Source organism: Colias eurytheme, chromosome 10, assembly GCF_061535395.1.
Source record: "Colias eurytheme isolate Ceu_HAF_F1 chromosome 10, ilColEury1 Martin Lab GWU primary, whole genome shotgun sequence".
NCBI classification, from domain to species: Eukaryota; Metazoa; Arthropoda; class Insecta; order Lepidoptera; family Pieridae; genus Colias; species Colias eurytheme.
Window position 1 is genome coordinate 8,625,759 of NC_142989.1, and position 231,836 is coordinate 8,857,594.

The 231,836-nt window shown below is 34.2% G+C and overlaps 15 protein-coding genes and 2 long non-coding RNA genes across 27 annotated transcripts; 12 read left to right on the forward strand and 5 right to left on the reverse strand.

Annotated features, from left to right (window-relative positions):
* Nucleotides 1-1,126: 1,126 nt before the first annotated feature.
* Nucleotides 1,127-8,738, forward strand: LOC149905336 (sorting nexin-4-like). 2 transcript variants are annotated; one of them, XR_016457160.1, is made up of 11 exons: nucleotides 1,127-1,309; nucleotides 1,383-1,489; nucleotides 1,764-1,902; nucleotides 3,000-3,177; nucleotides 3,536-3,674; nucleotides 3,841-3,968; nucleotides 4,613-4,775; nucleotides 5,540-5,701; nucleotides 6,066-6,180; nucleotides 6,286-7,501; nucleotides 7,543-8,738. XR_016457160.1 is itself a non-coding variant. In XM_090106458.1 (10 exons), exons 1-10 carry the CDS (start codon nucleotides 1,232-1,234, stop codon nucleotides 6,334-6,336), a joined length of 1,260 nt encoding a protein of 419 aa, XP_089962584.1. In that variant the 5' UTR covers nucleotides 1,127-1,231; the 3' UTR covers nucleotides 6,337-8,738. The 2 variants fall into 2 exon arrangements, 1 of the variants encoding a protein (XP_089962584.1); XM_090106458.1 differs by having other exon boundaries at nucleotides 6,286-8,738.
* A 740-nt stretch (nucleotides 8,739-9,478) lies between these two features.
* Nucleotides 9,479-11,381, forward strand: LOC149905337 (uncharacterized). The gene is made up of 2 exons (XM_090106180.1): nucleotides 9,479-9,718; nucleotides 11,146-11,381. The coding sequence occupies exons 1-2, from the start codon at nucleotides 9,542-9,544 to the stop codon at nucleotides 11,296-11,298; spliced, it is 330 nt and encodes a 109-aa protein (XP_089962306.1). The 5' UTR covers nucleotides 9,479-9,541; the 3' UTR covers nucleotides 11,299-11,381.
* Nucleotides 11,382-12,022: 641 nt separating this feature from the next.
* Nucleotides 12,023-51,336, forward strand: LOC149905338 (uncharacterized). 2 transcript variants are annotated; one of them, XM_090106276.1, is made up of 7 exons: nucleotides 12,023-12,390; nucleotides 45,693-45,889; nucleotides 46,567-46,695; nucleotides 47,937-48,056; nucleotides 48,333-48,495; nucleotides 48,851-48,979; nucleotides 49,167-51,336. In XM_090106276.1, exons 1-7 carry the CDS (start codon nucleotides 12,320-12,322, stop codon nucleotides 49,402-49,404), a joined length of 1,047 nt encoding a protein of 348 aa, XP_089962402.1. In that variant the 5' UTR covers nucleotides 12,023-12,319; the 3' UTR covers nucleotides 49,405-51,336. The 2 variants fall into 2 exon arrangements, with proteins under 2 accessions (XP_089962402.1, XP_089962403.1); XM_090106277.1 differs by lacking the exon at nucleotides 12,023-12,390 and adding an exon at nucleotides 26,335-26,526.
* Nucleotides 51,337-55,223: 3,887 nt separating this feature from the next.
* LOC149905339 (cytosolic carboxypeptidase-like protein 5) lies at nucleotides 55,224-69,220 on the forward strand. 3 transcript variants are annotated; one of them, XM_090106073.1, is made up of 19 exons: nucleotides 55,224-55,760; nucleotides 55,969-56,120; nucleotides 56,460-56,585; nucleotides 56,806-57,016; nucleotides 57,094-57,215; nucleotides 57,441-57,712; nucleotides 58,188-58,284; nucleotides 58,459-58,632; nucleotides 59,979-60,229; nucleotides 60,623-60,761; nucleotides 61,210-61,293; nucleotides 61,427-61,522; nucleotides 61,915-62,031; nucleotides 62,399-62,567; nucleotides 62,852-62,990; nucleotides 64,427-64,634; nucleotides 65,145-65,198; nucleotides 65,665-65,802; nucleotides 67,147-69,220. In XM_090106073.1, the coding sequence occupies exons 1-19, from the start codon at nucleotides 55,658-55,660 to the stop codon at nucleotides 67,801-67,803; spliced, it is 3,309 nt and encodes a 1,102-aa protein (XP_089962199.1). In that variant the 5' UTR covers nucleotides 55,224-55,657; the 3' UTR covers nucleotides 67,804-69,220. The 3 variants fall into 3 exon arrangements, with proteins under 3 accessions (XP_089962199.1, XP_089962197.1, XP_089962198.1); XM_090106071.1 differs by lacking the exon at nucleotides 61,210-61,293; XM_090106072.1 differs by lacking the exons at nucleotides 61,210-61,293; nucleotides 65,145-65,198 and having other exon boundaries at nucleotides 55,225-55,760.
* A 2,308-nt stretch (nucleotides 69,221-71,528) lies between these two features.
* On the reverse strand, nucleotides 71,529-72,767 carry LOC149905340 (small ribosomal subunit protein uS11). The gene is made up of 3 exons (XM_090106647.1): nucleotides 72,644-72,767; nucleotides 72,220-72,464; nucleotides 71,529-71,795 (listed from the first exon to the last, which is right to left on the reverse strand). The coding sequence occupies exons 2-3, from the start codon at nucleotides 72,454-72,456 to the stop codon at nucleotides 71,577-71,579; spliced, it is 456 nt and encodes a 151-aa protein (XP_089962773.1). The 5' UTR covers nucleotides 72,457-72,464; nucleotides 72,644-72,767; the 3' UTR covers nucleotides 71,529-71,576.
* Nucleotides 72,768-77,293: 4,526 nt separating this feature from the next.
* Nucleotides 77,294-79,226, reverse strand: LOC149905341 (uncharacterized). 2 transcript variants are annotated; one of them, XR_016457141.1, is made up of 5 exons: nucleotides 78,549-79,226; nucleotides 78,022-78,256; nucleotides 77,823-77,894; nucleotides 77,625-77,704; nucleotides 77,294-77,520 (listed from the first exon to the last, which is right to left on the reverse strand). It is a non-coding gene; the product is annotated as an uncharacterized LOC149905341 (long non-coding RNA). The 2 variants fall into 2 exon arrangements; XR_016457142.1 differs by lacking the exon at nucleotides 78,549-79,226 and adding an exon at nucleotides 78,345-78,521.
* Nucleotides 79,227-81,715: 2,489 nt separating this feature from the next.
* On the forward strand, nucleotides 81,716-88,275 carry Sar1 (Secretion-associated Ras-related 1). Its single transcript, XM_090106331.1, has 5 exons — nucleotides 81,716-81,889; nucleotides 82,206-82,255; nucleotides 84,350-84,469; nucleotides 86,222-86,523; nucleotides 87,003-88,275. The coding sequence occupies exons 2-5, from the start codon at nucleotides 82,213-82,215 to the stop codon at nucleotides 87,117-87,119; spliced, it is 582 nt and encodes a 193-aa protein (XP_089962457.1). The 5' UTR covers nucleotides 81,716-81,889; nucleotides 82,206-82,212; the 3' UTR covers nucleotides 87,120-88,275.
* A 1,546-nt stretch (nucleotides 88,276-89,821) lies between these two features.
* On the reverse strand, nucleotides 89,822-135,097 carry LOC149905343 (uncharacterized). The gene is made up of 53 exons (XM_090106217.1): nucleotides 134,959-135,097; nucleotides 134,738-134,825; nucleotides 134,351-134,555; nucleotides 133,989-134,126; nucleotides 133,622-133,882; nucleotides 133,258-133,531; nucleotides 133,064-133,178; nucleotides 132,779-132,898; nucleotides 131,951-132,126; nucleotides 131,213-131,403; nucleotides 130,760-130,890; nucleotides 130,560-130,654; nucleotides 130,211-130,466; nucleotides 129,665-129,825; nucleotides 129,055-129,298; nucleotides 128,463-128,622; nucleotides 119,876-120,147; nucleotides 119,322-119,396; nucleotides 118,799-119,035; nucleotides 118,433-118,555; nucleotides 117,861-117,988; nucleotides 117,314-117,560; nucleotides 116,903-117,057; nucleotides 116,553-116,680; nucleotides 116,320-116,444; nucleotides 116,028-116,230; nucleotides 115,061-115,270; nucleotides 113,530-113,665; nucleotides 112,905-113,132; nucleotides 112,360-112,494; nucleotides 111,599-111,712; nucleotides 111,037-111,143; nucleotides 110,418-110,605; nucleotides 110,036-110,252; nucleotides 109,841-109,945; nucleotides 109,497-109,619; nucleotides 108,278-108,461; nucleotides 107,515-107,729; nucleotides 106,104-106,166; nucleotides 104,239-104,604; nucleotides 103,877-104,035; nucleotides 102,648-103,769; nucleotides 102,503-102,562; nucleotides 102,335-102,425; nucleotides 102,129-102,229; nucleotides 96,083-101,908; nucleotides 95,750-95,968; nucleotides 95,353-95,508; nucleotides 95,039-95,177; nucleotides 94,486-94,756; nucleotides 94,056-94,185; nucleotides 93,463-93,645; nucleotides 89,822-91,905 (listed from the first exon to the last, which is right to left on the reverse strand). The coding sequence occupies exons 2-53, from the start codon at nucleotides 134,823-134,825 to the stop codon at nucleotides 91,813-91,815; spliced, it is 15,249 nt and encodes a 5,082-aa protein (XP_089962343.1). The 5' UTR covers nucleotides 134,959-135,097; the 3' UTR covers nucleotides 89,822-91,812.
* Nucleotides 135,098-135,597: 500 nt separating this feature from the next.
* Prx4 (Peroxiredoxin 4) lies at nucleotides 135,598-137,214 on the forward strand. Its single transcript, XM_090106215.1, has 4 exons — nucleotides 135,598-135,854; nucleotides 135,948-136,065; nucleotides 136,141-136,546; nucleotides 136,642-137,214. The coding sequence occupies exons 1-4, from the start codon at nucleotides 135,692-135,694 to the stop codon at nucleotides 136,696-136,698; spliced, it is 744 nt and encodes a 247-aa protein (XP_089962341.1). The 5' UTR covers nucleotides 135,598-135,691; the 3' UTR covers nucleotides 136,699-137,214.
* Nucleotides 137,215-138,255: 1,041 nt separating this feature from the next.
* LOC149905345 (thiosulfate sulfurtransferase/rhodanese-like domain-containing protein 3) lies at nucleotides 138,256-138,939 on the forward strand. The gene is made up of 3 exons (XM_090106236.1): nucleotides 138,256-138,507; nucleotides 138,607-138,769; nucleotides 138,867-138,939. The coding sequence occupies exons 1-3, from the start codon at nucleotides 138,369-138,371 to the stop codon at nucleotides 138,916-138,918; spliced, it is 354 nt and encodes a 117-aa protein (XP_089962362.1). The 5' UTR covers nucleotides 138,256-138,368; the 3' UTR covers nucleotides 138,919-138,939.
* On the reverse strand, nucleotides 138,930-141,061 carry LOC149905346 (rhodanese domain-containing protein CG4456-like). Of its 2 annotated transcripts, XR_016457144.1 has the most exons (5): nucleotides 140,793-141,061; nucleotides 140,483-140,680; nucleotides 140,239-140,401; nucleotides 139,611-139,789; nucleotides 138,930-138,958 (listed from the first exon to the last, which is right to left on the reverse strand). XR_016457144.1 is itself a non-coding variant. In XM_090106235.1 (4 exons), exons 1-4 carry the CDS (start codon nucleotides 140,896-140,898, stop codon nucleotides 139,738-139,740), a joined length of 519 nt encoding a protein of 172 aa, XP_089962361.1. In that variant the 5' UTR covers nucleotides 140,899-141,061; the 3' UTR covers nucleotides 139,594-139,737. The 2 variants fall into 2 exon arrangements, 1 of the variants encoding a protein (XP_089962361.1); XM_090106235.1 differs by lacking the exon at nucleotides 138,930-138,958 and having other exon boundaries at nucleotides 139,594-139,789.
* LOC149905347 (thiosulfate sulfurtransferase/rhodanese-like domain-containing protein 3) lies at nucleotides 139,006-139,609 on the forward strand. The gene is made up of 3 exons (XM_090106237.1): nucleotides 139,006-139,159; nucleotides 139,263-139,425; nucleotides 139,519-139,609. The coding sequence occupies exons 1-3, from the start codon at nucleotides 139,021-139,023 to the stop codon at nucleotides 139,568-139,570; spliced, it is 354 nt and encodes a 117-aa protein (XP_089962363.1). The 5' UTR covers nucleotides 139,006-139,020; the 3' UTR covers nucleotides 139,571-139,609.
* Nucleotides 141,062-141,264: 203 nt separating the features above from the next.
* On the forward strand, nucleotides 141,265-157,143 carry LOC149905348 (uncharacterized). Of its 2 annotated transcripts, XM_090106027.1 has the most exons (17): nucleotides 141,265-141,674; nucleotides 142,166-142,332; nucleotides 142,883-143,037; nucleotides 143,261-143,468; nucleotides 143,735-143,961; nucleotides 144,251-144,431; nucleotides 146,915-147,064; nucleotides 147,319-147,427; nucleotides 147,698-147,843; nucleotides 148,237-148,376; nucleotides 148,805-149,008; nucleotides 150,117-150,251; nucleotides 150,535-150,644; nucleotides 151,138-151,260; nucleotides 151,984-152,069; nucleotides 155,369-155,587; nucleotides 156,061-157,143. In XM_090106027.1, the coding sequence occupies exons 1-17, from the start codon at nucleotides 141,602-141,604 to the stop codon at nucleotides 156,316-156,318; spliced, it is 2,691 nt and encodes an 896-aa protein (XP_089962153.1). In that variant the 5' UTR covers nucleotides 141,265-141,601; the 3' UTR covers nucleotides 156,319-157,143. The 2 variants fall into 2 exon arrangements, with proteins under 2 accessions (XP_089962153.1, XP_089962152.1); XM_090106026.1 differs by lacking the exons at nucleotides 155,369-155,587; nucleotides 156,061-157,143 and having other exon boundaries at nucleotides 141,286-141,381; nucleotides 141,546-141,674; nucleotides 151,984-153,187.
* Nucleotides 157,144-169,333: 12,190 nt separating this feature from the next.
* LOC149905349 (uncharacterized) lies at nucleotides 169,334-214,265 on the forward strand. Of its 4 annotated transcripts, none has more exons than XM_090106665.1 (8): nucleotides 169,334-169,633; nucleotides 192,486-192,766; nucleotides 205,111-205,189; nucleotides 207,001-212,340; nucleotides 212,417-212,583; nucleotides 212,692-212,903; nucleotides 212,990-213,180; nucleotides 213,347-214,265. In XM_090106665.1, exons 4-8 carry the CDS (start codon nucleotides 207,028-207,030, stop codon nucleotides 213,569-213,571), a joined length of 6,108 nt encoding a protein of 2,035 aa, XP_089962791.1. In that variant the 5' UTR covers nucleotides 169,334-169,633; nucleotides 192,486-192,766; nucleotides 205,111-205,189; nucleotides 207,001-207,027; the 3' UTR covers nucleotides 213,572-214,265. The 4 variants fall into 4 exon arrangements, with proteins under 4 accessions (XP_089962791.1, XP_089962793.1, XP_089962792.1 ...); XM_090106666.1 differs by lacking the exon at nucleotides 169,334-169,633 and adding an exon at nucleotides 190,742-190,914; XM_090106664.1 differs by lacking the exon at nucleotides 169,334-169,633 and adding an exon at nucleotides 192,276-192,377.
* Nucleotides 214,266-216,432: 2,167 nt separating this feature from the next.
* Nucleotides 216,433-217,481, forward strand: LOC149905350 (uncharacterized). The gene is made up of 2 exons (XR_016457162.1): nucleotides 216,433-216,520; nucleotides 216,885-217,481. It is a non-coding gene; the product is annotated as an uncharacterized LOC149905350 (long non-coding RNA).
* A 4,376-nt stretch (nucleotides 217,482-221,857) lies between these two features.
* Cont (Contactin) lies at nucleotides 221,858-226,379 on the forward strand. Its single transcript, XM_090106134.1, has 3 exons — nucleotides 221,858-225,505; nucleotides 225,590-225,775; nucleotides 225,863-226,379. Exons 1-3 carry the CDS (start codon nucleotides 222,065-222,067, stop codon nucleotides 226,157-226,159), a joined length of 3,924 nt encoding a protein of 1,307 aa, XP_089962260.1. The 5' UTR covers nucleotides 221,858-222,064; the 3' UTR covers nucleotides 226,160-226,379.
* A 1,297-nt stretch (nucleotides 226,380-227,676) lies between these two features.
* LOC149905352 (uncharacterized) lies at nucleotides 227,677-230,890 on the reverse strand. Its single transcript, XM_090106568.1, has 7 exons — nucleotides 230,720-230,890; nucleotides 230,432-230,636; nucleotides 230,285-230,358; nucleotides 229,945-230,049; nucleotides 229,809-229,811; nucleotides 229,558-229,680; nucleotides 227,677-229,260 (listed from the first exon to the last, which is right to left on the reverse strand). Exons 1-7 carry the CDS (start codon nucleotides 230,888-230,890, stop codon nucleotides 227,677-227,679), a joined length of 2,265 nt encoding a protein of 754 aa, XP_089962694.1.
* Nucleotides 230,891-231,836: the final 946 nt, after the last annotated feature.

The following is a 231,836-nucleotide window of genomic DNA, read 5'->3' on the forward strand; positions in this document are numbered from 1 at the left end:
TTGCCCCACCATTTCTGTCTTCAGTTCTGCCCAAACATAATATGTATTTATACCACAAGAGACTTTTTTAATTAATGCGAAAGTGATTTTTTTTTCGTTTGTCTTTCTTTCACGTCGAAACGGAGAGGTTTTGTGGTAGAGATACGGATATTTTTTTGGTACAGATAGTTAGGCCGTAGGCGACTACGGGCGACTACGGACTACCTACGGAGTGCGAGTGGTGCACTATCTACTATTTACTGCGATAAAACATTTATATCCCATAGAAAAATTGATTATTCATCATCTAATGAACCACTTCGAATTTTTAAATTCCGATTAGCTACATTTTCGCCCAATTGTATAGCTATAGACCTTTACAACTTTAAAATATTTATCATGCAGCAGCAGCTAAAAATAGTAAAATACCTACCCTCACTTTCATATAGCTCTATTAAACTTTTTAGGGCTTTTACTCCTGTATCAAGAATGTGACCAAATATAATATTATGATATTCGAAGAAATACCTACCTACTACGGTACTCCTGCATGAGTAGAAATATCTTACCCACTGTGCTTACCCATTTACTTTTTGTGTGGTATAATAACACTCGTTTCTACCTTTTCGGGTTATTTTCGTGATTTTCGAACTTTTGTGAGCAGGTTTTTGATGGTTTTATTTATAGATAGAGATGTGATTTAAAAAGGAAAGTTTTTTTAATACATAATATTTTATTGTTTTACATAAAGCGGGTAAAGCCCAGGGCGGAAAGTTTATAAAAAAGACGTGTGGCACTCGGTGACTGCCGCGGTAAAGCTATTGCATGCTATGCCTTCAAGTCACACCTCCGTGTGCGTCGGAGTGGGGAGCGTGAGGTTTTTCGTTACGGAATTTCTCGATTCGGTCCCCGCGCCCAAGGCCCGCGATAGAAGCTATGCAATAGCTTAAAATAAAAATCTTTCCGAATACTTAATTCTTACTTTTAATATTCATGCTATTTTTAACTGTAGCTAAATATATTTTTTTTCCATGAGAGTATAAACTATTTTATTACAAAACTATAATACTTTTCTTAGTCTGTTCCATACATAATGCATCTATAATATATTCCTGTCAATGTCAACTGTCAACACTCGTGACATTTCAGTTTTCACCCATCAGTCATCAATTTATTCTGTAAACACAACAGTTTTGTGATACAATTGTTTTTTCAAGATAACCAGCTAAACAAAATATAGGAGCTTGTAAAAATGTCGGCAGATAATTCGCCGATCAAATTACCGAAATCGGAGTGTGAAATCCAGACTGTAGATACTTTTGAAAACCAAGTACCTAATCTTTTTGATTGTCAGTTCAAGACCGCCTACTTTTTATTATATTAAAAATGTTTTATATTTTTAGGATACATTAATTAAGCATGTTGATATATCAATAGTGGAATCAGAGAAACGGGCTAACGGAACACTGCATGTACGAGATCATTATACTGTGTACTTAATTGATGTAAAGTAAGACCTCATTTCATTACTTATCCTCGTAACAAAGCTATCATCTTGATAAGCATCTCGTTAATTATCGCTAACAACTACATTCTCTTTACCAGGAAAATATAAAAGCTTTTATGGTCTTGCTTATAATTAACAACTAGTTTTCTAACTCTAAAATTCATAACAATACTTTCTAATTTCTTTATGTTTTATTTTTTTTGTCTATTAAGTACGTTAGAAAAATCATTTACTTATTTTATTATTTAACATCCTAATATGCTTTATTTGTTTTCAGAGTAACAGACCTAGAATATAAACTAGTGCAATCCAAAATAAGTATGATATGGCGCCGATACACAGAGTTTGAACAGATTCATGACTATTTACAAGTTACATATCCACATGTAGTTATTCCGCCATTGCCTGAAAAAAGAGTGAGTAGTTTTTTACTATTATTTAATAATAGTCTAGTGATCCTCAGCACAGCTCCTATAAGATAATTTTCAATCTTGATTAAACATACATTAGAATTAAATAAAATTACTAGGAAAGGCAAATTAAAACTCAGTTTTAGTTATAAACTAGTTTAATAAGGATTAACATTATACTATGCGTGCCAACTAAGAATAGGACCGCGCTTGCTGCCAACTTCACACGAAAACTGTCAAATTAGTACTGCCAGCAAAAATGTGCGAAAAAGAATTTTCATATAATTATTTTTTATTGTTCATGATTATATTTAATTAGGTATTGTATAATCGTTATATTCATTAAAAAATACTATTTATTGAACTTCACTGATGGATTATGGATAAATTAATTATACAGGTGTGGAAACAGTATTCATAAAAAGTTAACATTTTCATAGTTAATGCGGAGATAGCAGTGACAGCGACAGCAATGAAGATTCAGAATATGACGACGATGACGCTGTGTTAAGTGGTGTAGAGGAAATATTATCCGATTGATAAAAACTGAAATAATATATATGTTTTTTTTTATATACGTGCTTTTATTTTCCAATCCTACTCATTCATAATAAATTTGGCGTGAAATGTATTAGAAATACCAACAAAGCGTACATTAAATATTTAAACTGAATATAATTTCTTTATTGATTTTTTTGCACACTTTACGCTTTGGTAATGAAGTTAGCGCGTATTACTGAACAATATGGCGTCTTGACAGTCCTATTCTTATTTGGCACGCATAGTACATACAGAATATATATTATTTGAAGAGTTCAATCTATACTAATATTATAAAGCTGAAGAGTTTGTTTGTTTGTTTGTTTTATGCGCTAATCTCAGGAACTACTGGTCTGATTTGAAAAATTCTTTCGGTGTTAGATAGCATTGAGGAAGGCTATATATCATCACGCTAAGACCAACAGGAGCGGAGCCACGCAGGTGAAACCGCGGAGCGCAGCTAGTACGATATAAAAAGAACTTGTGCTACCTTATGCAGTCATATTCTATATTTTGTTGACTAAAACAAGACATGACCCAGAAGAACGCGAACATCATTTCAGATTCTATACGCATGGAGGAAATGTGACACAACAGACCCTGAATTCATAGAGCGTCGTCGAGCTGGCCTCGAGAACTTCCTACTGCGGGTTGCCTCACACCCTCGGCTATGTTTTGATGACCAGTTCATCAATTTTCTGCAACAGGAGCATGGATGGAGAGAAACTATTACTGACAGTGGTATGTATGTAGTTAAAATACTTACTTGTTATTGTTTTACTTATGATATTAGATATCTTGTCCTGCGAGGTTGCTGCTGTTCTACAAGTGACCCTATAAATATCATAAACATCATTGTTCTGATTTCAATAAAACTAACGCCTACGCGACTGGGCCAAGGGAAACAGCGCTCTGACCATCTTTTTTTCTTTTTGTCACTGCATACTTAGACCCCTGAAGAACCGCCATACTGTTACAAATGACCCAATATTTTGTGTCAGTATCTTCCGGCCTATAACTTTTTAATATTTGGATACTATTCTTAAATTCTATGTATTTCATTCAATATTGTTTCATCTTCTTAATTATTCTTCCACAGGATATATTCTGCAAGCTGAAAACAAAATAAAATCATTGTCAGTATCAATAAGGCTCAAAAAACCAGATCCAGAAATTGATAGCGTTAAAAACTATGGGAAACAACTAGAGGCTAATTTAGGAAATTTTCTTTATACTAGGTATTATTTTTTAATTTAATTAGGAAACATTTTTCATTGATGTACAAATTCTCTCAATAAATAATATTTGTATGTGCATAAAATGAATATTTGATAGTATCCAAGTTGATATTGTAAATAAATGATAATTAATTCTTGTAGAAAATAATGAAATTGGATATTTCAGATCTAAAATAATAGAAAAGAATTATGCTCTATGCAAACTTCATGCTAACTACGGCAAGCTATTCAGTGAATGGAGTGTCATAGAGAAAGAAATGGGTGATGGCCTACAAAAAGCAGGGCATTATTTTGGTAAGTTGCAAGATGAGTCTTATTCTAATAAATTTAATGAAATATTTACAATATGTTTAGTAAATAAGGTTAATTATCTGATCCCCGCGGTTTTACCCGCATTGATCCGCTCCTATTGGTCTTAGCGTGATGATAAATAGCCTTAAAGCCTTCCTCGATAAATCTAACACCGAAAGAATTTTTCAAATCGTCCAATTTCAGTAGGTAGGTTCTGAGATAAGCGCGTTCAAACAAACTCTTCAGCTTTACAATATTAGTATAGATAAGTAATAAGAATTTAATTACCAACTAGATTATCAAAATATTACTTAAATAAGAAACTTGATCCTTTATTTGACCTGGCACCTGCTTCACATCAAATCAACAACTAACAACAACAAAAAAGTGACAAAAACAAAACATCTTTCTACAACTTACAAATATCTATACTTCTATACTAATATTATAAAGAGGAAAGGTTTGTATGTATGTATGTATGTATGGTTTTCTCGCATAAACTACTGGATTGATTTTGATGAAATTTGGCACAGATATTCTTTAGACCTTGAGAAAGAACATAGGCTACTTTTTATTGCGAAATATGTACCACGGGCGAAGCCGAGGCGGACCGCTAGTATATAATAAAATGATTATATATGTTACAGATTCCATAGCAGATTCAATAGAGTCGATAGCTGAAGATGAAGAGCAACTAGCAGACCAGCTCAAGGAGTATTTGTTCTTTGCAGCGGCCTTGCAGCAATTGTGTGCGAACCATGAAGCATTACAACGCAATCTTGAGAATGCTAATGATGCTTTGAACAATCGGTAAGTTTTGATTATATTTTGTTAAAACACATTTTAAATGCGTTATAATAATACAAGATTATTTTTTTATGTAATAAAAATATCGAAAATATCTTTCAATTTGAATGTTGTTTTTCAAAGTGTTTAACATTATGTTATTCTGATCATGTGTGTGAGCAAAATGTAATATCAAATATTAATTTTTTATTTAAATATACACAAATATGATGACAATAAAAGATGCAGAGAACATGAAATAAAAACCAACACAACAGAGGTGCTAAATGCAGTCCCCGTCGCGCTTTTATTGACATGGCATGTAAAAATCTTCCAAAAAAAAAAATATCGCGCATTATATTGGCACGTTCTACTTCCTTAGGTCAATATATACACAAAATAAATTCAACCTTATTCACATGAATTAAAGTCGAATTTACATAGCACCAATACTTCACTCCAGATGGACTTTGGTCAGGATATTTTGTCACTATTTGTATATCTAGTTATGATAAAGGTTCTAAGTTTATCTTAATCTTAATCTAATATAAGCCTCTTATATTATAAAGGCGAAAGTTTGTAAGGATGTTTGTTACTCTTTCACGTAAAAACTACTGAACCGATTACAATGAAATTTAGCACACATATAGAGGGTAACTTGGATTAACACATAGGATAGGTTTTATCCCGGAAATCCCACGGGAACGGGAACTATGCGGGTTTTCCTTTGAAAACGCGGGCCAAGCCGCGGGCGGAAATCTAGTAGCAATATATTTCTATATCCACAGGATAGCGGAACGCACGCGTGCTGCGGCCGGCAAGTCCGGGATAATGTCGCGGCTGTTCGGCACCACGGAGCCCGACATCGTGCGCGACCAGAGCACGCGTGCGCTCGACGCCAAGATCGCGGCTGACAGGCTCGCTATAGAACGCGCACGGGTGGAACTCGAGTTAGTATCTGCACTTGTATACTGTACAGCAGCCTTTCCCAAACTTTTTTTTTATTTGTAAGTGGGGAAATCTTGCCCCTCCGGGGAAGAGGCCGTGGGTTATGTCGGATTTCTACCGACCAAAACCCCACTGTGTTCCGTCAACCCGCATCAACGACAGGGCCTTTCCCAACCTGGGATCCGTGGAAAAATTAAGAAAATTACGAAAGCCTTAGTGACCAGACTATTCTGACGGCCGGACTTTTTATTTTTCAGTTATAAAATCTGTCATTCTGTTATGTGATGGGTGGCTAAGCTATTTCATACAAAAACAATTCAATCAATTTTTAAAATAATATAGATTTGCATTTGATTTCGTTTTCAGGGAGTTCTCAAAGAAAGCAGCTGTTGAAATTGAATATTTCCAAAAACAAAAGGATAAAGACCTTCATGAATCACTTGTCAGTTTTATCGCTTTGCAAGTGAAAGCAGCTAAAAAGGTATTTTATTCTATTCTAAATAATAATAAAATTACACGCATAAAGATTTACTAATTAATAATTATGTATAGCATTAATTGAAAAAAAAAATTTTTTTCTTTTTAGAACCTTCAAGCCTGGACGCAAATCAAGGAATGCCTTCAAAACATGCCTTAGACAAAAGCAGACACCAAAATATCCTAACAAATGTTTAATATATTTTATACTGTATAAAGAAATTACATTTTTATATTTCACTTTTTACGTAGTTGCTCCGTCATTTTAAAAGGGGGTGGTTATTGGTCAGTATCATACAATCTGTATGACATACGTTTATCTGAATATTTTAAATAATTTATAGCAAGTCATTTATTATTATATCACAAAGGATAGTTAACCTCGTATTTATATCATTTTTTCGACCGTTTTCCAAAGATAAAAATCGCCATATATCCATCATATTAAAAGGGCACATATGAAAATCAAAATAGCTGAATTTTAGTTTGAACCTTGGTTTGAACGTAGTAAGAATGTAAATGTGTCAACCATACAAGTCTAACTGACTGAAATTTAAGTCCTGTATCTCCCACATATACTGGACATTGCATTGGCGGAGTCCATATTTATTGGGTGGAGCCATTAATTAAGAGAACTAGAAGAAGAAGAATGTCACTGGTTTCTGTATTCGTATAAGAAAATCAGACTCACCATCGAAAGTACCATATTTTTAAAAAAGAGGCCCGATAAATAATATTAAAATGACGTCACACGATATTAAGTATCAATGGATAATAATTTTATTTATCTACTAATCAATAATCAATTATATTAATATCATTTTTAAAATTTATGTACACGTTTAAACTTATAACATGACCAATAGCCTTTCCCAAAAATACAGTAGAAAAGTCACAATATTACGCTTGTGTGTTCTATGAAAAACTATTCTTAAGGTTTACATTTTGTAGATATATTTTAAAACACTAAAATCATGATCATATATCAAATAGATTTATTGCAGCTACAATAATAATTGTAAAAGACTTAGTTATATATGTTTCCCAAAATAACACAAGTATGTATTCCAGAAACATCTTACATAAATATATTTATTTATTTGCTTTGTAAAAATGTTAATCCGTAAATTTATACGATAGCAATGAATAAATATTTCAGATTTTTTGTCGATTCTTAACTGGAGTTTATTTTTATAAATAGTTTGATTTATTTCTACATTTTCTACTGAAATCTTGAATATAAGCTAATTCTAAAACCAAACTAATATTTTAACTTGTTAAAGATTATGGCTTATTTATCCTTAAAATTTTAATTAATTTTATAGGTAGTTTCAATTTATCCTTAAAATTTTAATTAATTTTATAGGTAAATTCAAATAATTACCGATAAGTACCTAAGATACAATAAACCTCATATCAAAGAGTTGAAATATAATAGATGTACCTGTAAAATTGAGTCATGTACATAATAGTGGCCATTTGTTGAATATATTTTACCTATCTTGATTTTTTTTCGCACCTAATACTAATATGAAATATCTTCGCCGCATTAACATAGTCCATATTATTTAACATACAATTTTATTTTAAAGCAGTACCTATCCTATTAAATAATAGTACACTTGATTCAATAAAATTGTTCCTTTGATAAAGAATGGGTGTATAAATACCCTAATGTGTTCATACTACCATTAAAATATTTTAAAATATAGACCCATATTATATTCATCATTTTTCAATAAATTTCACATAATCATCTAGTAATTAGTAATATTACTAATTTTGTGTATTTTTACATAGTCTGTGATTAAAAGACCAAGAAAATTATTCTTAAAAGCATTCTTAACTAATAGCCATCTTTAAAATATAATATATCTAAATATAACCTTAATGTTACCAAAGCGGTCTTTGAAGGGAGACCTCTCAAAAACTGTTGTATTTATCTATTCCTGTTCCTTTCTAACATTGTTTAATTTCATTTACTAGAGCGAGAGGGAATTACTTGCTGCTGTTGACTCTTCGATGGCAAAAAGTGCATTGCTTATAGTTCTGGTTCTGGTTCCTATAGTCCAATTTAGAATATCATGAATGATTTATCAAAATTATTAAAGAACCTTTTGACAGAAATGCACATTTTTATTTAATATTCATTTAGAAACAACACATTAATTTTCTAAAATATGGTTTCAGGAATAGTTTTAAAAGCGTCGCAACAATGATAAAATTAACTTTGTATAATATCACTGATGTAGCTTATCTTGATTCTTGGCCTATAGGATTTATAATTTTTATGATGCACCTATAGTTTTACAGCTAGCTTCATAGTCCATTAACGATTTAAGCGACTGAAAAAAAAGGTGTCTTAAAAATCAATTAATAAAAACTTCTTACATTTGTGAAACAGAATATCATTTTCACTTGAAATTAAATTCGTCGATGGACTTGATGAAGCAAATAATTTTAATATTCCTTGGAATAAGTTATTAATTTATTTATTTTTGTTAATTAATGTTTCGTTGTATATATTGGCGATGTAGATTCAATAAATACTCTTTATATTGATATGATGTGTTTTTTTTAACTTCATCATCATGTAAAAATCCTTTTTCCTCTGTCCCTTTAAAGTATTTGTTACATGAAAATGGTTTAACGTTTCACGTATGTATTCGTCACTTTGCAGTTATCAGTAACAGTTCAGTACATAATTTTTTATATAAATTGAATTGAAAAAGTAGAGACAGTCAATTAAGTGCTTTTTATTTTAAAAACCGTATACTCAAAAATAATACCATTTCAAACTCAGCACTTCGTCACAGACAATAAAAGCATTTATATCGATTTCAAATGTTGGAAACCTTTCATGGGTTATTTTAAATTTTTCGTAACAAACCGATTTATAACGAAAGTATAGGTAGGTACCTACCTACTTGAAGACCGGTAAGTATAAAAGAAAACTGTCTCCATGATATTATGCGACACCATCTCGATGTCATTGAATTTTCTTTTGTTCAGCTTTCATAAACTTTAGAATAGACTTGATTCACATTTTATTTCATTTCGAACAATATTAACTTACTAACACACAGCCTGTAGCTGTGAAAATTATCATGATAATACACTTCTTTAAACTCATTTGTAGTTCACCAACTATTAATGTTGCAAACTACACGCATACAGAACGAACTTTTCAAATAAAATATGAAACATTTCGTGTTATGTTGACCTCCCCTGAGTCATCAATAATTTCTAATGACATTGAATTGGTGGGAAATGGGTCATCGTTTACCACTGTTCCATACACCTCTCACACGAATACGTGTGCAGTACCTAATTAAATTTTATTTTATTAGCTAAAATATATAAAAATGAAGCACCAAGAAGTAGGTGTAGATTATTGGGCCATGCTAAAAACTATGTTTGCATATGGAGCTCTGACAGGTCTTTGTTGGATAATGTTAAGGCTTTTCCACGCTGTGTTCACGCTGCCGAGGCGACTGCGGTCACAACAGAATGATATCCAGAACTCTTTGAAAGAGATTCAGGTATGGCTACTTATAAATATTCATCTAATTATCTGAATTTCTTCTGATTCTTCGTCTATCGTAAATATTTGGAGAGAATGACGAATAGTTCAAATTAGATTTATCGTAATAATTAAAAATACAATGGTTTTGTTTTGTTTAACGGTTTTCGTTAAAATTAAATCCTACCTACACGTATCTCTTGATCTCACAATGTAGGTATCTGATAAAATAATTAAGATAATTTATTTACTAACCCAACAAGATCCTTTGCCGACGAGATAAAAAATAATAAAAAAACGAATTTCATAAGAATGCTGTCCTTCTCTTCTATAGAGTTGTTTATTTTTAATATTTTCTTTTCTTAGTATTCAGAATATACCATCTATCGGTGTTATAATCCTAACCTTAGAATACATATAATATATAAACTGACTATTTATTATGTATTCTAAGGTCGTAACAAATAGCAAGTTATAATAAGATAAAACTTATTTAAATTTGTTACACAAGTTATTTCAAGTCATACTACAGTTATATGTAAACTAGGTACTTAGTACTACATGTTTTATTTTTAGAATGTTTCATTCAATCTCTACAAACACCAATTGACCCCGGATTATTTATTCTAGTCTTATAACGTACCTTACGTACCTACTTTTGCTCAATATGCCCAATGTATTATGTAAGAGTAAGCGTAATGTGAGTTACGAAAAAACGTTATGTATCTTACTATTGATATTCTTTCATGTACCCTAAGTTATTATAAGGTACACAGTAAATTCCTATCAAAATGTTGAAGGAATGTTTTGCAAATGTCAAAACGTCTGCATTGCAGTTCAAGACTTATAATATCGTGTCTTCAATGTTATCAGTATCTTATCATTAATTTCTAGAACCCTCTGTAGATATTTTTGTTAATTATTTATAATTATTTGTAATGTGTTACTCTTATGAACTACGGGAGATAATATCTACCCAATTCCTTATATCTCCCTAGATACAGCTTTCATTTACCTAAGTAACAAAAAATTATAGAGTTTACGTACATTTACAAATATCAAAAGAATGTAACGGTTCCTTGTTAAAAAAAAAACTTTTTGAAATATATTTAGCTAAGTAGAGCAATTATTTAAAAATAACAACATTTCATTCAAGTAGCTATTCAATAGATACGCTTATCGTCTGTGTATACAACCAACATAGGTACATCTGATAGTTGAATATAAGTAGGTGACAATAAATGCAATCCTATATATATTATGCATTGTAATTCGCAATACCATAAGAATAACTCTACAATAACATGTATCGTGTTACAGTAAACATAATTTAGTATTTTATTGCTATAATAGATCAGATTTATATTACCTTTAATAACTATACGACATTATTTTGTTATGCCTAAATTGCCTTTTCTAAAATCACCTTATCCACTATTATTTCAGAAACGGTTTCCAGACCTCAATATTACAGAGGAAGACTTGCGAAATGCTGAGAAAGAACTCGACGAACTAATTAAAGAAGACAATGATAAGAAAGAAGCAATAAACGAAAAGGAAGCTCTAGTGGAAACAGAAGAAAATAAAAAAGATATCTAATATCAACAGACTATTTCAAGTTTGTACCTAATTAGTTTTTTGCACTTTAAAGAATTATATTGTACAACGTATTGTAAACGAAATAAGACTTCTTTGCATTATGAAATAAAGTTATAACTTATAACTAAAGTAGATACACTGATAAAACGTAATGATAAATTGTAAACAATAAATAGCTTCCTTGTGTTTGAAACGAGATAATGTAGAGCTGCAACATAAAGAGCTCAGTAGCAAACTGAGTACCTATAAAAGAATTACAATAAACAAATGATATGAAATACGTTTTTATCAAATAATTCATTGACGACCTTGCCTTGTGGTCAATATTATGACCTATATAATATATTATCAGTATTTTTTATAGAATGGTTTTTTTAAATATACAACATTATTTAGGTAACAATTTATTGTAGTAGGTAGATGACATCATTGTGGCATATTATACAATTGAACGGCCTCATATTATCATCGTTAGGGACGTAAGGAAATAATACATTTACATGCACAAACTAGACCAAATTCGATAACGAACGGTACATAATTATAGCTTCCACTTAGAAGGTGATATCAGAACTAATAAGGTCATCATACTTTGCTCTTTGTTCCGATAAAAGTTCCCGTGGCGAAGTTTTGACTACTGAAATAGAGATGGCGTTGTGAACACTAGAAGCTCGCGAAACCGGCCCGCGGCAAGCACCGGGAGCTTTCACCCCGAGCTTTAACTTTATTGATCGGCCCATTCACAAGACTACAAACGTAAATAATTTTATAAGCCGTTTTCGGCGTTTTATTTATCCGTAAACGTGCTGCAATGAACGTGCCGTTGCAACGTCGTGTCGATAGTTTATAGATAGCCGCTATCTCTGTATAAACAACGCAAAACAATAGCAATCAGTTGTTGAAACGTATCGTTATGTGTCAGGCGTGTCGTGCTCAATTAAACGTAATGTGCGATAACTGGTAATTATCCATGAGAGAAGTTAGCGCTGTTTTGCTGTCGGGAACGTGTTAAGCTGCGAAGATGACCAGGTCGAGCTACAGACCGCTGGTGCCGCGCTCGTCTAACAACTCCCTAGAGAACCGGGATATAGGGTGAGTTAAGATCGATTTCAAGTCTCTATGGAATAAATTATAATAAAATTCTACAATCCTTTCCGTGAATATTTTGCTGCTAATGCGTAATTTGAAACGCCACGTATATATTTCAAATATTCGTAACTTTGTATGTTACCTAATAGAAGTACATATTGTGATATAATTTAAACACAAGTGTCTTTAAAATAGAATATTGAACCAAGTTAATGACTAAACCTATTATATTTTTTTACGTGACACAAAAACATTAATGCAATAGTAATATTCATATACAATACTTATTTTACCATTCCATATATCGAGTTATCGTTTTGGACCGTGAGAAATTCTATTACCATTTTCTTTGCTGATACCACTGATAAAAATTTTCGCTATGGCATATTATTTGTGAGAAAAGCGTACCTACTTTGGAATCCAAACTCCAAGTACGTATTGGTGTTGTAACTAGGAGCAAATATAATGACGAAAATTTTAATACTACCTACAGATAGAGATAATATGTATATATATACTTTCTCAAGAAATACTACCAAAATTTACTTACATCCTTATGTTATAACTTATAGTTAAATACAGATATACAAAAGCGCGATGAATTAAAATATAAAATAGGTACTTATTTACTGCAATTAGAACAAACGTGTTGACAACACTCAATGTAACAAACAAGTACTTACATGTAATGTAATACTACATAGAATGACATTTTTATAAATATTTTATGACGCACTTATAACGTAATATTTAATACAAAGTTAATGAATAGAAACAGGATTATATCTTCTAAGACTTTGTCAATGCTCTTTTACTCACGTAATATATTAGCCTATAATAGTTTTAATTAAGTAAGTACATGTACTTGAGAATATTTTTTTAAATAGACATTATGGCCATCCCGTAAGAAGGCATACCTACTTAGGCATTTCAATGCCTACTATTATAATATAGATATCAATTATTAAAGAAAAATCATCGTTGTTAACTGGAAAAAAACATATTATACCATCCTAATAGGTAAGTACATGATCAATTTCAACCGAAATTGACGAGAAACAATTAACTATTGATGATACAAAATACCAATTTAATTAACGATACTATTAATACCTTGTAGAGTTTGTAATTTAATAACAGTAAATATAAATTAATAAATAAATCTTATTCTAATCACAATTTATTAGTGCCAAGGTAAATACAGAGCGAATAAATGGTATCAGAAGCCTTATCGTATCAGCAAATACAATTCGATCAACACTTGGTTATGTACTTTACGTATGTATAGAACATGCATATATAGAATCACGTGTATTGGTAACATCAGAAGGTTGCTAAGGTGACCTTGATTAATTATTATTACATTTACTACCGTGTACTTTTACATATGTATGAAAAAGTGACATAACATATGTAACTGGGTGAGTTAGGAAAATGCAAGCTTGTTTTGTACGGTAACAGTTTCATATAAATTCAAGTTGACAAAATTATAGAGAAAAAAGCATCAACGCAAAAATTTTAACACACAAAGCAAGTATTATAGACGTTCATACAATATCATCACTCCGATTTCCTTGCTTTTATAATATTATCTCTACATAGAGCATGGTATTGAGCAGAATATTTTGTAAGAAATCAAATGTAGCTTATGAGTTATTGCAAGAATCATGAAAACGTCTTCAAGTTTTCAGAACCGTTTAAAATTTTATAAATATGAACGACGAAAAACATCAAACACAAGCAATCAAAAAAGTGTGTACACTCCTTGAGTTAAATGGTTTTCTTTGAAGTATAAATTACCTTAAAACCAAATAATTTTCCATCATCTTTAAATAAATAATGGTGATTATTAAATAAATTGTTTGATACCGATAAAGCAGCTACGATTTATAGCAGCAGCTTCTGGAACTCCGCCAAAAGGTAGTATGTTTTCGCTCAGGTCATGGCTACTACAGCTTCTACAATCGATATGCGCTATCTACCTTACGATTTTATTTATTCTTTAGACCGTACATGTAAGGAATAATTTTAAACTTTTTTTACAATTGAGGATTATAGGAGTGGAACTAAGATACTACGAAGGTGAATTTCAATTCTCATCGACCTAGAGTAATTGAAAAAACTCAATCGAAAATCCTGTTCCTTTATAGTAGGTATTATTTCCATTCTAAATGGTTGGTTACCAAGACGTCCATCTTATCTAAATTCAACAGACATGAGACAAGTAGGATACATAATTAGTGATTCAGTATCTAATTACGTACTTTGAGAGATATTTATTATTAGCCTCTTGTCTTTCAGCCACGTGATCGTAAATCGTAGCTTACAAATAAAGTTCCTACGTACCTAAACCCACGTAACAATTAGACTAAAATACTCTGCTAGTTCTCTTATTAGATTTAAATGCCATCGTGCGTCCATTGCATTTACCATTATATAAGTTAAATTGAATTACGCATTTGCTGCCTTCCTGTTAGACAAGTACCTAAAGGAGAAAGTTACACGGAACTAAGAGTATTGCATCGAGTCTAAGATCCAATCACTTCTGGACTTAGTATCTGTCTCTTGATGGTGATGTATAGTTGTTTACATAAGCACTATTAGTGTAGGAGTGATGTCGAAATTATAATATGGTCTGGATTTGCTGCGTAGGTATACAAAGTTCTATGATCTGTCTACAAACGGCCTTTATCATAGTAGGTCGACATCTCATGAATAAACAAAGTAATTCAACGCTGGTATCATTTATGCATTAGGTACATAATTCATTGTATACAAACGAGGAAAGTTTTGTGAAAAAACCGCACTCATAAGACTTTTTCGACCCTCTGTATAAAATTACTTATCTGAAGTTTTTTGTCACATCTATTGTAACTATAGAGACTTGTATAAAGTGTATATTATGAGTTCACAAAACTCGATCAAGATCGAGAAGATTGCTTGTTTGAAAATATGTTTCCTTAGTGAGAATTATTTGCACAAACTGTAAATCTTATTAATTGATTAAGGGAGAAAGTTAATCTCGATAACCTAAGGTTGTCGTTTATCCAAGCTTATCCAGATAAATTCATATTAACAGGATTTGCGTTTGTAGAAACGTGGGCGATTGCTCTCAATTACCTAGAAATCTAGTATCTGCGTTTGCAAACTGTCCACTGACAACTAATTAAAGGAATATGTATTTGTTTTAATATCATATGCAAAAATAATTCAGCATCGATTTTTTTATAAAACGTAAGTATCTAAGAAAGAATTTGAATGTAATAAATAAATAAATGAACTCTATTTTACTATATAAAATGATGTTTTAAGATGAAGAATATTTTGCCATTTAACTACATACTTTAACTGCTACATAAAATTATATTAAGATAAAGTTTTACCGTGTTTTACTGAACAAAGTGTAAGAACTCAAAATGTACCTACATAACTGAACAAATACCCTTGTTGGATGGCAGACTGAGACAATTCTTTATTCTGTACTGAAAATAGCTCTTAGGGCCTGGTTGTTATGAGCAATGTTAAAAGATAACGGAGGCCAACAGCTGTAAAACGCACTAATTGTAGAGTGTGGTACATACCTACTTGGTAGCACGCAACAAACACGTGTCTTCAAAAGAGTATGTGTATGAACTACCTATGTAAATTAAAATAGGCATGTATGTATGAACTACAAAGTACGAACAAACCACAATAAAGATAAAACAAGATAATATTCTTTATGCGTAAACAAATATTCCATGATTCTAAAACAAGAATTGCCTTTGTGTTTATTACTATTTATTAGGTTAGTTAATTATAGGAATAATGTCATTAAACAGCAGTTATTTAATAGAAGTCGTTCACATACAGAGGACCATATTTATACAAGTTTCAAGGCAATACTAGTTTGTAAATTGTCATAATTACAAAGTGCATAGGTTAACGTTAAACTAAAAATTAAAATGTTCCGCTTTAAAGAAAAAAAGAACGAATTCAATTTATTTTTTAAATAAAATGTTTTTTAGGGAATACCTATACTTTTCTCCTGACCTCTAGGCTTCTGCCTGACATGGACGAAAAAACTTGTGGAAAAAACATTTTGTCTGTCTGCCAACTGTACTGTACTGATTTCAACGAGAAATAGGTATATTTTTTTTGAAATTTAAAGACAAATTGTTCTTTGTTTTATTATTGTACTATTATTATCGAAACTAAATGGTTATTAATATCATTAGACTTTGAACTTCAATCTACAAAAATTGGCTCGATTTTAAGTTTATAATTATGAAACTATGACGTATGTAGTATAAATTATAATGATTATATACAATTTCATGCCAAAATACACTAATGTTTATTATGCATTACTAAAACGCATTTATAAACATAAACTTAATTTGGTTCGTGTCCAATTTGTCACTTAGGGAGCAATTGAGTATCAGTATTAGTAATGACAAGTGCTGACCTATATATTCATAAAACAACTACAGTACGTAATCAATTTGAAGTAAGTTCCAATTAAAGGAAAATTTGTTCGATCTCCTAAGTAATTTGTATCCTGCTTATACTATAAAAATACATTAACAATTTGTCTGTGATCCATTATCTAATCATATTCTAACTGTTTCTCAGTCCACAAAAACTTTTCCGCGAATTTGGTGTACATACTACATAATAGTCTAGGTTAGGATAAACTATTGACCCTTATACTACGAGAGAAAAACCGCTACTTGAAGCTATTTATTATTTGCAACAATTTAAGCGGTCATAAGCCTCGCTATAGTCACATGTGTAGTACATAAATGGTAGGTACACTGATAAGATAACGTCTCGCAGAATTCTCGTGTAATAACAAGTCATATTATTTTAAGTATAATCATTCATTGTAAATAATCCATATAAAGATAGAAGCATCTCAATTCTTAGGTAGGAAACATTAGTCCATCTTTGGTGAAAGGAGCTTCATTACTAAATCTTTATTCCATTTATTCAAAGACGAGCGAAAATTTATTCCAGTTCATTTTTATAGGTCACTGCATTTGTTTACGAAGTTCACAGAATGAAAACTTTAAAAACGTGAAACTTACACAATTCCCACCTAATTCTATATTTTGCTCTAGCAATAAAAACACAAGGGCAGCGGAAAATAATTACGACTATAAAAGTTTTTGAATTAAGTCCAGAAAAAATAGTAAAGTGTCTATTATAATATCATAATTTGATTAGTTTCTTTTTTGCAACTAACCGTCTCATATATTTTAGTATACCATGAGCATAATAAAACAATACAATGATAAATGAATCACTTTATTTTGGTAGTGCTACAATATTGGCTACAATAATGAGAATATCTTTATTGGAGTATTTATAGTAACTATTAACGCAACAAAAAGAATGTCAAAAAGATTGCAGTTTGTAGATACTTAGACATGAATTTTAATGATGTAATTATCTATTTCAGTATTTTCACGATAGGTATGCAAAATATCTAATTTTTGTATTCAAAAGTCGATCAGACTGTTGTCCTCCATGTAATTTTAGCATTCTATTATGTAGGATCGCCAAGATATCGAAATTCGACCTTCTGATATTAACTTACACCTGCGTTCCACTAAACGTATCATGATGATACATTCATACAAGGAAATGCTTTGTAATACGAAAACAAAATTATATTATCGTGATTGGCGGCACGTAGAAGGAATACTCTACAATACGTATGAGAAGTGGGCCCTGCATTATTAAATCATAGATATCAACTGTTAACTTAAATGTCATGTGGCCTGTGGGTAATGATAGGTATTATAAGGCCATGGAAATCATAAATGGGACAATGCAATTTTATAAGAGGACCTAATAAAACAAAGTAAGGTTTAATACAACTCAACAACTGTAATGTTCGGATAGTATTTTATGTTTTATTTAATGAAGTAATATCCTTGCTAATAAAATCCGCCTCACTTGTTTAAAGTTATTTTCCTTTTCATTTTTAACATCGATAGACGATAGCTTTTCAGCAAGCTACGACGTTGCTACAGCGTATATTCTTTTCCAGAGGTCGTTTTATTCATCCGACGTTTTCCGAGATACTTCATTGTGTCGATTTGACACAAAAAGGTATTCGATATTGTGAGCATACACCTTAAGTACAGTATAGAGAAGTCAAGGCTGCAAGATATTGGCAGATTAGCTTTCGCTATCGCTTGACTCTGTTTAATGTTTATTATTAAGATTGTTAGGGACAAAAGAAGAAATATATATTATGGAAGACCTTAAGAATCTTTTCTATATTTAGTGTTATGTTATCCTGTCAACCTAATTGTATAAGAAGTTAGAGCCTAAGTAGATTGAAAGGTTGATATAACTAAGCTAACATTCTTGGATAATAATGTATGTTTGTGTCTGGTGACTCAAGTTTATAGTACCTTTGAAATTATAACAGGTTTAGCTCATTTCAACGACTCAAACTAAAACAAGCTAAATATCATGGTAATATGTAGTTCTTACCTACTTTAAATAATAAAACAGTTTGATGACTCCTTATAAATTCTATGTAAAAATCAGAAACATGAAGTCAATATTTAGATAGTATTCAGAAATATAAGATAAGCCATTCAATGTATATTAAACCTGAAAAACGGAATCAGTGATTTTTCCGCGAAAGCTGATTTCAGTTTACGTGACATCAGTCCAGTTTGGCTCCGGACCAAGTATAATTCCAAAAGATACAAGAGTTTCCTGTATTGTAAATAAACCATATTACGCGTTATTGAACCTATTTATTTATTCGTGTTTGTCCCGTTATACGTAAAGAAAATAACAACGAATACGTTTCCAGGCAATTGTTACTGAATTATGTTAAGAAAAATGTTTAGATAAAACAAAGACACAACAAACTTAAATGTTAAAATCATCATTAGCTGAAATTCTATTTGGATAGTATCAATTTTATATCTGTAATATGTATTATGTACTTACTTCTTATATATTTTACACAATACTAGAACTTTCAATGTTTCAATAATATGATTAAAACGCACTATCCTCTAACACTGTAATTTTTTATTTTATTCATCCTGTTAATGTTTACAGGGAAGACGCTATAGTGTAAACGACTTCTCAAACAATTTTATGGCTTTGTTTTGATTACCAAAGTGATGCATTAGCATTTAGCACACGAGTTTATCAAACGTAAACATCATTTCTTCGATAACGATGATAAGATTTCAATAAAAACTGTTAAAAAGAGCGGTTTTTGTTTTATATTATCAGATAAATTGTTGTTGGTAACAAATATTGGCAGATAATTATAAGGTTGTGATGGTGTAGAATTTTATAGATACCAGCTAGGTGTTAAATACTCTTTGTTCACAAAACTAAGCTAACTAATAAAGGTTCATTGTAGGTAACAGAAAATTATCAGTTATCTTTTTCGACCGTACCTTTATAATCTTGATAATGATCACAAGATGAAATCATCCCAGACTTTTATGACTTTTATTGCCTAATTTTACACAATACTCGTATGCGGTAGATATGGTATAATGTAGTACAAATACGTTTATTACCTACTTTATACATAGCTATAAAAAAACACTAACCATTGATTTATTAAAATATCTTTCACCTACCTCGAGCTCGTTAAAGGTTTTGAAGGAACTTGGTATAAACTTTAGGAAAAAGATGGGCATGATGTTGTAATTATACGGTAAGTATGTTATGTTGAAACTTTGGAAGGAACAAAAGACCGTGTTCAACCAATCCCTACACCGCCTCGTTACGTCACACATACGTAATCCCGGTTGATATTAATAGCAGCTGCTCACATGGCACTAACGCGGAGGTCATTCAACTTACCCATCTCAAATCAAAGTACTAAATATTTAGTATAATATTCATGCTGCTATGACGCGACGGGACTCCTGTAGTTACAGGAATGCAAATTGGGCAGTCATGTCCAAGGTGCGAAACGCGAATAAAATATTTAGTTGTGTAGAGACTGACGCGGACTTAGTAAACATAGTGTACGGTACCTACCTACATGACAATTGAGAAAAAAAGTTTTTCCAACATTGAATTTATTTCAAAATACGTAGATATAATGAAGCAACATATACAAGTATATAGTATTATAATATCCCTGCTACCTATAAATACACGATTACTTTTTTCCTTTAGTAGTAGTTTCACAAAAATTTTCAATTAATTCGAGTAAGTTATAAAAATATATAAATATAATAAAGGAATTAGCATATAATATGTAATTACTGAAATACGAATATTTCGTGACATTCTTATCATTACCAGTCTGGCAAGCTATACTAACACGCGTGTAATTCTAATTTAAATTTGCCAGAATAGTTATCGTGACAACATTCTTGATGTTAAGTCAATGTACCTAACTACTTGATAATACAATCGTGTAAAAAATCTACGTCACCTCTTATTTGAGGAAAAATGGTTGACAATATACAAGTGTTCGATAACCACCTAGGTAGATTTATCATAATAACGCTATGATTCTAAAGTAAACATTTTTTGAGATTTTATAAACAAACATTTCACAACTGAAACTATATTTTTATCGCATTGATACTGCATCCTGCAATAAATAAAAGCTAACATGTATAAATATAAACTATAGGACTCTATTTACACTTTTATATAGAGCACAATTATTTCTGGAGATTCGTTGCGCAAAGATATTGCGTCTCAGATTTATAAGTGGGGCATTTACTATGTCTATCCAAATGCCTTTATATTATGTTATATTATTAAAAACGGTACAGTTCCGCAGTTCGTAAGGTTAAGGAAAGCTAGATACATCCTTACTAAGTAACGTCTAACCTTTATTTCTTATCCCGGGTCAATCCTGGAGAAACCGGGGCTAGCAGCGAGACATACATAAAGTGATATTTGACTCTACGATTACTTCTTCTTTGCCTAATATCTATCACCACTGATGAACTCCGGGCCTGTGAAAGTTTCAACTTTCAAGAAAATCGTTAAAGAAATTACAGAGATTACTTACATGAAAAAAACGGACAGAAATTCAAAATTTTGTTAAAATTAAAAATGATATAACTTTTTAAATACTTTAAACATAATGGTATTTTGAATGTATGTAACGTATTTTGAGTGTGACTTTTCCTCGAATTTAACAAAATTGAAAATATATTTTGGTTAATTTAACCTTATCAATTATAATCATGAATTGTTTCGAAGCATAATACATATTTTATCGTAGATAACTATGTACAATGAACTTGGATGTGTTGTAAATTGCCGTCTTCCGTATTTCTTACTCGCCTATTATTTGTGTTAGTTTTAACATTACGCGATAAACATGAACATTATTTTCGTGTAATTATATACTAAATTAGGTTCAATTAGTAATTACTTAGAAACGGAACATGATTGATACAAAGTTTTACTTTACTAAATTACTTACAATCATTATATTTTATGCGGTAAAAGATATGAAAATGTTAGATAGCAGTGCGAACTGCCTTGACAGCTTATCAGTTTGTACTTTTAATCTATAAAAAATAAGTTGATAATATTAATTAATCCATTAATTAACTCGGCTTGTTAATTATGAAAATTTTAATAGGCGATTCGATTTAATTACTGCTGTAAAAATCAATGTTTGATATGGTATTTTTAGATAAAACATACAGTGCTGTCTAGTAGGTAATTATTAAAAATAAGTGTGTAATTAAAAATCAAAATTGATTTAACTCTTAAGGATTAAAAATTTAACTACTCATAGGCCATAGCTATAACAAAAACCAAAATATATATTCTGGTTTATTAACGAAAATCGATAAACCGATAACAAAAACAACCGTTACATGTTACTATTTAGTCACTTAATTTGTTGGTAGGCGTGTAACACAGTGATTCACGTGTCCTCAACCAAAAATTCCTAATATTCGACACCATTCATACTGATTCAGTTATCTATATTTAAACAACACCCACAGTCCGAAACATATAATTTCCTACTTTTAACTGGGAAGTGTTGGGAGAAGAGATAAAATTTCAATTTACTTGTTTTAATGGGATAGATGTTATTTAATGTGTATTTGTTTGTGAGATGCAATTATAAAAACAATTTATACAATTTAATAACATTCATTTTACAAGTCAAAGCACCTAAAATATCAGAGTTTATTATACAAGATTTTTAGTAGAGGCAAATCGAACTCTATACCACAGATCATATCTCTATGTACCATAACCACAGACATAATTTTTCCTCAATTATTTGTTTACAGGAATAATACAACCGAAGAGAAGAGATGTGCGTAAATGCACACAAATATAATTTACAATTATTTATTTTGGCGTAACAACATTTTGTACAATAGGTCGTAGTAGGTAAATCGTTCTGTTTATTTTTGTATCGCTACCCGCTTAGTGGAAACAACAATCAATTAGATATTATAGGCGTTTCTTTCGAAAGCCAAGCGGATGTTTAAAATATGCTCTCTATCTAGAATTACGTGTTTATAAATTAATGGTATCTACTCACAGCTTCTTTGAAATCTGTTTTTAATGTCTGAGACATGTAAATAGTAATAACGAGGGGTATTCCAGTAAATAAATGAATACATTTTATTTGGAAATTATCAATTATTTAGATTCTCATTATCATATCAGAAAGTATTTAGCTTAAAATAGAAGCAGTTTAAGAGGCATACATACCTATTTATAATAATCAATACATAATTATGTAGCAATATTGAATATCAATTGGTTTGATTATCGTAATATAAAAGAACTTCTTTAATGTTTTTTTACAAGTAGTATATGGTTATATACTTAACGTTGACAGTTCATAGCTTTATGGGATTAGTCACTAACTAATCCCATAAAAGACACCGTAAAAAGCGTCTGATGGGTTTACAGATAACCTCTTTTATAGGACTCTGAAACGCTATTGAAGGTGAAGAGCCTTTTAGCTTCAAGATACTTTGTACTTTGAGCCGAGCCGTATTAACAGATTTTTAACCAACCGTTACCAGATGATTTATTAATCCTTTCTTTGTTCTATAGATTGATCTCAACTTCTAAGAGTCATTTATAAATACATGTAGGTAAAGTATATACAAATAAATAGTTATTTTTTTAAGAGTTGATAAATATGTATATCGTAAAGTATTTTGTCATAGTAGTAATAATGTACTATGTCCGGCGATTTTGGTAATAGTATATATACATATATAGTTTGGATGATACATAGCCTTGCTCAATAAATGGAATCTAACAGTGAAATAATTTTACAAATCGGACCTGGGGTTCCTGGTCACTGCGCGTTCAAGCACACTACTCTTCAGCTTTATAATATTAGTATAGATAATATTATTTATGTAACTGACATAGGTAATGTAATATGATACTTTATCCAACAGTATACAGTAATATTTGCATGAATGAGCAAGAAACATCCTCACATTCATAGAAACTTTTATATATTTTACTATGTCAAGTAGGTAAAGCAATATTTTTTCTGATACATTCTCTTATAAAAGAGAGAAAAGTGTTTTCTATTCACACCACGATTAATGGCCCTATAATATTAATATTATAACAAATCTCTCGAACTTGTTTAGTAGTTCTTTTATTACAACTTTCCTTTTTAATGTAATCATCATCATCAGCCCATATATGTTCCCACTGCTGGGACACGGGCCTCCTATGAGGGTACAGGCCATAATCCGCCACGCTGGCCAAGTGCGGGTTGGCGGATGACACATATCGTCGAACTTTTGATTCTTCGACATGTCGGTTTCCTCACGATGTTTTCCTTCACCGTTCGAGCAGTGGTGATGTTACAACATGCGCAGATAAATTGAAAAATCAATTTATTTCCTGCGCGCTCGCCCGGTCTCGAACCCCGGACTTATCGATTCGAAGTCCGAGGTCTCACCACTGAGCCACCACTGCTCTAAATTTTTAATGTAAGTCCACAGATTATTATCACATTGGTAATATTACTTAGTTTATGTCATAATAAGTATAAAAAACAAACATTTAGTACACATACCGTTTTTCCTACGTTAGCAATGAAATTATTACATAATAAATAAATGGTTATTTATGACTAGACATCGGATTATATGCATTTGCATATTTGCATATGCAAATAAAACTCTCTAATTACGGCGTTAGTGCATATTTTAGCCTTTTTCCCCAATCGTGCATATTTCGTTAAGTAGCGGGAGTTTTGATTGGTCGACTAACCTTTAGTAGCCAACCAGAACGCTCATCGAGTAAACAAACCCTATTTTGGCATGGTAAAATGGCAAAAAATTACAAAATGGGCTCCATTTTAAGTAAATTTCGAGCCATTCAAAATAGGGCTAGATTACCCTTTTGGGGCTAAAAACTTAAAACACGGGTTGAATTCCAAAAAAGGGCTAGATTTAGCCCGGAAAGGTCTAAGGTGGCAACACTGGGCTCGCGGGTGACAAACGTCACAAATTTGCGCTCGAAAATTTGGTAAAAATGCTTAATTGTATATTGGCACAAAAACTATTCTTAATTTCAAGAAAATTTCAATGTTTTGTACAATCTTTGATTTAAATATATAAAAATAATAAAGGTTTTTTGATTTTTTATTGTGCATATTTTAGGCATATCAGTCGTTTTTAGTGCATATTTCGGCCTTTTTTAGTGCATATTTGCATGCATATTTTGGCATTTTGTTAGTGCATATAATCCGATGTCTATTTATGACGAAAGAGTGATAAAACCCTCATTTAACCGAACAACTTCATAAAGTATTATAATTGTAGTTGTTGTTATTCTGTGTTGTTTTATTTTACTCTACATATTAGATTTATAACAACAGAAGAGCTTTTAATCTATTTCTTCGATGTTTGGGAATTAAGTAAAATAAACACGCAAAAGTAGAGCCAGAAAAGCCGGCAAGCTACTTTATTAAATTTTTCATGGAAAAGCAAATATTACTTCTGAGAATTAAAGAGTGATCTGCGAAATTTAATAATTCTATTAAAGAATCTAATTAGAATCTAATGAGATTTTTTATACCTATAACCTAACCCACCTGTAGGTACCTGTATAAAATTGTTATACTCACATTTCGAAATAATAAAAACAAACAAATAATCATATTGTTGTTTCTTGTTAACAACTTTAAATAAATCTTCGATCTTCTTTTTAGGGTCGATGACCTCTTTGGTAAAAAGCTTGCTTACAAAGTTATATTCACGTAAGGTATAAGTACCTTACAACGTTTTTTGTATAATTTACATTTCTCGTACATTTTTATTTTGTTTTCATCAACTTAAACAATATGAGGCAAGTAGTGAATTTAACAACGGTCGGTGGCCCATTTCCCTGGTAAAGACATTTCCGTAATCAAGTCGATTTCTCCGTGTCGCACGTGTACTACGCAATCTATTTACTTGAACCACGTGGGAGATACTTGGCACGTTCTTATAAAAAAGAATACCTATTACAATAAATTATTACTAAATTATAAATATTAACAAGAATATTAACATAATTGTCTGTGTGAAAACAAAGGACTACCTATAAGATTTGGGAAGTTTTTCCTACCGGCAATTTGACTGACTTGACTGACACATTTGACGAATATGCAAAAAAAATGAAAATATAGCAATTCCAACAAGAAAACTGCTGAATAATTGAAATGAATACAATATTCCGGAAGACCAAGGTGCTTTGTTTATTTAATCGCCTCACGAAATGCGACACTGACCGCATTATGTAGGTACACTCGCGGTCTGCAGCATCCACGTCTACTTTCTATCTTCTGCACCTAGCTGCTGGCTACAAGAATACTATCCTGCGTACAACTAAAAATAGCCTTTATCGTGGAGATTTAGAAGCTAAAATCGATTGTATAGTATTTAGGGCGCGCTAACATCGAGTGCTGTCGTATTTTGAGATGGGTACGTACTCGGCAGTCGCGCGTTGCGCAGCGCCGCAAGTGAGCGTGTCGCTGCTTTGTGTTTTTTTTATTATACATCAAATTTATAGTGTTGTGAATTAATATGACCAGTGAAAATAAAAGCGCGTTTGTGCATCGTTGCTAAGTGCGATGCACTTGCGTGCTCTCTCGTCGCTGGATCAGTCTGCCGGCATGAAGGGACAACCGGTTTGGTAAGACCACCACTTGTGCATACTGATTAGAAAGCCTCTCCAAGTTTAGCCTAATCTTAACATTTAAATGTTTTACACGCTCGCTCATGTAGAACACACTTGAAGCTTTGAGAGTCATAAGAGCTTTCATCTACATTAAATACAAAACGTGATTCATAATATTATGCGTTTAGATAATAAAGTTTTTAGGAGTAAAAAACTATTTATAATAGCATGATGAAATTGGGGTATCTTATTTTAGCAGCCATATAAAAGAGATGTAGAGTTGAAGAAATAAAGTTCGATTATTTATAACGGCAATATATTTTAGAGTGCACTCATAATAAGGATTGTATTGTATTGAACTAGCTTTAAATCATATTATGTTCTTACTTACTTAATAATAAAACGTATAAAATATTCACATTGAAAATAATTCAGTATCAATATCTATCTCTACCATCACGTATTCTTGCGAAAATTATGTGCGTGTCAATTTTAGAGAAAATGTTGGATTTTAAAATGAAGTATACCGTTCGTTTTCATATTTTACGTAATCACCAAACAATAACATTGCGTTAGATAAAGCCGAAGCCAATTTGTTTATATCGGACTTTGTTTGTTATTCACGCTCTACGTGCTTCGCCTGTTCCTTTACTACCTCCTAATCATTACTTCCTCACTCAAAATTAGTAAATATGTAATTTAAAATATAGCATGAAATCTTTGCATGAAATACAAATTCTTTAATAAGTTATTATTTATTATATAGAATTAAACAGACACACACATTTTGTCTATTTAATTTCTTATAATATAGGTATACACCCAAACAATTGTTAACGTACAAATAAAAATAATTCGGCCCCACATCTAACAATTGAATAATTTGATAAGTGATCATTTGGCACCCCTCGTCTTGTACACGTCACAAAAGCTCGTGTCTTTTATCTAAGAATTTTCCTCGACTATCGTATTTCTCTAAAGGGTAAACAAGGCTATTTGCCCCACGCCAATATCAGGACCGACAGACGCCAGCCGATATAGTTTAAGTAAACTATCTCGATGTGTTGACAGGCACCGTAACTTGATTAGTTTGTCCGTCTTACATGCCTTTTATCGAAGTTCAATATTCATATTTATGCTCCATTTTGTAGCAAGCTTTATAGACATGATTTTTTGCCATTTTGTGAACGTTTCCAATTTATATTTTGAATTTGAGCAACATCGTGGATCAACAAGGAATAAAGATTAAAGACTAATTAATATTCGCTACAGATTCCCTGATGTGACCCCAGTGCCCTAGTTTTGTTTAGAAATAAGGACCATTTTATTCTGAAATGGGGCAGTTTTGCTCATAAATAATTGTTTAATTATTCATTTCACGCGTTTCAAGGTCTTCAGGACAATGGAACCACTCTGAATAATAGCCAATTCACACCCTCTTCATAGTTAAAAGAATGAGGATAGAAAAAGGAAGCACACAATTGGATAATACGACCATTCCGCTATAAATAGAATATAGAGCAAATTATACGATACACAACTGAGATTACCGTTCTATTTCTTAACAACATTTAATTTGTTTTCTTACTAAGAACTTTTTAGATTAAAATTGTGTAATATTGATTGCTTTATTTTGGTTCATTGATAATAATGCTCAATACCTAGATAAGATATGAAGGAACTGAATGTAGGTATATATAGTAAATAAATAAATAAATCTTTATTGGCTCAAATGTGATACACAAGTTATTATTTTATGGAAAAGCACATTCGCCAGTTATACTGGCATGCAAACATAATTTCACAGCTCCGCATAATCAGAAAAAATAAAATTATTACATAAACATTACATACTTATTATAGTTAAGTCCAAATACTTATTTATTACAGTAAATCGAGTAATGAATATTTTTTACACCGTTTTTTATAAATACATATTTGCTGCAAGTTTATACTTTAAGAGCATAATATTTATTAAAGATGTGAATAGTAAATACATGAATGCTCTATTAACATATATTTTAAAATTATTTAGTTTAGTAGGTACCTATGCAAAAATCAGCTAAGTTCCTCTAATTAAAAGCGACGTGTAGACAACGCAACCTAATTGACGTGTGATTGAAAGTTGATAACAAAATTGTGTATGTAGATTTAAAGCTAAAATAAAAAATCTATAGGCTATAGAGTCATATCAATTTATGTGTACCATATACATTTACAAATTATAAAGTCTATTCACGTATACATTAACCCGGCAATAAATAAATAGTGGGTCATAGGAAATTATTACATTTCCTTAGCGTGTTTTATGCTTATTACCTATGTTACAACTTTAAAAGTATGTCGACAGGATTAGATTATTCGGGCTGTAAGTTCTATAATGTACTTCCTTTGTACTTCGCCTCTACCCATAAAAATGTTTCTGACAATAAAATTATAGCTGTCTTTAAAATTTTTAATCGTTAAAGGTAGTACTGAAATGATTCCATTATTTTGAAAATAAACCCATAAACTGAAGATTCATTAATTCCCGTAACCTCATATCTACAAGTTAATAACAACACTAACCTATATTATATTACATGTAACTATTAGTCACATATATTCCGAACAATAAGATTAACGTCTACTCTATTTTCCTATTCATTATTCATCAATAACGCTATTAATTTGTAAGCGATAAAATTTTGGACGTAAATCTTCATTTCACATAGAAGTCATGCGGCAATTTTAAACTTGTTAATGTTTCAGGAAGTCTCTCTCATTTAAAAGTTATAACCACTGTTTGAGATTATTATCATTAAACTGCACATTGTTGTCATAGCTCAGATGCTGATTAAAATTACTCCATACGGCTATTCAGTTGCGTTGTTACTGCAGTTATGAAACTATTATTTAAAACAACTGAGAGAAGACAATATAGACGGCAGTTTGTATTTCATAATATTATAGCCTGTTATGATAAAGAATGAAGATTTCTTATGAGACGTAAATTATTTTTTTTATATTTGTAGAGAATTTAGATTTGTAGAGCCAGGGGGAAGATATTCGTATTTAGAGTAGACATTTAATTTCGCATTGAAAACCAAGTAAATCGGACCTATCAATTAGTGTAGATTGTACAGACTACAACCATTGTCTCAAGGCAAGCAAAAGAAATGAAAACATTCTGAATAGTTGCTATAAGTGAGAAGTGTTTGCAGAAGCAACGATCTTTTGTCAAGTCATTTATTATTTCAGCGGGGTTGCTTGTCTGCCAACTTTTAGAAAAAGACTTCGAGCAAAAAAACTTAAAAATACAAAATATTATGTCACTTTCCTTCCACCTTTATCTATATTCCACATTTACAAAACTCTAATGTTTTAACTTTTAATAAAGTATTTACAAAATTTAATACTTATTCTTTCGCGTATTTGTTAGTTGCTTCTTTGAGTAATAATTAATAACAAAAAAATATAACTCGTTAAATGCAAAGAATTTAACACACCTACATTTATATAACAGAAGCGATGAAACTATATTTAAGAACAATAGCTTGATCTCATTCTCATGCAGAATTTATGTTTGGAAAGTGATAATACTAAAATTACCTAATTACAATAAAAATAAGGAACAATTATGCATGTAATTTAAATACAGTAGGTACGTGATTAATCATGTTTATGAACGTTATTGGGATGTTGCTCGTAATAAACAATCATTTAACCAAATCAGGTGAACTGTACATAATTATTACCTTTACGTAAAATTTCGGATAAGTATAGCATAGAGTTATAGGTAAAGAGCATTTCGAAAGGTCATAAATCTAGTTCACCATTCGCCTTTCATCTCAACATCGAAAAGTAGGTCAATGAAAAGAAAATATAAAGTTCAATATTTCTTAGAAATTTACTAATTGATCCATTTCCAATACCTAATTTAGTCGATAATTTGAGCGTCATCGATAATTAGTAGCTTCCTGTTAACTGTAAACAGTTTGTAATACAAACAAAACATTGATTCATACAGTCTCGTTTAAGCCATTATTGGGTAAATATTTGCAAGCGCTTTAAGACTGAAAACCGAGATGGCGAACGTAACCGTAAACACGCGTGTTGAAAAGGAGGATTCTAGGCCAGGAGAATCTATGACACATTTATACCGATCTTATATTTCTTTGCAGTTTTTTCAACAATAAGCTATAGAACTTCAAAATTAGGCTACATCTTCGTCCATATTCGATTTGTTTTTCTATGTCAAATTATATGTATAACGAGCTCCTATATCGTGACTATTAATAATTATTAGATTCATGTATCGACAAAATTGTTAGCAAGTAATTATGTCGTTGAAATAGAATTAATGACCTCACTTTGTCGACATGTTTTGATACACCAACTATGAAGTTTGTATGGTTCATTTACACTATAATAGGGACACTTAATTTATTACGAAGGTATAAGTATAAAAATTGGGTACAATCGAATTAAATTAATTAATATGCGTGTCATTCAGTGATTAGGGTGCGATCATATACATATATTAATGCGCAATGATGTATGTATATGGGCTCTTAGATATACAAATGAATTACACTTTTATAGACCGACTACGAATTAATCGATTCAGGTACCATTTGCATTGGGTCAACGAACCGACATTTTGTACGAAAATCCTGTTTATTTTTTGTTGTATCGCCAGACATATTTAGGCAATGATACACTGGAAAGAGGTTTTTGTTGTATGCCAACAGGTATTTTATAAGAATATAAATAAAATAAAGTCGCAACACTTAAATAAGCTGCTGCTATAATCATTACACAAAATAATGCGGTACAATACTTACTTACATAAGTTGTCTCGAAGCAATAAACAGAAATGATTGTTTTAGAAATCGTTTAGAAATTTTACTCTATCACGCGATATATATTTAGAAATATTTAAACAATAGAGTAAGAGGCATGTAAAAATTGTGTTCCCCGTGTTAGTAGCTCAGAGTAGATACAGTAGGATATATTAAATTATATTGTATGAGCCTATTAACGACAGAGTACTTTTAATTATTGCAAATTATGAATTCATATTTGGCTTTATAAAAAAATCGCGCAGACTTTCGAAAAAAAATTATAAAAACATGAACTTTCAAGCACTTCAACTCAAAACATAAATTCACAAAAGAATCGCAGACGTCATTAAAATTTTAATACCTACCGAGGAACGAGCCTTGCAACACCCAGGATAATTTTCATGTGCATTCACCAACAATAATTAATTGGTGTGTATATACGGCAATGTGAAAAGTGAATTAACTTTGCTGTATGCAGCTTTTCATTTTCAATGCGGTACTTAAACGTGAATGTTTTTAGATTTATTTTGTTGCATGTTAATTGCAATAATATGCAAATAGCTCATACTAAGGTTATAAAGTTTGAACGATTTGCCATAGTTGTTTAAATTGATAAACATCAAAATTTCACAAGGTAAAGTAAATTACGTCCTTTGATGTATTTCCTTTATACCTACTTTAAATATTTAAAACGGTACAAAATACACAATCTGCTTTTAAAGATGCGCAACCTGCAATGTTTATGCTATATTTAAAATGCATACATCATCTCATCTATTAATCAGCTTCCACAAATATTTGCACAATGATGATATAAACGTCACGTTCGTAATAAATATTTATGATCCTATCAAGTTTAAATTTATGTATCCCATGTGATTCTCTAAACTCTAAATTAAATGGATTCATACCAATAAGTTTCCTAAAATAATTAATAACATAATAATTTTAATAACATCATACTTATAATTACAACTATTCTACTCAAAATTCACATAATATTCGATGGTAAAAAGCGTACGAGTTACGACAATATGTTCTATTGTCTTTCCTTTACAGTTTTTGCTAAAAAGTTAAAAACATTTGACCTTAAATGTTTGTTACCTATGTGTAAATTCTGACGAATCACCCGTCGTTGGTATTTCATGCTTTCTAAACAGCAATCCGCAAATGTCTGCAACTAATAATTAGCCGCTAAATTATTATAATATGTTCGTGTTTAGTTTATGGTGAAGGAAACATCTCTGACTGCCACGGTCCCGACCTTCGGCTTGGGTCACGGCTTTCACGCAAAACGACTTATTCCGATATAATACCGCTTAAGATCGCTCCTTTAGCACGCTAATGTTTAACAATTCATCGCATTATTACGTCAAGTCACGACAACATTTATAAATCATTTATTGAAAACGCGCGACATTACGACGTCATAAAAGACAAAATTGTCGAAATTCTCTCATGGCGAGGCTTAATAGTTAATAATAGCTCGTCGAAAATATTCCAATCGTCACGCCACGTGCTGATGATGTATTTATAGTCAATCGGCTGTATAGTCTTGCATTTTTAATAAGATCAAGAAACCCTATACATAACATAAGTATGTAACATGGCTAATTACATAAAAGTCTCAGTTATGCTAATGGATAGAGCGCATAGGGCACGAAGGTAACATAACGTAGGTATGTTTTAATTGAAGCTTTTATACTGGGTTATTTGTACAATATACACGCGACACATTATATTTTCAAGCTTATAATTACATAAATAAGAAATGTTATTATATAATACCTTACCTATATATTTTCGTACGATATTAATTTCTGAAATCTCAGTCGCTCTTACAATTTTATTGAATGTATGATGTATAATGAATGATCGAAACATAAAATAACTCAGAAATTTATTTGCCAAAATGCAAACAATTATCGTCTACATCGAGAAACGACTGTTAATAAAAAAACATGAAAATAACGTATCCAATTGGGAAACATTTTCATTATTCCGGATACAATACGTACCTACCTATACCAACTGAGACTCGCTCTTTTAAAAATTACCTAATAGAACTCCAGTTAGTATTTCCCTCAGGACTCTACCTAACCGACTATTGAGTGGTACTCGAATAAAGCTTTCAGCAAATACAGCATTGTAAGCTTAAAAGCTAAAGCGAACTTCAGATTAAATGAAATATGTACCAATATTATGACTTAGAAGCTGGATGAAAATTTTTTTTTCTATTTATTGTTAAAATAATTTTAATAACATTATCTACTTGTAAAGTTGTTTAAATTTTGTCCTGTTGTCATGTTGTCATTTGTCCATAAACTAAATTCGATCGACGACGGAAATTATCACAATATTTCTACATGTATATTTTATTTCATGAAAACTTGAAAGAAAATTTTCGCGAAATAAAAATACGTTTTTACATCAAGTCCATCACGAGTAGTACAAAGTCTGAGAATACCTACGCCTGACTAAAAATATCTTGAAGAGGGAAGTATATTCACATGCAATCTTTAGAAAAATGAATACACAAAGAGCCACCCGAGAGACCTACTAAAAGTTTGCATTAATATACTGGGACGAATGAAAAATAATTTCTTAGGTCAGACTGAATCATTGAAATACTTACACCTAACGGGTAGAGTATGAAAATATATTCTGCTTTGTCATAATATTATTTTATTTTAAAAAGCCATTATATTATCAGAACTGCGAAGATCTTAGATCAACACTTGTATTGCATCACTCTTAGGTCACTCATATAATATTACTAATAAAATAATAATAAACGTAGAAACCCCAAGTACGCGCGAAGTAACTAATTCAAATACCAATTTAAAGATATTCTCCAAATCTTAATCTTTTTAATGGCATATCCACCTTAAATCCGCATTAATACGCTTACCGAAAACATATAAATACGGACAATTGACAAAAGACATGTTATGTGATATGTTCGACCGAGACCTAACAATTGTATGGCTTTAATGAGCTTTTAAACTAGGTTCTTAATTATGAATTTTATCAAATATTAACTTTCTATTAGGTACATTCTTTAAATTCTTATCTTATTTAAATATACCTATCATAAAAAAGTTAAAGCTAAGTCTTAGTTGATATATTTAAAATTTAGATGGATCATACTTTTATTTTTAATTAATTAACGCACGTCAGCAGCGTTGATTTGTACAGTTTATTTTATATAATATTTTTTAAGTAAAAGTGAGTACATACTTACAAATAAATAGGTACAATAATCCGAGAATTCATTGAATCGCTTCAAAAAGAGCCTATTTTCAGTAACAGCAAGTGATTGAAAAGATTGACCTGCCAAAAAATGATGCCTAAGAAAATGTTCAAAAAACGTCGACAATTTTGCTGATGACGCAAAAAATTTTCTTTGTGGGTTAACGACAACGCCTGTAGCTCCTGAAATAGGGCAATGTTCATACGTAATTATGTGGACTTTTTCATATCACGTAGTAAACAACAATGCACATAAAGAGATTATTAAATTGTTACTACATTTTAACTAAGTAAAAATTACATGCTTTGTTTCAGTGTTACCATTAAAAAAACATTTTAATGTTCTAAGATATAACTGAAACTAACACACAGTTTGTCAATATAACAGCTTGTAAATTTTATTATTAGGGTTCGTAATGACATAGAGTGCACAAATAAACTCATCTGGGTTGGATCCCACATCCGCTGTAGTGCGCCGGATGCCGCTATTACAGGCAACAACGCAAATGGAAATAACTAGAACCAATGATCTAAGTATCCTTTATTACCTATATTGTGTTGAGTTTATCGCAGCAACAATCTATCGAACTCATACATTCTGAAACGTGGCTACTTACTTATTATTATTGGCTACTAGTTATTATTCTGTGTTATTGGTAAGAGATAACGTAAAGGCTTTGTTTCAATTTTATTGTACTGACAATAAAATAATGTGTAATGTAGAAACATGTGTATTGTGTTATATTTTTATACATAATAACATGTTATTCGTTATTAGTTATTACTCATTGCCGCTCTATATCAACTATTGGAAAGATACAATACAATTTGTATAACACATGTATTGTTATGATGACGTTTCATATTTCTGAAGGAATAAATAAATAATAAAATAATGCATTAAAATTATTGTTAATATTGTTCGTGCTTTCTTAAAATTTAAATTATAGCGTATCGTTATAATTTCAAAGGCTTTATGCCCGTAGAAAAATTATATAGAATAATTTACAAGATAATGAGAGTCATTATAACAGAAAGTTAGTTGGAACGTATGAAGTAGGACAGGCTTATTCTTCTGTTAACAAAAGCCTTGCTAACAATATAGCATGTACTACTTTAATATCTTGACACGGGTCAACTTTACAATGCAAAATTGAATATTAGACTAGTTTTTATTGTACATACTTACCTACTTACGTCTAGGCCTACTACTTCATACTACACTTCATAAAGGAACTACTAGTAGAAGCACAATCAATAACAGAAATAGTTTTAATTTACTTATACGGAATACCATACCTAATTTGTAGGTATATGCCTATATTGGATTACCTAGCTCTAAATGTTATATGACACAGACACGTAGATTCTAACATGACTTTCTTAAAACACAACGAACTAATGCTCAAGACATTTTTAAGTTTGTGACACATAGGTAAACATTTTAGCAATAACTGGAATATCTCAGCAATGATACAGTGAAGCATTGTCTATATAATGTGTATTACATATAGAACATATTTTTACTAAACTACGTCATTCTATTATTAGCAAGAGATATAAAAATGTATGTACAAACATTGAGTTCAGCTGATAACTCATGCGAACTTGTTAATTTAAGAATAAGTTGTGTTTTGTTTAAGATACGTTTAACATAATATGACAAGCATGTTGTATTTACAAAATAATGAAATATTTAAAAAATAAAGTCACGCAATTACCTCTAGACATAAACAATTAATAATGTAAGACTAATTCATTAACCGAATTGTTATTGCTACAAAACGTAATAAATTTTATCCCCTATGAATCATAATTATTGTATATTATTTACTAGCGGTCCGCCCCGGCTTCGCCCGTGGTACATATTTCGCAATAAAAGGTAGCCTATATTCTTTCTCAGGGTCTAAAGATTGTCTGTGCCAAATTTCATCAAAATCGGTTGAGAGGTTGAAGCGGGAAAGCGTAACAGACAGACAGAGTTACATTCGCATTTATAATATTAGTAGGGATAAAGTAATGAATAAATGAAAATTATTACTGTTTCGCTATTGCTAGTTTAAAGGAAAGCAAGGTTTAGTAGGTACTACAGCTGTCGGTATCGCATAAATATTCTCAAAGCCGTTTCTATGGCCGCATCATGACCTAATTCTGTTTACGGAGAAGATAGCCTTCACTCTTGACCACAAATTCAAATGTCAAAGCACTTCACCCCTACAAGAACAATAAATTCATATATACTCTGTAATATGATAAAGTACCTAGTTACTTTTGAATTTTTAAACGCGCCCCGCACGCGCTTTCCTTTTCTATGTCTTGTAGTTATCAAATCGATGTAAGAGGATTACGCAACAACTATAACAAGTGACGATGGAGTTCTTCGGAATATTTGGGGAAACTCAAACAAAGATAAAGCTGCTGGTAAAACATAAACAAGAAGTCATATATTAGTTTGCTAAATATGTTTTCGATCATAAGATTGGTTGGATATTGTAAAGAATTTTGAAACCGAATTAGACTTCAAGATAGTTACTTCAAAAGTACTATAGTAAACTAAAAACTATACTGCGTGCTTGTTCTGCATTATATAAATGCTAGATACTACTTACTCAAATATTTTATTCTAGATACGTATGTAAATGAGTATTCAATAACCTATAGAACTTTAAATGTAACAAGCTTATACAAGTTATTCTATCATGAATAATATTGGGAGCAAAAAATTCAAGGTTCAAAGACCTTGCAATTTCATGCTGAAAATCTATTTCTCACCGTCTTATTTACGACAATAGTGACGATCGATGCCATTTCCAATTTCAATTATATCAATGCGGAGATTAATACCCTCTTAATGTATATTTTTATGTATATGTCGTGGCCATATCGTAGATTTGCTCATTTCATGATATGATCGATCATTTCACAAAATGGTCGCATTTCATGAAATGGCCAATTTAGTTTGGCCACATCATGATGTGGCTTGAGCAGATCAATGATAAGAAATCGTTTCACAATATGGCCAACTAAACGCGCGGTTTTTTCATGAAATGATCAAAATTATTTGATTATATCGTAAAATAGTTACATTAATCATAAAGCTTTAACATACCTACAATCTACACATATACTTGTACGCTTCTATAAAATTAAGTAATAAACTGTTATCAATAATAAATTACATGTCAAATACAAGCCTAAATAATGTGTTTCAGAATTCAGTCATTTTAGACTAATGAATTTGTCAACGATGCCACAGCAAAGTAAACAATCGTTACTTATAAAATTAAAGTCAATAATATAAGTGAAACTACATTTTATTATATATCTTCACCAATATTCTAAGGAGGAATTGTTTGAGTCTTCTTATTCAATATGTACTTCCAATTCTGGAACGATTACAAAAGTTTTTCACCAGCAGAAAGCTGCATTTATCCTGACTACTGAGTGACAAAGGCTATATTTCATTTTATTATAAGCCGGGTGAACCAGATGGAGCCGGGATAAGCGGCTAGTCGTATAATATAATTACAGAATTACTACACGTCACAGAGGACATCGTTTTAATAATTATAAAACTAGACAAATGATTCGATTATTTTATATTAAATCTTTTATAAGTAATATTCAATAATGATGAGACATTTTACTTAGTTATTGTTTTAATAGATATACATATAAAGCTTTTTAATTTAATGTTTTCTCATTATAATAATCGTTTAGAAATACATTTGTTGCTTCCAAAAAAAACCTCAAGGACTTGACGTAGTTCTGACTTCCGAGTTCCGACGCCTAAAATAACTAATTGGTGATTTACACGGTATTTTTCGTAAACATGTATAACATCTACAGTAAATCGGATATAAACCGTAAATTATGCAATACGTAGGTATTAACATTGCTTTTATAAGAACGTAATAATTATAATAGCGTGCAATCATAACTGTTTATAAAAATATTATTCAAATAATTTGTTTAGGAAATTAAAAAAAATTCGCGTGCTAACTCGTTAACAACAAAGGTCAACAATTCATCACAAGGTTATTTTAAAAACAAATATATCTCTGAAAATAACGACGTAGATACTCCAGTCTCGACACAATCAAATTATGAATGCGAAAAATCGAAAATAGAATACTGGCTTATGGCTTATAGCAATTGTAGATCCCTTCTTTGATATTCTTATACAATCAACTAGTTTGTCTGATCCGATAAGTATTTAAGTGTATAGGATTATATATATAAGCTTAACTAGCGTCGTATCTTTAATCAGCTTCTTAAGGCGTATACCTAATGTGGGCCACAACGGGACATAGTCCGTTGAACTTGCACCGTTTCCGCGCCGCTGCACTTGCTGGCTGCGTCTTACAGCTTATAATCTCTATTTAAAAGTAATCATAGATAGCAAAGGATTTTTTCCAAATATATTATAAGCTAATGCCCAAGTTTCTATAAGTACTCACATTCACAGATTACTTTAGGTATATTATCCATTGCAGAACAACTCTCGATCACTTGAGATACGGAAACCACTGACATGCATAGTGTCAGTTTTATGGGCAATTGGCAACCAATATAACGCGAACGTGCTAACAGACGTAACTTTTATGTAAATGTTTCAGTGACCTTTGACATTTAAAATAAATTTCCGAAATGTATCGTAAGTTAGGTACATGTAGTGCTGTTTACAATAATACTATAAATTTTAGATACTATTGTCGGCAATTAAACACAATACCTATTAGATATACTTAATAAATATATCACGATATACATTAAACATCTAAGATTATTCTTCAAAGAAAGATGACTAGGTTCATGAATCATGACGTAATACATAACCAAGCGCCGTAGAATAAAGTTAAATATCGTGAGTAATAAGAATCTCTTTAGTGCAATTACCTATTTGATTGACGTTTTTATTGACGCAAAGACAATCTGTAACTTGTAAGCAAAGGTTTTCTAATCTTACTTCACTTCAAATTGAAAAAGTAAACAATGTAATGCTTTGCTGTAAGGTATCTATCAATACAGCAACATCATAATATATTGTTGTAAAAAAAATCTTCATCATATACTTATAGAATCATTTAAATATTTAAAATTGTTATATAAGTATCAAATTTTTTTTCTGTATGATATAAATATGCTGTCCACTTAACCGCGATCAAATAACAAAGGAAGACCGGCATCATTGACATTCTGTACACGAGACGAGTTCCGTTGAAAAAGGAAATCTGTTTGTAACAAATGAGCGGAACTTCCGTCTGTACGCGAATTAAAACCTCAATAATTATTACATATCCTCACATAAGTTGGCTTCATTCTGTCCCCTATTTTTCTTAGAATATAAATTAAAACTTCGTGACATCATAAAACGATTGAACATAACAAAGGTCAACAATATTTATAAAAATAACTGAATATTATGTGTTGTACAATTCCAAGAACTAATTTTATTTTCTTACAAGACAATGCAGTTAAATGCCATTACAATAAATCGATGAAATCATTGACATCGTTTTTAGCCTCAAACGTCTGCAACCAAACTAAATGGCAGGATATGACCGTTCAAAGTCCCCTTGTCACTCAATTTGTGTGGGGGACGTACTATTTCTGAACTGTCTGGTCTCACACGTTGATACATAATGCCCCCTGCCGACCAGAATAAATAGCTGTGAGCGCCTGAGCGGTGGCCGCGTCTGCGTTCACTTTTCCTAATTATAAACGATTATAGCTGGACAATTTGAAAATACTTATCCGTTATTAGCGGTGGCAATGATCCCAGTTTGTTTTGAAACTCAAACTCAAAACATTTATGTATTCAATTAGACTTCTAGAAGCACTTTTAAATCGTAATAACATATTTTTAACATTTACCATACCGATTCGGAAAGCAGTATCAATGTAGAAGAACCGGCAAGAAACTCCATAGTTGCTCTTTTGAACATTATTATAACAGTAAAGAAGCACGTATTACATTATTGTGGATATCAGTTTTAAATGAAAATAATTATGTTCCCACGATGCAATTATTTTAACTACGCGACCGAGTCTTGACTCTTTGAGAGTTTATAATTAAATCATCAAAAGGAATTCCTGTACATATCGCAATTCGCATTCTTACTTGTGGACAGTAAACGTTAGACGCATTGTTTCATTTTATATTTGAAATTGAAGATCTCTTGTATCAAAAAACGTCTACGAAATGTATATTGTATACCCCGAGATTACGTGATACATCTCCAAAGAATTTTTGATTTGGTAACAATTCTTTCGTTTCTTTATCGAATGCCGTAAACTCGGAATAGCTTTCATTCGTATTACATCGAAACTCGACAGCTACAGAAAAATGCCGATATTAGTGTAAAATGAGAATACCGAGTGACAACAGAGCCTGCATCTCGATACTTTAGTAGATATCGATTTGGCTTTTAATGAAAGATTCTTGACTTAGCAACGCCCTAGAAATTGGGAATCCAAATTATTTAGATAAATATATTCTACTTTAGGTAAATATACTCGGTAGGGTAAATAGTATTATTTGGATGGAAATTTGGTAATGAAATTAGGAAACTGTAAACAACTATGCTAAAAGCTCCACTTAACTCAGATCAACAAAGGAGTTATTTATCAAGTTATTGAGATTGAAGATTATGATAATATTGAAAAAACATATACTTTAGTTTATTGGCATCATTGTTTGTCATTGCAAATACAATAACAGTACAAATACAAATACTTTTTGTTAACTCTTTGTAAAAAATCTATATTTAAATAGAAATCGTAAAAAATGTACCGTAACATCCGCATTCAGCTTCCGCCGGTAAATTCGATATCACAGTCATTGATTCGGAAACAGTACGGTACTAGTGATTTAGGGCATTTACCAATTAACTATTCCCTTTTAATTTGCATAAACTGTACTAAAATACTAATTTTGTTTAATAGCTCTCAGATGCCTTTTATATATTATCACTTGCCACTTTACTCTACTCTTATTTTAAAATTTATAAATCATCAATTTATTTTATCATTTTACACACAACCTTAATTATATACTTTCTATTTTACACAAATTAGTTTTCACTACAATAGATATGCTAAATTAATAAGATTAACCGAGTTACATTTAGCAAGTTATCACTCATCATCATGAAGAAAAAAATTGCAGGTGAAAGACTTCTATAATAGTTTTAGTACTCAAATCTTAAAAAGAAATAATTAATTTTCATCACTGTGCTAAGTATAACAACAACATTTATGCCAGATAAAAGGATACCTAACTCGTAACAATACAACAGTAGATGCATTATACTTTTGACCTCAGTTGACCTCGAACAATTAATAAATGCTTAAAAATAAAAATAATCTGAATTTCTTGAAAGTAACAAAGTTATTACGCGTAATATTTGGTCGGAGTAAACACCATCAATCTCCATTCCTGAAAGCCCCGTCAATAAAATACAAATTCTTTTCGTTGCCCCGACGTTCATTTATCTGATATCCCGTAGTATACGAGTTTCATATACTTATTTTTTATCGCTTTTTTCATCAATATTAATAAATATCTGTTTACAATATTGTACCGACATCGATCGATTATTGGATTTAATTTCATTAAAAAATGTAGAGATCGAAATCTCTACTTTCTCTAATATGTAATTGTGTCCACAAATAATATACAATTAGATAAGTATTTTATTCCATAGTTTGTATTTTGCGTACTACTTCGCTCTACCAAAAAAAAAAGTTTCTGATTTGAATAGTCCAAGAAAACATTTTGGCTGAAATTCGAAATGCCACATACACTTACAATAAGGTATTTATTACACGCATGACTGTGCGATTAATGATTTTCTTTATATGTCGTATTGCGTCAGTTGTGAATTACATAAAACGTTAGAGTATTGGCACAATGCTGTACATGACATACCTAGTACCTACTCCAATACAAACCAGTCACCAATTCACCAAGTGACAAGAGCACATCGTCACAAACAGTCGGCGGAAGTGAATTAAGCGAAGCGGCTATTGTTGTATATTCACATAGCATGTACCTATGTAGCTACCGTTCATGTTATTCATTTTAACAAGTCATTATAATACGTAGATTGGGATGAGCATATTTTATATGCAGTAAAACTGTGACAGCACATCCAAATATTATTATGAATAAATAATTTTCACATATTAATAATACCCCGTAATGTTTTTAAATTATGAAATCATATTAGAGCTTGTATAAATAATATCAAGTCTAATAATGATATTACTGAAAATTCAGTTCGGGAGCCTTCATAAAAAAATCATAGTATGGTCCTCGGATTTGGTTTGGTTGCTGAGTTGTACCATAGATTAGAATTAGATACTAGGTTGTAGAGTCGTAGAGTAGTCGGCCATTTATGGGATATAAATAACATAACACCAATTATATCTTAACCATTTAGATCTTCCATTGTATTATAATATCATGCCTTAAATGACAACATATCCTCATTATTATATTTTATACGCTCGTGGCATATTTAAATACATGAATGATTTATTCATTCTAAATATTTAGTAGGAATAAATTATTTTACGTAGGTACACAGCACATACCTTTGAATAAATATGCAAATATTTGTACGCATTATCTATTTAATTATACACTATTTAAACTCGTGTTTATGAAGGTCATCGTTTAAATAATTTCATAGATATTTACTTATAGACAAATAAAGACCCTACGTATCAGTTATTACTATAGGTATTTTGTAAGTACATATTACTATAGGTACTTCTTTAGAAACATTTAATCTGTATTTGAGATAAAGTTGGGAAAATGCATCAGTCTGAAAATTCGTGTAGAGCCTGATTCAGAAATGAGTACGTTACCTAAAAACGAAATTATTTTACCTTCTTGTTATTTGAATAGAACCCTATATTATATAAAGCACTTGTTACATAACCTTGATATCGATTTAGGTTGCAAAATTTTTCATTTGAATTTTTTTTTTATATGATCAACGGTCTATATGCGAAATTAACAATCTATAAGTAAATGAATCTCACGAATATCTTTTTATCTCTTCAAACCGGCTATTTTGTTTTTATCAATGCTTCCCACACATAAATCAAATCATCTCAAAATCACTGACTTTCTTGACATGCGAGAAATTAAGGATTTTTCTTTCTGCTTTCTAATTTATGTGCCTCCATAACTTGCAACGAAAAAAATTACTCGGCATTAACATTTTAAAACGCAAATTGATTCTGAATACATTCAAATGACTACAGAAAATTCTGAAGAATTCACAGTAAATGTTGCCAAAAAGATGTGTCCTCTATTCCGAATTACCACGGAATTAGTTAGTAAGAGCAATCACGTTTCATTTCACGTGTTCACGTGACGAAATGAACACCTTACCTACATAGCTTTGCCAAGGAAAGCCTGTAATGCGATCTATATAGGTACTTCTGCTATAAGTCGACAAAGTCGCGTGTGAGAAATCTAAACGTTAAAAAGGTCACGCAATAACTATCAGATGTTAGTTAGCGTTCAGCCAACATAAAATATCGTCGCAAGTACAGATAACAAAATTTCAAAGTTATTAACTATTAATAAAATTGCACAATATATGTACAAACCTTAAGAAAATTTTCCAATGTATTCCTTGTTTATCGATAATTGTTCACTATGCAGCGATAATACGTCGGTTGCGACTAACAATGCCCACAAAATCGCGAACTATTTCAGTTTTACGATTTCATTCTGCTTTTTGTAAATCTGACTTTAACGAGTTTTTTGTACATTATTCTTGCGCCTTAATCGCATCCGTTGCGTATTCTTATTTGTTCTAAATACACAAACATATGATTAAACTTAAATCACGATTATTTTCAGTGCAGTAAAATATTTATCCCGCTTCATGCAAGTAATCTTGTTTTTTGCGCATTTGCAATTAAATTAATAGCCTCTAATTATTTATTATATGTTCTTTAAATCTTTAATATCCATGCTATTATTTTATTTTAAATCGCTCTATTTTAATATATACTCTTACGTACATAAATAGATGTAAACTGCTGAACGGATGCGAATTAAATTTGATAGATTTACTAAGACAAAGTCAGGGCGGGTGCCGTTGTTATTAGATATCGAGAATATTGTGTCATTTCGCACAAGCACGTAATGATATCTCAAGGCGAGGCAAGATTATATTAGGATTCTTTCAGTGAGCCAAGATTGTGTAACTTGGAGTACATCGTGCGATAGCAATTAATCCTAATGCTAATATTTCTCTTTCACTTATCTTTAAAATTCACAGCACATTTGACTTCTTAGTATTACAATTATTAATCTAGAAGGTTAAGAACCTTCTGTTTTGTTTTCACAAATCAGCAAATTAACAATTAACGTATCCTTGTTAAAGCGGATTAAAATAATCGCTTTAACAGTTAACTCATTATAGTTATTTGAACACTGCGTTATGATCATTACGAATAACGTATAAACAATAAACATATTGTTAATCAGTTTGTACAAAACTAAATGAGATAAAAAGAAAGCTTGAAAGTGGAAACTTCCTAAGACAAGAATATACTTCGAGATTTTATGAGCCATAAAATCAAATGGATTTATAAAACACAAATATTGTGTGTGTATATTGTGTATCTATTTGTGTTTTATAAATAAAACACAAATAGATACACAATACCAGGTATTGTGTATACCACTAGAACAGTATTAGAAAGCGTACAATAAAAGTACAGAAACAACACGTTATCTAACTTTATCTAACAAATTGTCATTTTCCATTAAATTATTCGTAAAGAGGGTTACGTTATGAATAATTAATTTTTCATAAAACATATTTCCAAGAAGCGACATAATATTCAAAAGAAACATTTCTTAGTATACATAATTTTCCTGTTAGAATATTAAAAAGACAGGATTTTTACCCCAAATCTCAATTTCGCTGAAGTAAATAACATTTTTATTTTTAATATGAGGTGCTTGAATTTTTTAATTTAAATATTTTATTAAACATTTTGAACAATAACTTACCAAAAATGTCTTCTGATTGAGCCTATTCACTTATTGCATAATTTTCTTTACAGGACAACATCGCCCCCTGGCGAGCCTCTAGTTCGAGCCCCTGTTGGAAAGCCCAGATGTCCGCCTGCAATATCACGTCTTCGAGTAGAAAAAGTTGAAGGTGGCTTAGCAGTCGCCGGTGTCGTCGTGGCTGCCAACTGTCAAATCGTTCTCCCAATATTTGGGTTCCTTTTTATGCTTGTGGGATGCGTTCTCACTGGTAAGTAATCAACTTTTTTTGATGGACCTACCTGACGTGAGTTTTTCTCTACCCAGACATGAGAATTATTATTATATAAATATCTATTATCGGTTTATTATCATTATTTATTATTATATATAAGTATATTTTTTTTTTAAACGCTGACTTTTTAAAACTGTGACATTAGAATAATTATTTAGACATAATTTTATTAGGTATTTAATCGAATTAGTTCAATGTATTTTAATTAAGTCAAATTAATTTTCTAATGTATCAATATGTTATAAACTATACGATTGCATGCCAGTTCAGATGGCGAACACTGTTACGCAATACTTTGTAATACAAAACATCTAATGTACGTGTTCAAGCAATTAATAAATGAATTTGAATTTGAATTTGAATTTGAATTTGACGTTAAACTCTACTTGGCAATAACTCAAACACTGTAACTTTATAAAAAACACCTCTTAGGATTATGGTTTTTTTTTTTCAAAATACAAAACAAACAATATTTCATCTATACTAATAGTAAACATCTCATATTGCCAAACATTTAAACATCCTTTGTGCTTTCTCCAGAAATATTCAGATTCTTAAAATAGTATACCTTGACCTGAAGCATGCAAAACAGCTATCACTATTTATTATCTATGCTAATTTAAGTCTATCTAACATAAATCTATTCTCAACAGCGGCTTCGTATCGCGGTTGCGGTGAAAATGAGGAACCTGACCACTATGCGGCGCGGATCGCCTTCACGGGCAACTCGCGCGTGCTGGGCCCCGTCTGCATTGTTGCTGGCGCACTTATGACGATAGCTGGTTAGTATTTTACATCTTATTTCAAAATTTTGATGACTCCATTTCTTTATGCTAGAGCCTAGAGCGCGTTGCCTATAAGCGACAACCACCATCCATAACCGAAAGGAAATGGATGAGAATTAAGATATTGATGATGGATGTGGAAAAAGATTCGGAGCTCTAGTTGGCCCTTTTCAGCGTTAACTAATTCAAACTGATGGTGCGAAGAAGTAGTGTATCATAATTTATAAAACTTATAGCCAAATAGTCACGTTCACGGAATCCGCCAATATTGGTTGCCGCAGTCAAATTCATAAAGATAAGCGAGGTAGCTTTGTTTACAACATGTAGGTATGTTTACATTGTCAACAATAGCAAAGAATAAAATAATAATCTTAATTTTCGTAGGTGCTACTCTTATCATTTATTTAACTTTAATAGCGTCAAAAAGATTTGCTTTTGGTCCGTTTCCAAAACGATCGTACATAAATGAAACAAAAAAAGACTCTTCAAAAGCGCGTCAGTCACTATTAGTGTATGTAGATTATGGGTGGTATATAGGTATAACGTTGGCAAGTACCTACATAAACATAAAAATCACTGAAAAATTTTTGTTATACGTAACTGGTTCATGACGTCACAATGTCGTATCTCGTAGGTATATCTACGTACTTATACTAAACCGTTCTTCCGAGGTAGTTTCAAGTTTGGCACACGGCCAAACAACAGGGTCTGGAGGGTCTCGAAGCCGAATCTATTTCATAGTTGAGTGAAGTTTTGGTTCCAATAAACGATCTTACGAACCTTACCTACCTTCCATTTGTCCCACTGGAACCAAATCGATTTCAGGAATAATGTATTATTAACATTCAAAAGGGTTTGATTACAATTTCCATACCCTTGTTAGTATATATTAATTACTGCTAATTAAACCGTAAGCCAGACCTTAAATTTAGGTCATTATCAAACCAATCACCACCATATCGTCAAAGTGACCTTTTTAATTAATTTTCCCATTTATAATCTTACATAGAATAAAATAGAAACAATATAATATTAAAACTGCATACCAATTTGTTTAAGGTATTTAAATAATTCAAAACGTGGTCAAACGCTTGCTCGTGATCACGCTCTCTTTTCAGTGTTCGAAACATTGTAAAATACAACATTTTAATTAATATGTTTTGTATGTTTAGCAAACGTATAGCAAAACGTACAATTATTAACTTACCGTTTAATAATACTATGATTTTTGTTTTCAGGAATAGTATTGTGCATATTGATGCGTGCAGCACAGAAAAGGCAACGGCGCCTAGCTTTCCACTGTCCCATACATGGGGACTTCTACCCACTGAGCCCTCAAAATAGTAGAAAATACTCACGTAAGTTATAAAGTTATTATCACAAGTTTTTTGTCCAAATACAAGACTCTTTATTTGCTACACTTTTATATTCTCTGTAGAACCTCAAACAAAACAAAATAATACCGTAAAATATTAAATAAGCTGTAAAAAGCATTTAGTCCTATCAGCATTGACCTGTTTGGTCGAATACGTCTAAAACTTATCAATCAAACTTGCCACACCTATCGAAAAGTTCTACAAAGACATTTAAAAAAATTTAAAAAATGGCGCCAAATATTTTTTTTTCTTTTACAGGCAGCCCCACCGGTCTATGGCGGTTCCTGCGCGGCTGGCTAGGCATGGTGGAAGAGAGCGAGACACCACGCTGCCCGCGATCCGTGGAGCCCGCGTCGCCAGCGAGGGCGGACGCGCCGTGCCCGCCTCCATTACCCTTCTTAGTTCCTAGTGATTCTGTTGTGTGAGTTTATTATGGAATATTAATTAATTAATGCAATACTAATTTGTATCTTTATTAGTTTATTACATATTGCAATACTTTATCAGAATACGCAAAAGAACTAACTTCAATCAAATAATAAAGCGATAGTAATTTTCACCAGAATACATACCTACTGATAACTAAAACAGAACTCAAAGAAATGCGATATATGTATAATTTATGTATAGATCTACTCAGCTAATTTATTAATATAAATACCTAAGTCCTAAACCTTGCTCAATATTCAGTAGTTTCTTTGCAGATTAATTCTTAAAACTTCTTTTTTCTTCTTCTTCTTCTTAAAATTTCTCTAATATCTATCTTAATTTTTCAGAGGCATGGCGTCTATCCTCGGTGCGCCTCTTAGTCCTGAACAAACATTTGGGTCAATAAAGTCTTTGGCAATATCCAGAGAAGTCGCCAGTTTTCCCCTGTCACGGTCGCCGACACCTCCACCCTTAAGGTATGTTCATTTAATTATTTGAATAAGAAGACTCATGAAAATCACAAATACAGCTTGTTTATAAGAACTACTCCAACATTTTGGCTGAAACTTTTACTGCGCGTTCACACTAATTGCTATATTTACCTTATACATATACGATTTTTCTGCACTGTTGCACAGCACTAATTGGTTCGTTATTTTTCAGTTGTCCACCATTCAAAGAGGAGTCGAAAATAGGTGACATCCCAAACGCAGTGCCATCACACTTTGATTGCGGGTCGCCGACCTGCAACTACCGCGTCGTCGAATGTAAACTCACGACGACTGACGAAATAAATCGCACCGGAGAGAAACATGAATCTACCCTCGCGAGTGTCCACCACACAGACAGATTGAGACCCGCTACTGTTTGTATCACAATCCCAAATGAGGGCAAAGGCTAAACCCGCTGCAATTAAACGTAATTTTATTTTAGTGTCCACGGCGATAATGACTGTTTCGTTGTTAAATTGTGTTAACAGTGAATTTCGACTGACTATGGCGACGATAGCCAACGAGTGCATTCCAACGTATGACGCGGAATTTTCGTGATTGACTCTCAGTGTTCATTTAACTTGGTCATGTATGAAGACGTTACTATATTATGCTTGACATCAACTGCTCAAACTATCACATCGGTCTTCCGCTAGCGCTCATATAACATACTATCTGTTTATCATTATAACTAATACAATTCAATCATAACTTGATTGTAAATTGTTTTCTGTGTTTGCATTTACATGTGAATATTTATATTAAGTAGGAAAATTTTTCGATACAAGATGTGCAAAAAATTATGTTCCTATTTAATTTAAATTATCTACCTACTTAAGGTTATTTTTTGTCTTACGTAGATATACTCGTGAATTACATATGTGATTGTATGAAACTTATACTACGTAAGACAGAAATCGACCTAACAGAATATACCTTGTGCGCATTGTTATCATTTACTCAAACAATTAAGTACTATTAAATATAATTTTAAATCATTTCTATGTATTTTGTTTGTGTTTTATCTACCTATATTGTCTATGTTAAAATAAATATTCTAATTGTCTTTTTATATATCTATTATATTATTCATGTATAACAACTATTATAAATTTAAGCATCATCTATCGTGATAGGTTAGATTTAAATTTACAATTTTCACTCTTAAACTTCTAGTCCACATTTATATACATAATGCTGACATTGTATTCCACCACCAACTAGTGTTAATCTTAATGGAAATGAAATTATGGTAGAAAAACTCTATGAGAAGACAATCTCGAGTTGTTCTTTAGGTCGGAACTCGGAATCAAATGGCAGCGACTCATATATAATTAAAGCTTATTATTATATTTGGCTCAATTTATTGTGTATTTATTTTATTCATTCATATTTCATTTGCAGTGTAATACGTAATTTTTGGAATAGGTAGGAATTGTTAACTTGATATGTAAGGGTAGGCCGTTCAAATAGATTGTGATACATTTAATTTAGAAGAGGAATGTTTATAATGTTGTGTTCTACATGCCCGCAATAAGGATATTTATTAAATGTTTTGTACTTTATAAGGTTTTGTCTCAGTAAATGCAAATGTTATATTTTGTTTCTATACTTATTCATAATAACTACGCAAGACACTACTAGACACTACTTCTTACACTATATTTTTGTTATTTACAACGTCCGGTTTCTATTCAGAAAATCATGCAAATGTTATTTTTGATGTGTAATTACGTCGATTATAGAAACTACACATTTAATATTTGCTGTTATTTAAATTATTTAGATTATTATTATTACTACTCATCCATAATACTCGGGTACCATCATAAGGAAGGTACCCGGTCCTTTGGAAGGCTTACGTGGGGACACGGATCCAACACGCAGAGGCCCTTTAGAGAACTTTACTGTGTTGTGGGATACTATTACGAAATATTCTTACAATAATATTTGTTAAATAAGAGGCAAAAGCCAAATGTGTTGCCAAAAATAGAATTCATCGCGTCCATAAACTTCTTTTGTATGATATTTGCTTTATTCTTGTAAACAATAGTATAAAATGCTCACAAAAGACAATTTAGGGGGAATATGGTAGAGAGTAAATGATAATGTAGTTCACACATTATATCTAAGTTAATTAAGTCCTATTTAAAATGCAAACTTTAATTTTTGTGATGACGGCATTTATTGGCCAAGTTATTTTGAAATAGGTAACGTAATTTTTATAAATTATAGATAAGTACGATGCCTAAGTAATGTACTATATTATATAATGATCTAAGCGTATTTAATATTGTTATAGTAATAAGTATAAAACCGAAAAATACAAAATTTGATTTTAATGTTTTGTTTTATTTCCCATATACATATATGCAGATTTTAGATATGAAAATCCTAATAATATCCTAATAATAATTGACAGATAATTTAAGAGTCAAGAGACACTAAAACCACGGACCACCTACCTGCCCCAAAGTTGGATAGCATCTGACTTTGGCCGCATGGCGACCGGCCGCGGCTGGTGACTAAAATCGACCGTGCAAAACGAGCAGTTGCAGGCAGATCATTACTGATCTAAGGTTGCAGGCGATCGCTCGCTGCATGTAGATATGGTTGACAACAATAAGAAAATGATCGAGCCGCGTGCGATTTTAGTCACCTGTGTATAGGCTAGAGATGCTGCTGGATGAGGCGATAAATGAAGCGACTAGCCGCACGACGAAAATCGACCCGTCACCCGTGTAAACCTCGCTTTATAGATTGGACGTGTGACAAACACAAGACAAACAACATCGTGGTTATTGTTTGTTTGTTTGGAAACAGTTTTTGATCACAACGTGTCACAACTCAGGCAATGATAAAATTTTATAATATGCGAAAGTTTGTATGTAAGTTTGTTACTCCTTCATGCAAAAACTGCTGAAACGACATAAGGTAACTTGGATTAACACATATGATGTTTTTATCCCGAAAATCCCACGGAAACGGGAACCATGCGGGTTTTCCTTTGACGCTGCGGGCGAAAAGCTAGTTGTTACAAAACATACTTTGGGCCCAAACACAAATAATTTTCTAATTTTAACAAATTTACTCAGAGTGAGTTAGTACTCAATGGGGGTTGACTTTAGAAACGTGCGGCACGAATTTCGGCGCGATTTTAATTTTTATCGATCGATAATGATGCCCCGAAACATACATTAGCGGCTTTTCGTGCGGAAACGTGTAATTACAGAGAAATCTTTTTTTTAATTTTTGAGATTATGTTCAAAATTGTTTGAGTTACATTGACAAAACTACAAGAATTGTGTTTGAAAGAGATAACAAATGTCTTAATGTACATATTAAAAACCATAGTTCATTCAAAAGCATGTTGCTGAGGGGACAACAATTCATACGGGTTATTGGCGAGCATAGCATATGATTGTTTGGGGCAATATGGGTATGTTCATAAAAAAGTTAATCACTCAGACCCAGACAACCCATTTGTTGCCTCTGACCCATTTGAGTCCCAGTGGCATGTTGTAAAAAGATTTTTTAAAAAAGATAACTATAACCACCCAGCAAACTTCGGTGATAATATTATAGAATATGTGGAGACGATGGGTGGAAATAAATAAAATGGATCCATTCATTGCCATTGTAAATTGTATCAAACATGTATACAAGATTTGAAAAATAATTATTTAAAAAAATGTTTTTATTGTATGTAAGTATATTGCACACAAATTGTTAATCACAGAACCGAATCTGTCCACCCCGATTCCACGTGGTACTTGTCTGTCATACACTAGAGTGTATTTAAAAAGTCGGAGGCGCGGAGGAGCGTGGCGCCCGCGTGTGCTGAGGAGCAGGCAGCCTGCCTGCAACGAGGTACACGGGGGCAAGCGCCACGTTCTGCAGCGCCGGAGCAGTCAAGAAAGCCCATAATCTTCGTTATATTTCTAACTACATCACTACATAGTATAAAACAAAGTCACTTTCTCTATCCCTATGTCCCTTTGTATGCTTAAATCTTTCAAACTACGCAACGGATTTTGATGCGGTTTTTTTTAATAAATAGAGTGATTCAAGAGGAAGGTTTTAGTATATAATTTATTAGGTTTAAGTCAAAGCGGGCGAAGCCGCGGGCGGTAAGCTAGTATAAATATAATCTCAAAAAAAAATAAAAAAAAAATAGAAGGGGGGGTTTCCTCACCCCCCCACTTTATAGGAGGTCTCCTCTTACCTCCCCCCTCCCTTTCCCTCCCCTCCCCCCCCTTAATTCGTGCCGCAAATTTCTAAAGAAATACCCTCAATGGAGTGAGTACAATAATAATATGTACCTACAATGTTTTACAGCAGCAGCAGATAATTCAGTAGATAGGATCTCCCGTAGACAGAGAAACCAATTCTTTGTTGGATTGGATTCTCTGTCTACGGGATCTCCCCTGAGTATATATAATATGTTCTGTGGTTAGGATCTGTCACCACAGTTAATAGTCGAGAATCGAGATTACATTCAATTTATCTGATCATTATTTTTTATTTATCACCCTGCTTCAATCGGTGAAGAAAAAGTCTTGAAATAACCGGCAAATCCAAAGATAAAAAAATCTACGATGTTGCGATATCTATAAAATACATCGACTATTCTTATACATAGGCAATATAGTTAGGCAAAATATCATGAGTACCACCATAGAAATCTAAATAACAAGACACATAGAAGTGCTATAATGTCATAATTCGTATGAAAACCGCTGTCGCCAAAATCAACACATTCAAACCGAAAGCTAAACAGTACACACAAGTAAACTATGTCTTTTATTGGACAGCTTGATTTTAGTGAAAACTAACTTATCTATTAAATTAAGCTTTTGAATATGTATCCTAACGCACGAATTTACGGTTTATTTTAGAATAACATCCCTAAGTATATGAGACTTTTTGCTCCAATACGAACAAACGTGATAATAAGAATGGTCGACTGTGTCATTCATTGTTATTTCGATTACTATGGTGACACTCGTAATACTTGTAAATATTCTATAATTTTAAGGAAAAACGGCATTATTTCTAAAAAAAAATATTTTCCGATGAAATATTATTCCTTTATAAGTATAATTACAACTTGTGGAAGAATTTCCGCAATGGGAATTGCTGAACACCATGTATACACTCATACGTCTCCAGAGCAACTGAACAGTGACGAATGCACTGGTGATGTGCAAATCACCTGAGTGGCGACAAGGTCACGCACGCTTACGACTTCTAGTGTCTTGTTATTTAGATTTCTATGAGTACCACGAACCTTAAGGATGTAGGTATTAACTTACCTACTCGATCGTGGCTCGACGCTACATTTGGAACGAATTGAGTTGACGATAGTGTCCATTCTGATATTTCTAATAGAAATTGTATGAAATAATAATTTCACCCGTTGAAACAGTCGTGGGTTGGTCGCGGGACAAGGCATTTTTTATGGTATCTTATGTACACGGAAATATATACATACGAAGTAGGATATCCATAGTAATGTAGATAGTTACCATACTTGCCAGGTAGGTACAGAATATTATCATGTACATGGGTGGTATTTGCAGCATCACAATTCACATCCATATACATATTATTTTACATATAGATAGGTAGCTACATTATTTGGCCTTAATAATATCGAGAAGATTTTGATATAATAAAGAAACACACAATTCACTAGTTCCACTATATTTAGATTTTTATTTATTACAAAAAATTACGACTGGTTTCGAAACATCATCATCAGGTACCTATGTTCAATTTTTTAACCAATAAAACGCGGGTAGGTCGCAAACATTGAACATAGAGTACTTTGAAACAGAGTCAGAATATAATAATTAATTAATAGAGATTTTGTTACAAAAGTTACCCTGTCATTCTTATTATTATTTTATATTATTAAGGATGATGGGTTCACATCATCACCTGTGGGTTCACAGTACTTTTTATTTTGGTAGTCACTTACTGCCATAAAGACACATTGTCGCAGAGAGAGATTTTCTATTCTTTGCTCTCACCCCTAATGAAAGTCAGTGTATCGGATGATGAATTATGCCGCCCATTCATATTATATATATATATTATGTTGGCTCTAAGATTAGAAATTAAAAAAAATTAATCACACATACATTAGTGATTAGAGCATTATGATTACCCACAGATCTAGTTGATTACCTGTTCATAACATTGTTTTATTTTTTAACTGTCTTGATTGCTTTATCTGTGCTGTATATTGGGCAGCCATCTTGAATAAAATTTTATGAGGAAAAAATAATTTTTTCATCTGAAAAGTGAATGCACCTTATATTTTTTTATTTTAAAAACAATATAATTAAATTTTATAGTAATATTTAGCAATTAATATAGAAATTTCTTAATTTAACGAGATTAACATCGTTCTAAATATAAAAACTTACCAATAAAACAAATCAGCTGTTATCCGTCAATCGATGTCAACAAAATTACATAATTTTGTTTAGAAAAACAGTGAAGTTTTATATTTTATGGTGTCAATTCGAAATTGATAAATATGTGTTTTGAAAAGAATATATCGTCGCAAAAATTGTTGTGTTAAAACATATGGAAGAACCCTGTAAAATTGTCTTATTAGCGATTTTTGTATAATGTAGGCCAATGTAATTAGTAATGGATCGAAATAATATAATAGAATGCGGTGGATTTTATTTTATTCATAATTTTGACTCTGGAAATCTGGGACATGTAGAGCGAGTCCCAACGGAGCTAATTGGTAAGTAAATATTTTTTTTTTTTTTATAAGTACCTCTTGTATACCTGTTAATTAATATTAAGTAACAAGAAAATTAACATTTTCGGCAATGTAGACATAAACTTTTATTATTATATAGATGAATGAGAGGGAGTTTGATCATGGATGCATTCATTATCTATTCTGTATGCAATAACATGTAATTTAAATAATCATAAAAATTTATTAGCTCCAACAGTCAATCAGAAAACAAATACTTCAGAAACACCTGATTATGAATTTAATCTTTGGACGAGGCCTGATTGTGCTGGCACTGAGTTTGAGAATGGAAACCGCACCTGGTTTTACTTTGGTATACAGGCAGCCGAACCAAATGTACAGGTGAGATTTATGATATTCAAATTTATATGATCAAGGATAATATTGGAAAATTATTGTTAGGAATTTAATCCGTCAGTCCTCGGATCACAGACACAATAGAAAATCTATTGTGTCTCGGCCCGATCGGGCCGCTCGGTGGTCAATGGGTTAAGTATGCCAAAAAAATGAAAATATTATTATTTATTTAGCCAATTATGATTCCCACTAATAATCAATTCCAAACTCAACATTTCCACCCAAAACAAATGTTCCTAAAATAAGAGTCAAAATGCATCAAAAAGATGTTCATAATTGTATATTTTTAGTTTTTACTTCACTCAAAACAATAAAAATTTATAGGTGAGGTTGAATGTCATAAACTTGAACAAACAAGGCAAGATGTATAATCAAGGAATGGCACCTGTGACTAGGACACTACCAGGGAAACCACAATGGGAAAGGATAAGAGACCGTCCTGTTCATTCGGTAAGATGAACAATGAAATTTCTTTTCATTAACAACTCTATAAACATAGATATATGTAAGAATGTCTTATATTACAAAGAAAATAATAATGAAATTATGCCACTTGTATGTAGCGATTGATCACTGTAAAATAATCTTATAAGAATGACATTGGAAAAGTCATATGAAGCTGAGTTATTCAATAAACCCTGCCATACTTTATTTAACCTAATTATTTCAGACGGACGATAATACCTTCACTCTCAGTTTCAAGTACAGAACAAGTGAAAACCCCAAAGCAACAACATTTTTTGCTTTCACATATCCATTCTCATTTGCTGAGTTGCAAATAGCTTTAAATTCTATTGATCTCAAAATACTGCCACTGCCCTCGCCACAATCACCTGATGACATCTACTATTACAGGGAATGTCTTATTTATTCACTTGAAGGTACAAAAAATATATTTTTTTTATAATTTTTCCTTTTTTTTGTTGGCAATAGTCTTAATAATTATAAAAACTTACAGGGAGAAGAGTGGATTTGCTAACTATAACATCACATCATGGTATAACAACAGAAAGAGAGGATCGACTGAAAAATCTGTTTCCTGACAATCAAGAAAGACCATTTAAGTTTCAGAACAAAAAGGTAATACTGCCGTTTTTATACTTGTAATTTATGAAAATTATTTAAATAAATCTTACTTACAAGTGTGTAAATTATAAATAGCCAAGCGTATCTACTTTCAATTATTTCACAAAATACATTTCATACGATTGATAAATGGGAAAAAACATTCAATAGCTATTCGAAACATATAAAACAACTTCTTATTTCATTTGTAAAAACTAAAATGAAATTATATCCTAACAGGTCATATTTATATCTGCCCGAGTGCACCCAGGAGAGACACCATCAAGCTTTGTATTCAATGGCTTCTTAAACCTGATATTAACAAGGAATGATCCCATTGCGATTCAACTGAGGAAGATATATGTGTTCAAAATGATACCGTTTCTCAATCCAGATGGGGTTGCCAGGGGCCATTATAGAACTGACACTAGAGGGGTGAATCTAAACAGGGTGTATTTAAACCCGTCATTAACGTATCATCCGACGGTCTACGCATCAAGAGCTTTAATAAGGTATGGATGATATTAAAATTAGTCTTTTTTCATGATTTATTCGATTTGAAAAGACAACTATAAAATTTTACCTAAACATTTCTTTTCATTCAAGCTATACATAAGCAAAGAAATTACAATCCTAATGAATCTATACCAGAATTTTATTTCCTAAAGCATAATCTATACTAATATTATAATATTATATATTATCCTCTTTATAAAGAGGAAAGGTTTGAATGTATGTATGTATGGTTTTCATACATAAATTACTGAACCGATTATAATGAAATTTAGCACACATATAGAGGGTAACTTGGATTCACACATAGGACAGGTTTTATCCCGGAAATCCCACGGGAACTATGCGGGTTTTCCTTTTAAAAACGCAGGCGAAGACGAGGGCGAAAAGCTAGTATAATACAAATTGTATAATTGATTACTATTTCTTTGTAATACCTTGTAGGAATAGTTTTAACATCTTTCCAATTTTTAGATACTATCACTTCGGATATGAAAAGGAAGAAGATTTATTTGAGGAAAGCAAGAGCTTTACTTCAAGGAGTATAGGAAACATCAGTGAAAGTGCTGAGGTAAATTATTTTTATTCTATCAAATTTTCTTTATAATATCTGTTTTATTTTCCGAGAGCTTTGTTATGTATTACACACACTAAATAGGTTTATTTCGGTTGTAGTATGTAATTTGTAATCTTTTTTTACCCAAAATGTTTTTAAGTTCTGATGTTTTTATCTCTTTTGCAACAGTTTATAGACACCAAAAAGAAGAAGAATGCATTCAAAGGATCTGATTACAAACGTGAGAAGTCAGCCACATCTGCGATGAAGAATAAGTCGTCTACCACTATCAAGCCAGTGTCAAATGAAGCTTCTAAAGACTTTCAATCTGTTAGTGGTGAAGCTTCAAATTTGGCTGATCAGGTATAAAAATATTGTTTTATAAGTTATACCTAATTATCTCCTAATAATCAAAATAAGAAAAACTTACTTCAAAACCATTTTAGTAGGTATATAACCTGGACAAATACATTTTCTTTTTATTTCAATAAAATGTATTAATTTTAAAAAGTACCTAATTGTTTTTCGTGAGCTTTATTGACACTTTTAAGAAATAAAGAGCAAAATGTTCACTTAAAAACAAGTGCAGTTCAACTAAAATTAAAAATATATGGGTTACGAAATCATTGTCTTATAAAACATTTCAATTTGTGAAAAATGTATCTTTGTTCAACTGAAATAATGTGGGTTACAAAAACATTGGCTAATTAGTAATTATACCACATTTGTGTTACCAAGTCGGAACATTGAACTTGCAACGCCCGCCGTGGCATGTAGCCAATTTGCGAATTTTGTTAGCTTTATTTTTAAAATACCACACACTTAGAGGTCTGTTGATGCCCGCTATAATTAGATTTGAAATTGGCTTAAGCTAAAAAATATTGTTTTTTCAATTTTTTCAACAAATTTATTTATATTTATATTATGTATATTTATTATTTAGGTTATAATTATATTTTATATTTATTAATTATAATTCTATTTTAGTTCAAATCAAAATTTTAAGTTTGTAATGCACCACCACCATAAATGTAATCCTTTTAAATTTTCGGGTTGTCTGGCAGAAATCGCTTATAGCGATAAGACCGCCCTCTGTACATGTTGTTAGTTGTATGGTTCTTAGTTTATAATCCTGTATTGAGTGTGCAATAAAGTATTTTTCATTCATTCATTCATTCAACAAATTGGCGATAAAGTTCCCAGTACATATTTAATTAAAACATCCATTAGTTAGATAGCGATAAATTAATGAACGACAAGGGAATAATAACACTTGTTTGTACGATAGTGTTAGCGTATGGGATACGATTAGATATTAATGCAATGTGAGCGTGCACGTGAACTTTAATTAATGTTTTGTTTACGATCCACAACTACCCTTATAATTAAGTATCATGACCTTTCTCGCCTTATAATTAAGAACTGCAAAGTAACGAGGTGCGTTTAATAATGCATTGTCATGCAAAAAGGGCATTATTTGTAATAAATTATTACTGAACTTTATATTGTACAATATAAAGTTCGATAACATTTATAAAACTGAAAATTAAAAAATAAAACTTCTTTAGTCTAGTCTAAAATAAGCCTTGTTTGTCCAAAATATAACGTTAACTACTGTCCTTATCAATTATAAATACTTACTTATAATGGAAAAACATAATTAATTAAAAGAATACACAAGCTTTAAAGATCTTCTTCTCCCATTCAAGGTATACGACATGAAGTTGCAAGAGATGCCGTCCCAAACAACCGAAACAATGTCGCCCGATGTATCCAATTCAAATATGGAAGACAGATCATTACTCAACGACAAAGTACTAAGGTCGTGTTTAGGGTCCACAGTACATTTGAGTACTAGTGAAGAATTGAACGTGCATGGAGGAAATCCGCTCAAACCACTAAGGGATACCCTGAAGAATAGCATCAGCCTGCTCATGGAGTCTAGTAGTTCGGTTGCTGGGTTAGTTTTATGTTCTGTAAAAAAAATATTTCTAGCTTTTATATATTTCAAAAACGCAGATGCGGTTTTGGATCCTGACTTGTATTTCGCCTACCCGCTTAATATGGCAAAACGAATGCCCATATTTTACGGTAGGAGTAACGTTCCGAAAGAAAAAAATATTGAGAATACTTTCATGTTACCAAAAGTTTTTTAAAAAACAAAATATAGAATTACTCATATTTTGGTATCGTTGACTATTTTAACGGCTTATATGGACATTAATCGAGTCAGAATAATTTGAAATATCAACTTTTTCCCTTTTCTTTGCAAGATATATTTAGTACTATGTTATTTGCACCTAGCCTTCGTGTCCTCCTTATAATTTCAATAAACATTTTCCTTATCTTATAGGGACAGTGCAATGGGCAGTAAAGATCGCATGGCGAATGTTAAAGTGGGCTGGTGTGAGGACTGTAGACGTGCGGTCAGTCGTATGGAAGATACTATGCCCGGGATAGCGAGTATGGTGCCCGGGTATAGCGCTGCTATGGTATGAATTTCTTGATTTTTTTTATATATGTTACATTTTTTTAGGAAAAGACATTTTTCCAACTGTGTTTAGTATAGATACGATTAATTTCTAGGAAAATATATTGCCATGAGAATACCCAAAGTCTTGTTCGTGTTTCAAATTTTATAAACATCACTACGTCATAGTATAAAACAAAGTCGCCTTTTCTGTCCCTATGTCCCTTTGTATGCTTAAATCTTTAAAACTGCGCAACGGATTTTGATGCGGTTTTTTTTAATAGATAGAGTGATTCAAGAGGAAGGTTTTAGTGTATAATTTATCAAGTTTTAGACGAAGCGGGCGGAGCCGCGGGCGGTAAACTAGTTAAATATAATCCAAATATCAAAATGTAGTCCCTTTTCCTGTACCTTTTCTAATCATAATTCGCAAACAATACGCAAAATCGAATTAATAAAATACAATACAGATGATTCCCGAAACTCCAACCTATCACTCCATAGACGAGTATCGCGAACATCAAAGAATCCAAATTGATGAACAACAACGGAAGGTACTTAAAAAAAACTGCAAAAGTAGAGTTGCACTTAGATATTGACTAGATGGTCATAAAAAAATTGATGAAAATAGTTTTGTAGAAAAAGTAGTTGTATAATTAAAAAAAAATAAGACTGTGTATTATTCAGTTGCAGGATACGGAGTACGTTAAGGATGGAGACAATGTTTACTTTTGTACAAACTGTTTCAAAAGATATGTGATATCTGAGTTCAACGAAGAAGTGGTAAGTCTCATTTGATGTAGATTTAATGAATTTCAGACCGAATAGAAGTTTTTAATTACTTATGTTGGAATGAAACATTCCAATTTATAAGGTAAACAGAGACAAAGCTATTAAGATTTTTTTAGTGAATATTTCCTAGAGGAAATATTCACCCGCTATCCGCAATCCGCTATAGATAGCGGATTATTAAATAAAACATAAGCATTTGAAACCATTTAAATTTATAGAAAAAATTCAATCAAAAGGCGGTATCCGAACCTGCGTACCTTATTCGCCCATTTATCAATTCTTTAAAAATATCTCTCATTGAAAGATTTTGATTGACATATATATATATTATAGTACATTTCCAAAAAAAAACAATAAAGCAATATTATATTATATGTGTACAGAAAATATCAGAAACAATATCGTCGACAAGTGTGGGTGTGAGCGTGTGTGTGGGGGACGGGGGTGATGTGTGCGCTACTGCGCCGCGTACCGTACTGTCTAATACCGACGTTATTATTGTGAGTACATGGTTCAAACAAACTCTTCAGCTTTATAATATTAGTATACATTAAGATGCTGATAATTATTGAAATATTTAGTCGCCATCCAACCATAAAATGTTTTCAACAAAATTTACGATTTGCAGAGATTTCTCAAAAATTGAATCTTGTCTTATTCTTTAAAATTCATTTTTTCTTAACTTGGAATCAAACCAAAATAAATATTGAAAAATAAATTGATGTTAAATGAACTTAAATGATTACATAATGTCTATTTTAACCCATTGAGCACCGAACGGCCAGATCCGACCGCGACACAATAGATTTTCTATTGTATCTGTGATTCCGGGGCCTGATGGATGAATACATTTTTTTTTCATTACAGCAACCCACACCAATAGTCAAGGAAGAAAAACCAAAGTCTCCTACAAAAGCGATAACTAAGAAGAAACCCCCGCCAGCCAACACTACTATTGTCACAAAAAGCGCCTACAAGGAACCAGACAGTGGACTGTTTTTATACATTGATTTACATGGACATGCTTCCAAAAAAGGTTTTTATTCCATACTCTTTATAATAAGTTATTGTCAAGGTTACCATCAGATCTTCATTTCTATTTTAAGACAAATTTCAATTTTTTTCTTATCAAACTGCTTAAATGGATTTTTTTAACAATTTAATGGTTTTGAATGACATACATTCATAAACTTGATTATTCAGTAACGTACCAGTTTGTGCCTATTTCTCTTACATTTTGTGAAAATTAAATTCTTCTGGAAAGTCCTATTCACATTTTCTCTTAACCTTACGAAACGTTTAACGCATCTTGTTTTTCAGGTATTTTCATGTACGGCAATCACTTCGAGGACGTCGACAACTCGGTCGAATGCATGCTTCTACCGCGCATTATGTCGCTCAACAATTTGCACTTTCATTTCTCATCGTGCAACTTTACTGAGCGGAATATGTATCTCAAGTGAGTAATGTAGATAAATAGAATTAATTTATTCGCGGTAAAAAAGAAATACATAAACAAAAATATACATGACGTAATTCTATTAAAGATTGGTTTTTATGATTGTGAGATTTTTTTTTCAGAATAAAATTGATTGTCCGCAACTGTTAAATAAATTTAATCTCAGAGTTCCTTCTAGATACCCGCGCAATAAAATTACACCTTTGGTTCCTCCTCTGCGTAGGACCGTTTTTGGCCGAAATTCCCCCGTCTGTAGATTAAGTAAACTAGTCAATGAGTATGCCAATTGTATTGATATTTTTCACGACAACTGTCATAGAATACGTAAATATTTCAAAGATTTGTCTTGATTTGGTTTGTATTCTTTTCCTTTTGTGACGTGACTTGACTCAAACGTAATTATTAGATACTAGCGGTCCGCCCCGGCTTCGCCCGTGATACATATTTACGTTTTCTCTACATAAGAACCATCCTCGTACTTCAATGAATATAATAGAAAAGAATTATCGAAATCGGTTCAGCCGTTCACACGTGATGCCGTGACAACGCGAAACGGGTGCAGACCCGCCGCCTTTTTATAGCTCCCGCCGCGAAGCGCGTCGAACGCGGCAACTGATACACAAAAATAATCCTTATGGCATGATTCTGTATTCTCGCGCGATGACTTATAGCGTATTTCATGTATAACTTTGGTGTTTCTACACCGATTTACATGATTCTTTTACTATAACCTGCCCAGGAGTATGAAGAATAATTGTGCCAAATTTGGTTAAAATCCGTCGTGTAGTTTTTGTTTCTATAACGAATATACAGACAGACAGACAGACAGACAAAAATTTTACTGATTGCATTTTTGGCATCAGTAGCGATCCCTTATCACCCCTTCATAGTTTTTTTTTAAATATATTTCATGTACAGAATTGGCCTCTCTACAGATTTATTATAAGTATAGATTATTATTTTTTTTTCCATGTTGTGTTGTCCTATAATTGTTTGTCACAATTGTCAAAATTTTTTATTGTAACTTGTACCTATATAATAAGTATTGTTGTGACAAGTGTTGGATGACCTCAATAAATAAAATAAAAATAAAATAAATTTTTTTTTCCATCACAAACAAAATTTATCAACAGACATTGACATTCTATCAAAAACTGTACTTACAATCGTCTATTAATAGATCGTAAAAAAGTCCGAAGGATGTTGTATAAAAGATTAATTCAAATTAACGTTTTACTTCATTGCCATAATATTTAAAGTCGTATCAGTATTTTATCGCCCAATATTTATATTGCAGAATTTTCATTCTGCCTAATATACGCGCTGGCAGAGTTTAGCTTCGGACATTTGAGTTGGGTCTAGTTTACACAATTTTTGAGCGTATATGAGTAGTTTTTTATTATATTTATTTATTTTCATACATGATTAAACAACAGGGACAGACGTGACGGCATGTCGCGCGAAGGCTCCGGCCGTGTAGCGGTCCTCAAGGCCACCGGTCTGGTCCGGTCCTACACGCTCGAGTGCAACTACAACACTGGTCGGCTGGTCAACGTCCTCCCCCCCGCGGTGCGCGACGCCCCGCCCCCCGCGAGCCCACACTCCCCCCTCCCGCCCAAGTACACGCCGCATATATTCGAAGAGGTAAACCCCTTCCAGGTACAGGCCTGTCTGGTACACGTAGTGCGTACAGATCGTACTAGTTGATGTATTGAATTGTAGCGAAACAAAACTCAAAATTAATTCAACTTCAAAACGAAGTCTTCGTATATAGATTAGCGCGATCTATACGCAGTTCCAGTTTTGTCGCGCGGTAGTTTCTATTTGTTTAAGATCTGCATATCGGGACATATTGTTTTGTATTTTATTAAAGTTTAGTAATAAGTTATTAGAACATATAATATCAGCGGTTATAACTATTATTATACGTAGTACACGTACGTAGTAACTAGTAGTACACGTCCTTTGTGTCGTTTTAATACATTTTGTTAACTTGCCATATAGATTCATTCATATCAATGAGTTCTTATGAACGAAAAGGTAATTTAGTAAAAAAGTAATCATTTATAGAAATAGATGTTATACTTAGTTTGAGAAGCAATTTCACTCAGAATTGCTACTTACAACGAAATTTAGAAGTGGCAATCCTTTCAGATAAGACTTCGTGCTAAGAATTGGGATGCTTTCGAAGAGATAGACCCAATGAAGGTTTGTCCATAAGTTTTACTTCAATTTTTATTATAATGTATGTGTAAATTTATATTTATAAATTTATAATGTACAAGTAGTTGACTAAAAGCTTGTATTTATGCTTATCTTCTTGTGATATCTCTTCAAAAGACTCCAGGTATATCGAATGCACGCTGCTTTAGAAGCACGACAATATTATAATGAAAATTTCAGTTCCTACCATTATAGGATAATTAAGAACCTTTTTTGTAAATACGTTGTTAAAATTTTTAATTTTTTATGTGTATAGATAAGAAATATTTTGGAGGTGAGTCTTCTAGACAAAATATATAAGATAGTATTAATTCATCACCAAATAACAGACTAGATTTAAACACATCTTATCCCCATCTATCCTCAACCTAGAAAATTAGAAAATTAACTAGATCTTTCACTACAAAAACATTATTTTCCCACAAAATATCAACACACAAGTGAATTCCAGGTGGGTCGTTCGCTAGGGGCCTCGATCTTGGATCTAACTGGGCAACATCCGAACTCTCGTATCCCGTGTTCAGAGCACCGCAACCTCGCGGCACTTCGTGATTGGCTGCGGGCGCACACACGTACTATGCGGCCACAGGTGCGTATTTATGTATGTTTGTATGTTTGTTGATGTGAGTGCATGTAGTGTGGATGAAATTTGGGTGAAATGAGGTAATAAGTATGGTGGTATGTGGAAAATGATAAATAGATTGAAAGAAAGTGAAGGGAAAATATGGTAGCAAGTTGGATTATGGCGTATGTACAAGTGCGGATGTTTGGATGTGGATGTAGATGTATGTTATAGTGAATATATTGATGATTGGATGACATTGAGTTAAATGGGCAGCATCCGAACTCTCGCATCCCGTGCTCCGAACACCGCAACCTCACGGCGTGGTGTGACTGGCTGCACTATGCGGCCGCAGATTTGTTTTGTATTGTGAATGTGATGAGGATTACATGAAATTTGCTTAGAAATGTAGTGCTGGTACATTTCTAAGCAAAATAGTAAATAGATTAAATTAAATTAAAATTGGGAGTGAAACGGAATTTTTATCGTAGCCTACGATTCGTAGGTAAGCTCCATCGTAGTCGATCATCAACAACACAAGTACGGTTTTATGCGGATGTGAATTTTTTTTCGTCTTGTGGAAAAATGTACCAGCCCATTTGATAATAATGCAGATATTGGTAGGAGTGTGAATGTGAATGTTTGCTTTATTTTGCAAGAACAGATGTGCGGATTGTGTAAACATTGATACTTATCGCAATATAATTGTGTTAATGTGTGTGTGTATGACTATATCTCTATTACATAAGATATAATAATCTGGTTGCGATGAACATGCCTCCGAAGGTTTTATGTGGATAATAGTTTAATTCAAACCAGGCCACAAAGCCCAAACTAATATTGTGAAGTTTATTTTATAAATAACTTTCAAATGAGGCAAATACACACAAATAGGATACAAAGGAAATACTGCACTATTCATAATTTACAACAAATCTGAAGTCGCATTTGCACATGATGCACTTGTACACATAAATATCTAAAAGGAGTATTATATTACAGTTTACCATTGTCATATTTTCTGAACATAACATATTTAGACAATTAAAACAGGAATACCTTACTATTCTATATTCATACCACTCTATCTATACTATCTTCTTCTTGTTTAACCACAGCCTTGACCCTACACCCAATTGTTTTTATTATTTTGTAACACACCTCTTTAATTTTCAGTGTTAATTCGTCCCCAAAACTACTATAAACCTCCAGGTTCTTACTAAAACAGTATGGGTAAGGAAACTAAATTGATTTGTGTCGTCCCATGCGTTCTAATAACACCATGCATCATAACTACTAAAACGTAATTTGATAATAACTGTCGGTACGTTTTGGTTTTATATACAATTGATGGGGATTAATGGTTTTCAGTTGACCATGTCCAGACTTCGACCAAAGACATCGTCGCCAACGCGGGTGCCGCTATACGCCAGGTCAAAAGCCAAAGTGACAGAAGAAAGAAAGGAAAACGCTTACGTCGCGGCCAAAACTGACACAGAGCGACGTCGCAGCCCACCCGTACTCGCACAACGCTCCGGCCACGAGATCATAAATATGAACATGAAATTCGGCAAGAAGAACGAGCCGGCGAAAACTCCATCGCGGACCCGGTATCTGGCTGAAAACGAACCGAAACCCAAGTCTCTATCCACCAAGCGGAGAAACGTGCTCGCGATACGCAAACCCAACGCAAGCAAAACACAAGTGGGAAAAACGAAGTTAAGACGGTCAGCGGACGACGCGGAAAGCACGAGAACGTCAATAGTGTCCGCTAAGCTGAGTAAACGTACCTACGCAAGATCACTACGTGGGGCTGTCACTCGGTCCGCGAACCGCTGCAGAGCACTAGCCTCCTCCTCATCAGAAGACATGTTGGGTGGGACTTGGGAAGACGTGGCCGGTGGAACAGTACTCGGCTCACAATCCGTCTCACATACTGAGACGATGTCTATGGGCGCGAAACGTCGCTCCTTCCCAAACGCCTCGCCCTCCCACCTCAAGAAGATCCGCTTAAAAACGGTGTTGTAGCGCAAACTGCGCGCGAGGCCGGTCCCCGAACCCGACACTCGCCCCTGACCACATTGATCACACCTTTCTACACATTGACGTACAATAAACAACTAGACAACGCTCAAAAAATGTCCGAAGGAAAACCCTGCCAACCCGTGTACTTAGGCAGAGTTTTCTGATGAGCGATACTCTGTACATTGCCACGCAATAAGGTTTTAATTTCAATGAAAGTGTAATACAACGCCGCTCGGACTTTTTAATGAGTCTAGTTGTTAATAGTATGGCAATGACTAGTTGCTAGGGTTAGCACACGCTATAAATGAACGGTACGTGTGAAAACTCGCGGAATTTTAATAGCGAATTTTTGAGTTTTTTTTTACATAATTTTATATTAATATATTTTAAACAGGATTGTAAAAAAAAAACGTTAAATGTGCAATAACTATAAAATAAAAATAGGAATGTTTCGTATTGTAACTATATTAGTCTTTGAGTGCGTTAAATTCTTAGGTTGGTGATGAGAAATGAGTGGATTTGGTAATTCAATTTCAAAAATGGTAGCTCTAATTGTTTGAAAAATAATCTCATGTCTATTATATTTTTATCTCTCACTGCCATAGTATGAATGCAATAATTTTCTTTTTACGATACATAAAAATATGTTAAGAGGGCGTCCATAAATTACTTGAGGTGTTTTTTTTTTTTTTGTTAATTTGGACGCCTCCTAACCAGTATCCACTCATAGCTAGCTCAACACATTATTGTCTTGTATTATATTATGTTAGTCGAGTTACATTCAATGTTATTGTAAATGTGATAATATGATTTGTAAAATTGATTGTATACTTTTGAATTAGAATTTTAAAATTTTAGTATTTCTTTACAATGGCTTATAATGTTCGAATATGACACAATTAGTGATTTAGAGATTTATTTAATATATTCTTATTTAGTTTAAACAGATATCTTGGAAATTATAACAATCTTATTTTCTTTACACAATATATTGTATATTCTATAGTTTCAATAAGGTTTGATGCTTGCCATCGACTATTTAAAAATGTCGGACTAGATGAATTATCGTTTGAGAAAATTTTATAACTTGATTTATTTAATATTATAGATCAATTTAATATCGACTTACCTTAAATTAACTTTAAAATTATATAAATGATAATAAAATAAAAACCGAAATAATTTTAACTTTCAGAAATTTATACACCCAAAAAAAAGTTGGTAACAAAAAGAAAATGCTCATAACAAAATAATCATACAACCTGAATTTATATTATTATTAAATACTATCCCACCGTTTCCGTTTAACATTTAATTTAAAAAATTGGTACATTTTACACATAAAAAAACACATTCGGCCATTGCATTCGGCAGAAACACAAACAAACTACTCTTATATATTTACACTGTTGAGGTTTTATATTAACCTTTTGACCGCCAGAGCAAAAACGCATCGCCGTGCCCTCCACGCCAAGCCACAAATTCAATGAGATAACCTTGAAAATAGTAGGGATTCCAAAATGTTATCGATAAACATAATAATTCACGTCTGAATATTTGGATAAACAGCTTATAACACAAAAATAATATTTATTTAACCTCATCTCCTACTGTAAAAACTTAAGACCACATTAAATAGCAACTATCAACAAAAAAAATCAACCTTTTGAGATACAAAAATACATATAAAATTGCAGCAAGTTACAACACTATTCTCTATCAGTTACGCCCCATTGGCATGTATACATGCCAATGGCGCGGGCAACCATCCTTTTTTTTATAATCTCTCGCTTCTGATTAGGGATGTGTAGCTGTATATTATTATAACTTATCGAGTTTATTTATTAAGTTTATATGAACTATAGGTATAATTGTGGAGTGTTTATTTGTAAATATCAAAACAACTATTACCTTTAAATAAAGGGAATTGCATTATGAGCTATTACGCACTGTCGACCAGTCGCCGGCGACTGAGTCGCCGGCGACTGGTCGACAGTGCGCAAGCCCCTATTTAAACTATAGTAAGTCACAGTCGCCGGCGACTTGTCGACAGTGCGTAATAGCTCTAAAACTACATATTTATTTTCCAATCATTTAGTTTAATACTTGAGTTATTACAAATACTAATTATATGTAGGTTACCATATTTTGATATGACATAGCGACAATTTGTATCATAAGAATATTTTAATAAAGGCACTCACACTCTCGGCAATACTCGATAAAATATTTTTACAACTTTCCGCACTTAACAACACTTCACGCGCTTACGACGTCACCAGTCCGACATCTATTCATGTCAATGGCGCAGAAGGGATTGCATATCGATACTGTGCTAGGGATGCGCATGATTGGCGAAAAGGAAAATATTCAAATCAACAATATCCACAATATAGACAATATGGTATTATACCAAAGAATGTAGTATTTACCTTTTTTCTCAGTGACTAAGCTTATATATTTTTTTTGTAGTTATTACAAAAATTAAGCGAATTAGAGTAATTTCGCTGAAATTTTAATGAAGTTACTTGAATATTACACTACATCACTAGTAGGCACGTATACATGTCATTGGCGCGAGAGAACATGCTTTTTTAGCCATTAATTAAGTTATTTTTTGTCATCAAATATTTGAATAACTACTTGGCAATTTTGTTTACTGTGTACAATTATGTAATAACTGGGGATTCAGTTCATAAACTGTATTAATAAAACACGTAAAAGTAAAGGTTTAATATGTTTATTTTGTATTTATCTATGATCTGTTTCTTGGCATGTATAGGTGTCGTTGGCGCACAGGGCACGATTGCGCATGACATCTATAGATGTCATTGGCGTTCAAAAGGTTAAAACATAAATAAAAACAAGTTTAAAATTAATTACATACATGTCTATAAAAGCTCGTTTGAATTTTTACCACTTCATATAAATCATTGTTATACGTCTTACCTATGTTGAAAATTTGTACCTATTCAAAATTGTGTGTGTACTTGTGTTGGCTAAAGAATAGTACCTATCTACATAACTATTTATTGTCTGAAATTATATTATTAAATGAGTAACAAGCATATGTTTTGTTTTTGTTCACATTTATTCTACAAAGTATTTTATCATCTACATAGTGAAAGTCTCATTACAATGGATTCGCCAATCCAAATATTATTTTATTATCATGATTGATGAATCTGTTATGGAAGTTTTCACTATAAACAAATTTTTAAAGTTTAATCAGGGGTTATCAATAAAATCCCTTGTGGTGTTTTTGTGAGACGTCCTGAGATTATGCCCCACCTACCTACATACTGAGTGACACATGAGATTATTTTAAGAAAGAAAAAATATTTATTGCCACAAGTTACACACACTTAACAACTACTTACATTACTAAAAAAAAAGAGAATTTACATGGCAATCGGGTCAGACTCAGCCATGCTGTCGGGCTTTAACACCTGAACAGCGCTGATTTCACCATAAAACTTTTTTTAAGAGGAATAAACAGGTCATGTTGTATTTCAAATAAAGCTGATTGCAACCTGCCTATGCCCTTTTATTCAAATTTGCTTTAAATATTTTCGAAATTTTACCCCAATAACTCCTTATCAAATGTGTCATGAGTTTAAATTAAGGCAAGAGCTACTCATTAAGGTAATTGTGAATAAGACTCCATAATGCATAAAGCATCCAATAATTATGTTGTAAGGTAAGTTTAGACAAATAAAACAATCAAAAACTGTACACCATTTTATTACAGCACACAGTTGGCTTAAACTTAAAGATTACAGTCTGCGACCACGTCTACCACCCTTCCTCCTTGTGGAGTCTGATGGCACGGGTGTCACATCCTCAATGCGGCCAATCTTCATGTTGGAACGAGCGAGGGCACGGAGAGCAGACTGTGCACCAGGTCCAGGGGTCTTGGTCTTGTTGCCACCAGTAGCACGCAACTTAATGTGCAGAGCGGTGATACCAAGAGTTTTGCATTTTTCAGCAACATCCTGGAAATAGATTTCAAATATTAAATCATACAGTTGAGTTGAAGTAGAAATTTATGTTTAGTTTTATGGCATTCAAATGCTTTATAAATATAAATTTATAAAGAATATAAAAAATGTATATGAGTTGAAGTATTTTAATTTAATTCATCTTTAGACTAGAATTAACATAATCGAAACTTTGATGATAGATTTGTTGGATTGTGTTGTTGAACTATTCTCGATACATTGTTTATGATATTGTAAAGGTAGAGGACAAGTTATTGGTGGCTTTTGACTTCGTAATTTTAGATTACAATCTGCACTACATGTTACAGTAAGATTTAATTGCTTAATATTTATATCTGACTTCAAAGACCAACAATATTTAAGGTTATAATTTATTCCAACATTGAGATATACATAATAACTGAAAAAAAAAACATACCTGAGCGGCTAACATAGCAGCATAAGGAGAGGCTTCATCACGGTCAGCCTTGACTTTCATGCCTCCTGTTACCCTGGCGATGGTTTCCCGACCAGACAGATCAGTAACGTGAACAAATGTGTCATTGAAAGAAGCAAAGATGTGTGCCACACCAAAGACAGTTTCACCCACCAAATGTTGTGGTCCAAGAGTCACTTGAACCTCTTCTTTCGCAACTTTGTTTTTTCTGGGGGCCATGATTTAGCCTGAAAAACACAACACTGCTTAGCACTCTAGTAACCCATAAAAATCTCGGAAATCCGTTCACATTCAGATCAAGGATTTAACAAGCCGAAACACAATTTGTTCTTTTATACAATAAGTTTAATATTTACAGTAAATATTCGATAAAAACATGAATTTTTGAACATATTATTGAAAATACCTTTAGCTCAAAAGCTGTCAAACACTAAAAAGAATGCCGGATGTCATTAATAGACAGTTGACAATTTACACATTGACAAGTTTGGAGTAGTATTGCTACCTCCTATAATACTATAAATAATACTATTTTTAACACAGATTTTTAATAAATAAATTATGTGATTATGAATTATATATTATAGTACGACATAAAAGAGATGAAATTAATTATTTTGGAACTAATTCGTTTTTCATTACCTGGCAACCCTGAATTGGCAATGTAGCTGTCAAGTTGAATAAAAATTTATTGTTTTTTTCGTGAAGTGGAGAATTATTGAGATAAAATTGTTATTTAGAACAAGAAATTTAAATAAAAAAGGAGATATCATGAAAAAGGTTAAACGTAGCGGTGTCCGTAATGTGGTGTATAAAGTTTTTATTCGGTGTTTGTCCGAATTTCAAGCTGGAAATTTATTGACTGATTTGGAAAACGTTTACAAACGTACAGCAGAATATACCGGTGAGATTCCATTTATTTTTGCTCAGTACTACATAAAATAGAATATTCCATTAGTAACGAGTGTTTAATGTATGTATGTATGGCGATTATTACGTTTTCGCAAATTAATTTGAGGTTATTTGTATGTAAACAAAAACTAGTTTTTATAGTGCGACCAGCACAATTTGAGTCAAGAAGTTATATCCAATCCAACCAGCCTCAAATAAAGTACCTAGTTTAGATTTTACTACATAGTATAGTATAACTGTTTTCATACAGCTATCTATCTATTAATCAATCAAACCATAAGAAAAAAAATCATATTTACTGTATCATATTTACAGATACTGAAGATGCCCCGTACCCTCTTGCCAGTACTTCGAAACAGAGTGATGATCAGTCCTTTCAAGGAGTAGAATATTTAGATTTTGATGAATTATATTAATGTACAAAATTTATCTACAAAAAAAATAAAAATATGTGGTTTTCAAATCGCCTTGTTTTTTTCTACCCGACGGACCCAGAAAGAGGGTAATGTGTTTGAGCTGCATGTATGCTTGTTTGTTTGTATGTTTGATTCTATGTGCGCCTCTGCAGTCTAAACACTTGACCGATTTTTATAAAATAACTAATTCCAAATACATTTAAGTAAAATTTGACCTAGGTAGGTCAATTAAAATACTAATGTATATTTGTCTTAAATTACACTATTGCTACACTGAAACAATTATAACGGTTTAAATCGCGGTATTTATTTTAGATTATATCTTATATATAAAATTCTCGTGTCACAATGTTAGTCTGCATACTCCTCCGAAACGGGTGGACCGATTCTCATGAAATTTTCTGTGCATATCGGGTAAGTCTGAGAATCGGCCAACATCTATTTTTCATATGTACCACGGGCGAAGCCGGGTCGGGCCGCTAGTTATATATACATTTTTGGATTTTTATTCTATAGTATCAAGATCGCTTGCGTCGCAGTATCAGTGTTGCTATATGAGCGACGGTGGCGCCCTCATTTATTTTCATCTCTTTTGTGTCGCACTGTATAGTACGACATAAAAGAGATGAAATTAATTATTTTGGAACTAATTCGTTTTTCATTACCTGGCAACCCTGAATTGGCAATGTAGCTGTCAAGTTGAATAAAAATTTGTTGTTTTTTTCGTGAAGTGGAGAATTATTGAGATAAAATTGTTATTTAGAACAAGAAATTTAAATAAAAAAGGAGACATCATGAAAAAGGTTAAACGTAGCGGTGTCCGTGATGTGGTGTATAAAGTTTTTATTCGGTGTTTGTCCGAATTTCAAGCTGGAAATTTATTGACTGATTTGGAAAACGTTTACAAACGTACAGCAGAATATACCGGTGAGATTCCATTTATTTTTGCTCAGTACTACGTAAAATAGAATATTCCATTAGTGACGAGTGTTTAATGTATGTATGTATGGCGATTATTACGTTTTCGCAATTTAATTTGAGGTTATTTGTATGTAAACAAAAACTAGTTTTTATAGTGCGACCAGCACAATTTGAGTCAAGAAGTTATATCCAATCCAACCAGCCTCAAATTAAGTACCTAGTTTAGATTTTACTACATAGTATAGTGATAACTGTTTTCATACAGCTATCTATCTATTAATTAATCAAACCATAAGAAAAAAAATCATATTTACTGTATCATATTTACAGATACTGAAGATGCCCCGTACCTTCTTGCCAGTACTTCGAAACAGAGTGATGATCAGTCCTTTGAAGGAGTAGAATATTTAGATTTTGATGAATTATATTAATGTACAAAATTTATCTACAAAAAAAATAAAAATATGTGGTTTTCAAATCGCCTTGTTTTTTTCTACCCGACGGACCCAGAAAGAGGGTAATGTGTTTGAGCTGCATGTATGCTTGTTTGTTTGTATGTTTGATTCTATGTGCGCCTCTGCAGTCTAAGCACTTGACCGATTTTTATAAAATAACTAATTCCAAATACATTTAAGTAAAATTTGACCTAGGTAGGTCAATTAAAATACTAATGTATTTTTGTCTTAAATTTACACTATTGCTACAATGAAACAATTATAACGGTTTAAATCGCGGTATTTATTTTACATTATATATATAGATTTTTGGATTTTTATTCTATAGTATCAAGATCGCTTGCGTCGCAGTATCAGTGTTGCTATATGAGCGACGGTGGCGCCCTCATTTATTTTCATCTCTTTTGTGTCGCACGTAGATATTTTATGAATTAGGCCACTTGACACCAGTGCAAACTTAGCACCCCATCAATGGAATTTTGGGTCGAAAATGACCTTGATCGTTAGGTCCCCGTTAGGTCCTTTAAGGTCCCACAATTTTTTCGTTAGGTCCCCTTTAGTTTTTTTTTAAATAATTTTTTAAATTTTAGGTATAAAAAAAAATGCACTTTAGCACCCCATCCATAGAATTTTGGGTCAAAAATGACCTCAATCGATAGGTCTCCGTTAGGTCCTATAAGGTCCCACAGTTTTTTCGTTAGGTCCCCTTTAGTTTTTTTTTAAATAATTTTTTTTTAATTTTAGGTATAAAAAAGTTACACTTTAGCACCCCATCCATAGCAAAATTGGCAAATTTTATCAAAATCGTATTCTTTACCGTTAGGTCCGTATGGGCTCATCATTGAAATTGTTGAATTATTTATTTTATTAAAATTATAAAATAATAAAAACCTGCGCATGCGCCTTAGAGCATTAAGGCATGCGCACATCATACATAAACAGCGCGAAATTTAAAATGGTATCGTTTCATTTATTAAATAAATCTATTGTTCTGAGAGTGCTTATTTATTAAAAACCTACTTTTCAACCTAGAATTAAAATAACCTGGTATTAGTGTCAATCTATGGTGTCAATATATTTTTTGTAGCGGCCACAGGGCCACACTACGGTCGAGGTATAGATTCGGAAAGAATAACATGCAACAAATCATTAATTTGATTCGGGATGACCTTCGCGTGGACACTCGAGGGGGCGGTATTCCAGTGGAACTGCAAGTGATGGCAGTTATTCGATATTGGGGCCGGCATGAGGTAGATGTGTCATGTGACTTGTGCTCTAGTTTTGGATATATACAATAGAAAAGCCTGTATAACGATCTATTACATTACAGATCCAAGAAGATTGTGCTGACATTCACAGAATGAGTCAACAGACACTTTCCCGTTTGTCCCGAAATGTTGCTATTGCGTTAGCTTCTAAAAGTTCGCGTTATATTAATATGCCGTCGAACTCAACCGAGGAAGCCAAAGCAATTAGGAAATTTGAGGCCATAATATGCGGGATGAAGCGTATCATTGGTGCAATAGATTGCACTCATATTAAGATACGCAAAGTGAGTGGAGAGGCTGGACAGTACTATGTTAATAGGAAGGGACATTACTCCATTAACACTCAAGTATGAACATTGTACAATAACATTTTAGTTTGATCATAGTGTATTTAAAGTAATAAATTTTCATTGTTATGTGTGCTATTATGTGTTTCTAATTTATAATAATATTGATGACAATAATTACAGGTAGTATGTGACTCTGACCTTAAAATCTGCGATATTGTGTGTCACTGGAGAGGAAGTACACATGATTCCCGCATATATAGAGAAAGCTCAATAAAGCGGAGGTTTGAGGAGAATGAATTTCATGGGAAGCTGATTGGAGATAGCGGGTATCCTTGTACTTCGCATCTTCTAACACCAATATTAAGACCAAGGACACAGGCAGAAGAAAGGTACAACCTGAGTCACATACGAATGAGGAATACTGTAGAGCGTTGCTTTGGGGTGTGGAAGCAAAGATTCCGCATACTCAACGAAACAATGCGAGGGTCTCTGCAAGTGATCAAGACCACTATTGTTGCTTGTGCAGTTTTGCACAATTTAGCAATACTCTTTAATGAGTCTATTTTAAATCAAGGTATTTGTGCAAACTAATATGTAAACAAAGTATATTTAATAATGCCAATACATAAAAAATAAGCATATTTTAATTCTTTATTTTGTATTTTTCTAGATCCTTCAGGCCTTGAAAATCAATTATTAATCGATCCAACTATCCCTGATAATATAGAAGATGAAGACGAAAATATAAACAGGGCCATTTATATTGAAACTTATTTTAATCAATAAAAACCATATTTTATTATTTTTCAAAATTTATTTTTTTTAAATATTCCTCCTCTAATGCAAGTATTTGGAGCTTCTTCTCGTGAAGCTCCCTCTCTTGTTCTATTCTTAATAGGTGAAGCTCCCTCTCTTGCTCTATTCTTAATAGATGCAACTCTTGTTGTTGCTTCATTAATTCCTCCCTGCTTTTTTTGCAAGGAGGAATAATTGATGCTCGTAATTGGAATTTGATTTCCCACTGTAAAAATAACATAAACATTAAACATTATTTCACATAAATCACAGCTGAACAATAAGCACAGGAAATTTCATGAAATTCTATTTTCAACATTACATACTTACGTTTTTTTTGGTTTAGCTTTGAAAATATGATGTGTAGGATTTATACGTGGCAATTCAGTGGAGAAATTTGGCAATTCAGGCTAAAAATAAAAAAATAATAATTATTTTAAAATAATATAAATTTTATTTATAATACTGATATTTTTGTATAACATAACTGATAAAAATATTATACAAATTATTATATAATATGATTACCTATGCATGTGCAGTGCTTTCATCATTTTCATTCAATTTCAATGTATCATCAGCAGACTCCTTAGTAACTTCCTATAAATATATAAAATATAATTACTCAATCTCACAATAAAAAACTATATATGCATAGCGCTATTATCCCTTAATGGATATTCCAAATTAAGGAATAATAGCAGTAGAAAATGTAAAAAATATAAACCTGTTGGCCATGTGTTGCATCGCTATCGAAAGGATTGTTATCAACCACAAACTCATTAGGAAGAGCTGCTATAAGCTCTTGATCTTCAGGCGGAGGACTTGGTGGCGGAGGTCCCCCGCCTGTCATGTTTCTTGCCGTTCTAAATTTGTGTTCCGAAGCCTTAGCTTTCTTCAAATTCCTCCACTGATTTTGTATTTGGCTTAAGTCCCTTTTATGGAGTGAAATGATATTATAACTGAAATATAAATACAATAATAATGTTATTACACTGTAACAATTTATTAAATACAAGAAACTGTTAGAATAAGTAAAACTAAAATAACCAAGACAAAACATCTTCCCATGCAAGTTTTTTTGCTGTATTTGTATTAGTCGACGTATCCTTATTCTCTAATATAATATGTGCTCGCTCGAGCACTAATTATTTTCGAAGCACTTTCTAAAGAGCAATATATATTTATTAATAAGCATTAAAACATGTAAGGAAATAAGTACATTCTATTAGATTTCTTGTGTACATTACGTACCTTATCCTCCTCACTCCAATTCGTCGAACGAGAACGTTTATTGATCATTGAACTCATTTTAAATTAAAACTGAATTTGAATTTATCAAAAATCTCAAATCTGTACAAATGTTTGAAATTTGAAAGTTATCAATATCCTGTCAGTTAAACGTCATACAAAATAAAGTCTACCATTCATATTTGTCAAAAAGTACATTTTTAGTCAAGTTTTACGTGAATAGCGGGTTTTATTTCGATAATGTTACTAGAAAAAAATACATATATTGACGTAACTTAGTTGAGAGACTGCTGAGATAGGTTTATAAGTACCTAAGATTATTTTAATCATTGTTTAAGGAGTTGAGAGTTATTTAACTGAGAGGTGTTTATGCAACAGATCAGTCAGTTTTTATAAGTAAGGCTGGTAATTTTTTACGACATCACATTAGAAACCTCAAAAATAGCAGTACTTCTCCACTATTTAATGGATGTTATTATACATATAAACCTTCCTCTTGAATCACTCTATCTATTAAAAGAAACTGCATCAAAATCCGTTGCGTAGTTTCAAAGATTTAAGCGTACAAAGGGACATAGGGACAGAGAAAGCGACTTTGTTTTATACTATGTATAATATAATAATGATAGTGATAGCACAGTATTACAATATTATTTCCTACAGTAAGGAAACGCCTTTGATGTCGCGCGATGCCGCCGCCAGCGTAGGTACTTACGCTGCCACACGAAAATACGCTAGGGTTGCAACAAATGGGAAATAAAACAATTGTGATTATTAATATTATGATGAAATCATTTATTCATATGTACATTCAAAATAATTGCGATTATTAAATCTGATGTAGGTAATCATTTGTTCATAAATATATAATTACAGATATTGCACTGCTAAATATTATTTACGTGGACACTTTATTTTTGGATGTTCTTAATTGTATATTATACCATTTAAGAAGTAATGCATTCGCATTGGGATGTACAATCTGATTAGAAAATAATGAGGACAACATATACATAGCTTTGATTTTAATTCAACAGATACAATTATTAATACAATCTTTCTGAAATATTGTTTCCTTCTGGGATTTCAATGTAGATTTACATCCGTAAACGGAACAGTTTTTGCGCGCCATAATAGAATATGTAAGTACCTATGTACCTATAATAAAATTATTACACAAAAAATACGACTGCGTCGTCCTTTCGCGATAGTTAATGCAAACTCAGCGTGATTGCATTAAGCGGCCCGCGTCGCCCGACCCCCCGCCAGTTCCCCTCCGTTTCTCTGCACAAGTACATTCGTCGCCATACTGTAGGAAATATGGTGATACTGTGGTGATAGTCCGGCTAACGAAAGATAAGACTGGAAAAGGCGGCAAATTCAAAAAATCATCATATTAAGGTAACCTAATGGTAACTTAGGTTATAGTTGGAAATAAAGTTTTGATACTTTAATTTATTATTACGAGCTTTGTTTTTTTGAGAGATTAACAACCTCTACAAACTCTTCATCTATATAATATTATATATATGTAATCTGGTACAGTTATCTGATACAGATAAAAAAAAGAACAGCTAGTGAAAGTAATAAAAAACATAATAAAATACAATTAAATTTTGTTTAATCAATATAATCATATTAAATCTAAAAGCCGCGTTCAGCCGCGAATAAAGAATAAGAATCACTATCATTATCTCTGACATCATTAACTCTTCCATTTCTGCAGTTATTCCATCTTGTTTTTTTTGTACTGCTCTTCAACATGAATAACATGGTTCGGTCATAGAAGAAATCTCGTTGAGATACTGATTTTGTGTCTTTAAACATTTTGAACGGACAGATCGTTCAATTTTATATTGTTGCTTTAATAGTTTATAACTGGATTACTGGTATCATCCATGCAAAATAATAATAATAATATTAAACAAATCATATAATGTGCAATGCAATCAAGATGAAAAGTATCAAAATATCAAGTCACACTGTGTGTTTTTCCTTGAAAACTACATCTCTTTCAAATTGTTTCTTTTTAAATTTATTAATCATAGTTTAAAGTTTTCGTCATGTTTTCAACTCAGTTTTCAATTATTAGAAATCACTAAAATCCTAAGCTAAAATCGCAGAAAATAAAATCACTTTGACAAGCTTTGACACATCAACAACTCAGGTTTTAATGACAGTTAACTGTTAAGTGTTGCCAAATAAATTTTCGAAATAAAAAGCCAGTCTCATCTTTCGAACCAGACGTGACTAGTATAGATTTATTTATTGATTTAATAAATGAAACGATACCAATTTAAATTTCGCGCTGTTTATGTATGATGTGCGCATGTCTTAATGCTCTAAGGCGCATGCGCAGGTTTCAATTATTTTATAACTAGTGCCCCGGCTTCGCCCGTGGTACATATTTAGTATCCTATATCCTTCTCCTGGCTCTAAACTACCTCCCTGCCAATTTTCAGCTAAATCGGTTCAGCCGTTCTTGAGTTATAAGTGGAGTAACTAACACGACTTTCTTATAAATATATAGATTTTAATAAAATAAATAATTTAACAATTTCAATGATGGACCTATACGGACCTAACGGTAAAGAATACGATTTTGATAAAATTCGCCAATTTTGATATGGATGAGGTGCTAAAGTGTAATTTTTTTATACCCAAAATTAAAAAAAAAATATTTAAAAAAAAACTAAAGGGGACCTAACGAAAAAATTGTGGGACCTTATAGGACCTAACGAAGACCTATAGATTAAGGTCATTTTTGACCCAAAATTCTATGGATGGGGTGCTAAAGTGTAATTTTTTTATACCTAAAATTTAAAAAATTATTTAAAAAAAAACTAAAGGGGACCTAACGAAAAAATTGGTGGACCTTAAAGGACCTAACGGGGACCTAACGATCAAGGTCATTTTCGACCCAAAATTCCATAGATGGGGTGCTAAGTTTGCACTGGTCCACTTGACTTGGGAACGTTATACGTTTATTTCTATTTTGGAAAATAATTATACAATATTTTGTTCCAATATTCTTAAGTAGAGGCCCCACAGCTTGGAGTATATATTACAATAGTATATATACTCTAAGAAAAATATGCTCTAATTTTTATATATCATCTAAAGTTTTGCTGTGTATTATCGACTTAAAAAATAACTCTACCTATTGTCTATGTATATACCCGGAAGTAGTTCACGTCATTGCCAACAGTAACGTTTGATATATCATCTCTGTCATAAAATTGAGAAATTCGTCGATTTTGACGAAAGAACATATTGCAAATAAGCTTGCAATAATAGGATAATATAAGTTTAGTATTAAATAGAATAATTAATCTTACCTAAAAGTGAGTATGTTAATCATGTTTGGATATTCTAGTTCAAGTTCCAACTACGCATGACGTCTTGTCATTCATATTACTCAATAGGTTTTTACATTGTTACTCTAATTTAGAAAAAAATTCTTATACTTTGGTAGAGTAATCCTTTGAAATTGATTTTTTCACATACTTGTTTATATTTAATCGTCTGATGGTGATATTAAACTGCAAGTCATGATTATAAAAATATCTTCTTTGTGTCCTCTTTTGTGGAACTGAATCGTAGTTTAGAATATGTTGTATTATATTAGTAGTTCAGTGAATGTTCTTTTTTAAATTCCAGTTTCAAAATGTTTATCTGGGATTGGTTTACTGGTGTCTTAGGATTCTTGGGTAAGTAAATCACCAAGGTATCTAAATAAAAAGTGTTATAAAAAATAGGACAGAATATATCATATTTTCATGAAAATTGTACAAATTTGTAATGTTATTAATACTATTATATTTCAAAAAAATCAGGGGGTTGTTGTGTTTATAATTAATATTGTATTATGTAAGGATGATAATATAATAGTTAAGGTTTTGTTCCAATTCCATTGAAATACATTATTTGGGTTGACTTTAGAAACGTGCGGCACGAATTTCGGCGCGATTTTAATTTTTATCGATCGGTAATGATGCCCCCAAACATACATTCGCGGCTTTTCGTGCGGAAACGTGTAATTACAGAGAAATCTTTTTTTTAATTTTTGAGATTATGTTCAAAATTGTTTGAGTTTCATTGACAAAACTACAAGAATTGTGTTTGAAAGAGATAACAAATGTCTTAATGTACATATTAAAAACCATAGTTCATTCAAAAGCATGTTGCTGAGGGGACAACAATTCATACGGATTATTGGCGAGCATATGATTGTTTGGGGCAATATGGGTATGTTCATAAAAAAGGTAATCACTCAGACCCAGACAACCCATTTGTTGCCTCTGACCCATTTGAGTCCCAGTGGCATTTTGTAAAAAGATTTTTTAAAAAAGATAACTATAACCACCCAGCAAACTTCGGTGATAATATAGAGTATGTGGAGACGATGGGTGGAAAAAAATAAAATGGACCCATTCATTGCCATTGTAAATTGTATCAAACATGTATACAAGATTTGAATAAATAATTATTTTAAAAAAATGTTTTTATTGTATGTACAGTAGGCGCGCGATAATCCGGCGCTCGCCAATCCGGCACGCTCAGTAGTCCGGCACTTCGGGACTCAGACAGCCCGCTCTATAATCCGGCATTTTACATAGCTGAACGCCGGATTACTGAACGAAAACGTCACAAATGATGAACCTAATATGTAATTTTAATACTTATTTAATTAATATTTTAATTAATTTATGTATTTTTTTTATAATAAATTCAACTTAGGTACCATTTTAAATATGAAGTCTTATTTCCTATACTAATTTGATAATCCGGCATTTCCGACAATCCGGCATAGAGGAAAAATTGCCGGTGCCGGATTAGCAAGCGCCTACTGTATATTGCACATAAATTGTTAATCACAGAAACGAATCTGTCCACCCCGATTCCACGTGGTACTTGTCTGTCATACACTAGAGTGTATTAAAAAAGTCGGAGGCGCGGAGGAGCGTGGCGCCCGCGTGTGCTGAGGAGCAGGCAGAGTCAAGCGAGCCGGAGTGGCTGAGGCTGGTCGCCAAAGGCGACCAAAAAGCCGAAGCTACGAAGGCGAGTGAAGACTCCTGCCTGCAACGAGGTACACGGGGGCAAGCGCCACGTTCTGCAGCGCCGGAGCAGTCAAGAAAGCCCATAATCTTTGTTATATTTCTAACTACATCACTACATAGTATAAAACAAAGTCACTTTCTCGTCCCTTTGTATGCTTAAATCTTTCAAACTACGCAACGGATTTTGATGCGGTTTTTTTTAATAGATAGAGTGATTCAAGAGGAAGGTTTTAGTATATAATTTATTAGGTTTAAGTCAAAGCGGGCGAAGCCGCGGGCGGTAAGCTAGTATAAATATAATCTCAAAAAAATTAAAAAAAAATAGAAGGGGGGGTTTCCTCACCCCCCCACTTTATAGGGGGTCTCCCCTTACCTCCCCCCTCCCTTTCCCTCCCCTCCCCCCCCTTAATTCGTGCCGCAAATTTCTAAAGAAATACCCATTATTTGCCTATATTTGATAAATATTACTCATCAAACTACAATATAATATGGAAAGATCGTAATAGGAAAAAAAATGTAACTCATAATCATACCATCTGTTCTATAATGATTATAATCTCAGTGATAAATACTTGCTCTTTGAACTCATATCTAATACCTATTATAATAACAGGTTTTTGAGGAAATATTGTTCACAGCAATTTTTATATTTAAATTAGGTATTACTTTATATTTTAATTTTATTATTTTATTTGTGTAATTTTTACAATACAGATTGTTTATAACATTGTTATCTTTTTCAAGGTCTCTACAAGAAATCTGGCAAACTCTTATTTTTGGGCTTGGACAATGCTGGCAAAACCACATTGTTGCATATGTTGAAAGATGATAGATTAGCTCAACATGTGCCTACACTACATCCAAGTAAGTGCCATAAATATACTATTTTTCTATTTATAATTAACTAGATTTCCACCCGTGGCTTGCCCGCGTTTTCAAAGGAAAACCCGCACAGTTCGGGATTAAACAGGATAAAACCTATTCTATGTGTTAATCCAAGTTACCCTCTATTAGTGTGCTAAATTTCATTGTAATTGGTTCAGTAGAATTTGCGTGCGTGAAAGAGTAACAAACATACACACACATCCTCACAAACTTTCGCATTTATAATATTAGTAAGATATAAGAAGGTAACATTTGTGAGATTGTGAGGCAGTAAGGGGTAATCTCTTGTTCTACTGACCTGATTTTGAAAATTATTTTACTTGGTATCCTTAATCCGTAATCCTTACCTGGGTAAAATAATTTTGAAATTCTCTTTTGAACTAAACATATTATCTACATATTATCAGACCTAAATACTAATTCAAGTTACTAAATATCATAATTGGGCTTCAATATAATATTATTGGTATGTTTCAAGGATAAAGTTGAATGTCATAATATTTTGTTCATTATGTATTATAATGTAAATTTGTTATATTTAACTTTTCTTAGTAATATATTTAGTGTATTTGTGAAGTATAGTTGTATATGTATATGTTGCTGTAAGAATGTAAAGACATTGAGAGATAATCTAACTCACAAGGTTGCACACTGTTGAAAATTTTCTTGCAATTTAAGGCATCATTTCTTTACATTTTGTTATTTAATTTTTAAATTTAAATGACCAATGATTGTATTTTAACAGTATTTATAATTTTAAGGGGACATTTTATCACTACATAGTATAAAACTATGATTTAGATGCGGTATTTTTTAACGGATAGAGTGGTTCTTGAGGAAGGTTTTAGTATATAATTTATTAGGTTTTATACAAGACATTTAATAGTAAGATTTTTTTACAAATAAATCTTGAAGTACTTAATTACATAATTAGAAATTAAAAACTAAAATCTTATTAATCTTATTATCATGATCATCATCATCAGTATAATAATAATTTTAAACATTATTCATCAATTTTAAACTACAAAAATAATATCAATGTGTCAATGTTGTCTAATTATACGTATAAGTAATCCCTCATTTAGCTTAATGATATTTCAAAAAGGGATCAATAGGTTAAAGTCGTTAAGATTTCACATTGTTAGGATTTTTAACAATGTGAAATATAACAAGATAATATTAGCTCAACTAATTGTTCTTTAAGCGTAATGCGACCCAATCCTTCAATAAAAATAATGAATGTAAAATTTCAGACAATTTGCTTTCATAATGTTAATCCACTATTCTGCCGCTATAATATTTATTTATATATAACTAGCAGTCCGCCCCGGCTTCGCCCGTGGTACATGTTTACGTTTTCTCTACATAAGAACCATCCTCGTTTTTTTTTGTGTGGTGTCTCTCAATGTTAGCCAGAAGGGCTTCTACATTTTAACGCGGACGCGGGGGTGAACTGAAGGTTCACCCTGGTAGCGACATGCGCAAGGGCGTCCCCCGCCACGGGGATCACGAACCTCGGCTTGAGCTGTCGCTTGAGTGGAGGAGGCCAGAAGGGCCCTAATCGGACGGGCGTTCACCCGGGTGGGCGCGGGAACGCGGAACCATCCTCGTACTTCCAGGAATATAATAAAAAAAGAATTATCGAAATCGGTTCAGCTGTTCTCGAGTTATGCGCTTACCGACACATTTTGCGATTCATTTTTATATATAAGATAAAATGTATTTCAGCCTCAGAAGAGTTGTCAATAGGCAGTATGCGTTTCACGACGTTCGATTTGGGCGGGCATCAGCAGGCTCGGCGCGTGTGGCGGGACTACTTCCCTGCTGTGGACGCTATTGTGTTCCTCGTTGATGTCTGCGACCGTCAGCGCTTTAAAGAGTCTAAAATGGAATTAGACTCGCTCCTAACTGATGAAACCCTCAGCAACTGCCCAGTACTCATCCTCGGAAACAAAATTGACAAACACGGAGCGGCCAGTGAAGACGAATTGAGACAATTCTTCAATCTATACCAACAGACTACTGGAAAGGTGCGTATCGTATCGCGCTCGTGTTAAGATATAGAGCAATAATGGTGACTTAGCATTATGTTTGTTGTCTTATTCATATTGAGATAAAATGGTGTAAATTGTTATTATGTCGTAAATGTAGCATGCTTCGATTATTCATTTTAACGGATTATGTTTGATATAATATTTATAGTAATTACCCTTTAAACGCGTCACACACGGTGAAGATACTATAATATTTTATCTTAAGGTATCCGGTATCAGCGTTCTGACCATCATTTTTCTTTTTGTCATAGCGTACTAAGACCCCTGTAGAACCGCCATCCTGTTACAAATGACCCGAAATTTTGAGGGTCATTTGTAACAGGATGAAATTAAGATAAAATATTATAGTATCTTCACCGTGTGTGACGCGCTTTAGACATCTTTACTACATAAAAATATCCCTTTAATAAAAAAAATATATTTCCTAATATATAATAATGTACATATTGTTTCAGGGCAAAGTGTCGCGGTCAGAGCTGGCAGGCAGGCCGCTAGAGCTGTTCATGTGCTCGGTGCTAAAGCGCCAGGGCTACGGGGAGGGCTTCCGCTGGCTGGCCCAGTACATTGACTGAATACACTCCACATTTATTCGCTCGCTTTGCCTCCGTACCAAGCCTGAACGTTGACAACTGTGGACTGTTCAGTTGGAATGCGAAATTTAGTTAAATCTCTTTCACACAATACATTTGCATAATACCCGCCATTGATATTGAAGTTACCAAACAATGTTGTGAGTAAAGTGCTTTACTGAATGAATGTCTACATTAAAGTATACGAGATCTTCAAAATTTTACTGGTGTATTATCAATGGTATTTCTTAAATTTAACTAAATTTCGCGCTTTCTGGTATTCTTTTATTTTTTTTTGTTTAATTTCCTGATTTAAGTAACGTAAATAACATTTAGCTAAATTATAACCGTTTTTATTTTCTCATGTATGAAGGAACAATGCTTGTTATATTTGTAAAAATTAATTCTAAAGTGAAATAGTCTACTGTGTAGATCTCTATGAGTATATGAAAATGAAAAATTGTTTATGTCAGAAAAGTGAAACAAAAGCTAAATAGATAATGAAGAGCGAGCTAGAGTAGTTTGGAGCGGTATAGGATGGTCACCATGAGAAGCTTTAGGTATAATATTGTTCACAGCTCTGTTGGGTTCTGTAGCTCAAAGCCCATTTTAATTATTCAATATTTCGTCTACAAATCCGTTTCAATTCCTAACATTTTCTTCCAATTAAATATTTCGATATAAACTACAACATATCAGACTCACACATAATATAATTACACATTTCAAAACTCGGTAATTAAGCAATTCGCTTTTATAACTAGATACATATTTAAAACAACTACAGAACCCACATTTTATTTACTCGGGCTTATTCTTATATTAGCACTTAATTCGTTTAAATACATTTTAAATAAATGAATAGGACTTTTGTTCCTGGGTTACTTCATTTGGTTTGCAAAACCGTGTAAAGTTATAATTTAGGTAATGGTGCAATTATTTGCGTTTGTGTAGTATTGCGTCGGGTCCAGTCATACTTTGTGTCTACCCATTACTGTAATATGTATCTAAAATATCGTATTTATCATTACTTCTATTAGATTTATATAAATGATTGTATAATTTTTCACTATACGATCTATGTGACATTGAATTTATTTATTTCTATTTTCAGTTTCTCATTCCAACTATCGAGTGATAATTTTGAAATTTGATTACTTATATATATACATACCATAGTTCATTGTGTTATGTTCTTTAAACGCGATGTTTATTTTTGTAAATTATTTCAATCGACTCAATATTTATATTCAATTTTCTTTATTTTCGTATTTGTGAAACGGCTGGTCTATATGAAAATTGTCTTGTTTTTTAAACGGTACAAGTTATATTATTCAAGCTTGTAGCACAAGTCTTAACTACAAAGAAGATTAATTAAAATAAAATTTAATGTTCTTGCAAAATATTTCTCAACGTAATTAGTTATTGCCATCACCAGGATTGCCTATGGATGAGTTCAAACCATTAGTTGTAAGTAGATAGCAATGGATCTGTTACGTATTCGCATGAACGAATGAAAATTTATTCCAAAATAAAATTATAATAAGGCTTTACTAACTACGACGAGCCGTTTCCGACAGCGTGTTGTCATCAATGATCAACTGCTGATTTTCCAGATTTACTTAGGATTGTTCTTCGGTATATTATTTTTGCATTATAATAAGTTCAAAAATGTTTGTAATAAAATTTTTATCAAACAAATGTTTTGATTTATTTATTATAACCTCTAGTCTAGCCCTTAGTTTAAGACACAAAGAATAAATAGAAAAGATCAAATGGTGATACATTGGTCACACATTAACAAGAAGCCATGAAAAGAGAGGGATAAGAAAAAAGCCTATGTCAACTGAATAATATTATGTACAAATTGATATGAATACAGAATCTTGGGGTAGCGTGCTTAAAATATCCATCAAGTGAAATTAAGTTTGGGATTACCGATTAGGATCTAAAATATTGAAAGCAAGAGAAAGACTCAAATTTATTTATACATTGTTCGTTTCGTTAGTTCAAGAAGAAAAACAACTGTCCTGGAGGCATTAGGGTGCTTATCTACCAGAGATGTGCTTTGTAACTATGCTACGAAAATGTAAGAGCTATGCTATGAAACTATGTCACCGTTTCCACCAATGCTAAGCTATGTATCGGTGCGAGAGATGTGCTATGAAGATGCGCCGACCCAAAGTAGCTGTGCCAGGTAGATGCGCAGCTCGAGCTATGCGATGTATCGATAGTAGGCGCTCTACACAGCACGCATCCTCCCATATACAAAACAGAGCTGAGACCCTTTCCACCAGTGCTACACTATGTGCATTATTGAATATGATTGGTAGATAACAAACGCATGCATAGCAACGTAGCATAGCACATCTCGGGTTGAAAAGCACCCAAGTCTCTTGTTTATATGTAGGTTGATATACAGAATTTACACCTCGTTTTATTGTATGTTAAGATGGTGTGACTGTGTTGATATTTTTTTAGTAACGGAAGAATCCTATAATTTGATTAAATTATCTGTGATCAAAACACCAATATTGCTCTGCTCTGTAGAGTATGTTGATGCAACGTGTATCAATATTTCGTTATGCAAATGTAGGTCGAAATATAATTTTATATAATAAGGTAAGCGTGTACCATACAGTTTTTCAATAATGCAGTTATAATTAATAGGATAGGTTGGGGAAGAGGGATAAGAAAAAAACAAGTTAATAATTAAAAGTTTTAATGAATGGAAAAAATGTGACAAAAATATTAATTCTAAAATATTTTAAATAGAACCTTCACAAACATACACAATTCCTTCTCATGATAGTTATACTTGTTACCGCTGTAAATGAATGGGAATGCATTATAATAAATAATTGATGGAAAGCAATGTAACATCACTTAGATTGTGTTCCACGCATTTTAACATAAACCTAATACATGATTATTTCTTATTGAAAACATTACGATTGCATTATAATTATTTACAAAAACGGTATCTTTCATATGATATTGCACATTTAACACTTAAAACTACATCGTAACGTCGTCTGTAGGTGCTCCGTCGGGGACACAATGTGACCCATACTTATGCTTATTCGAGAGCCAAGATTGTTGTATATGGAAAATTATATATGTATCTAGTCGTAGAAAAAATAAAATTTAACAATTACGTTTTATCACAATGATACCGGCTGCTTATCTATTTCGAAATGATTTGAAACAATCTTGCCTCTCAAACGTCTTTACAAAGCCAACACCGGATTAAAAATTATTCAATACTTCATATACACGACTATAAAGCTAATTATATAAGGACACGCATTATAACTCACACTAATCACAATGGCCACTAAGATTGCTTTGCGTGACTACGAGTGAGGTATGTTCTCATTTGGGATTATTCATGGGGGCGTAACTTTTAAATATATTGGTGTAAACTAATTACTTAATCAAATGTAATACCTCTCTTATGGTTTGATAATTAAATGACTATAAACTAATCGACACAAATCGTGAACGAATCTTTTAGGAAGTAAACTTACAATAAATTTAATAAACATAATCAAGAAACTTGAAATGGAAGATACGTCAATACGTTATCTAACTAAAACAGTAGTGATAAAGAAAGAACTACTTTTATACTAGGGTTCTAGATCCTAAAACGCTATGTTTTCTCGCGTATAGTACCGATTATTATATATATTTATTATTGTAAATGAGGTTTTCCTAATCTAACGTATCTATAGAAGGCGCCCTGGTGTCCGTACGTCTAACCTACGTGCTACATACAAAACGGTGAGGCACGATGTGGCGTTTATCTGTCCACTAAGTTATTTCATCTAATTTACGCACCTACAATTATCATTACAATTGTATAATATTCGAAATAAATATGATATATTTATTCGTATTGTTAGTCCCAATAAATGTCGATCATTTATTCACAGGTCAAATATAAAGAAAATAGAAATAGTTCAACAATCAATCGGTAGATAAATAACCTAAAAGACAGATCATATACACGGCTACGACTAAACGAATCGCGCGTCACTAAATGCAAACGGATATCTAATTTACCGCAAACTTCGCATGAGATTATTATAATTCATAAAATATATTTTTGATCATCGTCCCATTTCGATGAAGTCAAAGTCATTCAAATAGATAAAGAGAATTATAAAATTTACATATTATATACATAATCATATTATTTATTTTAGATAGAATTAAGTCGATAGCAACAGTAAATAAACATTCGAAAGTGATAAAAATTCTTCAAAATAAAAGGGATACATTTCAAGAATGCATAGCAAAAAAATAATAATTATACCTTAATCTACAGAAATACCTAATTTTTATATATTCGGAAAACTCTTGTCTAAAAACTTTTAATAATAACAATGATTTCTAAATAAAATTATGATTTAAACTATTTAACCTCTGTGAGTGGTCACGTACAAATTAGTCAAAACTATCTTGTAAAATGATTAGTCTTATAAATAGATCACACATGAGCTTAAAAGTGTATACCGTTACGTGTTTACAACAATTTGACTACGTTAGAGTGATTTCACTTTGGTACATCTAACTAACACTCATAGCCTTTACTTATTACCATCTATACACGCATCATAACCTATTATTTCCGCCCGACTTGTATGAATACCTAATATTAAAGTTTTGTGATAATTATGTGTTCAGTGTCGGTTTAGTTCATCCACTTGCGGCAGTTGGGCGCGCCGCACATGCACATGATTTTGTGAGCGTCGTCTTCTATGTCGAACTTGTAGTCGTACGCCAACTGTGAAAGATATATTTTCTTTTACTTAAGTACATCATTTATTATTTATCATCGTTAGTTGAAGCAAATCAGAGTGTCGTGACGTATAAGTAGAAAATAATCATGATAACGGTGATGTAGTAAGTGATAATGATAGCGGTGATGTCGTTTAGTTTGTTAGTTATAATGATAGCGGTAATGTTTTTAAGTTGTTAGTGATAATGATAGCGGTGATGTTTTTAATGTTGTTAGTGATAATTATAGCGATGATGTTGTTTAGTTTGTTAGTGATAATGATAGCGATGATGTTGTTTAGTTTGTTAGTGATAATGATAGCGATGATGTTGTTTAGTTTGTTAGTGATAATGATAGCGGTGATGTTGTTAAGTTGTTAATGATAATGATAGCGGTAATGTTGTTTAGATTATTAGTAATTTTCGAAGACGATGATGATGCTACTGACTATGATATTAAATAAGGGATTGTTGGAGATAATAGTTGTTGTGAGGATTCTTGGAGGCTTCTACAGATCATAAGGATAGTGTCGGTATGTGTGGGCGTACCTCCTCGCCGCGCGAGATGCGGCGCTTGGCGAATATGATGATGCGCAGGTGGCGGTCCACCTCGACGGTCTCGGCGACGCAGTTGGGCTGGCACGAGTGGTTGATGTAGTACTGTCGATGGTAGTGTCGGTATGTGTGGGCGTACCTCCTCGCCGCGCGAGATGCGGCGCTTGGCGAATATGATGATGCGCAGGTGGCGGTCCACCTCGACGGTCTCGGCGACGCAGTTGGGCTGGCACGAGTGGTTGATGTAGTACTGTCGATGGTAGTGTCGGTATGTGTGGGCGTACCTCCTCGCCGCGCGAGATGCGGCGCTTGGCGAATATGATGATGCGCAGGTGGCGGTCCACCTCGACGGTCTCGGCGACGCAGTTGGGCTGGCACGAGTGGTTGATGTAGTACTGTCGATGGTAGTGTCGGTATGTGTGGGCGTACCTCCTCGCCGCGCGAGATGCGGCGCTTGGCGAATATGATGATGCGCAGGTGGCGGTCCACCTCGACGGTCTCGGCGACGCAGTTGGGCTGGCACGAGTGGTTGATGTAGTACTGTCGATGGTAGTGTCGGTATGTGTGGGCGTACCTCCTCGCCGCGCGAGATGCGGCGCTTGGCGAATATGATGATGCGCAGGTGGCGGTCCACCTCGACGGTCTCGGCGACGCAGTTGGGCTGGCACGAGTGGTTGATGTAGTACTGTCGATGGTAGTGTCGGTATGTGTGGGCGTACCTCCTCGCCGCGCGAGATGCGGCGCTTGGCGAATATGATGATGCGCAGGTGGCGGTCCACCTCGACGGTCTCGGCGACGCAGTTGGGCTGGCACGAGTGGTTGATGTAGTACTGTCGATGGTAGTGTCGGTATGTGTGGGCGTACCTCCTCGCCGCGCGAGATGCGGCGCTTGGCGAATATGATGATGCGCAGGTGGCGGTCCACCTCGACGGTCTCGGCGACGCAGTTGGGCTGGCACGAGTGGTTGATGTAGTACTGTCGATGGTAGTGTCGGTATGTGTGGGCGTACCTCCTCGCCGCGCGAGATGCGGCGCTTGGCGAATATGATGATGCGCAGGTGGCGGTCCACCTCGACGGTCTCGGCGACGCAGTTGGGCTGGCACGAGTGGTTGATGTAGCGCGCCAGCCCGCCGCACAGCGTGGCGTCCACCACGCGCCGCTCGTCCAGCCGGAACATGTAGATGCCGCGGTTCTGGTTATTGGAAATATTGTTCATACTAGCCGATGAGTAATATTTATAAATATAGCAGCGCAGTTTCACCCGCGGACGAACCCGCAGGAAATAACAGACTACTAGGTATCATCATGTTTTTGCGTGGAAGAGTTATAACATCCATACTCACAAACTTTCGCATTTTTAATATTTAGGAGGGTTAAATTAGGGATTGGTAGAAAAAAAGACGCTTCGCAAAACAAGTTAAATTGTACAAATAGAAAGTTTAAGACAGCGCTGGATTTACACTATGAGCACTAGCGTGGAAAATTCTTGGAAAATTTTCAGGTGCAACAAAGTCAGAGGCAGAGTAAACAAAACTTCATCACGTAATCTAAAACGCCTTAAAACGAGTGTAGAAATCAAACTTTTATTTTTATTAAACTTACCCTAGCTTCATATTGCTTCTCTCTAATTTCGGACAGTTCGGAACGAATGATCTCGCCAATGTATTCTATTACCATTGTGTGTTTCTCCAGGTCTCGCGCTGCATACAGTCCTAAGCCTTGGATTTTAGATCTGAAATGGATGTAAGATATTTTTATTTCCTAATGAGATTCAAATATTTATCTCTGTTTTACAAAATATTATCCCTGTTGTATATATTATGAAAAAATAGATACAATTTCCAAAATTTTGGAACATATTTTTTTCCCGCATTTCAACCAATTTTTTACAAGCAAAGATGGCGCGGTAAAAATTTAAGGTGAGTTTCGGTTTATTAAAGTAAGTACGTATTTAGATATCAGCCCATTAAGGTGTAGATCTGATATCGTGATATGAAGGTATGGGGTCAAAGTGTTTGGTTACAGTCCTCACCTAGCCAAATACACATTGTTCCGCCACTCGAGCTTCATCTTCTTATACTGGCTGCTTTTCGTATGCACGAATTGTTTGGAGTAAGGACACGCGGGCGAGTCGAGCGCAGCGGGCGGGGCCTGCGCGGGCACCAGCGAGCGGGTCGGGCGCCGCCACACGCGGGCACATCGGGCCTCGCTGCGGGCACAGCCGGAGGGGTTCACTGCTAGACCGCCCTCTAGGAGCGCTGAGCGGCCGAACTTGAAGCGGTAGTCGGTTAGCGTCTCGATACCTGTAGAGACAAGACGGGGAGCGTCAAATAATGCAGAGAAAAAAAAATTATAAGTTCACATTTTTACAAATAAAAAATGCAATGAGATACTTCCCATATCGAAACTATAAACAGTAAAAAATAATATACTCATTTATCATAAACATCACTTTTAAACGTATCGTAAGTTATAAGGCCTCTTTTTTATGTAGGCATTCAAAACATCATTTATGAAGAGAGCTAAGATTTGTAAAAGCTATTTCTAATGGTATTTTAAATATTAGTAGTAACATAAATACATACCGGGTAAACTTTCTAAAACTCTGACAACAGCTGGTTCAGTGAGACCAAACAAATCTTCTCCAGTCACATAGTTGGGCCACAGTTTCAAGATGCCATCCTCATTTCTGCCTTCTCTTAAAGTTGCCACTGCATCTAAAACCTGCAAATAAAAAAAAATGTTTCAATCGATCTTGGCGCGAGTCGTTATGCTCGCGCTCGGAAATTAAGACATAATACCCAGACAAAAAAAAGGTCTCCAGGTAGTATTAATTACACACAAATTGCGACCCTAATACAACACATTAAGGACTAATTTAGTTTAACAAGTCACGTACAGCTGCCCAAGCGGCGCGCGGCGTGGGCGCGCACATCTCGTGGCGCGAGTCGTCCTGCACGCGCACGTGGAAGCGCGGCTTGCCCTCCTCCTCCGATATCCAGCACACGTACCGGCAGCGGCTGTTCGCGCGGCTCATCGACCAGAAGAAGCGGACCTGATGGAAAAACAAATAAATTTATTCATGTATTTAAAATTTTTATTACTTAAACACACAATTTACTTATTTATGACATGATATTGATGATTTATGATAAAAATATAATATTTATGAAAAAACGAAACCCCTAATGTTAGGTGTACAATCTCAACATTTTAAATGTGTCAAATTGCCGATTAATTGAAGTTATAAACATCTATTCCTAAATGATAGTAACAAGTCTGTAAGGAACACTTACGATTTTATATCCAATAGGGTAAATATAGTTAGGCGTGTGGAATGCAGCTAATTGATGCGGTAGCAGATGACCGGGGCTTAAGAATATGAGTCCTCCCACTCGAATTAAGTGATTTGTGTCCGAGTGTAACATCACAGACGCGACTTGGCGTTGCTCGTCGCGTGATATGTATACGCGTCGTTGCACGCTTAGAGTTGTTAATTCGTTGTCTTTCTCGTTCTGTTAACGAATAAATTTTACTTTATTAAGGTATCTATAAAAATAAAGAACATATTCTATTTTATTAATAAAGTAATTACTGATACTGAAAAGGAACAAGAAAAAAATAATCACCTTAGGAGCATGTGAAGCGCAGAAAGCAGTTTTGTTTTTGTAGAACACGCAGTTGTCTTTCACAGCGCATCCAAGATGGTAAACGCTTCCACATCTAACTTTGAAGCATCTCACGGTCGCTCCCAATCGTCTGCAAACTGCGCACGTCGCGTTTGAACCAGCCGCGAGAGCGTTGTCCACATTCATAAGAGCACCACTGACAGTTTCATATACGCCTTCAGACCACAACGCACAATTTAAGTGCACCCATCTATCTACATCACAGTTGAGTAATCTCGATACGCCATCTGCTACACCGTCTCCTTGAATACCACATAGCTCACACTTACGGAAGTCCTCGTTGGTAACCGGCATAATAGCAACACCGGTGCGGAATACCAACTCAGTGAGCTCTCTATCAGTTGGTCTTTTGTATTTAACTGGCGGTCCGATGCAACCTGGTGCCCATAACTTGTAACGTATTCCCTTATATTTCTCTTTCTCCACGCTTTGATTACTCTTTTCGTCTTGTTCACTTTTCAAATCTTCATCCAGCGCGCTTACATCATCACCCACTTCTTTCATCAGTTCATCGTTATCCAATGAATCCATAAAGGACAGGTCCATCTTTTCGTCTTTTATATCTGGTTTTATATCCAAATCATCAGTTTCCATACTTTCTGTTGAAGCTGTATCGAAATCATCACGATCTTTCGATAAATTGGTTTCGATGTCAGATTTGTTATCTTCTTTTATCGCTGCTTTACTTTTGCCATCAAGAATAATATTTGTCGGCCTCCAGGCGAACCTTTCGTAACATTGAGTGCTACAGAAATATAACTCTGAATCACTATCACACAGTATTTCTTCAGCGTTACCTTTGTTTGCTGCTAGCAATGGAAACTCGGAAGCTTTAGCTCTAACAACTGAATCTAATATGACAACATCGCAATGTCGACAGAACTTTGCAGCTCCATTTAAAATGCTTTGTATGTCAATTGGTGCTCCCTCTTTACCATCTTTTCCTTTTGACCTATACAGACCTAATTTATGTGATGGCGGCGTAGCTGTACGTTCAACAATTTGATATGACGTTGGAGGAGGAATATGCAATATTCCTGCAAGCTCTTTGAGTACTCCCAGTATATCTTCTGCAGCCCCCGAAGTTAACGTTAAGGTAACGGTGACATTTTCATTATTTTCAGTATTTCCTGGAGAATCCTCCATCTTAGTTTTAACAAGTGAATCACCTTCAATAGATTTGAGTTGCTTTTGACCATCTTCTTCGTCTCTCAATTGATACAAGGACAACGGTTTAACGCGAATAGGTATAGGTGCAATTAGAGGTATAACGGGTGAAACACGACCAGATAAAAGCATATCGTCGTCTTCCTCCTCCTCGTCGTCATCAATTAATTTAAGGCCTGGGAATCTATCGTCTGGTTCGACTTCAAAGCCTTCCGGACTTGAACAACTGACAATAGTATCAGGAGTATCTGTATCTCGTTCTTTACAAATAAAATCAAGCTTTTTGTCTTCAGGGTCCTCTTCGAATAGTATTGGTTGAAATTCTTGATCGTAGAACCCTCGTTGCGTCGATGCTGTTGGTTTCTCAGGCAATGGCTCTTCCTCTCCAAATGGTTTGGTGTTATAATAATCAGCGACGTTTGGTATCTTTGCATTTCCAAAATCTCCTACTAAATCTCCTTTCAAAATATCGTAATCTTTATTTTTTAATTTTGTCAAATCGCCTGATCCAAATAATGGACATACAGCAAAGTTAGTAGTCAATGATGGTTCCTGTATTTGCATTGGGGGCAATAGACGTAGCTGAGCCATTAAATTATCAATAAAGGTATCATAATCTTCTTCATACCTAGAGCCTTTACGAGGTCGTTTCTTCGCAGCAGCGTGAATACCATTTTCGGCTGCCGCCTTCAAATTCATTTGTAGTTGTTTTCGTTTTTTCTGTTGATATTCTCTCCTCTTACGTTTCTTAGCCTCGGATGGCGTTTCAGAAGGATTAATTTCCGAAGCGTTATCCATAATTACACTTTCAGGGAATTCTTCTTTCATTGGCTGGTCAAGCTTTCCTTGGTCGGATGCAGTCGAAACCCCAGAGGTAGCAGACTGCTGAGAACTTTCATCGAGAAGTTCTTTTTTTACATCCATAGGTGTAAAAGGTCTATGCACTGGACTTTGTTGAGGCGGAAGAACTTCCTTCTTTATTATTTGTTGTTGCAACATTTGTTGACTCTCGACACTCATTGGGTACATAGGCATAGTCTTCATAGTAGGAGAACATTCGGGAATCGGTGTAGTATCTTCTTTAGTTAACAACTTCACAGGTTGCTTTCTAACATCCATCAAAGATTGCGTGGATGTCTGTAACATCGGTGACATGGAAGACGTGGGAATCGATGTTATTGACCGACTTGTAAATGGTTGACTGATGCTTGTGATGTGCCTTGGTGAATTTTTGGGTATTTCTACATCTTGTGTTAAGGACAGAGTAGGCGGAGGAATAGATGGTCTAGCTAACTGCGCTTCTAGAGAAGGTATTGTACCAAGCGCTGGAGCAGTTCTCTGAATTGTTACTGTCCTTTGTGGGACAACATTTGACGTCGTCGTAGTTGTTTGCAACAATTGTTTCAATAACACATTTTGTGATTCATCGCTTCTTTGATTCGCGCTCGATTGTTGTGAATTTTTATTAGCCGCATTATCAGACGCAGTCGACGCGTTCGCCTCATCTGTTTCCATGGGTTCTGATTTTACAATAACAGACTCCACACTGTGACGCTTTGTAGGCTGAATGTGCCCGACAATTACTTCGCTTTTCGGTTCATCAGTTGATTTTGATCTTTTCAAAGGTGATGTCAATTGAGTGTGTAGTAATTTTGAGGAAGTTATAAAATTAAGAGGACCTTGAGTTTGCTTAACTTGCATTTGACTCAATGCTGGATTTACAATACTATGCGTACGAACCGTTACATTAGGAGCTGGCTCTTTATTACTCATTATGGACCTCGACGTCATTACAAGTGCTGGAGGTTGACTGGAACTTATATTTTGAGGATTAAATTGCAAATTACTAGTATTAATTTGCCTAGCCGGTTGAAGTAAGGTATGGCCTAAAATACTGGTTGGTAAAACTTGAGATTTCTGAAAACTGCTAATACTTGTTGTTATTGTGTTGTGAGAATGTATAAGTTGCGGGTTGCTTAAATTGCTTTGAATTTTTGAAAGAGCAGGCATTTGAATTATTTGCGATGGCATAGAAGACGCAATGGATTCTTCATTGGGGTTAAAAGTTTGGTTAGTTACAAGCGGCGATTGAGCTGGAGACTTCATTAAAGAGCTTTGCATATTCACGGGAGAGTTAATAGGTGACACAGTAGGTGATTTTCGCATCTGTCCCATTGTTGATAGTGTGTTTACTCGTGATCCAAATGCTTGAGCGGCACTGATCGACATCGACTCTACCGTCCCAGTTATTGATGTAGGTGGTTTTTCAATTCTTTGAATGGGAGACGGCCTCGATGTGGCGACCTCAACCTTTGAAGACGGTAATAAACTCTCATAATTAACTTGAGTAGGAGTTGCTGCATCACCGATTTTTCTTGTTATAGTTTGAGATTCGACTTTTGCAGTACTTGTATTTAATGAAGACATGATAGTTCTCAACTGTTGCGATACACTGGCCATATTGGATGTCATCTCTGCGGGTTGAGATAAGGGTGACAACTGTGGAACACTTGCAGATTGTATATTCAATCTTTCTTGTTCTCTTGATGTGAATGAAGGCTGCTCCTGGGGTTCTTTATTCTCTTGTTGTGGAGTTTGATTATTGATGGGATTGCTAGGATTATGAGCCGTTGTTGGATTCGTTAGTTTAGTCTGTTGTTGCTTTCCACCATAAGTCTTAGCTTCGTCTCCTATATTATCGAGCATACAGAGCATATCTTCAAACGATTCAACATGTTTAGGATTACCCTCTACAGTTTCCGAGTGCTCTCTCATTGTTATATCGTTAAGATAGCGCTCTTGGGAAGGAGTGGGCGATGGTATAGATATCTGAACTGATTCTTGGGCCATGTCTGATGATATTTGCATATTAGAATCAATAACCATTTCTTTAGTTTGATTAGCAATCGCTTTAATTGTTTTCACAACATTTTCTTCGGGTTTATTTTCTGATGCTGAAGTAAGCTCATGACTGGACTTACTATATGGTAACAGTAAGTTACTTTGAAGATTATCTTCTGGTTTGTCTTCATCATCTCCTTCCATAATATTGTCTGGGATTTTCTCTGGAATTGGATCTGGACTCTTTATATCAGCTTTTCCCAAAAGGAGAGGGGTTCTGTCAGTTAGACAGAGAGTATGAGGCAGTTCAGTTTGCTGACTTATTTCATTTTCAATATCAATATCTCTGTTCGAATCTTTTATATTATGTGACATCGGTTTTGTGTCTTTTGATGAAGATTCTTGAGACATTGTAGACAACATAATGTTATGTTGGGATGTTGATGAAACTGGATTTTGTCCTTCTTGGCTACTTTCAGATGTCACTGTACTGTCAGGAGAAGCAGCATCATCTTGAAATATTTTGGCAGGCAGCGTAGCATCATGTGTCACAGATAAACTCGACAGTTTAGTATTAGCCAGCGATAGACCCATCGGTTTTTCAATTGTTTTAACAATCTTTTGTTTCACTTGATGCTGCGTCATTATTGTTACCGGAACCCGTGATTGTCCAGAAATTGTATTTGATGTGGCGAGAGTAATAACAGGATTAATACATGAACCTTTCGGCACATTGGAAGATATTACACTTATAACTGAACTCATAGGTTTATTATGTGACTGAGATGACAAATTAAGTTGTTGATTCGTTATATTCAATGGAGCTTTTTTAATTTGTGCTTTGGGCAATCCACTGTTATGTCCACCGACGCCTCCAATCGGCACAGATAGATTTTTCAAAACCGGCACGGAGATGGTTTGATTCGCTATAGAAACCGAAGCCACTGTAGCTTGAGAAACTTCATTTAATATTTTCGTATTAGAGTGAGGAGAAAGAACCGTCGCGCTCAAGACAGGTAAACGCGAGAGAGTCGAACTTTGGGAGGTGTTTACTAGTTTATATTGTTGCAAGTTACTAGACGGCTGCTTCGCTGTCGCCAAGCTAATAACGGCGACAGTTTTCGTCGTAGTTTCAGTTCTGGTAGGTGCTTTCTCATGCGAAGTTTCTTCCTCGGCCTCATCTTCCGGTTTTCCACTATCAATCAGTTCCTCGAAATCTTCCTCCGTGGCGATTCTTTCTTCAGGCGATATAGCGCCCGGCTCGACGACAACAATATCATCATCGTCCAAATGTTCAACGAGATGTTCGAGATCATCATCTTTCGCGAAGCTCATCCTCGCGTCCGTCGCGTAATCGACATCATTCGAGTAAATGACGTATTTCCTCGAGTCGCTCGTTTCGCCTTCCTCCTGTGAATCCGGAGCGGCCGTTTTGCCGGGGAACCTGGAGCGCGGGGCGGAGCCTCGTTTGAGAATGGATATTTTGTTGACGTGGGCGGGTCTTCGTCGCTCGTCTTCTTTAGTGGGCCACGGGGGGGCGCCGCCGAAGAGGCCGGGCTTGAAGTATCTGTAGCCGGGCGGGAAGGGCGCGAGGTGGTGGTGGTGGCCGCCGCCGTGGTCGTGCAGCGGCGCGGGGGACGCGGCGGGCGACGCGGAGGGGGTCGGCGTGCGCGCCACGTGCGGCGAGCGGGACAGCGACGGGGACGCCGGCGCGCCGCCCATCGGGCTGTACTGCTGCCGCTGGAGCATCTGCTGCCGCTGTGTAAGGGCATTCCCAAAATAAGTATGTATGTGCCTAAATAAAATATTTAACAAATTTACCAATATTAGCAAAAGTATTTCTATTTTAATTAATTTGATACCTGTACTCAAAATTATTATTTTTATTAAATCACTATAAAAGCACATTACGTAGAATAGAAAAGTAACTTTCAATGTATATTTCAATAAATTTTCAAAATCAAAACACATTACTTACAGCAATTTCATTTGAAGTATTTCCTGGTGAAGGCAGAGGTTGTGGACTGCCTAGTGGTGAAGTTTGCTGTCGAGAACCAAATGGCACTCCAACTCTCATTCCTAAGCAGATATAAAATTATTTTTAAATGTGTGAATTTTATGCAATAATTAAAATGTAATTTCTGAGTAATTAAAATATTTAATAATTATATCAATATTCATCACCTTGTTGGTGATGCGGTGGTCTAGCAAATCGAGTTGGAAGAGGTGAACATCCTGGAGCCGGCCGAGGAAATCTTCCTGATCCATAATCGCTCTAAAATTAAAATTTTTATTAGTGATGTTCACATAAAAATATATATAATAAGAAATTTGTAAGTAATTTATACATACATTTTGTAGTTGAGGTGAATGAGAAGTCACTGGACTTTGTATTTGCGATTGTTGATAAATCTGTAAAGTAAAAAAAATCGTTAGTTATGTTACAATCATTGAGTGAAAACAATAATATCAGTTACATAAAATAAATGTTTTATACCTGGGGACTGCGACTGGGTGTCGGCAATTGGGGACTCGTCCTTTGAGCTTGAAGCTGTTGTAAGAAATGTTGCGGTGACATTGATGATTGCATCGGCGACTGTTGCGTATGCATAGGAGATTGTTGTATATGCATAGGCGACTGCTGAGAATGCATCGGACTTTGTTGTGGGTGCATCGGACTCTGTTGCGGATGCATTGGACTTTGTTGAGGATGCATCGGGCTCTGTTGAGGATGCATCGGACTCTGTTGCGGATGCATCGGGCTCTGCTGCGGATGCATCGGTGAATGCGCAGTCATTTGATTTTGCGAATGCATCGGCGATTGTTGGTGGATCGGAGACTGTTGAGGATGCATCGGACTCTGCTGTGGATGCATTGGACTCTGTTGTGGATGGCTAGTCGCTTGTACGTGCATAGGAGATTGTTGCGAATGCATCGGCGACTGTTGCGTGTGGAGAGGAGATTGAGTCGATGAATGCAACGGCGACTGGGACGTGTGATGCAGCGGGGATTGCTGCGAATGCAAAGGCGATTGCATCGGCGAAGTTAGATGATGCAAAGGCGACTGAGGAGCTATAGAGTGTAGCGGCGACTGAGAGTGTGGAGACTGTACGTGTAGCGGTGACATTGCAGGTCGTGATCCAGCTGGTCGCGGTGTTTGACTGCCTGGTGGCATTGTGTTTCGCAATTGCTGTTGACCGAATTGTACAATTCCTCCAACAGATTGAGCCCGCTCTTGTACGCCGGGTAACTGTCGAACCAATTGCTGCTGGGGTGCTCCTGTTTGTTCTATGACAAGGGTACGGCCTCCTTGAAGAATTCTCCCTTGAGCGTTAAGTGGTGACGTCACCAAACCAATTCTTTGCTGCTGCAATGGCTGGCCATCAGAAGTAAGAAGCGTTTGTTGGGTACGTATTAGAGTTTGTTGTTGCTGAATAGACGAGCCCTGCAATCCTATTTGCATAGATCTATTTATTGTAGCTTGTTGCTGTAATTGTGGCGATTGTCCGATATTTTGGTTTTGATTGAAGGCGCCTTGATTTGATGAGATTTGTTGTTGATTAATAACCGTTTGCTGTGCAAGCTGAGGATTTTGTTGACGTTGCTTCGTCTCGTATTCCTATAAAAATATTATTTATCGTTATTTTTTTTGTGATTTTATGTTATGCATAACGAATAAGAAACATTGTCATAATGACATATTATGCTATCCATGATATTACGAACCTGCATAAGCATGCTGTGCTGCCTCGCCTGTTTTCTGGCAGCTTCCAAATGTTTCTGTAATGCTTGCTGTTCGGTCGAGACGCGCTGAAGCTCCGCTGCATCATTCGGCATCAATTCATTGCCCGACTTCCTCAACTGGCGCTGCTTGCTGTTCAGGGACTGAAACGTTACACGAATATGTACATACGGCAAAAGCGATACGACCCGAGAGACCCGTTAGTACACATAAACATTCGGTTATCACAAGTGAACTAATTATTTAAAAGGTACCTGAAAATAGGAATCTTAAAACCGGGAGTCGGAGGAGGCTACCACGCGACTACAAAGCACACGAACACGAAAGCTCACTACGGCGCACTCACCTTGCGAATCTTGCGGAGTTTTTGCACTTCCGCCTCGTAGTACCGCAGCTGATCGGCGGCGTACGCGTTGTAGTTCTTGAGCCACTGCTCGTACAGGTGGCGCGCGTGCACGTCGGCCTCGCTGGCGGCGCGCTCGGGCGGCGGCGGGGGCGCGGGCGGCGGCGCCCCGCCGTACAGCGGCACGGCCGGGGGCGCCGCGCCCGCCCCGGCGCCCTGCCCGGCGCCCTGCCCCGCGCCCGGCCCCACACCCGCGCCCAGCGCCCCGCCCGCGCCGCTCACTCCCCAATCCCCCCCCTCCCGCTCCTGCTCGCGCTTCTCCTGCTCCAACAGCTCCTCCAGAAGCAACGGTTGCTCCTGATTTACGTTCTGATGGTTAAATGTTTGCTTTCATATCGCTTCTCGGACGGCGGCGACCGCCATACGTTTGACGACCGTCTCTATCGTCTCATAATATGTTAGCGCGGTTTTTAATGTTTTTGTTAAAGCTTTTAATTCAGACAACGTAAGAATATTCTACAGTTTCTCGTAATATAAAAAGCTATCTTTCAGTCTCCTTGAGGTTCGATAGTAAATACATATTACATTCGTGGTTCGCAATGTAAAACATTCAATACTACTAATACAATGTTGTAACTACATTATTTGCTAAATTTGGTGCAAAATTGCGAACATTCAAATACGACATTTATTCAGAATATTGAGAATAAACTAATACTTCTAATAAAGTGAAACTAATACATGGTGCCAACAAAACATAATTTTTCTAATGCAAAACAATTATTAATATTAAAAATTGTAAAAATTTGTTATGGTAGCGGGAGCATAAGACGAATACCGTCAGTTCTAACTGATATAATAAACCGTAGTATTTGTTTGGTAAAAAAGGCAAAATCAAAATTAAAGTATATCTGTAATTGAAACGAAATAAATGTGTTTTCCTGCAAATATTATAAAAGTGTATTTTAAAACTATCGAAGTTATTTGATTTCCACCACCGCGCGCTCATATTATACATGTGAAACAATGAATTGTATTATTTACGTGCTACCGTATTATTAGATTTTTGTGTTAATAATTAATTAGTAGTTTAAGAGCAAGTTAGTGTAGTTTTAGGGGAAGATGCTGAAAAGGTACAATGGTTAGTAGTAAGCTTGCGTGCGGAAAAGCTCAGAAAAAGCACTAAAGAATAATTAGCAGTGTCAAGGCCCTCTAAAAAGGAAGTAAGGAGGGAAAAGTATAGGAGTAATCTTACTAAAAGTGCGCAGAGGATTCTACGTGTCTTTTCGTATTGACAGTTATTAAAAAGTAGTGTTTATGAAAAGTGTTTAAAGATTGTATTCAGTAAGTACTTAAAATGTGAAAAATCCATCTCATATACTATGTATATGAGATGGATTTTTATTTTATTATCTTTAGATCTCTCTATAGAGATCTAAAGAAGTGGTTGTGTCTATTGATTTGAATCATACAATCTGAATGAAGTAAAAAGTTCAGTAAATTAAAATTCCACAAGGTATAGAGTACAGACTGAGTTCTATAGGAGTGGTGTGTGTAAAAAGTTTGGTCAAGTTAAATAAGATACATAGTTAACAGAGTGAGGTCTACAGGTGTGGTGTGTCTGAATCTCATAGAGTGAGTTCTATACGAGTGGTGTTTCTGTAATACAGTTCATTAAAGTCGATAAGGTATAGAGTAGAGTGAGTTCTATAGGAGTGGTATCTCTGTAAAAAGTTTAGTAAAGTTAAATTCAATAAGGTACAGAGTACAGAGTGAGGTGTGGTGTGATTAATCTCATATAATTAAAATTCGATAAGGTATAGAGTGAGGTCTAAGGGAGGGTGTGGGTGTGGGTTGTGAGGGCTGACCTGCAGCAGCAGCGGGCGGCGCGGCAGCCAGTCGGGCCACGCCTCGCACATCTCATACGCCATCTGACGCCACAACCAATCACCGACATGCAAACAACACGCATGTATCGCCTAACCGTATACACTACGACACTATATACGAGCACTTTTAGAAATATGCCTATTGATAATAGCTCAAAAAGTCGAATTGTAAAATTATCTATTATACTTAATGCTTTACACGAAAGATTGTTGGCTAAAATGCAAACTATGAAACCAATTTTGTGAAATTTCTACAAAATAAATTATGTAATGAAAGTAATAAGAAATTCTGAATTGAAGTATTCGAAGATGTTAGTCAATATTTTTTATTGGTTCTCAGTTCAAATACTTAATAATTTCGGTTGCTTTTTATTCGACTAAATAAAGAATATATTTTTCATAGAATATCGATGAGGAGAGTAGCTATTTATTGTGATATAGTGTCGTAATCGTATACTATAATTGCCATCTGCATTCCTCGCATATTATACTCTTGATAAATCAAATTAAAATTTTAACAAAATTTTTTCCTCATTTTTATAAAAATTATGTTTGTATTATTGAGGAGTGCAGATGTACCCATGCAATATTAGTTCAACTTCGCCGATATAACTCAAGCATAATTCTCGTATTCAACTTACATAAATAATAAATCGTACCTCCACCAAAGCACATTCAAATTAATATTGCTCTGGATAAATTATCTCTCAACATGAAAACATGTAACTGCAAGGCGATCAAATTGAAGCGATTTAAAAAATACAGTGACCTACACTGACACGTGACAAAAATACGAAATTTGTTGAATCATACAAAAATGTAACTAAAAAGGTATTTTGTTTCACTTGTAGATTGTAGGTCACTATTATACAGCCATACAATTAAAGCATTTGAATTTGTTTTTAAATTATTACAAAAAATAAATTCAATTCTAAACATTTAAACTTTCAATTTTCAAATACTACATGCACAATTTTTCATGACATTTTTTTACTTTTAGAATGATTATTCCTAAAAATTTATTTATTAATAGCTAAATATTATCTTATATATTTTAAGGTCTTCCATGTATATGGAAATGATGAAATTTCGTCTATTTTGTCGTAATGTTGTTTTTATAACTTATAAGATGTCAATAACCATTTGATATTTTGATCGAATTTTTTTTCATTTTCAACACCATTGGTCAACCAGTAACAAAGAAATTCGTAAATTCGTTAAAAATTTATTTTAAATTTATAAAAATGCTATCAAAAATTAATTTAATTAGTACACCTAAAAATATATTATCACTATTATAAAATTTTCAACAAGCTGTGCATACCAAATTTCATATACATGGAACCTGTACGTACGTAACTAACAATCACATAGTGCGTACAACACATACCTGTTGCGGGTAGGGCGGCGGCGGCGGCTGGTGGTGTTGCTGCTGCTGATGTTGCTGCTGTTGCTGATGTTGATGATGTTGCTGTTGTTGGTGTTGTTGGTGTTGAGGGGCGTGGTGTGGTGCGTGCTGTGCGGGGGGCGGGGCCTGCCCGCCCGCGCTCAGCGCGCGCACGCCCGGGTACGGAGGTGGAGCTGCGCGGGCCACGCCTGCCGTTGCTGTGGACATATTTTTATTAAAGCATGATAAAATCCTATATTTTAATAATTTTTTTTAATACACATAGACATTAGTGTATTACACTATACAGGGTGTTTTAACGTCTATTTGTTGTTTTAGTATATCCTTACGTATGTAAAATTGTAAGTCTATACTAATATTATAAAGCTGAAGAGTTTGTTTGTTTGTTCGAACGCGCTAATTTCAGGAATTACTGGTCCGATTTGAAAAATTATTTCGGTGTTAGATAGCCCATTTATCGAGGAAGGCTATAGGCTATATATCATCACGCGAAGACCAACAAGAACGGCGCAATGCCGTAGACCGCGCGTCATAGCTAGTAAAAAAGACGTGTGGCACTCGGGGACTGCCGCGGTAAAGCTATTGCATAGCGTGCCTTCAAGCCACACTTCCGCGCCCGTCGGAGTGGGGAGCGTGAGGTTTTTTCGTTACGGAATTTCTCGATTCGGTCCCCGCGCTCAAGGCCCGCGATAGAACCTATGCAATAGCTTAATAAATAGAATAGTTAGAAGCCGCGGCGTGTTACCGGAGTGCGGCAGCGCGGTGAGCAGCACGGAGCGGTCGTGGCGCACGACGCCGACGGCGCCGTCCGCGCCGAGCAGCTTGGTGCCGGGCGCGATGGAGCGGCCCGCCGCCAGCGCCGCCTGCACCTGCGCCGTCATCGCGCTCACTATGCTCGCCGCGTGAGCGCTCGACACGCTCGAGTTGCCCTGCACAATTGATCATTTATATAAATTTATAAAGAATAGAAAAAATTCGATCACGAGGCGGGACTCGATCCCGCATTCTTTCGCGCCATTCCGGGGCGGATGCCTGTCCAACTCAGCCACTCGTGACCCATCAGAGCAATCGAATCTATTCTATTCTTTCAGTTTTGTGTCTAAGGGACACACCGCGCGCCATTTATTGAGATGATTAAGTTAATTAGTTAATTGATTTAGATTAAGTTAATCATCTATGACACGACATGTGTAGATTAGTTCAAAATGTCCAATGGACAGAATGATTTTTACGATATTTTTCGCATAAAAAGGTAAAAAAATATGACTTTTCACTCAGTCATAACTTTTTACCGACAGCAAATATTTGATTGCGGTCTGGTTATAATGAATCAGTATTTAGTAGACTATTTTATTACTTAGGTCTCGATAGTGGTGACCATTTGGACCAAGCTCCATACATTTTTGGTCATTCTCCTTTATATTTATAAAGCATTTGAATGCCATAAAACCAAAAAAAATAAACTAATCATTTATTTATTCATTTTTCAAAATATTTCTTGACACACATCAAACATGTTCATACTTAAACTTAAACCTACTTAAATATACATAAAGGCGATTGATACATCGAGACTCTGTAATCTAATGTGTATATCTCCATTTATATCGAATAGACAACGCATGCACGCCAGTGTGGCAGCCAGTTATGGCACACCGAGTGCCGCAATATCGTACGGGATATTGAAGAACGAACGACCATGCCGTGAATACACGAAACGCAAACACGCGCGTACGTGCGTACATTGAATATGCAATGTGAACACAACGTTTAACGTTATTTTTTTTTTATATATATTTTTTAATCAATATTTCTATCTCTCAAATCTCAATACCGTTCAAATAGTATTAACCAAGAATGAAAAACATCTAAACTCTTATCTTACTCTTCCTAGAAATGTCCCAATAACATATTTGAATTATTTCTTCGAATATTACTTTTATATTCTCAAACAACTTTCTTACCTGAGCAAAGTGCATGTGATGAGACGAAAACTGCAGCTGTGGTCTCGCGCCTGGTGCGAGTTGCGCACGCGCACCAGCTACTTGTTGCTGTTGTTGTTGTTGTTGTTGTTGTTGCTGCTGCTGCTAAGGAAATATATTTTTTATTCAATACAATAACTCCGTTAGAATATTCCATAATCAGAAAATTCATATTTGAACAAAGAACTAAACATTCACAAGCATGTATGAATCGTCATTATATTATACTATCACCACCCACTACACAAGATAAATTAAACAATTATGTATAGTAAAAATAATATTAATAAAAACAAATAAAAACTAGTGCGCAATGTAAACATTACCTGTACTCCAAACATTTGTGAAAATACTGGTCTTTGCCATTCGCCTTCGGGCTTACTGTCATCTGCCTCAGGTTTTACCTCAGCCTTGATGGCTTGCATTGCACTCTGAAATATACATCCATATGTATCCATGATATACTGGATTCTTCAAATTATAAATATGTATAGCGTGGATATGTCTGAAAGTTAACTTACCTGTAAAGCAAGCTGTTGGCTATGCGTAATGACTCTTTGGACGCCATCTTGGAACATTTGCCCCGGATTTTGCGTATTTACTTCCGTCTTCATTTCCACCACTTCAGACTTAACTTCGACAAGCTCAGATTTAATTTCCGTTTTTGCTTCAATGTTCTTTACAGCATTTTGCAATTCATTGCTCATTTTGTTATCGGATTTTTGGTCACCATCGTTCCTGCGAAATCGTATTCATAGTTCAATAATTCAAAATTAAACACACGAGAATGGGCTAACTTCAAGACAGTCATATAAAATAACTTTTTTCCTACACACCAAAACTTTTTGCTGGAAACGTTTACTTCAACAATTGCAAAGACCTGTTTTTTCTAGAGCAACTTACCGTCTAGTATTAGTATTATGATGATCATCAGGCAAATCGAGCGAGTCCAAGAGATGATCAGCTGCATGCAATGCCGCTAATTCTGGATCTGCATACTCCAGTATATTGAATTGTTCCCCAATCTCTGCTGTGAGGGATTCTAGAAGCTTCTCATCGTCCTCCGCACCGAGCCCGGTTAGAATGTCGACCTAGTGGTATAAAGATACGGAATTTAGTACAAAAGATCGATAAAAATACATTATTGACGTGACAACGTCTTATAATTCGATAGAGCCAGATGCACGCACGAAAAAACATGACTCATGCGGCGTTACCTCGCTCTGAGGCGTTCCATGTAAGGCTTGAAGTGCAAGCGAGAGCGCGGAACGAGCGACAAAGAAGCACAATCGGACGTTGTCACGTTTAACTATTGTCAGTAAACCGACTTTACAGACAACCAATTTTTTTTTTAATCCTTTTTGTAGTTGTTTTATTACTATGAGATTCACGTGATCGACATTAAAAAAATATGCATTCACTAAAAAAGTACCTGTGCTGACTATTTAATCATTTAGAATTTTTTTTTTCAAAACATCCAAAAATTAAAAAAATTAAAAAAAATATTAGTTTATAACCATACCTCTCCTATATTGCCCGGGTCCTGTTCCAATTTATCCATGTCACCAATGTCCATCTCATCACTGCCTTGATCTGGACCACCATCCTCTTTGTTATCTCCACTTGAGTCTATAAAAAATATTCCGTTCCATTATCTATTCTATCTCGATACACAAAAGAACGAATTTTCAAAAACAATGTTACATCGCGTAAAATTAAATTGTTGGCAAATTTTATAAGCACAAAACCTGTTGCAAGGACAGATTTTCAGATTACAAAAAAACACTTGCCATTTACTCTCCTCCATTATAAAAACAAATTGATTATGTCTTAAGTCAACTTGTAGAACGAAAATGGAGTTAAAAGAAGAAGAAAAAACAATTTTAAGAAATTTAGTTTTAAATTATTACAGTTTGGACTTCTTCTATAACCTCACCTCTCTAATAAAATTATTACAATGCTTTTAATTTAGATATGTATAAAAATTGCTAAGTAATCAACCATAATTTTAAAGTTAGATAAATATTTTTACAAACATGTTCAAACATGTTAATTAAAAAAAAATACCAAAAAGAAATACTGACTGTTGGCTTGCGACTGGATATTTTGTTTCTGTTCCATATTTTGCTGAGCCGCTACATTGGCCATGTTTTGTTGCTGTTGACTGTCGGGCGTCATAAGACGTTGATGCATTATCACTGCGAAAAAGCATTATAACATTCATACTCATGCCATATTGGTTACAAAATACGATAAATCGACGAAACATACTAAGATAGAACTTTGTTTGAATTGTCATATGTAAAAAAAATGTATAGCTTGACTGCAACCGCTGTACCGCGCCCTAGGTATGTGCGGTGAGGCGGGGACCAAGTAAGAAAGAGCACGAGTTAGAAGCTATAATACTTATTTGATCATCAAGAAAGAAACGGAACGGTCGCTACTCTCCCCTGCCTCGCCGCGCACATACCTAAGGCGCGGTACAGCGGTTGCGGTGAAGCTATAATACTTATTTGATCATCATCATTCTAATTGTACAATGTCTTTACTATTATTATTTCTGTCAAAAATCTAAAATACTACATGAATTTTACTAATCCTACTACTATTATAAAGGCGAAAGTTTGTAAGTATGGATGTATGGATGTTTCTTACTCTTTCACGCAAATTCTACTAAACCGATTACAATGAAATTTAGCACACATATAGAGGGTAACTTGGATTAACACATAGGTTTTATCCCGGAAATCCCACGGGAACGGGAACTATGCGGGTTTTTCTTTGACTGCGCGGGCGAAGCCGAGGGTGGAAACCTAGTATAATTGTAACTACTATAAATGCATACAAGCGTTAAACATGCGCTCACGTTGCGGCTGCTGGTCCGCCCTGTGCATCAGTGCGGGCGCGCGCGGGCGTAGCACGTGTCCACCCACGGGGAGCGGCAAACGGAATCCCGCGCCTTCGCCCTCTTCGTGTGACTCTGTAGGTAGAAACATTATTGGTTAAACGATAGATACAGCATTGACCGTTAACCTTTCTGTTTTATTTTATAGTTTTATACATTCTATTTGATTAAGAAATTGAAATCAATTACAACACAATTTTTTCATTCATTGGTACATACGAGATAATCTGTTTGCATTTCAAACAGAACAGGAACTGAATATTTTAATTTCTGTTTATGTTATAAATTAATTGTTTATTTTAGTTTTATTACTACTTCTTAATTTAAAACATCACAATAGAATAAATTGTGTTTCTTTACATTTCAAATTTTACTTCTTTAAAATCAATCTCGCAAGACTTTTTTGTAATATTACTGACTACAAAATAATACACAGTCAAATTAATATGAGTAGTAGATTTTGTAGTCATATTAAATCTACTCACGCGGCGGCCACATCTTCTCCGGGTGTCGCTGCAGCAGTTCCCTCAACTGCCTATTAATATTATCGTCCGCGTTTGCATAATGCAGCGGAAACCGTTGAGCAGGAAAAGCGCTTCGCGGCGCTTCAGGCGCGTTTACGGGTTGTGTGGGTGCTGTTAGTACTGTGGTGGGGAGCGGGCCCACTGCACCTGATGGGGGGCTGCCGTCTGTGCGTAAGCGCTGCATCGCTGCTTGAAAAGGAATGTGGTACGTTAGTTAACGTATGCTACGTTGGAGTAGAATTGAAATGATTTTAATGTTAATAGAATTAAATAAGTGATTGTATAGAATGTGTAGTATTGTAATTTCTAATTTAATCTGAATGTTAAATTATATTTCGCTTTAAGAATGGACACCATAAAATAAACTAAAAATATTAATTGAAGAAAAATTAGTATCCCTATACCATTTCTTGTCTGAGTACCAGTAATATGCGCTTATCGAAAACGACTGCATTGAATTTAAGGTTCGCAGATACAAATTAAAATAAATGTTTCATTTCCCACATGAAACTTTTACTATGTTGCAAAAAAGGTTGTTGACAGAAGCTAGTAAACAACAACTTTATGTCACATCACTCAAAGATACCTTGTATCCTCTGATCGTGTATGATCTGTTGTTGTTGTTGCGTCTGTTGCTGCCGCATCTGCTGTAACTGCTTCCACTGACGTTCCTGTTCCGCTTCACGAGCACTCCTTTGTTGGTTACAAGCTCGCTCTTGGTCCTATATCATAAATACCATATTAATTGTATTCACACATATATGAGACTAAAAATATGTTGAATTATCAGTTTTATATTATACCTTTTTGTAGCCTTTATTCACACAACTTTAATTTTCATCTTGTCTACAGACCGCATGCTGCTATTCAATAGTTTTAACATATTGTGCTTACTTCCAAAACCAAGTATTGTGATTTGAATTTACTTTTCTGTAGATATCGAATTTTCTATAAAAACGTGAGCATGCTTGTTGCATTTCACTACATTAAATACATAAAAGGCGTGGTTATTTTGTATATACAATATACATTTATTATAGTTTGTGTTAAAGAAAGTTTTTTCAGTCGAGTTAATAAACTTAGTATTTTCAATGTAGATTACCTAAATACTCATGCATTTCTTCCGATAGCAGATACAATAAAGATTAATGAGAGTTGTATTTGAATTAAAAGTTAACTGCGCTTTATCACAAAAGATGTCCATAATGCATTTAATTATTCACAAAAATTATGTACACAAATATATTTTACAATTGTATGACAATCGGATAACTAATTAGTATTTGACTTACATCTATATTACACTACAACCTCGCTTAAATCTAATACACAGCCCATACGAGCGTAACATTGCAACATAATATAACAAACAATAATAATTAAAACTAATGTTAGAACTGTTAGCACACCACAACCAGCCGTTTCCAATATTAAAGCCAACACTACCAAGGCAAAGCGAAAATAAAATAAAAACAACGTTACGTATACAGCGGACGAGAGTCCGGGAGGCGCATCGAGTGTCGGATGTCCTTCGATAATAAGCTAAAATAAAAGTAATCACACAGCTTACGACGCCATTGAATTACAGATATTTATTGGAACTGAGTGGACAGTTGGAAAGGAAGGATAAAGGAATGTACGCTAAACTGTTTTAATTTATTATTTTCTTTTTTAGGTTAATAATTAATTATGTTTTTTAATGCTACACATTGACATTAAAAATTAAAATAAAGCTGTAATAGACATGTAACTTCATCAAATCATAATTCTGCCTATAAAATTTGAATACAAATATAAACATCGAGTAGCACATCAAAGCGTTGTACTTACTAAATGTATGCAGATAACAATGCAACACATCGAGTGTACAATAATAAATGAAAATTTCAAACTACAAACATATTAAAGTAATTCTTGTAAGGTGGGGGTGGGTTCGGAAGTATCGGAGGGAAGCGGCAAGGGAGCGGGTGGTGTGGGCCGGGTACCGTGTGCCGCGGGGCGGGTGCGTTAGCTAGCCGCGGCAGCGTGCGCATTATCTCCGACGGCGTCAGCACGCGGATGTGCGAGTCCGCCTCCAGGAGCCCGCCCGCTGTCACCGTCACGTTCGGCGCGCGCACCGTGCTCGCGGGGCCCACGCCGACCGCCCCGACCCCGACGGCGCTGACGTTGCTGACGGCGCTGACGTTGCTGACGGTGGGCGCGTTCGCAGTGGGCACGCTGACAGCGCTGACGCTGACGGGCGCGCTGGGCACCGGCGGTGCGGGCGCGGGCGTGGGCGTGGGCGGCGTGCTGCTCGCCTCGCCCTCCCCGCTCGCCCCGCTCGAACTCTGTCGCCCGAACCAATTCGCTCATTACGTCGTCCAACGGGCCACGGTCCATCGCGCGTTAATGCGTTAAGGCGGACGTGTACGCGGACAGTCGATATTATACATTTGTGTTCATTCATACTTTCATATACATAACATTTATTGGCAATTGTATCGGATACATAACATATTCATACGTTCCTTACATAGATAAGACAATACAATTTGTAAATATGATACATACATAATGATAATACAATGTTATTGTGCAATATTTAGATAGATATATAATATGTTCTCAATTTGTTGTGCTTCACTAAAAACTTTATCTTATAACGCACTTATACAATTTGTTAATCCAGGAAGATAGATGAATGCCGGTAACTAGCCTGCTTATATTACGAGCTAACCAACCGTCTATAATACTCGTGACTAGCTCCGGCTCGCGTGACCAAGCTGCGGTGACCGCATCTTACACCTTGTCCAGAAGTTTATACCACATTAAGTGGGTACAATTCACGATTATTACCAAATATATAAAAAAATACAGTTATTTTCAATGAGATCAAAAAAGAAAGACAAGGAAATCAAAAGAAAAAGTCACTGTAGAACTTCACACGCTGGTTCTGTGCGGTACCACCGTGACTTTTTCGTCCGACTCTTGACTTTTCAAATCCCCGATTCTGAACAAGGCCGTAGCTAATATTATAGGCACACGAATACACAAGTGTAAGTGAGTGTTAGCACAAATTGCAGTGAACACACACAAAGCACATACCTGCTGGGCTTTCTTCATACGTATCGCGCTTCTATTATCCCTTGCTCTCTGCAAGTACGGTGCCTTTTGTTCAGCAGGAAGCGCACGCCATTTCTTCAATATTTGCTTGCAGCGATCGACCCAATTTGGGAATTCAGTTTTCCACTCAGGGTGGTTAGTGTTTGCGTATAGTACCGCTGATATCGTCGCTGCTGAGCCTAGACCTAATAACAATTATTATTCGTAAACAATAACTGTTTTCACTATGGAAATAAAAGCAAAGTATTTCAATTTTTATAATAGTTGTACATACTCTCATCGGCACGCATTTTGTCAGCACTACGTTGGTTGTATGACGGCGGCGGCGCGTTGCTTTGTTCAGGCCAATTCGTACCAGATCCACTTTCTGAGTATAGCGGACTCAATGCACTACTCCCACTGCAATTTTAAAACATATATCACATAACTAAAGCTTATTGGGCAAAATTTTACACGCTCATAGATAATCTAGTAAATATAGGACTAATTAAAGAAGAAATAGGTTACCTGCTTCCAAAATCTGTGTGATGATAAGGTGATGTGTATTCCATTGGGCTCTGTAATTGTTGTCTCTGTTGCGAGTATGGCGTTCCGCCAATAGAGTTTACATATGAAACTGATGATTCTTGCGACTCCTGTTAGATAGATCAAATTTTAACAGCTTTATTTATTTATCGATTTAAAATATTTTAATTATCAATTATGCAAATAAATGGAAGGTTAACTGTCAAAAAAATTGTAAAGGAAATTTAAAAAAACAAAATACATTTTCGTTCATTGTTAAGTTTAATATTTTTTTAAGTCTGCTGTATTGCAATGTGATAAATCATTGTAGTGCTTTTAAACAAATATCTTACCTGCGAGTCATCCGTAAGAACACCTTTAAATATTTCATCTACGTCATTGCTGTCCATATCTGGTAGCGTGTCTCGCACCATTGCGTCTAGATTCACGCCGAGAAGGGACAATTCGTCTTTAGGTGAAATGGCCGGTTGGGATGTTACTGCACTTTCTGCTTTAAAAATAATGATATAGTTATTGTAATTATTATATTCGTATATGCTAGCTATCCTTTTGAACTGATTTAATTTATTGTTTCTTTTTTTTTGTAACAGCAAATAGATATTTTCCTCTAAACATGATTAAATGCAATGACGATAATTTTAATAAGTACAATAAATTGTGACCATGAAAAGTTTACTTCTGCAAGTTTGAACTTAGACTAAAATTGTCATCATTAGTAATAGCAAATTAAACCCAAAACACACCTGTATTAGGTTCAGTTTTGGGTGGCACTGGCGCGACCCCATCAGTGCTTGCAGGCGCTTGTTCGATCTCCGCATGATGCGGTCCCAGTATAGCATTTTTGAGTGCTGTAGAATCTTCGGTATGCTTCAATTGGCCATCTTCAGTACCTTCAGTCTTTATTTTTATGTTCCCATCGAGGCCCATTGCGTTTGATAAATCATCCTTCTCTTCTTTTGGTTTAAGGGAAGTTAGTACTTCTACTTCCTCCTACACCATTGAAAAAACAAATTGACATTATATGTCTGTTATTTACGAATATTAAATAGGAATACAATTTCTTAATTTCAACGGAAGTGAACTCAATAAGAAACTTCAAAATTATTTACTGTTATTAGATATTTTTTACATATACAATCCATATATCCTAACTTATATTTAAAAACAATTTTACCAGTTCAGCTTACAATTTATTTCCTAGGACGACGAAAAATTCTTTGATAACAAAAAAATAATAAACACTAGTACTAAGTAAGCCAGCCAATCACTACGATTACGGTATTACAGTACCTGCGAAAGCGAGATACAAGCGGTAGCGTCCCGCTCTGCATACGCGCACAATGCCGCCATTACGTCCTCGCCGTCCGAATCTGAATTATCCAACGCACCTAATTCGGGTGACCGGGCGCCTTCTTCACCTGAATAATAAATATACATATTGTTAAACTTTTGATTTAATGTTTTTGTGGATGAGTAGTTATCATTATAGTTGTCACTATTTCCTGTCAGAAAATGCTAACCGTCGAATACTATAAAATGCCGCCTTCCTTTGACTCGTGGCCCATTCGTACGAATCGTGCCTAGGGGCCTAGACGTTGTTTATACGACGTTTGACCCAACTACCCTCACTTTATTAATAGTCGTTGACTTGCTGTGATTTGTTATCAACTGCCTACATCAATTAGGCAGTTGTATAGAATCGCAGTACATTCTTATTACATTTCAAACTAATATTTAACCTAGCCTCGCGAGTAATTTCTTACAATATTGTTCTAACAAAGAAAGCAATTTTAACACCACAATATATTTTTGTCAATGTAAAAATACAAAAACTTACTATGCACAAGAAATATTTAAATTACCTGCTGGTTTCGCCGGCTCTAATAAATCTTTTCCGAAGAAAGCTTCCTGCATGTATGAGGGAAATTGTTCCATCAGCTTAGAGCGGGGTTTGCGTCTCGGTTTTCGCTTGTTACTCGGTGATTCTGTTATAAATATATAAAAAAATGTAAGTACATAATAATAGAAATAGAGAAAGCAGTATACCAAGAAACCATATTAATCTAATATATGCATTAAAATAAATATTCATAATGCTATTGAATCTACAGCATTCGGACTCGTACATTACGGCATTTTAAGCACACAACGCATCAGCTATGCCCTTATTCCGTGTTCATAGAAAAAAATTACATTTACATAATAATAAAAAGCAATTTCCAACTCACCTCCCGAATGTTGCGTACCATCCCCCTCTTTTTCATCCTCATTCTGCGCTTTCGTCGTCTGTCTTTGTCGCACAACAAACCCGCCAATACCGAGCTTGTTCAAGTTCCTTTGCCTTTTCCTTCGCAACACAGTTAGACCAGAGTCTGTAGTGTAGATGGTAAAGCCTTCTGGTACTGGGCCATCATTGGCCACGTTCCATAGGATGCCCTCTTTGAGATTGGCGTTCGTGGATAAGCCTAAATGTTGTGAAGAGATTGGTTAAAACCCCGTTAGGGTTGTAAATCTACTATTTCCGAAAAATAATAATTTAATAATGAAAAACAAGCATTCATCTTCATTATTATAGAAATAAATACAATTTTTTAAAATTTCATGCAAAAAAATATTAACAAGAATTTACAAGTAACCAAAAAAGTAAAAACATAATGAATTGACGAAGCAAAGAGCTCTTTTTGGTTTTACCATAAACTGAATTCATAAGTTGTGTACATATTCTAGAAAAAAAAAATTGTTATTTCATACCTGGTTCTTCTTTAACTTCCGCCGTAGTGTCGGGCTTGGTGTCATCGCCCCCATCTGCTTCAGAGTTCTGAACCACTGTTTCAATAGATGCCATTATTTCTAATCCAAAAGCCAGCGTCCAACAAAAACACCCACATTAGACAAACATAATATAATACTTATATACTAGATATAGATAAACATAATGAATATACATAAATATAATAATGCTTTTACATAAGTAAATAATAACCCCATATTATTAATATTTAATCAGTTTATCTAATATTGCATCAGTTTACTGTTACTAATTAAATTAAAAAAAAAATTGATATTAAAAATTATAATATAAAAAAATTGAAATATTCATGCAATTTGTCTGAGCTACCAACACTTTACACGTAAATAATACATTTTATAATAAAAAAATTGGCGTACACTTCAAATGAATTTTTAATTTTACACACATGTACATTTTACAATCCAAATAAAATAAATCAAAACATATAACTTAAACACAACAACACATACAATTACAACACTATACAAAAACCACTAAACACAACATTACTCACCGGCGTCCTTCTCCGTATTTTCATGCTTGAAGCGCCTCTTGCGGCGCGTATGCGTAACTCCTAACTCCGCCTCTAATTGCTTCATATGATGGGCCCCTCGTTGTGATAGACACACGTCATCAACATAGTATTCTCCGGCTAATCCTAATGCTAGAGCGGTTAAACGTCCAGCGGGTTTGGATGAACTTGAGTTGTGCGAGTTAGCCGGTTCGATTGCGCGCGCTAAGTGCGGCGGCGGTATGTCGCGACCGCGGCAGAGCCCGCACTTGTATCTGTATTGAAAATAGAGATTAGGTGTTGTATTTATAAGAATATATGTTTATAGTTTTATAAGAGACTATTTTTTTAAATACATCAATGAAAATTTTTAGAAAAAATAATAATTACAACTTAAACAAGAATTCAATATTGTAGCCAAATCTATGGCATTTTTGAAGTGAACTTCTTGAGGCGCGTTGGGTCGCTTCATGTCAATACCACCACGTCATGGATTAAGGCGACGTTGGTATCTCTGAATCTTGCCAAAGATGTTTCACTTCTGACACGTGTGCTCGGGACTAATGCTCTTTTTTTGTAGCAATTTTTATCACATCTATACTAATATTATAAAGCAGAACAATTTGTTTATCTCTATGTTTGTTTGTTTGTTTGAACGCGCTAATCTCGGGAAGTACTGGTCCAATTTGAAAAATTCTTTCGGTGTTAGATAGCCTATTTCAAACTCAAACTCAAACATTTATTTATTAAATGAGACTTCTTCTAGAAGCACTTTTGAAACGTCATAGATACATATTTTTAACATTTACCACCGATTCGGAAAGCAGTATCTACGGAGAAGAATCGGCAAGAAACTCCATAGTTGCTCTTTTTAATCTTGTCAGTTTTACAATTTAAGGTGATTGCAACGATCTGTTCCCAGCCAATATCCCGCTAGATGGCGCTGAATTCTACATTTCTAGTTTATTTGAGTTTTTGCGTAATTGGAATAGTCATCAAACCTAGGAATAGTCATGGCGGTTACTGAATATTATATTTTATTGAAATATGTTATATCATTGCCTTAAAATCCACCCAATTCGGTAAAATTATGCGTTTTAACATCTGTCATTGCATACAGGGTCGTTTACACACACAGACGTATACAAAAATGATAAAGATTTAACTCTAGATGGCGTGAATGTAAAGCGCGTCACACACGGTGAAGATACTACCTATAATATTTTATCTAATCTAGTAATATTTTATATTACAGTATCTTAAGGTATCCGGTATCAGCGTTCTGACCATCATTTTTCTTTTTTCGTTGTAGAACCGCCATCCTGTTACAAATGTCCTGTTACAAAAGGAGAATGACCACGGGTGGTATCGGTAAAATTTTAGTTGTGCCACGTATTCGTTATATTGTTAATTCCTATTTGTATTTATAATGATCATATGTATCAATATTAAGTCTTAATTAAACCGGATAAATTGAAATAATAGTAAAAGTAAAAGTTTTTCTTTTGAAACATGTATGAACTTTCGCATTAGTAGGAAGTAGGATTGTTATAAAAATAAAAGTTATATTTGTTGGCGTAAACTATTTTATTGTAATTTTGGGAAATAAATAATGTCAAAATTGATTACCTACAATAAAACGCAGTTTTATTTTATTACCTACATTACACTATTGTTTTTCTTTTATCAAAACATGTATTTGAAGTAGCAAATATGATATTATGCTGATCCAAGCATTTTCACTCAAAACTAATATCACTAATGATTTGTAAAAGTAAATTATTTCAAAATACATTTCATAACCAACAAGTAAGAATAATTATTCATACAACAACAAATCAAAAACACTATTTACTATGGAAAAAAAACCAGGAAGGTGAAAAACATATTTACGATTTCGATGCACTCGACTTTTAGTAAAATAATAGGTAAAAATATTAATATGGTTTTGATCACAGACATATCTGTGGTTTTGATTTTAGCTACTAGTATCAGAAAGCTGCGTGTTCAATGCACGTCGGGGTCCCACAACTGTGGAGGAAGGAAGGTAGAATACCTCCATCGAATAAGTGAAGTTTCTCGACATACTCGATTTGCCGGCCGGCCTCAATGAAGATTGTCCGAAAGTTGTATATGTGCTCTGTAACGAAAAAATTTCGCTAGCGCGATTCAGAGTGAGGTGTCGTACAATATACCTAATGAAGTTTTTCATCTTTTTATTTTACTGCAAATACAAAATAAAAATTAAACAATGGTAATGTAAATTCTAAACAAACTACTACCAAAATACAATTAGAACAAAAATCATTTGACTTGTTTATTTCACCCAGAGGCCAGAGGCGGCTCGTGACAAAATTGTATAGGTGTTCACTTGAAATAAAACAACGAAAATACAATAGCGTTCGGGATGATTTATTACAAAAAAATGAGCACCACATTTTATAAATGTCTATAACACTAAAAATTACAAAGTACAGGCTATTTCAAAACGAATTCAATGACTAGGTATCAATAATTAGTAAATCACCGAATTTGCATTCGCGAGCGTATGTATCCATAGTGTTTGTCACTGACGGTCACTGACCTCTATAACTTATAGTTATAGAGGTCAGTGGTGTTTGTTGTGTAAACATGTATGTATTTGAGTAGTTAGTAGCATATTATATTCTGAATTTCTGATCCATGCCTATTCACTCAAAACTAATAACACTAATGATTTGTAACAGTAAATTATTTCAATAGGTAGGTATTTGAACATTTCCCAACAAGACGTAAGAATAATTATTCGTAGGTATACAAGATACAATAACAAATCCAATACACTATTTATTATTTTATTATTTACTAGCGGTCCGCCCCGGCTTCGCCCGTGGTACATGTTTACGTTTTCTCTCCATAAGAAGTAATAGCTAGAGAGCTAGCGCAAAGCTACCTGTATGTATTTGACCAGACCTGGATTTTTGTGTGTTGATTCCCCTATACCTACTATACATGAGATGAGGAGTCACTAAGCCCAGAGTGGTGGACGGGGCGCGCGCTTAGGTAAGACAGGTGGAAATTTTTGGCGAACTTTGAAACCATTTGACCACGTCTGCCATTTTGATATTTGAAAATAGATTATTATTACTATCGGAAAATAACAATGGCAGACCATTATCACGCGGATAACATTCTGGCAGACACTTATGAAAGTGCTGAAAAAAATACAATTTTGAAAGTATTTGACCAGATCTGCCATTCATATATTTTATTTATTAGGGTCTTAAAAACTTATTTTCGAAACGGCAGACATTTTCATTGCGTACAGACTTCAGCAGACAACAAAACTTTACAGACTTCAGCAGTCAACAAGACTTAGCTTCTACATGGTCAGATGTATATATGTATTACGTTCCCTGACCTTACATCAATGATTTACTTTATTAATGTTTTTATGGTCATTTACATTTAATTTTGAAAACTATGGAATAAAATTTATAAATTTGATGATACAAAACTAAATATACATTTGTAAAGAATCTCAAATATAAAGTTGTGTTGCAAATAACAAATCATCATTTAAATATTTAGTTTATTTCTTTATTTAAGAAACAATTAACAATTACAAAACAACATAAAAAAACACGCATGCATTTATTGAAATGTTCATTCATCATCACTATCGTATGGCGTTGTGTGACTCGTCTTCATAATCCATTGAATCGGATTCTGTAAAAGTAAAACGTAAATTATATAATAAAAGAAATGAGTCATTATAAACTTACCTAGTAAGGCAATGCCTTTGATGTCGCACGATGCCGCCGCGCCGCCAGTGTAGGTACTTCTGCTGCTACATGAAAATATGCTAGGGTTGCAACAAATGGGAAATAAAACAATTGTGATTATTACTATTATGATGTAATCATTTATTCATATTATGTACATTCAAAACAATTGCTATTATTAAATCTGATGTAATTATTTTTTCATAAATATATAATTATTATTAATTACATAATATATTGCACTGTGAAATATTTACGTATCACTTTATTTTTGATGTTCTTAATTGTCTTTTATAAAATTTAAGTGACGCATTCGCATTGGGATCAACAATCCGATAAGAAAAGAATGGAGACAACATATACATAGCTTTGATTTCAATTCTACAGATACAAAATATACAATCTATCTAAAATGATACAACGGATGTTTCCTGCGTTTTCTCGTCAAAATACCGAAACAACGTAATTATTGTATAGTAGTTGGGCGTGAAAGTAAAAAAACAAATGAAAAGTGTTTTCCATATGATTATTTATTAAATTTACGCGATTAAGAATAATTTCAACGATACAATTTAGTAACCGAGAATTCAGAGGATTAAAGAAAATACCTGCCTGATCATTTTATCAAACTCTAAAAGAATTATGGTTATTTCGCATCACTCGGTTTATTAGTTTGGTAATAATTATTAAAGGTAGTTACAACCCTAGCCATTGAGTCGAACGGTAGGCAACACAATATCGACTTTGTGCGGGTACATATGGTACATTTCTTCTTGCTGTGAAGCGTAATTATTATTATTAAGATTTTTTAGGCTATTTTGAATCAGCTGTTCTAATTTAATTCTAGAAATTTATTAAAACGTGATTTTTTTTAAAGTATATTATGAGTTTATAAATACCTCAACCAATAGTTATTGTGTCCTATCCTCATTTCTTTATATCTTGGTAGTTAACTAAAGTGTTAAATTTACATAACCTCAACAACAACATTTACACTGCCACTGCACTAAAACTAAACTAACTAGCTCTCTAGCTATAAGAACCATCCTCGTACTTCAAGGGATATAATAAAAAAAGAATTATCGAAATCGGTTCAGCCGTTCTCGAGTTATGCGCTTACCAACACATTTTGCGATTCATTTTTATATATAAGACTAGCGGTCCGCCCCGGCTTCGCCCGTGGTACATGTTTACGTTTTCTCTACATAAGAACCATCCTCGTACTTCAAGGAATATAATAAAAAAAGAATTATCGAAATCGGTTCAGCCGTTCTCGAGTTATGCGCTTACCAACACATTTTGCGATTCATTTATATATATATACTAGCGGTCCGCCCCGGCTTCGCCCGTGGTACATAATATTTACGTTTTCTCTACATAAAAACCATCCTCGTACTTCAAGGAATATAATAAAAAAAGAATGATCGAAATCGGTTCAGCCGTTCTCGAGTTATGCGCTTACCAACACATTTTGCGATTCATTTTTATATATAAGATAAGATTATGTGAAAATAACCAGGAAGGTGAAAAACATATTTACGAAAACATAGTAACATAATATGGCTGTCGCTACAATAATTATATTTCAATTTTATCTTTTTATACCTAGTAGAACTGGCCGACGAATAAAAAAAATCGTATTAGAATAAATACAATAAATTACGGAACAAAAAAAGGATTGTAACTGAATTAGGTATGTTTGTTTCTGGGCGCACCGTTTTCGATACGCGACGCGCGACGTAAGCGTATAGGTATAGGTACCTACTTTGCTAAAACAAACTAATAAAATTGTGTGTCTGTCTGAAAATTCGGAAAAGCATATTTTGCAAGTTTGTAATTACTTTGATAGTTTACCGATTTATAATAATTGTAATTGTAATTGTATAATATATAATTTGCAATGTGGTGAAATTTCATAAAAATCACGGGCCAATTTTTTGTTTTGAATCCCACCGAAAATATAATTGCGTTATTAGAATAATTAATTACTATACCTACCCACGATCAATTATTACAATATAGTCTCAAATGCATACTAGAGAAATATTGCAATTTGATTCAATTAAAATGCATAGCATACAAAAATAAATTCACAACACAAGAAATTCCGCGCGCAAATCATAGCGCGTGTCAATGAAATCAAGAATGTTTTATATCAAGCCGACGCGGACGACGACGCGACGCCGAACAAAAGTACCTACGACGGACGACCACGCTTCGAGTTGCCAAACAACATGAGTAATAAATTGTTTACAAAAAAAACAAGTTTTCCATTTTTCTGTATGAGTAGACAGAACTTCAAAACGCCACCTGCTACGGTTTATATTATGAACGATTGTTATAAAAATAAAAGTTATATTTGTTGGTGTAAACTATTTTATTGATCAATAATTTTGGAATTTAAAATTGTCAACATTGATTACAATAAAACGCAGTTTTATTTTATTACACTATTGTTTTTTTTATCAAAACATGTATTTGAAGTACCATATAATATTATGCTGATCCAAGCATTTTCACTCAAAACTTATATCACTAATGATTTGTAAAAGTAAATTATTTCAATATACATTTCATAACCAACATGTAAGAATAATTATTATTATTCCTACCTACAACAACAAACCTAAAACACTATTTACTATGGGAAAATAACCAGGAAGGTGAAAAACATATTATTATTTACGATTTCGACGCACTCGACTTTTAGTAAAATATAGTAGGGAAACATAATATTATGGTTTTGATTTTTGCTACTAGTATAAGAAAACTGCGTGTTCAAACTACTTGTTTGTCTGTCTGAAAATTCGGAAGTACTTTGGTAGTTTACCGATTTATAATAATATTGTATATATCGTTGTTTAAAAAATATTCAAACACAATAAAATATGATATATGTACTGATTTATCACTGGTTTCAGTGATGAACTGATGAGTCAATTATAGCCACTATACTTTCGTCATACGTGTGTATGATTGATGTGATTTGCAACGTGGTGATATTTCAGAAAAATCACGGGTCAAATTGTCCCACCGAAAATATAACTGCGTTATAAGAATAACTATACCTACGATAAATTATACATAATACAATATAGTCTCAAATGCATACTAGTGAAATATTTTATTTGAATCAATAAAATAAAAAAATAAATAAAAAATAATAATAATACAAAAATAAATTCACAACACAAGAAAATCCGCGCGCAAATCATAGCGCGTGACAATGAAATCAAGAACTTTCGAGCCGACGCGGACGACGAAGGAGCCTAACAAAAGTACCTACAATCATAGGCGGCTCGTGACGAAATTGTATGGCCGTGTTCACTTGAAATAAAACAACGAAAATAGGTACCTACAATAGCGTTAGCAGTACAAAAAAAATGAGCACCACATTATAAATGTCTATTTATACACTAAAAATTATAGAGTATTTCAAAACGAATTCAATTATTATTTAGCAATAATTAGAAAATCCCCGAATTTGCATTCGTGATCGTATTCATAGTGTTTGTCTACACTAATATTATAAAGAGGAAAACTTTGTTTGTTTGTTTGATTGTAATGAATAGGCTCATAAACTACTGGACATTTTACCAATGTTTGCAAGTTTGTGATTACTTTGATAGTTTACCGATTTATAATAATTGTATACTTATATCATTGTTTAAAAATATTCAAACACAATATGATATAGGTACTGATTTATCACTGGTTTCAGTGATGAACTGATGAGTCAATGTTAGCCACAATACTAATCACTTTCGTCATACATGTGTATGAACTATGATTGATGTGATTTGCAATGTGGTGAAATTTCATAAAAATCACGGGCCAATTTTTTGTTTTGAATCCCACCGAAAATACATATATTACTAATTGCGTTATTAGAATAATTAATTACTATACCCACGATCAATTATTACAATTTACAATATAGTCTCAAATGCATACTAGAGAAACATTGCAATTTGAATCAATTAAAATGCATAGCATACAAAAATAAATTCACAACACAAGAAATTCCGCGCGCAAATCATAGCGCGTGTCAATGAAATCAAGAATGTAATTTTATATCAAGCCGACGAGCGACGACGCCGAACTAAAGTACCTACAGTACCATTTACCTTCAGTGTACAATACAGTTTACAGACCTACGACGGACGAACAATAATGAGTAATAAATAAAAAAAAACATAGTTTCTAAGGTCATTAGTTTTATTTTATTTTATTGTTATTTTCTTTGAACGATTGGAAATGAAATTACTCAATTTTTACACAGAACTTTGATTTATTAGAATTATGCTCATTATGCATAAGATAACGAACGCGAATGCACGACATCTAGCGCGTCAATGTCTAAACATCGCCTTTCGTTTAGACATTGACGCGCTAGATCTGTAATAAGTATATAGTCTATGCGCTAGATGTCGTGCTTTATGTCGTGTTTCGCTTGGCAAAAGTCACGCACACTACTGTAGAAGTGTCAAATTTTTCCGGTATTTTACTGTTGTTTTTCTAAGTAAATATTGTAAATTATTGATTAAAAAGGTCGAACGCGCACACATTTCATTATAGAGAAGTGATAAAATGATTAGTTTTAAAGAAATAGTGTCTGTGTTAAGTGTTTAGAGGTAATCAAAAATGTATGGAGGGACGGTCGGAACATCAACCTTAATTTTACAAATTACATATGTAACATCATAATTTATAGTGATATGCCAAAGAACTTTTATCCAGAAAGGCTATATGCTATATATCATCACGCCACAGAGTCACGCGGGTGAAACCGCGCGGCACAGCTAGTAATAAAATAAAACACTTACCCAGCACGACAGCACAGTTCCGCATCCGCCTCACTGCGTATGTTATCACACGCGGCGTGCAGCCAGCGAGCGCACGGCACGCATTGTATGATCAGCTCGCCGTCCGAGTACGGCTCTGAGCACACGCAGCACATCACTAGTGACGCACACGGCGCGCATTCTGTACAAATAGCATTTTTATTTTAGGACAAAATTTACATCTTTTTTTATATTTACCTTATTTATATATTCTTCTGTAAATAAGGTTTCTGGTAGGTATTAAAGTAATAAATAATGTTTTATCAATAAAACCCAAATTTGGACTAATATAAATGGACTAAATAAACTTGTCAAAATTTGAAACAATTGCTGCTTAAAATATATTTACAATTCAAATCATCTCAGCAACAGCGCTCTATCACTATTACAAAACCACATAACGCACACAATCCAACCGCTGCAGCGCTCACATACCCGTATAGTCATCACACCACAGCTGCGTATCCCTCGTTCCGCACACGAGACAGCGCCGACAGTGCTCTATCACTAAATAATTACAAAACCACATAATGCACACAATCCAACCCCTCCATCCGCTGTAGCGCTCACTTACCCGTATAGTTATCACACCACAGCTGCGTATCCCTCGTCCCGCACACGAGACAGCGCCGACAGCGCTCGCAGCGCCACGCGCCCCGCGGCACGTCAGCCAGCTGCGGCCGCGCACAGTATGTATGCCACGCGGTGTCACAATCATCACATAGTACGAGAAGACCTTCGTCTCCGCGCGAACCGCAGCCTTCGCATACCGTGCAGTCCAGGCAACGCCAGCCAAGGGACACTATCACTTGCGATACCTGTTGGTAAAAAAAAAACACAAATTCTAATTACTTATCATTATTTATAGAAATTCAATTTACATGGAAATTACGAAATTTTATGTAGAAGTTGTATTGCCCCAGAAATAGTTGAAGGTTGACTGAATGTGGATTTTTTTTTATTACATAATATATTCAGACTCATTTACTTATATGTACTACTATAAAAGATGAAAAAAATCAAATTTTACAGTCATTATACAGTTGTAAATGTGCTTTCCACATTTAATTTTATTAAAAAAAAATTAAAAACATTAACAAAAAGGAAAAATCTAGTTAACTAGATCTATCTAAAAAACTACCCTTTACATTTCATCCTATATTTTAAATAGCTCTTCAGCTTACCTTAATATTAACACAGTAAGGATGATACGTCTGTCCACACTGCGCGCAAGCAATAAGACATCCTTCCGAATCAGTTCCAATAGCACCGCACATAACACATAAATCTTGAGTCAGCACAAATTTGTCCTTACTTGAACATAGGACTAACTTATTTTCGACCCCTACAAATAACGAAATGAATGAAGATTAATATAATATACTAGTGGTCCGCCCCGGCTTCGCCCGTGGTACCTACATGTTTGAACTATCCTATCTCTCAAGTTGGATCGAACTGCACATGGTGTGCGAATTTTATTATAATCGGTTAAGTGGTTTAGGAGTCCATTGAGGACAAACATTGTGACACAAGATTTATATATTTTAAGATTTTATGCTGCATGTAAAAAAAAGCATTAGCATACTATAAACAGCTATTGAATGTCATAATTATACACTCATTAGAAAACTCTGCCTAAAAGATGGATAGGAAGAGTTTTGTTTCCGACAATTTTTGAGTATGATTGTGAGTTCATTATTGTATGTCAATGCTGTAGAAATATATTTTACCTGGATCATCTTCAGGCGTCTTATTATCTGGTGCCTGTGGTCTCTGGAGACCCAATCCTGGTACTCCGAAAACTCCTCGCATTTTCGGCTTCGATCCCCTCTTCCTACCAAACTCAAGTACTGAGCGTTGACGTTTCTGAAATCCTAGTTTGCCGGCCGGAGGAAACCCGCCTTTTAATTTAAAACCACCAATTTTCTTCTTTGCAACCTTTGATGATACCGAAAATGGTTTGCCTTTACCCAATCCTACATCCGACTGAAAAAAAAAAAAACAAAATTATATATTAGCACTCCAGAATTTATTTATGTAATTAAAATGTTATGAATGAATATATCACAATAACAATACCTTAAGCTCAATTGCAAGTGGGTCTTGCTCTTGTGAATTTTCATCACCGAATGAGGAATCTTGTGATGTAGATGCCATGTTGTCCTCCTCAAAAGCTACAAAATAATATGTTATAAGTTACGTATATGTTAAGTATAAGAAAGAAGAATAACCTTTTATTATTGTGAACATAAATATTGTAATAATCCAAAAATACTTACACCCTGATTTAGATGCCATTTGCATATGCGCTTTGCATAATGGGCATGTGTACTCATATGATGGATTTTGATCCTTTTTCTGTTTATACTGCTGTGGATCTGCATCCGGATCGCACATTCCGTGAACAAATCTATGGGAGAAATAAGAATATGAAATTAATGCTTACTATAAATATTATATCTTAATTAATCAGATATTAATCGCATATTAAGGCAGATTGACTTTGATAAAAGATTTACAAATTTTACTCCAAAGAAGTTTTCCAATTAGACTGTTTCTCTTACAGAACTTTGAACCATATCTAAACTTCTATACCTATATATAAAACTTGTAGTTTCTAAAGTAAAAGATGATCAATAAATTTTATTCCAAAGAGAAATGATTACTTCAATGGACTGTTTTTATTACATAATCACACCAAGCTTACATAATCACACCCTTTATTTCCTTACCTCCGACAAGCAGTACACCGTATCATGTCTCTATATGCAGCGGCTCGATAAGCCCGTCGACACAGCGGGCAGCATGAACCCTTATTCCTTTGTTGGTAGCAAGAATCGCACACGGTATAGTGCGCATGCCAGCGGGAAGATGGTCCGGCGCCGGGTGACCGCGAGCCGCAGTCCGAACATACGCGGCAACACTGTTAATCGAGTAATGACTTAAATATTGAGTAAAATCATACACGCTGAATGGGCATATTATAAGTCTGATATATCATCTTTGGAGCATTATAAATCAAAGTAAAAAAAGTAGTGTATCATAATTAAGTACTGTTTAAAATGCCATGAATTGTAAATATATACTAAATTTATTTCAAATTCTCATAATAAATTCTTACTTCCTATAATGCTCTACAAAGTTAATTCAAATTGCGACTCTTACGGCCTTACTAATAAAAAGTTAAACAATGGATAAATTTCAACCATTTTCTACCATAGCTGTGTCCTGCTCTTGCTCACATGAAACGTCAATCATAAAAACAAGACAGGTTATTGCAATAACTAATCCATTGCGTAGCGAATGGGTAACATTTTATTAGTAAGACTGTTAAAGTGCTGTAAGATCAAATGTTTTAGTATTTTTCATATTCATACATTCCTGTAATTAAACTCTACATTTTACAAGCTTCATCTTAAAGTTAATCACCACGAAAGCTTGGAAACATATAATCTAGAGGTGGAACTCACCTTGCACTTCCAGCCGTACTTGGGCACGGTGGCCATGACGGGGCGCAGGCACATCGCGTGGTACAGCTTGTCGCAGTGCTCGCAGGTGACGGCGCGCGACTCCGCGCCGCCCGCCGCCTCGCCGCGGCACACCTGGCACACGCGGCACGAGCGGCACGACCAGCCCGCGCGCACTCCTAATGATAAACGTAAACAATTACTTCTTAAAACATTGACTCTCATATCGACTTTTCTATGTGTAAAATTATAGAAGTAAAATTTTTTGCATGGTAATTGTACATATTTACTAGTGTAAGTAAGTATTAACTTCTCTACCCATTTTACTTTAATCCAGCATTTCCCAACTTGGGGTCCGCGGACCCCTAAGCCTTAATGACCAGACTATTCTGACGGCCGGACATTGTATTGTTCAGTTTTAATATGGAATAATTTGTCAAATGATGGGTGGCTAAGATATTTCATACAAGAACACTGCAAGAAATTAATCAATTTTTTAAGTAATAAAAATTGACTTATGCGAATAAGTTTTTTTTGGGGTCCGTGGATCATGAAAATTTGGCGCAAGGGGTCCGCGGATCATGGCAAGGTGGCGCTAGGGGTCCGCCTTTGGAAAAGGTTGGGAAGGACTACTTTAATCAATTGTGATAAAAAAACATGGTATTTATAGACATGTAAATAAGCAATAGTCATTTACATAGTTTAGTTAATAAATAAGTTTATAATAATAATAATAAGTAAAACTGTTTGGCAAAATTGTATTTTATATATGTGATGTAAAGGTTGCCGTACAAAAGTCTTTACATAGAATAAAAAAGTTTTAAAATCTACCTGGCAGCTGAGCAAGTCCCACACAAGTGCCATGATAATGTCCTCCACAAATTACACATGTCATGAGATTGGACATGTCTCCTATTGTTCGACAAGTCCTGCAGTCAATATCAGCAGTGCCTGAAGGAAAGAAGAATTTTGTATTATGTTACATATACGCAAGCATGAGATCACAAACTTGGAAAAATTTAATTCAAGTTTACTTGAAACAGCACTAACACAGTGTAGATTGATTGATATAATTTTTATTGATTAAGGTAATAGCGTCATAATGTTTCAACTTACACACAAGGGGTGCTTGATACAAATGGTCTTTACAGAAGGAAGATTTTGTTTGGAAGTCCATAAATCCTCCAGAAGCAAGAACACATGGCAAATGGTAGTATTTGCTACAACTCATCTGTAACAAAATTATGGAATTAACTAAAGAATAAAATAAAAATGTTAAAATTATTAGAGAAAATGTTTCATTATCTTACCTTGCAAGGTATACTAGCACCATGGCGTTGACAAAATGAACACTTTCTCAGAAGCGCTGCTGTTACAATTCCTCTAACTCTAGCTTCTTCCAACTGTTCTTTATTTTCTTCTGAACTAGATGCAGCAACTTCTTCTTGGAAAGGAGGACTGAACTCAAGGCAACAGCGATGAATGTAAAGCATTCCTGAAGACACTAGTGAAGGCAATTCCACTGAGTCCATGTGTCCAATTATTGACAATTCATCTGTATGTTCCATGTTGTATAATGGTGTCCTAAATCAAAGAAAACATTTATGTATAAATAAATAAAACAGTAAGTATTGCTATACTGTTGTAAGGGATAAAACACATTAGTGTACATACTTGCACTTGTTAAATGACTTTTGTCTTCTACTCAAAGGTAGTAAAGCTTGTTGTTGAGTAGCATCCAACATTTCTAATGGAGGTGACGCCAAACCAGCAGGCAAGTTAGTTGGAGTAGTGGGTGTAGGAGTAGTGGGTACTGAAGTTGCAGCTGGTGTAGTGTTACCATCCTCCTCCACGCTACAAGGTATTTGCTTCATCTCTCCTTGTCCTAGCTGACTGCGTTCACTTAGGTTACACAAGGCACAAACTTTGCCAGGCCTAAAAATAAAATCAAAAGTAAAAGTACAATTTAAATATTTGATATAAGTAAATTAAAACTTTTTGTCTTTCATTAAAAAAAGTAATATGAAATATCAAAACATACCATTTTTCTGGTGTGTAAGGTGGCTCTTCTGGGGCTGGCATTGTAAAATCATCATCTTCCATCATATCATCAAGAGCATCATCTCTACTAGTGCGATGGCGTTTTGCACCTCTTAATGTACCAGCATTGCCTCTATACCTAAAGAAATAAGTTTTAATAATAATTTTACTTTTGTTATAAATATTAAATGGCTGGTTTATGTATGTTTTTATGTGTGTATGTTCAGCTTTTTAGACATTCACACTCTTCATCAGTGTATCACAATCATTTCAAAGCATGCATCTGCATAATACCTATATGGAAAGTTGAAGACAAGTTGTGCAACATATTATAATCATAATCCATATATAATTATAACTTACCTCCTAACAATTTTGCCCTCTTTCGCCAATTTGACCCCCTCCTTCCGGGGTCTGCCAGGTCCTCGTCGTGATGTAAAGAATGGGCGTGTGTATGTTTGATGAAAAAATGCAGTTTGAGACACTGCAGCATGGGGGGATGCTGGCTCTTCGCCCCTTGGAGATGATGCACATGATGTAGGCGTTGATGCTGGTCCTGCATAAAAATCTGTAGAATTTTGCGACAAAAGAGGAAAAAACTATGTAAATAATAGATAAATAAAAGAAGCAATCGTAAATAAACTAAAGCAAAAACATGAACGACATTCACATAACTGAACAAAAGTATTGGCAAGAAAGTACTACGGCGTTAGCGTTTCGATTATCACGTCAATACTTTGTATGCCTTACCTGAAGAAGGCTGAGCTTCACATTCTTCATCGGACCCATCGTCAGCTAATGAGTCCACGTCCAACACTCCTTCGTCTGGTACGTCCATCTGAAATTTCCATTCATTAGGACGACGCATAATATATTCCTATTGCTCTTCAAAATGAAAAACTTTAAGCCAAACACTAATGTAATCTGACCGCCATAATGATCGACGAGTGGAACTTTAACTAAAAACTTACCGCAAGTCTTTGCGATGGACTTGTAAAAAACCAAACTCACGGAAACACTTTTATAAATGAATAGGAATACATTTCTTTTACGTTTTAAAATAATAACAATAAAGAAGCATCAAACTCCGAAAAAAGTACAACACTCGCTTGCGATAGCAAGTGCAAACGGAAGTAGTGATGTGACATATGATAGAATGATAGAATGTAATTACATAAATCGGTAACCGGTTCATATATTTACTTTTCTTAAAATTTATTATGAATAAATAAGAGATTAACAATAATGAACGAATGAAATATTTATTATTATAAAAATACTTAACTGATAATATTAAAAAATCACAAAACAGTTTTTAATTTGACGATTTTTAGAAAATTTACGATTCTACTTTTGTAAATTATGGAATATATTCTGTGGTAGGTACATAAAAATCTCAGAGCAATAAACCTATTTTCTTAAAGTATCTACTTATATCGACTTATATAATATATACTAATATAATATTATATTAATAACTTAGAAAAAATTGTTTTGTGGTTACTTATTATTTTCCCGTAGAGCGGAGTTTCATGTTTTCAAAAGTCAACATCTGTGCTAAATGTCAAATGTCACAAATGAAATAGGTACTTACGATAATGTTTGAGAATGTTTGTGTGTCTGTTCTTATTTTGTTAACGTGTCGATTTTTGATAACTCGTTTTATTGATAAGATTAAACATAATTTTTTTAATAATTTCTAAAATGAAATTTATAGAAATAGCTATTATTTTTCTAATATACTTCACTTCTAGAAGTTTTTCAACACTCTTTGAATCAGATTCGTGCTATTCCTTCGGTAGCGGCAATGTTTTTCCCGGCGGCGCGAGAAGAATTGATCATAAATTACAATTTACAAAAGCAATGAGTAAGTTTTGAATTTCCCATACAAAAAATATTTAATTTTGACTTACTTTAATCATTAATTGTTAAAGTTGCACATATCTAATTAATTTTTTAGTTTCAAAACCGGCCCCTGAGTGGGAGGCAACTGCTGTTGTGAATGGAGAAATCACACAACTATCTCTATCAAGCTTCAAAGGAAAATATGTAGTATTCTTCTTCTACCCCCTGGACTTGTAAGTAAAATATAAAAAGCAAATTTTTAAAAATATTTAATTTTATCTTTTTAAAACTACATTTTTATATTACAGTACCTTTGTATGCCCCACGGAAATTTTAGCGTTTTCCGAAAGAATCGAAGAATTCAAGAAAATAAATACAGAAGTCATTGCCTGTTCAGTGGACTCCCATTTTACTCATTTAGCTTTTATTAATACTCCACGTAAGGAGGGAGGTCTTGGTAAAATTAACATCCCACTCTTGAGTGACTTGACTCACACAATAGCTAAAGACTATGGAGTATATTTGGAAGATTTAGGACACACATTGAGAGGACTCTTCATCATTGATGATAAAGGAATTTTGAGACAGATTACCATGAATGACTTGCCTGTGGGTAGATCAGTTGATGAAACTTTAAGATTAGTACAAGCATTCCAATACACAGATAATCATGGAGAGGTGTGCCCTGCTGGGTGGAAACCTGGACAAGATACTGTAAGTTGAATTTATTATATTTAATGCATATAAAATTGTCCTAACATCATTTTCAATGTTCAGTTACTAATAATATTATTGCTTGTTTGTTTCAGATTATCCCTAATCCAGATGAAAAGAAGAAGTACTTTGAGAAGGTGGCTAAGAATTAAGGTTTATTATTTTATACATTTAACTGTAGTACATTCCAAACTCTGGTCAGTAATTTTCAAAAGCATCAAAATATGAAATTTTTTGTGCCTGATTAAATCCATGATTTGTATAGAAAATTAAGCTAGTTCGTCTGGACTGGAAATTTTTATATATTTTGTACAATATACAAAAATATTAATTTTACATTGACAATATAATATTTACTCAAAGGATGAATAATTGATAATCACAATAAGCTTATTAATAAGACACAAGTTACAAATGTACAGCACAACTTATTTAAAATACTTAAATTAATATTCTTGTTTCAAATTTTGTGGAAAATTCTCTCATTAAATTCTCAAATTATATTTTCATAATTAAAATTTTGTATGTGAGTCCATAAATGGAAACCTTATTTATTTGATGCTCAAATACTATAGAGATTATCATTTTAATTCTTTTTTTATACAGTACATCACCAATTGTTAGTAAAGTAAGACTGTCTTTTTTAATAAATTTTTTATTTTTTGTAATATTGTTTTTTATTCCATTCCCTACCTTATTCATGTTGTGTAACATGCTATTTAACAGAGGAAGGGTCAATTTAGAATGGGGTAAATCATTATATTTTGCCTCTTTATATAATAGGCAATGCTTGGCTACAGCGCAAATTAGATGAAATAACATATGAATAACATCAATATTATTTTAAATGCTCCAACTTCTAAGTCAAAATGGCATGGTGTTAGAGCGAGCGCGCACGAGCAACTTTGTCTCCGCAACTATTTTGTCTCTCCCATCAATTTGTATGGGGAGTTGCGTCGCTACGTGTGCGCACTTTCATACTAGCCCATAGGTGGGAGAGACAAAATAGTTGCAGAGACAAAATTGTTGCGGAGTCAAAGTTGCTCGTGCGCGCACTGTCTTACAGTTTTTTTAATTTATAGAATTAAAAAGATTTATAATTCAAAACTTACAAATTTGCTCAAGCCAAAACTAACCAAAAAAGAGGATTTTATTTAAAAGTACGCGCCAAAAGTTTTGACGGACTTCCATTTCCGCTTAGACATGTTAAATTTCGCTACTTATGATTTAAATAATTCAGATATCAAGTCCATCCAGGATTCTAGATTAATTAGCGCAGTAAAAAAATAAATATTAATATTCTAATACATATCTCGTAAATACTAATCATTCTAAAGCAATTACATAGAAGTGTGGTAAATGTTGCTCCACAGTTGTCCAACGTAATAATAATTAAAAGCATGCGCATGCGGTGATAATATAAAATTAGATATAATTCTTGACCTTTGAGTACCCTCCCAGAGTGGGTCTTACATAAACCCACTCTGGGAGGGTACTCACAGTTTCTCAATTTTTTTGACCTACCTATTCAGGTTCAGGCATAGTCTTAGGGCATAGGTAATAATATAATAGTAGTATACTAGGTACTAGTAATAATTATTTTATTATTTAAACGATATAAAAAAGTTCAAGTGATATAACTTAAAAGATCATGTTCAAATCAGTTCTCTGACTAATATATAGTTATCTGTGGTTGAAATACTCTTTGGGTTGAAATCTCGGGTTGAAATGATTGTTTTGTATTTGTATCTGAGGTGTCAGATAAAATTTTCTCTATTTTGTTTGTTGTGTTTTCAATCGAAAAATTTGATATATTGATATAATGGTAGACCCAGTTAGAGTTGTTAGTTACGAAGATATGTTAAAAGTTATTTATCAACCAGAGAAAGTAATTATCGATGTACGTAATCCAGATGAAATTGAATCTACTGGAAAAATTCCATCGAGTATAAATATACCTTGTAAGTGCTTGTAAAATACAATTTATTGCTTATCATTTGAAGTACACGTGAAGTATTTTTACTTATACATCTTATATTTAATTATAATATAATTTATAGTAAATACCGTGCAAGATGCACTTACTACAATGTCTGAAGAAGAATTCAAGAAACAATATCAGAGGCCTAAACCATCTCCGTCAGATGAGCTAATTTTTTATTGCCGTTCTGGTCAGCGTTCTTCAGAAGCGTTAAACAGAGCAATAAAGTTAGGATATTCAAAGTAAGTTCGTTGACTTACTTACAGATTATAGTGAAGTATTTTAACTTTCTACAAAGTAGTACCTATTCAACAAATGTATGAATCCTTTTCTTTACAGATCCAAAACTTATTTGGGCAGCTGGAATGACTGGTCAAGCAGACAGAAATAAAATTCTTGGAATATTTTATAATCTTTTATTACTGAGAAACCTTACTTGTTTGACTTTGATATATTGATATAATGGAATCGAAAAATTTGATATATTGATATAATGGTAGACCCAGTTAGAGTTGTTAGTTACGAAGACATGTTAAAAGTTATATATCAACCAGAGAAAGTAATAATCGATGTACGTAATCCAGATGAAATCGAATCCACTGGAAAAATTCCATCGAGCATAAATATACCTTGTAAGTGCTTGTAAAACACAATTTATTGCTTATCATTTGAAGTACACGTGAAGTATTTTTACTTATACATCTTATATTTATATAAATATAATATAATTTATAGTAAATACCGTGCAAGATGCACTTACTACAATGTCTGAAGAAGAATTCAAGAAACAATATCAGAGGCCTAAACCATCTCCGTCAGATGAGCTAATTTTTTACTGCCGTTCTGGTCAGCGTTCTTCAGAAGCATTAAACAGAGCAATAAAGTTAGGATATTCAAAGTAAGTTCATTGACTTACAGATTATATTGAAGTATTTTAACTTTCTAGAAAGTAGTACCTATTCAACAAATGTATGAATCCTTTTCTTTACAGATCCAAAACTTATTTGGGCAGCTGGAATGACTGGTCAAGCAGACAGAAATAAAATTCTTGAAATTTTTTATAATATTTTATTACTAAGAAACCTTACTTGTTTGACTTTGATTATACATTTATTTACCACATTACAATTCTCATCTATACACAATATACAATTGTAATTTTAAAACACCATTCATTGATGGTTCTTCATAATTACACAAATAGAACCATTTATTGTGTTTTGTGAGCCCAATCTGTCCAACTTCCGAGATAATTCTTTACACTGAAATTAAAATAAGATACAGATTTTTAGAAGAAAGATTATCTCATTGCTATCATGCACTAAAAAAGGTTGGAATACTGTTAGAGTTAGCGCGCAAGAGCAACTTTTGTTTCCGCAACTATTTTGTCTCTCCCATCAACTCTATGGGCTAATAAGAAAGTGCGCGCACGTAGGGACGCAACTCCCGGGAGACTTTTTTATTAGCGCATAGAGTTGATGGGAGAGACAAAATAGTTGCGGAGAAAAAAGTTGCTCTTGCGCGCTAGCTCTTAAAATCACAACAATCAACTGTAAGAAAAACAAACTTAAAAAAAAAAGACTAAAGGCTGAACAAAGCAGTAACAAAACAATGCTTTTTTTGGTGATAATATTGTTTGTGCAGGTTTTATATGCAAGTCTTTTTAGTTGTAGTAATATGTCACAATGTAATGAACATACATTGTACTTACTTTTTAAATCCCAAGTTAATGGCATTTTGCTGAGCCATACCAGACCTCTTACCAATCATACAATAGAAAATGATTTCTGTATTCTCAGAGGGTTTCTCCCTTTTATACAGTTTTGTAAATTCATCATCAGACATTGTGCTTAAAGCGGGAGTCACATTTCCTACTATAAAGAGATAATTCAATAAAATATAGGTATAATAACATGCTTTTTACAAGATTTACTTAGAATACTATAATAGCTTACAGGGTATATTCACACTGTTTGGAATGCTTCCATACTCTTTTACTTCATCAGGTTCTCTAACATCAATAATATACACTCTATCATTGGCAGTTGCTTTTTTAACATGTTCATAATCTACTATAACATCTTCTATTTTAGCTTTTTCTGAATATGAGCGACGAAGACATAAATCTAAGTTATTAACTGTGCTATTTTCAACTGAAATAAAAGTGAAATATACATGCTACAACACATATTGACAATTTATAGCTGTAAAAACACAAAAACAAGTCTTTGTAGTACAAAAAAATAAGGAGACCTTAATACATACGTGTTACAGAAGCTTTATACGAAGACAAAAGTAAATTTTGATTAGCAGTTCGAGTTATGAATTTGTATGATGTAAAAATTTGACGATACAGGCAACGTCCCAACATTTTAAATCGAACCAGTAAAATTATTGAATACTAGTTAGAAAAGTATCAGATATCAAATTATAAAATAATTTAGAGTATTCAATTCGATACCTAACGAAAAAATTCCAAAGTGTAGAACAGTTGCCGATGGTTGCCGATTTCAGTAATCACTAATCAGTTTTTATTTGGATTTTCAAGAATCAAGACACAAATAATAAAATTTGACTTCGAGTCGTCAAAATGACTTTGACATTTCAAAGATCGATTTGTTGTTGCTACCGTCAAAAAGACAAGAAGTCTAATAAAAACTATTCATCTATTGCCAGTTCTGCTTGTATCTAGGCCTATCGAAACTAGGTAATAGTAAACAAAAAAAAGTTATGAAAATGACAGCTGAGGAATTTATTACTTGTCAATTTCTGTATTTTTATTTTTTATTTGATAAATCTTTTTTTATCAAAAAATAAAATAGTTACTTATTTTTGACTCATTTATCTTTGAAATGTAAGATGTAAAATAGTTGTGTGCTATTAAATCTAGTATTATGATATGTGATCCTAACAGAATCGCGTTCATGGCGTACTCTTACGAAAGTGCATGATTGGAAATTGTAAAAACATTCACATGTACTGAGCATAAGTATGCCCTTTCAAATGCACAAATTGCAGGATACAATTCATCTACATATTTAAGGGTGTACAGAGTGACATAAACCTCGATAAACATGGGTTCCATGCGACCATCAGGACGATTTTTATCGTTCGCTAACAACATGCAAAGAACACAGAAACAATCTGGTGAGTAATACGAAATAATAATAGAAATATACTTCATTAAGTACCCAAATTAAAACTGAAGAATTGTAGAAGAATTGTAATGAATCACAAATCCATCCCATTTCTAAATACTATTAAAATAATTAGGACTGGTCTATTGACCTCAAAACAGTCCTTCGCTTTTATTAATCACAATATTTAAACAAAATTACATATAAGCCAGTTATGCTTATTTATATTGAAGTCAAAAAAAGGAATTGTGACTCATCTGCTAGAAATATCCTTAATATTAAAATTGGCCTTCATTTCAACGTAAATCCTAATCATTTCAATCAATAGCACATAAATTTTCTCATCAGCATCTTAGGTAAATATTTTCAGACTCTTTAATATCATTTAAATAAAACATATTTTGCTAATTATCTTAAGTCTTTTCTTAATTGCTATTATTTATATGGTAAATATTTTATATATTATAATTATTCATAATTTTTTATTATTATTTATAACAGTGCCAAACAATTTTCCACAAAGTTTATCTGGTAGTGAGACGGATGTTTCCACTTCTAATGAGAACTTATCTAGAGAAGAGAGATATGTGGTCCGACATACAGCAAGAGTGGAACCTCAAGGGCAAGAAAATCAAAGCCAAAACAATAACAATAGGAATTCCTTAAAGGTAAATAAAGTGTCTATATAGATAAATATATAACAGATCTTTATTAAAAGCATATGTTAGTGTAATAACCCCATAGGAAATGTAGGTTGAATATTTCTTTATAATTATATATGTAAATTTTACAAGCATACAATTTCTTTCCTTACTTTCATGGGAAAATTAATAGTCTAATAATAACATTGATTTAATTGTTAATCTTTTAATTCATTAAAGACAAATTAATGAAATTATTAATATACTGCTTTCAGTAATTAGTAGTGACCTAGTGTGTCATAAACATTCTCACATTTATGTAATACTGGTATGCAACTTTCACTGGAAGAATGCATGTCCTTAAACTAAACTGTACCTTTCTTTAAAAGTTGTTTATCTTGAATGTCAATTTTGTGGTTATTATTATTAAATAATTATTAATGGAATTTAATGCAATTTGTTTATTATATTATTTAACCTGATATTCAAAACACTTTACAGTGAACAAGCAAGGATTTTTATATCATAATAACTCTATTGAAATGTTTATTCTTATGTTCTTATGTATGTTTCTTAGGATAGTGTTTCTGGAAGCAACCGTAACTCCTTGAAGGATTCAGTTGGTGGCAGTAACAGCAATCGAAGTTCCTTAGATGTGTCCTCTTCATCTTACAATACACTTATAATACATAATCAAGACGATTCTTGGTCTTCTAGACCTACGCCGATTCGGTAATAATGTTATTATTATAAAAAATCTGCATAGTTTATTATTTTATTCTCTTTCAACTTAATTAAAGTAAATTAATGGTAATTATTAATTACTTGTCATTAATAACTACAATACACATATTTTAGTTTGACAAATAAAACCACAATTCGGAATTCTTATGCTGATTTACTGATTGAAATTAATCATACCCTGTGGTTTCTTTAAACATAATTTTATTTTTAGAGAACACGAACGAACCAATAGTGAAGTGAAACATTCGAACACACAATCTTCACCATACCATACACTTAAAAAATCTGATGGTACTAAAAAGCCGAGTGGTATACCTTTACCGAAGATTCATAAACAACAAGAGGTGACTGCTAGTGCTAATTATATCGATATTGGGGGTCAAAGGATTTATACGAGCCCTCCTGATCATGGCGTTCAGGTATTTATGTTTGTTTATTTCAAGCAAAAAAATTTAACCTTATCATTTTGTTGTTGTTATTATGTGATAATAGAAACAGCTGTTCTGTCTGTCTGTGTATAGAAATTAATTTTATTTATATTTTTTTCCCATTTAAATGTAAGTATAGCTTCCAAATCAACACCTGTTAAAAGCCTAAATCTACTAGCCTAGGCTAGCCTAGTCTAAAATTGTAGTATTTCGTACCTTCACTACACCAGAGCTATCACCAACATTCTCCATTACAGGAAATAACAGAAATCCCCGACGACTTTCTCAACCAATCATCGGTACTAAAGCACCTAGCCAAAGAAGTGGCACAATCACCAACCCCCCGCGGGACCACTCCCCCTGCCTCACCACACTCCCCGCGAGCACCCGTTAAAACAAGGGAGGAGCGGATAAAAGGCAAAGCTAAAGCCAAGCTCAGTAAGGAAAAATTGAACTTGTCGAGATCGCAGCCGGATTTGACTAGGTGTGTAGATTTACTGATTATATTTTAATATTTTGTTACAAGTAAAAACTTTTTGTTCATTTTTTCATTCAATTTTCGACATAATTTTTTAATACATTAACCTATTTTGAATGATTGCATGTCTAAGATTATTCATTTTCAACTACCCTCATTGGGTTATTTATTTTTATGCACTAATTAAAATAAGTTTCTATTGCATTTTTCTTGTAAGAATAAAGTATTTTTAAATCGAAAATCTCTTTTTTTCTCTCCTTTTTTTATTTACTATACTAATTCTCCACCCTTACAGCGTCGGGGTTCGCGCAGTACCAGGTGGCTCAGAATCAAGCGGCTGGTGCAGCGGTGGCGAAGGATCTGTGGAAGAAGCTGACGATGCGTTCACAGCAGTACTAGATGCATTAGCTGCAGAGAACCACCAGCTTAAGAGGCAGTTGGCTGATGCATGTGAACGGGTGGCCAAGACATCCAAGGTGAGTTGTTTTAGAGGGAATTGCTGTGGCTGGTGTAGTGGTCAGGAGTAGTTTTGGAGAGATTTGCAATCGCTAGTGTAGTCGTGGAGATCTGTGGACGAAGCAGATGATGCGTTCATAGCTGTACTCTTTAGACAGATAGAAATAAAAAATACTGTTTTCATTATCTATTTAATTCAGCGATACATGATAATAAAAAGCCGCGTGTAAGCTACACAGCTAAAATAATATTCGAATTTAGTTTGTCCATCAATTATTTTTGTAAGTAAGGCTGTACACGGACCGCTTTAAGCATTTGAGACCGACGGCTTGAAACCGCGACCGCGCGGTGAACTAAAGACATTCATTCACTGCCGTACACGGACTGCTCGAGCAGTTGCGACCGCTCAGCCGTTAACTGCTCGAGTTGCCCGTGTACGGCCGCTCTAATAAGCTAATTGAAGAATCGATAAAGATATTGAAAATTGATTTGAATTTCATTAAATCCTATTACGATTTTGTTGATAGCGAAATGTCATTATTTTTCGGCTTTTAAGAAAATAGTAAAAAAATCTAAAGGACTACACTTCTCTAAAACCTGATAATGATCTCACGATTACAAAACTAAAAATAATTTGGCTTATATTGCTCGTATGATCGTGTGATTCCTCGTACAACTAATTTTAATCGTGAGTAATATTTATTTTGGTTTGTAACTACGTCACATGAAGTTTGAATGAACAGCTGGGTACATTGCACTTGAATCTCGAATTGTGATTCATTCCTGTAACCTTGTGCCTTTTTTGAGATGACCTCGTCAATGTGAACAATATGCTAACAGTGTAAATATTATTGAAAATGCAAATCGTTGGATTTATCAAAATTATATCTACTCAAATCAGAAATAATATGGGGCATGCGCACATGAAAATGTTTATTATTGCGATTGGAATGTTGTACTTTAACTAGAACAAATTGTGTATGAAATACCTACTACACGCTTCGTTGTTCTTATATTTTACTAGCTGACCCGGCCAACTTCGTACCGCCCAGGCAATGAATGTCGAGTTACCTTTTAGCTGAACTAATTTGGGCTTTGACGAACCTAATATAAATGATACAAAATAAATATTAATATTAGCGATCGACGCTGATACAGTGGGTAACCATCTTTGCCTGTGATGGTCTCTGCCGTCAATTTTCGTGGATACATTTTGGAACACTTGTTGTTGACCATGCATGGTGATTGGTGGTTGATGGTGTCTCACGGTCCATGAATCATATTCGTGATTACAACATCATATCGATCTGGATCGGTTTCAGGATTAGCAATCCCTGCACATACAATTTTATCTATTTTATCTGGCTGAATTCTTAAGTCTAACGAAATTAAAATGTGTGCATGTGGCAAGCCTGATTTTTGCCATTCGATTGAATACATCCATTCTTCATCAATCATCGAATAATCCCAAAGATTTTTTTCCGTGAAAACACGTGTAGTGATGTCGTGCCGATCACTTGATCTTTGTTCGGGAAGCAGCAGTTGAATAATTTCCATCCATTTTGGATTACATGTAAATGTGACGAATAGATCTGCCCGACCATAATGATAAACATATGTCATTGCATCTTGCGCATATTCATGCGTAGGACGTGGGCTACCTGTGTATGTTGCCGGTAAATAAGCTTCTGTGCTAATTTCATTGCGTAAATCTTCAAACACAATTTAGCTTGGTTCAACTGAATGAGTCAGGCGCTCCGCTTCGATAAAAACGGTATATGTCAACGCAATATTGTTGAAGACAAAATCGCAACATATTATATTATATGTATGTAATTGTCAGAATTTATCTATATCATCAGTTAATTTAGTTATTGCAATTTTTATAGATTTTTATAAAATAATAAGTCGACCTTAAACCTTCTTGGTAGTTTGTTGGAACAAACACGACTTTTTTTACCCCCTCCCCATAGCCATCCTCCCCGCAGCCATCCTCCCCACATCCATCCTCCCCACTTCCATCCTCCCCACTCCCATCCTCCCCACTCCCATCCTCCCCACAGCCATCCTCCCCACAGCCATCCTCCCCACTTCCATCCTCCCCTCATTTATCCTCCCCACTTCCATCCTCCCCACAGCCATCCTCCCGACTTCCATCCTCCCCACAGCCATCCTCCGCACAGTCATCCTCCCCATCTTCATTCTCCCCACTTCCATCCTCCCCCAATTCCATCCTCCCCACAGCCATCCTCCCAACATCATGTCAATCAGGATCGGTTTCAGGATTAACAATCCCCGCCCATACAATGTCATCTATTTTATCTGAAAAAATTATTTCCACTAACAAAATTAAATTGTGTGCATGCGGCAAGCCTGATTTTTGCCATTCGATTGAATACATCCATCATTGAATACATTTCGGATTACATGTAAATGTAATGAATAGATATGGCATACTTTATGTACACGAACCAACAGTAAAATATCATCTATTTGTCTACAGTTGGAAGAAGAAGTAGAAAAAGTCCGCACAGCGCATGAAGAACTAGTGGGGTCATGTGAGCGACGTGAGCGACTTGAGCGCGCTGCTCGTGTGCGTCTTCAGGCAGATTGTCGCCGCTTGCATGAGCTGAACCGTGCGCTCAAGCATCAGGTACGTGTGGATCGTGCTTTATAGGGATTGACTGGGTGGTGTGTGGACAAAGCTTACTCGCAGAAACATAATTGAGATTAATTTTTGCTGAGCTTTAATTTTTTTAAGTTTAATGAGGGTACTTTTAAAATCATTCAAACAAGTCTTTGTATTTTATATTTTTACAATTAATTTTACATGAATACGAAGTATTGGATGAAAGTAAATTAATAGTTGTTCAAATTCTTATATACTTTATCGAATTACGCTTTTAGGTGGAACTCCTGTCACAAGGCGTGCGCACAGATGGCGACAGCAACAGCGAGGCGCTGCGGAAAGAATTGCAGAACAGGGAGATGCTCATCGCACAACTCATCACACAAAGTATGTTTTTTTTTTAATTATTTTCTCTTATTAATGAACAATATCTGTTTTGATATGAGTTGTTTTTCACTTTGCAGAAACAGATTTTTTTCGGAATAAATGAGCATTATATTATTGCGTACCATATATTCGTATTTAATGCGTTAAATATTTTATGCTTTTGCCAGTTATTTATTTTAGAAAATAACTGTAACGTTTTTTTAACTTTTGAAATTCATGTAATTTTTCTCGGTATTGTTATTCATTAAATAGTTGTTTCTTTTTTCACAGACAAAGAGTTGGCATGCGCGAAAGAGAGGCAAGAGATAGAGATGTCTGCACAACGAGCAACGCTACAAGAGCAGCGCACACACATCGACATATTGGACACTGCTCTAACTAACGCGCAGGCTAACGTCGTGCGGCTCGAGGAGGAGGTTAGATTTATAGTTTTTTTATTAAGTTCAATCTATTTATTATTAGCCTTTTGTTTTTAGCTCCGAATAAACGTGTTCTTTGATATAAAAGAAACACGTTTATATGCAACCATTTGTGCGCGAGACAGATTCGAATTTGACCAGTTTCTATTTTTTTCCTGAACAAACAATTTTTTTAGAATGTTAATGCTTTTTTGTGTTTGGAGTCATAACTTTCGCCAATGTTCCGAAACATTAAAAAAAATGGCCTCATGGAAGAAAAAATAGTTTTTTTTTAATTTTTATATTTTTTTTGTATTAATTTGGAATTATTACTATTGACGATTTTTCAGGATTTTTTCAAAACATCAAAGATTTCCATAAAACCTAGCTAAATATAATATTTGGTGTTAGTGCCGGCACGCGAGCGGGTACGTGGAGCGCGTGATGGGGCTGCAGCGCGCACTCGCGTCGCTGCAGCAGGCGTCCGACCGCCGCGAGCACACCGAGCGCAAGCTGCGCGCGCAGCTCGAGAAGGAGCTGCAGACGCTGCGGTGAGCGGGTTACTAGTATTAGATGTGATTTAATAAAAAACATGTTTAGATAGTAAATTGAAGAGTATGAACGAGCTTATCTTAGGAAGTAGTGGATTTTGTGGATTTTAATTTTCTGTTACTTTTTTTTAACAAAAAAAAGTGGAATTTCTTTGGAAAGGTGCAAAGATACCATTCATCTTACTCCATGACGTGACGGTATTGCCATGCCGAAACCTTGAAATTTTACTCTCAACGCGCCTAAAGAAGTTTCACTTCAAAAACAAGTGCATTGCAAGTGTATGTGCATGTCCACGTGCATACTGCACTGTATGTGAATACATTGTCGCATAAATCAAGTATCCAGTGTGCATTTTGTGATGTTGATTTGTAGCGTGCCGCGTGTAGTAGTTAAATCGATATAATATTATGTTGTGTATGTTGTGCAGCAAGCGCGAGTGCACGTGCGGCGGGTCGGCGGGCGGCGGGTCGGGCGGGCCGGCGGGCGGCGAGCAGGCCGAGCTGCGGCGGCAGCTGCGCGAGCGCGACGAGCGGCTGCTGGCGCTGGAGGGCGAGTGCGCCAAGTGGGAGCAGCGCTACCTGGAGGAGGCCGCGCTGCGCCAGGCCGCCGTGTCCGCCGCCTCCATACCCAAGTGAGTGCACCCCATGTACTGATAAAGGCCGCTTGTACAGCTTGAAGCCGCGACCGCGCGGTGAACTAAAGACATTCATTCACTGCCGTACACGGGTGCTCGAGCCGTCGCGACCGCTTCAAGCCGTCGACTTGCGCGGGTTGTAGCGACAGCTCGAGCAGTCAACGACCGACCGCTCGAGCAGTCCGTGTACGTCGCTCAGCCGTTAACTGCTCGAGCTGCCCGTGTACGTCGCTCAGCCGTTAACTGCTCGAGCAGTCCGTGTACGTCGCTCAGCCGTTAACTGCTCGAGCTGCCCGTGTACGTCGCTCAGCCGTTAACTGCTCGAGCTGCCCGTGTACGTCGCTCAGCCGTTAACTGCTCGAGCTGCCCGTGTACGTCGCTCAGCCGTTAACTGCTCGAGCAGTCCGTGTACGTCGCTCAGCCGTTAACTGCTCGAGCTGCCCGTGTACGTCGCTCAGCCGTTAACTGCTCGAGCAGTCCGTGTACGTCGCTCAGCCGTTAACTGCTCGAGCTGCCCGTGTACGTCGCTCAGCCGTTAACTGCTCGAGCTGCCCGTGTACGTCGCTCAGCCGTTAACTGCTCGAGCAGTCCGTGTACGTCGCTCAGCCGTTAACTGCTCGAGCTGCCCGTGTACGGCCGCTCTAAGGTGGGTTCACACGCAGCGTATCTCGCTAAGCGACTCGCCCGTTCTATTGGTAGCTCCGGCTTTGCGTGTGCGCATAACTCTACGTAGAGCAGGATAATCACATTCGTCATTAGTCCTGCGAGCTGGAGCGTAATGCACAGTGTACACAGAAATGAATGCACATTAGTTCAATATGCGAGAGATAAATAGTACAAAATCAGGTGAATTCAGTAGGTATAAATTTCAAACAGAAAACTGTGAGTGTTGGTGACATAAGAATTCCAATGAAATAAATTTTAATTTTATTATTTAGATTATATGCCAATACTTTTTATACAGTTGCAAAATTGTTAGAACAATCTTTCATTGATTGTTCATCAGTTGTACATATAAGTGGATAGAAATAAGGCTACATTCAATTTTAAATATAAAGTGTATTTATAATTGTATCTATAATTCTTATAAAATAATCAACAACAGAGATGCAAAAATAGCGGCATTGGAAAAGACGTCAGCGGAGTCAGAACGGTTGATGGCTGAAGTGCGCAGCGAAAAGATACGGCACATGGACGAACTTCACTCCGCACAGAAGAAAGTCGCTGATCTTGAAAGCAGGTTTGTATTCAAATATTTGAATAATCTGTTGGTATTTTGGATAATTATTGACTATTATTCTTGGATAATTATTAATGTATCATAATTCATGAACCAGTAGCTAGGCAAAATAACATTTTAAACTTAAAACTAGACTACCATTTTGTTCATATTTCAATTTTTAAAACAAAATTGAGAGCAATCTTGAACACGCGTTGAATATTTTTTACGGTCCTTCGAGGCAGTTTCGCTATAGATCTGTTATTTTTTATTCTTTGTGTTTGATTACCTTTTTTTTTTCTAGGGTAAAGGAGTTGGAGTCGAAGGTAGCTGAACGTGACGCAATGATCAAAGTTCTGCAGAAACATACTAGCAGTGCTTCACTGAGGAACAACTCAAGCCGGGAAGAATTGGGTATGGCTACAACTTTGTATTTGTGGTAGGATAAATTATAGAAACAGATGAACAGAACTTTCCATTTGTTTTTCTTAGAATGGTTTATAAAATACAATCACATTTTTATATCATAAACAAAAATTCTCATTTGGTTAGTCTCTGGGCATTCAATTTTTAATGATTTGATATGATTTTTTAATTTCAGTCAAATCCATACTAATATTATAAATGCGAAACTAACTCTGTCTGTCGGTCTGTTACTCAATCACGCCTTAACTACTGAACCAATTTGCATGAAATTTGGTATAGAGATATTTTGATACCCGAGAAAGGACATAGATTAGGTTTTATCCCGGAAATCCCACGGGAACGGGAACTATGCGGGTTTTTCTTTGACTGCGCGGGCGATGCCGCGGGTGGAAAGCTATTAGCTAGTATAGTACAAATACAAATTATGTAAAAAACGTAAAAATTATATGTAAAGATAAATAAATATAACCACAATTTCCAGTGGGTCTATCATCTGGCGCGTCGTTCTCGAGCACGGAGGGTGTGAGCGGTGCGGGTGTATCGGGCGCGCGGTACAGACACTTAGCACGGCGTAATTATTCGCCGCACAATGATAATGGCAGCGGTAAGTAATTGCTATATACATGTGTGTTTTTTGAAGTGAAAACTTCTTTAGCGGCGTTGGGTATAAAATCTTAAACTCGCGTCAGGACACGTGGCCTGATCGAAAAAGCGTAAGACGGATTTTTTTTTAGCCCTTATATTCCATGCGTAAGACGGATACCATTCCAATTCAAATATCAAACATGCTCAACGTTAATAATCAAGTTTTCACTTCTGCCGGCACTCCCGGAGTGCAACCCGTCTTTTTTTTAATATTGGAGCTGGCTAACGAGCTGATGGATCTCGGGGGACTTAACTATGTAAAGCGAATGGGGCCGTGTTTATTTTTAATACTTAAGGATGAACGGACTATGTTCTAAGTATCTCGTATTGTACAAAATAACAACTCAAAAAAATATACTATTTATAAATTTCTTGTTTGCTTATACACAACAAAAATAACAATGTAACTAAGTGACCCCAATTTTCAAATATAATACCGCAATTACTATAACTACAAACCGATTTTATTTTTGACGTGATAACGTCTTTAAAATCGTTTTAGTCGGGTGACATGTTCAGAAACTTGTGTCACACCAAAACCTCACGAGCGCGATCGCAGGTATAACGAGAGAGAGACGGACCGATCTCCCGTCTCATCTCGAGCGCTGCCACTGCATTATGTTATCACGTAAACATCTCGATCGTAAACCTACTTTACAAACAACCAATTTTTTTTACACAGGTTGCGGCTTCGACAGCACCTCCCTCCGTCTGGAGGAGCAGTTAGCAGCGCTAGAATCTCGTCTCGAGCGGCCCCCCGTACCCGCCGTGAGTTTCCTGCCGCAGGACGCCGCCCGCCTTCCCCCCACACACTCAACACACTCACCACACTCACACTCACCTCACTCATCACACTCGACACATTCACCACACCCATCGCACTCCTCGCATTCCCCCCACTCCTCGCCGCACGCTTCGTACTATTGAGCGGCAAGGGCATTGATTAACAATACATAGGTAAAAGTTTAAAGAATATTAACAGTTTGAGATGGAACTGGGAGAAATATTGGGGGCGAAAAGATATGGGAAAAGTAAAGTGAAAATAATTAAATGCGGAAATATCACTGTCTTTTCGCTTGTCAGTTGTCATGTCTAAACTGCTGAATTTGTTTTTAACAGTTTCCATTTTGTAGCCTTGTTTGTTGTTAATCAAAGTTCCTAGTACTAATTGATAGTTGTGTATAAACAAGTATACATAATTATCAGTTAGATGAGCCGCCTACCCTTACATACAGATGCGGTTGTGCTGTTTTATATGTCGCAGCCAGCTAGCTTTATCCGCCGTTTAATTAACAGCCTGAATGATAACTAGCCATATCTTTATAATCATTTAATTAAAGGGCGTATTTAGCTAGATGGATGCGACATAATAATTATTAATTGTACTGATTGGAATTGAAATGAATAACAATTGCGGTCACACTAACTTTCTCTATAAAAAATATTGCTGACTGCCATTTCCAAGTGCGAAAGTATTTCTTTTTTTCTAAAAGTCATACGTTTTTGGAGATATATAAAAAATAGGTCAAATAACGCATAGAAAAAGAGGGGATGTAAGATGAGTATAATTTGAATATTAAGTCATTGTTTAATTGTACAATAATTGATGTACAACATAATAATATATTTTATGGTAAAATATTTTTAAGAATTGCTGCTATATACACTATTGAACTATAAATACGCAAAACAAAGTTTGCCCACTAATAATGCTTACTATGCGATCCAACTAAGAATAGGAACCTCAGTGATATAATAATAAAAAGGAGCGTGTGTGCCGAGCCCACGTGTCAGAAGTGAAACTTCTTTGGCAAGATTCAAAAATACCAAAATCGTAGCCTACGAGTAGCGCGTCATGACGCGTCCTTAAAATTTTACTCGAAGATTTGTATACAAATTTGTATACAAACGTTATTTCTAACTTAGATCATTCGTTAGAATGTCACAAAATGGCGCTGAATAAATCCTATTCTTAGTTGAATCGCACAGTAGATGATTTGTGTAGTGTGTGCTATCTAACCTAATACACACATTCCATTTGAGAACATCACAACACATTCCTGAAATAGTATTGCAATATTTATAAATTTCCTAAAGTTAATATTAACTTGCCTTATAGTCTGTATAAGATTAAAACTATATTCCTGAGTCAACGTGTCTCGAAAAAATATACTCTGTGCCTTATCTGGTGCCTTGATATTAATAAACTGGTGCCAATCAAAATCTACGTTTAGGAATCTCTAAAATACATAAGAAATTTGACTCCACTAGTCGTAACGGTAATTAAGTTAGTATAAAAATGTAACCCCTTGTTGTAATTTGTAGGCATTGGTCACAAAAATATGCCAAAGTTAGTGTAAGGACTGTTCGTGTCGCAGCTATGTTTATTTGTAAGAAGTATGAATAAATTGTCGAATGTTTGGAAAAAAGTGTATTTTTCAATATTGAAACTTTTTGGGTACTATAACCGCTACCAAATAATTTCTGCTATAGAAAAGGTGTTAAGTTGATTTGGTCTTGTTTTATGAGTAAACTATTAAAAATGGATGTATTTTTTTATTAGTTTTTTTTAAATAACATGTCTGTGACATTAACATAGCGACTGTAAAGAGCGGTGTTTGGGTTAGATTAAGAAAGAATGTTTATTTTCGTATTTATTTTAGCAGTAATCAGTAAGTGTTGTACCTTTCTTAGAGGCCTTAGATGGTAAGACTGTCCAAAACTGAACTTTATATACCTTGTTGTTAAAATATTGTTAATTATCTATGTTATCTTTGGTAAAAGATGATTTTTAGATTAAAAATTGGCATATTTACATTGTACAAATTTACGGCTATACTCATATACAATTCATTCCGAGGCTTAATTTAAGGCTATTCTTAAGAATGTGTACGCTGACTTATCCTAATATATTTTGTACTCGCTTTATTTTAGATAGAGCATGTTCTTGAATAAAAACATGTTTTGTTTGTTGTGGTTTTAATGATTGACCTAATATTTAGTGGCTTTTCAGCTTCATATGAATAACAATTGCCGGCTCAAAGTTATTACGAAATATATTTTCTAAAATACTGGGATCTCCAGGAAACTTTACCAAAAAATGTGACAATTTTGAACCTGATTGATCCCTGATGTTATTTGAGTGAGTGATTAGCTGTTAATTAACTATAGGAGCTTTGTGTTGTGTGAACAGTTTTAACTGCGTGTTTTGTTTTAATAATATAGTACAAAATATTCGTATACACTTAGGAATAGATTCAAAGCAATTCTATAACAAATTTGGATTCCATAGACATTTTTTCAAGAGCAAGAAGTCCTTCTTTAGTGTAAATAAAAGAAAAGGAACAAGTTCTTTCACAAAAAAATACTCAATTACGAGGTTTATTCTTCTTTCTATTACTAATTCTCTATAATCTAATTACATCTATAATGGTTCGAAACCTGTGTCCGAAACTGAGGAGGCTATTGGACCTCTTTTGTATTTAATAATAAAAAAAATCTTGTTATTTAGAGGTCGAGGGAGCGCCGAATAATAAAGACATCCGTTTTACAAAATGTTTATTACACATTCTGTGCATAATAAATTAGTGCTATTCAAAGCAAAACTTTAATTTAGTTTCAACTGTTTCATTTTTTTTCTATAACAACAAAATAAGGATCGGGAATATTTCAATTAGAATCTATAGTTGTAGGAACTGTAGACTTTTTGGATTGTGTTTTAAAGGGTGAGTATTATTTTTAAAATATTTAACAATTTAGCTTTTATTAACGTGTTTGTAATGTGTTTATAAATTAACATTAATTTGAAATTTAATTAAAAAAACAAACACTACACATTAAAAGTTACATATTAGGTATAATTTAATCTTTATGCTTCATATAGTGAACTTTATTCAGTACCTAAACAAACAATAGGTAACATCTATTATGTTATTGTAACCACACATACCCGCATACAATAGTTTATAATGGTTAAATTTGACAATACATCACAAACTGGGTCAAAGCCAGATCAATCTTTTCAAGGTCTCTATCTATCCCGTTACAATAAAGGTGTTATCCCATAGCGTGGTTTATGCTGTTTCCCGGGGTTGAGTAATGTGGGAGCTCGAGCTGGTAACGGTCGTGGTGAAGAAGCATTGTTGTTGGAGCGACAAGGCCGCGCGTCACAACAGACGCGCTCGTCTAGCCTCCCCCCGCCCCCGTCCGCTCTGCCGCGCCCGCCGAGGAAACCGTCTACAAGGAACACTAGATATGATCGGTTGGAACATAGAGATGCTAGGAAAGTAAGTAGACGATGTACTGGAATAAAGTTTTTGGTAAAAATATTGATGATTATATGTGTGTAGGGTTCTTTTGGAAACATGAATGTCTTACTAAAAGCTAGCAGATTCATTTCTGATGATAAGATTGAACTAGTAAGTATAGTATATTATCTGGAACATAAGTATTGAAATTTTGTAGAAAGAAAATATATTGCAAATCTATCCTCTATAAATTAGAGAAAATTGCAATAGAAAATTTATATCCATTGAAAATTACTCGTGTTACTCGAAAGAAAGGCAACTGCGCCGGTTATTTGCTTCGTGATTGCGTTATTGATTATCCTATTATTGAAGTGGATAAGTTATGTTCTCTAATTTGACGTAAATTAACCCTTACGTCGGTAAAGTACCGTGACTTAGCTTCATTAGAAAGGTCTTATAATGTTGTTTATCGATAATGAAACACGATTGTGGAGTACAAATTTTTATTACAGGACTCTGATGGATCGGGTTCGATAGCTTCCACGGCGTCTAGAAGTTCCCCTTTGCCATACGACACTGTTCGTAAACTGCCTTCCGTGCCTACATCAGCCTCATTGCCAGCGGCTGAATCGAGAGAGTCCCTCGTTCGACCACGGGACTCCAGCCTGCCCTCTCCGTCCAAACTAGCTGTGTATGCTGCAGCAAGACGTCGCTCTGCTGAATCGGCGAAAGACAATAAACGAACACATCACTATCGTATTCAATTTTAAGCAATTTTGAAATTACCGTAGACTAGTTCTATTTAAGGACGTTGAAACCTTTAGCCTATAAATATCTTAAATCAATAATTGATACTGTATCAGGGTTGCAGGCGTGTCATATTATGTAAGCAATAGCCAGTGTGTTGTGGTTTTCGCTGAGGTGTAAACAATACTTCTGTTATACGTAAATATATATGTGTGATTACTAGTTACTAGATATAAGGTCTTAACAAAGTTTGTCATTAAACTATCTAACGGATTCGGTTAAATAGAAAGATGTAGGTTTTAATTACTTATCGAATTATTGATGTTTGGTTCAACTAGGTACCAATAATTCAATTTCAAATAAAACATTGTTGGTTTATGTAATCGGAACTAATTAAAATTAGTTTTCTGTATTACCAACAGCTACAATGTTTTTAGTTATTCTAAAACTACGATAGCTGAATCTTAGTTGATTCAAGGGCAATGATTTAAATGGCATATTTTATTAGGTGAAAAGCGAATTAAAAGCTCATTAATATTATTAGAAACAAATAATCCTGTTGGTCTGTTGTATATTTCCCACCGGAAGTAGTTAGTGCGCAGTGCAAGAGTGCTCTGAATTCCATTTGTACTATGTTATTACGATATCTCCACTTTTGCCAACTATTGTTACAATGTGACTAAATTGTGTGTTGATCCCTTTCGAGTTTGTGTGTCGTTGCATCTATTTCGGAACGAAATTGCTTGTATTACGATTGCATCAATTCGATCGATTGATTGCATTTTTATAGCTAACGTGTTTTTATAATGTGTGAATTGTAACCAATAGATATATATTGCAAATAATTACATCTCGGTTTTCAAAATTAATACTTAGAAAAATTGTTTTTAGAGTGTTTTATTGTTTGTTTTTTGTCTAGTTTTACTTGTTAAGTTATAAGATATAATTGTTAAATTTTATTCAAAATTATATGAAAATGAAGTATCTTTAATAAATTATAATTCACTAGCGGTCCGCCCCGGCTTCGCCCGTGGTACATGTTTACGTTTTCTCTACATAAGAACCATCCTCGTACTTCAAGGAATATAATAAAAAAAGAATTATCGAAATCGGCTCAGCCGTTCTCGAGTTATGCGCTTACCAACACATTTTGCGATTCATTTTTATATATAAGATATGAAATACCGTACCTAAACAAAGAAGGCCGCAGCATAATCATTTTATAGGTGCAAATGAATTCCATGGTATATATTATGTAGGGTCAACCGGGGCAAATGCAACTAAAAAATAACAAGTTTCAAGTTTGATCGGTTGCAGTTATCTCCTTTTATATTTGGTCATTTATTTGACCCATTTACTGATTTTTGTATTTATTCAAGATTATTTTCAACCAATCAAGCAATACAGTAGTCTTATAAATAACTGGTAGTGAGAATATTTCCTAAAATTGGTAGAAAAAGTTACATTAACCCCTAGTCGGGGGTAAATGCAACTAACTGCCATAGCTCTTCTTCTATTTCATATAAAACAACGAATATAGAATATATTTATGAGATTTCATGTTATTCATAGGATTTTGAACTGGATTACCGCGTAGCAAGGACGAGTTTTCAGGAAAAATCTTATTTTTCTGATTGTGGGGCAAATGCAACTATTTGTTAGAGAATTAGTGTGGGGAATGCAAAAAACTTATTCATCGATATATTTTTATTATTCTATAAATATATACAATAACGTTATCTATACAATAACGTTGCGATCGTAGATGGCGCCGCATTATTTAGAGGAAAAACTCATGTACCTACTTTGATTTACCACTTTAAATCGCAACAAAAAAAATAACAGTGTACTACCTACTAAGTCAATTTTAGTTTTTGGTCAGAACAAATAATATTCTTTGTGTTAAATATTGTTAAAAACGTAAACCAAACAAAATACGTTTATTAGTTAATCAACCGTTTACTAAAAATTACTTGAACAATCACAGAACTATCCTACCTATCGTTTTTAGTTACTTATATTCTTTAACCACGCTTTATCTAATTTGAATTTTACTTATGAACCCGTCTCTGGGTATAATATCGAAGAAATAATCGATGGTTCTTCTTTAATTAATCATAAAGAAAGTATATTTTGACTACCAAGAAGGATACATAATAAAAATATCGACACTGTCACATCACTAGTGTTTTTAGTTTCATACAAAAATATAAGGGGCTATTGTAACTAACCTCACAGTTGCAATAACCCCACAGTGAAATTTTCATGAGGCAATTGTAACTGCATCAATAACACAAAATAGAGTCAACTAACGCACTAAAAATATAAATGAAATAAGCTTAACGGCTTGTGATAATCGTGTCCAATCAAAAACACCTGCAAAAAATCACTCCTAAACAATTTTTTTGTCTGCAAAACTCGACACCTGTTTTTACACCAACTTCAAAATAGCGGTTTGACACAATGGCCTATCAATCAAATAGTTTTCATCGTAGGGGCACCATCTATTACTTGTAAGATTTATTAGTCGTTGAGCTATTGAATCATAGGTGGCGATTTATTACAACAACTCTAATAAATTAGTTATGATAACTAGTTGCCATAGCCCCATAGTTGCATTTGCCCCGGTTGACCCTATATTTAATAATATAGAATACCTGCTAAAACATTGTAACGTATTGAATCTTTTAAATCCGAGTTATCATTCCGATTGAATTAAAATTTAAAACTTACCAACTAGCTATGTGTTTTATTTGCGACTAATGTTCCCCATCTACTATTACATTATTATCACAGTTAGGTACTTTAATAGGTTTGTAATCGATGTGTATTGTGTAAGACGTATAATAATGTAGAGTTATTTTAATGGCGTATTCGAATTACTAATTAGTAATTACAAAGTATACTACTAGATATTGCACTTCTCTCACGTAACGATATTAAAAAGTTAATGTATCACATCAAAAAACTATTACTGATTCAAATTTACTTTACTTTGAATCCCAATGAAGGCTGCTTATGAAGTAATTTACGTAATTTTTCACGATAATACAGTTGGTTACCTAAAGATGATCAATAACTTAAGGACACTAAGCTCAAGGTATGTCACTAAATCGAATAAATCAGCCTTGATCCTGACATTAAAGAGCGCAGTGAATGAGGCCAAGCGGCGACCTCGCTCGACGCTTGCGCAACACGCAACGACTCATGACGGTAGGTATGTATGCTTACAATTATTACGAAAACTTATTCCTTAGTAAGTGAAGAAAAAGTCTGATCACGAAATAGATCACAGAATGTATGTTTTGGACGATTATTCTGGAGTAAGTAGATAGATGTTGAACAAAAAAGTGATATTGTGTGTTATTATTTCGATGGTTTATTTTATAGTTGTTATGGTCCCAACTCCCAAATATGTCTAATGTCTATGACTAAATTATAAAAAATAATAGTTTAAAAAAACTAAAAAACAGGCTTTTCATAGAAAACCGAACTAAAAAATAGAAAATTTTATCAAATTATTGTATTGTCATCGGTCCTCAATAAATCTACAAAGTTTGAACGAAAAGTGGGTCAAAATCGCGCCCAAAGAAGTAGGTTACAAACAAACAAACATACAGGTGAAGCTAATATAAAGCGTGTAAAAAGACAAAATTCGAAACCTATAAACTGACGCGAGCATGAGATAATGGAGATGTCGCACATAATGATACCTAGATCTTATTGTAGATATTAAGTACATTAGGTACGCAAAATAATTTAGTTTCAATAAATATTAAATTTATTCATAAGGCTCCAATGATTACCTTCATTACTACAAAGGTACAATACGAAAGTTGGGTAAGTCACACAAATAATAAATTTCAACTTTATCCGTAGTTAGATAATTAATCAATAAGTAGATCAGCTTATACAAATAGGTACATAAAATAAACAAAGCTATTTTCTTTTAAATCTGTTTTATTGAGAAAAAAAGGATTACAAGTGAATATTCGGATGAGATTTTAATGTAGGTTCCAGCACATTGATTGAACTCAAAAATAGCATCACGGAGGAATAGTAGCCTGCCTTGCGTTATATTTAAATATTCACATTTTGTCAAAATATGTTAGCTCATAAAAATGAATTTAAATTGTCCCATAAATCATTAATATTTCTGAAGTAAATTCCAATTTCGCGAACTATATTGCCACGTAAATAGCATGACATTTGAACGGTTAAGTTCAGAGGTCGAATGCTATAATTAGGTATATCAGTTTGCATCGTATTTAGGTCAATTTATGAACAACGATTAGAACAATGTTTTATTTATATATAAGCGTAACAATGAATAATGAATATAGTTATGTGTAGCTATAGGTAAGTAACAATAATATGTAGAGTTGCTATACCATTGCTTATACTCAAGAGTCTAGGTCATGCTATGTTATTTTTAAGATTTATGGAAATAGCGGTTTATATTATATTTTAGTCGATTAGTTGATTGAATTTATAAGTTTAATTAGCTTGAAATATGCTAATTTATTAGCATTATAAAGCCTTTGGTAGTTTTTACGTTATCATGTTTGAATATGGTTCATAAGCAGTTTTATCATTTAAATTTTTAAACCTTCTTCTAGTATAATAGTGTTTTCCTTATCTGTTTAGTGTTTGATTGATTTATAGTCTTTATTAGTTATTATGTAGGTAATATAGTATTATTAGTATTGACTCATTTCCGCCTTCGGCTTCGCTCGCGTCATCTAAAACTTAACAATATACAAAAAAAACCTTCCTTTTCTAACCACTATATATTTAAAGAACTGCATCAAAATCCGTTCCTTTAAATTTCAGATTCTTTGTTATATAATTATATTATTTCTTTAAGCATGCGTCTTACCAGACATAAAAGGGTTAAATTAAACCAAGAAGCGAAAAGATGTGTATTGCACGTGTTTCATACAATATGTGACCTTCAGTTTAATGAATCATCTTCATATAAATAACACTCAAGTGTTCGTTTTTGATGTGAAATTAGTAATATTTTATTCTCAAAACGGCTTTCTAGATATAAAATAGTCAATACAAGTCCGAAATTTAAATAATAATAATTTTAAGTTTAATCCCCATCTGATTTTGATGGAGATCCCGCTGAATCACGAAGCGCTCATATATTAGCTGGTTGTCACTTGGCTACTTGTACTTGAGTGTTCTAGAAATTAACTAAAAAATTTCCAAAGGCGACGTCGCGTAAAGATTTTTATTATCATTATTTTATAAACAAAATCACTTCCACAACGACCATTATCTTCCAAACGAGTTGTCCCTGCCTCGTCTTGTTCAAAGTTCGGTCCCGCCATACCCCTTTAAATTCATTACATAATTCAAAACGAGTGGAGGTAAACGTGGAGACGGATAATCGATTCCTCTTGACCCAAATACACCGGGTCAAAGCCACCTCGCCGGCCGAATAACAAGTTGGTCTTCGATTTATTGTGTACACTGTCTGTGAAACATAATCGGTTATAGGTAATCCCTTCCCGGGCTTCAGACTTATCTACCAGTTAAAGAATATATATAAATGCATATATCTACCTATAGGTTTTCGGGTGGCGTCGGCAATAATAAAAGTGCTTCGCTGTTCTCTAAGCACATAATATGTATATTATAATAGTACATAGTTACTCTCTAAGTTCGATTGATCTCTTAGATCGATAGAATAGAAGCCTGGAAGGTTTCTTTTTAATTTTGTAAGAAATTAAAATAAAACCTTGTATTTTCGTTTTATAAATTATAATTTATAAGCATAGGTACCGATGAATATTATGTAGTAAGTAGTTAGGTTAGGTAAGTCTTAAATTAAACCTTGTTTGTTAACATTAATTACCTACCAACTGCCGACAGGAAGTAATAGGTAGAGATAACACGATTTCGTTCTTCCTGCCTTCTTTGTAATCCGATAAAAATAAACAATTACTGCTCATCGTATCTTTTGATATAATTAATTTAAGTGCAAATCTATGTTTGTGTATTGGAAAAACCATACTTACTCTTACCGCACTGGATCACCAGCTACAATCTACATCTATCACTATTGTAATATATAGTGCTATAACATCACACAATCTTAATTCGCGAGGTCTTTAAAAATAAAAAGTAACGTTATTTTAAACCAAAATAAATATGTATGTGGACGGAGCACGCGCGCACGCTAACCCAATTCCGTTAGTATCTGCTTTCACAAACGCCGAGTTGCGTCACCGCTAACGGTACTGATGCGATCTGTGACATTATGTAATTAATTGTTCTACAGCCATTAGTTACAGTTATAAATGCGTTTAATTGGTGACTTTACACCTCTGTCACTGAAGGGTTTCCTTAGAGACGGGAAATACTCGTTTGAATGTCATAAAGAAAAGGCACGTAGAAGTAAGGTGGCGCTTACCGGTTTATTATATGAGGATTAAGTAAAACTTTGATACAGGTTTCATCATTCCATGCATTGCACTTTTTTGCCTTCGACCTAGCCGTATAATAAAGATTAACATATATTTGTGTGCCGAGCACACGTGTCAGCTTCTTTGGCGAATCCTGCCACGGATACCAAAATCGTCGCATTACTTCATGACCTGACGGTATCGCCATGACGCGACCATGAAATTTTACTCTCAAAGCGCCTACAGAAGTTTCACTTCAAAAAATTAGTATCAATTGTGTTTAATCGCTCTATGTTCATAGATCAAACAGAAACAAAACTAATCAAACAAAATAAACATCCAAGGAGCAAGACGAAACTAATATTTAACTTGCTAGTTGCTACATTAACATCAAACTACACGTAATAAAGATGTCTCAAAAGTTTCTCGATCACTAATGGCTCTTTCATATTGTGAGCCAACAAAAACTTACTTGTTCCACTCTATAACGTTATGTTAGATGTGAGATCAAACACATTTATCCAGATTTAGTATTATATTATATTATTATGAAAATATATGTGTCAGAAATCATACTTTATAATTTACTAGCGACCCGCCCCGGCTTCGCACGGGTGCAATGCTGATACTAAATACACTACAGAAAAACTTTTAACGTTGTATATAAAAACATAGCGGCCCGGCCGGCCGGTACCGCTGCAAACGGTACGTCCCGCAATTTTTAAATCTGTAATATCTTCGAAAATATTCACTTAAATCATACGGTGTAAAGGGTCATATAGATCTATATTAAATGAACAATGTATTCAAGGTTTTTAATTGGTTATGGATTAATGCCGTATTGGTTTAAATCGCTTCGAAAATTAGCCATTATTTGAAGTAAAAAGTAAATGACAAAAAAGTTATTGTGGGTAATCCATAAGAGATAGACATATGCCATCGCGGACTTTTCTGTAGACCTTTTCAATGTGTACAATACTTAGTACATTATTTTGATAAAACTCGTAGGGTTCAGCCTGCGTTTGCAATTTAAGCGGAAAAAATGTAATTATTTACGACATCACATTAGAAACCTCAAAAATAACAGTACTTCTCCACTATTTAATGGATGTTATTATACATATAAACCTTCCCCTTGAATCACTCTATCTATTAAAAAAAACCGCATCAAAATCCGTTGTGTAGTTTCAAAGATTTAAGCGTACAAAGGGACATAGGGACATAGGGACATAGGGAAATAGGGACAGAGAATGCGACTTTGTTTTATACTATGTAGTGATTGTATGTACCAAATTCCGTAAATTAGTTACATAATTTACTATCTTTATTCTTTAACATAAACTTGATAAGAATCAGTCTGTTTTCCCCGTTACATTTTGCAGTGTCAACGTTTTTCATAGGTACAACCACAGATTAAAAATAATACTATATATATACTAGGGTGCTACTCTCACTCCTCACCTTGCTACTGCAGTAGTAAGTAAGATCTATTGGCTTTTAATTTGACTTAATTTCTTATTTTAATTCAAATTCGTTGCCTTGGTTCTTTAGAAGCTCATTCGTATTCAACGTTCAATTACTCTTACAAAGTGGACCATTTACAAACGTAGTTTTTGATTATTCTAGAAAATATCTGATAAGAGACAATTTACTAACAAAACGTATTAATACCATATGTATCTTCTATAATATAAAAATGAATCCCAAAATGTGTTGGTAAGCGCATAACTTGAGAACGGCTGAACCGATTTCGTTAATTCTTTTTTTATTATATTCCTTGAAGTACGAGGATGGTTCTTACGTAGAGAAAATGTAAATATGTACCACGGGCGAAGCCGGGGCGGACTGCTAGTATAATATAATTATAATGATATTATTTATTACTAAACATAATCCCGGCAACTGTTAATATTCAATGCTAATTGAAAATCCATCTTGCATACATATTGCAGTTACTAGCGCACATGCTAATAATAATTGCTCTTAGAGTCTTAGATAATGTCAAAGGACCTCATAATCAGATCTTGTTGGGATTAAACTCCACCTGTACCCTCTGCATCTTATATAATAATGCATATATCACATATAAATCTAAAAAAAAATCCCCTAGTAAAATGTAACCTGACTAATAGATAAGAAGCTAGAAGTTTCAACATTTCCTTGATTTTGTAGCCCTAGGATTTCATAAAATCACTATAATAGCCTTATTTCCCTGTGACATATATGCAAGTACATACCTGGAAGATGCCTTTACGGATAAAAGGCCCTTTTTTAAAAATGAAAGCTAGCAAGATCGATTTACCGCCCCCGTAGCTCCCTGCACCTTGAAAAACCTCGGAGCCGTATCCTAGATTAAAATTGTATAATACCTACGTAGTAGAATTATTTTATTACGTTTAGCAACGAGTCTTTGAATGTCAATTAAGGTTCATTGAACTTAAAAATGGTTCAATGACTGATTGTCGCTTAATAATTGCGATAATGAAACAAAACGATCGATACACTTATAAAAATACTATTTATGCAAATCATGTTGTTATACTTACATTATATTATAAACAGTTTACATTTGGGAAAATTTTATAATATGAATTCTCACCATATTATTAGTCGTAGAGGGAATAGTCATAGAATTATAGGTAATGTTGTTTGTAGGGTTCATGGGCCGTATTCTTAGGCCGTTAGGGGAAAAATTGGTACGATTCGCATTACGTTGTTGTCCGCCTGTCTAAACGAGAAGGTGGAGAAAAAATCAAACTTCTAAGGCCTAAGCCAACGCAATCAAAAGGTTTAAGTATGCTGAAAAATTTCGACATTTGCAAGGGAGTCAGTAATTATATAGGTATCGTATAGAATATAGATATTGTTCATCCACGATGATATATATATTGCAATGTCTGCATATTATGTGACAATTATTGAGTTTGTCGTCAGCGATATTGCACGACTCATGATGCGAAGCATCAGAGAGTGCTTTACGATCGAAAAATTTTTTTCGCCTCATTTTTGCAGCTATTCTTATTATTATTTATTATAGCCTTGTTAGTTCACGGAATCAAGATATTTTGCATACTATTGTCGAGATAATTTAATAGAGATTAATCCCATACTTTTTAAAAATTGATTTACTTCAATAGAATTGGAAAAAAACACCGAAATAGGTCAAAAAATTTTCCTGTCCGTCATGTGTGAAACCTGAAAACACTATAACTTGTGAAAAAATCCATCATTTGAGTTAAATTTATTTTTTAAATATTCTAATCGACGATTGTAGGTCACTGAATGCGAATGATTAATTAATTCAGTGTCGTTTAATTGCAATTAATAAAAAACGAAAACTACAATAAGTTTTGACTACAGCTATCTTTAGATTTGTGATTGTTGCTGCACTTTTTGTAATAACTGTTACCTTTGTATTACAGATATATTTCCTATGTTTTTTTATGGATTATTTGTTATGCTGGAAATCCTTACTAATATTATTCATGCGGCAGTCTTAGAAGAGACATACAGAGTTATTTTTGTATTAATAATATTGAAGGCAAAAGGCACATTCATTGATGCATGTATTTTGCACGTAGCATCAAAATATTCTACCTCTGTCAAGCTTCTAAGGTGAGCTGAGCCCGTTTAGGTGTCATTGTAGCAGTAATCGATCGGTCCCTTCCCCAACAGTATGGGACTGAAAAATGTATAATTTTGTTCAACGAGGGGTCTACACGATAACAAATTTATATGACGCAAGATTGCATTGCGAGACTTGCCTTTATAATGTAATGAGTAATGACTAATGATGTATGTAAGTGGTACATATTTGTTTTTATAGTTTAGAGATTTTTTATAAGCTCGAAGGAATTAAAATTTCGAAATTTATTGTTTTAATTTAATTTATTAATGTATATTATTAGGCATTTAGATTTGATATTGGTAAGAGGTCACTAAGAAAATTCAAAGTTTTAATGAATAATTGAATATAACTCTCTTTTTGAAACGCATAATTAAATGTTGAAAGCTCCGTACATGTTGCAAAGAGCATAAGAGAAAGGAATTCAAAAAATTGGAAATTGTTATTTATTCTACATTTTTCAATACCACATCTCAACCACTTATCATAAAGATACGGCCGCAAAACATACTTATATAAGCCACATATAGAAAACATTTCCACGTGGAAACGCAATACAAAAACAAAAGTTCTCACGTGCGAGGAACAATGACTCGGAAAGTTGTGCGAACCACAACTAAGGAAAGTCGAGTGAATACACAGTCTATGCATACTGCAACACATCGAACTTTTAGCGAGCCTATAAATCATCTACGATAAAAAAAGTTTGTCTATCAATAAACAGCATTCTTTACAGTGAAGAGAGCGGTCGGTCCGACATAAATATTATTAATATTGGTTGGACGTGGTCGGATGCGCCGGCGATCCCGACCAAACCAACTTCCTATCCGATCCAACCAAATTGGAACGTTTGGAAGCTTTGTTCCGACCAAATCGGCTCATTCGCATTCGCAACGGTCACCAAACGTGACATAATAATAAAGTTTTTTAGAAAGACTTTCTCTGTTTGGGACTTATGTGACAAAGATTACGCTGCCAGAAATCGAACCGGAGCCACCAACCGAATCGGAGCGTCTGTATATGCTATAAAATGGCTCTACAATAACATTTATGAAGACGATACACATGTCATTAGGAAAATAAAATACACTGTGAATACACCCATATATCTTTCTCTTTCCCATGCGAAGCACACTTCGCGAAACCGTGATCCGTAGCAAAAACTCGTAGAGAAATTTCCTCCACGCTAGCGTTATAGCTGCATGCAAATCGTTTTATAACGGACTATTATTGCTTACCGTTGTTTTGTTCTAAGAGCGAATGAAAGTGGTAGCTTTATGGATTCCTGTATTATAAATAATTTTTATAAAGAAAACACCCGCCTATACTAATTACCTACTAGTATGGTAGTATGTATACATACCTAATGCGTATGTTATAAACATAGAACTGCATTAAATTATAAGATGTATTTCCACAAAATCTAATTCGTGATTTATAATTTCCAAGTTTTTTTCTCTTCATGGCAACAAGACGTGACTATTTCCCAGTGTCAAGTTATATCTATATTATCTGTGGTCCAATTAAAAGGACTAATCGAGGTTTTTATTAAAAGTATTCCTCACAAATTATTCTATTTTAGTTTCCATTCCAGTTCTCATCTATGCGAGAACGATCCTTTTTTACAGACAAAGAATCTTGTAAGTTGTAACAGATCGTGCGGTCGATATCATAACTCAACGTTTATACAGGAATAGATTACTTACAGAGAACTATAATTATTACCTACTTATTATACTAGCTAGATCATGAACGTCTCGATTACTAATCATTTTTGTATTACCTACAATCACAATCTACAATTTTCAAAATAAGGTCTTCAATTGTTTTTTTTTACAACAAATACGCGACGCTGTGGGAATTTCGCTAATTAATAAAATTATTCATCATGAATTGATTTTTTTAGATAATTTTTATTTTTTTAAAGTGGTTTATTATCATTTGAATGTAATTAAGGCACTTGAAAGCGTTTGTATAAGGATAATTTTCGAGGTTTAGATGGCAAAGAATCAGTTTGAATCATTTCAAAATATGTTTACGAGGCGTAAATAATTTCCATATCTCATATGTTTATGTAATAAGAAATGTAATACAGTCTCTATATTATCAAAGGTTATTATAAAAATAAAATATATTTTATCTTGTTCAGGGCTCTACCACATTACCTTCACATTACATACACTATGGCTCTACCATTTCATATTTAAGGTATATAAGCTTGCTATCATTTTTTGTAGTAAGTAATAAATATTTGAACTTGGACAGGTTGATCCGGAATAAATAGTCCGAGATCGCAATATACATAGTTATTATTTATTTGTTTGTTTCATTTTCATTGCCCATAAATAATTTACTTACTGCGTAAAATTAACAAATTAAATAATAGCTTTAAAATGATTATTATAATTTGATGCCGTGCATTCTGAAGGATTGGTTGTTTGCAACATAATGAAGGAACGGTACAAAATAAAAATATGTGACAGGTACGAAGTACGAACGGTACAGGATAAGGGCAAGATCCGCCCGGGAATGTAGAGTTGCTAACTAAATGAAGCTTGGCGAGAAAATAAAAAATGAGTTATTTGCGTACGTTATAACATAATTTATCTGTTTTTCACTACTAATAGAACCAACTAAAAAAATGACATTATTGATTATGTATTAGTACACAAGCAATTTCAATGCCGAGGTATGATATCGACGTTCGTAAACTTGTTTCTATTGCACACATCTTCTATCACTTAATATAAGTGAAAATGGTTTATTGGTAGAGGTTGATCATATCGACTTCCCCTGGTTTCCAAGGCCTGATATCATGGCAACGAGACAGGAGGATAAACGGTGGCAACTCGGTTCATATCGTATCCCATCGGCCTTCTTCGCTCCCCCCTCTGGACATGATTACGCAGCCTCGCGAGAGCGAATGAGACCTCATCGCCCCTCTTCTGCCCGCCTTGGGCCAATCGCTCCGTTGTCGGCACATATTTGTATTTTGTAGAGCAGTCTTTTGTGAGGCGTTATCGAGGACACGTGTGCTGTTCGCGCTACGTTTTTCGAAGCGACTTTCAATTTGTGTACTCTTCGAAACTAGTTGAATATTCACAAAACTTTGCAGTTCTATCTGTGTGCAATTAGTGACGGACTGATGGAAATTTAGTGTTCGATTAGTTACAGTGCTTGTGATAGCGATACTGACGTGCCCAGTTCGTTGGCGTCAATCCACTAATTCTCGCGAGGTAAATGCTGAGAACTGTACGCGCAAGAACGATCGCATACGTGGAAGGAAACCGGACTGAGGTATAGTACTTTTGTACGCTTATTTTTTCCAGAACTGCTGATTGGAACGCTCAGCGAAGCGAATAACGATATTAAAGTAGAGGTACCGCACTTTCCCGTTATTCTTTGTAACGTTGCAAATTTTCAAACGGGGGTTTTGTTATTCCAAAGTACCTATAGTAGATACGGTTTGTCTACTGACGAGTTTTAGTGAATCCGAATATAAGGAAATCTTGGCTTGTTACTTGTTAGTATGTTTCAATGTCAGTGTATCGTATCATGTGGTCGCGTACGTATGCGGAAACGTACAACTTCAGATACCTACCTAACTACCTACGTTTTGATTCTTCATCTCACAAAAAACATTATTAAACGTCCTATTATTTTTACTACTTCCATTTGTTGATATTAAAAATGTTATCATGCGTTTTCGTGAAATTTTTAGGCTTTTATATGTTGTTTTTCTTTAATAATATGAGATTCGAGATACGAGATAGAGTTTACTTGGGTGGCCATTCTCCGTAAAAGAACATTGTAAAAGTATCTTCAGTTTTAATTCAAAATAAATTACTTACAACAATATTTTTATAAACCTGTAGTTACGTTGTCCTAATTATTGGGTTTATTTTATGTCATAATTATCCCTTGTTATATTTATTCTTACTTTCCCAAGAGGACACTCGGTTTTCATTTCGTAGCTCAATAAAATTATCATGTCGGGTCTCGCCTTTTGTTGATTGTATATTTTGTTTTAAATCATCTATATTTAGCTGTAGGGCGAATGCGTGCGGCAGACTAGTCGCACCGCAACTCGCAAGTAGGTCGCGATTCATATATTTTATCAAAGCACTACCTGCGCACAAGCACGAAATTTAATAATACTACACACTTAATTATCAAGTTACAATCACGATAAATTTAAGACGTTTTATTATTTCGTGGAAATCTAAATAAAACAGGTCAAACACCGGGAATGTGCGATGCGCCGGAAGCTTTTGTGATTCATGTACGCAATTCGCGGTTTTTTTTATTTGTGCATTTATAAGAAAGGTGTAACGCGGATTTCGCAAATTTGTGTAGGTTTAAAATCAACTGACAGCTTTTCTCCATTCTCAATTTTCAATGAAAAGAGCAACTAAACGTCGCTCGCGAAAGGTTAACGCGAAATGCGATTCCCATTTGTGTCTATTTGGCAAAAGTAAAGAAAGGGCGCCGATAGTGAATGACCGAAATATTGCGTGAAAGATAATTTTCCCCGCAGTTAGAGTGATGTCGTCAGCTGATAGGACGGGGTTATTGCCCTCGACTTTGTATCGATGTCCGCGCACTTATAATATGTTCGAGGTTGGGGGTTATCGGGACATTTTTAAAAACCAATACGAAACGGCTCTTATGCGTTCTGACTTGTCGCGCCCGATTTTTTGTGTTTCATCGATGCGATTGGAAGATCGATAACATTGTAAAATAAAACCTTATCTACCATATTATGCTTGTGCCGCCTTTGTAGAATGTAAATGATTCGATTTAAGTGCGTATGATTTATGTATTTGTGTTAATGAATCAATGTTTTCATTGTTCGTACGATATTTTTGTAACTACATACTCTAAAAGAGCAGGGCTGTAGTAACAGAAATAATAATACATTTAAGAACGTAAATCAATCTTTATTGGCAATAGTGTTGACATTTAAACAGAGCAAGCAGTAAGCCATTGCTAATAAGTAGGTAATAAGTAATAACTATAAGTGAAGGAGCATTTCAGCTTGAACGAGAAGCCATGTCATTTAAAAAACAATGTAAATTCTTAATATGCATGTCAAATTGCATAATAAAGTACCTATAATAGGTAATTAATACCTATTAACAAATAAAAGCTTACTTAGCTCATCGATATAAATATCGACAATCGACATGTCGATCACAATTTAGGTATATTATATATTGCGCTATATTTTTCTTTTTTCCTAAAGCCTTATTTTTTGCTCACCCACCTCCTTTTAACGTCTCTCCTTACTTATTAGTTATTACATACGGTGGCCTGGAAGAGATCGCTACCTAGCGATAAGGCCACCGTTTGTACAGATTATTTCCTATTAGCTTTACTTTATGTGTCTCTATTTCTTTTGTGTGTGCAATAAATAATTAAAATAAATAAATATATTATACCTAAATTGTGATTTGGAAACCGGTTTTTATGTCATAGTACTTTTTTAGCTAGGTATAATGTGTAGAAAATAGTAATATAATAATAAAAACAGCAGGCAACTTACATGCAGGTACAGAGTAGGTAGGGTATGCTTAGGGTATATGTATAAACTCGACCTCCGATTAGTCCCAAATTTTGAAGTCTTCAAAGTTCAGACATACTTAATTTTAAAGTTCAAACACCGCCGACCTGCCGAGTTAAATTGGATCGATATTATTTTCGAGACGCAATAAATTGCTTGCAATTTTTGTTCAAACATGAAGTTGTAAGTCTTTACGGTCGCCACGAAAACTAATAATACCTAATTAAGTAAGCGAATGCAGCGTGTTATAAAGCATGGAATTTATTTGTATATTCAATTTCAATTTTATTTTTAACATCATTCGATATTAAAAGAACAGCCGTAATGAAATGTCGGCGTATCCAGTTATTGTTTAGAAATTGCAATACGGAACCATTGTCAAACAGGGGATGTCGTAAAAGGAAACGATCGTTTGACAGGGAGGCGTGAGGTCATTCCCGCCCCAAGGTTAGCCATTCGGTAATTGAGTAAGATTGCCATCTCCATGAATCATTTCTTCGTCGACGTACAACATGATTTATAGCTATTAATTCGTATCTTGCGCTATATTAGTTACAGTGTACTAATAATCTAAATACCTAGTTTGAATTTATGGCGTTATAGTTTAAAAGGCTATTCAGAGTAAGAACTAAGAACGTTAAAATTAGATTTGTTTGCTGCCGATTCAAATTAGGACTCTTAGTTTATGATTTTGCTTCATTTTCTTTGCACTCTTTTCTCGAAATAATTTTGTGAGTAATGTGGAATTTCCATATGGTAAATAATTAAATATATATATACGGTATTTATACCGAAAAATTTAAATTTATTCTCATATTTAAGTTACGAGTAATTAATAACGATCATTTCAAGGTGACATAGTGCCATTGTCCATTACCTACAAAATATATGAATAGTTGAATAATAATTAATAATCAAAAGTTTAAAGTGGACATTTCTGGCTCGCTTTTTATACGCAAAAGTAGATATGTCGTGGTCATATCGTAGATTTGATCATTTCATGATATGAGTGGCCATTTCACGAAATGGTCGCATATCGTGAAATGGCCAATTTAGTTTGGCCACATCATGATGTGGTTTGGGCAGATCAATGATAAGAAATCGCTTCACGATATGGCCAATTTTTTCATGAAATGATCAAAATTATTTGATCATATCGTAAAATAGTTACATTAATCGTTGGTAGAGGCGCTGCAAGCTCTGTGATTATGTGATAAGATGGCGGCCGCTGGCGAAAATTAAATTATTCGCAGTTAAAAACTTCATAATTCGTTTAATAACAATATTATGAAGAAAGTTATAGCAAAGAATTTAAGACGAAGAGGTACGAGTACTATGGAAAATGTGGATATCTTATATGTATTTAAGAAAAAATGCGACTTAAATAAAATAATTTAAAAAACTACTACTATATTATTATAATTGTTTGTTTTTTAAAAAGCGATCCGCTTCTGGCACTCGCCGGCCGCTGCCGCGGCACGCTCGCTTTGCTCGCTCGGCTCGTGCGTTGTTTATCAAAGTCTAACCTAACCTCACCTAACTGTTTTCTATTGCAAAAACGATTCGCTTCTGGGATTCGCCGGCCGCTGCCGCGGCACTAACTTTAATGACATTAAACAAGTTTTTAGAATATAATTATTCTGAATTTTTTAATATTTTATGGACTCTTTATATTTTATACGATCTGGCCAAATGTGGATGACCAAATCGTGAAACGTTGACGATTTAACGATCTGATCAAACTATGTTGGCCATTTCACGATATGCGACCATTTCGTGAAATGGCCACTCATATCATGAAATGATCAAATCTACGATATGACCACGACAGATATATAATATAGGGATATTATGAATGTATAATATAGTATGAAGGTGGTGGTTGGTGACCTCGTAAGAACGGGGAAGTAATATTCGTGTTTTATAAGGTTAAGTTCATTGCTCCCGCTCCTTTTGCTTTTTTTCGTTTTATATAGAACTTGTAACTTACCAGTTTTTATAACTTGTACTGATCTGTCTTTAATTTTATCAGCAGCCAATTATTTCTACATATTTATGTAGCGACTTTGTAGCAGGAATTAAATACGATTATTTCCGTAAAATTAAACAAAATTGGATAATTTTGACCTTTTAGAATTAAAGTGGTTAACATAATGAGGTCTTTTTTTTATTAGTAGATACTAATCTCGACTACTGTACCTACTTCGTTCAAACTCTAAATATAAATAAACTAGGTAGGTAGTTACCTAGTTTTAATTATTTCAAAATAAGTGTGTCTCATTATTTATCAATAAACTACCTACGATTTAACTGTGAAATCTATACTAATATTATAAAGCTGAAGAGTTTGTTTGTTTGTTTGAATGCTAATCTCGGCAACTACTGGTCCGATTTAAAAAATTCTTTCGGTGTTAGATGGCTCATTTATCGAGGAAGGCTATAGGCTATATATCATCACGCTACGACCAACAGGAGAGGAGCCACGGGGGTGAAACCGCGCGGAGCGGCTAGTAAATAATAATCATCAATGCCTCTTACGTGTAAATGTCGGTAAAAAGGCTCTACATTTTATTTTCAGGTAAACTGTACAGGTATTCTTTACAAATATATTTAATGCAAATTAACTTAATAATCATAAGAAATAAACTAGGTACCTACTAGTTGGAATTTTAATAAAATTACTTACAAAAACAAAATGCAAAATAATTAGCCAAAAATGAAATATGTACATACCTACACGATTCATTAAAATTTTGATCGTAGCATACTCCATTTTTGGCTAAATGAAGCAATCTTAACGAAATCCTATTCCTGATTCTAGAATTTTTACATTAAATCCTGGAGAAAACTTGAAGACATTGAAAAATTACTTAGTTACTAATAAAAAAAAGAGTAGGTAAGTACTTATATTTTATGGCTGGAGGCCAAAAATTTTACGTACCTTTTCTGTCAGCCCTGAAAAATAAATAAAACTATTTATAGCAAAAAATAAATAATAATACACAGATGGCATGATATCTCAAGTTTTACCTCACCAATACAATTTATATAATTTTCTAGTTGTACTTACTGGTTCAATGCAACTGGTTCTCGCAACTTTCCCTCCCATGTATTGAGTGAGCGAATCGATTGGATCGTGAATAACTGCATCTTGCTTGTACTTACGCGTGAGATACTTACATCGACTTCTTTTTTATTTACCAATTTTTAAAAGATAGTAGTACACAGACAGTTCGTAGCGTATGCCGTATGTATTTACTATTTATGTATACATGTACATTGTACATGTATGTATTGCGTATAAGGTTTACTTTTCTATTAACATTTTTGTTACCTATCTATTCACTTAATCTAGGTATAATTTATTCAAACATGTTGAACAAATCTTACTATGAATTGTATTTTTATGAGAGAGAGAGAGTATTATGATTTATGATAATTATCTAACAATAAAATATGGGCAAATATAAATTAAATTCATCAAAATCATTTAAATATACATACCTATCTACCTATATTATATCTTATTTATTATCACAACTCATATCATCTTGCATATTATTATAATTCATAATGTTTATTTTATGTCAATATACTAAAAGCTTTCAAAGTATATTTTTAAAACGATCTGTAAAAAAACCTGCTAATATGCCATTGACATGCTTAGTGTTGATTTCAAAACCTTACCGGTTTCGTGATCAATATAAATTTAAATTAATAACCATTGCCATTTGATATTTTTGCATATTTCGCATAATGTTACAAAAATTTGGAAATGCAACGCTGATTAGCAAAACGTTTTCACTTTTCTCTATGTAAAGACGCGCGTGTACCTACCTATACCTACCACGTGGAATTTTAATAAATGTAAATAAAATTAAGTAGTAAAACAATTGTACCTACATATTATTTTAAATCTAACAAAAAATATAATGCTCATAAATGCAATAATGCTATGTGTCGTCAGTCGTCACCCCTCAACGATTCTACTAGCGCTTCATCTGCGACTTTGATTTCCGCTATTATTCAAATGTCTAAACCACATCAAATGATCAAACCTCTTATTAACATTATGCAATAGCATATACAATATATAACCAAGAAGAATTTGGTGGCAATGCGGCCGCAGTACAGCTACGACTTACACTTTCACCCGCGGCCATCTTGTCGATGGCCATGCCGTGCGCACACACAGCGCGCGAAGAATTGGCACACGCCTCTACACGCACGTGATCTCCATTATGCTAGGTGATACCAACTGTTTTTGCGTATACGAATTATTGGTATAAATTAAGAGTACTTACCTTATAACGTATTCGCTAGATATTTCATCATTCATAAATAAAAAGATGATCATAAATAATAGATAAATGATATTGCTTGTATTTAGTACTAGCGGTCCGCTCCGGCTTCGCCCGTGGTACATATTTCGCAATAAAAAGCCTATGTTCTTTCTCAGGGCTTAAAGATTATCTGTGCCAAATTTCATCAAAATCGGTCCAGTAGTTTATGCGTGAAAACCATACACACATACGTATACATACAAACCTTTCCTCTTTATAATATTAGTATAGATGTACATCTCCGTATGTAGGTACTCACTTTATCAAATATAGTAATTAGGTTTAGTTGTACATTGGTAAGACCCATTAAATATATATATTTATAAAACAGCAAAGAGTAGTTTGTAGAGGAGCCAGGCAAATTGAAATTTAGAATTAAAAAGAATCCGTTAGTAAATGATAAATTTAAACTTTTTAAGTATTTACCTACTAATATTTGCCCTATATGTGTGACTATGTATTACAAAATATATCAATATTATTAGGACCAATATAGTAATTGCCTGTTGCATGGGAGTAGAGGAATTACAGATTTTAAAGTTTATTGAAACGAGAAAAAGCCTCATTACGCGCTTCTGATAAATCGGATTTTCCACCCGGGTTCTCGAGAAATGCTTGTTAGAAATTAAGCTACCTCCACGCTTTCCTATAAATAGTAAGAACGTACTTCAAGGTATTTTACTTTGATATTTTATTTCATTTTATACATTACTAATTGGCTGCCTTCCCGCCCACGGCTTCGCCCGCGTAGTTACAAGAAAAGAAAACCTGAACAGTTCCCGTTCTCGTGGGTTGTCCGGGGTAATAGCTATCCTATGAGCTTTTTAAGGTCTTCAAATATCTGTGAACAAAATTTCAGCTAAATCAGCTCGGTATTTTAAGCGCGAAGAAGAGACAGACTGTTCACTGGATTAATAAATCCAGTGAACAGTATGAACAGTACACACAACAGAAGAGACAGACTGTTCACTGGATTTATTAATCAGTGAACAGTCTGTCTCTTATTTACTTACGTACGACATCTGTGTCATACTATTTCAATACTGCTTTTAATCCATTATTCCGCAACGCCGTACAAAAATCATGGAGACAAGGGGAAAAAATCTCTACCTGTACTTTCGAATTCTCATCTGCACTCAGGACAGCTTACAAGTGACGGCATAGTGCTGAATCTTATTATTTCATGCTCTTATATCGTTCTAGATAGGTCACCTGGTGATTGAAAATTGAAATGACCCATATTTTTTTCAAAATGGGCCTGTAAGTAGTCTTCTAGTTTACAATCTTTTGTAAACTATATACCTATCTAAATTATAATTATAACTCAACAACACAACAATTACACACTACAATCGTATTACAAAATAAAACCTATAGTCCATTGAATAAAAAGTTCTAGAGTGCGTGGCTTAGTAACGTAAGATGTTTCTTCGGAAACATGTCAAGAGTCCCTAGGTAATAAACATACTAAAACCCCGGGCCACTAGGAGGAGCCCCGGAGTGGGGGGAGGGGGAAAATGGGTCCATTTTTTCATTTTTCGCTTAAATCTCAAAAACGGTACATGTTAGAGAAAAACTTTCAAGGAAAAGTTGAAAGGCCATAAAATTATCTACAAGTTGTACCTGAATCATTTTTTCCTATATCCTACCGTTTCTGAGTTATACGCAGTAAAACATGATTTTGGCTCAAACAATTTCCACATCAATCGATCAAAAAATATTTCTTTCTTCCAAAAAACTCAAAAGTGCAACTTGTGACCGGTACTGATAGATTGCTCTTAATTAGTTCTATAATTGGTAAAATAAACACATTCCTCCATGGAAGCCTTTAGGAGGAATCGATTGTCAAAATATTATATTATGGTAGTTTGAGTTACTGAACTTGATCTTTTTATTTTTTTCTTCCAAAAAACTCATAAGTGCAACTTGTGACCGGTACAGATAGATTGCTCATAATTGGGTCTATCAATGATAAAAATACCAGATTCCAACACGGAGGCGTTTACGGGGAATTGAATTTTATCAGGGTAGTTACGATACTTGAACTTTTTATTTTTTTTCTCCAAAAAAACTCAAAAGTGCAACTTGTGACCGATACTGATAGATTGCTCTTAATTAGGTCTATAATTAGTAAAATAAACACATTCTTCCATGGAAGCCTTTAGGAGGAATCGATTTTCAAAATACTATATTAGGGTAGTTTGAGTTACTGAACTTGATCTTTTTATTTTTTTCTTCCAAAAAACTCAAAAGTGCAACTTGTGACTGGTACTGTTAGATTGCTCTTAATTAGGTCTATAATTGGTAAAATAAACACATTCCTCCATGGAAGCCTTTAGGAGGAATCGATTGTCAAAATACTATATTAGGGTAGTTTGAGTTACTGAACTTGATCTTTTTATTTTTTTCTTCCAAAAAACTCAAAAGTGCAACTTGTGACCGGTACAGATAGATTGCTCATAATTAGGTCTATCATTGATAAAAATACTAGATTCCACCATGGAGGCGTTTACGGGGAATTGAATTTTATTAGGGTAGATACGATACTTGAACTTTTTATTTTTTTTCTTCCAAAAAAACTCAAAAGTGCAACTTGTGACCGGTACCGATAGATTGCTCATAATTAGGTCTATCATTGATAAAAAAACCAGATTCCACCATGGAGGCCTTTAGGAGGTATTGAATTTTATTAGGGTAGTTACGATACATGAACTTTTTAACTAACTACCCTAATAAAATTCAATTCCCCGTAAACGCCTCCATGGTGGAATCTGGTATTTTTATCAATGATAGACCTAATTATGAGCAATCTATCTGTACCGGTCACAAGTTGCACTTTTGAGCTTTTTGGAAGAAAAAAAATAAAAAGTTCATGTATCGTAACTACCCTGATAAAATTCAATTCCCCGTAAACGCCTCCGTGGTGGAATCTGGTATTTTTAGCAATGATAGACCTAATTATGAGCAATCTATCTGTACCGGTCACAAGTTGCACTTTTGAGTTTTTTGGAAGAAAAAAATAAAAAGATCAAGTTCAGTAACTCAAACTGCCCTAATATAATATTTTGACAATCGATTCCTCCTAAAGGCTTCCATGGAGGAATGTGTTTATTTTACCAATTATAGAACTAATTAAGAGCAATCTATCAGTACTGGTCACAAGTTGCACATTTGAGTTTTTTGGAAGAAAGAAATATTTTTTGATCGATTGATGTTGAAATTGTTTGAGCCAAAATCATGTTTTACTGCGTATAACTCAGAAACGGTAGGATATAGGAAAAAATGATTCAGGTACAACTTGTAGATAATTTTATGGCCTTTCAATTTTTCCTTGAAAGTTTTTCTCTAACATGTACCGTTTTTGAGATTTAAGCGAAAAATGAAAAAATGGACCCATTTCCCCCCTCCCCCCACTCCGGGGCTCCTCCTAGTGTCCCGGGGTTTTAGTATGTTTATAACCTAGGGACTCTTGACATGTTTCCGAAGAAACATCTTACGTTACTAACTCACGCACTCTAGACCCCCCTTGGAGGGACTCATTCAATGGACTACTAGGTACATAAATGTTAGTGTACATATATATACCTTATTTTTAAATTGTATAATATATTCGTATCGTTTATCTATTATATTTGTGGAAAGTATTATCGTTTCGTAGAAGATCGATATAAAAACTGATTTACCATCAACCATGTACATTGTACAGTATACACACAATAAAATAGTGATAGCTTTACGTCCTAAACAAACAAATCGCAAAAATGTGTCTATGTCCAAACAATTTTTATAAGGTCACATCTAGACTAATTTTACAATGTTTATCAATGATATATTATGTATATGTATATGATAAAGCTTCGTATTTTTTCACAAAATTTGTATAAGTGTATTTGTAAATTTGTGTAACAATACTGTTATATTGTATTATATTATGCCTTTTTATTTGAATAGCAAGTAATAGTAGAAGATAATTTTATTAATGACAATTTTTGTCTGTTTCATGGTTGGTTTCATGTTATTTCCTATGTAACTAGATGTCGTTCCTTTTTCGAGTAAATCAAATAAAGTGTAACGTGTTGTTTTCTTATTTAATAAGTTGAGTTTTTCATTTCAAAATGTTGGTTAAAGTGTAGATAATGAATAAACATAACATTTAGTACATGATTTTAGACAGTAGCGTTTGCTCCAATGACACAAATCTCTATATTTACTTGTAGAATCAATACATATTTGTAATTTAAATACAACCAAATTGATGTCAGCTAAGTAAAGATGTTTATTTAATTGTGAGAGGACATTGGCTTCTGTATTACAATGCTATTTTAAAGTAAATAACGTATTTCACTCTATTATTTATGTTAAACTATGTAATCATTGTGTTAATACGTGTACGTCGGGCGTACTAAATATCTGCGTAGATTTTTGGCCATTTTGCATTTATCGTAGATGGAAGGAAATGGGGGCTTTTACTGTCGAAGCAAACACTTATTTTCGGTCAATGTACTGGCACGCTAGTTAGTAATAATAGTATGTATGTATATCATAAATGTTAATAAATTTTTAACGTAATTAGAGATTGTAAAACTTCCTCGGAGAAGTGAGAACTTTAATAAGAATAGGTTACTGCTGCTCAAAGTATTGCTGGTTTCTAAATATGTAATAAAAATAGGATTATAGCATATAAATTATAAATGTTATAGGATAACTTTTAAAATGATAAAGATTTTTTTACCATAAACTTCTCCAGGGAACCGCCTTAATTGAAAAAATATAGCTTGAGTGAAAAATGCTGAAAATGTTTGATATAACCAAGGAGACGATTCTATTATAGAAATTATAGGGGATAAAAGCCATGAGGAAATGAGATGGATGAACGTTTTCATTGTAATTAATTATGTGCAAATACCTTTATGATATATGAAGTCATACAATGAACAGTCGTTGATAAGCATTGCTAACATTAATTATTCTGCATTCGGTATTTTGACGAAGTTTATTCACCTATTCACCTTCCACTTTCGGAATATCAGGTAGTTAAAGGTCATTGTTATACAAAGCAAATTATTTAAATTTTAAAGGATGTGTGTGCCGTTGACGTTGTTTTTAATTACTGTTTTTGCGCTGGTACCGGTACATACTACATAGTATGTTGTTGAAAGTTTTTTTTTTTCGTAATTATAGTCAATAATGTAATCACACTTAACAATACCGATGTTTATAAAATGGAAAGTAAATGGATTTTTAATCGAGATAATTTTTATAAAATAAACGCATAGGTAGGTACTGTTACTACATGGTTACTACTTACTATCTACTGTATCAAGTTGTTCGTTGATTGAATCGTTCGTACGTTTATTGAATAAACTCAGCTTTTGCGTTTCTCTCAGTGTTACTTATTTCTTTTTGGAGCAAAAATGTGCGTTTGTGCAAAGTCGACTTCTCTACGAAAGGTTTTTTGATCTAAATTTTGCCGTAGATTGATACTAAGTTTGATCGTGTTAATCAACGATTCAGTTTTAAATGAACTCGCAGAAAAAACTTAAGATAAAACAACAATCGAGAATTTTATCGAAATAATTTTTAATCGCATTTTAATTAAAACGAACTTGACCCAGAAAAGCAAACCCAACTAAACGTATCACATTCCCTTAAAAGTTCACGTTGCCGGTCGGTGTGTTGATACGCTTTACAACTCTACAACAAAGGAGTAGATTTAATTACAAAAACAAATGGGGTCGGGACAGAGTAACGTTGTATGTTGCAGACTGCAGTATCTTAATGGAATATTTCCCCGTCAAATTCCATTACCTCTACGGCCGGTTGTCTAAAAAGCCGTTTAATCAAGTTTCCACGGCGACGGCGGAACAAGCAAAAACGTCTCCGCTACACCGAATTCGATTCGCAGTGCAGCAATACAATGAAGTTACGGTTCGCGCGGCGGCGGGGCGCGGGGGCGGGCCGCAGGTCAATGACGTCCCGTCTGGGGCCCTCCGCGCCCCTCTTGAACCAGTTCCCGACCGAGCCGCGTAGCTTACCGCCATCTCCATCTAGTTATGCACTTACCTGTAACCTAACAACCACCCAATTCTACACTTGTGTCTTGTATTCTAACAGTAACGAAAACGATGAATGTGTCTACGGTCTGCCCGAAGACTCCCACGTATTCTGATATCGCGTTAATTAGCATTCGCATACCGGTTTCGATGATATCGCGAGGAAGGTTGTGGCTACGTCAAAAACGTTCGGGTGTCGCAACAAACGCTTTCGCAAACCGTTTCGTAACAAAGCCAAAAATAGTCGAAAGTTTTATGTTGTTCGCTGGACTTGGTTTTAATATTTTCACGATAAATATTTCAAGTGCAAAATCTTTAGAGAAATAGTATCAACCGGAAAGGATTCTCTATTATTATTAGTTTAAATCTAATATCATTCATTGAATAACGTCCAATAAGGATGCATCATGCAAGGATGCATATCACATATGCGGTTGTAAACTAGTCTCCAGTCTCCACTAAGCTAATCTAATTTGTATTCCCTTGCTGTTTAACAATTTAGTGATTTCTTATATTATATTGAACGTGTTCCTTTTCATATTAAAATACCTTCATTATTAAGAGACCTTTGATTCCGTACAAAGTAACTTTAAACTTTGTGTTGAAACTTCTACCCTCTGTGAAGCAGGTGTTCAGGAGGCTATGAATATTTAACATCGAACAAACGACCCTTGTTTTTTTACATACATATGTATAACAATTCTAATACGAACATTTAACCGAATAAATTGGTCACAAAATCTGTAATAAGAGTACTTAGTACTTACCTACGTACGGTACGATTCACGAAAGATGACCACAAATTGGCGGCCGTCTGCGCACGTACACTCAAGAAGAAAAGACTTAAGACAAAATAATATTTTAATTTTGGTTAAATAATTTGTGTAATATTGTAAACGCTGGTTATGCAAAATCAAAAAGTCTTTTCTTAAGCATAATAATAGCAGTGTTCATGATAAAAAATATAGTAATTCAATTTAAAGATAAAGTTAACAATGGTACAATCGAACTGATTCGCGAAGATGAAAGCGAGATGCATGATAATGCCAGCGATACGGATGCGCAGATAATCCACAAAGTTCAAGGTTTGTCCTTCACGACTCAATACGTTACATGTTTACACTCCGTATTACATACATAATAACTAGATGACACAAATAATACATGTTTCAAAGTTTAAGGTCGCCGGATGAAGGTTAAGCATAAAACTTGAGGGTGTATGGATAAACTGGAAATTTTTTATTCGGTTAGGGGTGCGACGTGATATGATCTACCTGGTTTTACTTTGTCCCTGTTTGGGTTCACAGCCTGGTTATGTCATATTCATTTTAACTCAGATAAAATGGTAATGGTATGTTATCTATGCTATGGTAATGTTTTTCTTTTTATGAGAACATCCAGATATAAGGGATCAATATCGATTTGTTATATCGTCACTATGAAGACATCGAATTTTCACATCTGAAACAAAGAGGCAAGAGCATCGTTATTCATTTGAATTTTTTTTACAATTCACAAATTAATAAGTGAAGCTTAATAAATCTATACATATTCAATTTTTCGCAAATAATTAATATTTAAAAAATAAAAATATTTTTTGTTAAAAGTTATTTTCAAGATCATGCCAAATTACAATTATTATTATAACTTGCAAAAATTATAATTGAAACCATGCAGGGCGCCAACCGACAGCAAAAACTCACGAAGTCATGGTTACGTAGCGTAAAATTTTATGAACCCGGAAGGAGAGGCTCCGAGCTCCCTAGCGGACCACAACGGTAACCAATGTATTTCCATTTTCCAACGGTTACATTGTTTAATGAGGATATCGTAGTAAAAACTCAAATTATATCAGCTAGCTACTTTATACCATGTTATTACTTAATTACCATACATCGCTTTTATAATCGACTTTATTTTCATAACCTACCAATTAAACTGAATTCGTACATAATTATGTATTGCTAACTAGCTTTCCGTTCACGGCTTTACTCGCGTGCACTTTATCGCGTGATAACCGTTCTCCATATAATATCCAGACTATATGTTACGCCCCATAAGTTTTATTTTCGCGGCAGAGAGTGGTGTATGTTATTCTAAGGTTTCGTTTTCGTTAAATAAAAATAAATCGAAATCCTTTCACAAACTTTGTTTCGTATTTATAGAGTATAGACAACGGAGTTTAGTAAACAGAATCAATATTGTAAATTTAGTTATTGTAATTAATAGTTATGCTTACGTATATTAAATAAAACGTTCCTCAATATTTGAAATACATACATAATTATAACAATTTTAAATATTTCTTGTTAAATTATAAATTATTCATGAATAATTTGATTTTGAGTCGGAGCAAGTGATCTTTACTTCTTAACAATACGCCGTAAAATGAGGACTTAATTAATTTGACTTGCTTTCGATTCCTGGTAATTAAAATTATTCAGAAGCACGTTTTGAAGGTAATAATTAATACAATCATTTTATTATCCACAATTCACAAGGCAATTCTTCTCTTTTTTGTTGTAATTAACGCATTTTTTTATCTATGTTTTTTTCTTAATTATCTATATAGAGAATATATGACTTGTATTTATTACCTTTATCATATCATAATTATTAAGGCCAAGCTTACACAGTACTTCAGAACATGTGAGAGACATGTACATTTTGACATGATTTCGAGAAAAGCAAATCAAGACCACGTGCACCAAAGATATGTGAATGAATAAAGATTTATTCAATTAGAAATACAAGTTAAGCAAAATAATCCTTGTTTCATGCACTGCCTTATTAAAATTGAATTGTGCCCAAGGTGTCTACGCGGATATAATCGACTAGGGTCAACGGTTCTCCTTGGTGGGGTGTTCACCTCCGTCGACCTCGTGCGACACCACACCAATATGAAAATAAAGCTAAGGCTATTGATTCCTGCCACAAACCATGAGTACAGAATGACATCATTTCCTATTGAGAGCCTTACTAGTTACTCCGTAGTAAATTTGAAATTTCATTTCAATAAAATCTGCATCTTCCACGAGTTATTGCGACTCTGTGGTAGAGAAATGCAAAAGCGTCTTCTATTTTTAAATAAGAAGTCATAGTAATAATTCGTCTGTATAAATAAAATAAAAATCACCCTTTTCCTGCTAAACACTTTTTACAAATTTAAATTTTCTCAATTATTGTAAATATGAATCACGAGTCTAGCCTTATACAATAATAATGTTTTTATAGATAAATTCCGTGTAGAAAATATTGTTCCATTATAATTTATATGCTTAATTTTTTGTTCGTCCACGTTGAATGTCAGTTAACCCGCTATAAATACCTACTAATTAATTCTAACAATGCCAATAAGGAAGTAAGAACGATTTTTACTGAACAAGTTAGCACGAAAATCATCAATAGTTGTGGCCTTGACTTGTGTTAACATTTACTGAAAAATGGTTTGTCGTAAGTCATAACAAATGAAGGTATACATTTAAGTGGGTTTTAATAGAGTACCAAATACTTGTTCCAAGTACAATTTGTTTTATGTGGCTAATGATATAATAAAAACCGGCCAAGTGCGAGTCGGGCTCGCGCACAAAGGGTTCCGTAGCAGCAAATATAATAAATTACAGTTAAATCAACCTATCTCAAAAACTATAAGAGATACTTTGATCAAACCAAAAATCGTTGAAAGAGTTAATTAGCATGCATCACCTCTATTTTTTTTAGAATTTTATACCCCGTAGTTATAAAAATAGAGGGGGGGGGACATACTTTTTACGACTTTGAGAGCTGATATCTCAAAAACCGTTCACTTTAAGAAAAATGTTTTTTAGAAAACTTTATATCATTTTAAAAGACCTTTCCATTGATACCCCACACGGGTATGTACATCGAAAAAAAAAATTTCATCCCTCAGTTACATGTATGGGGGGCCCCACCCCCAATTCTTTTTTTTACTATTTAGTGTCATATTTTTGTAGCGGTTCATACAACACATATTCCCATCAAATTTCATCACTGTAGTACTTATAGTTTCCGAGTAAATCGGCTGTGACAGACGGACAGACGGACAGACGGACAGACGGACATGACGAAACTATAAGGGTTCCGTTTTTGCCATTTTGGCTACGGAACCCTAAAAATGAGAAATTGAACATTTGACTGACATTTGGCAGTCGAACATTTATTACATGTCCGTTTCACACCAAAACGGTTGGAGAGTTCCAGTGAACTTAATCATAGAAATAGAATAGACCTTGGCGACTAATATAAAGTAATTTTTCTGCGAATAAAAAATGTTTAAAGGGGAATGGAAATTACATATAGTATAGTATATCAAAAGGCTTCTATGTGATGCAGTAAAGTGCTCCGGGAGAGAACGTGGGCAGAAAGCAAGTTAAAAACAATTCGATTTTGTGATAGCCTATGCGCGCGCTTTCAGTTGGTTTTAAAGAACCAATGAAATTAAATTCCCATCTGTGAAGTACCCATGCATTATTAGTATTTTTTTAAACTTAGTAGGTAGGTAGAGACGGTCGTAATCAGTCGTAATAGTATGTAGAGCTAATCGAATTTTGTTTAAATTATTTGAAAAAATATGTAATCGTCGATTTTACGTTCGTATCATAAAAACGTAATGAGTTATTTATATTTAGATAAATAGATACATACAACTTTGTCCACAAGATCGTTGTCGATCGTGTAATTGCTCATATGACCTTCGCAAATCATGCGCCTGCATTTTCGAGTAAAACAAGTTTTTGCGAGAATTTCGACAAATACGTACCTTGAAGTTATCAGAATGGAATAAAGGTCATCAAATAAAAATAAAACACAAGTCTAATAGCACCGCGATAGTCGACAGACAATCAATATCGGATTAAATACAGCGGGCAAACGCTCGATAAGAATTCGCAATGTAGAAAATTATGCGAGTTGTTTGAAAAAATATTCAAAAGGGCGTTGAGAGCATTGTCCGATTTTGCAATCACGTCACTTGAGCTCAAGAATTTCACGCTTACATAAACTTCTTTCGTTATTTACTAGATATATTATTATGTTAAGAAAAGACGTTGAATGATAACGCTCGCGAGTCGCAGATGCGTGTAATCTGAGACTGACAGGCTAATTGATCAAACGATGCGAAACTAAACGGTAGAGAATATTAAAGAGATATTCGAGTCAATCGAACAAGCCGTGCGCGATGTCGTGCGTCGTGTGCAAGCGCAACCTTGCGGAGCGCGGCGCAGGTCAGATATTTCGAAGGTCGATGACTCGCTTGTAATCGCGCCGAGTTATTATTATTTGTAAGCGCGCCCCTCGCCCCGCGCCCCGCACCCTGTTCTACGAACGAGAATTCGAACCGCTCGGATAGATCGACACGATCTGTTTTTTTTCTGGCAAAGAATACAATGCAGTGTGGGATGCTGTGAATGATTTTATGATGTGAATGACAAAGTATTAATAACCAGAATTAAAACAAATAATCGCTTATTGGAAATTTTATAGTAGGTAATTTCAATTGTTTATAATTGTGCTGTAATTGCCCAATATTTAATATTGCAAGCGCATAAATATAACACGTCATTACGATAATAATATTGTCTGCGCCCTGCGGATCTCGCTTGCGCAACATGTGTTGCAATGCAGCGACCGCTGACTGTCGTCGTGGTGGATACGAATTCATATTCGCGTATGAAGTAAATATACTTAGACAGTAACAACTAACGAGCAGTCTATTTTTGCATATACTATTTTGACGATGTATGTCAGTTAATAGTGCAGTATACCACAGTTACCACTAATAAATAAAGCACATAATACAGTTGACATGTGTGATCTGAGGAAGCTGTTAATAATTTCATTGGCAATGTTATTTATACTTAACAAACTGCGTGGGATGTACCTGCGCTCGAAAATGTAGTTTGTTATGAAAATTAGTCCCTCTTTATTGTAGACAAAATAAAATTATTCTCAAAACTAAAATATCAGGACGGATTTGAAATATATTTAAGTAAATACATAAGGCAATACTAAAATACATAATAACCAATATTCGTTAAGGAAATATTAATTAAGCGATAGAATATTAATAGAGACAAAGTACTTATCTCTATGGTACTTACTATATATGTACATATGTATTTAAAAACCATTTGTTAATGATTAAATCAAACAAAATAACTTTGTTTATTCTTGTCAATAGATATTATATTGTAAATTGTTCAAGTCAATTTTTTGTGTAAATGGCCACAAAACCACTACCTGCACTGTGCACACAGATGGACGGTAATTGTTTTTTTTTAGGATCTGACATTGACATTTATTTTTTCTGCCTTTCTGCCTTGTCTATAATACTCTATAGTCTATGCTTAATTTTTATTTATTGGACACAGCTTGTAATTTTTTTGTCAAGTTATTTTGGATTATAAAATAATAGGAATTTTAAATTAAACAGACGATAGTTTAATTTATAACATAATTCACGTACGCATGATAAAAGCACGTATCTAGTGTAATATTAATTAATCGAAACACATGATTATTTATATTATATAACACATTACTACCACAAACATATTATGAAGGATCGGTTATTTTTTTGGTTTTATTTTAAAATTTCAATTTTTTATTTAGTTTACGGCTAATATAATGTTAGCCTACGTGACTCTAGCACATTCCAGAAAATCTTCAATCCTTTGCTTTCCTACACCGTTTAAAGTTAAGTAACTGTTACTGTTTTTAGATGTTAATAATAAAATAGCAGATATTATAATCTTGTAAAGCGTTAATTGTTAAACAATTTACCCGGAAATCCTATAATATAGCGTTTAAACATTACATAATATTCTCTATTCGAAAAGTAATCCGAAAATTGCGAGAATAGTCCAAACGTTAGCAAAATAAAACAAAATGGAATGAGGTCTATCAAGAAGCGGTTGCCATACCAACCGTTTGTGAGTAGGTACAGTGCGTCGTTTGAAAAAAGTGCAAAATTACTGACCCACTGACCCAATTGTTGTGTCCGTGAGTGCGCAAGGTCAGGCCAGTGTCGCTCACTTTGTGTCTTGTGGCCACTTGTCGACACTATAACTTATACTTTTATTTCATTCGTAAAGTTAAATTTGCAGATTATAAATCTGCGTACATATTTAAATATGAATGGGTATCGATTTGATGGTAAGTTTCAATAATTATATTTAGCCGTTTGTTTTAGTATGTACTATTACGAGTACAGGTAAAATAATATAATACAGTGCAACCTTAATATAACGTACCTCAATATAACGATTTCCTCGATTTAACAAATTTTTCGTAATCCCCTTGAATTGTCCATAAGATTCAATATAAAATATCCCTTTACATTACGAACATTTTTTGCGAACAACCTCTTTATAACGAATTTTTAACTATCAAGAAAAGTATAAATACCTCTAAATAACGAATTTCGTCAACCCAAAACCTTTATATAAAGTTCCAACCAATGTAATGATTCTTAATCTCATAGTATGTGATTTCAGGTTTCGACATGCTTTTGTTCGTAAAACGATCATTTTTGTTTAATATAAATTGGAAAGTAATGTGAACACTGCTGTTCGTCACTATTGTTAAAGATTCAAGTTGAAATGGATCAGAAACGTAAATGACCTCTTTATAACGAATTTTAGACCAACCTAACCTCAACATAACGAACCTCAGTTCAACGAATTACTTGATATAACGAATATTTTTTTGTTCCCTTCAGATTTGTTATATCGAGGTTGCACTGTAGTTACCGGTTTAATTTGGATTAACCTGAATAAATAATAAAACATGTAGGTAACTAAATAAATTCGTAATTTTGCGTTGCCTCGACAGTGGTTCCCAAAGTTGTACTTTAAAATTTTAATAATTCAAAATTAAACATTTAAGTATGAGGAAGTCTAAAAATTTTGTAATGGTGATATGAATGTAATTTTTAAATACTATGTATAGCTTATTAAAATTTAAAAATAAAAATCACATTTAATGCCTACTGCAAATAATCTAAAAAGTTCTTAACAATATTTTTATACCTAACTATAATTTATACCTAAACAGAAATTGAACTCTTGATTCATTTAATATTTTTTTGTGTAACAGTTATATAGGTCTGTACTCTGTATACAATATTGCAATTTGCAATGCGATTATTTTCGTGAAGCTTTTTTTATTATAATAATGTACAGGTTACAACATCGGTAATTAGAAACGTTGTGATGAATTTTAAAATATATATCTCATCTAATTAAATCAGAAGGAAAATGTTAAATTTGGAAGTTTATACGTGACCTCGTTGCACAAAACGGGGTAACGGTAGCCTCCGAAGCAGCGCATAACCAACCAAAGACTCTACCAAACTGGACTGCCGCTGGAAAGTAATCGCTTCAAAACGGTCACTTTCTCTAGAACAGGTCTCAGTCTGGGTTCTGACTCCGAACGCGCTGACGGTTTCTTACTCGCAGCTCACGTTTTAATAGAAAAAATCTTCAATCGGTACGTGCGCGACTGTTACTAGAAAACTTGTTCTGTGAAAAAGTGCGTGTAACCTTGCAGTTAATGGTTTTGCAATTTATTCGAGCTCACGAGTATTTCGTAGATATACGGGTGAGTAACGTAACAATTTACCACGTTTCTCTTTTGATAAAATCTTTTCTGAAACAAAATTATAAGTTATACATCTCGCAAATATTATTGCGCAAATTGAATAAATGAGGAGCGCTCAGTGAAAGGTTCACCAGTTTTGCCACGAGTTATGTCGTTATCATTAAAAATAAAGAACTGGTAAAGGCGATGACTCGGCGCGCGTAGAGCAAAAAACTTGAACAGTCGTGTGCGAGTGGGAAAGATGTAGAGAACCCAACAAGTGCGTTACCCCCACGAAGATTATCTGCGTATTTATTTTTATTTATCTCTATTGTAGCGGTTCGAACGAGTAGTACGATTCGAAAGATACATGATGTTTGTAAATTATTATTCTATAATGTTCATTGTTAACATTTCAAATGAGGTATTGATGCGTGACGTGACTTCTTGTCCTTCGCAATGTTCAATGTTCCACAACGATGATACGCAGAGACTTAGTTGTACATCATTTTATATAGTTATCATTTAATTATTAACATATTATCATAATGACCTCAACAATGCATAACAATATTAAATGATAAAAATTATTGAGAAATTAAACTTTGAGAATATAGGTACCTAACTACGGTGAACATGAAAATACAACATTTAAAAATATTAATAAATAAATACATATGTAGTTTTAAAAGTTATTAAACACATAATAATTAATTGGTACGTCGCCAACTTATAATGGATTTCTTAACGCCGTTGGAATAGCTTTTTAATTGAGTCGTTTCAAACAAAATTAACTAGATTATTATACGCGATTCATTGTTATAGACTAACTATTTTTGTTATAATCTATAAAAGATACAAATTTGTGAACACGTCATACTTATCAATAGATGTTATTTATCTTCGTTTGTAGCGTTTCCTTCACTTGTTCTACGATAACAATTTATCGTTATCAACAGCACGTGTTTTATCTGTATAATTCATGAGATAAAACAAATAAGATTTCGAAACTCTGGATATTCTTTAATAGCCATTTATTTGCTTAATTTCATGTTTCACCAGAAATACTGTGAGATGTCCTTTACGCTTCAGCGCGTGGCCATGAGAATCGTAAGGTTAGTTACAATTGTTGGAAAGAATTGTTTCAAAGTTGTTTCTGAAATCGAAAACAAATAAAACTTTATAAACTGTCAGTTAAATGCTTAAGCAAGTCTTTTCAGAGACGAGCCTGTAGGCGTTAAATAAATCAGCCTAGATATAAATCGTATATGTGTGCGTGCCAAACCAATAGGTCGACCAACCAGTCGACCAGACGGTCTCCCTCCCTCGATATAATGTCCTCCGTCTGTTCTCCCCTCCCCCGATTTCCCCTATTGCGCCAGGCAGTCAGCGTTTGGTCACCGAGCTGTTAGCACGTGTGCCGCGTTACAATTTGTGTCTACGTTGTAGTTAATTTGTTTTCTCTCAATAATTTTATTCATAATGTAAGTGTTGAAATCGCAATCGTACTTCTTGATAAACGAGTTTCCGTATAATGTGGAGAAGTTGTTATTTGAAGTTATAAAAGTAAATATTGCTTTGTCTCGTTACAGGTACTTTGCGATCTGGGTGTGAACCTAGATACTTACGCTGCTTGTGATTCTGTGCAATCATTATTGAAACTAAATAGTTTGTTGATTTTGATAAATTCAGTGCAATAAAACAAAACAAGTTGGTTTTCAGTGCATATGACAGGATTGAAGTGATTTTTTAAACAAAAGTGAAGTGAAAGACAGACACATTTTGTTGTTTAGTTAATAAAAATAAGTTTTAAGTGTTAATAAGTGGATAATTTGAAATTGGAATGACTTTTGGATTTTAGTACATGGCAATCGTAAGTAATAAATAAAATATATATATTCTTAGTTAAAAAAAACAATGTACGTAAGAAGAAATACTTTAACGAAAAGAAAATAAAATTATAATTTTTTAAATAGGTATCCTTTTTGTCACAAGTTTGAGAACAGTTGGAAATTCCGTGATTCGCATCGATTTCTATTAAAATACAAAAAGTTTAATTATAACTAATAGTTAGGTAATTCAATATTAATATAATAATTTAAAACACTTATCACGATTTAAATACGCATTTATTTATATTACATAATTAAATTAACTCCACATAAGTACTTTTCACTCGAAATTATGAAGTGTTTCGGTTAAAGTTGAACATAATTTATTTTTTTCTTCTAAAGATCATAAGTCATATGGTGGCAGTACACATTGGGCCAACGTGTTGGGCCAACGGGTTGGGCCAACGTGTAGAGAGCTACTTGGCGGTATGTTGGCTTCATTAGCCTAGTTGGCGCCAATATTGGCAGGCCAACCGAATGTTGTCGGTTTTTTGTGCACACATCAAAGGATCTTGGCGCGCTCCACAAACAGCGTTCACACGTTGGTGTCTTGTTCAGTTTGTTGTTACTCGTCAGCGGAGACAGTATCGTTGCGCGTCAATGAAATTTACGTTTAACCATGTTCCGATAGCGATGGCGGCGCCGAGGTTTTACAATTCGTAGAATTGTATCGACATGAAGGAATAATTTGGAATCCACGGCATGAACTACACAAAAATAAAACCATATGACCTAATAAATTAGATGTTCTATTTTCTATTTATTATATTATTCTAGATGTTTTTCTTATCTAACTTTCATACAATGCGATAAAAAAAATGAATATATTTATAAAATGAGTAAAATAGTATTAAAAAGTTACTTGTTCTTAAAAATTAAATAACAATATACAATGAGCATGATTTTGATCAAATTATGCTTTATTACATAAATAATATTATCATTTAATAAAATAATATCTAAAATCTAATCTTTAAAGTTTCGTTTTATAGGTAGTTAAAATTAAATTAAATGTAAAATGTACACATTTTAAACATTTGAAAAAATCTAAACATAATAATGTTTTATTTATACACTTATAAAAAAAGGACAATAGAGATTGGAAAATGGTATCATCGCAGACGGCAGAGTACACTCATTATTATTGGTGCACATGTACGTAATAATTAAAAGCACTGTATATAAATAAATTGCCGCGGCTGCAAGAACTTCTACGGACTACGTCCATCTTTGAAGCGCCAATGCAGAATGATCAGTACGCCAATGTGTGAACAGGAATCTTGATATCCTTCATTTTTTCCCAACACGTTGGCCCAACGCCTTGGCCCCATGTGTACTGCCGCTAATAGAGTATCAAGGGTCAACTTTATCTCGGCTAGCACACATGGGATATGGGAATAAAAAACGAGACAAAAACATCAGGTAGAAACGCACCACAAAAACTGTCGCGAAGAAATAATAAATTCTCTTTATATGGGCTCATCTTGCAGGTGCATCGACTTTTCTATGAATCTTCGATATAAATTTATAGGGGTTTTTAAATTACCAACCTTGGAGCAATTGTAAGCGCAAGCGTAGATATCTGTCTATTCGGATAAAAAAATGCGAAAAACTAGTTTGTTAAATAAATAAATAGTAGTAGGTAGGTATGTAGTCGTACCATTTTAAATGTTGCTCAGATATATTTAAAAAGATATTGCAAATATCTGTACACATCACTATCACTACAACATAGTATAAAACAAAGTCGCTTTCTCTGTCCCTATTTCCCTATGTCCCTTTGTACGCTTAAATCTTTGAAACTACGCAACGGATTTTGATGCAGTTTTTTTTAATAGATAGAGTGATTCAAGAGGAAGGTTTATATGTATAATAACATCCATTAAATAGTGGAGAAGTACTGTTATTTTTGAGGTTTCTAATGTGATGTCGTAAATTTTTACATTTTTTCCGCTTACATTGCAAACGCAGGCTGAAACCCTACGAATTTTATCAAAATAATGTACTAAGTACAATTATACACATTGAAAAGGTCTATAGAAAAGTCCGCGATGGTATACGTCCTATGTCAATCTCTTATGGATAACCCACAATAACTTTTTTTTGTCATTTACTTTTTACGACAAATAATGGCTAATTTTCGAAGCGATTTTAACCAATACAGCATTAATCCTTAACCAATTAAATACCTTGAATACATTGTTCATTTATTATAGATCTATATGGCCCTTTACACCGTATGATTTAAGTGAATATTTTCGAAGATGTTACAGATTTAAAAATTGCGGGACGTAGCGTTTGCGTTATCGCCATCGGCCGGCCGCCCGGTGCGGCAAGAGCGTGTTCACAGTTTTTCTGTAGTGTATTTAGTATCAGCATTGCACCCGTGCGAAGCCGGGGCGGGTCGCTAGTGTATAATAATTTGGAAGAGGTTGCCTGAAATAAACCTTAGGTACCTACCTATCCACGACTTAATAAATTTTCAACTGTAAAATTTTGTTTAAAATACCTATGTAGCTATTTCCACCTATTTAGCTTATAGTGGTGTATTAAGATATAATAATTTAAATAAATAGGTATTTCGTTAGTTAATTTTGGCCTCAATAGAAGAAAATAGAGGATAAGAAAAAAAAAACGAGATAGCAAAGCAATCTCCGCTGCATATTGCAGACAAGATATCTTCAAGGCATAAAAATAAGTAAGTAGTTGAAGCATGGACGAATATAAGTTGAAGACAAGGCATAAAAATATTATAACTAACGATTTATATAACCTCAACATTGATGTCGAGTTAATTATAAAGCATACTGCAGGAATGTGGCACAGCGAAAGTCCCTTGTGTAATGTAACCGCCAACCGGCAACCACGCGAGTACAACTTTTCTATCAATTTAATATGGACAATTATACAAGCATCTTTATTATCTCCGTAAACAAGGTTGGACAACTGTGACGCTGCTAATGATAATTATGTATGAGAGCGATCTTAGAAGTTGACTGACGCGTTTCATGACCTCGTGCCTGTACAGATTTAGACGCTGACGTTTATTATTATTATTTATTTAATGAATGCATATTAAATCGGACAATTTCTGTTATAATATCCTCGTAATATGCACATAAAGTTGCAGTTACGTGTCACCCTCTTATCCGCGATACTACGGCTTCAGATCAGGGTGTGAGTTAGGTAGATAATAAATAGCCTAGTATTATCGCGCAGTCTCTATTTCTCGTGTCGATGTAAATATAAAAAGTAAATAAGCCAAGTTTGTTACCAACACACGGAAAGCAAGAAGTACTTATATTGACTAATAATAAACAGATAACGCTCAATGTCAACGATATCATTGAATAAAATGAGAATTAATTATGATGTGTCAAATAACTTTGCACTATCGTATCGTAAACGGGTAGTCGTTTAAAGAACAAAATTTTGTTCTAGAAAAACGCACGAAAACATAACAATGCCAATTGCCACCCAAGTAATACCTAAATATAAACACAGTAAAAGGTTTTGTTTTATTGTAGATTATAAAGTACAGCCAGATTCGGAATCCACTGTATCTCTTCCGCTATAGATATGTTCTTCAAATTACAAATTGGCTCGATTAAATGATCTCATCGCGAACTTGTGGTTGCGAGAGCGCGGTAGATATAGCCCTAAGTGGGTCAAGGCACGCTCGCAAGCCGCGCCAGCGTTTCCTACTTGCTGCTTAGTGTTTTCATTATAAAAAATTGCTTAGTATTATTGAAAACTGCCTTTTAGCACCAACATTCGAGAGGAGTGAATGAGACGCTTAAGTTATTCCTCACATTGGCGCGGGCGTTGCGACTTGCGATTGTTGTATTTTTACGTAAATGTTTCTAAATTAATTTTTGTTTATAATTTTTAGTTAGAAGATAGATACGCTTTTGAAATGCTACAAATAAAATAGCTACGGTATTTCAAAATGCAAATACGATACTAATCTATGTTATTTTGAATATTGCATAGACTTATTTAAAATTTAAAGAGGATTAAATATACCTCATTATACAGTGGGTACTTACGTTTCTGGACTAACAGGTTAATAGCATAGTAATTACTGTTAACGGAAATTAGCTCCTCAGGTTTATGAGTTTCTAAATAAGTTTGGAATTTGCGAAAATCATAACATGCAATAATCGTACCGTTAACTGACTGCTCGTGCAGCCACAAGCACCTATAAATTGAAAACAAGGAAGACGCTCGTTATTTAGTTAAGAGGCAAACGTCGAATTATCTGACGAGATCCGAAACATTATGTCGATGAAAAAACATTTCTAAACGTAACACAAATAACACGTGTAAATGTAACAAAAACATCAAAACTTGTAACAATTTTAACCCAAAATAAAGCAGATATAATTATCAAACAATTCGCGATATGTGCCAATGACCACTATTGAAGGCATTGATTATAAACTAGAACAATTTCTTATTGGTCTTACGATAGGTAGTCATTATCTTTATTATTGGGGTCAAGGATTGAAACTTGAAAGCATACATAATCAGCAGAGATATTCAAGCACTTAAATTGCGTTTTATATTTTCTTTTTTATGACCTATTTCAAATTCTGGAAATAGATTTTAAGGCACTTATACCATATCATGTTGCCTCTATCATGTAGCCTGACATTGATGGCGACATTCAAGAAGTATGTGCTTCTGAAGCAAATAAAATCAATAATAATAGTCACGTGCAAGAAATTTGCAATAAATATTCTCTACTTTACAATATATGTATAGGAATTACGAATTAAAGGGACCCTTAACAATAATCCGAGTTGGGACAAAATTTTACTCCGAGTTAGACATTTAGAAACAATGTAAACAAACAAACGAAATACTTAGATAAGAGCAGTTTGCACTAGTTAATATGCACCGACCCACTTAGATACCGGCTATCACCCGTTAGATATCCCCACCGCTTTCTCTAACCGTCTAAATTCACTTATCATTATTATTACTCGTGATTTATGAAGCACATTGAACTATTTTACAGTGATAGCATTATTGTCAATAACTGAGACGCGGATGTTTATCTTCATTAAAAGAAAACAATGAAAATACTTCGAGCACGTATTTATACAGGGATTTATCAAACCTTAAAAAGCCACATGAAATATGGTTTAAATATTTTTAAACGTATAATTCACAAAACAAGCGCCATTATCAGCTCCGATAAGTTAACCCTTTGTTACACAATCATGAGTCTAATACGATGATTAGTTGTTATCGCAATTGCTATGCGGAAATCATAATGCTAAAGGATCTTGATATTAAATAACCCGGTTAATTTTATTGAAACTACGTCAGATTGTCGTCTTTACAAGTCCACCATAAATGTGAAAGGAATTTCCGATTTACATATAAAAAGCTATTTTTGGCGTATCTATCATATTTTTATCCTCAATAAGTCAATAGGTCTTACGTTTTACTTACATAAAACTACGTCAGCTATAGAAACAGAAAATTAAAAATATAATTTCTTAAAAATGTATGATAATAATTTCAAAGCTAGTCAGAAAAATGCCAAGAAATTCAGTATGCCTAACTTGATAGCTGATAGACCTATTATAATATTATATGAAATCTCTCAAACATTTCATTAATAGGAGGCTCTCTAAATTTTATGTGAATTTGCATTAATATTCTGAAACAACACATACAATCAAAATGGAACTTTAGTATATGATTAATTGGGTCTTTTTCTTTCCATGTAGGTACAAGACAGTTACACTTACGTAATTGTAACATTTTCGCTCGATTCATTTTTTATTAAAAAATTATGCCTTTTTTAAGGATTATCACATTTTTTTAAAGATTTACCTGGACTGTATGTCTAAAATAAATGTTAACAGTAAGAAAACGCACGCGATATTCAACTTTATTACGGCTGTGTTAGCGTCTAGCACCGTAGCGGTCTAACCGGTCTCTCAGTGCCAGAAATTATGTAGGGAGCCTCCTCTTAAGCCCACGATGCAAAATTGAAATCATCACGAATTCTCCGTACAAAATTCCAGTCTAAACATTTGCTCGAAAAATGACGAGTCCTAAAAATAAAACAACCTACAGTCGATGTTGTCAAATATTTTCCTCGAATGCTTATGGCCAATGTTTTCTCAGTAAATCGCTGCTTTTCTCACAAATAGCGACGCATAGCCGAACAATGATGACCTACAATGTAAGTGTCGTACAATCATCGGCTATAACATTGACTTTCACATTTGCAACGTGATGTAACCGCCTGCGATTAGGTAAATGCTGCTGGCCGCTTTCACCTCACTTTCACCGCCACTTCCGCAAACTCCTATCCATCGAAACTAATTTGCACAAATCGTTTCGTGCCAGCTATTTCCAATGTTTTATAAGTTTACGCTTCGATTTTTATTAAGATTAATGAAATAGTTATTGTAGTTATGGAAACGAAGGAAAATTATGGGAAGATTACGAGAATTAGGTATAGGCATATATAATATATTATATTGCGCTTTCAAGAATTATAGTTTCGGTAAAATTATTTATTTTTGGTTTTTATTGTATATTTCTTTATCAATAACATAAATTAGTTTCTGGTAAAAAAAACATTGATGTGAATTTTTTTGAGTTTCATTGAGTTTTTTTTTTCATTTCTATTTTCTACGAATAACACGACTGAATTTAGTATACTCAAGGATTTTAACGAACTAGCAATACAAGGAAACACATGTACAATTTCCAAAACTACGTCGATTTACCTTGACATTTACAGAAACAAACTTAGGAAACAAAACATACTCGATAGTAAAATATTGTTGGTTTATAAGGAAAAAAGTTCGTATGTATAAAATTAACAACATAATCTGTTTCTTTTGCTAAGCATGTAAGATCTAAGCATGTAAAATTAATGTAAGATCGATTTATATCTAGGAAATATGAAATTCTATGACTCAGTGCGCGAGTATTACTGGAAAAAATTGATAAGGAAAATAATACAAATGTTTTGATGTCCACAAAAACACTGTGACGTAATTTATTTCATAGAATTAAACACTTCTATTTTCGAGTAATACTTATCCTATCCTGGAAGTACGAGTATGATATTTATCTACCTAGCACTTATTTTATAAAAGTTGTGTATTTTGTACACAAAAATATGTTTTTTAATTATTTGCTGGGAACAACATGTTTTAAAATATAAATTCTAGTAGGTATATTGTTATCTGTGATACTTGTTTATAATCGTGTTGTACTTCAATATTTTTTATAAGAATTAAATTCAGACAAATGCAAAACAATGCTAATATTTCTAGGGAATTTTCTTAGCCTTTCATATTATGTGCATACAAATTGTATTTTACTCCTCGTGCACGTTGCAGTACTTTGACATTGACCCATTGACCTACTAACGAGTTTTGTTTCATTTACACAGCTCCGATCTCTATCTTATTGACTGACACTAATGATTTTTTGTATCCCTATCGATTAACGTAGTCGTTAATTAGTTAATAGGTATTTAACTAAAGAATAATCGACCTCTATTCACGTGAATAGCTTTATTCCCGATATAAACACAATAGTAGTCACTGAAACCGCTTCAGTTTTTATTCGATATTCGTCGATATTTGCTGGCATGAACAATGCAATTATTTCGTTTTAGGCTCCGACTTCTGATGTAACTTACAAACCGGTTTGGCATTTGAAAATTATTCTCTTGTAACCAGCTATTGACCTAGTAGCCTACAAACTGGAAGGAAAACGACTCTGTTGCGTGTCACAATCGACTCACGATAGCTCGCTCATTTGCGGCTCGTTGAGATGGTGTTCGACTCACGGTTACGGAAAAGAGGAAGTTTCACTCAGGAAACGATTGGCTAATTTGCAATGCACCATTTTATTCATAGATAATGGTACCATTTTGCAGACATTGTAAACAATTGTGTGACAAATATAACGCTTTTATAAATGACGAAATTTGTCACATTTTTATAGATAAATATTATGAAATAATAGGAACCGGGAACGTGATAATTAATTATTATCGATAATTTATTAAGTTAACGTCATAAATTTGATAAGGACGACAACGCAAAGTAAACAACATCAGAATTCTCGTATAGAACGTTGGAGACATTCCAAATGAGCGCGGCTTGTTACAGTTCCTAAAATAGATTCTTCAGGTATTTTATCACGACCTATTTACATTCAGACAGATCGATTTTGTATGATCTGGCTTTAAGATAAGCAATAGTTATTCATCGAATGCTTTTCCTAAATAAATGTGTACAAATGAGAATGTTATATCATATTACAAAGGCCGATGGCCACCACAATAGCTTATTAATGTTAATCTGATACATGCGGCGAATACAGGAAGTGTTAGTTACTATGCAAGTCTTCCATCCTCAATAAACAATGCGGATCTAATAATAGAGGGCGTTAGAACGCTCAATCGAAAAATAGAACGCGAATGTAGGGCACAGGCGCGCCTGCGCATCTCGCCGCGGATCGGAGAAATCTGACTCGAAATCATCGTTAATTTAAAAACACCAGCTGTTCCTTATTGTCAAATGTAAGTGCTACTAAAATTAAACCGATAAATTCCATCCGAAATGATTTTTTATTTACTTCGCTGTATGTTTTAGGAGTTTTGATAAAAATGGCGTTCAAATCATATCGCGACATAAGGTCACCTTGTATTTTTATATTGTAACATTTTTTTTCAATAATTCTTTACAGATATCGATATCTAATTGTAGGTATGTATTGCGTTATAATATTTTGCACGTTAAATATAATCTTCTCGTTAAAGACACGCAAGGTCACTTTACGGAAAGTCTGCTTCGGATAGTAAAATTGATGTGACCTTGCCTTGAAAATTCCTTCCGCGACGTTGCATTTGTTTTATAGCAGCTTTGTTAGCGTTCTCTTTACATTTTGATCATCAAACTATGCTGTGTAAACGTTTTAGGGAAATAAAATAGTAATTATAAGTTCTATGAGTCAGTAATAGTATGAAGAGTTATAAAAACAAACCCGACGCGTGGAATGTAAATATTTTTTTTTGCTTTGTTAGTCTTCGTAAACAAACGGAATAATTAATCGTCTAACCACTTAAATATCTATTTACTAATTTGTGGTACCACTACTTCCTTGAGCTTGAGCTTAAGTTATTTATCTAAAATATTATATTCACTGAAATTTCTTATGAAAAGACCTTCAGATAGATTTTATGAGGAATAACTTCTTTATAGATGCAATTTATTTAATGGCTTTAATTAGGAGCAATTGAATGTTAATCAATAGTAATTTCAATATAATACACGATTTAAAGTAACTATTGAACTTATAAGATAATACAATCTGTTAGAATAGCTATATTATTTGAGATTACAATGTGTGCTATTTGAGAGCTAAATGCTATATAATTTTATGTTTATTATTACCTACTTATGTACAACAAAATTAGATCATATTTTATTGTGTACACGTGCATGTCTAGTAATACTTGCATATAACGTTTAGCTCAATGCTAATTATTGCGGAGTTTTTGTAAATAACCATTAATTAAATAAGAATACATAAACTAAGGTTAAATTAAAGATAATAAATTCATTAAGTGTTCGTTACTTGGATCTAAAGATTTAATATGAAATAATTTATCTTTCAACTATATTTAATAATAATAATATACCTTTAGATAAATAAATAAATACATTTCACGGAAGTATTTCAACTTTTCAATGTTTTTATTAATTCCCCTTTTGCGAGACGCATTAGGGATATTTATATCTCATTCCGACAGGGAAAAATGTTTGTAAATTAGTCATTGTTTACATGATTATTGAAATAAGAAACAGTTTTCCTTATTTGTCTATCAATTCAATTAAATGGCACCCCATACCCAACATTACTTATTTGATGCTGTAGCAAGGGCGACGAGAGGATATAATTTTCGTTCCCCTACTCTCTCCCTATTGAATGGGCCAATGTATGCGTAGAAGGCAGTTATTGCTGTCTACTATAGTTACGTATTGGAGGGTGTCAAAATAAATGGACTTTGAAATTACGTGTTCAAACACTGAAAGGGATGTCTTGTTATTTGACGCTTTTCTAATATGTTAATAATCAACAATTTGGTTACGTTATGGATCTTAAATCAATAAAGGCTGATATTATTAAATCTCACAAATTATAGTTAGTAGGATTGGAAAATGTTTAGTTGCAACTTCGTTTTCTTTATGATATGGAGAAAAATGAGGGAAATAAAAATAATTTTGAAAACAATTAAGTCACAAACTCGTGAACTTTTCATCTTTCTACTAACTGTATGTACACTACTACATGCTACTACATATCGATTTACAGAAAAAAAGGTCCATTAGTCCCTTTGATATGAAGGTACATGTAGGTAGGTATATACTGTCTGTTTTGTATGTAAAGACTTATATTGATGTGTTGGTGGAACAATGTTAATGATTACATAATAATGCTAAGTTATGCGTCATCGGGTTTTCAGAAAGGTGAATAACTTATAAATTGTGGAGTTTTTCACATAAGTTCAAAACAATACCGACGCGACGACCGCGTCCGCGTCGTTTCCTCGTAATTTTTTTACTAAAACGAGATCAAATACCTACTTCAGTCGTCTATTTACATGCGTGCTCATTAATCGAATAATATTTTAAAAAATGTTGAATGAAAATACTTATCCGGGAGAAATAAAAAAAATATATTGGTGACATTAATATTGACATTCACCATGAAGGGTAGTTTAATTTCACTATTTAATTGCCACTTTAGTTTATTAATGAGCTGATTTGATAATATCATTCCCTATCATTCCTATATTAAATTACATACTTCGTCATCTTTATTTCTTTTTTAGAATAGTTTAATTTATAGTCTACTAGCTTTCCGCCCGCGGCTTCGCCCGCGTTATCAGAGAAAACCCCGCATAGTTCCCTTTCCCGTGGGATTTCCGGGATAAAACCTATCCTATCTCTCAAGTTGGATCGAACTGCACATGGTGTGCGAATTTTATTATAATCGGTTAAGTGGTTTAGGAGTCCATTGAGGACAAACATTGTGACACGAGATTTATATGTACTTACATACATTAAGATTTTATGGTACTAATAAAATAGTTCATTCATTCTTTTAGGCTAAGAAATGGTTATATTATTGTAATAATTTTAATGACGATACATAGGCATATTACAAATGTAAATGGGTGATTTCCAGTGATATTTACTACTGGTTCGCACAGTTTTTAGCTAAGACAAAAAATATATGAAGTTTCGTTTCACCTTGTTTCGCGCGCTTTAGGGGCATTGACCCGACACAGCTGTGCCGCGTCATGTACGTAAATAGTGTTACCCACACACAAATATTGTTTTATCGATCAAAAAGATATAACACTTTATCTTAATGAATTATTCACATCCTTCCCAGAAATAAAGGATTAAATTCTTGATTAGATACCTACTAGAAGGTGTGCCATAATAACTGAATTGACGAGGTTGGACAATGTTCTCAATTTCCGAGTAAATTAGTCATCATCTAATGTAATTATCATAAATTAATTGCATTACAAATTGTTTGTTCTCTTCAATTAACAGCTTTTTTCATCTTATCTAAAGCCTAAGTAGAAAATTATATCAGTGACAAGATATACGATACCTATTACAAATTGGGTTGTAAATTTTAAAAACAACACAAATTTTGCGTTTCTTTCGAACAATACGGGTTGATACTTATTCATATTATGTAATCAACACGAACCATGAATGTATTTTTGTCAAACATGAGCTTATATAAGGAATTTTGATAATTTTGCGAACTTAACAGTTAACACCGTGACAGCCCACCAACTACCAAGATAGCAAGACTAGCTTATTTAAATCTATCGTGTGATTTTTATTCAAGTAGTTGTGTAATATATTTAATCCTGTTTACAGAATAGCTATTGTAATATTTTGTATTCAACAAAGGCACTTTACAAGTCAATTCACATGCTATACTGAATCGTATATTTATCGATGAATGTACTAGGTATGTGGGTCAATGTTCAATGGAATTTATGAGAAGTTTGAATATTTATATACAAGCTTATCAATTATCAACTTTGAATGCGGATTACTGTATAATAATGACTAAGTTAATAATCTGCTATCACTAATGTAATATGTACACATACAATATAACTTTTATCATGTCAACTTAACTGCATTTTAGAAAGAGACAAACTACAATTATTATTAGTTATGAATAATAATTATATTGAGAAAGAAATGTCATTAAATAAATAATTTAATTCTTCCAGGTGGCGTTGATCCAGTAAACAGAGAAATGAACGAACTCGGGTGCTTCCTTTCTCACCAAGCAGGGTAGCCGTCGTGAAGGTAATATTTATTTTTACTTTATTTTCTACTTAGAAATTGTAACCGTGCATTTATATCAAACAAACATAGAGCTAGAGCTAGAGCAATAGCATTTTCTCGTGATCTTTTAGTGTAAACGAAAACTGGTATTCTGTATTGTTCAGTACATTGCACAGTATCTTTTCGATCGCATTGAGAACAACGGAAGAATGCTCTACGCCTGTTTACACTAAAAGATTTTGACATAGTGGAGTCCACAGGTGGAGTCACTCATTCTAATAAGCATTCGTTTGTTTGATGTTACAAATAGGTACACTAAGAAGTTATTGTGATACTGGTCCAATTGATAGGATACAAGATAATATAACTTATACATGGATCGGATCGAGTCTAGGCTATTTTTTTATCTTTATCATCGAATGCGTAGACGTTAGCAACAGTTTCCGGTATCACGAAGAGCTCGAGCAGTAAGAATTGGAATTCTTTTAAAACTAGGTCAGATAAGCTGCAGGTTATCAGATTATATCACTGCTTTCATAAGCTAGGCAATTTCCTACTGAGATATTTAAAAATTCGTATAATATTAATAAAGGAGGTATGTATGAGTGAAATTTAAGTGATTGATTTGATTTTTAATGAGTATAAGTAATATTATGTTTCTTCAAAATAACGTACGTCACATGTCTCTCAGTAATATTAATATATATATAATTAAATATTTAATAGAATAGATATACATAATTAAATATTTAATAGATGGTAATACAATACAGCAAGACTAATACGATTCTATTTCTGTATATCGATTTATTATTACATTTACTAGTCTAGTTGCGATATTCAAACTTGGAAAATATCAAAATAATGAGCATTTTATATTATGTATAGTCTATTCAGAAAATGTTTTCACGTGTGAAATTCTATATTGAACATTTACGTATACGAAACATAAACAATCTAAATCATAATATAAATTAACTACGTAAACACAGGCACAAAGAACTTCACAGGCGGGGTGAAGTTGGCATTACTGTCATTTTGCTCATGATAGTAGTTCTTATTTCCGTGGGATAATGAATATTTTACATTGTACGAATCGACTCATGCCTAACTTCAGCCCGACCAAAAAGATTGGAGAGTATAGAACTGTAGAATGAAATATGAATACGATTAACTGTTTTGAATCCGTCGTCACTGCTGGTAAGAAATTTACCATACTTCGACGTGATCTTTCAATATGAGATGTCAAGTTCAGTTTTTTTTAGATTGTTTAGAAAATAAGTGCACATGCGTTTATAAGAGTATCCATTTGATTAAACCATTCATCAGAACTAATAATGAAAATGGATTTAATAAGTTTTATATATAGCTAGATAAGCTTTCTCGATAATATCTTTTGATACTACGATTACGAAACTCGGTGCTGAACATTAAAAAAAATAGTATTTATCACAAGTAAAAAGTTTTCACGCGAAAATATTTATAAGTGGGTGTGCGTATTGTGATTTGTGCGTGAGGTTGCCGTTGTCGGTGGCGGGCGGCGAACCGAGGGCGAAGAACGCTCAAGGGCAGCCGACGGGTAACGACCCCATCGCTCACTCAACTATATTATATTTGACTAATATGCACTTGACTAAGTGTTACGAAAAGTTTTCGACGAAACGGAATAAATGAGCTTATATTTCAATAGTTATTTAATTAATGTTAGGTAGTCTTCTCGAATATACGAGCACTCTATGCTAAAAATAGTTAATCAATTAATACCTTATTATATTTTATTATAATATGTATAACGCAAATATACTTACTAATTGGAAAATTATCCTTTTCAGGTTTCCAGCAGAAACGGAAATCGTAGCATGGATGTTTCTTTCAACAATGTTCTGGAAGGGACGCGCCAGTATTTTATGGGAGTGCCAAAAGCACAAGAAGGTTCAGGACAATCCATGTGGCCATCGGGAACTCCGCCAGAAGAAGGCACTCCAGCAATGTCAGGGGCACCAGCACCGTCATCGCGCCCACCGTCCGCTGCTGCGGCACCGCCATCTACGCCGACACCAACACCAGTTGTAGTTCCTCCACGCCCACCTTCGGAACCAATAGAACCCGAACCACATATAATACATAAGGCTACTGTGATGCGAGAAGCTGCAGAAAAACGACGCGAACAGCCAGAGCCCGAGGATGAAGAAGAACCAGTTGGCGCTATTTCACCACCTTCTCATATTATACGCAAACCGACAGCACATACATTACCGTCGCCAGCTCCAGCACCCGCGGCACCCTGTCCTTCGCCAGCAAGGCCACCTTCGACAGCTCCGTTGCAACCACCTCAGGCACCGGAACCAATAGAAACTCAACAATATCGAGCTCCGGTACATCGAGGTCAAACTCCGACAATAAGACCTATCGAAGATTTTGTGTCCGGACGCCCACCTGATCCATATCCTGCGAGTAGATCAGCAGATTCATATCCTCGCTATCAATATGAAACGTCTATAGCAGACAGTAGTAGGATCTCTCACGGACCTATAGTTGCATCCCCACAACCATCAACAATTTTACGTCAAAGTCCTCAAACATATGCACGCATGTCCAGTACAATGACACAGCATACTATTCAACGTTTAAATGACACTAGTGCTTCTAGTCCAACAGCGCAAAGGTATGTTATGCAGCCACAAGCGCCACCACCGCATAACGATCGCGTTCCACCAATATATCATCCTCAGGCATTGCCTCCAACTAAACGCATTACATCTTCTGGTGGTATGTATGCAACATTACCACAGCGTCGTGAAGCCACAGCCTCCATCCCGCGTACTTCACATTTTGAGACGCATCCATCATTACCTCAAAGAAAATACGATCCCCAACATACGTATTCGGGATATCGGCCTACTACGTCAAATTTGCCACATAAGACAAATCACAGAATGGAACCCATCCAACCTTTACCATATAAACATAATGTACCAGATACAATGAGCTCGCATTATTCCGTTAGATCTGATCGCACTCCTGCGCCTATACCTCCACCACATCTACACGATTCAAGAATTCAAGGTCGCGTAGATTATATCAATAAAAGTGTACCCTTAGATTCAAGAAACAGTTACCATTATCCTACACCTTCTACATCTTCAACAAGATATCATCAAAGTGCATCCGTTCCGATAGTTCAAAACAATTCGTCGGTGCCCGTGCGACCCCCATATCGGCCTGCCGTCGCGCCGAAAACGAACTATGCCTACACAGCCACAAATCAAATACAGACATCTCCGTCTCGTTCTACTATTAAATCTGGATACCCAAATCAACAAGCAAGAATGACTGTTTCAGTTACATCATTAGTAAACGAAATGAATCAAACTAAACAAAAGCGAGAGTCACCATTAGATCTCTCTGTGAAAACAGTTAAAAATTCGGCTGACTCTTCTACAACTCAAGATGATGTTATTGATTCCATGTCAATGGAAAATAAATCTTTACCCCTGCAACCTCGATTAACAAATAATAGACATGTAGTGACTGATCGATTAGTTTCATCCCATAAAGTTGATTTTGCGCCTGATTTTGCGCAATATAGGGAGCGACTTCGATATGGGGCAGCTTCTCAACAATGTCACTCACCTATTCGATATAATGGATCGTATGAGAGTGCTCGATTAATAAGTGATAATTATCCTACTGAATCTCGTCACCAAGTTTATTCTGAACGAGCAAAGTACAGTAGTTCAAGTATAAGTCGAAACGACTATGTTCCTCGAATAGATCTTACCAGACCTGTGAATGATGATAGAATACGAGAAGATGGCAAAGTCATTGAGAGAAAACGTATAGCAGTACCCGCTATTAGCAACATTCCAGAAAAAATCCCTAGACGTGATGCTTGGCCAGCTGATAGTCGAGGGGAAAGGCTTAATCAATCAGCTAGGGAACAGCGTGATCTGATGAGCCGTCCAGTTTACGACTACACTAGTCATAAAAGATTTGAAACTTATCAACATGACATCAAACATCCCGTACACGTTTATCATGATAGTCATGTGAATGTGAATCCAGCTTATTCTAGAAGCGCATATCCGACAGAAACGCCAAGGGAGGTAAATGATTTTCACGCTCACTACCAAGATAAGTATTTCTCGAATCGACATATAATACAAAAAATTCCAGGCAGAGACACACTTCCTCAACATATAGATACCCCAGGTACTTTACAACATTCAGATAAAAATGTTCGCAGTCTTCTAAGGATAAGCTTAGAAACAAGACAGTCTGCTAATTTAGAAAATGCTAAATCTAATACATCAGTTCCTGATCTCATTGTTATAGATGATGTAGATGATTCTGTGATAGAAATAACGGACTTGACTAAAGACAATGATCATGAGGCATGTAACAAAAATATGTCCAAAGTTGTTCAAAATAAAGTGATACCAAGTTTAGGTAATCACATACAAATGCCCAAAGCCATAGATTCTATACCATGTGATTCAGAATATCAGCGATTTGATAGCTATGACAACAAAAGTAAATCGCCTGAAAGTGATGTGGCATCTAGAATAAGAACTAAAGCTGAACTCAAGGTTATGCCACCATCACAAGACAATTCTATTAAATTAGAATCACGTCCAAGTACACAACTCAACAATAATGATAAGGAAAAAGTGCTTCCAAAATCCCAGAAACAACATCTATTTAATCAAATTCGTGAGGATAATTTACGTTTAGAATCTGTCATAAAAAATGAAAAACCAAATGTTGAAGTCTCTTTAGCAGAAGTAAAATCAGAACCAATGAATATAGAAGAAATAGAAAAAGATGCAGTCATGTCTATAAAAAGTGAAATAAACCTTGATATTCATGATAACAATCCTATAGAAAATGAAAGTGTCGACGATTTGGACATGGATTGGGCTACTGCCTGTGAGAGTTTTGTTGAACAATTAAAATCTGGATGTCATAAAAAGAAATCTAGAAAGTCCGATACATTCGATAGTAATGAATTTGAATTAAAAAATAGCAAAGCTATAAGCGAGAATGGCAGCCATACTTCAGAAAGTATTTTAAATGATATACCTTTAATTAATATAAAGCAAGAACCAATAGAAAAAGAAGAGAGTACCAGTTTAAGTGCAGTACCTGAAGAAATAATGGTAAAAAGCAAGGAAGATACAAAAGATATAAAAAGTAAGCCTGATAAAAAAGCCGATAGACATAGCGAAAAACCTATAAAAAGCAAAACTCAAAATAAAAATAAACATAAAAGTAAAGGTGAATCAACATCATCACCATCTATATCAATAAAGAAAGAAAAAGATTTAAGCGTTCCGCTGAAAACAACTATAAAAGAAGAGTCTGAATCAACAGATGACGACGAGCCATTGATTAAAAGTAAAATTTTAAAAGAAAAAGAGAGACACGAGCAATTAAAATATCAGTTACTCAAAGATCTATCAGAAAAATCTGCTATCGTAAAGCTCGAATGTTGCGATGCCAGTACAAGAAAATCTTTAGATTCTACAACCAAAGAAAAGTCAGATAAACCTATTAAGTCTAAAGCAACTCGATCCTCAGTAAGATCAAAAAATAAAGCAGTATCTGTAGAAAATATTAAGTGTGAGGTAAACGACGGGTCTAGTTCTGAAAGTGAGGAAGATACTCTAAGCAACAGATTAAGAACTCGAAAAAATACAAAAACTGAAGAAAAATCACCGTCCACGACCAAGACATCTGCCAAAACTTCTCCGTCGAAAAAATTAGAAACTAGCAGTACTAGTAATAGTTCAACTCCAGTTAGGAAAGCTGGCTTCGGCGATGGATCAGATTTTCACCCAGGTTGGGAAGAAGAACTTTATAGATATAAAAGATCATTACGGATGCCTACAAGGCTGATAGCCATTCCAAGAGGTCGCTCAGGTGGTCCTTTTGGTAAAGGATCGTATGCTCATTTCACGCGCGGTTCTACTTCTCTCCCAGATTTAGATCCTATGCCCTTATCTCCGGCACCTTCTTCCGCACCATCTGCTGCCACAGATGAATTGTATAGACGTCCTGAAAAAACTACATTGGACAGCGATTTAGAATCAAATTCTAGTTATTCAGCTCATAATAGGCTTCATTACGATTCTGAAGCTTCGACGTCAACCGTACTATCTTCGACAAAGCCTAGAAAGAGTGGAAGTTCTATCGTTGATGTTCTTATTCAAAGATGTGGAAAAAGAGAAGGCTCTAAAAAGCGATCAAAAGACAGAGAAGAGAAAACGCCAAAAATTTTATCAAAATCTTCAAATATTACAGAACTTTTACCCACCCCGAGCTTAGGTCTGCTTAAGAACGGTCATAAGGGTAACTTAAGTGGCAAGAAAGAAAAAGTTTTAGAAGATATATTTTACTTAGGGGCTTTTAGAAAAGAAACTGTGACTGCCTTTAGAGATGCATTCATCAAAGATACAGATGGATTAATTGGTGCTACTGAAGAATTTGCTCCCTTAATTCTAAAATCTAGAACAAGAACAGAAAGTCGAGTCTTAAAGCAAAGAGCAACTATAAAAGAAGTATTTGGTGATGATAGGCCCGCTTCTGCTCCACCAACATCTTGCAGAGATGATTGTATAGAAGATGAACCAACAATTGAAGTTAAAAAAGAAAATGAACCAAAACCCAAATTGAAGCCTAAAATATTAAAACACAAATTAAAACGAAGGTCCAGTTCTATCAGAGATGGTCTTAGAAGTACTAAATCCTTAAAAGGAAATGATGCTAAAGGGCGAATGATGAGATTAAAAAAACGAAATAGTATAATGAAATCTTTATCAGGCAAAAGAATGAAAGAAATATCAAATAAAGTGAAAAAGGAAAAAAGCCCCACACCGGAAGAAAAAAATAGTTCAAAAGAAGAAAGTAGTTCCGTAGCTAATCCTGAAGGTACTACAAAAAGGCGATTAAAACGCTTATTCGGTAGAAGAAAATTGAGTTCAGGGTTCGACTACATTAGAAAAAAGAAAAAAGTTATACGTAAAGAGGAGAATGGGAATAAAATTCGTCGCCCGGCGCCCAAACCATCACCAGAATCCGTCCATGACATCCAAAAAGAGATTAAAGGCTGGTTTATCAATAAAAGCATTGGAGAAACGCACCTTCACCGGGCTGCTAGACTTGGCTTTACTGTAAGTGTCCATAATACTTTGCTTATTTATTTATATTAAATAAAGAATTGTTAATAATGAGTTGATCTTGTTACAGGATTGCGTAGCTTACTGTTTAGAAAAAATGGAATCCGATCCTTCAGCAAAAGATAATGCTGGTTTTACCCCATTACACGTAGCTGCCGCAAAAGGCCATGTGAGGATTGCTAGATTACTTCTCCAATATGGTGCTAATGTTTCTGCGGCCGCCCAAGGAGGAATTAGGTAATTTCTTCGATTTCCATTAAATACTTCAAATTTCAAATATTCTTAATAATGTTAACTGCGTTCACAGTGTTTTCTTTTTATTTATTAAACCTGTATAAATTTCAGACCTCTTCACGAAGCGTGCGAGAATAGTCATATAGAAGTTATCAGACTTTTATTATCTTATGGTGCGGATCCCATCCTTGGAACTTACGCTGGACAAATGCCTGAAGAACTAGCAGAAGGGATGGCCGCTAAACTAATACACCTACACATAGAAGATGTACAAGGGCGATCCCTCGATCCATGGAGATTCCCCCCGCCTAATGAAATTATTGGTTAGTTGAATTCACAATATATTCTGCTTTGGAATTTTTTAGCGGGTTGATTTTCATGGTTACCTATGTTTTTCGGTCTTATTTAGATCGAGAAGAAATTGGTTGTGAGCCATTGTCGTCGCCGCCGCCAGCATCACCACCGCCGACCCCAGATGCTACAATGGAAATTCAATGTACCGAGACTCCTCTGCCACCGTTTTACAGTCTACGAACCGCAACTGGTCAGCCTGCGGATGGATTGTGGTGTTTATTACAAGACGTTACCAATATTCTACAGGTGAGTATCTTTATCATTTTATCGTCTCATTCTATTCTTTTTTAATATTCAGTAACAGTATATTTTATCTAAGCTAATAAAAATGTTAAATAGGTTACTCATCAAACGATCTGTTTATAATGTTTAGTTCGAACCTCGTTATTGATTGTTATTTTTTTTTTTGCAGATTAAGTCAAAAGAATCTTTACTCAAACAAATACACTGTGGTTCGGGTTCGCCTAAAGAGCTACTGCGTGAAATACGAACTCAAGAATTCCTAGAACGAGCCCAATGCCATCAACTTCTGTGTGCTGGAGAGAAAGTCAACGTGCGCGCTTCTAAAGTCGCTTTAATACGGGTCACAGATAAACTAAGACAGCTGTTAAAAATTGAAACAATACTGGTCAGCTGACATTAAAACTCTATTCCTATATTTAAATCGATATAGTCAATTATCGCATCGAAATTTCAAATCATCACAATTCCTTGTAAAGCAGAATGTATGATGATATATTTATGAACAAAATATCCTGAGAGATTCGAGATGTAACTTATAAGGCAGCCGTTATAGTATCCCTCCCATACGACTGCGTCGGATGTAACATATTTTGTATTGTATTTATGAATAAATAGTATTGTATATAATGTAAATATAATTTAAATTTAATCGCAATTGTAAATAATAAATGTCGCTTTAAATGTAAAATATTCTCATGGGTGCTATTTAATGTTGGTGTTTGGTAATCGGTTAGTTAATTGAATATGAAAATGTGTTGCGAGAATAATAGTTATTAATTTAGAAATTAAAAAGTTATAGTTACCAGAAACTAATTTAATTATAAGGCTAGCATAATTTAGATTTGATTGTGCAATAGTATACGTGCGTGTTGAACGCGTAGTAGATGAATTTCTATGAAAGATTTGGGAATTAACGTTCGCAACAATCGTTGAATTGATTCTATTTTATTTTAGAAAACTGAATATCATACTTATGTGTATTAAAAGCGAAAACCACCATAAAGAGCAGATTGATATTATGTATATTAGTGACGTAATTAATTTATGTGGAGATTTTTGTTAATTTTATTATTAAATACCTTTTATTATTATACTACTACTTACAAAATAATTTGCTCAACTTCTTCTAGGAATGATATGACGGTGGGACGCCCCAGTGGTTTTACTCATAAACATCACAATGTTGTTAGGAACATAGTATAATAAAAATTAATTAAGGGCCGATTTTTCAATCGCGAGATAAACAGTCTAATAAGTACCCCTCGAATAGATTTATTCAATTATTTATCTAACTCATTACGGCTCGCCTATTTTTCAATCGTGATTTATTTGATGAATAACTATCTGACCAAATATTTCCATATTGGCAGCACTGCTCTCGGAGTGGCGAAACAAACATATTAAATTAGTCAGGTTAGAGCGGGATAGAGTCAAATCTTGCAATTTGTCAACAACCGTCATTATGACTCACGTCAGGAGTGCACTTGTCTTCTATGATTGTTGATTGTTGTTTCGATTCGAGTAAAGAGTTTGGTTAAATTTGTGTTTCAATTTATATATTTTACGATGGAAATGACATACTTAAAGGCAGCGTTCGGCAAATTTTCAGTGGCATGGTCATCAGTACTATCAAAAACATCAATTTCAATATGATTTTAATTGATTATAATTATATAGAAAGAGGTTTAATTGTTAATAATTCTACGCTCTATGTTATGACATACGAAAATATCTCAAATTTGACGCGTCAGTTGTCAACTCAAACGCCTAACAGTCGAATAGCGCGCTATCTGGCCGTTGGAGCGGCAAATAGATTTATTCCTCAAATAACGTAGTTATTGGATAGATAAGTCCTATTCGTCTATTGAAAAATTGAATATTTTGTTAACTGAAGAATAAAGTCTATCTAGCTGTTTATCTGGGCATTGAAAAATCGGCCCTAAAAATATTATATAATATATCAAATTATAATTCCTAATAATCATAGACCACTTTTTATCACAGTCATTTTTTTAATTTTTGTTCTTTGTTAAGTTTGCTATTTTTGCCGTGTAATATTTATTTTCTGTACAATTATTCCACAAATATTAAAGTAGTGTTGTTATTATTAGTTATATTACGGTCCAATAAACAAATAGGTAAATTATGAATTCATATAGCATATGCATATCGAAATGATAATATTGTACATAAGATAAACAAATTATTTTTTAAATTATTTAAAAAAAAAACAATGATAAATAACAGCTGGCATCAAATGTATAATTTATTTATTGAAACAATTTAGCTTGCTATGAGGACTTTACCAATATTTTATAAAAGATTACAAATGGATGTTCCAATACACATTAGACCACACATGTTCCGCCCTATAATTTTTATGGAGACAAGAAACTAAGAAGTACACGATAAATCTGTGATGAACTATTATTAGGAGGGTAATGTTGCGTGCGGATAATGCTGAGAAATTTCATAGAATGTAATTGATGTTTTATACGATTGTATACATTTGAATTTGTGTAATAACTATCAGGCTTAGACCTTAGATTTACCTTTAATATAAGTATTATAATGATTAATGACACGATATTTCTTGTTGGTAAAATAAATAAAAATCAATAAAGCGAACAATCATACTGAATACGTCTTTTAATAATTCCCCTTAAAAACGATATTATACGCCTACGGTATTATACGCCTTGCTAAAAGATCGATGCTGCTAGCTATATATGGGTAAAGACCAAAATTTTGACGCATTTGCCCAATCAAAAAATTCCCAAAAATTTTTCTTGAAAACTATGTATGATAGAATTTTACGACAATTAATATTAAATTAAATGGTTATTTGTCCAGCATGCCAAATACCCAATGTTATAGAATAATACTCAATAGCAGAGTAAATAAAATAATTTATCTACTAACGCGACCAAATTATGTACAAAACGGCATAATAATTTTGGAGGGTGAACTTTGAAGATATTTTTGAACAAGTTCTATGTAACTTATAGGCTGAATGTTGAATTCTACAGCAAAAACGTATAATGAGCAACCTTTTTCACGTAGGCTATAAGGAACAAACTGAAATATTATGCTTATTTACTGTTTTTTGTTATTTATGTGCGATTTTAAACAATTGTGCTACTTATTTTGTGCAACCGTTTTCATTGGCAGTTTCTATAGACTATAAACAAGGTAGGTTTCGCTTTGGAGGACTGGCAGCACTGCGCGTAATTGTCTATGACACCTAGAGAATAACGGCCGTATTGTATCATTCGCATTGCTAAACTCAAAGTGGTTTAGTGTGGTCAGAAATTTTTCGGCAGGTTATTCAACGATTCTTACGGTAAGTCTTGTGTTTTAATTATAATTCAATAGTGCTCTAGGTAAAAAAAAGCATGGGTGTTTGCGTAATATTCATTTTAATTCGATTCACAGTGTAGTTTCAGAGTAATCAATATTTACTTACTGTGCTACCTCACAATTGTGACACTTTTGTATTACTTTTGTAACACCAGTTGTACAATTTCTGTGTCACCACAATTGTGCTACCATAATAAGGTTGAGATACACTTAGTACTAGGTATATTTGTTTAGCATTTGAGAAAGCTATCAATAATTGAGTATTGGGATCGTTTTAATTTAGAATATGCCCGTCGCACGCCGAATAGCAGACATGAAATAAGACATTTTTTCTTTTCAACTTTCAGATGCCACTTACTTCGGCAGAATAGTCCAAAAGATATAGAGAACGATTAAAAAAAGATAATCCTGAAAAATATGAAGCTTTAAAAAAAGGAATTTAGAAAGGACAAAACAATTGTACAAGACCAAGACAGCTGTTTTGATAGAAGAACAGAAAGAAGACAGAGGAAAAAATGGAGATAATTTAATGAACTAAGAGATAGACCAAGAGCAACAAACACAGAACAGACTATTCGAAGTAACGCTTCACAAGATGATGAATATCCCATAATACAACCTGGAATCCATTGCCCGAAATATTCAAAGACGAATTGAACGAAAATTGCGGAAAGAAAATACAGAGCTTCGTAATAGCGTACTCACTTTGAAAAAAGGTTATGATAGACTTTTTAATCAAATGAGAGTACAACAGCAACGTATGGCAAAAATGGAAGAAGATTATGAAGAACTGAAAAAAAAGTTACAAATAGCACCTAGCAGTGAATATGGAAATATGATTTCCGATAGCCACGTCGAAGCAATTACTCCAATAAAAAAAACTGACCACTTCATAAACTTTAAATTTTGGAGACTTAATAAACCCTTCTTTTCTTAGATTATAATTTTGTTTTAATTTCGTCTGAAAATAATTTAGATATTGATGTCTATTTTTAAAACTATAGGTTTGTATAACTCCTAATGTAACCTCAACTTTATAGTTTTTTGCTACCACTTTGTGCCACTATTGTGTTACACTAGTGTAAATTTCTGTGCGACTTTTGTGTCACTATCGCACAACATTTTGTGTCACTATTGTGTCATTTACGTCAATATTTTGGACTTCACCCATATATTATTAATTCAATTTTTCTTAAACATTTTTGCCACATAATTACTCCATCTAAGTACTCCATGTAGAATAATAGAATAATTATCCATTTTACCTGTAAGCCTTGGTTCAATACTCTTGTCTTATATCTTTCAGTCCAATAAATATAGAAAAGAAGTAACATCCCTGACTGAATTTTGATTGGCTACCAACTGTGCAAGAGCCAGGAGATTAAAGTGTAAGTATGTGTGCAAACACAGGTGCACTCCTTTTTCTTATATTATATTCTCATAGTCCGAACTCTATGACATAAGTAGAGTTCGGATAACAACTGGACAATTGACAAACATAGCTTTTTTTTTTGTGTGGTGTCTCTCAATGTTAGCCAGAAGGGCTTCTACATTTTAACGCGGACGCGGGGGTGAACTGAAGTTTCACCCTGGTAGCGACATGCACAAGGGCGTCCCCCCTTGACGGGGACCACGAACCTCGGCTTGAGCTGTCGCTTGAGTGGAGGAGGCCAGAAGGGCCCTAATCGGACGGGCGCTCACCCGGGTGGGCGCGGGAACGCGGAACAAGGGACAAATATGGCGCAGGATTAGCTTTATAGATTACAGAGTCGCCCGCGGCCGCGGCGGTAGTAGCCTCGCAGAGACGAAAATTCTGAAACCACCGTTTGATTGGGACATTCTTAGATCTTTTTTATTTAGCCTTTGCGACCAATTCTCGCTTCACTGAGCATTAAACAAAATGAATAAATATTTCAGGGCATTTTTACATGATTTCTCTGACCGCATAAAATCCGCCGCGTGGTTTTGTAGAAGATGATTTAGAAAGAGGCGGTGGGGACTTAGTGTTAATACAATTGATGCGCCTAGATCCACCGCTCCAATCTTTCTATCCTAAGTTTCTATCCCCATCTTCATATGAAACTCTGCTACTCTTCTGCTACCTATTAAGAGCACAGCCAACTGCCAAACACTATGTTTTGATGGCTTCTCCTTTTCCATAAGGAGGCACTGATTTTTTTTTTAGGATTTCTGTGTGTTAAGTATAATATTATGTTTTTATTAATAATTTAAATATAATCTCATCAAGTCAAGATTTAATAGTTAGTTTAATTGTGATAGTCATTCTTTTCATTGCTCTTTGCAGTTTATTATAATTTCTACTACTTATGAACGTGAACTATGAAATGTAAACAAACTGTGACCACCGGTGACTCAAATTATTTTGGAATACCCACAGAGCAAGTTATAGGGAATACCTATCCGTTCATATTCTTATCATCGCTCGTACCTAATGCCTGGTTCACACTTTGATTAGTGCGAGTGCAGGTGATGAGTAGTACTACGTGTGGACCAAAGAGGATATAATCACTACGTTTTACTTACGTTGGTGTGGACAGCGACTGTTTAGAGCTAGCGCGCACCACGACTTTAGAGCTAGCGCGCACCACGACTTTATGCAGCGTGATTATTTTATCGCAGAAATATAACGTATGAGTTACTATGACAATGCGCGCACATGCGATTAAGTAATCGCAGCGATTTTAAAATTGTGATTTGTTACATTTTGCTGCGACTGCTCGCGACGCGATTGTCGCGAAAATGAAATGCAGAATATGAAATTGTATGGTACCGCGCGCACTGCGATAATAAAATCGCACACTCGGGCCCGGCCGGCACTTCACTTGTGTTTCGTCTGTCCAACAGTAAACATCGTAGTGGTATAGGTACTTTTTGGTAAACATAAACTCAGTAATCTGTCAAAAGTTTGAATTTATTTATTTATTTATTTAACACTTTATTGTGCAAAATATATACATAAAGGTTACAATAATAAAAAAAACACAAAGGGCGGCCTTTTGGCGGAATTTTCATTCTATAGTAGCCAAAGAATTTTTTGGGATACATCCATATCAGAAATACAATGAACTTCCATGTATGGATATCCATACACAAGTTCATTGTATTTCTGATAAAAGAAATCTTTGACATTTATATCTGCTGTAAAAGGATGAGTCCAATATTGACGAATTTTCTTTTTTTTTTCTTCTTCTTATCCTCCTAAGTAGTAACTAAAGACAAGCAACTTGTACGAAATCCATGATGAAAGTGAGTAATGATCACTATTAAATTATCGCTGTGCGCGCACCGTACTCTCTGCTATTTTCTACAGCGCGATTTTGAAATCGTGTCGCAAAAATTAAAATCGTGGTGCGCGCTTGGCCTTATGCAGCGTGATTATTTTATCGCAGAAATACAGCGTATGAGTTACTATGACAATGCGCGCACATGCGAATAAATAATCGCAGCGATTTTAAAATTGTGATTTGTCACATTTTGCTGCGACTGCACGCGACGCGATTGTCGCGAAAATGAAATGCAGAATATGAAATTGTATGGTACCGCGCGCACTGCGATCATAAAATCGCACACTAGGGCCCGGCCGGCACTTCACTTGTGTTTCGTCTGTCCAACAGTAAACATCATAGTGTTATAGGCAAGTTATAGGAATTGTTTGGTAAACATAAACTCAGTAATCTGTCAAAAGTTTGAATTTATTTATTTAACACTTTATTGTGCAAGAAACAAAATATACATAAAGGTTACAATAATAAAAATAATAAAAAAGCACAAAGGGTGGCCTTTTGGCGGAATTTTCATTCTATAATAGCCAAAGAATTTTTTGGGATACATCCATATCAGAAATATATACCATACATGGAAGTTCATTGTATTTCTGATAAAAGAAACCTTTGACAATTTTATCTGCTGTGAAAGGATGAGTCTAATATTGACGAATTTTCTTTTTTTTTTCTTCTTATCCTCCGAAGTAGTAAATAAAGACAAGCAACTTGTACGAAATCCATGATGAAAGTGAGTAATGATCACTATTAAATTATCGCTGTGCGCGCACCGTACTCTCTGCGATTTTCTACAGCGCGATATTGAAATCGTGTCGCAAAAATTAAAATCGTGGTGCGCGCTTGGCCTTATGGCTGGTTCACACTTTGATTAGTGTGAGTGCAGGTGATTAGTGCGAGTGCAGGTGTGTAGTGCGAGTAGTGTCCAATTGACTGCGAGTGCAGGTGATTAGTGCGAGTGCAGGTGTGTAGTGCGAGTAGTGTCCAATTGACTGCGAGTGCAGGTGATTAGTGCGAGTACAGGCACGCTGCGAGTGAGGGGGAAGGGAGGGCGCGCGGGACGTGGCTACTCGCAGTCCACTCGCAAAAAAATAGAACACGCTTCTATTCACTTTACTACACAGCCTACTAAACACTCGCACTAAACAGTCGCTGTCCACACGTAGTACTACTCATCACCTGCACTCGCACTAATCAAAGTGTGAACCAGCCATTAGTGCGAGTGTTTAGTAGGCTGTGTAGTAAAGTGAATAGAAGCGTGTTCTATTTTTTTGCGAGTGGACTGCGAGTAGCCACGTCCCGCGCGCCCTCCCTTCCCCCTCACTCGCAGCGTGCCTGCACTCGCACTAATCACCTGCACTCGCAGTCAATTGGACACTACTCGCACTACACACCTGCACTCGCACTAATCACCTGCACTCGCAGTCAATTGGACACTACTCGCACTACACACCTGCACTCGCACTAATCACCTGCACTCACACTAATCAAAGTGTGAACCAGCCATAAATCGTGTGGAACCTTATGGCTGGTTCACACTTTGATTAGTGCGAGTGCAGGTGATGAGTAGTACTACGTGTGGACAGCGACTGTTTAGTGCGAGTGTTTAGTAGGCTGTGTAGTAAAGTGAATAGAAGCGTGTTCTATTTTTTTGCGAGTGGACTGCGAGAAGCCACGTCCAGCGCGCCCTCCCTTCCCCCTCACTCGCAGCGTGCCTGCACTCGCACTAATCACCTGCACTCGCAGTGAATTGGACACTACTCGCACTACACACCTGCGCTCGCACTAATCACCTGCACTCGCAGTCAATTGGACACTACTCGCACTACACACCTGCACTCGCACTCATCACCTGCACTCGCACTAATCAAAGTGTGAACCAGCCATTAGGGCTTAGTAGAACACTTACCTACACAATATATAATATACTATCTATTTTATTTCCATAGATTTAAAAATTTTATCTGTATTATTCCAATTTGTCAATAATATACAAAAATGACAGTTTGTATATTGTTGTTTATGGTAACTCAGCAAAGGCGGGGCTTGATTTTAATAGTTGAATTGTTTTACCGTTTGGTTTCGTTTTCACCTTAGTAATTTAGCAATAAATTGACTTACAACGGTTGAAAATATCACCTTTAAATGATAAATAATCAAAAGTGTTAAATGTTCTTGTAAAACTCAGTGTAATGGTTAGATAGCATTGTTATTAGCAGAAACAAAACATGAAACAAAGTTTGCTTTTACTGTATTTGATCGGATATGTGACTTGTCAAGGTGGAGACTCGTCGAGTCCTTTTAATCCGAATTATCAAAAGCCATACCAGTCAGATAATTTCCAAAATAACACTTCTTACCGTCCTATATCTCAAGTACCTTACGGAAGCTTTCCTGTAAACCAAAATGAACATACATATCAGAGTTCTTTTTATCAAGACAGTGGGAACTCGGACACTTACGGAGACGGTGACAATGAAGTAGATCCGCAAAATACCGCTTCCTATTATGCAGGTTTGGATTATGAAGAACGTTATAAATGCCCGCCCAATTGGATTCGTTTTCGAGAGTCGTGTTACAGGTTTACGAAATCGCCAAACAGGCCGCGTAACGAAGCTCGTAAAATTTGTCAAGCGTACGAATCAGATCTAGTTTCAGTTAACAGCCCTGAAGAACATGGATTCATTATCACAACATTAATGCGTATAGATCCGCAAAAAGGGTCGTGGTATGTGGGAGCTCATCAACAATCACCAGGCTATTGGGCAAATGATGGAGATGGCTCACAATTATCAGGACTCGATAATGCTTTCTTTGACGATCGTAAGTTGACATACACCAGTTATAATTTACTGCCCCGTGACTATTTAGTTTATAGATTTTCAACAGAAGACGGCCGATGGGGCCTAGCCCCTGTTGAGGGTACTCAATATTTTCATTTTATTTGTGAGGGACAAACTCAAAGATTGCATTACCTCATTGAAGAAGCAAGATCTTTTACATACGGATTGGATACTTTTGATCCTGAACGCATACCCAGAGGTCCATACTTTATTAAAGAACCCGAAGACACTATTTATGATCCATTACGAAATCATCATGTACAACTGACATGCATCGCAGGTGGCTATCCTGCACCCACATACCAGTGGTTTAGGGAAGATTATCAGGTAGATAGCCCCGTTTATACTCCAATAGATCCCCTTGCAGACTCCAGATTTATATTAAGCGGGGGAACTCTTATGATATATAATCCTGATGCAGATAAAGACAATGCTAAATATCACTGTACTGCAACAAATAATTTTGGTACAATTAGATCTGAATCAGTGAGGCTATCATTTGGTTTTATTAGAGAGTTCAATCAAAAAAGGCCTGTGGAAAGTGGGAAGCAATATTGGGGTAAAGTAATGTACTGCGATCCACCTTCATATTATCCCTCTGTTAATTTCCTATGGGCTCGTAACTATTTCCCTAATCTTGTAGAGGAAGATAGGAGAGTGTTTGTTTCTTATGATGGTGGTTTGTACTTCTCTGCATTAGAAACCATTGACAGAGGAAATTACAGTTGCAATGTCATGAGCAAAGTGTCAGATGCTGGCAGGAATGGTCCATTCTTTCAACTTCTTGTTTATCCACATTCTGATTATCAACAGTTGAAATTTCCAAACAATTTCCCCAAGGTTTTCCCAGAAGCTCCTGTTGTAGGTCAAGAAGTGAGATTAGAATGTGTATCTTTTGGATATCCAGTACCATCATACAATTGGACAAGGAAGAATGGGAACATGCCTAAAAAAGCATATTTAAGCAATTTTGACAGAGTTTTAACTATACCTCATGTAGGAGTGGAGGATGAAGGTGAATATATTTGTGATGTGCGTAATGACAGAGCACACATATTAAATAGTGTATTCTTAAAGGTACAAGCTGAACCAAATTTCACAATCCCTCTTGCTGATAAGCATATGGATAATAAAGGCGACCTACATTGGAATTGTGAGGCATTTGGAATTCCAGATGTCAATTATACTTGGTGGAAAAATGGAGAGAAACTCTCAATGGACAATTTAGCTGTAGAAGATCGGGATAGGTATGTGATACAAGATAATGTCTTAATAATAAAATATTTGGATCCAACTAGAGATCCAGGCATGTACCAGTGTGAGGCAAAGAATCAGTTAACAGCTAGATATTCCTCTGGGCAGTTAAGAGTACTCTCATTGAAACCATCCTTCAAAAAACATCCATTAGAGCCAGAAACTTATGGTTCAGAAGGTGGTAATGTCACTCTTAAATGTTACCCAGAAGCTGCACCTAAACCAACATTTACTTGGAAAAAAGATAATATTGTCATAGGAGCTGGTGGGAAAAGATTCATCACTGAAACTGGAAATCTTATCATTCGGCAACTTTCCCGAGATGATGAAGGAGTGTACACATGTGTTGCAAAAAATCAATATGGAACAGATGAGAGTAGAGGCCGACTTATTGTTTTGAGAGCGCCACGTTTCATTGAAAAGTTGCCACCACGAATAACAACACAAGTTGGTCGAATTGTATTTTTGCATTGTAGTGCCGATATCGACGCTTTACTGGACACTGCATATTTGTGGAACCATAATGGAATACGCATGAAGGATGCGTCCGATTTCTTTGCCGATAAAAGAATCAAAATAGATGGCGGAGAAATGACGATTTATGACGTCAGTCTTTCTGATGTCGGCGAATATGAGTGTATAGTAAAATCCGCCATTGGGCGGATTTCTTCTCGTACACAATTACGCATCGAAGGCCCTCCTGGTCCCGCTGGTGGCTTACAAGTTTTGAATATACAAAGATCTTCACTTACGCTTGAATGGACCGATAGTAATCCCAATGGGCGGCCAATCACTAGTTACGTGATTACGGGACGTACCCAGTGGAATTCCTCATGGTATATTATTAACGATAATGTTGTGAACGTAATGGAAATCGACAGATATAATGGCCGTAAACGTGCAGTTATTTCCACGACTCTGATGCCTTGGTCTGTATATGAGTTTAGGGTGCAAGCAGTAAATAGTTTAGGTATTGGCGAACCTTCTTCCCCGAGTCCACAATTCTCAACCCAAGCCGATAAACCTGATCGTGCTCCAAGTAATATTGGAGGTGGCGGTGGAAAAATCGGTGATCTAACTATAACATGGACACCTCTACATCCATCTCAACAAAATGGACCTGGAATCCACTACAAAATATTCTGGCGACGAAATGGATCTGAGGTAGAATATCAATCGCTTTTGCTCAAAGAGTATGGTAATGTAGGCATGCACGTTGTACATGTAGCAATCGATTATTTCTTTACGCCATACAATGTTAAGGTGCAAGCGTTTAACGATATGGGTGCAGGACCAGAAAGCGAGGTGGTCACCATATATTCAGCTGAAGATATGCCACAAGTTGCGCCGCAACAGGTATCGTCCAGATCGTTTAACTCTACAGCTCTGAATGTCACCTGGAATCCTATTGACCAGTCTCGTGACAGATTACGAGGCAAATTAATCGGCCATCGCCTCAAATATTGGAAGAAAGCAAATAAGGAAGAGGAATGTATATACTATTTGTCTAGAACTACTCGCAACTGGGCCCTAATTGTGGGTCTTCAACCTGACACTTATTACTATGTGAAGGTAAATAGTAATTTTTCTTCTTTGAGTTATTCTGATAGATTATGAGTGATTGAGTTATTAATTTATAATATTATATCTTTTTAGGTAATGGCGTTTAACTCGGCTGGAGAAGGTCCTGAAAGTGAAAAATTCTTGGAGCGCACGTACCGTAAGGCGCCACAAAAGCCGCCAGCGTCTGTGAACGTGTGGGCCGTGAACCCCAGCACAGTGCGTGTTGTATGGAGATACGTGCAACCTACATCTGAAGAGGAACCTCTTCTAGGATATAAGGTATGCATTTTTTTAAAGCTTACAAAAAATGTATGTACATATTGTTTTATCCAAATTTGAATATAATGTATTTAATGTTTTTTTCAGGTGCGAGTTTGGGAAATAGATCAGGATATGAGTGCGGCAAACGATACATTAGTGCCCGTGGATCATAAGCTCGAAGCGTATGTCACGCACCTCACACCCGGCAAGACATATAACTTGCGAGTGTTGGCCTACTCTAATGGTGGCGACGGCAGAATGTCCTCACCTGCCATTACTTTCCAAATGGGAGACTATCATAGCGACTCTTACGGCTATTATGTTAAGTCAGCAGCCACCTCAAACACATTCTACAAAACTATTTTATTGATAATTGTATCTGTCTACTTCAAAGTATTGTGATTTTAAGATTTTCATAGGTTAGTGACATTAGAATAAAAATCCAGCTTATTTTTTTATTATACGTTTACACTTGTAAGTAACGCTAACTTCGCATTTATTTTTTTGCGTGGTGATAAATATCCGGCCATTTTACTTTTTTGTATTTTTTTGCTTTACATCACATATTTTTTTACAAAGGTTTTTTTATATTGTATTAACTATTAACTTATGAGTATTACACAATTACACATGTTACTTTTATTTTATCCGTATCGACAATAATTAATAAAAAGATGTTTAAACAAGTATTTACGCGTAGATGTTTGTCTGTAAGAATCATATCACTGGACGAATCTCATAGTTGTAAGAATAATTAATTTGTATGTAATGTGAATCCGAGCCATTGTTCTTTAAGAGTAGTTTATGTGTATATATAGGTAACAGTTTGGATATGTAGTACAAAATATTCTATTCGACTATGAAATACATTTTAACAGACAGTTATTGTAACTTATATTTTTAATTTGCTATTTTTATGCAGTGCTTTTTATTTTTTAATTTATAATATGGGTATATATTATATGTTTACAATCAATAAATCGGTCCAATTATTAGTATCATCATCTGTTCTAAAAGACTGTTTGTAATCTCTCTCTTCAAGAACTTGAATTTTTAAAGGGTTCATTAATAAAAGTATGAATATATTAGCAAAGAAAATTTTTGTAACTGCAATATATAGCAATTTTAAGGCTTAAACCTATTTGTAGTCTATAATAAATTGCCTTATCATTGTTATCATGTAAAATCTTTTATTTTTAATAAACTTTTTAAATACAGTACAAGTGTTTGAATCAAAAGCGTATTTTATAAAAACAAGACGAACCATTCATTTCTTACTGGATTATAGAGATTAGAAAAAAAGAAAGAAAAGACATTTAATTCAACGCACATGAAAAACTTAGAAATAAAAACACAGAAATTGAAAAGAAAAACATAGTGAAATTGCGAAATAAAATGACTTTTTACTACTATTCAAGATATTGATTAGGAGAGCGTTTGCGCAATTGCTGAAACACTAGCTTTTCGCCATCGGCTTCGACCTCGTAGTCAAAGAAAAATAGTACGCATAGTTCCCGTTCCCGCGGGATAAAATATTCTATGTCCTTCCTCAGGTCTCAAGCTAGCTCTGTACCAAAAATTTGAAGTCAATCCATTCAGTACTTTTTGAGTTTACATTACAGTATACAGACAAACACAAAAATGCTAAAAACTTTTTTGGAAATTTTTGGCTTCGGTATCTATTGTATAATATCACGTCCCAAGTATTAAAAAAAAATATTCAATGTACAATTTTGACTCTCCTACGATTTTATTATATGACTGTAACCTATAGATTAAAACATATAGGTACCTACCCAACAACCTATAGATTAAAACGGCGCGGCAATGAAATAAAGAAAAGTCCAAGATTTTAATTCTTAATTGTCATTTATTGCACAATCCCTTATTATTAATTAATAATTATATTTTAATTACCATTACATAATTGTGTGTTTTACTTTGCGCTTTAAACATTTTGCATCAACGCTACTTAAATCATCTTCATTCATTCTTTTTTTACATATATCTGAGCCCTCCCTTTGCTTTTGCGCTTTTAATGGGAGTAAACCAACAGCAAAAGGTATATTCTCGTCTAATGTTGGGCATATGTCACGACGCTCTTCCTCTGCTGCATTTTTATCTGTCCACTCATTTGTAGCACGTTTTAAAGTTTCAGGGTCATTGCCATTATTCATTTCATCATTTTTCAGTGGCAATGGTTCGATATTATCTTCAATTGCATCTTTATCCCATTCTAAATCAACGGGAATAGTTCCAGTAAACTCATTTTTATTATCGCATATAGAATCAATCGCTGTGTTTGTTTCCCTGTCTTCCTCATTAAACACACATTTCATATTTTCGAAATCAACGTTATTATTTGAGTTATTTTGCTCTGTATTAATTTCACTCGAATCGTTTTGAACATCGTTAATATTGCTCTCTAAATCCATTAAGTCTTTTATTATTTCGTCTTGTTCCTGAGTTCTTTCATTATGATTAAATCTATCTGTATCATTAGATTGCTTCGGTACAGAAATTAAACAATCTATTTCATCTTCTTTAAAGTGTGTGGATTCTGTTAGCTGCAAATTGAAGTCGTAACAATCTTCGTTTCTTACTGAACTTAAAGGATTATATTGTTGGGATATGCCTTCACCCAACTGAGAACCTTTTGTGTCTAATAAAGACATACTAAAACTTGTATCTAAAGAACTGCTCACTGGACACAGTTGATCTACCCCTCTATGGTCGTTGAGCTGTTGGTCTTGATAATATTTTTTTACATCTTCACTCATAGATTTAGTAAAGTACTGCATATCGTTTTCGATACATGAAAAATCATTTGTGCTTTCGTTGTCAATACTATTAGTTCCATTTCGAAGGCCACTGTCCAAAACCACATAGTTTTGTTGTTCGTTGAATGATTCTAAACTATCAGGTAACAAAGCGTTCAAATTCGTGTTTATTGCATCGTCATGACCAATGTTATTTTTATCAAAATTACTATTTGACGTATAATTGTTGGAGCCTATAAGCATTTCGCCTCGCTCTATAGATTTTGATAAATCATCAATGCTTTTAATTTCACTTGGGTCAGCAACCTTTTCAATGATGTTAGGTTGTTCAATGACTTCATATTGTATTTCACTGCTTTGAACCATGTCTAAAAGAACTTGTTCGTTAACGTTTATGTAAGACCCGTCACCCGACTCAAAGAGGATAGGTAGATCTGTTGGAAGTCCAGCACTCTTTAGCGCATTAACATACTGCGACATGGCTGAACTTATTTCATTATTATTTTTGTTTGTGTCACTTGTAGTTGTAGTGTAACTGGAGGTGATGGTTTCATTCCCTAACGAGTTTTCTTTAGAAAATGATATTGTTGGATCCAGGACATTGGAAGAGGCAGTTTGATCCATATACATGAGATCACTATCCATATTCATGTAGCTGTTTGAATTTGATTCCGGTTCGCATATACTGTTTACAGCTTGGGATAATGTTCTGTCCATGTAGTCCTATAAAAAAGATTAATTAATTGTTTTTTATTTTTGATAAAAAATAAAAATAGATTTGTAACTAATTTTTTTAAAGCAAAGGGTGAATTATATTATGAACTAGTGGTGCGCCCCGGCTTCGCCCGTGGTACATATTTCACAATAAAAGGTAGCCTATGTCCTTTCTCGGGTATCAAAATATCTCCATACCAAATTTCATGCAAATTAGTTCAGTAGTTTAGACGTGATTGAGTAACAGACAGACAGACAGAGTTACTTTCGCATTTATAATATTATATAGTAAGGATTAAGGTGTACCTGCATCTGTCGGCTCTGTAAACTCTTTAAATGGTGGATAGCTTTTCGCGAATCCTGTTCACGTCGAAGCAAAGCTCTTTCCGCAGCCCGGCCTAGGACGCCACTTCCATCCCAACCACCAGACTATATATTATTAAAAGACTTTGTGATTACGATTTTTTTTTAATTATTATTATTTTTTTTAATATAGTTATCCTATGAATAATTTTCTTCATCTACGATATTATTTCATTTTCTATATAATCTTGTACCTGCTAAGTATCCATGAAATATGGGATCAAAGCAGAGTATCAATAATATGGATATAGTGATTTAAAATTCCATGACTTAACTTCTACGGTCTAGGTACATGGTTTCTTAATAATTAGCTATTTAAATATTTCTTACACGAAAACTAGGACGACCTCTTCGGGGGCGAATCGATCGCAAATCAAATTCTCCACCGTTAATGCCTTTGTTTTCGATATCAAATGGTATGCGCACAACAGTGTCCTGTAAGGATGGGAGTCATGATCAACCAAATAACAATGCTTCAAAATATACTTTAATTTTATATAAGAACTAATTACATTAGCAGTAGTCCGATTTTCACCAGTTGGGATAGTAGTTGGTATCGAATTCAATGACTTGTCAACGTTATCCTAAAAATGTGATGGTTAATTATTCATTTATATAGTAATGTAAAAAATACTGTTACTTTTGCATTAGGTAAAGGTACTTTTATTACCTGAGAATGTAAATCAATCAACGACTGAGGCGGTCGATTTATTACCACTGGTGGGGTAAATACGGGTAATTCACCTTCAATATAAACAAAAAATTATATAAGGTAACATAATTATAAGAAAAATTCTTGGTTTACTTAATTTCTTACTGGTGCTTGTAATTCCAAGGCCTTCTTTAGTGACTTTCGACAAACCCTTTATTTTAAGAAACTGTGCTGCAGATACCAATTCATCCAAATTTTCTTCAGGGCATTGAGTCTTGCCACAATACATAAATTCTACAAGGCATTTCATTACACCAAATCTCATTTTTAATATAATTAGCGGTTCTCCTGTTTGTTTTTGTAACACGTCCTAGAGTAGTGCTTTTATTAGATTCGAAAAAATTAAATATGGGGAAGTATGGAAACGATGGACATAAAAATATACCTACTCACTTGAAAGTATGCACTACTTGCTGCCAGAACAGCTTTGTGAACACGAAGAGTATGTGAACTACACATAAGCGTCATATCCACTAAGGCTTGCATTTGCAATAGCTTTCCAAATCTTGACATCAAATGTTCTGAATAGTCCTCATAATGTAAGCTGTATCGTATCGGAGCCATTTTTATTTAAATTAAACGTTACTCAAATCATGTACAGAATGTTTCAAGCTAAATGACAGAATGTACATTTGATAGTTTAAAACAAATGAATTTTGAAAAAAAAAAAATTGGTTCAAATAGTATGTTTATTTTTATCAGCCAGTTTGAAACGTAAGAATTAAAAAGTTTTTATATACTTACTTAATATGCTATTTTTTTAGTAAATTTTGTAATAGCTTGATTGATTTTAGGAATTTGTGTATATGCGGTAGGTCTGAGTAAAACTACTTATAAAATAAGTAAAGTAAGTAGTCCGATGAACGCTTGGCGGGTAGCCTTGGTCAGCATACATTGAGTTTTATTAAGTACTAGCGGTCCGCCCCGGCTTCGCCCGTGGTACATATTTACGTTTTCTCTACATAAGAACCATCCTCGTACTTCAAGGAATATAATAGAAAAGAATAATCGAAATCGGTTCAGCCATTCACACGTGATGCCGTGACAACGCGAAACGGGTGCAGACCCACCGCCTTTTTAACTTTTATAGCTCCCGCCGCGCAGCGCGTCGAACGCGGCAACTGATACACAAATATAATCCTTATGGCATGATTCTGTATTCACGCGCGATGACTTATAACGTATTTCATGTATAACTTTGGTGTTTCTACACCGATTTACATGATTCTTTTACTATAACCTGCCCAGGAGTATGAAGAATAATTGTGCCAAATTTAGTTAAAATCCGTCGGGTAGTTTTAGTTTCTATAACGAATATACAGACAGACAGACAGACAAAAATTTTACTGATTGCATTTTTGGCATCAGTAGCGATCCCTTATCACCCCTTCATAGTTATTTTTTAAATATATTTCATGTACAGAATTGGCCTCTCTACAGATTTATTATAAGTATAAGTATAGACTAGCTGTGCTCCGCGCTTTTACCCGCAGTGCTCAGTTCCAATTGG

Bases quoted from the DNA above. Each gene is read 5' to 3' on its own strand.
- LOC149905336 (XM_090106458.1), top strand. From the start codon at position 1,232: ATGTCGGCAGATAATTCGCCGATCAAATTACCGAAATCGGAGTGTGAA. The intron at 1,490-1,763 runs GTAAGACCTCAT...ATTTGTTTTCAG, and splicing joins GTGTACTTAATTGATGTAAA to AGTAACAGACCTAGAATATA. The intron at 3,969-4,612 runs GTAAGTTGCAAG...TATATGTTACAG, and splicing joins AAAAGCAGGGCATTATTTTG to ATTCCATAGCAGATTCAATA.
- LOC149905337 (XM_090106180.1), top strand. From the start codon at position 9,542: ATGAAGCACCAAGAAGTAGGTGTAGATTATTGGGCCATGCTAAAAACT. The intron at 9,719-11,145 runs GTATGGCTACTT...CTATTATTTCAG, and splicing joins ACTCTTTGAAAGAGATTCAG to AAACGGTTTCCAGACCTCAA.
- LOC149905338 (XM_090106276.1), top strand. From the start codon at position 12,320: ATGACCAGGTCGAGCTACAGACCGCTGGTGCCGCGCTCGTCTAACAAC. The intron at 48,496-48,850 runs GTGAGTTTATTA...TTAATTTTTCAG, and splicing joins GTTCCTAGTGATTCTGTTGT to AGGCATGGCGTCTATCCTCG. The intron at 48,980-49,166 runs GTATGTTCATTT...GTTATTTTTCAG, and splicing joins CCGACACCTCCACCCTTAAG to TTGTCCACCATTCAAAGAGG.
- LOC149905339 (XM_090106073.1), top strand. From the start codon at position 55,658: ATGGATCGAAATAATATAATAGAATGCGGTGGATTTTATTTTATTCAT. The intron at 57,216-57,440 runs GTAATACTGCCG...ATATCCTAACAG, and splicing joins TTAAGTTTCAGAACAAAAAG to GTCATATTTATATCTGCCCG. The intron at 60,230-60,622 runs GTTAGTTTTATG...CTTATCTTATAG, and splicing joins TCTAGTAGTTCGGTTGCTGG to GGACAGTGCAATGGGCAGTA.
- LOC149905340 (XM_090106647.1), bottom strand. From the start codon at position 72,456: ATGGCCCCCAGAAAAAACAAAGTTGCGAAAGAAGAGGTTCAAGTGACT. The intron at 71,796-72,219 runs GTATGTTTTTTT...ATCTATTTCCAG, and splicing joins CTGCTATGTTAGCCGCTCAG to GATGTTGCTGAAAAATGCAA.
- Sar1 (XM_090106331.1), top strand. From the start codon at position 82,213: ATGTTTATCTGGGATTGGTTTACTGGTGTCTTAGGATTCTTGG. The intron at 82,256-84,349 runs GTAAGTAAATCA...ATCTTTTTCAAG, and splicing joins TGGTGTCTTAGGATTCTTGG to GTCTCTACAAGAAATCTGGC. The intron at 86,524-87,002 runs GTGCGTATCGTA...ATATTGTTTCAG, and splicing joins ACCAACAGACTACTGGAAAG to GGCAAAGTGTCGCGGTCAGA.
- LOC149905343 (XM_090106217.1), bottom strand. From the start codon at position 134,825: ATGGACGTACCAGACGAAGGAGTGTTGGACGTGGACTCATTAGCTGAC. The intron at 133,532-133,621 runs GTATGTACACTA...TCTTTGATTTAG, and splicing joins AAGTCATTTAACAAGTGCAA to GACACCATTATACAACATGG. The intron at 119,397-119,875 runs GTGAGTAATGTT...CTATTGAAACAG, and splicing joins AAATACGGAGAAGGACGCCG to TGGTTCAGAACTCTGAAGCA.
- Prx4 (XM_090106215.1), top strand. From the start codon at position 135,692: ATGAAATTTATAGAAATAGCTATTATTTTTCTAATATACTTCACTTCT. The intron at 135,855-135,947 runs GTAAGTTTTGAA...TTAATTTTTTAG, and splicing joins ACAATTTACAAAAGCAATGA to TTTCAAAACCGGCCCCTGAG. The intron at 136,547-136,641 runs GTAAGTTGAATT...TGTTTGTTTCAG, and splicing joins GGAAACCTGGACAAGATACT to ATTATCCCTAATCCAGATGA.
- LOC149905345 (XM_090106236.1), top strand. From the start codon at position 138,369: ATGGTAGACCCAGTTAGAGTTGTTAGTTACGAAGATATGTTAAAAGTT. The intron at 138,508-138,606 runs GTAAGTGCTTGT...TATAATTTATAG, and splicing joins ATCGAGTATAAATATACCTT to TAAATACCGTGCAAGATGCA. The intron at 138,770-138,866 runs GTAAGTTCGTTG...TTTTCTTTACAG, and splicing joins ATAAAGTTAGGATATTCAAA to ATCCAAAACTTATTTGGGCA.
- LOC149905347 (XM_090106237.1), top strand. From the start codon at position 139,021: ATGGTAGACCCAGTTAGAGTTGTTAGTTACGAAGACATGTTAAAAGTT. The intron at 139,160-139,262 runs GTAAGTGCTTGT...TATAATTTATAG, and splicing joins ATCGAGCATAAATATACCTT to TAAATACCGTGCAAGATGCA. The intron at 139,426-139,518 runs GTAAGTTCATTG...TTTTCTTTACAG, and splicing joins ATAAAGTTAGGATATTCAAA to ATCCAAAACTTATTTGGGCA.
- LOC149905346 (XM_090106235.1), bottom strand. From the start codon at position 140,898: ATGTTGGGACGTTGCCTGTATCGTCAAATTTTTACATCATACAAATTC. The intron at 140,681-140,792 runs GTATGTATTAAG...CTTTTATTTCAG, and splicing joins GTATAAAGCTTCTGTAACAC to TTGAAAATAGCACAGTTAAT. The intron at 140,402-140,482 runs GTAAGCTATTAT...ATCTCTTTATAG, and splicing joins AAACAGTGTGAATATACCCT to TAGGAAATGTGACTCCCGCT.
- LOC149905348 (XM_090106027.1), top strand. From the start codon at position 141,602: ATGGGTTCCATGCGACCATCAGGACGATTTTTATCGTTCGCTAACAAC. The intron at 144,432-146,914 runs GTGAGTTGTTTT...ATTTGTCTACAG, and splicing joins GGGTGGCCAAGACATCCAAG to TTGGAAGAAGAAGTAGAAAA. The intron at 149,009-150,116 runs GTGAGTGCACCC...AATCAACAACAG, and splicing joins TCCGCCGCCTCCATACCCAA to AGATGCAAAAATAGCGGCAT.
- LOC149905349 (XM_090106665.1), top strand. From the start codon at position 207,028: ATGGATGTTTCTTTCAACAATGTTCTGGAAGGGACGCGCCAGTATTTT. The intron at 212,904-212,989 runs GTTAGTTGAATT...GGTCTTATTTAG, and splicing joins CCCGCCTAATGAAATTATTG to ATCGAGAAGAAATTGGTTGT. The intron at 213,181-213,346 runs GTGAGTATCTTT...TTTTTTTTGCAG, and splicing joins ACGTTACCAATATTCTACAG to ATTAAGTCAAAAGAATCTTT.
- Cont (XM_090106134.1), top strand. From the start codon at position 222,065: ATGAAACAAAGTTTGCTTTTACTGTATTTGATCGGATATGTGACTTGT. The intron at 225,506-225,589 runs GTAAATAGTAAT...ATATCTTTTTAG, and splicing joins ACACTTATTACTATGTGAAG to GTAATGGCGTTTAACTCGGC. The intron at 225,776-225,862 runs GTATGCATTTTT...TGTTTTTTTCAG, and splicing joins AACCTCTTCTAGGATATAAG to GTGCGAGTTTGGGAAATAGA.
- LOC149905352 (XM_090106568.1), bottom strand. From the start codon at position 230,890: ATGGCTCCGATACGATACAGCTTACATTATGAGGACTATTCAGAACAT. The intron at 230,637-230,719 runs GTGAGTAGGTAT...GCACTACTCTAG, and splicing joins CAAGTAGTGCATACTTTCAA to GACGTGTTACAAAAACAAAC. The intron at 229,261-229,557 runs GTACACCTTAAT...TCTTTTTTATAG, and splicing joins TACAGAGCCGACAGATGCAG to GACTACATGGACAGAACATT.